The sequence below is a fragment of the Dermacentor silvarum genome, chromosome 6, assembly GCF_013339745.2.
Source record: "Dermacentor silvarum isolate Dsil-2018 chromosome 6, BIME_Dsil_1.4, whole genome shotgun sequence".
NCBI classification, from domain to species: Eukaryota; Metazoa; Arthropoda; class Arachnida; order Ixodida; family Ixodidae; genus Dermacentor; species Dermacentor silvarum.
The window spans coordinates 81,005,288-81,255,288 of record NC_051159.1 but is presented as its reverse complement, the minus strand read 5'-3'; the positions used below and the strand labels follow the sequence as shown (position 1 = coordinate 81,255,288).

The window sequence follows — 250,001 nt, the reverse complement described above, 5'->3', positions numbered from 1 at the left end:
TGTGATCCACAAATACGGCGTCCCGTAGACTGTCCTGCTGATTGCGAACCATTGGACTAGCCTAAGGAGGTTAGCTTCTTTCATGCTTGCATGTTTGTTTGCGATCCGTGTCAGTAATCTACAAGTTTGACTGGTTCTTGGTGCTAACCTCGAGCCTCTGAATGGTGTCCGAGTTCCTGCCATTGGCCTGAATGCGTGATCCCAGAACTCCAATGCTTTCCCACGTTGGTATAACAGTACCGTTGACCCCGAGAGTGATTCCCGGGTTATACGTTCCGTCCTGCCTTTTAGGCCGACGCTGGGGTGACCGCATTGACGCGCGAAAGAGCGCTTCTGATTTCTCGGCCGAGCACCTGAGCCCGATCTGTTCTAAGTATATTTCTATTACAGCGATTGCTCGTTGCAGCGTCTGTTCAATTTGGCCGTCACTGCCCTTGCACATCCACATAGTCAGGTCGTCTGCGTATGATTCAGCACCTCCCGATGTCATCCTGTTGCGCGGGCAGGCCAAGCATGGCGATATTAAACAGGGTCGGGGACAAAACCGATCCCTGCGGTGTGGCCTTGTTGCCCAGTCGAATAACCTCCACTGTCTGGCCCTCCCATACTGATAGATGCCGTAGTGGGGGACTCCGTAATAATTTTCACCACCAGGGGATCTTTAACGTGCCCCCAAGTCACGGGACATGGGCGTTTTTGCATTTCGCCCCCATCGAAATGTTGTGTCCACCAGGTGGACACTTACAGAATACCCCCCGGATCACCGAGCACCACAGACAAGCTCGTAAAACGTAACCCTCGCGACACAGTTACCTCACCAAAGAACAGGAGACGATCACGAAGCAGATACAGACTAACACTTGTCCACTCCCCACCTGGCTACACATCATATTCCGCACGCTCTACGCTTTCCCGTGCCCTCACTGTGGAGAGCCTGCCGCGCTCTACCACATGGTATTGGCCTGCCAACGTAACCCCGCCTAGAAGTATTTCCTAATTCCTCTTACAGCAGTACGAACGAGAGAGCTGACCCGAGCACCAGCTCTCGTCCCACCAGCTCTCGTCCCGAGCACCAGCTCCGACTGGTAGACCGGGCGACGACGACAGCAAAATCCACCGGGATCCTGAACTGGGGACACCGCCAACCCCGCGAAAGCACCTAGGTTTCAATAAAGGTGTATTCCTCCTCCTCATCTGTTACATGTTAAAGAACATCAGATAAAACTTAATTTGGAATCCAAATCGAGGTATTTCTCTGTTGCTGTAAGACGATAAACCACGCCAATAATCATATCAAAGAGATGTTGCTCCTTAAAGGCATACACGAGGTGAGTGTCAGAGCGAGATCTTAATATCGACGCTTACTATGTCAGAGCCGTCAGCCTTTCCACATATATTTGTCTAAATCGTGAACAAGAAAAAATTTGTGTTTCGACCGCTCAACCACTGCTTTTGTTCTTTTTGATTATGTTGGCAAAAAAAGAATGGCACCGATGGCTCTGGCAGGTTAAAGCCTCGCTTACGCCACCGAGTGAATTGGACGTCAGCGGCAAATGCGCTCAGAAGCGACCAGCTATTAAAAGGAAGACAGATCAAAATAATGAAAGCCAATAAAGAAAAAGTTTTGACGCACTTGTGAAGTAAAACATGGAATCATTTTTCGTTCAACGCCATCGCGAAGAACCTACACCACCTAGATTACGTGGGCCACAAACATCATCACGAAAGCGTCACTGGAGCCCTGGCGAGGAAAGTTCATTGTTGGGGCTGGGCCATGAACTGTGAGCTTAACTGCGGCTCTGGAAGCGCCCGCGGGCGCGAAAATTCATTTCTTTTTCATTTCTCGAATATTTCTAGCATAAAGCTAGAAATATTCGAGATATACTATCACCATCATCTAAGACTGACTGCCCTGATGCCATCGGATACCATCCTTGCCGAAAACCGCGATGTAAAGTATGCCCCTACATGTGCACATCGCAACAGGTGACCCAAGTACGGCTTCAAATTTTCGTTTAAAAATCAAAGGCGATTTCCACTGTGACACTAAAAACGTAATATATATATGCTTGAATGTACGGCGTGCAAAAAACGGTACATCGGACAAACAGAAGGGCCTTTTAGATTGCGCTTTAACAATCATAAATCCCACGCTAACACGTTGCCCAACCTGCCCATCTCAAGACACGTGCACCTCCCTGACCACTCATTCGATAAACTGAAAGTCACGTTGCTTGAATCTGGATTTCGTTCAAATTATGATAGAGAAGCCCGTGAATCCTTCCTTATCTATAAGTTTGATACCGTCGCGTGTGGTTTGAATGAAAGTGTAGGAAAATTGAGTTGCCTGTCATCGTAGCCCGTCACTTGTTTCTCCTTTCTACTAGTACGTCACTAATCCTTTTTTTGTCTGTTTGCTTGATAACATAGACCATATTGGGTGACGTCTTTTGTTGTCACCTGACGATTGGTTTTTGCACTTCATTTCAGTGCATTTTTATGCTTTGTATTTTTAGATGATGTGTTTGCAAACGCCATCTGTGTATACACGTATCAGCTGTCCTTTGAACGATTGACATGCATTTTGTTCGCCCATTGTTATCGTTTCTCGTGTAAACATATCTTCATTCGGTTGATATGCACATGTATATAAACTGTACTGACGCCATGTATTGTATTCTGATGAAGGCCGGACCCCGGCCGAAACGTCAATAAACCGCTTCATACGCGCGTCTACTTCACTGTATATATATATATATATATATATATATATATATATATATATATATATATATATATATATATATATATATATATTTGGAGTGAGTTGGACGGGGCTTTTACGTGCCAAGAGAGAGAGAGAGAAACATTTATTAGCACCCGTCAAAAGGGTGCCGGGGATATATATATATATATTAACTTCATTTGTTATCTGACAATGCTTTTTCCTTGCTTGCTGCTGTTAGCGACCCGCCCTCCTCCCTCCAATAACGCACAAAAAGAAGGCGAAAAAAAAAAACATTCACTGACGATTACCATACTCTCTAATGCGAATTTCGAGCGCAGGTGTTGCATAATAATGTTTGTTGTCATTTCAGAAGCTAAGCACGCATATCATTCACTTGTAAAGGGATACTACAAACTGTTTTGTAGACTGTTCAGTTCTCTTGTGAGGGATAAAGCAAAGTTTAGTTTATGACATAAGTTGGAGTGCACCTTTCTCTTTCGTTTACCCGCGTAGGTTGCTAAGCACGACTTTAGCAGAAAGCGTTCTTATCCACCCACAAACATCGTGCATGCAGCCTGATGCGGCTTTCCCGATCACGATTTCGCACTGTACACATTGCACAAATATGCCACCGACTGAAAGGGAGAGCAAAAAAAAAAAATCTTTTGTTATCGCTAAAGCATGACGCGCCGATGTCCGCTGGAGCGTGCGATTTGTTATTGACGCGTAAAGTGCGTGATGAAATTTGAGCTCGGTCTCGAGGCAACCAAAAGCTCAGTTAAAAGTGTAAGATCTGATGTCGCCGCTCCCCTGCCCCTTGTTTTTTATTGCGATAGCAATTATATGGACACTCCAAAGCAGATTTCTGCCGTCGCCGTCGCCGTCGCCGTGAGGTTCCGTATGACGTCAATGGAGATGAAATCGTCGCCGCGAGCCGCCGAACGCTGTATGTGCGAGTGAAAGGGCGCGAGGGACGCGCGCTTTCACGGGGAGTAAACGCACGGCGGAGAACAAACACGCGTTCTGCGCCGTGCTCCCTTAAGGGCTGCAGAAGTAGGCGTCTCTGTCTCTTTCCTCCTTTACAATCACCATATATGTAGAGCAAACGCGCCCTCTTCCGGCGCGCGAAAGGCCGGGGGGTTGGGGGGGGGGGGGGGGGGGAGGCGACGTTTAGCTGCGGCACCAAGTGCCTATTTATATCAGAGGCTCCGGCAACAGTCACCAACGCCGCACGCATTTTGTGCGAACGCGGGCAAAACGCCGACGGCGTCGACAACAGTTCTGCGTGTTGCCGGTGCTGCTGCATGTCCAAGTTTATACAGCTGATTAAGCTACTATCATTACTCCGTATAGCTCTCTACAAATTTGCTATCGCAATTGATGCTTCGCCTTTAAGGTGAAACTGCGACAACTTTTTCGTAACCCTAAATACCCAGGCGCCGTGTTAAAAGATCGATATATATATATATATATATATATATATATATATATATATATATATATGTATAATCAGCAGATACGCAGGACGTACGTATATACCAAATGCAACTCACCCTCACATTTGAAGAAAACGTGGTGGTAAAATCGGAGCACCATCACGTAAAAATGTTGGTGCGCCAGGTGCGAAAGAAGGTACTCTATGATGTGTACACATCTTTCTTCATTTCGATATGTGGTGAATGCGAATTACCAAGGATACAGCGACAATGCAAATCAATAATGCTCGCATAACATGGCAAATTACACACGGGCAAGGCCTCGGTCAAAAATGTGACGAATACATATTATTATTGCTCACAACAGTCTGTTTACTTCGGCCGAAGTATACCTGTAAGGTAAGTGCGCTGACGTTGCATTGTGAACTTCTCACAATTCGCACAATGTGCGGGAAATATGCCTTGCAGGAAACGGCCGAAGCGGAACAAGCTTTCAGAGAAAAAATTTTGTCGCAGTTTCACCCGAAAGACGAAGCACCAATTGCGATAGCAAATTAGTAGAGAGAATTAGTAGCGGAGTAAGGATAGTAGTTTTATCAGCTGTATTAACTTGGATATGCAGCAGCACCAGCAACGCGCAGAACTGTTGTCGACGCCGTCGGCGTTTTGCCCGCCTTCGCATCGAACGCGCGTGGCGTTTTTATATAAATACGTATTTGGTGCCGCAGCTAAACGTCGCCTCCCTCCCTCCCCTCCGTCCCCCCCCCCCCCCCTGCCTTTCGCGCGACGGAAGAAGTTGCGTTTGCTCTCTATATATGGAAAGGAGGAAAGAGACGCTTAATTCTGCAGCCCTTCAGGGAGCACGGCGCATCGCATCGACCACCGGCTAACCTGGCTACCGGCAGTCGGGGCCATGCAGACCCAGACCATCAGGGTCCGCAAGGCCGTGTCGCAGCTCCTTGCCCATGGAGAGGGCTGCTCGGTGAAGTGGGCCCTGCGGCTCTACGAGGCGGCGGCCACATCACGCCTGCGGTACGCCCTCCCGCTGGTGGCGCTGCCGCCACGCCGCCTCGAAAAGTTGGAGCTGCAGCACCGGGCGGCCATCCGACTCTGCCTGGGCGTCCCCCGGAGCTCCCAGATTGCCGCTACCCTTGCGGAGGCTGGAGCATGGCCCCTGTCGCTCCTCTTCCTGCAGCAGGGGCTGAGGCACGTCGACCGCCTCCACCATGCTCCTGATGGCAGAGGCCTGCTGCGTCGCCTCCAGTCCCGGCCTTCCTCAAGGATGGGTCAGCTGTGCCGCCTCTACGAGGAGGTGGTTGGCAACCCACCGCCGAATGCGGTACAGCTGCCCCCACCGCAGAGGCCTCCTGTCCCCATCGCCACGGAGCTGCCCGGGATTTCGAAGAGGCGCTCACCCGCTTGCGCCCTGCAGCAGACGGCCGCCTGCCTCCTGGACGAGACCCTCGGAGACCACCTCCTGGTGTACGTCGACGGTTCGGTGGTACCGGACACCGGCTCTGCCACGGCGGCCTGCACGGCACCAGCCCTGCAGAAGAGCAGGCAGTGTCGACTGCCCAGACACGCCAGCTCGACTGCAGCGGAGGTGGCAGGCCTCCACCTGGCCGTCGACCTACTCTCCGAGGAGCTTCCTGGGGTACCAGCGGCCATCCTCTGCGACTCCAGGGCAGCCCTCCTCGGCCTGCAGAGGCCAGAAAGCGCCAGCCTTGGAGTCGCACTGCTGTCTACCCGGCTGACAGCGCTGCAGGACGCAGGCCACCCGGTGTCCCTGCACTGGATCCCCGCCCACGTAGGGATCCCGGGCAACGAGGCAGCCGACACCCTGGCGAAGGACGCCCACCACTCCACTGTGCCCCTCAGTCGGGCCGTGACGGAGGGCGACTTCACAGGACTGAGGCTGCGGCGACACCTGGCGACCCACCACCCAGACAAACGGGTGGCACTGGGATGCCCCCCACGACCGCTCCCCCAGCGAGGCCTGGCTCGCAGGGAGACCTCGCTCCTTCTCCGGCTCCGCATCGGCTGCAGCTGGACGGCAGCACGCAGCTACCGACTGGGACGAGCGACGTCCCCGGCCTGCAGCTCCTGCGGGGAGCCGGAGACGATCGAACATCTCCTGCTGGCCTGCCCGGCGTACCTCCAGCAGCGGGGCCCACTCCTGCAGGAGTTCCGCCGCCTGGGCCTCCCCTGTGGCAAGGAGGAAGATCTCCTCTTCCCCGGCCGACACCACCTTTCTGCACTTCGAGGCGTCGTGGAGTTCCTTGACTCGTCAGGGCTCTCCGCACGCCTCTAAGGACATTTCTACAAGCGGGAAGGCCTCACGGCCTCCCACTCCACCCCGGGCCTGACCGGCCTGGCACAACACCCCTGCAGACTCTGCAGCACACCAAGGCCTTCCATCTCGGCCTGATACGTGCCGCCTATGCCTGCCGGTTTTGCTTCGCCCAGCCATGGCGTCTCCACTCTATCCCTTCTTTCGCTCCCACTTACCCCTCCCCGTTGGCGCTGAGCCGTGCTCCCTCAAGGGCTGCAGAAGATAGCGCCAACCTTTCCCTTTCCCTCAAGAACCACTTACCACCACGGCGCAGAACGCGCGTTTGCTCTCCGACGTGCGTTCGCTCCCCGTGAAAGCGCGCGTCCCTCGTGCCCTTTCACTCGCACATAAAGCGTCCGAAGCGCGGCGACGATTTCATCGCCGTTGACGCCATACGGAACCTCACGGCGACGGCGACAACGACGCTGACGGCAGAAATCTGCTTTGGAGTGTCCATATAATTGATATCGCAATAAAATGTGACCATATATGGGCAGAGCATCCGCGCAGCTGAGCAGCTGCCGGCCGAGCGCACGTCGATTAAAATCTACCGGGCACCAAACGACTCGGCAAATCTCAATTCTCCGTGATCTCTACGCAAGAGGTCACGCAGAAAAGGGACTGGCTTCACGGACCGTTCGCTTCCCAAGGCTGGCTGCGTGACGTAATGCTTTCTCATAACTTTTACAGTGAATCTGTGGCTACCCCGGCAAATTTTCTGCGTTCGTGCGTGTACACCATCGCGTCGACAAAAATGTTCGTCTCCAGAGCTAGTGCAATTTTGAGTTTCCGCGTAACAGAATTATGTTTTCTCGTATGTTCAAATTACAATCCGATGCTATCATGTCTGCAGGTTGTGTGCAAGTCGTACTTTACAAATTTTGTGACACAATTTAATTCTGAGAAATTGAATCAGTTAAATAACGCACTTGCGCCAGGCGGAGGGTCTACTAGAATGAGGATATATGCTGCACTCCGGCACACCTGCATGCGCACGTGAAGAACGTGTGCCCACGATGTATCTGTACTTGATGAGTGGGCGCTCTGTCCGTTGCATCGGTCGCGCAGCGTGTGTTACGACCGTAATCGACATCAGGGCAAGACTGTTAAAAGATTATAGCGACGTTCCCTTCGTGAACGCGGGTTTCGCACAAGCTTATGGACGCTGCGAACGTGCACCGCGGCGTCAAAGCACCAACGGAAAGGGCGTGAACGAGGTCATGGACTCTACATTGACCTCGACGGTGCGACGCCTTGTGGTGGTGCATGGCGCTTGTGTAGCGTCGGCAATAGGGAGCCTACATAAAAGGGCGTTGCATGTAGGCTCCCTAGTCGGCAATAAAGCCCTTTGATAATTCTGAAGTACCGCCACTCTGTACTATGCCGCCAGCGCGCGACCTCCTCGCCTCCTCCTCGCCCCTCGCGAGTCCCTTCCGCAGCAGACGGTCTTGCGCCCATTTTCCTGCACGATGATTGGTCTCCCTGCCGTTGCTCTTGGAAACGAGCGGAGGTTGCGTTTTGCTTTGGTTTTGCTTTTTCGTTCGCGCCATTTTGCGCCTGAGCTCGGTTGGCTCGGATAGAGAACGTCGCACGCTAACAGTGCATGCTGTTTTGTGCACTGTCTGCTAGCGCTATGCCGTGCTGCTGCACATATAACTGCAGCAAGAAGCGTGATGATGGTTATGCAGTTTTTACAATACCGCAAGGAAAGCGTGATGGCTTGCGCAAGAAGCAGTGGCTGCACAACATTGGCCAAAATAACCTTGTTCCGACAAGTAACAGCATTGTTTGCGAGGTAAGGCGCCTTTCTTATCGCTCATATCAAAGCATCCCCTAATGCTGCATTTTTTCAATTCTTCCGGCCTGCTCATTAGCGTTTTTGTTGCGGCAATTTGTACGTTGCTTAAAAAAGCTCCGTCGCATGCCCCCGCGCGAGGGACACGTGTAAATGCAGAGCATAGTGAGGTTCCGTGGTATTGGTGTTGTTGGTGTGGTGGTGGTGGTGATGGTGTGATGGTGGTGGTCTGGGTTGAGAGAGAAGAGAGAATCCTAAGTAGGTAACGTAAAGTTGTTATTATTTTATTGGCATCACTGCGATTCTTATTATTATATTATATTATTATTGCTTCTCTGTTGTTCTCTTCTTTCTTCGACTTGACGACGAAGCCGCTGAATCCGTCGTTATCGTTGACGCCGTCGCTGACGTTAACGCCGGTGTTGTCGGGCTTGTTGTTGGCAGCGTCGACGACGAACGCGCTCCAAAGAACCCGCAAGGCGTTCGTGCGATGCGCCGCGTTAAGCCCGTTTCACGTGGTGCGATTTTGCAGTGCGTTTTTCGCAGCTATGATTTCCGCAGATGCGAAATTCGCAATCCCGTTTCATGGATATACGGCAGCTGCGTTTTTCGCATACTCGTTAAGCATTCTGACTGGCGATGACGTATGAGCGAGCCCAGCCTCCTATTGGTCGTCTGTTTCCACCGCTACAGTGGCTACCACCGCATCTGCGTTTTTCGCAGAGTTCAGCACGCCGAACATCGAAAAAACGCACGCACGAAGGGTCCGGCGGCCTATTTTCCGCAGCTGCGAATTCGCAAGTGCGAATTCGCAGACAATATCGCACCATGTGAAACGGGCTTTACGCATGTTCCCGACCGTGGTTAAGTTGTTGTCGAACCACAGCCGGTCGCACACGTCGCAGCTGTGCCCGAAGCTCCGGTCCAGGAACTCGCGTTTGAAGCGCGCGTCGGCACCCCCAAAGTCCCGTTGACGTTGACCGACGGCTTCCGCGCCGCGCCCTCCGGGGCGACGGGCTCGGCTCCGCGGCGGCGGCGGCCTCCAGACGACGACGATTGCTCGCCGCCGCCTCTCGTTCCCGTACGCCGGGGTCCGCGGCCCGACGCTGACGTGTCGCAGTCGCGTGTCGTTCTCGACTCGAAGGGTCCGCGGCCCGACGCTGACGCCTGCCCGCGGCTTCTCGTGCACGCTGCTCTGGATCCGCTTGTCGACGTTGACGCCTGGCCGCGGTTTCTCGTTCACGAAGTTCGGCGTCGGCAGCACGCTTACGACGCTTGCGTTCGGCAGCGCGCCGCCTTGTCTTCTGCCGCCGTCGACGAAGACGATGGTACGATTTCTTGAACTGGTGCTTCGGCGCTGATGTTGGATTGCGTCGAGGTACTAGTTGAAGGTCTTGCTTCCATCGCTTATCAACTGCGACCGCCGACGAACGCAGGAGAGCGCAGGAGTTGACGAGTGGAGCCCGCGCAAACCCGCTTTATATTCCTAGCGCGCGCGTTAGAGGGAGAGGGGTGGAGAGAGGGCGCGCTATCACGCCCATGATCACGCCAGCACCTGCTGTTGCTACGGTGCTTGCAGGCGACCGCGTTATTTGAAGGGACACTTAAGAGAAACCGGAAGTTGAGCTGTATACTGGTGGATTGCAGTCCTGTTACGATTACAGTCGTGTCATTCTTACTGCGAACAGAGCTTTAATAAGCGAGTAAAGAGCAAAAAACTGAAGGATCCTACAATACCGAATCAGGGACGACAGAACTTGAGGAAGAGATAATTGGACTTCGTTTACGAATTTCTCCACTAATAAGACATCGTTTTGCACCGAACAAAAACTGTGCGGATTCCGTAAGACCCCTCTTTTATTCCAGCTGAAATTCCAGTTTCTGTTCAGTGGCGCTTTAATGCTGTCGTCTGGAAATACCCTCGTAAAACGCGTTGCAACCGCTCATCAGCGTGGCGTGTTTTGTTTACGAACTGTAAATACAGAAATTAGGTTGCGCGGCAATCACTGACTTTGTTTCAGAGTGGGAAATAATGCTTTTAACACAAGCGTTCGTAGAGGAATGCAAAAATTGCTACGTTGCCAGCATTGCTGTTCTTCGGGCAGTTACGCGGTGAACCTGTGTTGCTATGTTGTTGTGTTGCGGCCGGACAGCAATTTCACAAGTGCACTCCGCTGGCATCTACCCCACATAACAACAGGCTATGCCCTTCCATATCACCCCGTCCAACCACCGTGGGTGATGGTTCAACCTTCGGTATGCGTGCACGTCCCCGGCATACTAAAGAAATCATTAGTTCCCGTTAGCGGACTACAACAACTTGCTCTGGCATACATCTGGTCAGAATACCAGACCTATGTTCATGTTTACACAAACGGGTCCGCGTCACCAAATGCATCGACAGCACCTGTGGTGATACCAGCCCAGCAGATGACTCGAGGTTTCATTCTAGATCACAATTGAACATCAACCGCTGCAGAGCTTGTGGCTATTCGGGAAGCGATTCGCCACATCTGCGGGGAAAGACCTCAAGAATGGTGCATTTTCACGGACTCAAAACCCGCGCTGCAAATTTTGGGATGCTACCTGCGCCACACCGCATATCAAGTTCTGGCACTACAGATTACCGAGCTACTTTCATGCGCTCAAGAAAAACACCACCGCATAGTGTTCCAATGGATCCCGGGACACTGTGGGCTCAATGATAATGAGATGGCTGATGCTGAAGCAAAGCGCGCCCTCAGCAATGGCCTACGAACTGTAGTGCCGTTCTCTAGACCGGACATCACATGCCTCCTGTCAAAATTAATGAGTGCGACGACACAGCCAGACGCTCGTCACGTCCGCCTTAAAAGGCTGGATCCCGATATGCAATTTCCTGTTCTGCGTGGAATTCTACGCCCACATACATGCCTAATACACAGACTGCGATTAGGCGTCGCTTTCACGCGCAAATACTTGCACATCATTGGACGGACAGACTCCCCGGACTGTTCAGTGTGTGGTGTTATAGAGACTATAGACCATGTGCTCCTGGTGTGCCCTGAGTATGCGCGCGCAAGACTGACACTGGCAGCTACGCGCGCTATCACGCCCATGATCACGCCAGCACCTGCTGTTGCTACGGTGCTTGCAGCGCCGGAGCGCGACTCAACTACGACGCTTCGCGCGCTGCACACGTGCTGCAAGCGTGATGCCGGAGAGGAGGAGTGGGGGAGAGGGAGCACCTGTGCTCGAGCTGTTGCGGACGGACGGCGCACGCTACATGTGAGTTAAAGAAATGCTCTGCATTTAAAATGGGGTTCTCCTGAGAATGCTGAATATTCTGCTGGGACTCCATCACCTCGCGCGTCGTCAACTGCTATTCAATCGGAAATGCAGCATTATAGATTCTGCTTACCACTGAACAAATATACCCGAAGATACATGCAGCCTCTCGATCGCATCGCACTTTTCGTGATTGTTAGGATCCATTGCCTGTTTTACTGAAAATCGGAATAGCAGCTTGTAGAGGAGCTATTTACAGCTTCGATGTGTGTGTCAGTCACTTAAATACAATGAATGCAGAGCCTGAAAAAATTAGTGGGAAGTATACCCGTTGTATTGCAGGTGATGAGCTCCAGCTAATTCACATTTTAAGGCGAGACCCTTAGTTGGATATGTTTCAAGGTGAGTGTTTGAGGTACAGAGAGTAACGTGACCTAATGAAGGCCAGAAGCGAGCCAAATCATGTCCAACCATGTATAATAGATTATTAAAAATTAGCAAAGTAATAATAATATGTGGTTTTTATTGGCGCAAGGACCAGATATGACCAAAGAGCGCCATGACAAATGGTGATAGTTTTTCTGTGTACTATAAATAGTACACAGAAATCTATGAGTCTATGAGTTAAATGGTTGATGTAACGTGGCTGTAAAAGGGCCTAAAAGAAAGACGCTGTAAATTGCGTAAAATATATTGGTATTAAAATAATGACAATGACTAATGATTAGAGTTATGACTTTAACAATTCCGTTAGGAATTAATAATGTACTAAAACGTATACAATAGCACTAGTGCCTCAAGAGGTTCCTTGAAAATAAGGGCTGAGAGGCACGTGCTGTAAAAACTTTTTCTACTGCAGCGGCAACCTGCAAGACGAGGCAGCCTACAGATACCCTGGCCACATGATTTGTAAAGTGTTTACGTCTGCTAAAAACTTTAAGACAGTATTAAACTAAAAAAGCGGCTCATGGTTAAGAAAGAATGCTGGGTGAAGAGGGATGTGCTGATGATATGCGGGATAAAAGTACTTTTTACGCTGGGCTTCTATTTCAGGGCCCTCTACAAGAACATGGAGAACTGTAAAAATGTCGCCACACCTATCACATTTTGGAGGATCACTTCCAGAAAGGAGGTAAGAGTGTATGCCATAGGTATGACCTATTCTTAACCTGCAGAGAAGCACTTCCTTGTGTCTTGCCGTTTTCTCGGACATCCATTTCCCTATTCTTGGTTTGATCATATGTGGCTTCTTTGACTCTTCTTTTGCCAAAATCTTTTGCCAAAATCTCCGCAACTGATGGCGCAAGAAAGGCTTTAGGTCTGTGGGAGGGATAGCTATGCTTGTATCTGTATGTTTAAAAACTACTGACGTGGCACTTTCGTCTGCAGCTACATTGCCTTTTATGCCTCTATGGCCAGGTACCCAGCACACTATGACCACTTGGTTGCCCATGTAAGCTGAGCATAACCAGCTGTAGAGTTCGTTAAAAACCGAATTCGTGTGTTTTCGTAGACTCATTATAGCTCTAACGACGCTCAATGAGTCTGTGAACACAATTGCTTTGGTAACATTCATTAGCTTTATGTGTTTAATTGCCGAGAGGTTTGCGTATATATGCTTCCGCTGTAAAGATACTTGTATGCGGATTTAGTGCGCCAGATGTGTAAAAAAAATCACAGCATATCCACGGGGTGAATGATGATGAGTGGGCGAAGCTCCGGAGGGAATCATCGGATCTCCCGCTTAAGGGGACGCTAGCACAAACGCGTTAGAAACGTGCAGTACTCTCTAGTAAGGGGGAGCGGCCACAGCGTCTTACGCAGCCATTTACACATGCCGGAACGTGCACCGCGTTTGCCGACGCCATCTCATGACTGCTGAGAGAGTATACCCCCCGTATTCATAAACGCTCCTCGACTTGAACTTGACTTGCCACCGCCTTGGGCAGCGCGTTCGAAACGCGTTGAAGGTAAGGCGGAGAGGCCACAGCGTCTTACACCAGCTTCTTACACGGGCCGTAACGCGCTAGAAACGCGGCCTTTCGTTAATGTTGGGTATTTATTGCCATAGTGGTGCGTGTGTCCATGTTTGCATCGTGGCGTAGTGGGCTAACGCCGCGCGCTCGGAAGCGAGGGGTCCCTGGTTCGATTCCGCGCTACGAACACAACTTTCGGAATTTTTTTTTTCATAAAACGCCGGAAGCATTCTCCGAAGCCGGAAGCTGGCTTCGAACCGGAAGTCGGCTTCCGGTTATACTATACGTATACATATATATGTATATATGGGTATACATACATATACGGACACACAACGCCATCTATTGAGCAATTCATAAAACTAGACGTGGCTACCTACTACGACGGGGACGAACGGGTGCTTCGCCCCTAAAAGACGGTCCCAGAGCTGCGTAAGCAACACCAGCAGGAGATTTCGAAGCGTCTGTGTAAAATTCTGCACACGAGTACTTCGCCTGAAGCCCGAGGAAGTGTGAACGTATATGAGTCTCAGGTGCGTGCTTGGAAATCTCTATGAGACATCGCACTCAGATTAGCAAAGTAAATTCATGACTGATTAATAATTGTATTAAGGAGGGCTAGGGTCGATTAAGGATGATTAAGTAGGATTAGGGTGGTTTAGGGTGGATCAAAATGTAATGAGGAGGATTAGGGTGGATTAACGTCAATTAACGTGCATGAAGGAGGATTAAGATGGATTAAGGTCGATTAAAGTGTATTAAAGAAGATTAGGGTGGATTAAGGTAGATTAAGGTGTATTAAGGAGGATTAGAGTGGATTAAGGTCGAATAAGGTGCGTGAAGGTGGATTAGTGTGAATTGAGGTGAATAACAGTAGATTTTACAAGACTCACATTCGCGTCTCTTAGGTGATAGCTAAGGACACCTGGTAATCTTTTTCAGTTCTTGAATTTTCTTTGAACTGGGCTGCCATGCACGCGTGAGTGGGTGAAGATTATTATTTGGTTTTCTCACGGATACAGGCAATGTGCAGGAGGCGATCGCGCACCCTTGCTGTTGACTTCTAGGCGGAGGCCGGGAATCTTCGCTTTACTATAGTGAATGCGTTACAATCACCTTTCTTCGGTTTTGTTTGTGGGTAAACCTTTTCCATCCATGTAACACGAGCCGATGTCATTGTATCAATGCGCTTTGATTACGAAGGTTCAGCATTAAATAATGATTATGGTTATGATGTAGCAATGCAGGGAATATTAGGTAGGCAATAATGTTTAGCACTGCAGCGTATTAGACGCTTGTACTTGTATAATGGACGTTTTATTCATCCTGCCTGAGTGATTAACTCTTCGATAAATGTTCTAGCTACATTTCACTAAGATCCAATTTGAGCCGCGCATATTACAAGAACTTGTTAAAAAAAAAGCTGAAGCCCAAGGCAGTTCTAACAATTTTCTCCCACCGACCTGTCATGAAGCACAGGAAGCCCCCTCGACAGCGGCATGAACCTCGAACTGACAGTAGTAAGTGATTGCTGCTGCTTGTTCCTTGTCCCGCCTCTAATAATTTCAGCAATAATGATCTCGGTCGCTTAACGATGCAGCCAACGACACTATGATCCTTTTGCAGAGCTTGTCGCCACCGCATGCTTGCCCGCAATCTATACAATGCGTCGGCAATAGGGCCCCCCGCTAATCAAAATCACAATTTTAACTATCCTACTACATAATTTAACAGTATGTCGGTGTGAACTATCAAATACCTAATCCAGAGGCGTTTTTTGCCGAAAAATATAGAATGCCTTCTCCCATGGGTATACCGAGTATTTGTTAGGCTTCATTGACACCGACGCCTAAAGAATAATCTGTAAATACCTTTCCTCAGCTTCTGTTATTGTGGGCGATGAGTGGTTGCCGGCACCGCTTCATCGCACTGAAATTGCGCAACCGTCCTATTCAATGCAGAAACCACAGCGCAAAAGCTACTTTGACATTGAGACACCCACATGGACGGACGATGCACTCGCCAGTAATTCATTATAAGAAGGCACGCTGAATATAATACCTGCGGTGCACATGCGCGCACATGCAATAAAAAACTGCCAAACACAGAGAGATTTGCCACAAGCAATACTAGTTCAGATGCAAAGTAAAGCAGCGTATCATGAGGCAGAAAAAATAACTGGAGTATAAAACTCGTATCAAAGCTCCTAATTACATCAGTATGTGCCATTCGCACGGCTTTAAGACGAAACCAACCTGCTCATAAACGTTGCCTTCGGCATTCTCCCCATGCTGTTATCACCATTTTTCAAAATTTTCTACGCCACTGGGGCGCGCAACTGGCCCAAAATCATGCGCCTGTATAGAATTCTGCGGCCCGTCCGCGGGAGCCCAGGCGCAATAGCGTGCCGTGCGCAGCGCGCGCAGCCGGCGGGCGAGGAGAATCGAGGAGGAAAGCGCGGCGAGAAGGAGAGTGTCGCTACCTTCAAATTATCAAGGGGCTTTAGTCGGCAACAGCATCGCTGTGCATCCACTTTGACAGAGTCGAATGGAGGCGGAAATTTATTTCCTTCTTCCATGGCCGCCGGCATTACGCTTTCCTCCTCACCCGTTCACTGTACTCTCCTCCGCTTTCCGCCTCCAGGGGGGGGGGGGGGGGGTATTCTGTAAGAGTCCACCTAGTGGACTGTCCATTTCGGCTGTCGCGATTGGCTCCAGCTGCACGAGCGAGAAGGAGCCAGCCAGTCTGGCTCCTTCTCGCTCGTGCAGCTGGACACAGCCACGCCCCTTTTCACTACAACACACGCGCATTAGTTCGCAAAAGGTCCGTCAAAAAAACACAACGTCGCCAGAGCGGGAAAATTTAAGCTGATTCTAAAGATCCCCTGGATTCTACCCTGGACTAACCACTGGGTAGCACTAAGTGCATAAGAAACTACTCCAAAATGTTGAAATCGGTGATTTAACGCATCGATAACCAGTGATCGATCTGAATAGGCGTGGTAATGAAAGTTAAAAAGACGCTCTTGCAAGCAGCAGACCTGCAAGTATGTTTCAACTGGTTTCAACGTATACATAAAGTAGTGCTGTCAGACAGAGGAGCTGTGTTCACCCAACCTATGCAAATCCGTAGTCTTGTCCCTAGACAGAATCACCGATTCTTGATATACGCAACCATATATATTTCATGTTGGGCTTACTCTTCTGTGCACAGTAATCTAACAAATGAAGAGACACAAAGCCATGCATTTCATAATTTCGCTTTTTTTTAATTATATCATCACGTCTCACAATCAAAGTGGCGATAAATAACCTCTCTCATTCGTCTCGCAGCACCCAAACAATGACAAGCAAACCAACACACATACAAAAAGTGGTGAAAGAAGAGAGCAAAATAAGATGGCGGACACTGTTGTTCCGCCAGAACAGTGCCGCCGTCGCACGCGCTGTACAAGTGTCGCGTCTTTCGTTTTTCTTTTCATAAGACAAAGTCGGCAGTTGCTCCATTCGGCATCCCTGTTGCATACAAAAACCTTCGCAGCACCCTGAATCACTTCACAATGGGTCATGCTACGCACAGCCATGAGACAAATAGGCGCAATCTTTTGATCTTTGCATGCTGAGCAGAAAACATTTCAATGAGCATATCTCAATACCTCATACTCGAGCCAATCATAACTTGCAGCACTTGACGCGAGTGTTTGAAGCATCAGGGCGTGCTCAATGTAAACAAAAGTTCCCGCGTGATGCTATGTACGCATTCGGCTTTCTCCAAACTTTGCTTTGCGAATCCAGCAACAAATAGCCGTTGCTCCATTCCACGAACATGCAAAAACAAATGCTTTTTGTACAACATTCACGAAATGCATCAAATTTCCTTTTCGACACTCAATCTACAATGCAATCAGTACCTGTGACACAGGCTGGTGTCAGGAAACTGCTTGTACAGAAGAAATCGCACACCCACGTCTGTGCGAGCATGAACCACTGTGTGTACAGCAAAACACACGTATACAAACGCGCCACCAGAAAGGCATTTCTCGATCATCCCCTGCCCTTGCATATGCAAGGCATACAAAGCCCACCCTTTGTTCTTAAGTCCTCATGCTGTACAAAAATCACTGTTCTGTGCCATTCACCACCACGCGATACCCGTCATACTTCCCGGTGCACTGCTTTGTCTCCAAATGCCTGACACTTGTGTCCTTAACACCAGCAAATGAAGACCAGAGGTGTAGAGGAAGGGGTGGGAAAACTACAGGGGTTTGCGATTAGTGTCGTAAAACTGGCATATCAAAGTGAAATAAAACATTCGTAAGGTTACACCAATTGTCTCACAAAGGTCAGCAAGAGCCCCCAATTAAGCTCTCTCACTGGCACGAAAATGTACCATTCAAGTTGTGTATGAGCCACTCCGCCGATGCAATTTCTTTGATACGTTCATCGCCACTGCATCAGATACACATTTTTACTTCTGTCATATTCAAGCAAATTACATGCACACGTGACTTCCAATTTAAAGAAATTTTGCTTAGAGCAAAGGAGCTATTTCTTTGATACATGCCACTGCAACTACATACGTCAGGTATACATATACATCATTTTAAAAGCTTCTGTATTAGAAGAAACCATGTGTGCGTGACTTCCAAAATCAAGAAATTTGTTAATTAAATTATCGGGTTTTAAGTGCCAAAACCATGATATCATTACGAGGCACGCCGTAGTGGGGGACTCTGGTTTAATTTTGACCTCAAGGGGTTACTAAATTTGTATCTGTCAATAATATAGTTGTTTTTAGCAGGGGTACACAGCAATTTTCCCACCTCTACCTCCACAGAGGATAAGTGTTTTTTTGCCTCGGAAGCTTAGAAGATGGTTTTCTATTCCGCACTTTCATTTACAGTGTTCCGACCGATAGCCACTGTTATGTAACTTTGTTACTTCTACTGTACATCTAAAATATGTGCATAACTTTGAAGGTGCATGTATGCGGTGAAACTACGTGTATCTGCTCAAGGAGAGCTGTAAAAGCTAGACGGCTTATGTTCCTTGTCCGTCCCCCTGCATCCAGTAGCCGCCTGCAATTCTTGTCTTCGCAGCAAGCAAGCAAACAGACAATGGCAAGTCCACTATGACAAAGAGGCAGTATAAAAAATCAAAGCAATAATTCCTACACGCAGCAACTCTACAGCTGTGAAACAGGCAAATGGATCCACTGTGCAACCTAATATGCCCAGAGTGTTCAAAGTTTACAGAGCCTTTTGACACAGTACTGAGAGAAATCAGACTCGAATCAGACGCGAGACGAAATATTCAGCAGGTGATAAGCTTGCTGCAACTGTGTGGATGCAATGAGAAGGGTGCAGCCGCAGTTGCCATTTCCCTTTTGTAGCGCCTGTGGTCTAAAGACTAAATTTGGGATTAAGTACCAGAGCGTCCAATCTTTACGACTACAAACACAACAGTCCTTAGTTTTTAGATTAATTAAAGTGTAAGAGGCTGAATCGGAGGCAGTCAAGGCTTCTATTGCAGCCCAGTTAAAAGTTTTGCAGCATGACCATGTGGTTAACATTTAGCCATAGAAAACTTTTGAAAGAGTCGGTTACCTGCCAACGTTCCAGATATGAAAAAAAAAAAAAGAAAGAAATGCGACCAGCGCACACAATGAGGTTTCCACTTAAATGAATGCATGATAATCAGCAAGAAAGCTCATGAATAAAATGTATAGCACAGAAAAAAAACATAGATTCACAAAAGTTAAACACTTTCCAAATCTCGCACAGAAAAAGGTCACTGGCCTATGCAGCCCTCTGCACACATCATTTTGTAGGTCCATGATGAGCCTATTTGCAAATTTAATATGTCAGGAAGTCGCTGCCAGCGAGTCAAGCTTGTGTTTTACATAGCCTGATTCCCATTCACTCAACTATGCAGTACTTCGTCCATACAAAATACAGCTAATACAAGATCACTTCTTCAAATTCAAAGTTCCTCTGGGTCACAGAATGCCCAAATGCTACAGCCGAGCAACTTTAACCTTCTGAAAACGGGCATTATAAGTATGAAGCAAGGAGTTACAAACTCCATTGAGTGCCATTTTTTACTTAAAAAAAACCTAAAAGCAAAGCAAAGTTGGAGAGGAGGTGTCGAGGGGGGTTGGGTAAGGGGTGACAAAAGCAACACAGCTGCATGGTTACAGGCATAGCCAGCAATAGCACAATTCAAGTAAGGATATTCACATGGGGCAATTTTTGGAGCACTCTCAGATGTACCATGCAGTCATTTTGGATGTGAGCAAGCGAAAATAATTAACAACCAATGTGCAGCATGCTAAATTTATTAAAGGGACACTAAGTAAAAGCACTAAACTGGCTTATGCTACCAAAATATTCTTTGACTACATTTTCACTCCTGCGAATGAAAAAAAAAATGCAGATTATTAGCTGAGAAAATCCAAGGACAAGCCTCCTTTTCTGAACTTCGTACCCATGCCATGGTGCCAGTGACGTCAATGCAATGTCACAGATTCCAGAATACTTTTGCACATTTGATCTTTTTTCCTTTTTCATGCAGGGAAATTCTCTCCAAGTTAGAAATTTGCTTTTACTTTGCAAGCAAAAGGACAAGAAAAAGTGGGAAGAGCAAGCACAAACAAAAGACACAGAGCTGCGACCTGCACCCCCCCTGCTTGCACTTCATTTAAGTATTTGCAGACTTCTGAATGCGAATGTCAACTGATAAACAATGCATGACATTGCAGCGAGCTAGTATGGGAATTTCAAGGAGATGTAGCCAGCCATCTTCTGTTCGTTTGCGTCTCTTCTGGCGTACTACCAAGCTTTCACTTCCCCACCAATACGGCCAAAGTTAGTGCTTTTTATAGTGTCCCCTTTTTAGATGTGACAAAAAAGAAATGTTCAGTAAAGCAATAAAAAAAAATAACAACGACAGACTGTATGCCTTTTGACCATGCTACAGCAAAACAGAAGAGTTTCAACATGATGATTGTACACAAAACAACTTGTCACAGGGGGTCAATCCATACTTGAATGGGCGATGTCCAGATATGTCTGCCATTATCACAGATTTACACCCCACATAAATTTCTGGCAGGGGACTGTACAGGCACCGAGCATGCAATGCCTTGCCCTCCACTGCCGGTCAACATTCCCCCAGTTCACACATCATAATTTCTCGAAAAATTGCCACTCAACATCAAAAGAAATCTAACATGGCAGCACTAAGAGGCAAGTACACGTAGGCAAATAAAAAGTATAACTCAATAATGTGCTACGGTTACTTTAACGTTGATTTCTATAACCTCAGCGTTTCTTTAAACCAACACATGGCCCTAAGTCACATACCTGCTCACAACTTGCACAAGAACATAGAACAATGTTTTTTTGTTCAACAAGAAAAAAAAATGTTGGCCATGACGTGCACAAAAAATCAATGCTTTGTTCTGCAATGTAATAAGGACAAGGAGGCCAAAACGAGACACAAGATTTCCTGCAACCGTACTACAGCAACAGTTTCATGCCAGACAAACACAGGGAAAAGAAAATAGCTCCAAGTAAGAAAAAAATAAAATGTGTGCCACATCAATCTCTACATGTCTGGGACTGCTAGCCAAACTGCATAGTCAGATTAGAAATACCAGCCAAACATGCAGCAACATCAGTGACAGTCATGTTGGTATGGTCATCATACCAATTTAAACCTAAACATGAGCAGCACAATGTTCATGCTTGCTCGCTTGTTCGTAAAGCTTTGTCATCATACTTTTAGATTGGCAACAGCAGGAAGCCTGCTCTTTTGCCAAAAAGGTCAAGATAACTGCTGTTATTTGCACTGCGAGTTAACATTATATGTGCAAACGGCATTTACACTTCCGAGTTGCACGTTTACACTCACAGGCAGTGCATTTACACTCGCCTTTCAATGCACTGCCTTCTGAACACCCTGTAGTAGGGCAAAAACTACTACAGTCCTGTGGCTTCCGCAAAATACATAAAATTGAAATACCTCTTTTTTTTTTTAAGTAGCTGCAAGACTTCAAAATGCGAGAAAAACTTATTGTATAATTTTCAACGCTGCTTATGGTGAAAAATGTGTGGAAACTTTCTTTCCTTTGCACATCCCAAACTATGAATAATGAAATCACTTAATTGTTGGCTCCCCCCAACTTCTGTTAAATTCCAACCAACAAGCAATCCCGACATGTAAATTTTCCATCCTGTTCCATGTGTTCTTGGCAAACAAGTAAGCCAGCATGAAACATAACCTATCGAAATGCATAGCAGAGTTAGTTAAAGTGACAGCCGTCAATGCGAACACATAGGGAAAAAAAATTTTGACGCAGATTATTGACTCTGCACCATCTTTTTCTTTCCCCTCATAAAGCCTTGTTAAGCCTGCCTCACTTAATAAGCGGATAAAGTTAACCCTTTAACACCCACATTAATTTTGGTAAAACATACCTAATTTCCCAAAATTTTCTACCTAATTATAATTCTTTCTTTGTCATTTTGATTCTTAAATTGTATTACTTGATTGGTTTCTGGTTAGAATTAACACAAAAATTAACTCGTCTTTGGAAGTGAGAGCAGCAGAACATCAGGCTAAACAAGCATGGCTTGTCATTGGCAACATCGGTACAACCGCAGGGTTACAGCTCAGGATTGGGGGTTAAAGGGTTAAACAGTCAAGCTTTGTCAAGGCCTAAGCTATACAACTGTAACATTGAATCCTTACTGTAATCGCAAATCCATACATCCTACCCGAAACTATAGACAAGATGCATATCAAAATAAATCCCCGAGCATCACTTTAAGTTTACAAAGTGTGAATGGGTTGTTTTCAGTTGAGCAGGGTTAACTGTGAATTGTCAAAGTAGACCACAAAACAAAAGTTGTAGAAAGCTACTGTTACGAAGCTTAAGTGTGCATAGCGTTGCTTTCTTTTTCTTTCCCTGAGCCTCGAAGTGAAGATAAAAAGTTCACTTGCCCTGAAGTGTGCGTCTAATTAGGCATCTGGAAGACTTCAGCCTTCCATATATACTTCAGCCTTCCTCACACTCGCATGAAGCAGATTGCTAGGACTGCTTGAGACGGGCCGAGTATTTCACTGAAGGAAAAAAAAAGACAATTTTACATATCCCAATGCTTTTAGTCGAATTTGTTTTAAGCCAACGTAACTTGAGTGTAAGACAAACATGAAAAAAAAAAAATTGATGCCTAACAAGGATAAAAAGAATTGCGCTCTAAACTGTTATCTTGTATTGAGTAAATTGCTTGACAATTTGTTCGTTTCTTGATGACATCCCTAAATAAAGTAAGGGCAATGGCAAGCGGCTTCACAACTCTGTGCAGATAAGCGTGCGAAAAGAAATAAAAAGTCTTGTTCGACGGACCCGTACAAGAAGGCAAAGAGCTGACTGCAGACTCGGCAGTACTTTTGATCAGCAAACAGTAATATTGGTGAATCAACACAATAGCGCCTCCTTTTCTCTTTGCGCAAACAATTTTTCTGATGCCCTAGAACTTTTTTAAATTGCAGCAAAATGCACAATGCAGCCTGCCCAATGTTCACAAAGTCCAGATGACATCTCGCGTGTTCACTACACAAAGGCCAAACTTAAAACAGACAGCCCACACTATACTAATGAATGGTGTGACTTGAAATGCAGAAAACACAAGAAAAGTAAGAGCTGTGCACTGTTTGATAGCTGGTATAAGCCAGGAAATGAGCCCATATAGCCTGCTGCTCTACATATAAAGACCAATCTTTACTGACGCAACCCAGCGCAACTGTCAGCCCCGAGCAAAGCTCTACAAACAATTTTGTTATGAACAATCAGTGACACCCATTTTCACAGGGCGGTGCACAGTTCATGGCAACACGGAATGCATTCATACTCATATTGCCTTCAAGTGCAGCTTCCTGCCAATACAACGCGCACTGCTGTGTAGCCACACTCGAAGGCAAAATTTGCCAGCAAATCACCCTTCACATGCCATATTTTTGGTGCCGGTCATATACACGAGAACAGGTTCTTGTTCTAATTGAAACAACTCTTTCAATTGACTTTCAGCCCAAATGTCGGAACAAGAAAAGCTCCATAAACGAAATGCCACCTACAAGAAAAATAATTATCGGTGAAAATAAAGTGGGAATGTGCCTTACCAGGCTGCTACTGTTAGCTAGGATGCAACAAAACACCTCTACCTTTGCTGCTGTCTCATACTGCTCAAGATGATGGGACAGAAACGCCGCCACTGCTGCTGCTGTGCTGTCGGTTTTGTGCGACACGAATGGGGGGAGGAGGAGGAGGTCGGAAGAAACAACAATGAAGTAGAAAAACTTGGATCTAATGTGTGTTTCTAGCTGTGCTTTATGTACAGAATGTGCGGGCATGTTGTGTGCTGCTTGTGTGCGCGGTCACGAGAGAGAAAAAAAAAGGTCAAAAGTGTTAGCAGGCACTGCAGCCGAGATCCTTAGCTCCAGTTGCATGCGAGAAGGCCCTGTACTGCTGCTCACAGGCCATGTTTTCTTTTTTTTTTTCTCTCTCTTAAAACTCTGTTATACATTTGACGAGTGACTTCGGCTCTGCATATGTACAGTTTGGTGCATATTGTCAGTCTCTCCGCAATTTTTTCGCTCTCCGTCTCTCTCTTTACAACAAAAGCGGATTCAGCAGCCTTAAGTGACAACAGTGTCAGATTTGGGCAGAAAGAATGATAAGACCACAGTGATGGTATGGAGGCCATTAAGTTTAAGGACACACCTTTCTGATCACCATTAAAATGCTCTGAACACTTCTTAAAACAATTTTTTTTCAGCCCCTATATTATATACACAAGAAAAGTGGACCCAAAAGTCGCTACTTACTTTATTCTACATGCACAAGCCTTAGCTTGTGTTAGCCTAGAAGGCCCCTAAAAATGACAAGCTAATGCTCCTAAACACTTTGTTCTTCCAACTTAGTGTGCCAAGACAAAACCTGCAGCTAGTTTCAGATGAATAATTGAAAAAAAGAAAACACAGGCGCTCTAAAATTTAAAAAGTAGGGAGAAGGACTGCTGCTGCTACTGAGATAATGCACTGCCCTCGCACATACTTGACCACTGTCCCAGCCAGAAAAAGACAAGTCACTGTATTAAAATTATGCAAAGAAAAACAAAACAAAAACGCTTCCAACACAAATCACAGAAAGGGTGACGCAGCAGTCTTAAGACACCAATGGTCGTCGGAGGTGGGGGGAGGGTGAGGGTTGAGGGAGTTCAAGAGTGGCAGCACTTCCCACCAGAACTCGCCGAATGGCGACACCACATCCGCGACTCGCGTTGTTGGCAGTGTCCGCGCTCAACAACAAGAAGACTTGGAGCACAGGAAGGCGCTACTCGGCACAGCTGTGTCAAAATCCGTCATTTGTGCGTGTCTAAGTCTTACAACCGAGTGACCTAGAGGAAACGCCATGCCGCGAACGAGCGGGGGCCAGTTCGGTCAGGGTTCAAAAGGTCTCTTCCAAAAATCACTGACACGCATCGCTCTAGGTCCGAGACTCACCGCACGTTGAGTTCTTCATCTCCAGTCAAGCTACAACTCCATGCACGCACGCACACACACGCATTCACACGCACACGTGATGACGAGGGTAAAAAAAAAAATGTCATGACGTCCAAGGAGGGGAAGTAACGTCGCCCACAGAAGGGACGCAAGAACTACACTGCCACATCCTTGCACGGAAACAGAGAAGGGGAGGATCTCTGCGTGTCACGAGAGATGGCCGGAGGCAGAGGGCAGTCATCGCAAAGTATGTGCCCAGGATCTGCGGCAGACGACACTTATTGCTTGGCAGTTGGGCCTCCCCTTCTCCTCCTCTGCTGGGGTCTAGGCCTGTGTCAGTCTTGCATCTTCTCCTTCTGACTCAGCGCAATGTCAGCCAGAGTCGCCAAGCTGCTAGGGAAGTCCTCCTCCATAGACACACCTGTGGGTAAGGTATTAAGCCTTTGTTAACCAATGCAAAGTTGACAAAGGTCTCTATATGCTAGGCAAACATTTTCTTTTTTTTTCGATGGCAACACGTTTAACACTTTTGTGCTGTGCAAAAAAAAAAAAAAAAAACTGTTTCACCTTAGTCTCCTGTTTTTTCCTATGCACATGCTAACTACACCTTACATAATGCACAAGATGGGGTATTTAAGGTAAAAAGTGAAGTTCCAAGTCAATCCACAGTACAATGGCAGCAACAACTGTGCTAGGTTATTGGATCTTCATGCGTTTTGCTGCAAGCCTGTAATGGTACTGTGGTGGCCTTGCAATTATACCGTACAAACAGACACCAGTGCATCTGCACATCAAAATGAGCGGAGCATGTGCGCAGCGCTCACATAGGGCCGAACTGCCCTCTTCCAAGCAATTGAAATATAGACAATTACCACCTGTCTTTTCTAAAAGCAGAGGAATAGCTCATACCAGATTTCGCTCTAAAAAAACATCCGACTTTTTCTCCTTTTGCACATTTGGTGGAAACAAAAGGGGGGAAAAAAAAGTCTTTTAACCAACAACCTCGTATGAAGCAAAGGGTAATCCTAATGTTACTAAACTTTGTTCAAGGTTTTTTTCCTTGTTACCGCCAAGCACTGCAAATCTCGTGCCACCATGTAGTATTGCATTTGTAGGTATGCACCACCACTTCCAACTGATCTGCAAGGACAGTTCAGGCTTCACCAGGATCACTCATATTTTTCACAGCCACGCTCCTTTACCTTAGGAGCTCCTATGTGACGGTGAAATTGTTTGGCTCAGTATCAATGTACCAAATCCGACAGGTTCTTTCTTTCTTTTAAAAGGTAGAAGTTAAGATCTTGCTGCTGATCCTGTCAGTTTCCTGCCTCTGCCTCAAAATTAGTTGTGTGCTCTCGTCTCCTTTTTATTGAAGGCATCTCACCTTCTAATCTTTGCTGAAGGTAATGGGGAAGCACAGTACCGCCTACACCCCTCATTATACACACGTCCCCCAACAATGCATTAAGCTATCACTAACTAGCCACGAGACAGAATCAGTTGGGCAATAGTAGCAGCTGTCCACTGTCTATGATGCAAATTTGGTGAAAGTAGGCATAAATCTTCCAAAAATTTATCACTTTCGTCTTCCCTTGAAAAGAGTTCAGCTGGAGGCTTCGACTCAACTCACACACCAGTTGCTTTAACAGGCATTTAGAGAAGAAAAAAAGAAAAACATTTACTGCGGACTCATTTCATTACTTCTACAGCTACCTGACTACCATCAACATCTTAAAGGAGCCAACACAGCGGTGGACAAGTAGACTCCAGAAGAGCAGTCTGCTGCAACAATATAGTAGTTGGTGACAACCTCACCAACCTAAGAGAACCTCGTTGATGCAGTCTCATTTCATGCGATTTCTCAGCACCAAAGTTTGCAATCGAGAACACACAAAAAAAAAATGTGGCCCAATACAATTACGCTTCTTTTTTACTGGTTAATATATTCCCAGAAAACATGATCTTTCAGCACAAACATTCAGTACATTGCCAAACTGCGATCATATGATATGTTTTCCGGCCACTACATGCCATGTGAACAAGAAAAGGCACGAGACACACACAGGATCGAGAGCAGTAGGCATCCGCCACGGCAGCTTCCCCGCAGTACTTGCCCGCCCGTGTCACATGAAAATGCCAGCAGGAACTCGGTGTCCTCTTCCGTTACCAGCAAATCTCCTCGCGGGTTGTCGTAAGCCGCATTCACAGCTATCGCAGCCAACACTATTTCGAGAAGCGTCTTCCCCTATCGTTTCACAGCACGTGTGGCATAATGCTGTTGGAAGCTTACTGCATGCTTTTAATAGGCGTATTGCAAACGTGCCACCATTCCCTGCTGCAGGCAGCGCGATGCAAGCTGCCTCTTTCACTCTGGCAGCATCGTATTCCAGTGTCGCCCACCAGTTTAATTTGACTTTGGTTTCTGGTCGCGTGGCTTAAAACACTATGCAACAGGAAAACAACAAAGCACGTATTGGGCCGCTTGGGGCCTAAAAGCTCAACACAAGCTTCTCATGGCACGGTCAGGCCAAATTCAAGGAACATAAAACATAAGCTTGCCGAAACAGCAAAAACAACAATGTGCATCTTAGGCTGCTCGTTGGCATCTTGTGCAGGAACAATTCGCACAATGCTCTGCATTATGTAGATGTCAACTACAGTAGAGCCTGCCAAATCTTTTTTTCTGCCTTTGGGTACTCCGTTTTCCCAGTTAGTACGCTTTTTCTGACGTCTTTTTTTTCCCCTGAAAACATATGAATGAGATTCTCCTGTACATTGTTGTCCAACTCGGAAAGGAATCGTATAGATGCGCGAGCCAATAACATTTGACATCATGGCAGACGCTAACTTCTTTCAAATACAGTCGACTTCCATTAATTCGACCCTGATGGGACCGATCGCATTATCCGGCGGGTCGAACTAGACAAGACGTAGAAAAAAAACACTAAAACGTGCCGATTCATTCGGTAGTATCTGCTCGATTCTAACATGCCTCCAAATCAAACGTGCACCCACTTTCTATGTGTCCAATGAAGTAAACTAACGTAGAAATGACATTAAAGCTCCTAAAAAATATAGAAATCTAACGCATACTCAATTTTTTAGCAAAAAAAAAAAAATGCTGTACAACGGTGGCCAGCTTTCTAAAGTAAGCTTTGCCACATGGTATTAAGGTCAGCTTCGCTAATATACATCTGTGCTATGCAGCGAAGCATACAAACGTTGCAAAAGCAGTTTTGGTTTTATGTCAGATTGCATCGTGCAGGCAATTTTCAGCCAAATTTTCTCCTAAAAAAAAAAGAGGGAGTTAGAATTGGGTAAATACCGTAATCAAACATTGTGAGCTACAATTATTGCTTGAAAATCTTCCTAGGGCAGGTCAAAAACAGCCATTTTAGACGACAGATGGCTTTCGACGACAGATGGCTTTCGACGACAGATGACAGCGAAACATTCACTGTTCCCTAGCTCTGCTGAGACAGTCACTGCCACTAAAGCGGTCACTATCGAGGTCACCATAGGGGTACGGCATGTGCGTACCGACTAGTAAAGTTCAAATTATCCAGCAAAAGCCTCTACGGTCGAAATAACTAAAGTTTTGGCCCATAGAAATGCACGGGCGCCAGCCGGGACCTTGGGCTGGAATTGAATTAACCAAATAATTGAATTAACCGGAGTCGAATTAACAGAAGTCTACTGTATCTGTGTCTCTTGGGAACTATGTATCAGAGTATGAAGGGCAGGTGCAATGTGGCTTTGTAGGTGGAGCTTGTACTGCATCCTTAATTTGTCCCCAATTATAGTGCTAAATATTAATTGTGGAATAGGAGACACAGCCAAGTTTCAATCAAACAATGCCATGTATTTGGAGCCTGAAAACTTCATACAAATATTTCATTCAAGGTTCAGGTGTGCCAGCAGCGCAATCGTCTTGATGGCAGGTAGAGTGTTATGAAATAGATGTTGAACAAAGTTTCGCAGTCCCCCCCGTCCTTTTTGACAACCATAGCAAAAAAAAAAAAAAGGATTTCTTTAAATGAGATCTTGAAAACGTGGCAGCATTCAGGAAGCCATGGAAACAGTAGAAAATGCAATTTACAATTCCTGGCTCTGACATTTCTAGCCCATTCTTTTGACTTAGAAATATCACGAACACCAACATGTAATGGTGAGCTGTGGGTACCTAGTGGCAGCGTGGGGATTTCCTTGAGTTGTAACAAGTCAGCAACAGACTGCGTCCTACAATTTCTGTCGGAGCGCGAGGCAGTTGTTCTATGTGTTGTTTTATACTGGTTGTGGAGTATGGTCCATGGCTATATGCTATTGTCTCTTGTCTTGCCCAGACGGAATGACTGTTGCAGATACTCATTCACTCTCAAATCTGTCATACATTTAATGTGTATTTACACACCAAATTAAGGCTGTTTCACATGCATCAAGTGGAGCGAAAAACAGTGTTGCTGCCCCATAAATACAATAATCGAAATGGCTGCATCGTTGGGTGAAAATAGTGCCTTGAGAAACAGCCTTTGGAAACAGCATTCAAGAAAGAACGAATACATTGCATTATTGCCTATATTGAACCGTTGTAACATATCCCCTTGGAAATCCCATGTAAACGAATAGCGCTGTAATATGCCTATACCGAACTTCCTTTCACTGCCACATTGGATATATCGAATGCTGTGTCCCTGCAAGTGCGCTTCTCTTCGTGTCACTTTTCACGTCATCAGAAATATTCATGCCAGCAAAAATGGCACTGTTTTGGCAGATGCTGTCAAACGAGACATTGAATCTGAGGGGCAGCAGCAAGAAAGAGCAAACTGCGTCTCTCAAAATATGGATGGCTCGTACAGCAAGGATCTTATTTGCACTCCATAATGACGAATTTGCTTTAGTAAGCTTCGTCGCAATGCAATCGTGTAATGCAGTGAAGCATATTAATAGCGGAACGACTTCCAGGCAGTGAAGTATACTATCTGCAGCTGTCCGTTATTGGAAAGAGGATCGCTATACTGCTTCAAGAATACAAAAGGCCTACCAGTGTAATACGAGCGTTCCACAGGAAAGCGGAAATGGCATTCACATTTTCCTCACCAAGTGGCTCCGGGCATAGGAAGCCAAACTGTAGATGTCTGCACTGCTGGGTTTGATTTGTAGAGTTTTCACGAACGGCATCTTAGGGCACCGACAGCGGACGAAACGAATCTGACCCCAACCCTCATTTAGATTTTTATAAGTCAGTTTGTAAACTTGACCCTTTGAGGGTCAAGTTTTTTTTAGCAAAATGCGATCCCCCAAGGGTCGAATTTATTTATTGCAGTTTTATTATCTTCAGACTGACCAATTAAAAAAAATTACTGCAATTTTTTTAGTGACCATAAAGTGAAAATAAAAATAATTTTCGTAGCTAAACATGTGTTTTTTATTCATGAATACAGATGGGCTTCCATAAATATTTATAATAAGAATAAAAGAGTAGATACGCCAAAATAGACATGTTCTGATTCGGCACATGGGTCAGTCTGCATTGGAGGAATTGCCACTTGACTCACTTGCAGCAGAGCGACCAGCGCGCGTCCCTATAGCGTAATCAAACCGTGTATGTGAGCGCACACAAGAAAACTCGACGATTGTGCACCCGTCAGAAAAACCAAATGAGTCAGAAACTTGCATTAATCTATTTCTTTAGAAATAAATTTGCAGAAACTTTTTTCAGTCAGAAACTTGCAGCAATCGGTTTTCGCTAGTCGAGGCTCGAGAAAAGAAACGCAGACATGGCAGCATCATTTGTATACGGCAGCATTGTTTTTATATACCAGCGCCCACCTGTGAAAAGATGTGTAATCGCACCCCCGTAAGCAATAAACGAGCGAGCATCTAGCAGTGACCTTTTGAGAGGTTATAAACCAGATACACATCCGTTTTTAGGAGCGCAACGAACGGAAAGCGCTCGCAAGACAAAACCAAAACTAACCACCACGCACCCTCCTTGCTGAAACACCAGCATAAAGCGATGGAATGAAAAGCAAGAGACTTCGGAGTAAGAAGCCGCAGCGCGGTGGAATGGATGCAAAAGCTTTGTTTACACCAATCGGCCATTGAGCATGGGACCGGCATTTCTATTTTCGGCTATCCATGTGCCATACGACTGCTGTGAAGAGGACTTCGTAGACAAAGCATCAAACCGTAAAAGTGATAGCTGGCTCTCAAGTTCAAGAAGATTAATTTCTTTTGGCATTGAAATGAGTTTTTTGTTTGGCTTGTCTGATAATTAAGAGATTTTTTATGGCCCCTTCTGCATAAAAAAAGAATCGGTGACAACTGTACATAAAAGTCAAATTTCAATGTGGTGAGATTCCGATATAACGAAGTATGGATTTTAATAGCTTCATTAAATTGAAGTTTACCTGTACATGCAGAGGCCATTATGCTCAGTCACCTCAGTGCTTCATTCATCCCTGACATAATATACAGACATATGTAACCATGCATCCTTCCCTGTGCACACACTCAACTGTGCCATCCAAGTAAACCAGCTAATAGTGGCTCTTACCATACATTCTTTATAAGAAAAGGCCTTGGCACAATGGAATGAGCAAGTTATTGCAAAAAAAGAAAAGAAACTGGTGTGCATGGGAGAGGAAGATCTTTTCAACGTGTGTAACACAAAAAAAAATGTACTTGCGAAAGTTGTAGGTAAGTGGTGCATTTTCAGCAGCAGGCAAACCATCTCACTCAAGGTAGGTGGTACTACCTGGGGCGCATATCTACAAAATTTCTCAAATGTGGGAGTGTTCCCTGATTGGCTAGCGGAAGCGGCCACCACTCATGAATGTGGTCAGTGTGTTGACGAAAAAAGTTCTGTAAATATTAGCCCTGAGCTATTCAGAAGCAACAGAGACATGACAATCCAACATTTCCTGCTGGTCTTCTTTCTAGGCACTGACCAAACCCAATGACACTTAGCTCTGATGACCTGATCAGAACTAATATATTGAACTTCATGTCACAGCCAATGGCGATGAGCAACATTCCAGTCACAGAAAATTTTGTTTGAAAACTTATTACTATAAATTCCGCTCTGCTGACACATTAGCTTGCACTCAGCACTTTTATCAGAGAAGCTAGCTCTAGCCAGAGCCACCTTACCCCGCTCCACTACCTATATACACTTGGAAGCAGTGGCGCAACGACGGGGAAGGGGGGGGGGGGGGGATTCGGGGGTTCTAAACCCCCCCTGAGGCCGACTTAAGCCCCCCTTTTGTTTAACCCCTTTTCTTTCCTTGCGCATTTGAGTACTGCAACTAAGATGTAAGACGCGCAATTATCGTTTGCCCACTCGCAAAAAGCGCATTTTTTTACAATTCCCCTCGAAGAAACTGAAATTAGTGCTGTTTAGATGTTATTGGCAAACTGTCAACCCCCCCCAGCAGAGATCCTGGGTGCGCTACTGCTTGGAAGAGTGTGGGTGAAGGCCTGTTGGTGATTCATGTTTTGGGAAGTTACTGCAAAAAACACACAGGACGACTCTTTCTTCATCCCGTGTGTTTTCTGCGGTAACAGAAATGTACACGTAAGCCATTCATGCAGACCTTGTGTAAGCGGACTGCTTTTTTTACCCTGTGCTTTCTTTTTCACCTGCTCCTCCCTGTAGGGCTTCAGTCCCCAAAAGTCAATAAAGTGAATGAAAATTTCAGTAATGGGGGCACCTTTGCGTCTCTTCCGCTTGTCCTTCTTGGGGCTGGTCCGCCCGGCCTCCTCCGATTCTTCCTCCTCACCACTATGCCATTCTCTCACTCCATTCTCCTCAGTAGACTCTGAGGCACCCGCATGGTCGGACTCTGTCCCCGAGTCATCGGCCTTGGAGTCTGCAATGGTTTCCCACAGGCAGAATAGGTCAGCTTACTTGCAAACCAACCACAAGCTTTGCACTAAATAGGTCAAGTGGCCAATATTCACTATTCAGGGTCAAATGAAAAGCAAGTTATGAAATCACTACGAGGCTGTTCTGTGCCAAAACAAGACCAATAAACTTCTGTCTATGTTGAAGGCTGAAATCGAGACAAGCGAACACAAGCAGTGGTGCACAGGGTCAAAGTGCAATTACGATCCCCAGGGCCAGAGTACATTGTCTCGGCTTCGTAGGCATCTTATTCCGGCCCACCAGCGACATTTCGTTACCAGTCTTAAAATACTATACAATAGAAAAAAAAGGCAACATACGTCTCGGGTCGCTAGGGCCCCACCAGTTCGATACATGTCGGTGTCTAGCACAAATGCTTAACACCAGAACGTCCCGCTCGAAGAAGCTGCAGACCCAGGCCGAATTTGAGGAGTGCAAATGCCAGCTCACTGAAGCTGCAATAATGACAACGTGCTTCTCTGGCTGCTTGGGTACACCAGCTCGGCGCGCGTCGCCATCTCGTGTTCCAACGATTTGTGGCACACTTCACATTACATAGATGTCTCGAGTTTGTCAAGTTTTCTATCGACTTTGGATCATACATTTTACCAGTTAGTCCGTTTTTTTTTTCTCGCTTTTTTTTTTTTTTTCAAAAATGCATGAAACTGGTTCTACTGTATAGAGAGGAAGCAAAAGATCAGGAGCTGGCTCCGAACTTTCACAGTATAGCAAACTTAAAGGACACACACATATCCTCAAAGGGAGCAACACATAGCGTGCAAGAATGCCAAAGTTAAGCGACAGCTTTAATAAGTTCAAAACCAACTCATTTAGCAGGTTGCCACCTGTCAAGATGGTGTCAAACTGAGTCAAGCAAAGTTTTGCTAACCATTTGTTTCTATATATCTAGTTCTTCCTTTTCTCAACCCCAAGCCTCATGCATCCAATGATTTCGTCCTCTTGGCTTTTCCTTTGTGCCCGTGCACTTGTGTTAGGTATTCTTTTTTAGATTAGAGCAGTTTCCCGCAACAATACTGCTAAAGTCTGTAAGACTGCTGCTTACGTGGTCATCACAGAAACGCGTGACCATGCTTCTTTTTATCGCTGAAGTTATCTTGAGGTGTCCATGTGATCATAAGGCATGCAGCTTCCGAATCCAGCTATGTACTTTGATTTCGAAACTAATGAGCCCTACATATACTTTGTAATTCAATGGTGACAACCAGGACCGAATAGTTTACAAAGCCCAGCTTTAATGAGTCTGGTCAACTTGGCCAAGCTGTTCCTGGGCACACAGTAAAAATACTACATAAAATGTTGACGCCCTGTTCATACTTACAATAGCTGTATACATTTCAATGTTCTTAAAAAGGCAATGCTTCACTCACCTTGCCTGCCACCAGAAGAGCCAGAATCCCGCCGTAGCTCCTTTTTTCGTCGGCTTAAAACCTCAATGTCACACTTTGGAAGGGCAGCAAGGTGTTCATCCAGGTCAAAGTCCCTGCAAGAGGACAAAACAATAGCCGAACTTGAAACATCACACAGGCTCTTCCAGCAGTAATAGCACTCGGAAGATGATATGTACAAGCAATACACATAGACAACACAAGAAAGAGCCAAGAGCTCAGAGGCAAGCTCTAAAGAACCGTTTTACATGACTGCCAACAACAGTTACATGGTTCCTCAAATTAATGTCAGCATAGGTATCAAACAACAACAATAAGCAACTTCCATCAAACGTACTATCGACCAAAATAATTTACAGACCACAGGATCTCAGAAAATGCTAAATATCCGGGCAGCCTTTTAAAGTAGCCAGTAAAACCGTACATCACAATGTTGTTTGCATGTACCAGTAGAGGCTTGAAACGGAAATACCAGGCTGCATTTTGAAGCTGCGGAGATATTCAGCTTTTTGTCAGATCCCTTGGTGCGTAAAATCTTTTGGTCGATAGTACCTAAAGGGACACTAGAGCTTGACAACCAGAAGAGAAAATTAAGGCCAAACGAACTTATATTTCTTGGATTTCTCACCAAAGCCCCTCATCACCACTAAGTCAATGTGATGTCATGGATTTCAAAGTATTTTCTTTATTTTTTATTTTTGGGCCCATTTTGGCACAGTATAAATTCTCAAAGCTCGCTAAGTTCAGCCTTTGATCTCTTCACATTACAATGCAGTCATCTCCACTGATAAAAAGATTAAGTGCGCCCGAGAAGGAACCATTGTTAGCCGATCGTCGCAGTATGTCTCAACTAAATTTTTATTGCAAGTTTTTTTCTTTCACGACCGCCTAACAACGAATTCATTGTACCTGTCCATCGTGTGTCCCACACCACCAACTCGAATGCCGTCATCCCTCCACGTGCCCATACCACAACGTTCCAACATTACTTTTTTATACGTACTGCGTGTGACTGGAATTGCCTTCTCAGCCATATTGCTACAATCACCGACCCTGCGGGTTTAAAATCTGCGGCTTCAAAGCTGTGTCATCTATTTCATGGCTTCAAACAGATGACACAGCCTGCACCTTAGCTTTAGCTTGGAAGCCACATGCTGTGTGCTGAACCAGCATCACTCCAACTACTCTGGCACAAGATGCTGTAGCACCACATGGGTGATCCAAATGGGGATGCCTAACATATCACTAAAGATGGATGCTACCACCAGCTAGTCTTCTTGTACAGCCCGATGCACAACTGTCAAGAACACAAGGAACGGCATGCTATGGACTGCACTTACACCTTCTACACAAGACTTCTGGGGCAAGATGAGCAAGCAGTTTATCACCGTCACTCACGAGATATTCTCGCTCTCTGCGGCAACGCGCTTTCGGTTCCGCCGCGTGATCGCAACGGAGGCGCGCGAAACCTGAGTTTTCTCTCTGTCGGCACTGTCTTGCAGTGGCGCTGAAGTTGATTTCTATCTTGATTGGCGCTGTCTTAGCTTGTTTATCGGCGCCGATCACGAGGTATTCTCGCTCTCTGTGGCAACGCGCTTACGTGGTTTTGGTTCCGCCGAATGATCGCAACGGAGGCGCGCGAAACGTGAGTTTTCTCTTTGTCGGCACTCTCTTGCAGATGCAACGGAAGCTGATTTCTACCTTGATTGGCGCTGCTCTTAGCTTGTTTATCACCGCCGCTCACGAGGTATTCTCGCTCTCCTTGTTTACTGAGTTTCCGTGGAGTTCTTCAGATGCACGGCAAAGCGGCGATATGGCCGAACGCACTGCCCGTGCGTTCAGACCTCTGCCCAAGGCAGCCGCACGCCAACACAACTCGTCGCCCCAAGAGGAGAACAGACACGCGTTTTTGGTGTGCAGACTGCGATAAGGCGCTGTGCGTAGAACCGTGTTTCAAGGAATACCACACTCTGAAATATTATTGAACATTTGGAGTTCTGAATGATGCCGACATCAAAATACTGTTTCAAATTTTTTTTTTTCACTATTTATTCCCAACTTTATACATTTTGTACATTCAATATCCGCAATAAAGTAATTTGACCATCTGGGAAAGTTTTTTTCAAAATAATTCGACCTTCAAAGGGTTAAATATCAATGAATCAGTTCTTCGAGCTTGCGTGCGTTTTACAATTCACTCTGGGTATAACAGACCCATTTGGTGTTTACTTCAATGTCTGTTGTACCAGTATTTGGATTCAGCATACTCCTTTCACAAAAGACCCAACTCTTCTCCACTATAAAGATTTGTAGTAATGAGTATATCCCGTATACAGTAGAGACTTGTTCAAATGTTTTCAACGAAGAAACTCGAAATAGGAAATGTACGAACCAGGAAATGATACGATCCAGTCAGTGAAAAATTTGGCAAGCTCAACTGGAGTTGACATCTATGCAATGTGAAGTAATGCATCAATCGTTTCAGCAGAAGACGCCGACGCACGTTGAGCTGGTGCGAACCGAGCAGACTGAGATGCGCATTGCCGGTTTCCTATTGCCGAATGTTTTAAGATGGTGACGGAAAATCGATCTAGAAAGCGACGCCGGAATACGATGCTGCCAGACTGAAGCATGACGCTCACTTCCTGCCACATGCAGCAGGAAAGAGCGGTGTGTTTGGGTTATCGCCTTTTAAAAGTGTGCAGTATGCTTACAAATCCCCCAACAACACTATGCCACACATGCGCACACTATGAAACAGATAGGTGAAGATGCTTATCGCAATAGGGTTGGCGGCGATAACTGCGGGTGGGAACGTGCGACGATCTGAGAGTTTTACCGGTACACGTAGAGGAATACGTGCGTGCCAGCATTTTCGTGTGACACCAGTAAGAGAGTAGTGCGGGGAAGCTGCCGTGGCAGGTGCCTACTGCTTTCGATCACATGTGCCTCATGCCTTTTCTTGTTTAGATGGGATCAAGAGGCCAGAAAATGTATTATATGATCGTAAATTGGGGATGTACTGAATGTTGGTGCCGAAATATTGTTTTCTGGGAACATATAAACCAGTCAAAAGTAAGCGTAACTGTATGGAGTCATTTTTTGTGTTCTCGATCGTTGGTGACGGGAAATCGTATGAAACGGGATCGTATCAACGAGGTTCTACTGTACATCAATCAAAAAAGAGATAGCAGGGAGCATGGTTCTATGTACACACGATCCAACACTACAAGCAAGCAGTTGTGCAAGTTCCATTAGGCTTCACTTACGCAGCCATTGTCTGTCCTGTCTGCTCACTGCCACAGGAAAAAAAATTATGCAGATTCAGATGCACATTTTGCAATCTATGAGAAGCGGTTAAAATGCTATAAACGGGTGTGCCTGCATGTGCTCTCACACATCCGTGCTAAGTAATGCGACAACTCTGATGTTGGCTTGTATTTCTTCATTTATTTTTATTTATTTTAAATGCACCGGTCGCTTCTTAGCTTATTTCCCATTGTTGGTACGTGACATAGTATGAAAATCATCATCATAATCAACACGCAGATACGCTTCTAAGCCAATCCCCTGCTGTGGGATGTGCCATAGTATTGAAATCATAATAATCATCAACACGTGGCAATCATCTCAAAGAGCTAGTTGGAGTTGCTGCGAGAGAAGCAGTACAAGTGCCATTGAAAAAAGAAGTAATAAAAAATATGGGGCATAATGGTTAGAGCACCAGGCTGCTGTGCTGGGTAACGGAGGTTCGATCAGACCATCGGGCATGTAACTAAATTTTTTTTAAATACGAGCTATTCGGCAAGACAGCAGCAGCATCCAGCATTTACGGTCAGGAAAGTCTAGGAGAGTTCACAAAAAAAAAAAAATAATAATAACTTTAAGAAAAGAGAGAGAAATAAATGAGTAGGTAAACTAGCAAGTACCCTGTCTTGAACTTCCTGGGCGTAACAGATGAATGGTCACTAGGTGAGGATACAGGCGGGGGGCTTGAGGGATCGTCCACTGCCTCGTCTGTGCCAGATGCTCCCGATTCACTGCGTTGCCGCACACCCCTGGCTAAGCTGGTCCGGAAGTCAGGGTCCTTGCACCCTGGTTCTGCAGTGTCAGCAGAGGCGCAATCGTCCCTGCCATCGTCCTCTGGCCGGCTGGACTTCTTCTTGTTCTTTCGCCGTGTGAACGATTCCATGCTGCACTTGGGCAGTGCTGCTATCTGGGCGTCCAGGTTGAAACTGCCACTGCACAGGCAAGGATCATGATGTTGAGACAATGTGCACACCTGGGTTCCTGTTACAGTAGACTTCCGTTAATTCAACTCCAGTTAATTGGATTTTTCAGTTAATCTTGGCTGAAGGCATTCTAGAAACTTGCACATATCGCTGTCAACACTTCCAAGAACCAACCTTGACTGTGCTTTTTCTAAAGCAATTGCATGCCACACAAGCATTACACCTGCAAGGTTCAAGGCAACCAACATCTCCGAGACACCTCCCTGGACATTTCTGAGACCACTAGTGAGGCTTCAAATACATGGAATTACGAAGAAATCCCATGTTTCTACCATTGGCTTGAAGCAGCTCACCCGGTCACATATATTTACATCGTATAGCGGAACTGTATAAGTATATACCGATGGTTCGGTCACATCATCTGCCACAACGACAGCATTTGTTATCCCCCAACTTGGAACTAGTCGGCGGTTTCAAGTGAACCACAAATCGACATCTACGGCTGCAGAACTTGCGGCAATACGGGAGGCTGTCCGTGTTATGAGAACGTAGACACCTCATAAATGGACGGTGTTCTGCGATGCCAAATCAGCGCTCCAGGCGCTAAAATGCTTTTTAAAGAAAGGACCCTATTACCTGCTTGTGCTAGAAATCGCTGAACTTCATCACAGTGCCAAGCTAGGTGGCCATGTGATCACTTTTCAATGGGTGCCATGTCATTGTGGTGTGATTGGCAATGAACTCGCTGACAGTGAGGCAAGATCGGCATTCTCTTCCTCTGATGAAGTACAGATTACATACTCATGACCTGACACCAACTCAGTGATCAAGGCACTCATGCCGGACCTTACGAAGGCATACAGAGTCCATGCTGACACCACAGACACCTATATATGATCGACCCAGACGATAAATTTTGTTTGCCCCCGAAGGTTACACGGAGCAAAGCGTCATTGCTACACAGGATTCGGCTGTGCGTTGCTTTCACCCGTCGCTACGCAAACCTCATCGTCCAGTCAAACAGCCCTGATTGTGAACACTGCCAGACATCTGAAACGCTGGAACACATATTGTGTGATTGCCCAGCATATATGATGGAGTGAAGGACGTTGGAAAGTTCCCTAGACAGCATTGGCAGGCAACCACTGTCGGAGGACACTATCCTCGGCCCATGGCCTGACACTACAGCTTCAATGCGTGCAACTAAAGCGCTGTTCAAGTTTCTGCAGGACACAAAGCTAGACAAGCGGCTCTAGTAGGACCCCCGTCTAATGTACATAAGCACTCACAACTCCTCTTATCATCATCATCCATCCCAGTACTTTCACTCCCCTTCCATCTACCCTAGTACACAGTAGCAGACTAGAGCACACTAGCTCAGGTCGACCTGTCTTTCCTATCACTAAAATCTATCTATCTGCACATATCGCAGTATGAATTGGTGAAGTGGTTAGTCTCGGCGTGGGCCACCATCCCCGTTTGCAATTGTAGCAAAGTGGTTTGAGAAATGTGGAATATAAAATGTGATGAACCACAAGGATAGCGATGATGTGGTCTACAGACAGCCATAAAAATTTCTTGACAATGATGGACATTAAGCGTAAAGAAAGTTTCATTCAATCAAGGTAAATAAACTCGGCAGGTTTCGTCTTATTTCCAGATTGCCAGACTACATTTTTTGTTCGTAAAATAATGTGCACATTAGAATCAAGTAATACACATGAACCTTGATATAATGAGCATGAACATAACAAATCATTGGATATCATGAAGCAAACTTAAAATCTCCCGCACCAATATCAGCACGTTAGAAATATATGCTTATAACAAATATAGAATGTATTTAAGTTATTTTTGTGTCTTATGAGCCCTTGCTAAAATGAAGTTCGAATATACTGCCAAACGAAACAGCAGTGTGCGTGGGCGTTCCTTCTGTTGGTTCTTTTAATTCAGCCTGCCAGATAATCCAGAAAATTCTGATGGTCCCGTCAAAATTGAATTAATAGAAGTCGACTGTATGTGTTCCTCAATTATTTAAATTTGTGCCGAGGCCAGTTGTGCAGCTTCAGGCGAACGATGACAATTAGAACAAGATATCTGTATACAGTAGAACCTCGGTGATACAAATCTCGCGGGGTCACGTGAAATATTCGTATCACCCAAAATTCGTATCATCAAAACATACACAAAATCAAGAAAAAATTAATTTATTTTTAGCAGAAAAAATTCCTAATAGTGGAACCCTGTTGATACGTTCCTCGCTGCTGCGTTTTCCCGGCTGCTATGTCGCGTTTTCGCAGTCCCGACCTAAATCCTACATTACTTCCATGTATGTTCCCCTTGATACGTTGCCAATCTGTAATTTTCCTATATCTTATGTTGCATTTGAATGTGGCAGTCACATAAATTAGCGGTGCAGCCAGTTTGTACGTTGCAACAAGCGACCAGTGCATTGCAACAAGCGACCGGCGCGTTGCCAATATGGCACGGCCGCGCCGTATCACATAGACGGATTTTGAAAGCGATCTGCAACGTGTGCAAAGTGGGCGCCCATGCAGGCCTCATCTTCAAAGGATCTGCGATGCTGACAAAGTGCAACTAGTGTCGGATACCTTAGTATGCGCTGTTCTTTTGACGTTTAGTTCATGTTGAAGCGAGAGACAGCTGCTACTGCCGCACTTCCTTACTCGGCGAACTCCCGCGGTCATTGAGCGAGATGGGTTTGTGTTTACCTTTGCCCGCGTAACACCATGCTTCCGAATTTAGTTAGTAAGCAAATGTTTACAAGCTTATACAGCCGATAAAACTACTATCCTTACTTCGTACAGCTGTCTACTAATTTGCTATCGCAATCGTTACCTCGCCATTCGTGTGAAACTGCGACTTTCTTTTTTTTTTTCACGGTCCTTTGAATAGCGTATCAACGGGGTTCTACCATCCGTGTGCGTTTTCTTGCCCAAATCGTCAACGATCGCCTTCTGGAATTCGTAAAGGTGTGCGCGCGTGATCTCACGAATGTTTTCACATGCCACTGAATGCCTCAGCACATCGAGTGCAGGGAGCGTTTTGGCCGTCGTGGCTGCTGCCGCGGTCGTCGTGGCTCCAGCGACCCTCATCGTTTTTCTCGCTAATCAAAGCATCAGCTAGGCTAGGATGTGTTTCGGTCTGCTCGACGTGATGACCAATGAGAGATTGCACAGCCGCATGATGTAGCAGGTTGCTTAGCGACTATGGATCCTGCCTAGATCTCGCTGGGCTGGCTTGTCTATACCTCTGTACCTGTTGCTCCGCTGGCTCGGCTGCCGCCGCCACCGCTGTTGCTCACACGTTCGTATGATTCGCAGCGCCGCAGCAACGCGTTTGTAACAGACAATATTTATTGTATGAAGAGCAATGTATTTTCGGCCAGGAAATGTTACGAATTCATATCACACTGAAATTCGTACCAGCCATGATCGTATCACCGACGTTTTACTGTACCAGAGGTTAAAAAGAAAATCCTTAAAAATTAAATTCGGGGGTTTTGCATGTCAAAACCACGATTTGATTATGAGCATGCCATAGTGGGGAACTCTGGAAATTTTTACTACTTGGGATTCTTTAATGTGCACCCAATGCATGCTACACGGGCGATATTGCATTTTGCCGGCATTGAAATGCAGCCACCATGGATGAGGTTTGATCCCTCACGCCCGGGTTTACCAGCACAACGCCAAAGCCACTACGCCGTCATGGCGGGTTACCAGAGGTTAAGAAAATTAACAAAAAAACTTAAGAGCATGTATCACCTGTTCTTGCGCGGCACCTTGGCACCATCATCCCTGCGTCCTCCTCCACCCAGCCTGCTGGGCTCATCGTCTCCTTCTTCATCTGACTTGCGGACGAGCCCTTTTCGCTCTTTGGAGCCCGGCAGCACACCCTCCGACACCAGAGCCTGGTAACGCTGACCCTTGCATGACCGTTGACTCTTCCGTCCCCTCTCCGGGCTGCTTCCACCATCCTCGTCCACGGTTGAAGACGCATTGATTCGTGCACGCTTGCTCGGCGAACTGCCAGCAAGCCCCTTACGCCGCACACCACTCTTGTGGCTGCCGGCAGCAACCTTCTTCTGCACATTGTCCCCATCCTCATCCGCACTGCCACGGTAGAATCCTGCGTTTGGTGTGGGCACTGTACCCGGGACGGCAGCGGCCACAACAGCAGGCACTGCGGGGCTGTCATCGGGATGGCGTGAGGAGCCATGCGCCGAGAAGACAGTCCCGTCTAATGGCTCCACATTACTAGGACCGCAGAGGAACTTGTCGATGATGTGGTTGATGATGTCCTGCTGGCAGGTCTTGATCGTCGTCATAGGGCGCTCCTTGCACAGGTTCAGCGGCTGCTCCTCATCGCCCCGGTTGAGAGACTGCGCGAGGCTCAGTGCCGACGACACATTGAAAAACCGCTCGCGCTCACGCGCCTTGGCCGCAGCTGAGCTGCTCCCCCCTCCACTTCCAAGGTTTGTCATGCTGCTCGAGCTGGTCGGAGGTGTACTTGAGGACAAAGTCGACAGCGCCGTGAATGGCGGCGGCGGTGTCACAGATGTGCTGCTGGCAGTGGTGGGCTGGCTGAATGCCTGGTCAATGATGCGGTTGGCAGCGCTGACGTCGAACATGGGGATTGGGCCGAAGCCAGCCGGTGGAACCGAGCCGCCACCACATAGACCACTACTTCCATTGCTGCTAGTGGTCGTCAGCGTTGTTGTCGTTGTGCTTGTCGCAGTAGAGGACAAGCCGCTGCTGCCGTTATCTTGTGACTTGGTGTTCAGGTCCCCAGTTTTCTGGCGAGCTCCTGCAGTTGATGGCTTCTTCCCAGCCTGGCATCCCTGAAAGGAGGTGTGCGTCGACAAAACAATGAACAAGACAAGTAGCTTACATCAACAAGCAACTATCAATGTGTAATCACCATCGTGGACCATATGCTAAATATAGTCCATGTGTTCATATGTGGTCCATATAGAGTGGAATCTCGTTGATACGATTCTGCATAATACGTTTTTTTGGATAATACATTCCTTTTTCTTTTCCCAATAATACAATTTCGTTGGATAACACATTGGATGATACGATTTTCGGATGATATGCTTTATTTCCCGGTTCCCTTGAAGATCGTATGAACGAGATTTCACTGTACAATGTTGCTAACGAGTTGAAAACAAGGCAACGATAACAGTTCAAAAGTCGCTCAAGCACAGTATATTTCTGTTTCATTTTAAGTCTCCTGTGATCTATGCTGCTCTGATCTATGGCGACCCTGATCTACGCTCAGGGTCGCCACGGCAGGCTTGAAATAAAACCACATTCCCCAATAATAAAGCAACAAAAATTGCAGGAGACTAATGCTGTCTAAACAATTGCTGGAATTAGAATGCAATGATTGAAGCAGTTCAAGTTGCAACATATACAATGGAATCTCGTTGATACGACCTTCACGGGAACCGCAAAATAAAATGTATCATCCGAAAATCATATTATCTGAACATAATCGTATATAAGAAAAAGAAATGGTATATAAGAAAAAAAAACGTATTATCCCGAAAAACGTATTATGCAGAATCGTATCAATGAGATTTCACTGTACTAGCACGCACAGAGCAGACAAATAAACTATTGTTTACATGCTCGAGTCTCACTGTGGAGTCTGAATACACAAGATGCGCAACTCGCCATGCAATACATAAATTGCATTGGTCAACTACTGACACCTAAAAAAAAAAAAAAAAAGCCTGCCAGTGGTAGAGATACCTGAGCAGACAAAACCATTTGTGTTGTATATGTTTACAATGCTTGGCAAGCGAGGTCTACATAAAAGGTGAAAGAAAGAGCCAAATTCTAGCATGCGTAACCCGCTTTTGCTTGTAACCTGCACCAACAAGTACAACACCAGGAAAAGGGAAAAAATATATTGATGCGTATAGTTTACACAAACAACCACACACAACAATATAAGTTTAGTCAAGGCAATTGAGCGCAATTATAGGGGCAATTAGAATTTCTAGATTAGTGTCTTTGCAAGTACAGCCATCAACACTGCTTCACAGCAAAGCACAGTGAATCAAGACGTGAATTCTACCTTCTGGAAACACTCCGCAGTAATAGGAATATTGCTTTCCACTAAGTTGCTTATGTCATTTTGCTGCAGCACACTGCCATAAAGCTGCACTGAAAGGAAATAATTGTACATACCCTGCACTCCTACTTTCTAATTAACTTTCGTCAATTTCTGCAAGCTCTCTACATGCAAAAATATGATACGTCCACAAGACATGGGCCAGATATTTGCATTCTCACCCACAAGAGTTCAATGTATTGGAAAGTACACAAAAGTAAGAATGTCTGTTCAGACCCCCTCTCTTTGCGTGGAACACAAACGTACAGATTAAACAAAAGTTCACAGGACACCAGTCTTGTGAAAAAGATGAATAATTGCAGAGCCTGGGCACATAGCCTTGAATTATTAGTGCATAGAAGTTCTTGCGGCCTACCCAGTGATCCACTAAATTAAAAGCAACATGCCTTAACCCCTTAAGGGATCTTGACGACCTCGACTGGTCATGAGTGACCACCACTTTTTGGCTTATGACAAGCCCTCCTCATATTGTAGATGGCAATGGGCATTTAGTTATGATCCCTTTTATTGAATTAGACTTCCCACAATATTTCACATATTTATGCGTTCTAACCACGTTATTATGACAAAACATTTGCCACTGGTAGTTTCAATGGAAAAAAATGAGCCGTTGAGGGGTTAACAGAGCAGTTACCCATGAAACCAGTGTACCATAAATTTTTGGCCGACTGTGCATATTCAAGAAACATAGGATGCTCCTTCGTGCTTGAGCCAGCGTCACCCACCTCAGCAAGTTCAAGCAGGGCTGAACATGCATTGTTAGTCTGCTGATCCGTGGAGGCCGCCCTCTGCACTGGCACACAGGGCACCGGCGAGGGGGTCGGCGACGGCGATGACGACGACTCCGACTTGAGCCGGCTTGCATTGCCCCCGCCATATGTGCCGTTCTCGAGGTTCTCCAAGTAGCGCTTCTTGGGAGGCTTGCAGCTGACCGGCGGGTTGTTCGGGGGTGCCGGGTTGGGAGCACCAGACTGCTCGGCCGCATTGCCACCAGACTCAGTCATTGGCTTTGTTGCCGGTGGCTCGTCCAGAGAGTTTGAGCCCTGCTGCTGCAGCACTGGGCTATTATTGTTCTGCCTCGAGATGCTCAGTGGGTCCTCTGTAACGATGCAACATTCAGCATAAAAAATTTAGGCAAAACATTTTTTTTTTATGCTTCAATGTCTCCCCTACACCTACACAGACAAGGAATTAGCTTTGTACCAAGCAGGAAACGGTGCCTGTTAGCAAAGGAATACACACAGTACTTCATAATATGTTATACCCAAAAATAGAAACCATATCCACGGTATTTCTGCGTGCAAACTTCTGTGTGGGTCTCCTGACTGCACTAGGTAAAATAGGTTACCTGTGTGAGTATATGCTTTAATTACTGCTATGCAATGCACTGAAGCAATCTGCCTGACTTGCTTTGTACCAACTGTAAAAAAAATCGTTATCGTCATAATTTAATTTCATTTATTTACACAGTAAGTCCAAGTTTCGTGTTCGTGAGTGTAGAGACAAATGACCACCAAAATCAATCCACCAATAATATAACGTCGCCCAAACTGCATTCATTAGCGATGCCTGCGTGGTTTCACGAAATGAATGATTATTCGTATTAATCTTCCTCAGCATATTAAACCCATAGGCAATAACCAGCCAGATGAGCTGGCGCATCACTACATTGAAGTGTGGCAGTGCCATACACGAACATTAAGTTGAGCTCCAGTATTGGCATGTTTTGGGTGACAATCACTAGGCCTTATTCTCAATCCGTTGTTTTGGGGGACATATCTTGCAGTGTACATCCATTAGCTAAAGCCAGCAGAAAGTGAATGTGGCAATGCAATCGCATGCACCCTCATAATCATGTCGCAAAGTTCTCAACTGCATTGACATTATGCAATGCATACCACTCCAAAGCTGTTTGATGCACAGTACATCACAGAGGTGAATGCATCTCTGAAAAGCGATTAAGTGTGAATATGGTTCACCAACTATTCTTGCAGCATCCATAGTCTTCAACTACACTAGTGATCTTATTTCTGGAGTAGTTTTAAATGCTATTGCCAATGTCACTATGATGCACTGAAAATGCTGTATTGAAATTGTGTTGCCAGCTAATCACAAAGTCATTAAATTTGACAGCATCCACTTATGGCTAGTTTACAATGTTTCAACACAAAATTAGATTGTAATCTAATGAAAGCAAAGAATCAACCTGACAACTATGGGAGCTTGGAATGCACAAGAATGGCCTAATAGATGTATAAAAATGCCATGAAATCCATGACACCACGGTGAAGTCAACAGTATTGTGCTTTGGACTCAATATTCAGGGAGGGAAGTTAGGAATTCAATTTCCTCTGTGAATGGTAAAAGCTTTTTCAGCAAAATTATTTTGAAGAGAGCCTCAAAAGGATGCTTTATCAGTCTAAATTGATTTCACGCTTCCTCTTAGCGTCCCTAAATCATGAAATGGGACAGATCCAGAGAGAACAGGTTTCCTTGTATGGCCAGTCAGGCTGTAAGCATTCGCATTTATATTACATTCTGTGGATAAGCATCAGCACTTTCTCTGAAGATATCATCAAGCCGGCTTATGTAACTTATCCAGTACATATTATGTGTAATATGCAGCTTCTTGTACTTTGTTTGTTTCTTTCTTTTTATTTAAAATTTCAACTTGCCACATTCCCTGCATCCACAATCAAAAGGGAGTAGCCATAGCTAGTCTAGGATGATTAGGTTCCCTTTCTTATTTCCAATTAAATAAAAAGAATAATAATGAGGAAAAGGAGAAGTGGCACGCACTTGTGAGGGTGGGCACCCGTGGCATGTCCGACCGGGGGCAGTTTGTCTGCTCGGGGCTCCAGCGCAGCGTGTCTCCCTTAGTGGTGGCCCCCTTAGTGCGCGTCACTGGAGACCGCGTGGGCAAGGTGGGCATCTTGCACCATTTGAAGTCCGGATTGGCCTTCATAAAAGCCTCCTTGTACTGCAGGCAGAGCAACACAAAGTATTGAATTAACACAAGCTGGACTTTGGCTAAGCAAGAACACATGGTTTGGGAAACTGTGCCCATATGAAAGAGTGAAAGAGTCAGACTAGGTGGAGGAAAGGCAGGGAGAAAGTGGCAATAGTAACAGCGGCTGTCTAACAATGGTTACGCTGAACATCATTTAGAGAACTGTAAACTGGACTTGGGAAAGAGGAAACTGGACAAGATGGAAGCCGATGGGGTGATCCGTCGTGTTGACACTCCGACTGAGTGGCGTGCTGGACTGGTAGCTGTCTCAAAAAGGTCCAGGTGATTACAGGATCTGCGTTGATCTCTGCTTAACAAAGCCGTTCTTCGCGAACGTCACATGTTGTCAACTGTGGAACAATGCCTAGGCTTGCTTGGAGATGCCAAGTTTTCTTCAAAGCTCGATGCTACATTCAGCTTTCATCAAGCCATGCTGTCTTCGGATTCTCAATTGTACACAACATTAATAACCCCGTTTGGTCGCTACTGCTTCCTGCGCTTGCCATTCGGCAATGCATCGGCACCCGAGTACTTCCAGAAACAAATGTCCCGAATACTCAAAAGCCAAGCCGGTGTGTTGAACATGATTGACGACATCTTAGTCTTCGGCAAGATTGACGAAGAGCATGACCAGTGCTTCCAACAGGTCCTTGATCGACTCTTCAAGGCAGGCATCACGCTCAACTGTGACAAATGTTCCTTCAGCCAGTTTCTAGGACTCATCGCTGAGTGCTCAGGGCATTTCACCAGACCAAGACAAAGTAGCAGCCATCAAGCGTATGCCACCTCTAAAAGACGTCTCTAGTGTTCGTCATCTACTTGGACTGGTGAATCAGGTGTGCTGTTTCTTGCCAAATGTCTCCGACATCACTGCTCTCAGTTGAGCCCTGCTGATGAAAAACTCCGAATGGACTTAGGGCCCCATCCAGCAGTCTGCTTTTGCAAAACTGAAAGAACTACTCTGCTATGAGCGGTGTGTTGCAAGGTACAACAACCTGTACTAGATGACTGTTTCTGCAGATGCAGGCTCCTTTGGTGTGGGAGCTGTGCTTCTACAAGGGCAACCATCGGGAGAACGTCGAGCAGATGCCTTCACTTCCAAGATCGCTCACGCCGGCAGAAACAAGGTATAGCCAAACCAAAAATAAAGCGTTGGCGGCCAGCTGGGCTGTGCAAAGGTTCGACCAGTATGCACGCAGTCTGGAGTTCACCCTGGCGACCGACCATCAGCCTCTCGTTGCTCTCTTGAGTAAAGGCCAAGATATAGTCCAGTGTTTTCAGCGCAGCAGGCCGCGGCAGGCGAAGTCAGATACACTACGCCAACCTGTGGAAGAAATGTGCCTCCTCTACAGTTCGGCGCGCACACCGCGCGAGGCTAGCGCCATCTCTGTGCGTGGGAGTGCAACTTCACGGCCCCGCAAACAGCTATTTCCATGGCACATGCGCATTCTCGCTTTCTGACAGCATGTGCCCGCGCCGTCCATGTTGTGCGCGCTATTTTTTTTTAGCAAGAGAAGACACTTTATTTCAGACAACCAACATACATAGTTGCCTAGGGGCCAGTCATGCATAAAATATAAACATAAGTTCGAAAGGAAAGCACATCGTGATATTTTACATGCGCAAACACACACAAAAAAAATACCTTATACACAGCTATCGCTCCGTGTGCTGTTTGACTGCCTTCACGGCATAGCGTTAACTTGTCCCGACAGCCAGAAGATCGCACTCCTAGTGCTAGTGCGTCGGCTATGTCAAAAGCGGAAGTGGACCATGTTGGAGCACTTGCGCTGTCATCGTCCAGGGACGTTGAGAAAGCCACAGCCGCGCTTTCACTACGAGCGCCGCAAGCCGCCATTTTGCCTTCTGCCCGCTGCCCCTACAGCGCGCAGTGCATTCTGGTCTAGCGGCAGCCGCGTGAAATAAAACATGTTCTATCTCCGCAGCGGCGGCGCGGCACTGAGCGCGCCCGACGCAGCTGGGCACGCCGGCTACACCGTGATGCCAGACTGTAGATAGTGCACTTTTCACCAGCGTTGCTTAACCACGCCACGCGTGGCCGCGCGCACGCGTTATGCCGGACTATATCTTGCCCTTAACACGGGGATCCACCTTTTGCCACCACGAATCCAGCACTTCCATCTGAAGTGTATGAGCTACCAGTTCAAGGTACTCTACAAAGCAATCTCTTGGCTATAGCACACACACTCTCTCGGGCACCTGTAGATGCTCCTATATCACTACAGGCTGACCTGGTGGAACTCCTATATGCAAGAGCTCCTCCACTCCCTGCCAGGCCTCATCGCCACGCAGCTCGACAGTATGCGCCTGGCTCAAACAACCGATGGCGAGTGTGACCTTCTCATGGAATACAGCACCAAGGGCTGGCCTAGACAGTCGTGGATGCCAATTCACCTGAAAGAGTATTAGCAACATAGGGGAGACCTTGGCGTTTGTGACGATTTGCTCCTGAAGGACACCCGCATCAATGTTCCCACCTCTCTCCAGCTCTACATGTTGAAACTGCTCCATGGGGGTCATCAAGGGATCAACATTGCAAAACATGGGCACAAGAGTCAGTGTTGTGGCCCGCCATCAACACCCAAATCCAGAACATTGTCTCCAGCTACACCAAGTGTGCCTAGACACGTGTCCAACACTCGGAACACATGATGGCCTCAGTCACTCTAACTCTTCCTTGGGAAGAGGTTGGGACCGACCTCTTCTACTTGAACGGCAAGGGCTACATTCTTCTGATCGACTACATGTTCAGAATCCCTGAAGTTATCAGCCTTGGTTCAACATCAGCAGTAACAGTTATCACTGCCATCAAGAGCGTTACTGCGCGCCATGGCATACCCAAGCTACTGTGCGCAGACAATGGACCTCAGTTTGTAGACGAGGAATTCGGGGACTTCGCACAGTCCTATGGTTTCTGTCATGTCACTAGTAGTCCTCGATTCCCCCATTCAAATGACGAGGTGGAACGAATTGTCCAAACTGACAAAGACCTTCTCGTCAAGCCAGAAGATACGTAAAGGTCCCTGCTGGCCTATTGAGACACGCCGAACATCAGTGGAGCAAGCCCTACTCAGCTGCTGATGGGCAGATGCCTACAAGCACGCCTCCCCAAGACAAGTAACCTGTTGAAGCCAAGATGCCCATCTTCGGATCAAGTCAACCACAGAGACCTTGCTAACAAGCAAAGACAGACGAAAGACTTCAACATAAGGCATGCTGCTGCCTATAAGCTCCGTCCACTTCTGCCTGGTGAACAGGTTTGGGTCAGTGCCATCAAGAGCCCGGCAGTCATCTTGAGCTCTGCACAACGTCTGTGTTCATGTCATAGAGGCCCCCAAGGATGTGGTGCAGCGGAACCGCATTCATCTCGTCCCGACATCCTCCAGGTCAGATGCTAGCAGCTCCAGCCCAGTAGAGGCCACTGGAAGCCAGTAAGCCCTTCGGCATCCCAATCAGAGGCAGGCCTCTCAACGCGAGTTGTGCCATCCTCCAGTGCTACCCCACCAACTGTGCAGGAGCCCTCAAGGCAAATTTCTTGTTACAGCCGAACTATTTGTGTGCAAAAACTGACTAACTGAACCCATCGCGGCACGATCCGATTTCGCACCGGGGAGCCGATGAGTAAAGCTCGAGCCCTGACCTGTGCAAAGGAGGCTGGACTTGTAAGGGGAATCGGAAGGGGGGGGGGGATGTAGTGTGCCGCGCTTAACATAGATGGTGCCAGGGTGCCTATCATGGTTGGTTGTAATAAACATTAAGCCAGTTCCAGTTCCACACTTGTGAAATCTGATGGAGCAGCAGAGCTCTGCAAGCGTGGGTGTATAGCGTAGTGGGTATGATGTTCGCCTTCGGACCGTGAGTACCCGGGTTCAAGTCCCACCCGCCTCGCCAAGAAAGTTTATATTGTTTTTGTTTTCCTCTCTCTCTTTCTTTCCTTCTCTCTCCTTCTTTCTATCTGTCTCTCTCTTTCTCTTTCCTGTCTGTAACTTTCTCTTTTTCTCGCCCATAGCAAGTTGTGTTACAATCGTTGGTACAATGCAACCATATGGTTCCCATAAATGCATGTTCTACGAGCGTGGGTGTATAGCACAGTGCTTATGACGCTCACCTTCGGACTGTGGGTACCTGGGCTCGAATCCCACCTCAGCAAGAAAGTTCGTTTTGTTTTATTTATTTCTCTCGCTCTGTCTGTCTCTCTCTCTGCACCTCTTCTTTCGCTACTCTCTGACCACCTGTGGCTGGCGCTGATCAACGCACGGCACGGCTCAATCTCGACCTTAAAAGCAGGTTAAAAGCTGTTAAAAGCAAGTTCCCGGGCAGGCGCAGGCAGTCTCCCGCTGGATGCGACTGGTGTCTGTTCATTGCCCAGGACAGTGCTGTCGGCATGCCAACTCTTCAGCCTACCAGCTCAGCCACCCTCAACATACCACTGCTGCAAAAGCAAGAGAGATTTACTGTGTACACACTGGAGTAGCTTCAGTTAGGATTTTTGAGTAACTGGGAATTTATGCAGTTAGCAAATACAGTTACTGGAATAACCACAGTTAGGTTTCTCAAGTGTGTGGACTCAACTTAAAACCGAGAGTGGTCAACTAAGAACCAACCTTAACTGTGGCTAGCGCGCCAATGTAATAATGAGTATTAAATGCCATTACAGTGTAGTGCGACATGCAAGACATACACATTGTTCAGTAAGGCTTTTTGTAAGTCTGCAAACGTGCCCTGTTTTTTCTCTATGGTTTCTTGCCACTTTGGAGTCAGTCTGAAAAATAATGTGCGTGAAAGGCATCCCCAGTGAACACAACAGCCTTTGAGCTGACCTGCTTGGCAAGCTCCGTGTAGGTGTGCTTCTCGTGGGGCTCAAGGCTGGCCCACCACTCGCCCAGGATTTTGGTGATGGCGCGGTTCTCGAGGTGCGGGTAGCGCTCACGCACCACGCTGCGGTGCCGCTTGCAGAACAGGAAGAAGGCATTCATGGGCCTGCGCACCCCGGCTCCGCCCGCTCCGCCACACCAGTCCTCCTCCCCCCGGCAGCAACCCTCCTCCTCGCCATCATCCCGCACCACCAGGGCTTCGGCAGAAGAAGGGCCCGCCTGCAAATGGATAAAGAACAAACAATATTGCCACATGCCATCTATGCACATTTTGCACTGGGCGCTACATGCTTAGTGCAGAAACTGATGATAAGAACGCTTTTGTTTGGTGTTGGGTAAGATGATATTGAGCTGTTTCAGTGTTCTTCACCGCTGCCAATATTCAACAGGCAAGCAGTGGTGGAAAAGTCATGTGAAAGCGACGAAAGAAGAGCCATATTCTTCTAGATGACAGTCAAGATCATGCAATAGCGTTTTGTCAGGTCCCATGTGTGAGATTGCTGAAATTTTTCTGTAAAATGTTGCAAATTTCTGCAAGGAACATAAAAGCCCAAAGAAGTTACCTGAGAATTTAAAAAAAAAATCTCATCCTGGTTTTGCTAAATGCATCCCAAGTGGCGTGCTCAACCTTAACATGTTTCCTATATCTAAAGCAAGAACCAACAACACCTGCAACTTTGATCACTTGATCAAAGCCCTTCTTTTTTTTTTTTCAGGACCTAAGCATTCAGAGGCCATTATTCTGCAACAATCACTGCTAGTGGCAGCAATTTATGTGCATACTGATCAGTCAACATTTGCTTCCACCAACTGGATTAGCCAAAGAAATTTGCAGGTGTGAACGCATTCATGTCACACCACTCAAGAGTGACGATAAACCAGGTTGAAATAATCATGTCACACTAAAAAATGCTCATCCCTCTTGTGATGTTTCATGCTGGGTGTTGCAGCATTTATAGCGATGAAGAACATGGCTGTACAATGCATGCATTTGATGTGCAGGGAAAAGGTCAACCGAACACAAATTTGAAATGGCTAGGAGAGTTACCTTTAAAAATGCAATGACACTAGATTTCTTTTGGATGTGCCCAGTGAGGCATTATATTTTCATTTCGAAATTGCGAGGAACTGCAATTAACCGTTTCAGGCACTGATTATTTCTTTTGACTGAAAACATTTTTTCACCGCAATTTTCGCTTCTTCAGAATCATAAAAAGTTTAGAGTTGCAGAACAGATTAAGAAGTTTCCATTCTTTAGTGAGTTTTATCAAGTAGACAGAATGTGGACTGCATGCGAAAACTCGCTACAGGAACATCGAATATGAGAACATCAACTATTTCATGTCTAGGCGGCTTTAAAAGCACCTATCCAGCCACTTAAGAATAATGCCTGGCGCAAAACATTGTGAAAAGCAGTGAAAGGAGTTAACCAGCTACATACAATGACATACTTACACCGAGAAAACACACCTAACCATCTACCTTCCAAATTGTTTCGCTAAAACATTTTGGACATGTTATTCAAGCTTGCAGCACTATTCCAATCAGAAGTATTTCAAGAAGTATGCAACACAATTTAATTATGATTACTTTCATCAATACTCTTGCTGTTGATGCACTATCTTGGTGTACACAATTATGTACACAGTGCCTGAGAGGGTTAAGCCCTGTTTCTGTTCAGTGCTGCCCGTAGTAAATAAAGGCATAGCACTTGAATTTCTTAGCTGACATAAGTGAATGGCATGCTTAGGAATCTCATTTCACTCAAGCTTATCATACAAATTTGCATCGTGGTAGCTCAGGCGAAGAATACAAAGTACAAAGTCAGCTAGTCAGTGAAAAACTTAAGCATAGTCCTCTCTGTAAATTGTGATAAACTCACATAAGGGAGGGCATGCACGGGTTGTCCCCTTGTAAGGACTTCCTTAATATAACGAAGCCAAGCTTGGAGAGCCTACCAATTTAAACTACACAGTTCCCTTGAAGAGTACAGTCGGTGCTCCTTTGAGATAATGAGCTATTTTAAATAGTCAAGAGCCCAGATGGACATTGTGAAATTGGGGTTTAACAGTGCAGCTGTGCTTCCTTGAACTGCACTTCTAGATGGTTAAAAGCACGAAATCTTGTATATGTGTTCAAGCAATGAAGTGTCCATCAATAAGCACTTACAGATGCGGGCTTCACATGCCGTGCAACCACGCTTTAACAAAACATGTATTGGGTTTTTACCAATGCTTTGTGCACATAACAAACTGGGACACGTCCAGCAATTTCCGGAAGTCCCCTGTACACCTGCTGTTAGGTTGCCGACCGTAAGAGACACGGATATGCAGGATGCGATAGGGCGTGGATCACGTGCGGCCTGGAGGCAAGCTGCATTTGCCGTAGTTACGTGTCTGTTGCGTTAATCCCTCGGTCACAGAAACGATGGTAAGCCGCCGCCGCCGCCCAATCAGCAACTCGGCTCGCAATACCCACAGCACCTCAGCCACTTTCAGTCCGCAGCTCAAGAAACATGTCGACGGCGGCGGAACGCCAGGCCTGCCAGCCCGCCCGCCCGGCAGCGGTGCACGGGCTCCATGCCACTATTTCTGTGCACCACAGCGATACGCTGCGCCGTCATCGTCGAGCCAGTCGCGAAAGCGGCGCGCAAACCCCCGGGGTCCGACTGTGCGCACGGTTTCGACACCGTGCACACAGCAGGCGTTTCATCGCCTGCATCCCAGAGTTCATGTACTTAATTTGGCACGCCAGCAGAGGAGGCTAGGCACATTGTGAAAGCGCGCAATGCCGCCGGAGTAACAGCAGCGGCAGCTGGTGCCTCCGCGTCTTGGGTCGCACAGAGGTGCACGGAACTGGAAGTGGGCAAAAGGAAAGGAGAACAGTGCGGGAGGGGGAGAGGCTGCTGCTCGGAGCGAGACGCTGGCTGCCCAGCCGAGCGGAATATCCGGGCGCAGCGGAGACACGGCGCGCGGGGCGCTGCAGCAGCGCCGGAGGTCAACGGCCCGCGCCGCCGCCGTCGGCCAGCCGACCGGTGGGGCCGCTCCATCACGGCGGCGGCCCGCATTCCGCGCTCCCCTCCGCCGAGTCCGGCCACGCGCTGCCGCGATAAGCACCGCGCTCGCCCCCCCCCCCCCCCCCTCCCGCCCACCTCTATGAAAGCCCGGGGCACGCCGCGGCGCGTGCCCAGGGCCTGACCGCTAGGGCATTTGAGCGACCTCCACGGCTTCTTCCAACTCGTGCTGTGAACCCTCTTGACAGAAATCCGCGCGCAGCGTGGCACGCAATATGGCGGCCCCACACTGATTGAAACGGAGGCCTCGTCTTAATCGGACTGCGCACCTGCAAGTGCGCAGGTGCGCTATACTAGGCACTGGGAGTTGCTTTAGAAGTTGACCCAAATTTGGCGAAAGCTATCCGTCCTGCGCACGCTAGTTTTGACGACGCCAAGCACTCTAGCGTACGCCAGCACTTCGCGACCGCTAGTTCTGAAACTGCTCTACCGATGTGCGTCTTTAGAGTGCGTGGACAAAACCCTACAACGCATCTCTGGAACATAATACTGGTACAACCTCGGCATTAACCTGTAGTGAGCAGCAGCATCGTGCGCAGAAGGAATACCGTATATACTCGATTAAGGGCCGCCCTCATGTAGCCGCACCCCCAACTTGGCAGCCCGAAACTCGAAAAAAAAAATTAAATAAAGCCTTTGAAGACTTAAGAACGCGTCGCGACAGCTTGTGCGCATGGGGCTCTCGGATTCTGAGCGCGTGGCATGCGCGGTCGTCGGACATCGTTGTGAAAAGCTGTGACGTCACAGTCATATCTAACGCCATGAAGGGCACCGACGACGACTGCATCCATGAGTGCACTACCGAACCGAATCTGAGCAGCGGTGATAGCGACAGTAGCGAGGACTGTAAACGGGCACAAGCTGTGTGGCGTGCTTGCATCTGGTCACGCAAGCACAACAGCGTTCGCTCTTTTAGCACAAACAGATCACGAATATTACACATCGCCAGAAAACATTAGACCGCTAAGGTCGCCCCTCCTAAAGATTGCGAAAAAAAGAAAGCACGGCTCTTACGCAAATACATACCGTATGTCCCAGCTGCATTGCCCTGTGGAATGTTTCTGGGAACGGCAATCCAATTCACTTAGCCTGTCTACACTAAGTGTCAGCTTGCGGTATGTATGGCTCAATGGCGTGCGTGCGTGTGTGTGTGTGTGTGATTTGGACGACATAGTGTTGGCTTCTTCTATGTGTTGGGTCAGCCGGCTCTTATGTGTAGACTACACTGCTAAACGTTGCAGTTAAAAAAAGAATTACAATCCGGTCTTTCAACCACCTCGCAACTCCTTTTCTTTCTTTTTTCAGCAAGTGTTCTTTCACGGCATTTTCATGGTAATTTTTTTAATCCCCAATAGCAGCTCGGACAAGCCTGATCAGACCGCCTGCCCTCACATCTTCGCTCAGACAGCCCAGACCTCGCCGAGCCGCTCGGGCTCCTGCGCGCCCCCTCGTCCACGGGCGCACGGAATCGGAACGGTCCTAACGACAACTGCTCGGGGCACGCATAAGCACAAGCTTCCGGTTTCCGCGCGACGTACGCCACACGATTCGCCCGGAACAACACAGAAAGCACAAAGCGGAAAGGAACAGACCAACGGCCCTTCTGCCGGCGTGTACTTACATGCCTGGAGAAACCAAAACAATTGCAGGAACGACTCCAGCTAACAACGACGCAGCTGCGCGGACAGAAAAAGAAAGCAGCAGTGCGAGAAACGTGCGCGTGGCGGGCGCTCTTCTCCCAACCGTTTCTGCCGAGTCGACGCGGAGGCACCGTGCCCGCCAGTAGAAGCATGCGCTGGAAACTGCGAACATAAGTCCTCAACGGAAAGTCGCCGACTTACGGACGCAGTTCACCGGTGTACGACATCAGGGGCCATAATCATTAGCTAGCTTTTGAGGAACGCGGAGGTGCGACAAAAGCGGACCTAGCTCACCGTGTGGCACAACGTCACGCATCTGCACGGGGTACGGTCACCGCTACTTCGATAGAGAAATACGGTTGCGGAGACTAAATGGCTACCACGGTGTAAGATATATACTCTTTAGGTGAGGACACTCGCCAGACTCGATCGACCAGATAAAAAGTAGCAAAGGCGCGCGCCGATCGGCCCGGTGACGGCAGCGGATACCTATCGGCAGTACGACGCAACTTCAACGCAGAAAGCTTTTTATTGGTTTAATCTCCCGTTGTTATAGCAACCGGCGGTTCGCGGGAAATCCGAAACGATTGAGTGACGCACCAAAGTAGGTCACCCGGGAGAGGGCATGCACGCATTCCTTGTCGGCGCCCGCTCTTGCCTGCGTTCTAACCGAAGTTGCGTCGTTCCGCCGATAGGTATCCGCTGCCGTCACCGCCCCGATAGACGCGCGCCCTTGCTACTTTATCTGGTCGATCGCATCTAGCAAGCAAGCCGAGAAGTGTCCCCACCTAAAGAGTATACAGGGTGTTTCATTTTAGCTGCACCAAATCTTTAAAAATAGCCTGTGGCAGATAGCACAATTATAATCCTTGATCTAAACTACGCGATGAGGCGGCCATTACTTCCACGAGAAATCAAAACGCCTAATTGAGTAATTAGCATAAATACGCTAATTAACTTTTTAATTTATGATTTTACGGCACATATTTCAATCTACGAATTATAGCCGCTGAGTTCGCAAGGCGTATCTACTTGGAACGAATTCTCAGGACCTAACCAGTTTCGAGATAATAATTTTCAAAGTGTCCGACGAAATGCATGGGCGTTCCAGTTAACTTTGTGCATCAATGCATAAAACAGCGTTTTCCTCAAAAAGTTAACTGGAACGCCCATACATTTCGTCGGACACGTTAAAAATTAATATCTCGAAACTGGTTCAGTCCTGAGAATTCGTTCCAAGCGGATACGCCTTGTGAACTCAGCGGCTATAATTCGTAGATTGAAAGATGTGCCGTAAAATCATTAATTAAAAAGTTAACTAGCGTAATTGTGCTAATTACTCAATTAGGCGTTTTGATTTCTCGTGGAAGTAATGGCCGCCTCATCGAGTAGTTTAGATCAAGGATTATAATTGTGCTATCTGCCACAGGCAATTTAAAAAAATTTGGTGCAGCTAAAATGAAACACCCTGTATATCTTACACCGTGATGGATATACTTAGAAAAGACAAAAAAGTACGCGACTCAGGCGAAAGGAGGTCGATAATTAGTGGCCAGAAAATAAAGGCAGATTTTTCATTTCTGAACTTCCCGTCACGCCTTCCCGTCACGCCTTCCCGTCACGCCTTTCTGAACTTCCAGCCACGCCTTTCGTGACGTGATTCGTGACGTCAGTGCCGACGTGCACTGTATGGCAACTATCGCGCACTTGGGCAGCCTTTTGTCCAAGAAATGTTTCCAGGTTGAGTATTCGCTTGGTTACGAAGCAATGGCAGTCGTTGCCTGTAGATTAACGATTAACTAGCCCCGAGCGGACGCTGTGAAAATCCAAAACACGGACAGACGCTACGGGGATGTCACCGTGGCGTCGCCAGTGGTCTTTCATTTTCGCATCTTTTCGCGCTTATGAAGCTTCCGCTGGCGGTAAGGACCTATACTGAACTAGAATATGTTTGGCGTTCCAGAAGTGTAACCTACCAATCTACCTTAAGTGGCACGAAGCAACCCCACCTGTATCACTGCTTCTCAACCACACAGGCTCTCAAGGACTCACTCCTTGAGCTGTTCATATTTGCAGAGGACCCCGACGAGGAAACATGCATAAAGCACAAAGTACGGCAATAAATCTCAGAACATGCTAGGTCTGCAAATGCAGCGTTGGCATTTTCGGCGTTCTAGAAGAAGAGTGATGATACGAGACAAAAGCGAGGACCTTCAAAGTCATGCTCAAATTATGTCAGCCGAGGTGAGAAGCCCTGTGCGATGTCAAAACCCGTGTCATTTCGCAGATTTGATCTGGATTATGGTAGAGAACACCGTGTTACATAGTTGGAGCCATCGCAAACAAACTCCACCTGAGCTCAAGATACGAAGACGGTCGCGGGAGTGCACCTCGCAGTCTCAAAGTCGGGTCCGCAAGCCAGTCACCATGGTGAACACTACAACATAGTTTTCGCTTGGAAAAATATTGGCAAGTTCGAGGAGCCAATTCGCCTGAACCGACGTGACGACCTCAAGGAAGGGACGACAAATAATCTGTCTCGAAAGCACTTACGCGTCCCCCGACTTCACCATTCAGAGAACAAAGGCAGGCGGTCGCAAATCGTTCGCGTCGCCCGAAAGCGAAAGTTTCTGGAAGCAGTATTCACAAAGCAGCGCTTAAGCGTAAAATCATACGCGGGTCAATCGTCACAGCTAAAATGTTACCGAAAGCTGTCAGCACAATAAGAAACTGTCCGAGCGAAGAAGGAGCTTCGCGAATTCGGCGCCCACTCTTTTCCGAAAGCCAAACTGCGTCCACGACCGAGCTGTCCAAGCGACGAAGCGCGCAAGCTAAAACCCACGCTGTTGCTTATCACAAATACCAGGAGGCCACATTTGCAATCGATCACTTTCGAGGATATATCATTTATAGTGCGCGCTGGGTGACTAACCACCGTATTTTGGAACGTATACCTCTATTCGAAACTCCACTCAAGAAAGTGGATTACAGCGCCGCCCTTAGAATTAAGTGGTAACTCCACTTTAAAGGGACACTAAAAGTCAACTAATTGAGTTTGAACTGATTGAGTATACATTAAAGACTGTGCATTAATTTTATTAAAAAAAAGAGTGAAGGCCTGTTTTTAAAAGGACAAAATGAAGGCCAAATTACAGAGGATCGGTATTGAAAAGGAGTGGTTTATTCAGCTGACGGAAATCGCTAAAGATGGAACATAAGACGGCAATGGAAAACTATAGAAGAGAAGATTATAAGAGATCAAGGAGGATGAGTTCTACGATAATTCGAAAGCAATAGCATTGTGTTTCTTGTTCTTTTTTTTTTTTTTTTTTGAGGCTAAGGCAGGCTAGGAACCCGAAATTTTAAAAAGCAGATTTACCCAAGTTGACCTGCGCGTAGCATGCAGGAATACTACAGAGACATGTTTACGCATATCTTACTAGAATGTCAGAGTATACATCAAGAAATACGTAAAAAAAATGTGGTCAGTCCCCACGAAGCCCTGCACAGGGTTTAAAAGACAGTAGTGTGTGGGTAAACACTGGCGCAACGAACATTAGCCAGAGTCCTTTGGAATATTACCCGCCGCGGTAGCTTAGCGGCTTTAGTTGCGGTGCTAAGCACGAAGTCGCGGGATCAAATCCCGACCGCGACGGCCGCATTTCGATGGGGGCGAAATGAAAAAACGACGCCCGTGTCCCTTGCATTGGGGGCACGTTAAAGATCTACTGGGACATTATTCCGGAGTCCCTCACTACGGCGTGCCTCATAATCAAATCGTGGTTCTGGCACGTAAAACTCCAGAATTCTTTGGAATATTGGTGGCGCTAAACTTTCTAAACAAATAAAAAGGAAAGAAGAACCACATGGTACACGGCCGCAGGATGTTGTAACTGTGATCTTATGCAGACAGCAAGGAGTGATCATTGAAGCAGATATAAAAACATTAAATTTGCATATAAACGTATTTCACATGCTGCAGTGTGGTAGCACATGCCACCGTCCCGTTTCAAATAAAAATTCCCTTATCTACGTCATGAAGTCAAGGAAGAGCTTCGAATAGAGAGGTCCGTTTGTGAACACGGGGGCCTACGTGCTGGCCGCTCCAGTGGAAGTATTTCCGAAAATGATGATGGACCGAGAATGCAGTCTCAGTCTGTCGAGAGCAAATGAAGAGACACAAAGAAGGTTAATAAGTGAAAACAAACCGTCACGGAATACGGGACTCAAGCTGGTGGCCTATACTGTGGCATGAAAAACGAAGCTTTCACGGCGTCGCACAATACTATCATTAGGCAGGCCGGCATCTGCCGAAAGTGTTCACGTGAAACGATTAGATAAAGTACTAACGATAAAAAAGCTTGCTAGACAACGCTAGACAAGCAGCTCCCTTCTCTCTTTAGTGTGCTGGTGCCATTGTTTCGACGTCTTTCTGTATATGTGCAACTGCTACACTAGTCTTCACTCGCTGTATTTCTCTATTATCGACTGTCTTCGGACGGAATTTCATTAAGCATGTGTGATAGCACCGACATGCGGTTTCCCAGTTCCTCTGTGAGGTAAAACCAGTCCACGCTGATTTTGCCTCACAAAGAAACGAGACCACTTTCAATTATTTTTTGTTTCGACTAAACTTTCTTAACTAGTTCAGAAGGTGCTGCGTTTCGCTACCCGCTTGCCGCCATTCGTTTCGCACATGGGTAGGCTTCGTGCAGAACGACTTCCCTACAGCATTTACGAGCGATGCAGTGCAGAAGAAGAAAACATGGCTCGTTCTTCGCGAACACGGAACTAACGCTGAACTGGCGTGAACTACTGTTCCCGAAACGCAGGGCGAATTGAATGGATCTTAACATAATAAAATCCGGGGATCCCACAAATATGTGGGAATCTGTTATAAGCGAAGGTTTTTTCGATGTTAACTTAAATGTTTTCACTTCCATGAAGCTCAACACCCCTCGCTAAATGCATGTTCCGGTCCCATTTTGAATTAATTGCCTTCTTCGCTCTCGATCGACTGCTTCTGTGGCGATTTCTTCCATTTTTCTCTGGGCAACTTCAATTTTCGGTTACCTACTTCTTCACCTCTTGCTTCTTGTTCTGCTTGTATATCCAACGACACATACCATTTCTTGGGGAATGGCCAAGAACACATGCTCAGTGCCACATGGCCAGAGGGCCGTGTCGTTGTATAATCGGCAAACAGCGGCAGTCGCAAAGTGGGGAGAAGCAGCGAAGAAAGCTTCGCTGCCGAATGCCTCCAAAACGAGTAAGGAAGGAGAAAACAGTCGCTACCGCGACGCGAGCAGTAAGCGAGCCTTCGCAGCACTACGTCAACAGACGCCATGCATGCTGCTAAGCACCCGCGCAACAACTCGACGTGATCACCGTTACAAGGTTTCCCTAAAAATTCACTAGGAGGCGATGCAGCGCTAGCGTCGACAGGAGTTGCAAGCATGATTGGCGGTTCGGCCAGGATGAAACTTACAAGGATTCGCCTACACTTCGTCTTCTCTACTTGAAACGTACACCTTTGTGTCCTTGCAAATCGATCGTATTCGGGCAAAAATATCGCGTTATACGTTCAACTATTCGCAATAATCATGCACGTGCACAGGCGTATTGCCTTCGCGCATTTGGAAAACTTATTGCTAGTAAATTTAGACCAATAAAACAAGATAAACGAGCGTTTAGAACTATATGCTTATAGGGACCGGCTGCAAAGTGATTACACGTTATACTTTAAGGCATTTTCACGAAACAGGCGTTGTGTTCGCATTTCAATTTACACTGATGGTACTGGCTGTCATTCCCATGGTAGCTGAACGGTCACGATGTCAAGGTTCCCTCGAAAAAATGCTTGGAGTAAATCCTATGGTAACCGCGACGCATTGCAGTGCGCTCTCCGCGACCTCGACGAGAGCGCCCGACCCGACCTTTGACGGTGCACCACGCTGGCTCGGTCGCGGGACGATAAAGGCTTTGGGGAGGTCGACCTTCGCACGCCGTGACGTGCTGGGATGTCTCGTCCGGCGGCATCTCACTTGCTAAGCGCTCGACTCGAGAAGACTGCGCGGCAGGCAGGGTACAACACGCTGTCTTATCGAGCCGTCCGTATACGTTACAGAGTGGGGAAGAAAGAAAAAAAAAAAAAAAAAAGAACAGCCCAGTATCTCGTCCTCCAAGCAAATCCCGCTTCAAGACTTTGTCGCCGTCCTGCTGTGTTCGATAAGTATTCGGGATGAAAAGCAAAAACAAAATGTACGCCGATAAGCTATCGTCAGTGCGTGTTTATCGCCAAGAGAGCAAGATAAGCCGTGAGCAGGCATGCGGAGAGGAGAGACTCCAGGCGCGCCTAATTCCGACTGCAGCGAGCGATTGGCAGCGGCAGCCGGCCACGTCAGCTTCGAAAAGGGAACGAGCTGGCTATTATCGGTGCAGTCCACACATAGGCACTGGGCGCTCAAGCTGCTGCGCCGACGGCAGTGCGCCAGATCACATATACCCTATAGCGAGCGGAGGAATACCTTGTTCCTAGGAGACGCATTCACGATGTCCGCTGGCCATCGCATCTCTCGAGGCAAGCGTTTCCACGCTCTGCGTGCATGTTGTATGTATTGTTTCTCGGTAAAGAGACTCATATACGCTGCACCCCGAAAGAAACCACAGACGCAGCCTAACAAGTTTCGAGAACTTTTCCTGCACCCAAACGGCCCAAACAACAGTAGACACTCTGAACACCATGCCGTACCGGCGCAGATGTTCCGGTGAGAACTTCAGAAAAGTGGAACGATGGCCAAAATTTTATCTCTAGACATCAACCTTTCCCTCCCAAAATGAATATCAGGAGTCTGGAAGGAATAGAGTAAATAACATATTGGAACAATGGGGAAGTGGGTAAGGAAAAGGTAGGTGCGGCTAAGTTCACTTTACCAGTATACAGCGATCTTGCGCGCACTGGCCTTTAACATCGCAAAGGAAACAGCAGCTTGACGGCAGGTAACCATGGACACGGATAGGGAGCCTCCACGCTAAGGCGCACCTAAAGTGCGCGCATATCAAGAGCAGGGCATGAATTCGTTAACTTGGACAATGCCGCCCGATAGCACCGCTTCGGCAGCGCGCATTTGCGTCGCAACATGTACTGCGCTTCCAGCAACACTTGAGGGAGGTCACAGCCCTCGCAGACGTGTCATTCCGTCGCTCCCGACGATTCCTCGCGGTAAGCGAGACACTGACAGTCGGTCCAGCAAGGCCTGTGGTCAGACGCGCAGCAGGACGTGCTTGTTTGCAGAGCTGTACAATGCCGTAAATGTGTTACATCCCTGAGGTAACGTGGTCGCATAGGCGCCGCTATAAAAGCGGCAGGTAACGGACCCGTTTTGCACCAGTGGCACGTACAGGTTCCCAACCGACTTACAGGCTGGTAAATTAAAAAAAGACCACGCTATAATACTTTTCCTCCCTCTTTCTTCTTCTCGCTCAATTTCTGAATGGTTTTGCCCTTGTTTGCTCTATGTGTATTCTTTGCGGCGATGCTATTTTTGACAATCGTGCGCCAACTAGCCGCTCTAGCATGACCTTCTGAGACATGCAGTTGAAATCGATAAACATGACTACACCATTGGCATTCGTATTTGCTAGCCAGCCTATATACAACTCGCTGCTGCACTAGAGTCGTTACAGCATCTGATAACGAGGAGGCATGGAGAGGATGTCTACAATGGTTCAGCAGCGAAGGCGTGGGCTGCGTCCGGAAGCTTGTCAGGAACGAAAGCGCGGTGCGGTCGTGGTCTTGCGGCCCAGAAATATATGCTCTCGGTGTATACGACGGAAGGCGCAGTGGAGTGACTTCCTGGATTTATTTCCACCGCATGGATTATGTGTTTACCGCGCATTAAAATATCAGGACCAGAGGGTCAGAACGGCGCTTCGGCGACGTCGATCGGCAGTCCATGCGCGAGGTTAGCAGAGTTGTATCCATTTTCTTCCTTTGTTTCTTGCTGAAAATGTTGTGTATTCGTGAGAATCACTGCCATGCAATGGACCCTGGCCGTTCGTCAAGCTACTGCGACAGCTTTCTTTTCAGGTGTCCCTTACTTTGTTCTGGAAAACAATATTCGCATGGAATTGAACAGTTCTTTCCGCAGCGTTGCGAAAGTGCTGCACTACAGGGGTAAGTGTTCGAAAGCCTCCACGGCAATACAATTAGTAGAAATAGCGCTGTCCTCTCCATCTTCAATGTTGTGTTCATTCGCCTAGCGCACCTGGTATAGTCGCACGTGCTACAGCTATAACGCTGCCGGAACGATCAAAAGTGTAGGCGTGGCATCGATGGCGGCGGAACAAGCTCCGCGATAAGCAATACGCTTTACATCGATAACGCGAACTGAACGCACCTGGTTCGATATAAGGCGTAACCCACTCTGTACGCGACTTCGTTATTACGGGGTTTCCCTGTTACAAGTTCGCGGAGAAGTGTCCATCGAAGCGGTGTCCAGCGGGCGCCAGAATCGGCGACGCGGAGATTCGATGAAAGCGAGTCATCGCGCCGGGTCAAAAAGAGACAGCTGCTAGCAGTTTTACGAGAGCGCGCGCACGGAATGCCGTACGCAGGTGCGGAACACGTGTTCCGATAGACCCGGGGCGCACCACAGCGAACCCGAAAGGAGAGGAGCAAAAGCGATGGGACTCTCAACGAGAGAAACGTAAGGGAAACGCACATATACGGACGCTATAGAGAGAAAAGACGGGATATACTGAGGGAAGGAGACGGAGCGAGTATGTAAGAGGCGAAGCAACGACTGGGCTTCTGGCACGGCGGCGGCTGCTGCTGTCCGGTAGAACGACCATGAGGGCGCCCATCGATTTTTCGCCGAGCTCGTTTCAGTGAGGAGGATGGGACCGGGCCGGGCAGGCGAGCGGTCGCCCGGTATTTCCCCCGGGGGGCTCTGCGATGGGAGTTCGCTGGCCTCGGCGTCGAAACCCGCTCGCGAGAAATGCGCGACGCCTCTATCTAGTCGCCCCCTCCTCCCCATTTCCGATCTATTCCCTGCCGTTTTCTTTTTATTCCTACGAGGAGTCCGCGTAGAGCAGAGGGCTGGGAGAGGGAGCAGAGCACACGCGTAACTTTTACGGCATTGGAACGAAGCCTGCCTGCCGTCAGTCGTTTCCAGGGCGACGGCGGATGTCGAAGACAAGCGGTGACAAAGGTTTCTCCCTCACTGCCGCGCGATATCCGAAAGGGGCAAACTTCTACCTTGCATCACACACGCACGTACGCGCTGCTCCGCCGACGAAACACAAACGCACATTCCGAACGCGACGCGTTATCGTATACAGTTGCCTTAGCCTGAGTCAGACGAGGCCCCGGCGTGAATCACGGCGGGAATCAGCCAAGGTCCTCCAAAACCGCATTGCTCGAGAAGAGGAACGAGAAGCGGCTAATTTGAACGGTGACCACACGTGGCTTTCCCTCTGATCAATACGTGTGTGCGTGCATTGACATAGCAATCACGCACCATGGCGAAGCCTGCTGATTCACTTTTATAGGAAAGACTGCAGCTACACGAAAAATTTTTGAGGCAGTCGATATCTCACAATCTCATGAAGCGCATTGTAATCGAAAATGAGAGGTAGCAGAGGCACATACTAACAGTTCTCAAAAAATTGTAGCAGGTCATACGCATACAACATCGTGGGATCGAATATGCGCTACATTCGCGCTAAATGCACGCTGCGGCCCGTGCTCGACCCGCGTTTCAGTTCAATACAAGCCCCAACCAAATTAAGACTGCGTTAATTTGAAAATGCATCGCCGTGCTGCTGCTGTACAGCGCATTAAATGAACGGTCGACGCTCAACCCAGAACATGTGACGCCGCAACTGATAGAGAAAAAGGACGACACGTGGCTAAATTTTCGTCACTTTAGCGTACGCCAAAGAGGGTGAAGGCGAGGGTGTGTCTCTTGACCGCATGTCTCTCGACCACCTGCGCGGTCAAGAGACATTCATTAAATTACTTGACATTATCATTCGAATGCCTGGTTACTTCTTATTGTTTCTTCCGACCAAAGGTCGCGGGTTCGAGTGCTTTAGCTGTAGCTACCTTAATTAACTGTGCCTTAATTAACCTCGCCCCAATTAACACCAAAGGTCACGTGTTTGACTTCCACCAAAGGTCATGGGTTCAAGTGATTTAAGTAACTCAATTAATTGTGCCTTAATTACTTCGCTTTAACGCCAAAGGTGGTGGGTTCGACTCCCCCCGAAGGTCGTGGGTTCGAGTGCCTGAATTAACTCTACCTTAAATTAAATTATGGGGTTTTACGTGCCAAAACCAGTTCTGATTATGAGGCACGCCGTAGTGGGGGACTCCGGAAATTTGGACCACCTGGGGTTCTTTAACGTGCACCTAAATCTAAGTACACGGGTGTACCTACCTAAACTCTACCTTAACACGGTGACGACGGTGACCCGCACACGCTCAGAATAGTTGCGTGAGCGTTTGCATATAGGTAAGACACGATGCCGGGGCGGTGTAGTAAGTGAATTACTACACCGAGTCGTCATCGTGTACGATTTCACTTCGACGAAACGGTTTTCGCTCAAGGTCAGCTGAACGATGGAGACATATAAGGCTTTCGCCTTAATGAAGTCCCGACGGCGCTCGTGTCATGCTCAAACATCGGTTACGTGACCGGCGAAAGCCGTCTGCATCGAAAATGTCATTTCTACGGCGGCCAACGTCACTACAAGGCGCCAGCCACATGGAACGTTCTGCCCCGCGCTAAGCCACGCAGCCATGTTGTCTGTTGTCACTATAGTTAGCTCGTCGCCTATATATACCATCCTGGTTGAAACAGCGAATGTGAGAGGAACCGCCGTCGAAGAGAACCTACTCAACAGCTTTCCCGTACATGTCGACAGACGCAAGACACCACACGTATACAGGCGGGGACAAGAGTTTACGGGATCTGCGAGCGCGTGCCAAAGTGCATTATTGCGTCCTCTGACGAAGCAAGCGCCTGAAATCGAGACATGGACTAGCGCGTGCGCTTCCTTTCGTTCTCGTGTACCGGCCACCACGCAATACCAGGCGCTTACTTCATCAGAGGGCACGCCGTTCGCAGATCCCGCAAAAAATTGCCCCCGCCCGTAAAAATGAAAAAAAAAAAAAAGAAAGAACAGTCACAGTTAAACATTCCCAATCTACTCCGGGGGCCCGAGCTCTTTGTTCCGTTCCCCCAATAATGGACGCACGCATCCGCGCAAGTCAACGACGTAGGGCGAGAAGAATTGTGTCAAAACGCAGCTACATGTAGCATTGCGATGATTGGCTGACGACCCCACATGCGCCCTATACAACACATACCACAATGGAAGGCTCCCGATTGATTCTTGTACCCCCGAATTGTGCAGAGTGTATACTCAAACAAGTACGCATGCTACACATTCCGTCATTAACCGTGTACCGCCGCTGGCGCGGACTCGAACCTACGACAGGACACCACAACAGTACAGCCACTGCATCAACAAATCCAAACGACATATAAGCAAGCAAGCAAAGAAATAATAACACTGTCCTTCGTTCAAATCGATCGGGTGCGTCGCGCGTCCACGCGCTACATCGATGACGTAACTGATCCGCTCGCAGATCTCTTTATAACGCGGGGCTCCCCTCCTCGACTATCGCGCGCAATCACCGCGCGAGGGAGGCCTTTTTTTCTTGCGCAGCGCGACCTCGACGCCCGCGCTGACGCAGCGGCCGAGCGCGCGTTGCCGTCCCTCCCTCGCCGCGCAGTGCTGCAGCAGTGTTCGGCGAGCTGGTGGTGCCGGCGCGCGCCCCAACTCTGCCGTGCCGATCCTCCGGGGCGAGTCGACCAAGGCAGATCGATACGCCGGCCTTGACCGAGAAATGGCTCTGCCGACCTTTTCTCCGCGGCTACAAAGCTATACGGCGGCACTCCAGCCCACCCCCACGGCCTCGCCGCTTTGCGTCCCTCCACGAGGACGACGCTGGGTTCGACGTACTTACTACACGAGCGGCGCACGCTGGCGCTCCCGTTGCGACACGGCGCGCGCTCAACGACGACGACGCCGCCGTCGGCGCGATGATTGGAAAAGCGCCGGGCGGGCTTTTGCGGCGCGCAGCCCCCGTCGCGTGCGATCGGATCCCTCGTGGCGCCCGCGCTCGTTTCCGATGCAAATCGGCCACATTGCGGAGCGGTACGTCTCCATTTGCTCAGACTGCCCAATGCCGACTTGTATTCTAACAGATGTCGGTTGTTCGCTCCCATTTTTGATACGCCATGTGTACAGCGATCAAACCCTGCGTGGGCTGGTTCGGTACAGCGGGCAGTTTCAAGAAAAGTTGCGTTTAGGTTGCGCCGAACATGTCCGAAAATGGGGCCGAATTCAAGAAGACTTTCGTGAGTGAGTGCTGCTTGCTATTGGCCAGCCACCCTGGCTAATAATATCTCCAACAGCACGATTTCCATTTTTCGGGCGCGGGGGAGGGGGGGGGGTGGAGGGGGATGAGGAATGGTGATAAAAGTAGTTAGAATTTAGTAGTAGTAGTATAGTAGTAGGTAAGCGGCGTTGATATCGCTAACGGGATAACTACTTCAAAAGATTCTATATGCCCCCGCCCTCCGCTAGCAAAGTACAGTCAACAAAATTAACCAAAGTAAAACGCAGTAGATGCACTAATTCTTCCGTTGTCTTCGTTCTTTCAACCACAGAGGGCATGCGCGTCGACAGACAAGTGCGCGCCCGGCTTCAATTTCATAGCCACGCCTTCCTCGCCCCTCATGGATGACACTCCAATACTCATACCCATAACCGCGCAGCTTGCCAACGACTTGGGCTGAGAAACTTGATTCATCACCGGTGCGGGAATCCCCCCCCCCCCCCCCCCACCGCCCCCTCGTATTTGGACAATAAAAGCCACACACCCCGTATAGCAACGCCACACTGTGTCGAGCAATTTCATTTCTCATATACACATTCTGCTAGTCATTCCAGGGTACCCTGAGGATGCTAAGAAATACAAGTAAGACAACTTCGAATCCGTATTACGAGATTAGAGAGTCTCAGAGTACTACGGCTTCACCATCGCCATTAGATCACGCACTCAGTTAAAGCTTGGTTGCAATCTATCACGATTTTTTTAGCGTTATCGGAGCGCTTTGAAACGACCAGTCGAATGTGCCATACGACGGGGCGGGCACTCCCAATCAAGGACGACGATGAGAGAGCTTCGTCTCAGATGCAGAAGCGCACGCAATCCGTTCGTTCAGACGCAGCAAAGCAACGCCGCTAGGGAGACCCTGCTCAGCGCCGGAGCAACGCGGCGCTCCCAAGACACTCGGGTGGGGAGGAGGCCAGCATAATTCCACCGCACACGTCAACGCTCGGTCGCCGATAACAGAGCGGGGCGGATCGGCCGCTGTCAGGAGGAACAGCGAAGATGAGGAGACCCGTGCAATTACAGCGCGGCCAAGTGGCCTGCGGCTCGCGCAAGCAGCCGCGCAAGTCTGGTAGCTATATAGCCAGCCAGTCAACCGGGCGCGGCCGCTGCCAATTTTCATTAGCGGAACGCGGCACGGCGCGCGCTGGCCGTCGACGGCAACCACCGCCTTCTAACCCAGCCGCAGTCCATTTGGACCCGGCGAAGGCGTGGCCGGTGCCGGCGTATCGATTTGCGTCACGCTCCACCAAAACGACCATCTGTTGTGCCGCAGACGCCCACCAGCCCCCGGACTCTCCGCGCTCACTTGGCGATAACGGCAACGAAAACCGCATAGAGCGCATTCAGTGCGATGCGAGGAGAAACGGTTGAACCGAAGGATATTTCGGACGCGGCGCCGCAGTCCACGGAGTCGCACACTGCCAACTTGCGGGAGCGGCTTGAAAGCAAGCCGCGAAGAGTGCGATTGCACCTTTCTCGTACATGACCCACGTTTTCTTTCGAGCTGTTTCCGATATGGACACACACAAGCTCGACCAGATTTTCGATATCATATATCTCACGCGAGAGCGCCGAAACGAGACAATCGCGTAGGTGTGACCTTCGAAACTTCGTTAAGAGGCGCGTTACGAACAACGGCACCCAAGATGAAAATGCAGGAAAGACTGGAATGTCGACCATTGTGAAAATAGTCGACACCAATTTTGTGTCAACTTTATTCTTGCTCGTTTTGATGCAACCCCAGCAATCGTTCCCTAAACTGTCATGATGACGGTGCCGTCTATTTTTCCTATTTGTCTTACTCTGGAGACCAACCATGCCAAACATTCTCAACATTTGTGACTCAAACATCGACAACTGCGACATCACTCTGGTCGTGTGTTGAGACTGACAAAGCTAAACTACGAGCAGGACGTCAGCGAACAAGGCCATGTTTATGCCTTAGTCAAATTTCTGCATGTCCGGGCCTTGTCGCGTCGCCATTGAACTGTCCTGTATTTTTAGTACACCCTGCTAACTCGGAAGCATTAAAAGCATGGCAGGGGAATGGCACATAACAACGTGACGAAAAGAAAAAAGAAAACACTGAAAGCGGTAAACACTAAACAATATCCAGACGAAAACGACAAAAACAAATATCCTTCACACCCCAATGATGAAAACAGGTAATGGAAAACTGCAGCTTCAGAAATGGTAAATCCTGCATGCTCTTTGCTATTAAGATGTAGATATGTAGATAAACGTAATATAGATGTAAGATATATAGATAGATGCTACCAAGATACACTGTATTACCGCACCGTATGATGGGTCACAGCCAGCTCCTGCAAGATAGCAATGACTCGAACCACGACGACGACAGCATTCCTAAAGCCTGGAGTCTGAACTTCGCAACAATTTTACTGTCAGATATGCCGCCCATACAGCACGCACAGATAATCACTGCAGCACTTTCCACAACGGACTCGGGAGACAGCTACATAGACGACTGAACGTTCGTCTTCGACGTCACAGATCCCTGGAAGCCCCAAAGAGCACCTCAACTTCGCGCCACGACGTCGGTGTCATCGACAGATGCGTGTGCTATAATACAAAGTGAAGCACGCAACTAGTCGATTACTGCGCCATGCAAAATCAAGGCAGCCCAAACTATACACCTGAATAAAAAAAAAAAATGGTCGCAGTTGCACCCGAAAGGCGAATCATCAATTGCGATAGCAAATTAGTAGAGGGCTATATATAAGGAGCAAGGATAGTAGTTTTATCAGCTGTATAAACTTGGACATGCAGCAGCACCAGCAACGCACAAAACTGTTGTCGACGCCGTCGGCGTTTTGCCCGCGTTCGCACAGAACGCGCGCGGCGTTGGTGACTGTTGCTGGTGCCTCTGAGGGCGGCTCGGAGGTTTTCGACGAGATCAGAATGGGACACTCGTCGAGCAGCGTCGGAAATCTTACCCACCTTCTCGCCTCGCAACGTTTTTTATATAAATACACATTTGGTGCCGCAGCTAAACGTCGCCTCCCCTCCGACCCTCCCGTCCCCCCACGGCTTTTCGCGCGACTGAAGAAGTCGCGTTTACTCTCTATATATATGGTGATTGTAAAGGAGGAACGAGACGTTCAATTCTGCAGCTTCAGGGAGCACGGCGCAGAACGCGCGTTTGCTCCCCGACGTGCGTTCGCTCCCCGTGAAAGTGCGCGTCCCTCGCGCCCTTTCACTCGCACATACAGTGTCCGGAGCGCGGCGACGATTGGCGCTGAGCCGTGCTCCCTCAAGGGCTGCAGAAGATAGCGCCAACCTTTCCCTTTCCCTCAAGAACCACTTATCATCATCATCATCGCCGTTGACGTCATGCGGGACATCACGGCGACGGCAGAAATCTGCTTTGGAGTGTCCATATAATTGACGCAACAATCGTGCAACAAAATCGTGCTCAGCATTCCACGAAAAAGAATACGCCAACACACGAGTAACGTACAACGCGGTCGCGCATTTTGGACTGCTGCGCTCCGCCTCGCTAAAAACAAATGACGTGGCACCCCCGCAAAGAGCGCAACGCAAAATTAACGAGGCGCATTACACGCACGCCTCGTTGCAGGACAGCTAATCGAACACCAATAACTAATCGACGCCGACGACCGCACGGCACGCTTAGCGCGGAGGCGCCAGGCCGCCACGAAAAAAAAAGAAAAACGAAACTGCGCCGATCGAAGCTCATTTGCATGTATACTGTTAGGGCGGCCATAATGGCCTGTGCTCGTGCGTGCAGAGAAGGGGTTAAGCGCGAGGCGGACACGCGGATAAAGTACGACCCCATGCAACGCTCGATTCATTTGGAAGACAACGAAATATCGGCGGCGTGGCGAGCGACGAACCGCGCCGCCGTCCTCAGCGGTGCACGCGCTCTCTCCCGAGAACCGGGGCGGCGCACAGGGCAATGACCCCTTTCTTCTTTCCGAAAGCAGGAAGCGCTCGCAACGAGACTACTCACGGCGCGCGAACGAGAGCGAAAAAAAAAAAAAAAAGTTCTTACAGAGGGGGGCAGAGCTTTAAAACGCCAAAGCGACAAAGGCGGCTCTTCGCGAAGTGCGCCTTCGTGGAATCGTCGGCCATGCGCTTCCAACCCACGAGGCGGGCGTTTTGTCTGTTCAGAGGGTAACTGAACTACCCAGTGCAGGATTAAACATAATGCATGTACGGTCGAAGTACGCGGGATCTCTCAGCTACGAGCTCCGCAATTTCTTATCGCCTCAAGCTATACGGAAGATGAGGCGAACACCAAAAGTTTGCGGTGTTGCGCGTAGCAGGCCGGTCGGTGCTTCAATTCGCGCGAACTGAGAGATGGGCGCTGAAATGGAATTCGAAAAAAGAGGACATACTTTTCTCATCTGGTTTCTCGGAGAAAAGTGATTTGTATGAGATACACCAGGATCAACATCTTAACCAAACACAGCCACCCTTACACCTGCCACAAGTCTAAGCCGGAAGGCAAACAACGCTAGATTACAAATACGAGGCTCCCTCGAAGTGCGAGTCGTACTGTGTTGACCAAAATTAACCGATCAGTGCGGAACACACGCAGCGGGTTTATCCCACCAAAGAACACACATGGTAGATACTTTGCGAAGTGCACAGAAAAACGGCCTGTCCCGCTGAGTATAATGCAAACAGAGCCAAACAAATGGTTGACATATAGCAAAATTATACGTGACTCGCTTTCCCTTACAATATTTGTCAGTGCATCGTGTTAAATCATTAACCGACGGGATTTTTAAGCCCCAAAGCTGATCGGTTGACTATACGAAGGATGCCGAGGTGGATGGCTGCCGAATCACGCGCGTGACCGTTATTTCGACTGCCGTGGTCGGTGATCGAACTGGCAACCTCAGTGCTGAGCAGCAGAACACAATCAACAGAACCACCGGGTCGAGTACATTCCAGCTTGAGCTGGATTAATTCGGTGACATAAGCCTAAGTACGCGAATTATACAGCAGGAGATGTCGACATAGTACTCTGTTAATCGACTACTTCCAATTTTTGTCAGGGGTAAGATCCAGCATCACGCATCGCTACAGAGACAACCTTCTCTGTCAACACGCAGGAGGACTACATGCGACGTGGTAACAGCGCTTTTGGCCGAGATATGGCCAGCTTATTTCGTCCCATGAAAGTCCGCTGACTTATAGCCAACTGACCCAGCGCCTAATCATGCTAAAGGAGCCAAAGACTGAAGTTACGAAGTTTAAAAAACATTTTTACTGGGCCACAACAATCCAAATACAAGAAATCAGCGACGTCACACTTGCGTACCGAGGTTAGGGGACGGCGCCAAATTAACAAAATGAAGCTTTGACCTCCATTGTAACATTTTCGTAAGCAACGTCTTACTGGTGTAATTAACGAAAACCGGGTATTGAAAGTGTACCTGATCAGTTTAAAACGGTTTAGTGTCCCTTTTAAGTGGCGGCTGCCAAGCCGCGCCGAGCACACGGACTCCTCCCGTGCGAGGCCACCCGGCAGTCTGCCGGAGGCGCCGGCGCGTGGCTAGCTGCCAAGAGATTTCGGCGAATGCGCCGCGCTGAGCGATCTCCGGCCTAGCGCGGTTCGATGAACCCTGGCTATAGGCGCCGCGGGCTGTGCGCGCACGTTGGAGGGTTCAGGGTCTGCATGCGAAACCGCGCGCATGCGGCGGAAGCTGCGGCGGGGCTCGAAGAGCAGCAGAAAAAAAAAAAAAAAGAGCAACGTCACCCTCATCGCTTTTCCGGCTAGCATAAATTAAGGCTAGACGTCAGCGTGTGGTAAAGCGAAGCAGCGGAAAACGAAGCGGGTTAAGTTTATGGACACGCCTTTTTTACAGTGTCGAATGAATATGCGCTAAACGAATACGAGAACCAGTACCAACAACACGTTGCATCGCAGTAGTCAATAGTATTGCTGCCAGCTTCAGTTTATTGCGATGTGATGTTCGAAGATCGAAGCTTGATTGTTTGTGTGTGTCAGTACGCCCGTGCTTTCCGTCACGTAGTCGTTACGCCGCAGCACGTTGTCGTCCCGTACGACGCAGACTTGGAGACAACGTGGCATCTGTGCACGCATCTGGCAACAGTATGCAAAACGTTTGCACAGCAAAGACCACATGAGTATGAATGAGCATACGCGTGGCCTGCAAAAAATATTGGTGAGTGTGTATGAGTGAGTAACCGCTCATTCTGCCGATATATGAAGGTGACGAAGTGCTATCTACCACAAAAGACGGTGCAGTAATAATTCGTCGATGCCTTTGTCATTCCTTAGTTATTTGTCTGCTGTTCAGCTGGCTTTAGCTATGAACCCAAGCAGCTCACCTGAATACCATGACGGCACTGCTGCAGCAATGTGAACCTCGCGACCCTAAAAGCTGGTACGAGCTCGAAGCCGGTGCGACCTCACTAACAGCCGCCATCGACTCTTCCGCACATGAGCACTGCGTTCCTTCCGCTCGTACCAGGAACAAAGCGTCTACAGAAGTCCAACGGAGCAGCCGTCACAGCATACAGCCTCAGGTGGAGCGTACTGCGGCGAGTTCAGAGAACGGGGCAACGAGCTAAGGTTCAGGCGATAAGGTAGAGGCCTTACGGGACGCGTAAGGTGCGGGTGAAGGCATAACAGACAAAACCAGACCGTATGCACACCAGCTGGAGAGTCGCAACCTTTGGCCTACTACACAGACTGCAAAGCGGAGAATATATAACGAAGCTCATCGATACGCTGAAAAACCAAACGCATAAAGGGGCTTCATGGCCTAAGCGGCGGCCCACCGGTCACCGCGCCGAACGGACGAGAACCTGCGGCCAGAGGGCGCGCGCGCAGTTATAGGTCCTCGTCGGGCACGACTGCCGGCGAAGCTGCGGCACAGCGTGTGGCCGCCGCTGCAGAACGCGATGGGGGCGCGACACAGCAGGCGTGCACGCGGGCAGGGGGGCCCGGCACCAGGAAGTGCCGCAAGACGATCGCCGCTGCACGCTGCGCGACATCCCCTTGGGCGCCCAATCATTGTTCCTTCCATGGCCCAGACAGCGCACGACAGGCCTCGGCTGTTCGCCCGCGGCTATAAGCAGAAGTCTGACTGCACTGCACGTCACGCGAGCTACGTGGCGCCGGATTAATTTCTACTGCCTGCGGTTGTTTAACGCACACTTAAAGCACGGTAAACGAGCGTTACTGTATTCCGCCACCACAGGAACGTGCCCGCAGCGGCCGGGACCATACGGCAGCCTTGAAAGTCAGTCAACAAGAGAAAGGGGGAAGGAAAGAAAAAGGCCATTTCATCTAAAGTTCGAAATTCGATCGAGCCACTTCACCGCTGCCACCCCGTCACAGTCACTGCATACTGCGTCTACGCGCCTCAAGGCCAGCATCGAACGCAGAAGGCGCGAGACGGGAGGGACGACGCGAGTCAAATATACCCGGCCAGCAAAAGCGAATAATTAAACGAGTCACGAGTTGAAACGGCGTACGACGCTCGGTGTCGCGCAGCTGGCTTCGGGTCGAATACCGAACCACCAGCTCTTCCGAGACCGCCGCCAGACGAAGCTCACGGGGCCCGCGCCCGTCCGGCCCCCAATATCACCCGAGGTTCCTCTGTTTTTCATGCACGGGAGCCGCCCCTCCGCCGCACCCTTCCCCCCCTCCCACCGGTCTTGCTTTCCCCGAGATCGCAGTGCATAGGTGCATAGCCGCGACAACCCGTCCGTTCCCCTCCCCTCCTCGTATCTTGTGCCGATGAGAAGCTCCGTTTGTCTCTTTTTCTATCTCAGCTCCGGGTACCGCCAAGTTGAAGGTCTCCCGCGAAAAAAAAAAAAATGAAAGCAACGCAACGACACCACCGCCTGCGAGCGTGGCGGCGCGGTTTTGCACGGCTCAGTGCGCCCGCGACCAACCGCGCAGCTACCTTGCACCGGAGGCAGCAGCAAGCAGCCAGGCAGCTGGCCCGACACATGCACGCGCCGCCCGCCGCAGGCAAGGCACGGGACACGCTCGCAACGAGGGCCAGGTGTAAGCGCCGGGCGGAGGAGGCGGCGACGCTGGCCCAGCGGAGAAGCAGCTAACCAACCCACCGGGCTGCTGGCTGGAGACGACGACTTCGCTGGAAAACCAGCGTTGCATACAGCCACGGCAATTACGCAATTACAACGCTTGCCTCTTCCTTCACTTTCGCTTCCCCCCAGTCGCCCCAACACAATACCCCCGGTTGCGACTCAAAGCGCTTCTGTGTGTGTCTCCTGATGAAGCCGAGGTAACACAGTGGGAGGAAATGAGTTTTGCAGCGGGGCGCACGCAGAGAAGGAAGACGCGGTTCACAACTGTAATGAGAACGGAGGCGCAGAGAGCACGTTGGAGGACACGCGACGCAGTGCCACGGGTGGCGTCCGCGGGCGGAAAGCTCGTACCACACTGAAACAGCATTGCCTCAGAGATTCAGCGCGCGCCGCTCGATCTCGGAGGCCACGTGAGCCGTCGCAGAATATTTGCGCGGGGGTGCTGCAACCGGGTAAGCTGTTGACATTGTGGGTAGCGCAAACACGCAAAAAAATGCTACTCGGTACAACAAAAGAAACGAACAAGCCGACTTTTTTTTTTTTCCTACTGCAGATACCATGTCTGCATGCTTGATCCACGCTTCAAACGCACACGATAGAAATCGCGCCTAGAATAAGTTAAACCTGTCAGTGCGAACACATGGGGCAGAAACTTGGAGGTTGACAAAGAAGCTCAAGAACAAGTTAAGGAGCGCGCAAAGAGCGATGGAACGAAACAAGTTAAGCGTAACGTTAAGAGACAGGAAGAGGGCGGTGTGGATCAGAGAGTAAACGGGGATAGCCGATATTCTAGTTGACATTAAGAGAAAACAATGGATCTGGGCAGGCCAAGTAATGCGCAGGGTAGATAACCGGTGGACTATTAGAGTTACAGAATGGGTGCCAAGGGAAGGGACGCGCCGTCGAGTACAGCAGGAAATTATAGGTGGGGTGATGAAATTAGGAAATTTGCAGGCGCAAGACAGGGGTCGCTGAGAGAGGCCTTCGTCCTGCAGTGGACATAAAGAGATGATGATGATGATAAATCTAAATCCGCAGTTGAAACTGGAAACACGTAACCTCATCTCGTGACTAAATAACAGTGCGAAGACAGAATAACAGGATAAGGAGACAGAGGGTTCAGCGCTGTTTATACGCCACAAATCATGATCTATGCGAAGTTAACTTCAATAACGTCAGAAGACCATTTTCTTCAAGCGCCACAAATGCAAATAAAAATAAAAACGTGAGGCTGCTCTCTCATAAATATCATGATGTTCCAGACGTCACAAGCTCACTCTGGATTCCTCAGGGAAGGGATTCTTGAGCTGTTCGTAGTGCAAGCACACGTCACTGTTCATGCTTGTCTCGCTACACGTGCGCTCAGACGATAAAACAGGTGAACAAAATATAGCCGCTATCTGCAATGCGCAGCGATTACGCACAGAATCCCACGCAGAAGTCTAATCAGGCGAGGACATTATGAAAGAGAGGAATCCGCAAGGCGTTTGCAAAACAGTTTCGTAAACGAAAAAGACCGGCGGGACGAATAAGAAGCAGAAAAGAGTGAATCGTTCTGACGCACTCTGGCGCTCAGAGGCGTGTGACTAACGCGCGCTCATTATCATTCGAATCTCGCGCTGCTGATGAACTGGCGCGACGGTCACGCGAGTTTCTGTGGACGCGAAAATGGCAGCACATCAGACCGAACGAAAAACGAGAAAGAGCGAGCGCCTTGACGAACTGGGAAAGAGCGAAGGCGCGCGACTTCGCGAAACGCAAAGCAAAGAAGCGCGCGGCGCTGCCACCGCGATCCATGGCGAAGGCGAGCGGGAAGACGGCACCGCCGCAATCCCGTGGAGGCCACGACGATCGACATTCACGCCGTGACGCACGGCACTTGACACGGCGTCGTCAGGCGCGGCCGAAGATTTAGCGCGACAGTTGATAAACGAAGAAGTCATCAACACACACACACACACACCCGTCTCTATCGGTCGGCGCTGCTCTTGCGCTGAAAAGGGGAATGCGAACAGAAAGAAACAAAGAAGGGCTGGGGCGAGTTTGGTAAAAGAAGCGAGCGCTGCGTAATGAAAATACGAGACTTCCCACCGCAGCTTCGAAGGGCCGACATGCCGCCGCCGTGGCAGCAGCCCGTAGCCGCGCACACTGCAAACGAGAATCGGCGGCGGCACAAATTTACGAGCAGGCGACGCCCACACGGCGGGTGGGACAGACCGTAAACCACCGCCCAGCGCCGGCGACGCCAGAATGACGCCCATGGGCGCTGCAAAAGCATGAACCGCGCTCGACGCCAGTGGCGCGGCCTAGAAGTCCCGCATCGCCACGACGCACACGGGCGCGCGTCGCAAGATTCGTTCGCCCACGCAGAGGAGGAGATCAGCCGTGGGATTTCGTTTTGTTCCCGTGCTCTGCCTACCGAAGACGATGTGGGCTAGTGGAGAGTGACGCGACGAGCGTGTCTCTCCCGCAGACAAAAACCAGCGACTCGATTGCCCGTTCGGACGCGCAACCCCCACGGGCGAGAACGAGGCGAAACACGGAACATAGGCTTTTCCACTCTGTTAGGTTGTCCTACACAAGACGGCCGTCATCCCCGCTAACGGCACCACTGAGCCGCGGATAAGCTACCATACGGCGAGGATGTAGTGACGAAGAGATATCGGCAGCACCAGTTCTAGCGCTCCTGCTTTATTTGGACTTCTGGGGCGACGTCCGCCATTGTGTGTAGGTGAAACGAGATGCGTGGGGAGGCGCGCACTTGCAGAATTTCGCGTACCGTTGCTCGGACAGCGAGCCACACACGAGGACGCGAATGGGTGGCGAGTGGCACAGAATACAAGCTTGCGCACAATACGACTCGGCGGAACATAACGGGAGAGCGGAGAGACTCAGCCGCCGTGTTTAGGAACTCGAGCTTCGGGAAGTGCCGCCCACCAAATAATGATCCTTAAAATGTATATTAAAGCAACGCGAAGGTAGGAAAAAAAAAAACATACACACCGGACTTGCCACGAACCAAATTTCACTGCAACAAGCACCAGTCATTAGTCGACTATAAACAGCTGCTGCTTTTTCCAAATGGCAGTCAGCGCTAGTCCTGGTGCGGGTGTTCTTTGTCTTCAATATGCCTTCAAGATTCGCCCAATTTAACTTGTCCACTACAGCTGTTCCCTCCGCCGTGCCTTTGCGGTGAGCCGTAACGCCACACCAATCCGTATTAACTATCTAGTGCCTATGAATGGGCACTGTATAGTACAACGCGGCGGGCAGCCGCCGCCAGAGGGCGATCCCATTCGCCGGACGAAACGCGTGCGCCGAGGAGAGAGACCGGAGCCGGCGGCGGCGGCCCGGCCGAAAATACCCGCCACGTGTTCCACATATCGGGCGAACCACGGCGGCCCCGCCCACGCCGAGTCATCGATGCCCGCGCACCGGCCAGTCAAGCCGCGCGCTCGGCTCAGCTCGCACACAACCCTTCCATTCGACCGGCGCTCCCGAAGCAGCAGGAGGTCGGACCTCTCTCCCGTATTCGTTCTTTCTTTCTCCTCAGGGCCGCCGCCTTAGGTGCGAATCGGTTTTCTTCTCGGCCTGTTACATCACAGCCGAAAGGTTAGATAACGCAAAGCGACGCGGACGGCGCCGGCAAGGGCGCTTGCGCAAGCAGCGGGGAGAAACAAAAAGAACGGAGAAGGGATCGGCGGACGGCAGGCGTGTCCCCAAGGACGCAGAGGAGAAAAAAAGAAATGAGACAAGCAGGGGGGAAAAAGTGAAAGCTTCGCGCTCTTTGCGAAGGCCAGCGAGAGAGCCTTCCAAAGCAGCGAGAACGGCGGGGACGGAGCGATGCAGAGGCGACAGAAAGAAGCAGTCAGCGGCCTTGCCCCAGCGCGATGCGCGCGAGAAGATCGACGCGGGGCACAACGCTAAAGGCCTCGCTCGTTTCTAAAGCCAGGGGACAGTTCAGGTGTCCACGCAAACGCGAAGCAGTTACTACGCCTCCAGCAGGAAGATTGTAACAGAAACCAGTCCAGCAGAAGATCTGCAACAGTTCCGATCTCGATCTGTCATCTCCTTGTGCTTGACCGTCGTGCAAAGGCCGAAGCGCCCGATGTTCGCGCGAAGCGCGGCTTCGCTACGGGAGATTTGCGATGGATCCCCACTATCCTGTATGGCGCTGTTGATGTACACACTCCTCAGGCTCGAGATACGAGTCACAAGCCTCCTTCCTCCCCATTTCTACAATTGCTACGCAACAAGGATAGCTCTACTATTATACCGGCGGTTTCGTTTACCAGAGGCGGATCTTTAACTACGTCGATACGGAGTTACTATCCCTAGGTTCTACTGAGTTCGTTGCTTTTGGGCCAAAGGGACACCATCATTTTATGCACAAGCAGCACAACACAACGGTTGTGCTGGCAAGTACGGGGGACGTTGATGCACATTCTGGTTAAAAAAAAAGGGGGGGGGGGGAATATGCAATTAGCAAGGAAGTAGATAAGATCTAAGCTATTGAAGACCCCCGTTTCAAGTTTGTCTACTGATGCCAAACATCAGGAAGAAAGGAGCAAAAGGAACGTGTTAAAGATCATGAGTGACCACGGCTATACCAACTTCGCTTAACGAACAAAGAACGGAACCTACCAACCTTGACAGGAAATCTGTCTCTCAAAACACCAGACTTGTCACTCGCCCCAAGTTTTCCACAGTTGCGCAGAAAAAGAAAGGCTCGAAGAAAAGAGCGCAGCCTCCTGGAACGACACGATGGAACTGAACGGCGGCCAAGCTGCCGCGTTTCGCCAGAACAGTTCCAGCCCTCACTCAAGCGACACGCGCCAATGGCCGAAACGGGAATCACCCTCCCTGTATAATCGTATCAGACAACGCCTTCCCTATAGTCCCTAATCGGCACATTCACTCCAAAAGCCTAGAGACAAAGAAAACGGGAACATCGCGAGATGCGCATGAGTTTACAGCAGCGGGTCGAGGACGAGCAGCAGATGGCATTTATCTACACTAGAGTGATTTGCAGATGATAGCGCCAATCTTTCATTTCTTCATAAAGAATCACTTCTCTCTAGAGTGATTAAGCGAGAGAGTCTTGGAAGCCCATGTTCTTGGCGGAGTCGAGCGGCAATCCAGCACTAGTTTTCCGGTATCGCGGAACAATCTTTCCAGAAATCTATGAACGGCTAGATTGTTACAGCACTGATAGCATGCAGTTAAAGGAACGTGAGCACAAACATTACAGATAAACGAAAGTCCTCACCAGTACATTCTTCGCATGCGAATTAGCGGGCACAATCAACGGTAATGCGCATCACTATACTTGCACGAGCTTATGCATTTTATGCCAGCTTATGAATGTCGAGTACATACACTGCCGCCCCAATGGCACACATAAAAATACTGTCCATGACGACGTTCGTGACATTATATATGTGAAAGAAGTATTTCTTCGGATTCAGTGGTTGATAAGTTAAAAGAAGTGCAGGCACACGTAGAAAAGCAAAAACATTTTAATTTCGACGTTTCGGCCGGGGTCCGGCCATCATCATCTTGCTTTCCGCCAGAGTGCACCTATCTATGTCTACAAAATGTCACCCGAGTACCTTTATTCGTATCTGTGGCGATCGTTGAGAAATCGCAAATACGCTCCTGTGTTATACGGTGCTGCTCACTATAGTAATCATGGCAGCTTCGGTAAATCGATTGCGCTCGTTTTAATTACGCCAGTTCGTTTCTGCAACATCCCTTGTACATACGGAACGTTATACACATCGGCGATAAGTAAGCCATGACCATTCCGTCGCGATTTAGGCATAGATAGCCACTAGCGCATTTCACACACAAAAAAAAAAAGTCTTCAGGGCACTTCACGGTACAAGCAGAAAAAAGAAACAAAAAAAAAAGGGGGGGGGGGGGGGGTCATCAGTGCACTACGCCGAACTGCTTCAGTCTTTCGCCATGCTTTTCGCACTCAGACTCGGAAAAAAAAACCGCAACGTGTGAGAGAAAGTTGCAGAAGTGCAAGTATGCATGCTAATCCAGTTGGACATGAACGCAAGTTTACTGGTCCGTTCTTTTTACATGGGCAGCTCTAAAAATGTTCAATCAAGAGTTACGCGCATTCACGCTATCAACGCACTCCAGCAACCGTGAGGACTCGTGTTTCTCAGCTGATCCAGACGACATATCGTACTTATTGTCGTTCCCTCGATTACAAGCTACGCGGTCGTCTCACCGCTTATCGCCGGCGTCCTTGTCAGAAACGACAGAAAAGGAAAAGATAGCGCGCGGAGTCGCAGAATATACACAAAAAGAAAAAGATACGAGATCGGGAGAGAGAGAGACAGAGAGGCGGATCGACAAGCGCGTCACGCACTGCTCGCGCATCCCACGACCGCATTGTCACCGGCGCACCCGCCGTGACAATGCCAATAAACCCCGTACGGCGTCGTCGCTGCCGCCTGCACTACTGCGCCCACTGCTGCCACCGCATCGCACGCTTTAGCAAAGCACACGGCGACACATGCGATGGCGTCAAAGTGCCCCGGCTCCGCCGCCAAAGTGAACTCGTCGCTGAGCGAGTTCCGTCAGAGGCAAAATATGAAACAAATAAAAGGAGATAAAGGAAGAAAGCAAAGCAACAGCTGGGATTGTGAAAGGCGCAATAAAGGGAGCACTCACATCGCGCCCTCCTCTCCCTCGCCGTGCCCTTTCCCAAGCGCTGACGTTAGCGGCCTCGCATGGGAGGGGGAGCGCTAAACAACGCGCCGGCCCGGTTGGCGAACGAACGAACGAAGCATGTGTCGACGCGGAGCTTCGACCGACGCGCCCCGCTCACGTCCGCCGCTGACTCAACACGGCGCGCAAGACCGAGCACGCAGTGTGCAGCGCTTACGACAGCCAAACATCCACGAATTAACTCCACGAAGCGTTAACTCGCTGAACCTAATACTTTCTGTTGGTCCCCACGGTAGTTGTCTCGCTTTCTTCATCGAAGTACGTCATTTTTTTAACATCCTCGTTCCTAACTCAGGGTGCAGCGAATGTTTCAATGCTCCGACGCTTGTTCTAACAATTCAACGCCAAGGCTGTGTGATGAAAGACTCGAAGAAAGAAGGATTATCCTAAGAAGGCAGCAGCGACAGCAGTGGCCTGTAGAAGATCAAAATGCGTTTAGCAGAACTCCACAAGGCGCTCGAAAACCCCTGAAGCAGTGTCGATGTACAAGCGTTGACCAGAACAAACATCCTTAACTCCTACCAAATGATATCATTCTTATTTAACGGTGCATTCTTAGCCAGACTTCTTTTTTATAACAATTAGTGTCATCCAGACACCTTATGGGCAAATTCGATAGCAATTTCAAAGTGGCACGTGACACGCTCGGAGTGGGCAAGCTCTCAGCCAAATGAACGTAAATTTGTTGCGTGCAGGATAAAGTCACATTCTGTCTACTCACGGGCGAGGGCAGAAAAAATCAGATTTAAGGCCATCGAGTATTCGACGGTTCAACGTCGAATAGTCCGCAACGACGCCAAATGCCATTTCCGAAAACCGCAAATGGATGTTCTCAAAGCGGGCAAAACGCGTTAAATTAGCAGGTTACCTGAATTCATCGCACTACACAAGCTATACGTAAGCTTAATAAAATTTCAATACACAAAATGCCCCCATTTTTGAGAATTGAGGGCCAATTAAATGACGTAGTTTACACTGTCTAACATGTACTCGCCTTGCGGAACTGCGTAATTGCAAGCTTGGCGCTTTAAATCGTGAAGTTTCATGATTTTTTAGATAAATTAGCCGAATAGTCAGGGGCCTAAGCCAAAACTTTCCATTAAGGTTCCTGCTCATGGTTCCAAGCATTTCAGGATTACGATTATTCCCGCTTGAGAGGCCGCGGTCTTCGTATCGTTCAACCTTTGAGTCGCGTAAGCTATCAGAATGCCTTACTTAAAACCAAGCTTTCTGCCGTCTTACTTTTCCTTTTTGTATGCTCCTGCTAACACGAAACTGACCGCTTGGCGATTGGCAACAGCGGTGAAGGAACCACTGGCACATACTTAGAGCGAGGTCGCACCAGTGGTTGCTATGCAGACACCTTTCTCGAGCAAACTTTTGCCGGAAAACTACTTTGCCGGGAAAACCGTATCCCGTGAGCACTCACAAAAAAACGCAACTGACAAACAACTCGTCTCCAGAGCCTCGCCAAACACGCTTCCACAAAACCCTCACCTTTCCTTTTCCCACATTACTTTTACAGGGAGACCATATGCCTCCCAGTAGATTATATCCGCTCCCCGACTTCAGTGTCGCGTTCAAGTGAAAACGACAGGCCAGTACACGTCACGTGCCTAGTCGCATATATAAACTTTTTTTTTTTTTTCGTTTCCCCTATCGAGCGCGCGGCTTGCGATGGCGACGGCTGTGGGCAATAGTGCTTCGACTGGGGTCGCTGCGATAGGAAGCAAGCGGGTCATAAAACACAGCGACGGATTGTGGACGTCCATCTGGTTCGGATGTCATTCACTGCGGCTGTATACACGAACGGTACGTTTCGGCAATCGACGACATCGCATCAGCGTCACGGGACCGGTCATCGCGTGCGTCTGTTTTGAGCACTCGAAAGTGTCACGTCAACGAACCGTACGAACGTTAATGAACCGATATTACTACGACGCAGACCGACCAAGTCGCGGTTCCCACAAATAACACCGATGCGTTCGAGTAACGACAAGTTGTCTACGCAGGGGAAATTATGTGAACACTCGCGGTATATACTTCACGTGCCTGCACACACTTTGAGCGTTTTTCAACAGAGACTTCGACGCTATCGGTGGCGAGAACAACAGTGAACTTGTCCCGTCCGTTGCCCCCGAGATCGGTGTGATCCCTGAGGTTACAAGCCTAGCCACAGACGGGACGCTAGACAGACTGCATTGTGGAACTAATAACGGGACATTCGGTTCACCAGGGGTCGCATTCTCTGTGAATCACTTTCGAAGGTACCACTAGTTAAACGCGCTCACTGGCTCAAGACAGCCGGGAATAGGAATGACATCGTCACCACTTTCACGTCGCCTCAAAGTTTTCGTGTGCACTGAAAGTATGTCCGAAATTCCAAGCGAGTCGTTGCGCTGGAGGTTGAAGGAACACCAGAAAAGCAACATTCAATTTAGTCTAGTGAAGAAGTTCTTAATGACTCGACTTGCATTTATTTAAAATAAGAAGGTCGACTATTATTAATAGCGGACATAATGAAGAGAGAAGTACCCCCTTTTGAATTTCTTGCCCGTACCGCAGTGAATCGAAAGGCTGGGAGCCGAAGTGAAGCAATAAAGGCAACATGAAGATACCGTACAAGTTCGAATAAGTTTAGAAAGTTATAACCAGAAGCGATGTTGAATTGAACCAAATCGACCCAGACCTAACATTAACATGCAAGTGGCTGAATTAAGGATGATCATCAATGAACCTGTTGAATGGTAGTTCGGAAAGATTACAAAGTTTAAGTCCTTCCGTGTCTCCGTATCAGCCGTACGGTAATAGTGGAAACACTTGGCTTTCACCTGGCTCAGTTATGCAGCAACGGGACGAATTGCCCAAGTACGGTAATAACGCTTTACCTTCTACAAGCCAGAGAAACGCCTCGCGAGTTTCACACGGACGCAGGTTAAAGTTCCTGCTGTTCCCGAGAGAAGGACGCTCGAAAAGTTGACACCCTTTTGGCTGCGCTCCAAGCAGACGGAAGCCAAATGAGCCTACGAAGAAATTAAGTGTGCAACAAGGAGGACAGGCGAATTAAGAAACTCTCTTCGCGCACGAAGCTTCGTCTTCTTTCCTACCCTTCCGGAGGAGCAGGGCTCTTCAAGGGCACACGTGCAGGCAAGCCGCGAACGCGGCAAGCGCACAGCAAGCAAGTCCAGGCACCGGCGCGCGTTTGTGGATGGCGGGCTCAACCGCCATGTGGTCCCACAAAGCGGCAGCCAAATCCAAGTTGGCCGCGGTGCGCCCAGCCGAGTCAGTCGCCCACAGCGGTTGCGCCCAACGCCCGCAATGCACGCCATCACCCCCCCCCCCCCCCCAAACCGTTTGTGTGTGTGTGTGTGTGGGGGGGGGGGGGGGGGGGCATACAAACGCACGCACTTCCAGGCACCTAAACTACCCCTTCCGCCGTCTGCCCCCTCAGTGCATGGTTTGCACTTCTCTTCCCCCGACCTCCTGGAGAGACGCATTGGAAAGAGAACGCGGCGTCGGTTAGAAAGAGCAGCACTCCCCGCCATTTCCACGAAGCGATTCCAGCGGCATCACGACGCCGCCGCCGCACTATCCGTGGACGGCAGCTGCTCACTCGCCCTGCCAGTGGGGATTTGATTTGGCCTTGATCACGGGAGGCTGACCGGCGCGGGGCAAAAGTTACAAAAAAAAAAAAAAAAATACGAAAGGAAAGGAAAACGAAGAGAGGAAAGAAAGAGCGCGTGGTCAAAATACACGACGGCTGGGCATGCGGGCACCTTGGAGAACTTGGACGCCTTCAAATAAAAGAGAGGAAAAAGTACAATGATGACTGCCCTGGAAGGTCCCGACTCTCGCACCTATATCTAATTCGATCTTTCCTAAACCTGCACCACGTGACGCACGGACCAAACTGTCGGAGACCCTTATTTTTAGAAATAATTTGAAAGCAGAGTGAAAACGTTCGCCTACATATCCTACTGCATGTTGCAATGTTAATACACTTAAAAGCTGCCATGATCCGCCTCATGCAAATGAAACATCTGATGCACTCTGGTGCTTGCCGCAGGGTTAGGGTCGACCCACAAGTCGGTGGGACGATTTCTCGCAAGGACCCGCTCAGCCGAGTGATACATCATTAACGGTAGGGTGGCCTACCGATAACACAGCCAGATTCCAGAGATGAAGGGACATCTTACGGTACATACCGACGACGTTCCAACCGAAAGACTGGATTACGCGATAGTGATGGTCCTCCTTCGTACCACGAGAGCCAGGGCAGGTCGTCCGCATTATAACGCGCTCTGACACTATGCGAGCAAAGCGCATAAAAACGATACGTGACCGCGCGCTAGAGCTGCCTCGAGCGGCTTTTAGAGAAGGTAGAGCACGCATGTCGTCCTGCGTACATCGCATACGTGCCGCCCTGCCGGACCGTTAAGTACAAACAGAGGAAACCGCACGCCACCCGAACGTCCGGATAAGACGAGACCTCGTTTAGCACTACACACACCCTGTAAGTTTATTGGCAAGACTTCCTTTGCCTGCAGAGCTAAATGCACGGCGAACGATCGTTTCTTTATTTCTTTTTTTTTTTTTTCAATCCTCTTTCCCACTACCTGTCCTCGCGCCTACAAGAACTCGAAAGAGGAAAAGTGGCTTCTCGAAGCGCGTGGCATAAATACCACCAGGTACTTCCTGCGTCGTACTTAGCGGTGCCCCTCGGGTCTACGCAGTTGCAAGACCGCGCACGCCTTTGCAACGCCGATAGCAACGCACGGTACCTATACGTGGAAACTGTGCTGGCAAGACCCCTTCGCGAGCCACTTTTACGATCGAAATGGGACGAATGTGCAGAGTTAGCGCACCCGTTGAAGGCATGCAGACTTATCCAGCGCTTGGCGGGCACAGAAGCGGTCACGGTTTTGTCTCGGAAATCTTTCGGCGCAGCAGTCGAGCACACGGCAAGCCCAGCAATGAACGACTAAGCTGCGCAGTGTCCAAAGAGTGCAAAACTTCTTTAGACTGTGTAATACGGGCAGCGTACTAACGCGATCAGCGCCACGTCTATTATGGAGTCGGCATCGTTCCCGCGATCACCGAGGCAACCAGGCTGCAGCAGTGCAGGTCGCGCGCGCAGCCTCGCCCTTGCCTTGCAGGCTGCCGAGCGAGCGAAGTCAGCGCTAGTTAGGAGCCGGCTACCGGATGCGCCGGCAGCAGAAAAAGCCGAATCAGCCGGCGCTGAAGGTGGCGGCGATGGAGGGGGGTTTAACCTTGGAATCGGGGAGGAGCAGCAGTGCGCGCCGCGTTGCCCAACTCACAGTGGCAGCAGAGCGGAGAGAAAATGCCCGCCGCGCACAAGAACGAGCGTGGCAAGTAGGCAGGGAAGAAGCGTCTTCTTCAGCGCGTCCTCGGTGACCGCTCCGCGGACGGTTTGCGCCGCGCTGGGAAGATTCCGCGCGCACCGCTGCTCTTTGTCTCGTATCCATTCATTTTCTTTCCTTCTCTCTGAGCGCATGCCCTCTCTCGCTCGTCCGGGGCACAGCTTTCAAGGAAGCCGTGCGATTTCGGGAACCTCTTCCGAGAAGGAAGCACTGCAACGACCCGTGCCGCCCGTTTGCCGCGGTCCTTTCAGTGTCCGGTTGAAACGGAAGGGCTCAATGGAAGGAGGCAAGAAGAGAAAGACGCGCAAGAGGAAAAAGGCACTTCAGGGAGAAGAAACGCCGGCTTCCGCTGGGAGAGCGCCGCGATGGACAAGAAGAAACGTAGCCGAGCCACGGTGAGAACAGCGAAAACTTCGCGATTACGCGCGCACTTGCGGGATTCGCCGAGGTCGCCCCTGCCGGAGGAGAAGACAGAAATAACTCGGCGAGTTCTGGCGCTGGGACGATTGACTCCCTCGTAGCGGCCTCGGTTTCCTCCTCGGATATGCTTGTAACGTCTGTCTCTACCCACGCGCCCCTCTGCTTCGAAGCGGTGAGACGTCCTACAACGCCGCGACATTTGGTTCAACACGCCAGAAACATCAACTTGCGGTAGGTCAGAATTATATGATGATAGTTGCTTATGCCGGAAAAATTCAGATCCTTTTTCTATATTTTTTTGACCGACTTCCGACCCTCGCGAACGCTTGTTGCATTGCTTATTTGAGTGAGCTGTGACTTCAGTACGGTCTCTAGACCCAATGTGGCCGCATGAGTCTGGTCAAAGCAAGTCATTACTTCATACGTCGACGTTGACACTGATCCATTTTCCAATGCATAATCTCACAAGCCACACCACTCTTCAGGTCAGGCCGCAAAGCAGCCACGTACACTCGCAACACCTCTTAGCTAACACCTAGACTCGCACGTGACGTGACGTCACATGTAGGAAGGTTTACAGCCCATGCACTTGAAGCGAGAAACCCGCCTTCCAACCTTTACGCGACGTCATCTAACTCGTCGCGCACGCCTAACAGTTATCCATACTCGGTTTCACAATCTGGCACCCAAGCGGAAGCTACGAGCCGTGCTCTGCCGTTTGAGACTGAGGTAGTGCTCGTGCGCGCAAGGACACGTTCGTTAGCATAATCAAGTCCTCGACTGGCTGACGCCAGCTGCAGCGTTTAACATGCAGTGCCACATTATCGTGAAATGAAATTCATGAGGTACCCACACTTGCGGCCCCAACCGGTTAAGCAAAAGTCACGGGCTTCGATCCTCCACAGCCAGCAAGCCTCGGGTGACGGGTTGCTCCGGCAGCAAAAAGGTTCGCTCGTAAGCAGGCACAGCTGACAGGAGTGGGAGCCGCGCGCCGCTATTTCGCAAGTAATCAGCGCGCTCGCCACAGAATGAAGGGAGAAACACGCTTAACCACAATCTACGCAAGAGCAGCAAGAGCAAGCGAACGAGCATACCGAGAACGACTCATTCATGCTTACGCACCGCAATTACGAAAGGCGAGATACAAACTGTAAGCGATGACGGACGGAAGCGCGAGGACACCAGCTGCTTCCTGGGCTTCGTTTCACCAGCGCGGCGCGAAGGAAAGTTTCCACCGAGCCTCTCAAGAAGATGCAGGAAAACAGAAACCTCTAAGCTATGTCCAAGACCACTCATTTTGCCGATTTCTAAGCCCTGCTATTGCGATTCAGCGCCCACAACGATAAGAGCAATAAAGTACAAAACGGCGACGCTATGAAAGAGGCTTAACCTAAGTTCTGTGGTTCGTTCATCGTGCATGCGAGAAATTAAACCAGGCACGACGTCTGGACAAGAACGAGTTCCTTTCGGTGCAGGAATATTTAAGCGAGATAGGGGCAGCTACGATCACCACACCTGCCATTGCACTAGAAATATGTACGCGCTCTCGTAAACTCACATATCCGAAAGAAACGGACATCAGCCTGTTTTCAGAGAGCCTGCCCTTAGGGTCCATTCACACTTGCGACTAGGCGAGGTCGCGCGACCAATTGCGACTGGCGACCAGAAAACTACTCAAGACGAACGATGTTCACACTTACAAATGCGACCGACGAGTCGCTAAACCGAAATGTATCACGATATGCCGTTCACATCTGCTTGAAATGTCATCGCCGCGTAAAATAAGCGTCTGCGTATACGGACGTCCTGTTCCTTCGCATCTGATTGGTTCAGCTGTTCTGCGACTGTGGTCGCGCGACTGAAAAATCGAGCAGTGAGCGACTGGCCCGAAACGGTCGCATTTCGAGAAAAGCGACCATTTGCGACTACTTGCAACTGGTCGCGCGACCTCGCCTAGTCGCAAGTGTGAATGGGCCCTTACACTTCGTCTCAACAAGCCCGTGCACTGCAGCGACAGCAGGTTGCGTAAGCCAATCAGGAACGAGAACTGTCTCTCACAGTCTGCCGCTGATCCTACGATGCTCGCGTCACACATTGGATTGATGGACCACGAGAGGATTAGCTATTAGTGACGCACAATGGGCGTGTCCTTTTTTTCCCCTGAGGCACGCAACCGGCGCTATACTCGGTCTCAGTAGTTCCGAGCAGCACGGTAGAACTACGGGCGCCTAGAACAACCAGGACAGCAAACACATCTAAAGGTATCTTAGAAGCGTGAATTGCTGGGCTAGTTGGTTAATGTTCTAAAGGTGCCCGTGCCGCACGGAACCACTGAGACAAAAGTATAGTTCGTGTGCGCTGACGCGATCCGTAGCCCTAGCTGTGCTGCGAGCAATTGCCGAGGCGGAGTACAGAACAGTGCACCCACAAGCGTTTCAGTCCGTGCTATCCTGGGGTAGGCAGTGCACATCAGCCCCTTCCAACGCGCTCAACCATTCGAGACGGGCCAAGCGCCCAGCAACAAGACAGAGAAAGAACAAGCGGAAGCCCTCCACTATCAGCACGAGATGCACAGATGGCAGCTGAAAGAGCACGACAGCGTGTTTCCGCGACCAGACGTAGCGGTACCAGCCTTTACCGCTCCTGCACCCAGGAGGGGGAACGAATGGAAGTGGAGGGGAGGGGGTTCTCTTCAGCGCATCGTCTTCTACGACTTACCGCCCCACCCCTTCTTGATCTCACTCCATTCATACTGCTCTTGTTCTACGAATGTCGGGCGCAGCAGGGTTCTGCAACAATCAGCGACGTCACTGAAGTGGAGAGGGCGCACTCCGTAGGCCGCGCTGTAACGGGGTGACACGATCACCGGCTTGGTTACAACGCAAACCACCTGGTGTCGTTATAACGCTGGACACGAACGCTGGCCAGGTGAAAGAGAGTGCAGAAGAAGGGAGAGAAAAGTGGTGCAGGAGGGAGGACACCCCGAGAGCTGCGTATGCTGCGACAGCCGTAAGCAAAACGGCATTCAGCCGCGGTTAAACGCTATGCACTACTGGCAATGACAGACATACTCCTACCGTTATGCATGACACAGGTAATTATTTCAATTCCGTTATGACAGATAAAAGGTATAATATGAAAGCCGCGCTATAACGTAATCATCACTCACGATGGCTTACAAAGAATGTTTATTATTCCTGCTAACGTTAATATACTTGTATACAATGTGTAGGCGTACGGTAAAGGACACGGAGAGACGATAGCCGAGAGCATGAGGAACAGAACTCTTTACATACATACAGCACAGCGACTAGGTAAATGTTATCCACAGTTCGCTTGCGGGGTGACTTCCGAGAGAGAGAGGAAGTCACCCGGCCCCGCACACCGGCACTGCTACAAGACTAGCCCCCGCCTGTCGAACCGTCACGTGATACCGGCGACAACGTGCTACCGTCGCCTCCAGCGCTGGAGTTTCACGAAAACCTAGAATGTTACCACATATGTCAGTCTTCAAAATAATGTGCTTCAGGCGCAGCAATTGCCAGAACAGGCACATCTTGTCACTTTTCGCAGGAGGCGTTAATCGTAAGCATCGAAGAAATAAAACAAAAACATCAAGCCACAAGAAAAATAACAGGTATGGCGGGAAAAAATGCGCTGAAGTTAAGACGCGGACACAAGGAAGAAACTGAACAAGTGTTGTCAAGATAAAGCAAAGAACACGGAAAAGGGTTCAGAGTGAAATGCGCACAGAGCCCTTTTCGGTGTACTTTGCTATGCTGCTCTCAAGTCCAATTCATCCGCGTTATTTGCTCTTACTTTAACGGCGCTTGTGTCGTTCAGTCTCTTCTTGTGTCCATGTCTTAATCTCAGCGCTGTTTTTTTTTTTTTTTCAACATGAACGCATACCAACTCGCCCAGCTGTCAATCTCAGTGGAATGATGGGAAAGCAGTGTAATACGAGAAATCTCGTTTAGCCATCGAGTCCGTCGTGCCTACTCAACTACCACTACCCCCTGACAACGGCTAATCTGTTCACAGCCAACAGGGAGGGAACAGTCTCACATAACACGCAGCATTCAAACTATAGAACCATTTTCGCCTCTAATGTACTCCGCGCCTCTCCCTAGTCGCCTTAGGCCGTAACAATTTTAATCGACCCTGCCGAACGAAAAAAGAAAGAAAGAAAAAGCCCCCCACCGAGCAGCTCACACGCCGCGCAGGTTAAGTAGCCCACGCCGGGCGCAGGACTGCCGCCGACGACAACGCCGGACACAGCGGGAGGGGGCACTTGCGGGAGCCAATGAGAGCAGGGAGACAGCAACACCCGAAATAAAAAACGAAAATCGTCAAATGAGTAAACGAAAGAACAAAAAGAAAAACTTGCTGCAACCGCTTCGACAGGTAATCACGTGGGCCTAATAGGCCGCGAAAACACGAGCTGTTTGTGAACGTAACTGGACAACAGAACAAAAAGAACAGTTCGGAAAAAAAAAAGGAAAAAAAGAAGGCGAAGCTAGCCAGGAGAGGAGGGGGGTCTGCAAGTGTTGACCGCTGCCTCCGCTTGTCCAGCGAGCGGCCATTTGCATTTCTCCTCGCCTGCACAGAGCAGTGAAGAGAGAGAGAGAGCCCGGACCGCGCGTCGTTCTGCTGGTGCGGCTGTAGCAGCAACAGCAGCAGCGGCGGCGGCAGTCCACGGCAGTCGGGTCCATCCTACGCCCCGCTTCGCCTCGACGCGACCGACGCTCGTCCGCGCAAGAGGCAGCAAAGAAAGAAAGAAAAGTTAGCGCCAGAGGAATGCTCGGCGGCAGAGGAGAACCGGTTCTCCGAACAGCTCACGTGGACGGGAAAACAAAAAGAAAGCGAAAAGAACGAGAAGCGAAAGCACGAAGCCCCTACGACGGTGGAGAAGAGGCGGCCTGGCGTGCGAGGACGTTTGCCCGGCCGGTCCAGGCGACGGCAATGCTGCGGTGCGGGGAGGCTTCTTCGCCCGCAGCTACGGCGCCTCGCTCAGAAAGCCAGGACTCGCACGCACACGGCTACTACTGTGTAAAAGTCCCGTTTCCAGCGAGCCTGAAGAGTTCAGACCGCTGCACGACGCCGGCGCAGCGTTCAGACTAACTCAGTTTGGTGAAAGGCGAGCAGAGAAGACCTACGTTTGGAACACTCTCAAGAGGGCCTACCGAAGAATCTCGCACACGCAAGTTCTCCAGCATCGCGGTGCCGGCAATACGCCCAAGCGCAAGGCTATAAGAAACTGTCTGTTGAAAGGTGAAGGTTTGGCCCAGATGATGGGTCATCCTGAAACTGCTTAGAGCGCAAGGGAAGACATGTCCGTGTTACTTCTTGTCCCTGTATATTTCTTGCGCTGTAAGTACATTCAGGATGTCTGTTGAAAGGGTCAAAGGACCGACGACCCTGCCAACCTATCTGAAATGCAGCCATAAATAAAATACAAAAGAGCCAAATCTATGTGCACAGAACGGCGTGCTCATTCGAGCAGCCGCCAGTGCGCAAGCACGGCTCGTAAGGAACTGGGCCCATATTCGCACAAAAAATTCTTACGATAAATTGTTCGTACGAACAGATGTCAACCAATCGTGAGGTCCGACACATTATTTGCGAATATAGCCGGCCGATAGCAAATGACACTTACGAAGGAGAAGCTTGGTGAATTCGGCCCCTGTTCTGGCCAATCGAGATAGCCAATGGAATGTAGAGACAGGCATCGGTCATTAGCAAACAGTTCTTACGAAAGATAAAATGCTCCACAAGTCCGCGGCTCCCAAGCAATGAGCTAGTGGCGACAGTTTTTGAGAAGACGAAGCGTCTAACTCCAAGCTTTGTAGAAAAGTAGGAAAAAGGGTCACAGACCTGGTATTCGAAATAAAACAGGAATGCGCTCGACAGCTATCAGCTCAGGGAGAGGAGTTCGCGGAGAAGAGCCTGAGCGAACCGCGCCAGATACAAGGCGTCAAACAAACGAAACACGCAAGGCTTTGTGAGGCGCACGATTTGGCACGAGTCGCAGACGAGCATACAGCCAGAACTCCGACTTCTAAAGTGGGACGGTGTAACGGGTAAACTTCTGTACCAGTCATCAGCATCAGGCCGGCCGACAACAACACGAGCGAGTGACGGCACATGAAGAACGACATAAAATGGACGGCCAAACATCCGCCACAGCCGCGCACGGCTGGTGGAAAACGAGAAAGCCTCGCCGTATAGTAGCACACAGCGTACAGTACGGACCACTCTCAAAGGTTCCCTTCTCTCCCGCCTAATTAGCATTAAAATGAACTTGACTTCAACGCATTATCAACTCTCTCTCTCTCTCTCTCTCTATATATATATATATATATATATATATATATATATATATCTTCATGAGGCGTGTTAGGCAGACCTATATTGGTAAAAAGAAATTATTGTCGAGGCCTTTGTGTCAAAACTGAGTTGTAATCAGCCGCGAAATACCCAATTTTCTGTCCCACTTAACAATACCGTAAATATACCACCGAAAGGTCCGCTCAAGCATGGCGAGTGAGAAACCGACGGGGAAACGGGCACTTTTTTTTTTTTTTTTTTGAATCTCATTGTCACCGCCAGGGGAACGCAGATACAATCACCGACACTACGCGCGGACGTGATGGTGCGCAGGTTTTCGCTTCAGGGACTCGATGCGCAGCAGCAGCAGCACTAGTAGAAGTAGTAGTAATAGAAGTAGTAGAAGTAGTAGTAGTAGTAGTAGTAGTAGTAGTAGTAGTAGTAGTAGTAGTAGTAGTAGTAATTTGCTGTTTATTTTTACACAACACGGGGGAGAAAAGGAAATTTAGTAAGGAAACTACAACTGACCGCATTGTAACATGTCCAGCTACATCTACTGACACCAAAACGGCGCTCAGCAGCGGGAGCAGGGTTAAAGGAGGGGGGTTAAGGGAATGGAGAGAGGAGAGTAGGAGGAAGGGAACTATTTGCATACTGTACCATTGACGTTAATAAATAAGTAAATAAATAAAAGCGACTGTATAAACACGAAACAGCCATAGTTCGCTTGTGTTGTCACTTGGGTCAAGTGTTTGTAACGCAGGCTCCGCACACCGGCCCTTTCTAGGTCGTGCAGGGCAGCCAAGGCCCGCCCGACTCGCCTAAAACGGGAGTGTTTTCTGGGCTGGCTCCTCGCGCGCGAGATTGACGGCACAAAAAGGCAGACTCCCAGCAGCGGCTGGGGCGGGCGACAACAGCGACCACGCCGGAGCCCTTCGGATCTCATCAAGGCTGTGGCCGGCGAACCAGTCGAAGAGCGCGCGAGGGAAAGTGGCCTGACCTCCGACCATCGATCGGCCATCCCGGCACGAACGAAGGCCGCTCGGACCTAGCTAGACGCGCGGTGCCCAGCTGCTCGGTGCCCAAACACGCGGGCGCGTGCTTCTGACGACGTGGACTTCGAAAACGACGACGGCAATTTAGCGCGCTCGACTCGCACACGAAAGCAGTCGATGATTGGCCCAGGAAGGCACGCGGGCGGTAGCCGACGCGAACGCACGCGATGTGAAGCGCTCGGAAAGATGCACGAAACAGGCCACAAGTAAACAGCGCGAACTGCTACACGCTTAATCGTTAGTAGGCGCACCCCAGAGCAGGCTGCGGAAATGTTGGAAATTAGCTATATCCACGTTAGTAGGCGCACCCCAGAGCAGGCTGCGGAAATGTTGGAAATTAGCTATATCCACATCGCGTCGGCCTTCGCGTGCAATTAGAAAGACAAGAGGGAATAAGCGGATGGAAAGGAATCAGTCGACACCTTTGCTAGCGCGAGGGGGGGTGGGGGGATACAAAAGTTACGGCAACCGTAGACATATATATGGAGAAATCCAAACCACCTGGTGCAATTCCTGGAAGCGCTAACGGGAGAAGTGGGGGGAACCACTCCACCCCCTCTGTCTTGCTTCTGTTTTCCTTCCCGGACCTCACCGCAAAACGCCATCCCTACAGCCCTGCCCCCCCCCCCCCCCCCCCCCCCGGCCCAATTCCCTCCTGCCTTCCACGGATACGCCAATAGAAACAACAATCTGCAAGAGTTAGGGGTACCAAGGCCGGTCCGGCGTGCTTTACTACCCCGTTTTACAATTCTACACCATGTGTGAATAGCCCGTGTGTGTGACGCACGCAGAGAAATTTGTTTTTCGCCTTGCGAAAGACATGTCGCACGCGCCGCCAATGCGCAGGTGGCGCAGATCGGACGCGGACGCATGACAGAGGAGGGGGGTCCACATGCGTCAGACAGAACCCCCTTCATCCGCTCTCGAGACCTTCCTGGTAAACGTGGATGCCGCAACGTTTCATATAAAACGCAGGGCGAATTAGAGGAAGGAGACGCAGTAAGGCTAGGGAGGGGGTAGTGCAGGAAGACGACGCTGCCGGCGGTGCAGGGCTGACGGGCGCTGACTTCCGGCCGCCCGCAGCAGCACGTCTCGTCTACCCTTCGCCTTCCTCCCTTCCCTCCTCCGGCGCTGTGAGTCACACACAGCGAGACGACCAGCGGTGGCAGATGCTGTAGCGCGAGCTCACACGCCGCGCCCGATTCTTGCACGTCTCCGCGACGTGCAAAAGCTACCTTTTTTCCGAAAGTCTATGGAGAACTTGGATACAACGAATATCGGATATTACGAAGCAAACTTACAATGTTTCTCGCCGATATCAGCGTGTAACGAACACACGTGTATAAGGAATATCGGATATCGCAAAGGTATTTTCGTGTCGGATGCGACTTCGTTATTACTTTCGCAACAAGCCAAAGGCTAACGATTTTTATTGTCTCGGCGCTCAGCCCGATTCACTGCTACCGTTGACCAACGCGTACACCCCATGTGGCCAATGGTATTCAAAAGGCAATACCATATTCCATAAGAATCACTTTCTGGAATACTTGCACCTCACGTAACGTAATGCGCGACGCCGCGGAGGTGGCGGGGTCACACATCATTCGCAGCCGGTTCAATCGCAAACTGCGCCGTCGCAATGTCACAGCACCGGATGTGTCGAGATGGCAACCTGCGCCGCTTGCGGACGTGCAACCCACCGCGGCCGGAAGGCGAACGGCGACGCTTGCGGCATGCTCGCATGGCCGGCGCAGCTCCGGCAGCGCATGTACGAAGTTCGACCCTGAGAGTAGCAGGCACGAGGGGGGGATAGGGGTACTGAACTTGCCGAACCGAGGGCTCAAGTAAGCAGGTTATGAAAGTCTCGTAGACTCCTAGGTCGGCTCAAACAAGCACGTTATGTGGGAAAAAAAAAAAAAAAAAAAAAAAAACATACAGTGCCACACACAATAACAGCGATAGCTGTCCGACAACGACGAGGATAACGATAACGCTGATAACGACGGCATGATAACGAAGACAGGGGAGACGACGGCGCACTCATTGCGGACTCAGGATCGAACCCGGGGCGCATGACAGAAGCCTGCATCTCTCCTCCCCCCCCCCCTCCCTCCCTCCGGAGGGAGGGGGGGAGAGATGCAGGCTTCTGTGACTTCTCTTGCTTAGTAAATTTGGTGTATAAAACATGGTACCGGTGATAGAGGCCATGACCTCCCCTTAGGTACCCTTAAGAGAGTTCTGTAAAGACTTCGTAACTTCATTGACTCCCGAGCGAAATCGAAGACAAGAAGGAAGCCGACGGAGTTCGAACAGGTTCGAAGATGGAAAAAAAAAAAAAAATACTTGACAGCCGCGCTCCTTTCGGCTCACGTAAGCTTGTCTGAGGCAGTTACTGCCGCGCACTGCGCTCTCTTGTTCACCACTTCACCACGACAAAGAACGTGCGTACAGAAGCACCCAGGCGCGGTTCGCATAGCAAATTCGAACACGCAGCAATAATTACAACCCCGCGGAAGCACCGAACGATTGCCACCAGCAAACAAATCCCTTGAGTCCAATTTAAGTAACTGTGCGGCAGCAGGACCACCTAAGTAACTTTTCAACAAGCCTGAAAATAAACGCGATAGAGGAGGCGGGAAAGGGGAGGGGGGAGGACAGGTTTCGCGATTACCGGTGGCAACAGCCCGAGACGTCGGCACATACGGGACCAGTTGAAGCAATTCGGGAAGTCTGACAGGCCTCTAGTTACAAAAACGAAAGCAACAAGGAGGAGGTACTTTATTTTCCGGGGCAACAACCCCTAGAAACCGAGAGGAAAAGTGCGAACACTAACTAAAAGCAATTCGCGAAAACACTGCGGATGGATGATAATGCAGCCCTTGTAACAATGGCTTGAAAACAATGCTAAACGATGCAATCGGCCTCTCTCCTGTCAACGCTTGCAATTTTCTCATTCCTGTAAACGCCGTGTGTAGATAATCGTAAATAAAAAACAAAACAACAATGTTGCGAAAAGACAGTTGGAAAACGGGCCAATGCAAGCACACACAAAACGCGCCGCTGCACTCTACAGAAACTGCAGTATTCTACAACGTAATTTACTGAGCGAACTTCCAACGGGATAAGAGGGGATCGTGGACAAAGCGCAAATCGGCATCCGGCTCCCTCCGGTGTCCCTCAAAGCCAACAAATAGGTCTGTACCGTTAAACACCATCGAAAACACGCCTGTAGCACTGACCATGTCACAGAGACTGCTCATAGCGATGATTTTAAATGAAATTGCATGATTTAACTAGTCGACTAAGATAGCAGCGACAGTTGTTCCGCAAAAGCACATTTCTCGTCAAATGTTACGGTCTCATTTAACATCGCGCGAGGAGAAAAATTGTTCACAAAGAAATAAAAAATTCACGTTCCAAACAAGAGTACGCCGATAGATGCGGCAGCGCTGACAGCAGCCGGTATGGCTGGCTAAGTTCGAGAGTGGCACAGGTGGTATGCGAGCGTGGCGCCATCTCTCGCGGGGCACGGTCCCTCCTCCGCCGCCGCTCCAACAGCTGATTGCCGCCTGACGGACAGTAAACCTGGCGCCCCAATGAACACCAGCGCGCGGCGCGAGAAAAAAAAAAAAAAAAAGTACCGCCGGTGACAAACGAGAAGCGCGCAAAAAGAAATCAACACAGCGTCCCCACAGAACAACAACGCGCGCAAAATAAAGCGAGCCGAGTGGAAAAACAAATGCAAGGGCCGGCTTCTACCATCGTCGAGTCCGCGACGCAACCACTGGTAGACAAAGGGGGTGCGCGCTTGAGAGAGACGGGGGAGAGCAAACAAGCTCGCCGCAGTGGAGTCTCGAACCAGAACGCACGCAGGGCCTTGCAGCGCGCTGACCAAGTCGTGCCTGGCGGCCTTTCGCTGCCGCGAGTCATTCGACGCAGAAGTTGCGCAAAAGAACGCTCCACGAGAGACCTCCGCTGTCGACGACGGGCCGCCCACAACCACCGCTCTCACGCGCAACAGAAATCAACAAAAAGAAACAATGGCGCGAACTAACGCTGCGAACCACCGTGTCGTTTGACAACGCGCGCTTTCTCGCGAGCTTCGACTGACGCCAACAGATCGAACACAAAACGAGGTGCTGTACATAGCGGTCCTTGATAAGGAGTGGGAGCTCCGGACCTCAGTTTCTGGTCCTTGCTCCTTCTCCCTGCGGCGTCGGTCCTGATCTTACGCAACTACCCATTTGTCTAAAAAGACAGCATCAACGATCGTTGCGAGCGAGACGTGGATGCGTTTTCAAACTCGCCACTCCAAGAGTACCCATCAAAGATTCCAAGGGTGCTTTAGTGTTTGCGGACAGCTTCGCCCAAGCTCACCGGAAGGAAGCGAGGTAGGCCTATGCGCGGACAGCGCCGAGTAGCCGCGTCGCGCAGTTCTGGGTAGATAAACAAGCGCTAGCTTCCAGCGGCAGGTTAGTGGCCCCTAACCCGACGCACATGAACAAAAACCACCGACGCCGAAGGCTGGGAACAAAAGAACGCACGAATAACAAGGCCGGAGTGGGGGTATCGACCCGTCGCCTCGGGCTGGGAACGCTGCGCTGGATACGGTCAATCGCAGTCCCACGAAAAAAAAAAAAAAAAGATACCGAAAGTCAGAAAATGAAAGAAATGATGAAATAATGTGGAAAGCAAGAAAAATGGGGTGCGAGGGGGATCGCCGTGACTAAAAACTGCCTCGTCCCTAAAGCAGTGACGAAAAGAAAAACGAGCTGCCTGGTGCCAGGTGGCGAAAAGAAAAAAAAATTAAAAAAGAGAAACGAGCAGAATCGCCGCGATCGCGACGTTAACTGGGACTGGCTCGAGAAGACGCCGAGACGGCGCACCAGGAACTGCCAAAAATAACCGGCCCACACACTCCTCGGCCGCCCAAAATGCTGCTCGCTTGCTTATGCTCCGGCGCTCCCACTGCGGGGTCCTTCCTCTGTGCGCCAGCGCACGTCAAAACTCGGAGTTCGCGCTGAAAGCGCGATGACCCGGGCGCCGAAGGCCCCGAGCGGACAACACACACGCGCGACCCATCGTCTGCCACAGGAACCGCGCTCAGCTAGGTCCGCCGTCGCGCTCGTCGCCAGCGAAAGCGGCCCAGCCGCCAAACGGGGGCAACACAACGCACACAGAGACGCAATGGCCCACGGTGCTGGGTTGTGCCCACGAAACGCCCGTGTGGTGCGAGAAATCCAGCGTCGGCACAGGGACCAGGTCCCAAGCAGCAGCAGCGTTTGACGCGCGGCCGCTAGCTCCGAGGGGCAGCTAGGACAGGGGACACAAGCACTCACCTAGCGTGGCATCCAGAGGGGTCGTAATCCATGGGGGGAGTAGTAGCGTCAGAGAGCACTTTCTTCGCGAGAGGCGGTGTATCCGAGGTGTGCAGCGTGGATGAGCCCGGGTTCGGGCCCCAAGCACTAGGCTACTACAGGTGCGCTGCAGGCAACCCCATTCCAACGGGGCACACACACACACAGCGGCGGCGGCGGCACAGCCAGCGACGGGCGAGCGCGCAGGCGGCGGCAGCAGCGGAGAGAAGCCCGATCGAGTTTAGAGATCGTTCAACTCTTCCCGACAGCCACCGCGCGCCGAGGAAGCCGAGGAGAAGAGAGAACAGGGCGTTGGGGGCGAGAGAGAAGCACACGACGCCGCGCCGCTGCAGTCAAGCAGGCTAGCCGGCGGGACAAGCAAAAAAAAAGCAAAAGGAGGGAGCGAGAGAGGACGCCAAGGAGGAAAGTAGAGCGCAAAGGCGCGCGCGCGCGCTCTCTCCACTCGGGGCACGGAGAACAGCGGGGAGAGAGAGCGGACGCGAAACCCGACAGCCAGAAAGAGAAAATAAAGAGAGCTCGCACGAAAAGAAGAGATAGAAAGACGGGAGAGAGAAACAGCCACGTGAGAGGGAGAGAAAGAAAAAGAATAAAGCAAGGCACCGCGCGCGAGGGAGCAAGCAGTACGGAGCAGGCAGGCAAGCAGCAGCAGCGCCGAAAATGCGAAACGGAGAAGAACGGCTCGGTCGAGAGAGGAACACGCCTCAGGAGGAAGTATGTGTGCGTGCGTGTGCGCGGCCCGGCCCGCTCGCTGCACACGCGAGCGAGCCATGCGCGGCAGCGGAGCGGGCAATAACGCCGAAATGAGCGGAGAAGTAAGATGGAAAATGCGGAGGGGGTCGAAAAAAATATAATACCAGAAAAAGGAAGCGGGAGAAAAGAATGAAAGCCTCGCAAGAGCACGAGCGAATGCCTGAGAAGAACGCAGTCGAGCCTGCGCGAGCGCCGTAATATGCCCCTTTCGGGGATCCCGGCGAAACAAGAGGCGACGATGTCCTTGATGCAGGAGTAGTAGTGGACGACGAGCAGCGCTGCTTCCCCTCGTGAAAGAGAAGGAACATGACGGCGCCCGTGCATATGAGATGCTGAACACGAGGTCCGCCAGACGCGAGGTCAGGCGGGGGCGCACCGCTCCGAAGAGCATACAAAGCAGCCAATCCGTTGAAAGCGAGAGTGCGAGCGCGCCGGCGGACTTCTAAATTGGGCGTCAACGTTAGCGCCAGTGAGCGATTTTCGCTCTGCTTTTCAGCTTTTTCTGTACTCTAGCTTCTCACTTTCATTCGATTCGAGTAAGGACTAGCTGATTACACACTATACGCCATAAAGATAATTTTAAAAAATAGCAGGGGTCGGGGGGTCTAAAGAGGTGTCGCCAACAGCAGCCACGACCACAGTAAAGCAGCTCACGAAATTCGCGAGAGTTTGGTAAACGCTTGATGGCAAAACCGGTAAACTGCGCACGACACACGCGCAGGGTAAATCAGTGTTTACGAATTCACCCACAACCATGTTCACACCTCCTTGTCACGTTCAAGGCCACATTCTCAGTATTTCTCGATCGTGTCTGCGCATGGCCTCGGTGATTGCGCGTGCTATCTCGGAGGCTATGTATGGTCTGCGCCTTATCGAGTACGCCACACATGACAGGCGGCGCTGGAGTCTACAGCGTACTAGGCAGCCTTCTACACAGACACGCTCGAGCGATATGAGCGCGAAACACAGAGACGGAGCTGAACACCACAGCGCGCAGGACCGTATGGAAGCTCCCTGCAGCGTTCACTTGCTCTCTAGTGACCCTCAGCACGGTCGTAATTACTTGGTGGCCACGCGTAAGAAAAACTTGGCGCAATCATCCGAATTGGAACGACTAATTCCAACGCCTTTTCTAACCATTTCAATTCCGCCAATTTCTCTGGCGGTTGCCAAAAAGACCAAAAGGCGAAAAGCCCCCTGACAAAGCATTCGGAAAAACGAATAATAATAATAATAATAATAATAATAATAATAATAATAATAATAATAATAATAATAATAATAATGCGCATAATTAACAAACCGACAAAATCCACGAGACGCAACAAACGCCGCTGGAGGCTCACACAATTTTCAGCCGCCACATCCAGGAAGCTCGAGCACCCGAGAGGGGTCGGAGCATGCGCAATCACGCTGCGTTATTTTGTATAGGCCTTACTTTCCGCCAGAGCGTCGGCGAAATATTCTCACTCAGTGGTAAACCACGGTGAGCGCGCGAGGCGCAAGCTTCAATACGACACTTGTTTCGGGCATGAGCCATCGCGGCAGGAATTGCCCTCGCGCAAAGAGCAATAGATCCCCAAACCCTCTTGGCAGCGTTACGTACACATTAAGGAAAATATTAAATGAAGTTAGACCGCATGCCAGAACAAGGTTTGCCTAATAGCAAGTAGGAAGAATGGCCATCGCTTTTGACACGAGCGGAAACCAGAATGCCGAAAAACGCCGTAGAGAATAAAGACGGTTGTCGGCGCCACATTCAATTATACCTGCACCAGGAATGTTATTCTCGACCTTGTCTTAGTACGCCATGTTATGATGATGTCGAATTCGCCACCTTGTCAGCGCTGATTGCCTCACATGGGGGCTAGGCCTGCCCTGATTGGCTCAAAACGCCAACATGGCGGAATTAGCGAGTGTTCAGAATAGCACCGCAGATATTCCCCTTAAGTCACAGATATTGGCAGCGTATGGAAGTATATATAGCTAAATAATATTACCCAAAACTGGAGAAAACAAAAGGCGAAAGAAAAGGTGTGTGTGTTTGTTGTTAGGCGGGGGAGGATTGGGGATAAACATCAAGGACGTAAATAAACAGAATTCTTCGACGACGTCATGGGTGCGAGATATACTTTTTTCTCCCACGAGCAAATTCTTTCATACAAAAAAAAAAAAACGAAAACTGAAGAGAAAATTAATTTACCATCCAATGTAAGCTGATTGGGTGTTTTTCTCTTTGGGCGGTGGAAAGCTTCGTTCTTTATTTGTACAGCACAAACATGGCGCCCGCATGGAAACCCTAGATGCACTGGTGATAGATATGGGCTAAAAAAGCCGCTAGATAAGATAAACCATCCTATCATCAAGGGGCTATCAGAGCAAAAATAAAGATTGATAAATGATCTTTCCAGATAGTGTTATCTTACCGTATCAGCGCTGATGTTGCACGGGTGATATCAGGGGGGCTTAAGTCGCTGGATAAGCTAAACCATCCTGTCAAATGACTATCACAGCAACGAGCACGCTGCGTCGGCATGGTGCAGGCAGAGGCCGAAAAAGTTCAGATGACGTCGCAAACGGCGCCAAAAAGAATAATAATGTCGCGCTTTGGCTGACCTGCATACGGAGGGATTGCCGCAGCCCTCACCACCATAAAAGAAAAGCATATGACTATTCCTTCCGCAGCTGTGCAAACGGGTCGGCGAAATGGAACGCCCGGTACATGGCTTACGATAAGGCAAAGAAAAATAAAAAAAAAAATACGTGGTTTGCGTACATATCAGCCAACAAATGCAAGCCTACGTAATACGTGCGCACCCGTATAGATACGGACGGATGTATATAGGCGCACATAAGAGCGTGTATAGAACGAGCGCCGAACACGAATACTGATGCCCTTTCACGCTGCCCTTTCCAAAGACGTGTGCATATACATAACGGAATCCACGATGCGAAGCAGCGGCCAGGGCATTACGTAACGCCAGCGCCAAACAAAGGCACGCGTGCTTGTGCGCGTACACAGAATACGTATACGGGGGTGCTGGCCATATTTAGGTTTCCCGGATTTTTTTTTTAATCGCCTGTTGTAGATAACGTAACTCTAGTAATTGAGGTGGGTTATTCTGAGAGACGGACATTACTTGCCGCGATGGCTAGCCGCGGTGGCTCAGTCAGCTGAAGGCGTTGCGCTGCTGAGCAGCGAGGTCGCGGGATGGAATCCCGGCCGCGGCGGCCGCATTTCGATGAAGGCGAAATGCAAAGACGCCCGTGTGCTTGCGTTGTAGTGCCCGTTAAAGAACCCCAAGTGGTCAAAATTAAACCGGAGCCCTTCACTACGGCGTGCCTCATAATCAGAACTGGTTTGGGCACGTAAAACCCCAGAAAGAAGAAGACATTACTTGCATGAGAAATCGAAAAACAGAATGAACTAATTAAAATTCACTAATTAACTTCATAATTACCTTAAGGCACATACTGCTGTTTACGAATTGTAGCGGGTGACTTTGCAAGACGTATCCACTTGGAACAAATTTCCAGGATAACACCAGTTCATATATGCACCATCAAACTCGCCGTAAAAATGCACTGTTGTTCCACTCAATTTTTTTTTTTTTTTTTACAAATTGGGAAACACTTCCGCTTGGCCTTTAAGAGTAGAACATATATAATATCATTAAAGGGTCCCTGACTGCTTCTCACGCTTCCCGGCAAATGCAGCTTATGCAACCGTAATCTTCACCGAGAGACGCTCCACCGCACGGCCGGCGCCGCCGCGGATGTGCGGAGGCGAGCGCCATCTGATGGTGCTGCAAGGAACCGACCGGCACGTGCCACGCGGCGTGCGCCGCTCTGTGATTGGTAGACAATTTTCGTTCACGGGAAACGCACGGTCAACGCCGTGCTTTCTGCGTAACGGGGCCCTTAAATCTCTCGCTTTAAATGCTCCGGAAAGCTTCAAAATTCGGATTCGGAGCTTCAAAAAAAAAAAAAAAACGGAAAAAATATTTGGCTCGCATAACATTGTGGCATCTCACTGCGTGAATATGGTTTCCATTTTTTTTTTTCGTCTCACTTTCGCCGATACGACGCATTTTGGTGCCCTTCGACCCCGCATGGAGCTTCGCCATTGATTACAGGAGGGCAGCAGACAGAACTTAAATCAGTCTAGAGAGGTGCGTTGACCTCTGATAACAATCGTTGCATTCCTACGACGGCTTTTCTGTTTGGATATGATTTCATAAAATTAATTCATGCACCCACTTTGCGGAAGTAATCAACAGAGATCGAACAAATAACGTATCAGGCAGGAGTCAAAATTTCTACAAGTGGACTTGTGAGCATCAGGGCCCCGACGAACGTTCATTGATCTTAATGTCCCAAAGAAACACTGAAGCTATGAGACATGCCGTATTGGAAGGCACTCCGAATCAATTTTTGATCCCCTGGGGTGCATCTAAATGTAAGTACACGAACATTTTTTTTTCTCTTTTTTTTTTTTTTCATTTCGCTACCATCGTCACCACCCTGCGTCACCGCGGCGCCATTACCCTGGCAAGGGCAAGTCCCCTTGTATCGTTGGCTACAACTTCAGACATACCTTGCTCGACCTTTGTTGATAACTTCAATCTCCCTGTGAACTTCTGTCTTTCGGGACAGAATACCACGCGCGAAAACTGGTCGCAAAGAAAGAAAAGAAAAATCGGGAAATGCTGAGGATATTTTCTGTTAAAAGAGGTACAAACATATTCGAAAATGGCTTCCAAAGCGCATAAGCTCACTCACGGCGGTGGGAGACGTGCGCCAACAACCCCCGACGGCGCGTTCAGGGCTCTGAGAGTGCGCCCACAGATCGAACAGTCACGGCGACAAAATTCTCGGACGACTCCGACGACACTTGCGAAGTAAACGACTCTTCGTTGCCACTGCTGCTACAACGGCCGCCGCGTCACGCTAGATTAGAAACCAGCCCCTCCTAAAGTCAATGCGCCACCTACCCCCAGTCAGTTATTGGGGGAGTGACCAGCCCTCATGAAGCCATTTTCCCCTTTCGTTCCCCTTCGTTTGAAAGCTGAAAACCAGGCGACCGCGCGCCGACCTTTGTACAACCGCCGACGGCGCCTGCCTACCGCCTCGCGATTGGTCACACCGCGCGCTTCACCGTGCTAGGGATTTGACCTCACGGCCGGCGGGTTACCAAAGGGGCTCCTCTACGCCGCCGAGATAGCGCACGCAGGTAGGTCAAAACTGCGTGCGTGCGATCTCCGAGGCCATGCTCATCCCACAGAGTTTCCCACTAAAGTTATCATAGGGAAGCTACTACGGGAATGATGGGTAGCACGTGGACTTGTATGTCTAATATTCGAACTCGCGGCTTCAGATGCTATTGTGGCTTTGTGGTTATTTAACCGCCTTTATCGGTCTAAATTTACAAACAATACTTTTTTTTTCCTAAACGCGCGAAAAGCGGTAAGACTGCGCACATACATAATCATTGCGAATTGCTGTAATTATAACGTAATACCTTGTTGAATCAGGGCAACACTCGACTGCAATCGACCAAGGCTGGCTTCATGAAGGGATGTTCTTCAATGGATCACGTCCATGTAATCAATCCGGTAACTGATAAATCTGCGGAATATAATTAACCTCTCCATTATATAGCTTTCATAGATTATGACAGCGGCATTTGATTCAGTAGAGATGCCAGCAGTCATAGAGGCATTGCGTAATCAAGGAGTACAGGAGGCATAGGTGAATATCTTGGGGAGTATCTACAAAGATTGCACAGCAACCTTGGTTATCCACAATAAAAGCATCTATCTATCGAGAAAAGGGTCAGGAAAGGAGACACAATCTCTCCAATGCTATTCACTGCATGCCTAGAAGAAGTATTCCAGCTATTAGATTGGGAACACTTAGGAGTTAGGTTCTACGGCGAATATCTCAACAACCTTCGGTTTTCAGATGACATTGTCCTGTTCAGCAACACTGGAGATGAATTGCAACAAATTATTGAGGACCTTAACCGAGAAAGTGCAAGAGTGAGGTGGAAATATGCAGAAGACAAAGGTAATGCTCAATAGACTGGCAAGGAAACAAGAATTCATTATCGCCAGTCAGCCTCTAGAGTCTGTACAAGAGTACGTTTATCTAGGTCAATTACTCACAGGGGAGGGACCCTGACCATGAGAAAGACATTTACAGAAGAATAAAAATGAGTTGGAGTCCATAAAGCAGGCATTACCAAATCCTGACTGGGAACTTACCCCTGTCATTGTATAATCATTGCATTCTACCGGTGCTAACATATGGGGCAGAGACCTTGAGGTTAACAAAGAAGCTCGAGAACAAGTTAAGGACCGCGCAAAGAGCGATGGAACGAAAAATGTTAGGCGTAAAGTTAAGAGAGCGGAAGAGAGCGGGGTGGATCAGAGAGCAAATGGGGATAGTTGACATTATCATATGCCGATATTGTAGTTGACACTTTAAGAGAAAAAAAAAAAATGGAGCTGGGCAGGTCATGTAATGCGTAGGGTAGATAAGCGGTGGACCATTGGAGTTACATAATTTAGACTTACAGAATGGATGCCAAGGGAAGGGAAGCGCGGTCGAGCACGGCAGAGAATTAGGTGGGGCGATAAAATTAGGAAATCTGCAGGCGCAAGCTGGAATCAGCTATCGCAAGAAAGGGGTCATTGGAGATCGCTGGAAGATGCCTTCGTCATGCAGTGGGCATAAAAATGATGATCTTGTTCAATATGATCAATTTGAAGAGAGACGCAGTCGTTTAAAACCAGGAGGACGAAGCCTAGAAAAATTCATCTACTACGCCCATAATTTTCATAGTGATGATTGAACGGCAATGTATTTACAGCTCCCGTCGAGCTCATGCATCCGATTTCCGTAACTTTTGTAAAAAAATTTATGGTTCGCACCGTCTGGTCGTGGCAGCACCTTACATGTACGCTGTAGAAAGCACGAAACAAGAGTAATGATCCGACTCGTCGCACGAGCATGGTCATAGGGAACAACTACGTCCGACAAGTTTTCAGCAGAGATTGGGCCCTTTCACTCCGCGTCGTGATATTTTCGAAGTTGTGTTCAGGAGCAGGGCTGCTGAACGCAGGATCCTGCAGCAGCTGGAACGGAGTTAACTGCATTCCATAGCCATTTCTGTTAAAAGTGATAGAAGGCTGCCGCAATCATCATGATTCAGAGCACTTGAAATGCCGCTATTGCGAAATTCCCCACAGCATAGGCCCCATGCTTCAGAATGCAGACAGTGAATGGAAAATTTTGCGGGGGCCTGCGTCACCTACAGCCAACAAAGCTAACTGTAAAGTGTCAAAAACTTTTCCAGCACAGCAACCATGAAAAACGATATGGGCGATTTCAACCTCCCTTCATTTTCTCTTCTCTCTGTCTCTTGGGTTTATGTCAGTGCAAACTTCTTAGCAGGCGATATGCGATGACCCGTGGAAGCGAAGTTTCATACCGTCGCCACATGGTAAGGCGTCAGTCAATTAACCTACGCAAATTGCGCAGATCTACACCATGAGGATGGCAGAGTTTAAGCGTGACAGGAAAAACTCGGATCCTGGCCGACAGCGCAAGCGACCGCTAGGCGACATATGGTGCAGCCCAGGAGCCAGTGGAATGGAAAATTTAGACCGTGTCAAGAGGCAACCCAGATGACAAAAGCACGCAACTCCCTCCATGCACACAAACCAAGAAGAACAAGAGTGCACAACTTTGCCCCGTATTTTTACGCGCCCGGAGGTGCGGCCACGAATCACACGGAGCTGTGCGGCCGTGAAATTGACGCAACCGCTACCGCGCGTGGCCTTGAGCTTTAATTTCGGCAACGCCAGGAGCCCCCCCCCTCTCCGATAGCAAATGAAGAATAAGCTGTAGGATGGGGGGGGGGGGCGAAATGGGGGAGGGCAGGGAGTAGAGGGGGTGTGCGAAACATCTTGCGCGAGACACGCGAGTAGCATCAGCGACGGGGCGCGAGCCTTCAGGCCAAGCGTGCCGGGGTGCAGAAGCCGCGGCGCGCGTCCTTCATGCCACCGCCGCTGCCAGGCGCTCCATCTCGCAGCGGCATATCGCCCATTACACGAACAACCGCAGAACGTCAGACGCAGGGGGGCGACAAGCGCGTGCGACGCCCGTGCGAATGACAACGAAAGCACGAGGGAGAAAATAATGGGAGAAAAATATCAAAAAGTTGAATGCCAAACAACCATCCAGAGCTCGCGCGAAAAAAAAAAAAAAAAAGGGGGGGGGGGGGGGTTATCCCCTTCTCCGCCCAGCCACCCTACGAAGACAAGAGTGTCCTTCGCCCGGCATAAGAAGATGTCATGCACTGTCCCGCAGGAGCGGTAGGGCGAAGAGCCTTTCACGCGCGCTACGCGGCTGAGCTGAAAGAGCCGTTCCTCGACGTCGCAGCCGGCGGCACCGCGGAGGAGCTCTCGCACGGCGCCGCCGAAGAGGCGGCAGGCAGCGCGGCGGCGTCGACGAAAATAGCGTTAGCCGCACCCGCGTCCTGCAGACAGGCATAGAAGGCAGGCCCCTGCCTGCTGCGCTCGAAGGGGACATAATGGACGCCCGTGTCGCATGGAGGGAGGGAGGGGGGAGCCCACCCGACGCACACAGGCCGTGGCCAGGGCGCTCGACAACGCTCGCGCCTGTCAGGAGAGCGGGGAACCTCGCTGTACAGCAGTACAACGCCTGCTCGTACTACCACGCGCCGTTGCTGGCACCGCGCGGGGACGACGTCGACGCGACCACACGCCCAGCGTTCGCTCCAGTCCGAGCGGTCCTCCGCTGAACGCCACGGCGTGCGTATAAACAGCCCGCGGAGGCACCAGCTAGACCGGCACCGCTATCGGAAGAGCTCAACTGGTGGCTCATATGCTGCTCCTCGTCTAGATTCATGCGCGATTATAGCGAAGATAGCGAGAAGACACGGCACAAGGCGAAACAAACAGTCCGCTGTGCGTGTGCTCTTCTTGTCATTCGTAAACGGTTGTCTTACTGCCCTCGTTAACAGCGTACTACCAGCAGGTTACAATGAAGATTACATTCGTCGACAGAACTTGACAAGAAAAAGAAGAGAGAAGGTAAACATTGGCCTGTCTAGCTCCTAACTGAAAGTAGATATAAAGCACGAAACTGTGCAATGTGCGGAAAGAATGGGAGGACACGAGGATCGCTATTTGGTCGGGTAAGTTCATTATCCAAGATTCCAACAATTACGTGAGAGGAGGAAAGAATTGGGCAAATATATTACACCATGTTATAAACACACGATTCTGCATTGTAAACGTTTCATATTTTATGATAAAGAAAATTAAGACGGCAGTCATTTCGCTAACCTCCGCTCGCATGCTGTACAATGCTTTCACATTAAAAGTGTCGAGATTTGAATCTCAACTGAGCAACTGTACAAAGCAGATGCAACCGGTCTCGAATTTAGGCTCCGGATTCGCTAAGGCTTCGCTATATACCAGTACTCGAAACCACTATAACGAGAAGAAAATGACCTGCTAATCGCTAATGGTCATCTAAATATAAACATGCGCCTTGTTGCTGCCCATCCAAACCTCCGCGCTTTTCTTCCTTTTTTTTTTTTCTGTTTTTCTCGATTTTGACTCGACCAAAGAAAAAGCCTCGGTGAAAGCTACTCCAACATGACCCCGTCCGAACGGCCGTGGTCACAGAGATATACGTTGCGGAGCCCTGCCTTCCGACAACAACGTAGTAGCCAGACTGGCGCAAAACGTCCACTTTCACCGGTGATCTTCCTCCTCCGGGAACCGAGAACATCCCCTGAGTCGTGGCCCTCCTTTGGAGCATCTGGGCGCCCACTCTATAGGCCCCACTCCCACATTCACCCGGCCGAAGGAGATTCCGAGCACACGCAACGACAGTGCACAGCGGTGGGTCAGTTCGGCAGCGCGATCAGAGAAAGAAAATGAAAGGAAGGAAGGGATAAGACGGGGAGAGGGAGAGCCCAGAAAAGCAGGCACCAGCAGAGCAGTGCAGAGAGAGAGAGGGGGGGGGAACAAGGAGAAAGAGAGAAAAAAAAAAAAAAAACGGCAACTTGGAGTGGAGAAGTGCAAAGAGGGGAACTCCCCTCCTCGCAGAGCTTGTTTCGGCGCCAGCTCTGGAGAAGAAGCCGGGCGCGCGCGCTCGAGCACGCGGCGAGGAAGGAGAAATATAATTAAAGAGATGCGCCCGCCGGGTGAGTGACCGCCGCTGGCTTCGGCAGTCTCGGCGCTCCTGCAAGCAGGCAGCCCCGTAAACGGCGGCGGCGGCAGTCCACTCTGCGCCGAGCGCGCGCACGCGGCCATAGACACACACACACACAACACGCCAAAGATAAATGACACTCGGGCCCCGGCGGCCGAAGCTTATACTCGCCTTCTTCGTGGGCGCGCAACACAGCACAGCACCGCTGCGGCGGATGGCCCGAAAGGGGCACGGGGAGGCGAGGTAGTTGTGTAGCGGAGTGCTCTTAGCGCCGCTGTTAAACTCTGCTGCCTCGACTCCGGCCGCCCATATCCCGGTCGCGCACACGCTGCCGCCGATCCCCCCCCCGGTAGAGTGCACACCCGGCGAGGCCACAGCGACGACCTAGGCTGCATTACGAATTCCCGAGGAAGGCACCTGCCCATAACGCGGGAACGACGGCGAAGAACTCGGTGCCCAACTCTGTTAATATAGTCGCTTCTTACGCGCGCCGCTTTAGAGAACGAGAGTCTCCTTTCGTCGTGAGTTCGTTCTTCGAAGAAGTATATTCTTTGAGTCAGCGCGGAAAACGACGGCAACGCAAAAAGGAAGGACACAGGACGAGCGCTGTCTAACAACGGAAGTTTATTAAGGAGGAAAAACGCGAAAAATAAAGAAGACACCATCTGAGAGCGCGCGTAAATAGCGACGATGCGTTACCAGCTAGGCAGCCCAGGGGGCTTACTTTACTGTATACGTAGTCCAAGAGATTATCGGATTCCTCCAACGCTATCAGAGCCCTATGCTGGTCAGCGTGCGCTGTACTCGAACTTGCGTAGGCCTTTCTAGACAAAGAGCGCGCGCGCGCACACACACACACCACTTGGACGTACGAGAGATCAAAACCATTTTCCGAACTTTCTTGCTTTTGCTGGTCAGCACGATGGGCACGCTACTGAATCAACAACATGAATCATCGTCTAATTGCCAAAATACTGGCCGCCTCTTACAGGTATATGATTGCACGCATAAGATGATTTCCTTAGTTTCGTCAGCCAGTCTTCCCTCTCTTCTTTTTTTTTTTCTTTTTCTTTTTTTTTCCCCTCCCTCCTCAGTGAACGCAACACCCTTTGCAGTTCTCAGCGCTGCTACCGTCTCACGTCTCTAGCTTTTAACGTTCTCTAATGGTAAATTTACCGCCACACGTAACGCGGTCCGAGCGTGCACTATAGGTCAGGTTAATTTCGAAACGCCAAAGCGCGGCATACCCGCCGACAAGCGCCGCTGTACGCAAAGGGGCTCATCGCAATACGACTGCCGACTGAAGTTCCTTCCACGCTTCAGCCATTACGCCACACGTGACACGAAAGGCAAGCGACAACGTTCGAGAATGCCTACAAGGATTTGTTAAACTTCTCTCCTGGCCTAGTCTAACTCGACCTAGTCAAGCTCATCCTTGCCTTGCATTCGAGTATTATTGACCAAGCCTTGTCTATGGAAATGCCCACCATAGCATTTCGTGGCAGATGCACATGCCGTGAGACGACGGCAAGTGGTGTTCACGAGGAATTGTAGACAAAAAAGAAAGAAAGAAAGCCGCTAAGAGAGAGAGCGAGAGAAAAGAAAACTCCGTAGACAGAATTCTGCGCCCTTGGTGTGTTGTGGCAAAGTGCCAGAGGAGGGGAAGCCATGAAACACCGTCTTTTCCGAAATACTATAAGGTGCCACAAACACGGACGAGAGTGAGAGAGAGCAGACGAAGCAAGTGCTAGTGCCGTCTGCTCTGCCACCCTTTCTTCTGGCACTTACATATAGATAGACCTTTATCCGAAAAAAAAAAAAGATAAACACGAGTTGGAAGTAGTACAGCACAATGCGTTGGCGGGCTAGTTGGTGCGAATCCATAATTACTTGTTTAGCGCCTTGTCCTGTCGTCTTTCACGAGTCCGTTGTTTTTGCGCTAAACAAGTAATTATGGAAGTAGTACCTTGCTAAGATAGAGTTGGATGTCGTCCGCTGTTCTCGTCTCTTTGGTTGTCTTTAGTCTAGTCTTCACGCTGTGGGAATCTGGCGCTGTTCACGGTATGGAATTTCACAAACTAGCTCATGAGAACACCTTACAGAACGCTAACCGAAAGACGCTACTTAAACGCCCCCCAACAGAGGGCGTTAATGGAGCCAACTCCCAAAGACGCGGCAGGGAAAGCAAGCGAAAAACGCTTCGTACACCGGCTGGCTCAATACCGGCTGCAGCTGGATGGTAGTACATAAAGCGGGGCGTTTCCCCTGATTCTTTCTTTCTTTCTTTCTTTCTTTCTTTCTTTCTTTCTTTCTTTCTTTCTTTCTTCTTTCTTTCTTTCTTTCTTTCTCTTTCCTCCGTCGTACGAGACGAAACGAAGGAGAGAGCACGAGTCGCGCCGTCGCACAGAGTGGAACACATTCATAAGGTGCGTCACTCGCTCTGGACGCAGAAAGTCCTCGAAGAGTTCTCAGAGGTCTTTAATCTTCGCTATTGCGAAACTTTTGCTCACGCGGGGCTTTCGAAGGAAAACGAAAAACAAAATCCACACTTATAGGCGCACATCTGTGCCAAAGGGCAGCGTTGCCGCATTACCCGAAGGCGCGTTGTACCGCTGCCAATGTCCGCCGTGAAGCACGAATCTGTCTGTGTACCTGGTGAGTTAAGCGAGACAGCGGCAAAAACGAAACAGAAAAAAAATGAGAATAATAATAATAATGAACGGTGGGGTACCTGATGTCTAAAGATTTCCAACAAGCCATTTCACGACAGGAACACATATGGCGCCTGCACGGACAATGCTAGTCACGCCATACAATGAAGAACACCGAATTGGGCTCTCGTAACGTGAGCACGATTATCAAACGGTGAACGCCTACCAAAGCAACGTGCTGAGCCATGGTGCCAATTTAACATTAAGCATTAGAATAATGAGCGGTAATGTGCATATTTTTTATTTGTCCGATAGTGGCTGTTCCGCTCGTACTTGCGCCGAGAAATAAAAAGTATCTATCTCAGCCGAACGTCGGGTCATTCGTATAGGTAGGTCTCACAGGGGCTGCTCATGATCAGGCTCGATTGGTGCCGGTGAAAATGACCATAACTCTTATTCTGGCGCTATTTGTGTAAATCGCGCCTCGACAACGGTGTTTGCCGTGTAGCAGCGCGTGCGTAGGAGTCTGCCGAAAGGTTGCAGCAGGCAATAGAAAGGGTCATGTTTCCACGGAGCTCCAAATCCGGGTCAGCGCTGGCAAATCGACAACGACGTCAAGCGAGATAACTAACGTACCTTTAGATGCGAAGCAGCTCATGCTCGGGGCTATGTCACTCCCTCCCTCCCTCCGCCGCGCGGCGTCCACACCCCTACTGCGCATGTACGCCAAGCTCCGGCTTCCGGAAGCCAGCTTCCGGCTTCCGGAGAACACTTCCGGCGTTTTGCTCGAATGATCCCCCGGTGCTTCGCCCACTCATCATCATTCACTTCGTGGATTTGCGGTGTTAAGAAGAGGGTTCGAGCCGCTGCCACTAAACGGCAACGGCGACAGGCCGATCCCGAACTTCGGGCTCGCGAAGCCGAAAGGAAACGTCAACGCCGCCGAGAAGCTGCTACTGATGCAACGAGGGCTCGCGTAATGGGAACTTGAGTCGACCCCATGGCTGCTTCGCATATACTACTCAGAGTTCCCCTACGTGAAGATGGTGTAATTTTATTTTTATGTATGCCACTGCCGACGACTAAGTGCTCCACTTGGCGTTTGCCAGCCGTTTAATAAACAGAGGATATCAGTGGTATACGTTTAGGTGCGGTTCGTCCCTTCCCGAGCCGCGCTTATCAGGAACACTGTGAAGGGGGCGACTGGCGTGCGAACGTGGGGCCAGGGTTCAAGGCGCACGAGCATCGAGAATTTCAGCAGAATCAGCAACAGGGGGGTAGGTGGTGTCCAAACAACAACGTATTTTCGTGGTGCAAAGCACGGACATAGAGAGAGAGAGAGAGAGGGTGCTGTGCAGCAGCGCCTGTTGCGGGCAAAGTCCATTGCGAGGCTAACGGTCATTTCTTTCTTTCAGAGGGTATATTCCTTGAAACAAAGACTGACGGATGAAACACGGAACGAAGGAAAGAAAGAAAACCAAGAGATTATGAAAGGGGAAATGGAAAAGAAAGGAAAAATAAATGGAGAAATAATTATAAACATTCCATGCGCTGCCCTCAGAATCATTCATTAGCAATTTGCGCCGAACTGATACGAAACTCCTATTGCTTCCTGACAAACAGCGAATAACACACATAATTAAGAGGCTTTATAAACGGAAACATATAAATAGAGAAAGGAAAGCGCTGCCCTGCAGCAAACAACTATAGCTCAAAAAAAAAAAAAAAAACTAACGGGCGAATTGGCAGCTGCCAAGCGAATATCTGAAGAACTATGGCACTTGCTACATAATTTGTGTGACGAGTCGCCGAACCGGCCACAGCCACAGCTTTAATCGTGCTGCACGTAACTTTCGAGACCGGGTCCAGTTAAGCCCAAGTTCCAAGCCGAGCCCTTTAATTTCGCCCGACGGCACGTCATCCCTTCATCCAGCCTCGGCGCGTCCCTTGCGTCAGTTACTGCAGCCCTCCAGCGCGACCCAGCAAAGTATGCTATACAGCTTTACGCGCTATACGTCGCCGCGACTTGCGCAACAGAACGAACAAAGCCTTTGTCTTTGCCCGCCCTTCCTTGCCTGCAAATCTTTTCACGCCGTATAGACACAACAACGCCGCCTCTGCTGTCGACCTGCAACTTAACACCCACGCTCGCGAAGGCGCCATGCGCGCACCCGGTTTAACGACGCTTTCGCCATATTGCCCGTTTTTCTCTGCCCTTGTTTGGTTGCGATGTTTCAGCTTCCTCTTGTCTCACATGTACCCCTTGGCAATCCAATCTCGCATTGTACCAAAAGCCTCGTAGAGCGTGCCTTTTTTCTTTCAATAAAAAACTGACTCGTCATCCCGGCCCTGCAAATGTGCTGTTGAAAACCACCCCTACAACTGCTGAGGGGGTATATCCAGTATACCTTATTGGTTTAGTATAACGGTAATGGTAATTTTGACAGCACGCCGCCACCGTGCACGCATAGCGGTGCTGCAACAACAATGAAATCAGTTGCTAAGGCTGGTTATATTATACAGGGTGTTTCAGCGAACACTTTCAAAAATTCTTAAAGGTTGCCTGTGGCAGATAGCACAATTCTAGTTGATGAGCTGGTCTACTCGAAGAGGCGGACATTACTTGCACAAGAAATTGAAATGCATAATCGAATGATTAACAAAATTCACGAATTAAGTTTTTTTCCTAATTACCTGATGGCCCATATTGCAATTTACAAATTGTAGCCGTGGAGTTAGCAAGGCGGATCCACTTAGAACGAATTCTCGGGATGACACCAGTTTCGAGATATTAATTCCCGAACTTTGCGGAGAAATGCATTGGCGTTCCAGTTAGTTTCTTAACAAAACGTCACTTTCTGCATTGAAGCATAAACTTAACTGGAACGTCAATGCAGTTTTCCGCAAAGTTCGGGAATTAAATATCTCGAAACTGGTGTCATCCCGAGAATTAGTTCTAAGTGGATCCGCCTTGCTAACTCCACAGCTACAATTTGTAAATTGCAATATGGGCCGTCAAGTAATTAGTTAAAACTTAATTAGTGAATTTTTGTTAATCATTCGATTATACATTTCAATTTCTTGCGCAAGTAATGTCCGCCTCTTCGAGTAGACCAGCTCATGAACTAGAATTGGGCTATCTGCAACAGGCTACCTTAAATAAATTTTGAAAGTGTTCGCTAAAACGCCCTGTATATACGAAAGGCTACAGGGACGTCACACCCCACGTCGCAAGCTGCCGTCGCCGCGGCATCTTGCGCAACAGTAATCTTTACCGGGTAACGTACGCGGGAAGCGTTGCGTGCTTCGCATTGCTATCACGAGCGCCGTATCATCAATATGTGGTTCGGATGCTAGTTTTGTGGTTGCTCTTTATTGAAACGTATGCTGTTCTGTACCTGGAGTGCGTGATTCCCAAGAATATTGTGCGCACTGTTCGCTTCACTTAGCCGAGTGCTTAAGCCTCTCTGCCTTATGGGGGTCCGAGCCACTGCTCCTGCCCTGCATTGCCGCCGGGATCGCCCCACATTTTTGCTCACGGACTCGGACACGATAAATGCCGACTACCGAGAGGCTAGCAGCTTCGCTGCAAAATCTTCTACACCAACGAGCTTCTCAAAGACGAGCTGCTGCTTCAGCCAGACAAATCAGACGGATCATCGCCAGGACGCGGGAATTCCTTCATGCCGCACGACCACATAAACGAGGAACCGCTGATCCTAAGAACCGCGCCTCCCTGCTCACCTTCCCTGTAAAGCCTTCGGGCGTTGAATGTACCAAAAAATTAATTAATTAAAATTTTCTTGATAAACTTCTCGACTAGCTCTTACAGCCAGGCGAGAGAATGACCGGACAGCTCAGCTGAGCCATAAGAAACAACGTCGAGGCCGACACCGCGATTTGCACGCTACATCATCGCTAAAAGGACAGATGGTTTTGGTAACTCGCGGTCATCGAATAACGCAGACCAGGTCGCACAGGGCCTATTAGTCACGCGACTGTCCTTCTTCCTTTGTGACAAAGCCAAGCGTGCATGCCCTTCGCACATACTCAAGTTGGTATAAATTAGGAGCAAGATCTCGAAGACCATGGCCTCGTACGTCGACGATGCAGAAAGCCACAAGAGCGCTGCGGCTGCTGCTAAAGCCAACCACGGCCTCAGCGGTCGCCTGCGCGTGGGTGGTATACACGCAAGCGTGCGTGCGAAGACAGTTGCTCGACGTCTCCTTTCCGCACCTTCCACTATAGCATGCAAACTAGGCGCGATCCGGGTTTACCAACCCGTTTTTGTTTCCCTGCGCCCATTCTGCGTCTCTATAACAAGCGGACAATAAATCATATGCAAATAAGGCGCACACCTACGTGGCACTACTATAGGTCGAGAACGCTACGACGCACCTCCGAGGTCACTGCGATTTTTGCCGCAAAAAAAGATGCATATAATGTGCTAGCGCGTCGATCCTGTACCAGCGTCGCTTATCTCAACCCCACGCAGGGCGTAAACCCGCATTTAATAACACCCTGAATAGACGGCTATAGTGACTTTCCTGCTTCCTAATAGAGCTGTCTTCACCCCCATCCAAATCGAAGTAGCACACAAACGCACGTTGTGTATACTGACAGCTGTACACAACCCGGTATGCGATAGCGGAAATTAGAGAACACGATTCCGACGCGAGACAATACAGAGTTTTATCAATGCTATACGTACGTTACTGTAAATAAAAGCGTCACGGCTAACTTATCCAGCTGGTAATACGGAACCTGTATATGACGGGAATACCGCATTTCCATCATCATCATCATCATCATCATCCCCCTCATCCTATATTTACGTCCACTGCAGGACGAAGGCCTCTCCTTGCTATCTCCAATTTTGATTCCAACTTGCGCAGGCAAATCCTAACTTCATCACCCCACCTAGTTTTCTGCCGTCCTCGACTGCACTTCCCTTCTCTTGGTATCTATTCTGTAGCTCTAATGGTCAACCGGTTATCCATCCTACGCATTACATGACATGCCCAGCTCCATTTTTTTTCTCTTAATGTCAATTAGAATATCGGCTATCCCCGATTGCTCTGTGATCCACACCGCTCTCTTCCTATCTCTTAACGTTAGTCCTAACATTTCGTTCCATCGCTCTTTGTGTGGTCCTTAACTTGTTCTCGAGCTTCTTTGTTGATCTGCAAGTTTCTGCCCCATACGTTAGCACCGGTAGAATGCAATGATCCTACACTTTTCTTTTCAACGACAGTGGCAAGCTCCAAGTCAGGATCGTATACCATCAATTACCATTTCCATCATATGTGGATAATACGAAACAGTGCACGGCCAGACTCTCTAAATGCTCGTACACACGTATACTGTCTACACCTGAAGCGTGCCGTCCGTCTCGAAGTAAATGCAACAAACCACAACCGTAGACCAGAGTGAACAGCGCCAGAAGACGAATACAGTATAGGTCCACGTGCACGGAGGACCTCGCAGACACGAGTGTAACCGCAATGCCTTCTGGCTACCAGAGGCTATACCTTTTCGTATATAACGGGCGGCACACGCGAGGACGACACCTGCCTATCCGCGCCCACGCACAAAGCAAAGCGCTTCGTCCATCAATATCCTCGGTGGAGCGCCTCGTTTATGACGTCACCCGCACGCAGCTCTGACACAAGAGCAACCCGCGCTCACGGTATAATCGAGCGCGGCAGCGATCGGAGACAAATCGTCCTGGAATGAACGGTCATTGGCGCGACAGCACGGACACGCACGCACAGACACACTCGCGCACTGTGCAGGCGAGCTGCGCCACGTGGTGCCGAGTACAGTTGTCGCGGGCGGCTACAGCCCCCGCCGGCCAGAGAAATGGATCCGCCGGCCGCCCCATTGTCGTTGTCGGCGGCGGCGAATGACGAAACTCGAGCAGACAGACAGCCGCGCAAAGCGGCAACTCGACATGACAAATGTGCCCGCCGCGCGGGTTCTCGGTGGGAGCCGCGACTCGGGCGCTAAATGGTCTGCGGCCGAACGGAGGCGCGCCCGCCGTTGTGCCGACGCTGCAGAGCGAGCGAACATCTCGCACTGCAGCGAGTAATGACAACCGACAGCAGAACGCGGGCACCGAAACGTCACAATGATGCAACTATACAGTTGCCTTCGTTGATTATAGAACGGTTTAATGTCACTCGCGTTGGCGTAGAGAACAATCATTGCTTGCTGTATGCGCATAGTATGCGAAAATGTTTCTGGCTGGGCATCGAAATCATAGTGTACGTCGCATGGCATCTTCTCAATATTACTATGCTCATGCAGCTTTCATTGGAACACACCAGCTGCGGACGAGAATCAAACGAAGGAATCATCGTGCTCAACAGTAAAACGCTGTTTATAATATACTGTCATCAGTCGCTAAGTGAACAGATAACTGGACTCGAAAAGTATGCTTGCCTATCTATCTATATTCGTGCATATTTCGGAGAACTTGCGCGCACCTGTAACTTTCGATCTGCACCCTATCCTTATAGCACTGTTCAACTGGAGCAACACTGAACGCATTGTCACCTATTTTCGGCGCATTTTTACGTATTTCTGATGTACCTCGGCTCCCGACTCTCTCTCACCTCTTCTACCTTCACCGGTCAGCGATATACTATGTACCGAAGCAGCAACGGCGAACGTATACAACTCACTTTTCGCATCGCAAAATGCGAATTGCTCAAGGAGAGTAATCGAACGCGATCAATCGAGCGCCTAAACAGAAAACAGAGAGAGAGAGCTCTGCTAAAACACAGAACAGTGTAGGGGCACCACTGGGTCAATCGCCGTGACCAGGTAAGGAGGAGGGAGGGGGGGGGGGGGGAACCGCGAGCAAGATTACCCGCAGCCGAAGTGCTTAGTCTTAGTGACGGACATCGATACATCTCGGGAGAGAATTCCCGCTCGCTATATACTCTCTCCCGAGTTGCAAACGCGTCTACTCCGTTGAAAGCGTGCAGCGAGCGGCAACGGAAGTACGGACGCACTCGGTCCGGACGCCCCTCCACCTGGTGCCAGCAAGCGAAGGGAAGGGGGGGGGGGGGGGGCAAGCAGCGGCCAACGGCCCCTTTTGTCGCCTGGTTACCGTGTTGAAAATAGCTAGCGTGCGCTCGGGACGCGCGCCTGCGAGCGCCCTAGGCTATAACCAGCTACCGCTCGTAGCAGCCCCCCCCCCCCCCCCCACCCTTCCCCACTCAGGTAAGCCCCGGCGCGGGACGTGGGGGAGGGGCGTCGGGCGTTCCGGTGAACCCGGGGCTAATGCAAGCCAATCGATGGTGCCTCCGTACACACACACACGCACGCGCGCACACAACGCTAATGACCTACCGGCGGAGTCTGTGCACGCGGCAGAAACACAGGGGGAAGGGGTCCGTCTTGCGAAACCCACTGTGCACTGCACTCGGCGGTTGTGTGTGGCACAGAAAAAAAAAAAAAAAGAAAGAAAGAAAGAGAAAAGAAAAGCGAGGATCGAGGCTTGGATGAACACGAAAGTGAGCTTCGTTACACGAACCATGCATATTCCGTCACGCATTCATTTGTGCCGCGGACTGGCGCGTAGTATACTGCATCCGCACACGTCGCAGGTCAGAGTACTCGGTTAATTGCGCGAGCAACAGTGAGCGTGTATAGAGGAGATAGAGGCCATATGTGTCGTCGGCAAGCGGCGCGGCGCCGTCTAGGGTCCCGCGGGTGCCATGCAGAAAAGTTAGGTGCGGAGACGCGCAGCGGCCATCGCCAGACCGGTGCAACCCGCAGCTTCGAGGCTAGCGGACACTCGTTCCCAGGACGACCCTCTCTGTGAGGCAATCCGGTCAACGTCCTGCGGTGTCGGCCCATCCGTGTGGCGCTAGTTAGGCGGTGCGCTAACGCGCTCCATACGAGGCACTGGCGTATTAGACGAAGTTCGACGAAACGCGCGCGCCTCAGCTACAGGCCTGATGCTTGGAACCTTTAAGAGGCTCTTCCAAGTCAGTGAAGTTTAAACGCTCGTCTATAACAACTTCAAAAGGTTTCAAGCAGGCGGAATACCTGCGAACTCAGGTCATGACTGCAGCATCTGAGAATCCGCCAACTGCTGCATATTGGCATCCGATCGAATCATTACGCAATGACCGCATAAAGTAGCCAGCTAACAATGAAAACAAGGTACAAGGTATAAACGTCGAGCCGACGTTAGGTTATAATAGGGACGACCTGAAAGGTTACACCGAAAACTGCAGAGACTGCGCGTTATGGACAAAACAAGCTACCGCAAGTAGTAAATCGCTGCGGTCCTTTCTGGTTAGGAGAAAGAGAACAGACGCACGGCGCAGCTCGTCTCGTTAGCGAGGGGGAGCTGAAGGCCGACTCCAAAAACGCGAGTCGCCATTACTCACGAGAACAAGATCCCCAGAACCACGGCTGCACACGCGAGGGACGAAATAATTGCGCACTCCCATAACTACGCTGGTTATTTATGCCGCCGCGTGCTTAACTCCCCCTCCTCCATCCAGGTGGTGTCTTTCTCCTTCCCTTCCCCACGATGGCGTTGCAACTTCCGCTACTTAAGCGAGGACAGGTTTCAACAATTATCCCTCATCTTCTTTCACTCGCTTTTGCTGTCTGGCCGAAGCAGATTTGTGCCCGCTTTTGTTGACACTGAGGCGCCCCCTTTTGGGGATACACGCAGGATCCCACGAGGTTACCGAATGCTGGTACCGAAGTTTCTATAGCCTTAATTCAAATTACGGCTTATTAATTACGTAACGTAAACTTTGACAACCCTGTTAAGCGCCCGTCAACAGCCGCATTTTCACGAATGCGACACTGACGCATCGCACTGCAACCAAGTAAACGGCGGTAATACGTCAAAACGGCCAATCGAATTAATGCGCCAAGGGAGGGTAGCTCGAGATGGGTTACTCGCCTGTGAAAGGAAAACTACGGCTTATCGCAGTAGAGTGCTTAACTGGTCTGGTTGGTGCACATTTCGAAAGGAACCGAACAGCGCCAATTCAATTCAATTATGGGGTTTCACGTGCCAAAACCACGATTTGATTATGAGGCACACTGTAGTGGACTCCGGAATAATTTGGATCACCTGGCGTTCTTTAACGTGCGCCAAAGACGGGACGTAGCGAAGACGACAGTCACCACTATATATACGTCCACGCTGTAGGTGGTTGGCCAGCGAAGCTGTGGTATCATCTGGTCCGATAGGACAATGTGACGTAGCCTTGAACTGCAGGTCCTGCTGAGCCTGAGCACGACGCTGTTGTGCACACTGACATTGCTGTTCCTTTCGTCGTTCATCGTATTCGCGCTGCTCTTTAGGCATCCTAATTGTGCGTGGCTTGCTTTGGGAAGGAACCGCTGCGTCCCGCCTAGCCTGAGCACGACGCTGTTGTGTACACTGACGTTGCTGTTCCTTTTGTCGTTCATCGTATTCGCGCTGCTCTTCGGGCGTCCAAACTTCGCGTGGCTTGCTTTGGGCAGGAACCGCTGCGTCCTGCCTAGCCTGAGCACGACGCTGTTGTACATACTGACGTTGCTGGTACCGTCGCCGCTCATCGTGTTCTCGCTGCTATTCGGGAGCGCTAACTATACGTGGCACTTCCATAGCGCTATCACAACACAAATGAAATCAGTTGCTAGGCGGGTTGATAGTGAAGTCACTCCCGGCTTCGTATGCTACAGTTGCCGCTTCCCGGCTACTGCAGCTTACGCAACCGTAATGTTTACCGGAAAACGCTTGCGGCGAACGCTATGCACAAAGGCGGGCTTTCTGGTTTGTTTGTTTTTTTCCCCGCACGACCAGCGCCGCCGCTGCCGCGGATGCGTACAGGAGCTTTACGGATGTGCGGAAGCGAGCGCCATCTGGTGGTGCTGCAAGGAACCCAGCGGCACACGTGGCGCGTGCTTTCCGCTGTGATTGGTTGAGTTTTCTGTCGACGTAGGCGAAGAAATCCCGGGATCCTAGTCATATACAGCTTCGCTGTAAAAGTGTTTCGGCTTGTTTGGGTCCGCAAGGGGGATGCGCCGCATGAATTGACTGTTAGGTATTGTGCTAGCGTCGTCTGCTACACCGGGCGGCGCATGGACGCGGACGAGAAAAGAGTTCTTCAAATACGTGCTACATAAACACGTTTATACAGCACGTATTGAGCAACAGAAAGCTGTAGCGGGAGTTTTTCATATCGCTCTACAATTTTCTAATTGACACTTTTCATCTAATTATAATATTTGAGAAGTTCGTTAATTAATAAGACTAATTATGTAACTAGGCGGAATACAAAAAATAATCTGAGTATCTCCAAGCGACGGCGAACAACATTACCTTGGTTCTGTCCAGCTACGTGGCATTTGCATATTTTTAAATCGTGGTGCATGATAGTTGGGACACCCTGTTTGTGTTTGTGTATTATACATATGAGGTGAGTGAAGCCCCTACAAGGCATATGCTAATTAATCGAGCGATAGGCGCTTCACGTGAAGATCGTGACATCGCTCTGCCCTCACCTGAATGAGACTGACTGTAAGTGCTGCTGCTGCTAGTGATGATCATGATAATGCAACTTTTTTAAAGCCACCGGATCATCCTTATCGTGAGAAATAAACGACATCGTTCACCGACACTGCAGCCAGCCTCGTTCACACACGTTTATATATATACCTCCTTTTCGACGCCGACGTGTACGGTGCATTTTCAGCGCCTGTAAATCAATGTTTGAAGCATTCTGAGTTTTCAGGTTTCACTGCGTCGCTTAATTCGACGGCGCGTTGCTAAAAGAAGCTGCTTATTCTGTATAACTGCAAAACCACACGGTCAACCAGCCAAACCTGAGTGTTTCTCACTTGAAGAGAAACATTAGGCATGCACAATGCTCGCAAGTGAACATTCTACGCGCCAGAACAATTAACACAAGGAAGCAAAGGTATTTTGTCAGACTAGGCAACAGGCTTTGTGCAGTAACGAGTTCCTTTATACGACGGTGTGTTGCGAAACGCGCAGCACCGGAAATGGTCGCAATCAATAAATGTTCCCTCGCCTGCCAAAACCTCTCCGCAGCGTAGAGTATAGCAAACAGGATCTTCCCTTCATGGTTAACCTCGCTGTATTTCTCCTTTCTTCTGTCCATCTCTCTGTCTCTCTCCTACCAGCCGACGTGGGCATACATACAGCCGATCCAACGCAGCTAAAAACTCCGATCGGGGATAACTCTGAATAGCGAGAAACGGTAAACAGCGCAGGGCATTGCCCGTCGCGCCTGTGAAAACACACACGCACACCGGTATGCCTTCTGAGCGCCTCTGACGTCCGCCTACACGCACGAACATGCTCTCGGTGTTTTCCGCTTTCTGCGAAGCGCGAGCATCAAACGCATCGACGCGTGCACGCGACGCGACGAAATTGGAGTGATCGAACGCCGCTGCACAGCGCTTGGTGTGTGTACACTGCGGACAGCCCGCCAACGGCGACGCGCTATACGCGGCACAAACAATGACCCCGCGTTCGCCGTGCCGTCAAAGAGCGCGCACGTTCCATTCGAGACCGTCTCAAGAATTCATAGTCGCCGCCCTGGGCGCTCAGGAAGAGGAGACACGCGGCAAAAGAGAAAGCTTGTTGACGGGGCAGATTGCCCAAGGCTGCGCGCACACGATTTCCTATCCATATTTATACACACTGATGCGTCCTTTGAACCGTCTCTATGGATGCTTTTACACGTACACGGCAGAAAGAGGAGGTCCCTACACGGAATACAGCGGGAGTCATTGACCTCCGGTAACACGCACTGCCACTGTTAAATTGAAAAGAGAAAGCTTTACAGTGCACTATTAGAGGACGCCGAGGTCGTGACCCGTCAGCCACAACCAACAACAACAACAAACCACAACTACACTACCTAACAGGAGATTAAAAAAAGAAAACTGATTTGAACGTTTGGTATGCGCCACATAGCGTAGTACATAAAAGCGAAGACAGGTAAAGACAATGCAAGCTGCAGAGCGATAAAGAAAATTTTTCAAAGGTGGACCGGTCTCTACCTTGAGGTGTGAACGGCGTCTGATAAGGTCAACGAATGCAAATACATATAACTCCTAAAGAAGTCGATCACTGAACATAGGAGTGAATGAAGCGAATAAATGCGAAAGCGTCGGCGCCAATTAGAGTTTCAAAAGAGCTGCAGTTGGAGCATGCGATGTGAGAGAGAGAGAACAAGGAGAGGAACGGTAGGGAGGTAAACCATACGTAGGGTTTGCTATACCCTACAGATACTTTTAATGAATATATAAACAGACGGTCAGTACGACCTCACTAGACGTCAACAGAAGGCCAAGGTTCTTGTCCGCTTTTTGTATTGCTACCTAATCACCTCATTAGCTCATATGGTAAAGTGATTGCACTGAAAAGGCAGTGGCGTCCCCGGAACCAGCTGACAAACCCTTACGTCCCCCCCCCCCCCCTCTTTTTTTTTTAGCCTCATGCTACTTCTGGGTGGCTCCCTCTCACTTTCTGAATCATTTGGCTTTGTTTCTTGGGCAGGCAAGGCTACCGAGGATGAGAACGACAATAGTCAGCGTCTCAAGGGTTGGAGCCCTGGATATTATAAGATAGAACCGACCATCGTGCAGCCCTGAGCCGCGGCTCTGTTCAGGGCCCAAAGTTTTGAAAACAGCTGTCGCGATCGATCACCGAGGCAATGAATATTAATATAAGAGTAATGTGGTGCGATGTAAAATAACATACGGAAGGAAAAGGAGACGACAGAAACGCCACAATACCTTTATTGGTGATGCCCCAATCGCCCAACATAGTACCCCTACTGAAGATTCAAGTCATCCTACGAAAAATGGCTGACCTCACGTTCGCCGCACTTTTGAAGGTGACAATCGTGTGCAAAGAACAAACGTGACATGAATGGCACCACAAATTCCCTCGGATCATGGTTTGTTTTGAATGCTAGCGCGAAGTTCACCACCTTCCGTGGGCCAAAATGTTGCACTGAAATCCAGTAGCTCTCCGCATACTGAAATCTTACGGAGTAGTAACGAGAATTTCTTTAAGGAAAGGCCCGACGACGGGAATGCGCTTGTGCTAAGCTCTGTCACGAGTTCGACGTATCATGAATTGCAAAGGAGGACGGCTGTAGCACACACGCACCGTCAACGCTGTCGGTGCGCGTATTCAAGGAAGCACCGAGTGAATATACACGGGCACGCTCATCGCGTCAACGACGCGTTCCTTGGAAGCCACGTTTCGCAATAAGCATTGCGCGCGTCTATCGATAAATAAATAAATACTAAAGCCATTTTCACCCGTGACTCGACCACATTAGCTATAGAGCTTAACAGTGCTGGAGATCAGGGCCGGTTGGTAGTCTATGATGTAACTTCGTTGCGCGGAACCAAAGGACAAGACAGAAGGGAAACGATATATGCACAAGTGCTAACTTTCAACTTAATGTTTATTTCTGCCCTTTATGCGATTGTAATATGGCTTATGCGCATGGCTTCTCGTGCATAAATAGTATTGTGTCAGAAATAAACCTTTAGTCGGAAGTTGGCGCTTGTGTTATGTCGTTTCCCTTCTGTCTCGTCCTTTGTTTCCGCGCTACGAAGTTACATCATAGCTATATAGAGACATGCACGTGTGGGTGAACTCGAACGTCGTCTAACATAATCTGCGTAAATCCCGTTATTGGTTATGACTGGCCAACACCGGATAATGGCGTTGATAATAATTGCCACGAGTTAAATTACCGTAGCGCTCAGCGACCAGAGAACGCCACCCCTTCTGTAGGTCACTCTATCTCGGTCATTTCCCAACAAAACTGGCGTCCAGTCGACGCGGCTCCCTAGTAAGATGGTTCGTTTGCATGAAATCGGCGCAAGGCGGCTTGAGTCGTAGGTCGAAATGATCCAGGCCGACCCGACCACGTTTACATGCATATTGCCCATCGGGTTGGGACGAGCCAACCTAGTCAACCCGCACCCGTTGCAGGCGGGCTAACGGGAACTCGCCGCGTCTCTCCCTAGCCCCGACACGATAGCGTTTACGTGAACCCAACGACAGATTATTTCTGGCCCGACTCGATTCAACTTTATCGCATTCATACGTAGCTGCTGCCACGCGTCAGAGCAGCGCGCTTGCAGCCAGCAGATGGCCTTCAGCACTTTCCGGCCGACCCCCCCCCCCCCCCCCCCCACTCGCTTGCCTCTCGCTAGCCGACCCCCTCCCCCCCACGGCTTACCTACCCCCCCCCCCTAAAAAACAAAAACAAAACAAAACAAAAACAGCCTCCTAGATCCTCCCTGCAAGCCATCGGCCTTCGAAGCGTGCAGCCAGCTTTTACTCTGCAGGTTCGCCAGTGCATCGTGGCAAAGCCAAATTCCGGGCACCCAGCGTACTCTTCCTATAGGTGCACCTCAGGAGGGAGTGGGGGGGATCGTTCGGCGCGAGGTCGCAGTCGCAGGCCCGTTGGCTCGCGTCCCTGGACGACATAGGAGAGAAGCCGCCCGTCGCGCGCCTTGTGGGGGCACACGCGCTCAGTAGTCGGCAGCTGCGTGACAACAGCGAGGCGGCGGCCACCACAATCGAGTCGCACCGCGAGGGGGTGCCGCACACGGCGAGTAGGCCGGTGAGCGGATCGCGTGCCGCGGCCCTGGGCAGCCACCCCGCGCGGGCCGCTTCCGACCAGGCGGAACCATTGTGCGCGCCGCTGACGGCTGGGCCGCGCTGCGGGGGACAAGCGGGCGCGCCACGCGCTGCTGATGCCGCCGCCGCTATACCGCTCGCTGCGGCCGCGGCGGCTTTGCGAACGCCTGTGGCAGCAATGAGTCTGCGCTCCAAGAAACTTCTGGTCACGTGTCCTATCGCTGCACTGTGTTAGAAACAGTGGCGATTTAGCGGTAAATGCGAGAGAAATGCGTCAGCATTACGTCGAACCTCTTGGGAGCCCCCAGATCCATGACCACATTCACCACATTGCAAAGCGTTGTTCAGGAGATCGCTCCACACACGTCTTGCCTCCTCGAAGAGCGAATGGCAACTTACGCTGGTCTGGAGCAGACCAACCACCGTCAGTTGCATTAATATATGCACACGCACATACACACACACACGCTCTTCTTTATAAGCTCTCTCATGCCGTCTCTACCCCTACCAGGTGAAAGCCTTCCCACACATTGAAAATGGTTTGATTTCAAGTACGAGGGGCAACTTCCCGCGTTTTAAGATAAGATAAATGCGTATCGCGCCTCAAGCACAGAAGTCTAAAACTTCCCTCGTAAAATACGACGAAATTTATTTGTACGTTTGCGATTAGCCGCAGAGAAAAACTGTCGAAGATCTGTGGGCTTCTGATTTGCCGCACTACTGCGGCTAGCCGTTGTCTGTCTCGGCTGTAGAATACGGTAAGCTTTCTACGGTCTCTGTAAACACCAAAATGGTGTGTATAGCTACCGGTTAACGACGCAGTGGGGCCCGGGGCGGCTCGCCTATGCTAACACGCGCCGAGGAAACAGGGGCGGGTCTTTAGAACCCTGAGTACTCGTGCAACAAAGAGAGAGAAAGTAAAAAAAAAAGAGCAGGTAAAAAATAAATAAAGAACGCTCACAAACGAGCGCGGCGCGCTGACGGCGCGACCAAATAATGACCACGAGGACACACACGGTTACGGAAAGCTGTATACAACGGCAAGAAAAGAACAGCAGCACATCCGAGCTGAGAGGAGAATTGAAAAAAAAAAAAAAAATGAAAGAGGGACAAACGATGGAGAGAATAGAAACGGGGGCGGCGCGGACCGTTTCGAACGACCTTCGAGAGGACTTCGTTGCGCGTCCTGTAGCCGCCTGCAACAGCGCAGCCTTTCCTTTGCATTACGGGGCGCGTGCCATAAAAGGCCTTTTTCTTTCTTTTTCTTTTTCCTCCGGGTGGAGGAGGATGGGTGAAAGGATGCAAGGACACCCAACCGACCGACACAGGGCTAAAAGAAGCGGACCGCCTGTGTGTACAGCACACGCGTACAACAACGAGTCGCACATGGTTTTGGCAAGCTGCATGCATGCAACTGCCGCACGCCGCAACTGCCGTTGCACGAGACACTACGATCCCGTGCAGAGAGAGAGAGAGAGACGTGGGTGTAGAACAGCCTCCCGCGGGGCACCGTGAAGAGAACCGGGGGTCGGGGGAGGTGGCAGTTGAGCGAACGGCAGCCGCCGCCAATGCATCAGGGCAACCGCCGGGGGCCCGATCAATCAGCAGCGACAAGCCTGATCGGCCCATGGACGCGCCACTGACCGCGGCTCGGGCATCTGGACACGCGATCCGTTCACGCTTGCACTCTTAATATCTTAATATCGTTGCACAAAAGTGCTACTTTCGCGGGGGGAGGGGGGTGTAAAAAAAAAGGTTTTTTTTTATTTTTTAAATATATTCCGCTTACCAGGTGTAATCTATGTGAAACTCTATGATGATGTTCCACATAGTGAAGCTAACGTGGAACGATATTAAGAGTAATATACAGTACTTGTCTAACAGTGACAAGAACCTCGACTGAAGGAAGAGCCGACGCTCAGGAACTGTCTTTCCACTTAGTAAACGGAATAGTGTTGCACATATATGTTCATTTTAGTGAAAGCTATGTGCAACGCGGTTTAGTGTGCGCGAACGGTAACGAAGTCTGCCGCCTGATCGACGAGTTAGCGAAAAGATAGGGGAATGTGGCAGAGGGTTATTATCAATTAGCCCAGTGACAACGCGGTTCATTCATAGTTCTACATCGTAGATTGTTTCCGGGACCTTACCAATCTTTCAGAGTAACACTTCGTCCACGAAATCATCCAGAGAAAATTGGTGGTTTATTATTCGGTAAAAGAGGAGGAGGAAAATTAACAAAACAAAAAAATCCCGTTCGTCGCAGTGTAAAGCGTTTAGCTCAAGCGGTTGACACCTGAATGATGGCCAGCAAGAAGAGGAAAGGGTATGAGTAAAATTAAGGAAAGGCTAGTAAAGGACGTTAAAAAAGAAAGCTTTATACATATAATATACAAATTTAAACGTTAAATAAGCCTTTTTTATTTGATTGATTGAACTGAGTTTATTCTGCAACAAGGTTGCGAGGATGACCAGGCGAAAAGCTGAAAGCAGCAGCTTGAGGCGAACCTGGCCACCTCATGCAAAGGGCAGCTTCATAACGGTTAAACAAAAGCAGATGTTATACAAAAATGCACATACGTCATACTAAAAGAAAGAACAACCACGGTCAGAATTAATAAACAAAATTTTCGTGGGAACATTTCGCACAGCTTTAAGAAAAAAAAAGGTATAATGATAAAACAAAGAAGTTCCTTTTTCTTATTATTTTTTCGGCCATGTAGTTAAGGAAAGAAGTTAAGGGAAACTGTGCTGACTGCTGACAGTCATTACCCGGACAAAGTGGGTCGCTCTACAGCACGCATGAAAAGTCGTCTTCAGCGTTTTAACGAGCTCGCATTACAAGTTCGCAGGTGCACTAATTAAGCGGGATTACAGAGACATGTTCTAAGCAAGATTACAGGGAGACAGGTGGGCGGCGAGACACTGCAGGGCATAAATACAAAACAACGTGGAATGGGGCGCGGCTCTTGTATGCGTCAGCCTCGCCAACCTGACCTTTGGAGCTGGCAGCTAAACGGAAATTCGGTCGCCACGATTATGAATGAATGAATGAATGAATGAATGAATAGCAGCAAGTGCTGAACGGAGCAAGAATAGCGACGTATGCGACGTTCGCGTTCCTTTTCCTTTCTTGAGACTGCGAGTCATGCACCAGAACACTCGGCGTGCCATCAATTTATCGATCCGCTAAGCGTTCAGAGAAAACGAGGTTTCCTGCGAACTATTAGCGGGATCGATATATTCCCCTCTTACGCTCGGCACCTTTCGCCCTAAAGTGACAAAGAACAGCGATTACGTTTTCTCCGAACACCGCCGACGATTGAAAATGTGTGCTTATTAAAACTAGGTTAATAGGAAACAAGTAGACACCACGCGGCGGCGAACTCTGCGAATTTCTGAGAAACGAGTTTTGAAAATATAAGGACGCTCCAGATCGTTATATCGGAGTATGGTCTCCGAATGTAGGCGTGCGTTCGAATCTCACTTCGGACGCCACGTATGTATACCCACAGGCGGCAACGGTACCGTAGAAACGCCTGTGCTTTAAAAAACAAATAATATAAAAATAAAAAGGTCCCGCACTCTCATCCGCGTTAGTCTAAGCTGAGCAGGAGAAGCATAATAAGACAAATACACCATAGAGTGTCAAATTTGACTTATTTCCTGTTATTATTTTTATTTTTATTCACGCACTTTTTTTTTCTTTCTTTCCAACAGCACGTGGCAGCGCTGTCAAACGCTGTCGGAATGTGCACAAGTTCCGCACCAGCACCTTTCCCTTCATTGCCACAGAAAAATGTCCGCGATTATAAACTAATATTTACACGAGATATATAGTGCAGCACTTGGCTCCTGTCCTTGTATACGGTTTGGACGGCAACTGCCCGTGTATACACAAACAGAAAAATGTATATACCAGGTTATTCGTCCAAGTTACTCATCACGCATATTAGTAAAGGTAAATGATGGGTGATCTCAAAGCTGAACCGCGAGAAATCGTTTACGTCGTGACGGGGAGTTGTGAGGGGCCCAATAGCGGACTAGAAATCGCTATCGAGAACGGAGACAGACGCTGTTAACAGTTCCGCAGTTCGTACCTCATAAAAGCTTCGCGCCATCAATGTCGTGCCCAAGTAACCGCACTCGGTCTCATGCCTGCTATCGACGTTTGCCGACGTTTGCCGCTTGTGTGACGTTTTGCGCAGCCCCCCTTATACAACTGTTCCCATTTCTAAACTTCGTCACCCCCATCCGCCCTTCTGCTGTGCGGCCACGGTAAGTGGCCGGGAGTCCAACCGGCTACCTTGTACTCAACAGCGGAACAAGGCGGCTAAGGTCCCACCCAGGGACGCGCGCGGCCTACCTCTCGGACTGGGGCATCCCATGCATCACCGTGGCCGCGTCCCATGCCGCGCACAGCGCGTGGCTACCTACCCGCGGCGCGCTCGGCGGGACGCGCTCAGCGCCCAGCGCTTTGACGCTCCGCCGACGCGCGCCCCCTCTAGCGTCAGCGCGCTAACAAGCCGCGCGCAGTGCGCATGAGCTGCGCGCCGGGCCACACGCGGCGCCGCGCGGGAAGCGACAGCGCTGGGAAGCCCAACTCGCGTATAAATTAAGTTCGCCCAAGTGGGCCACGCGGGGCGAGCGCCCCCTGTCGAGATGCGACGCGGTGTTCGGGGCACAGCGAATAGAGCCGTACAACCGAAAGGCGCAAGCTACCAGAACCAAGGTTCCGGGAACGACGAGCGTAACCTTCCACGAGGCTGGAGACCGACCGGAAACGGCGGCGAGATAGATGCAACCAACACCTCGGCGCAAATAGGCGGCGCGTTATAGCACAGACTTCTCGTTACTTCACAAAATGACAAGGCACTTGGAAAAAGGAGAGAAGGAAAAAAAATGGCAGTTTCAGCAAGAAGTGGGCGAAGCGCTGAGTGCGATAGCAGGTTTAGCGCTGCGCTTGAACTCCTCGGACGTTGTTCTAATTACGCGCGGGTCCGACCAATGTGGAGGCGATGTACGTGCTTGCGCCGAAATTTCTGGCACCCTTAAAAAGCTCTACCACGCTGTGTAGGGCCTGTAATGACATTGCGCAAACTCCGCTACACGCTGCCCGTAAAGAGCCGTGCCAGTATAATTACGTAACTTTCATGTTCGAGTTCTGATATTGTTTTGCACTTTTAATACACGTTCTGAGAAGATTTAAGATAAAGGCATGCGCTGTGAGTGTTATGCTTCATGACACTTGTATGTGAGCTGCCATTCTTAAAATACTGAGGATAACGTAGTCAATAATGTAAGACATGGCGTGATCAACTTTAGTGATATAATAGTGCAGCAATATAACCCGCATATACAGCATAGCATACAGCATACATATACCTAAATATTTGCGGAGCCTCACGGCGACGGCGATAATTCGCTTGGAGTGTTCATCATATAATTGCCATCGCAATAAAATTCGCCACTCGGCACATTACAGACTTCGATGACCCGCCGTGCATGGTGGCGGGTGTTGCGATGCTGAGCCAGAGGGCGCGGGATCAAATCCCGGTCGCGGCGGCCGCATTTCGATGGGGACGAAATGGAAAACACGCATGCACGGTGCAGTGGGTGCACACTAAAGAACCCCCAGGCGGACAAAATTATTCCGGAGTCCCCCCGCTACGAGGTGCCTCATATGATTATCGTGCTTTTGGCACGTAAAACCTGATAACTGTTTTAATGCCTTCACTGTATACTGTTTCCTTCAGCGCACCCATCATTGCCTCCTCCATGCTTATCAATTACGTTCGCCCTACGCCAAAAAACTGTACAAGTGCGAATTTGACAACACACCCTCCTTTCTAGACAATACATTTCCTTACTGCAGTAGTGTCTTTTCTCAGACTACCAGTTATCCGCTTTACGCGTTTGCATGTCATTGTGAAGTCCTTTCCTTCCCCTGAAATTTCACGAAAATATCTATAGCACAGCGCCTTATTATCTAGGATACCAACAACGAAAGCAGAAACCACATGGAGCGGAGTTCCAAAGCATCTTAATGACCTGCACCGAAGAACTAACCGAAACGTGCTTCATTAATGGAGTCATGGGGTGAATGCCGTTTCGAAGCAACACTGGGGGAATGAGACAGTGGAAGGCTCCGCATTAATTTTGACCACCTATAGGGTTCTTCAACGTGCACCTAAATAAACGTGTTTCGTAACGGTTGCTTATCGCGCATTATCGATCAATGTGAAACGGGGAGACATGTACATAGACTGCAGCATCTTCCACAGCTCAATTTTCGAAATCGCGTCGGTGAGCTATATGTACTCCATCGAAGTCGTCCTGGACGCGCACTTCACCCTCTGAATCAACCCTCCTCTCCCACCCCCTCTCCCCTCGCTATTGGGAAGGCAAAAGGAGGGGCAAATAAATGCACAGCTATAGCGGCCGGCGCGGAGGCTGCACAGGTCGTACATACTGTCCACCACGACGGCGCTGCTGGCCCGTGGGTGTGGTGCCCATATTGCGCAGGCACAGAACAGAGCCGGTGGCGTACTTACACTGCAAGCCGCACCAGCTCGCTCGCGAATCCATCATCGACGAGATGACGTCCACGAGTAGCTGCGGCACCCCTTTTTGCATTTTCCCGGGAAGCAAAAGCCGCCCGCGAGCACGTGCGCCGCGGTCCGGCCACCACAACACAGGCAACGAACATCGCTCGCGCCGGGCAACAAAACGGCGAGGCGTGTAATACACCGGCGGCGCAGGTGCCGGCAGCGCCGCGGTCGCATTTATCTTCCCAACGTGATTTCTCAACGCCATCACGCCCGTATATACACGCTCGCTCGGCCGCCCCAACAACAGGGTTAATTTTTTTATACGCCGCACCTAAAAACACTCCTGGCTACGCGCGGGATATCGCGGTGTATTAATTGCCCTAAAATTGAAAAAAAGAAATGAGAGAGAAAGATGGGAACTACATACAAAGTCAATGACGCTTGTCCAAGGCGCACGAACGCTGTGCTCCACCATGCAGAGCGCTACAGCGACGTTCAAATACATAGAGGCAGTGCATGGGGCCGAAAATAATCGTGTTGCTGGCATTGTGAAACACGTTCGCAACACTGTAAGGAAGACGAGACAAGTGTGCAAGGAGAGGCGCTTTGCTGACCCCGTCTTTAACATGCTTCAGAATGTCAGCAACCAACTCGCACAACAGTTTGCGAAATAGTAATAGTTGCTGGTACTTGGATACTTGGTGCGCAAAAAAAAAAAATACAAGTCATCCCGCGATGTTAAACTTGGTCTGACTGGAAATAGTAGTTATCGGCACTTGGCTCTCCCATGTGGATTAGCTCCCGATAACGTCATCGAGCTCAATGCTTCTTGTCATCAGCTATCCGATGAGAAACGGCCTATGTGGAAAGACGTGGTCGGTGGCCAGAAGAGCCTGCTACTATTTCGTCCTTCAGTAAAATTAAAACAATATGAAAACGCTCAAAAGCCTGCACCACCCAAAAACTGAGCGCACACACATGTACACGCACAAAGAGAGAGAGAGAGATAAATAGACTGCAAAGGCTACACGGGGAATCAGAGAGAGAGAGAGAGAGGGCAACCAAAGAGAAGCAATCAAGGTGTGCCCGTCCTCACTTGCTCGATATAGCATGCTCGAAGCAGCGCATCAGAGCTGTACGCCTCATGCGGCGGCAGTGTTTCACGCTGTTTATGCATCGTAGGCGAGCGTGTATATACACGCGTCCACCGTATACAATGCAGCGAAAGCTCATCGCGCCCCGCGCGCTTTGGTAAAAGGCTCGCCGCGCAACACGCATTTGTTCTGCTCCAGCGAGGACCGAGCTGCAGGATCCCCCGGCTCCGCCTTTCGCAGCAGACTCCGGAATCTCGAAGCGCTGGGACAACCTCTCGGAAGCGCGCACGAATGTAACAAGGCCTACTTGGACACGCTTCCTGAGCCCATAAAGAAGAAACAGCCGCAGGTTGCTGCCTCTTATGCGTGAGCCGAATAGAAAATACGTTAAACATGTACCCCCCGTTCCTATTTTACGCTCACACCCAGCCCTTACGAACCTTGTCCAGCAGTAGAAGCATTGCAGAATTACCGAGCATGCATGTATATAAGGGGGGTGGAGGAAAGCACAGGGGCAGGTTACATGCTCAATTTTACATAATTCGATGCAGTGTCGCGGAAGCCTGAATCCGAGTTTCGCCCGGTCGCAATTGTGTCAGGCAATCAGTATATCACAACAGCCAGGCAGCCTATGTATCACACGGCTGCTTTTCGCGACCTTCACGACAATACCCCAGTCACGCTGCCTCAAGAAAGAACCGTGTGTAATTTCGTGTAGAGGCAGACTTCAGAGTACGCGCTTCTCAACGTGAATTGCAAAAATAAAATAAGTAAATAGCGAATGCACAGTAGACCATCATCGGGACCCTCCCGTGGAAGGCATATATTACGAGGCGCGTCTTTTTGGGCATTCATTGGCCCCGCTACGTGCTATACACGGCGAGCCGATGTGTAAAACCGCAATGTATGAGTGATTGTTAAATAGGAGGAGAAGAGAAAAGTACAGCGCCGTAACTGCCTCTCGTGAGAGGGCAGCGGCAGACACCGATATACGCGTATTGTTTATCTTTATAAAGCGACATTTTCCGAGTTCCAAGGCTCGTCAGAGGATGCGTCATTCCGCGCTTGCCTCTGAACAAAGCAACGTGGCAGCATGAAACGTCCCTTTCAGTAACGATTACGCCGGCCCGAGCCACGAGCCAGGAGTATATAAAAGCTACACCTTATTCAGCTTTCCACGATGTTCACAGGGCGCTGCACCTTCGGAGAACCGGCATACTGTACCTTTAAACACACACACACACACAGCAGCCCCCCCCCCCCCCCCCCCCCCCGCGCTAGCGCAAGAAAGATCTGTCGCAGGGCTGTTGTTCTTGGGCGCCTCGGCAGCAGCCAGAGCAAACAAGGGGAGGCTGCGTGCACCGCGCCGACTGCACAGCGTGCTCGTATGCATCCGCGGGTAACGCACGGAGGGGGCGCTTGTTCCGGATCCAGGGCGTCACGGGTGAGCTCCGCCGGAACGCCCCGGCCCGCTCCAAAGGCACCACGAGGCGCGGTCGGAACTGTGACGCCCGGCACCTCGCGCAGACAGCCGCCGCCTCCATCCAGCTTCTTCCACTCCTATATATGCGACGCGTGGTCGGTGGCCGCATGGCACAGATGCTCTCCCTATACGCACGGTTAGTCGTATGTATACCAGCAACTGCATTCAACATTTCCAGAAACCACCTTCACAAAAACGGACCAAACGAGCGGAAATGGTTAGTGTCACGTGACCGCTCCTCAGAAGAGCTCGAGCGCGCGTCCTAATTAAGTAAGAGCGCGTCGGAGCGCTCCCTGTTGGGACACGACGCCCGGTAACGACCTGCTAAACGTAATGAGGACCCTCGATATCAACCAAGCGCGAATGGGCGTCGCGCTTTCGGTGCTGTCTGGAGCGCTCCAAAAGCGACCAGTTGAAGATCGATGCCACTGGAGAACGCTTGATACACGCCTGAAGTAGAGGCAGGCCTCTGAAATCACACTCAGTTTTGGCTTCATTCAAGAAGATGGAATTTTAGTACCGGTAATACTCCAGCGGAACTCATCAGACCCGAAGGCGGTTTAACAACACTCTCATGTAAAGAGTGCGCTACGCGGTCCGTCCAATGCTTGCTTTCTTACTCCGACACGACGTGATTGCCGAATGCCTTAGCGTTAGGCGCTCGCAACAAGGGGCCTTCTAACGCGAACACGGAGCCATGCCTGGAGCGCGAGCAGCGAGGGAGAGAAGTGGGGGGGGGGACAACAACCAAAACCCATCGTGAGCGCGGTCGCCGAGAGCAATTCAAATTCCAGCGCCTCGCCAAGTCCAATCGACGTCGTCCTTGGCCGGCCCCCGGCACGTTGATAGAGACGTCTCCGCGCCCGACGCAGAGCGTCTCCTTCTTCCCCAGAACTCTCGAGCGAGCGCATCGTGCGCCCGTCGTACACTCTACGAGAAGGCGCCGACGCCCCGCAGCCGTCGACCGACTGCACCAGGACGCGGGCGCGCGGTACAGCTCCAGCGCGGAGACCAAGGCAGGCAGGCGGGCGGGCGCTCACGCCGAGCGCGCCAAAGCCGCCCATTTTCAACATGTTTGCTCGCGCCAATCGCTTGTTTGCTCGGTCGTCACAGCGCGTCGGCATATGTGTACGCGCGCGCACCCCTCCTCATTCTGACGGGGCAGGACGGCCTATCCGGCTGAGAGACACGCTAGGGCGATAGTAAATTCACCAAAGAGGACAAGAACAAGAAATAACGAGACGAGGCCGAACGAGCGAAGAGAAACAGTCGGGAGCTGAAGAAACAACAAGAGAAGGGTTTTTTGGAGGGTGGGGAGGACTGCACAATGCGAAGCGGGCCACCAGGCTGCTGCTGCTGCTGGCAGCAAGCCGCGCGGCGCTCTCGAAGGGAAGAGCCCAGCAGCAAGCTGAGCGAAAGCGCGCGACGCCCACGCAGTGTGTCGAACGCGGACGCGCCCTCGTGCGATTCGCGGGCGACGCCGCCAAGAAGCTCGACGGCGCCAGCGACCTGCCCGCTCGCCTCTCTCTGCGCGTGCCTGTTTATATGAGCGGAAATTGAGAGCACCGAACGTTATCATACATATAGTTGTCGAATTCAATCAAAGTGCCGGAGTTTGGTATGCGACGAATCATTCGTCAACAACTGGCGAAAGGAGAGCGGGTGGCGGTGGCTTCCGCTATGTGTGCAACTCGAGAAGTAACAAGCTGGTACTAATTCCACCACGGTGACAGTGGTCCCCCCGAGAGGGCATATTAGTAACACGTATGCAGCTATGAGAGGCTATGGCACTGCGAATAATACACACACATTCTCACAGCCGTAACACATCCCTCACAGCTACATGATTTAAAGCCCTTACGACATGTTTTATAAGCATTCCCGATGTCAATCGGGAACGAACTTAGCTGCCGGGTTGCCGAGAGGTTCCACGCGCTTTTCGCACCTAAACCAAGCTTAGGGGAGGTTATCTTCGAAGAACCGTCCACAAATAATCGATCCGGATAGTACTGGTTGCCTATTCAGACGCGAAGTGCCACCCACGCGTCTGGCCTGCTCGTTCGCCGCCGCGACAGGCACCGCTTCGTATTGCCGTGCCGACTTCTTCCGAGAGGCCGGCCAGACAGGGCCGGGTTAAGCGCTTGCGACACGTCCTCGACTTGATGGACCAGCCGCGAAACACTTGCCAGCCTCGCGCGCCCCGCCCCATCGACAGCGCTCTGCCATCGAGTGTGCTGCTGTCAGGGACATCACGTTTCTGAAGACCTCGTAAGAGCGTCATGCTGACAGGGGGTGTCGAAATACATATAAGGAAAAAAGAAGTGGTAACCCGACTGCGCTTCTTGCGGACCCGTGTCCCACCTGGGCTTAGCTTAGATAAGTTCTGCGGTAATCAAAACGCACGTAAACGCGTTACGATTTGCGATTTTTAGGCTCGAGACTGCCGTGAACTTGCAGCGCACGTAGTTTTGAGTGCTAGAATGGCAATCAATGTAATCGAACGGTAAAGATTAAGAAAACGCAGAAATCTGTTGAAAGGATCATGCACTGAAGAATGGAATGACCGAGGATGGTGACCGAGGATGGTGACCGAGGATGGTGCCCCTATCTACAGCTTGTCTCCAAAATTATTTCGTAAGAAGACACATCTCGCACACCGAACCCTCTATGCTGACTCGTTTTCCATACAACGGCTTCGTGCCTTTGCAAATCGATACTTTTCAACGAAATATTGCATAACAAACGCAACAATCCACACTGAAGGCGCATGTGCACATAACATTATTACCTTGCTCGTGTTAGAAAACTACATTATTGATTGAAAAATTAGGTATATAAAATGTAATACGTAAAGCCACAAGAATGTCTGAAGTACGAAGATTAGACGAATCCATGTATACTACATATATCATTCTCGTGGTAGCCGAAGGGTAGTAGCGCTAAGGTAATATTGTGGGGATCTACGGTGAAAACAGTGCACCGAAGGGGTTGCACTCCCACAAACGCTGGACGCTCCATCCAGCGTTCAGCAGAGTTGCCAAAACTCCCCGTTGAAAAGCCAGACTGGAGCGGGGGACGTCGACAGCCAAGGGTTGCATCTATACATAGCCTGACGGGAGTGGTAGCAGGGCCACGGGAGGAGACAGCGAGAAATTACGCGGTCTTTAGCACCACAGATCAGAGGTGCGCACGCCGCAAAACGGATGCACGCACCAGCTTATCTGAAGGCGCATCACGTGCCTCGTGACGTACGTACGCCGAGGCGCGTCACGAGCTGTGGGCGGCCTGTGCAGGTCTACCAGGTTTGGCGGCTTGACGTCGAATTCGCTAACATCCAAGGACACCGTAGCTGCAAAAATTTCGACCACTCTCCTGAATGGCTCATTTCTACATCAGTACAAGTACAGGTCAATTTTACGAAATTCACAGCTACGTTAAATTACGCCCACATGGCTGAGGTGTCTAGCACAAAGCGCGTCTTGTCTCCGTTGCTATCGGATAAAATCAGTTACCTCCGCGCGTCATGGGCGCAGGGCGTAATCGTTTCACAAATCACCACGGACTGGTGCTCAGTTTGTGCGGCTTTTTTTTTTTTTTTTTTCCTTTTAATGGCTGCTGGTGATGTGCATTTATGCAGGGCCCCTTCCTTACGTATAGTTAACTGCATGAAATTTTTCTCCTTATACACGAATTGCGCTGATAAGTGAACGTCACCATGACTATACAATACATACCGACACTTCGTCATTTATGTTTGACGTTATAATGCAGTACATACGCACACAGACGCAGACAGAAGATACTTTTTCGAGTAATATACTGACTTTGTCGAGGACTTTACGTTTACAGGACTTCACGCCGAGGACTTTATGTTCCATATTTTGGTACCAGTCAACGGAATTATTCGGCAACTCTCTGGAAATCGAGTCGCCACATGCCGCCACGGTGGCGTGCGAAGACCCCCGCGGCAACGCAGACAGGTAGTAAACGGTATACGAAACTGAGGCGGACCCACGTAAAAATAAGGCACTCTCCTCCGGTGGCGCACATCCGCCACGAAGACTTGGTGTGGCGACCTTGTGTGCCAGAGGTTCAGTGCTCGCGCGCACCTCTTCTACCACAGCGCCGCTCGTCGGCGGGGGAGAGCGACGCCGCCGACGCATGTCGTTATCGGGCCGGCGCGCGGTGCGACGACCAAGCTAGAAGGCGCGCATGCTAATGCGGGGCTTGCTCGCAGACACTGTGAGGACTCGGGAGAAGAAATTATACTGCCCTTATGTTTATGCAGGGCCGCCGCCGGCCTAATGCGAACAAGCGATGCCCCCGCGCGAACAACCGAGGGTGCCTTCGGAATGCACGCGCCGCATGCCGCCATGGCGCGATACGCCTCGCGTGGCTCTACTGGTCGCGGGTCTATACTGCGCCCGGCACTGTCATGCCTTGTTCAACGAGCGCGAGGTGCAAGAAGGCCACGCCGCGTCTCTATCCCCCTCAGGTACACAAGAAAACGAGGGACGGGAAATTTGAAACGAAGATGTTTTTCGCTTATTTTGGTCTTCCAAACAAGAAAAACTAATGGATAAGATAACTGTTGTTATGCAGAAGAAGTTATAGGTTGGGACACATACGTCCCTATGTACCTTAAGGGAGCCAACTCGCTCAAGCAGTGGTCGCTACTTCCTTGCGGTATGAAAATCCAGAAAGCAATTTCTTGCGGCGGCAAGGCACAAGGGCACTGCACAAACTGTGCAGCAATCGGACGTGCGGTTTTCAATGTTTGACTTTGCGCAATTTACGCAGCGCTTGCGAGAGTCACCTTTGACTGTTTGGTGTGATGGAGCTACGGGATGCGTCAAAGCTGCGGTGCGTCTCTGTGTCTGCACGAGACCGTCAAGCCTCGTTGCCGATTAGAAAAGCTGCCGATCAGAGAGCGCGCCACAGCCTGCCGAAACTCAAGCGAGGTCAGAACAGGAATATTAGAGTTTTCTGCTTGCAGCATCATGTAGCAAATGTAGGCATTGTTGACAGCGATGTCCAGGAGATCAAGAAATACCCTAAGGTAGTACTTGATCTTCCGGGAGCATGCCTGTCTACTTCGTAGGTAACTTTCTTTTGGTCCATAAGGTCAACCCCGTTCATGAATTTGGTGTACTTTTCAACAACTAAGGGACAACGGACGTCCATATTTTTCTTTCTTCCCAGCACATTGCCACTGTACAAGAACGTTTTCGACCGGCGATATGAAGTTGGATAACAAAATAACTGCCCAGTTATCCATCCATTTGACGCAGGCAATGCCATCAGCACTAAATGATGTAATATGACCTCTTTTCATTTCTTTGTCGCTCGGAAAATTGCTAGACAAACCCTTCCGCTTCGCGCGCACAGTTCCACAGGCCTTGATGCAGCGCTTGGAAGGCTCCACTTGCAAGGCTGGGGAATTGAAAAAAAATTGTCGAAGAAAACCTCACAGCCCAGGGCCTTTCAGTCCATCTGTGAGTTGGAGCACAACTGACTCCCCAAGCCCCATGGAAGTGCCTTCGCTCTTCTTCCCAGTGTGCATGTCGCACTGAAACAAATATCCTGTCTCTGAGTCGCACGGCACCACATCCTGAAGCCACAGCGAATCGGTTTGTTTTTTATGTATTGTTTCATCATACATGTTGTGGCCTTTGAATTTGATCATGTGCTCGTCAACAGACTGCTGCTTTGTCGGAAAAAGCGCAGCTTGAAAGGCCTCGTTTCAATGGTCGACAAGAGGCCGTACTTTATAGGCCCTGTCAAGGTTGGGCTCCTCTCTACTCGACTGAGACTCGTCTGCAAAATGCAGAGCGCTGCGAAGCTGCTCAAAGCGGTGAAGAGGCATCACACTGGCAATGAACGGCACACCAAGGTCAGGCAGCATTGACCAATAGTTTATGAGAGCTGGCAACACGTGGTAACTCATTACTAATTTGACTCCCAGAAATGCTTTCATTTCTTCGTTTGTTGTTGTGAAAACAATTCTATTTTGTTGTGAGCTCTCTTTCACGAGTACGTCGGAGACCAGTGCATCAAAGCTCATCACTGCTGAAAAAACCTGAAGTGATGTCACAACGCTTTCTTCATCTTTGTCCGGTACACATCGTACTATCCCGTACTCCATTCCAGCGTCATTTGTGAATTTCTTGGCTCTGCAGGACTTTTTCCACGTGATTTCCTTTGCGGCTTTAGCCGCACGCACCTCAGTAGAGCTGATTGGCGCTGTAGTTGTCGGGAGAGACGCTCTCCGCCTGACGCGCTTACTTGGGGGATTCCTTGTCCCTATCTTCCATTTCTATGTTTCTGTCTCCTCCATTCTGAAGAGTAGGCAGACGTTGTGCCCCTTCGGGCGGCAGTTGCCAGCCTTGTTTCTCGCTTTTCCTTTCCTGTATATATGTTTTCAATTCAAAGGCCCCGGTTTGTCTGGGTGCTCAAACTCAATCTCTACCCCAACGTTATCCACATCTTCGTCCGAAAATTTCAAAACTTCACTGTCAAGTTGCAATGCGGTTTCATCATCACTGTCATCAGTGAACAAGATTCGGTAGATCTCTTCCTCCGACACTAGAAATTTGCGCCGTTTAGCAGGCATCCTTTTGCGAGCCAAAAGCTGCGGTTAGGAAAAATAAGAGGGCTAACTCACAAAAACGCACAGAAAAAGACAAAAATACCATAAATTCTTTTCGGAGCATTTGCTAAGGCAATATGGTGCGCTGCGTTCGCGCCAGCGCATTCAAAGCAGAACCGAAGTTCCGTCACGGTACACAGGGACACATAATATGTCCCAAGCAAGTTTTTATCCAATGGAAGAACGATGCACGCTTATTTAGCCATTGCTTTTGTTATCTTGGTAATTATAAAGTCTAACAAAACTATTTTTTTTTCATATGTTGACTGATAACTCACGGCAAATTACAGAAATTGCGCTTACTTTTTCGGGTAAAAAAGGCTGCACTCCCGCTTTAGAATCACCTCTTCTGGCGGGATTTCTGTGCCAGTGTTGCGGACGGAAATATATTTTTCCGCTATATATCCAGCCCAAAAGAGCCGCATGCGGAAGTTATACGGTTATCCACGCCGCAATCCCTTAGATACACGGGTTTTAGTTATGGGGACATATGTATCCCGTGTACCTCAAAGGGCTATATGAACATATGCAGGGTGCCCGCATGACGTAAAACCGGCACCGTATATGCGATAAACAGAAGATGTAATTAACACTAGCCGGAATGCTAGGGTATCAACAAGCAACTTGATCGGGCTAGTTGGCACAAATCCATGATGGTATATGCAGGGCAATTACTTACAGGGACAACAAAGAAGAACCAAACGCCACAAGCACTATATAGTAGGCAGCGCAGAGACTTACTATGGCGCTTGTGGTGCTGGGTTCTTTGTGTAGTGTGCCTGGAAGTCAGAGCGCTGTCTACCATCATGTTATAGTGTATACCGCGCGGTCCCAGCATATATGCTGGGACCGCGCTACAATTAATAACCGGTAATAACCTCATAACAGAAAAACTACGCGCGTACGTAACTGCTTTTTCGCATGAAATTAAGAGCGCGCGCTGCTTAACTGCATCGTGATGCATGGCTGAACTAACGGGTCAATTACCGGCTCAACTCGTGCACTAATAAAGGGGCTTTCGCTCTCGGATTCGGTTGGCTTCCCGACTGACCAAGATTATAAGCTAGTCGCTCACGGCATGATGTAGCTTTTATGCGACTCGCCAAGAAACTAACAGGAGACACGCATTAAGTTGCAGAAGCAAGCGCAACGCAGAAGCGGAGGGGGCAACGGATGACTCCGTAACGATGCGCTCATTTTGCGAACCGTCGCATTCACAGCGCCGAAGCGCATATCAAAGACGTAACAAAAGACACGAGCGAAGTCACTAAGATGTTTACTCCTACTACTACATTCTCTCTGCCGAGCTTTCATTACAGCGCAATGTTGGACCCTAGATGCCGCAGGAAAGAAAGGCACGCAGACGGACTGCCGCCGCCAGAGCGTCAAACAGGCGCCCGGCATTTCGTCATCTGCCGCACCGGGGCGACACGTGCGCGGGGGCGCGAAGACGAGAGCTTTTTTACGAGCACAGCGGCCGCGCATGTGGGCCACGCAGGCGACGACGAACTCCGCGCGCGCAGGCGCCAGCTTTGGCTCTGCCGAAGCGTGGGCCTGGGACGCCATGCAAATTGCCGCGCGCGCCGCGATAGACGACTTCGCGCATGTCTGCATGGTCGCACAGACAAAGCCTCGTTTGCAAATTAACGCTACCCGCGCGCGCGCGCATGTGTGGGCACTTATAACGAGCGTGCCATTGCAATACGTCCATCGGTTTGTTGGCACAAGCCGCTGCACGCGCGCCCCTCGAGAGCTTCGCTCTCCCGTAGGCGAGCCTTAACAAAGACGGGGCATTCACGTGATCCCCTGGCGCAGAAAATAAGGGCAAAGGACGCGTAACCGGTAGTCTTTTACCACGCGGCACAGCACGGGGGCAAACGCGTGCGCGGCGAGAAAGAAAAAAAAAATTACAAGAAGCACGGCAGCGTCAAAGGTTTCGCGCAAATTCGGCTTCTTTGGAAAGCCGCCACGCAAATCAACATTATGCGAGGCACACTGTAAACAAACATAGGTGAGTAGAGTAAACAGCGTGGACGCCGCTTAGAATGCATAATCCTGCAGAGCTATAGCGAGGAGGGCGCTGTACGCAGCGAGGAGCGGTAATAGCACGCGCAGACTATTACGTAATACAGCGCGATCCAGTTTGCACGTGCACGTAAGGCCGAGCTTTCGCTTCAACATAACGAGTATTACCCCCTCCACGGTTCTCCCGGCATCCCGACACTATACACACACATATATACACACACAAGCTCGCATACAAAAGATTTTGCTGGAAGTCAATAGGGTCCGTACTTCTACCAAAGTCATAGGTTAGGGAGGCAAGGAGCTTGCGTCCCGCCGCACGCAACCCGCTTGCGTTCCCTAACCAAAAACTCTCTAGTGATACACAGTATATGAACTCAACATCTTTCGGTGCGGGAATGCTCACTACATGCGAGGACGGCCGAGCAAAAGATTCCGCGGCGCTTATCCATCGTCAGCGCACAGCGGCAATCGGTTTGCCCAACAAGCCGACCGACGAACCTTGTTCGCTGCGCGAAGCTCTTTCCTCGTATACAAAGGCGCGCACCAATCTAGCGCCCAGTAAACAATCCCCCTATGTAGTCAAAAGCTGCGTCCTCACCACGCCACACCGATGAGCACAGCGCCGCAAAACAAGGCGTGAGAAAGCGCAGTGCCGGCGAGAAAACACTCGATCGTCGTCCGCTGTGTTCCCCCGCGTCGAGGCAAAGCAAGTCCCGAGGCGCACGCCGTGTGTGTACAGCGGAAATACGCGGGTGGGGGGACGCAAACAGCGAAGACAATTAACGTGCGCAAGCACTCATCAGCAAGTTGCGGCTAATTAAGCTCCGGCGGTTCGACTTACCCCGCCATCGGAAATCGAAGGTTGGGGTAGATGGTCGGATTACGTCGCTGGTTAAAGGGGGAAGGGGGGGGGGGGGGAGTGGAACGAGAGAGAGGCGCAAGCGAACGCTTAAAGACTCGCACGTTCAGTGGGAGGAACCACGAGCAATCGATGGCCTATAAATGCTGTGCGCGGACAATTACGACAAACGACGTCAAAATGGGCGCGCGCGTCTAATGCGAAGGGCATATATATACTGCCGTGAGCAAAAGTTATTCTGGAATAACAAACTACCATTGTTATGCAACCGTCAGTTAGGCTTATAAAGCCATATCAGCTTAGACTACGGATGTATCGTTTCGGAACACTATTGGCATTCATTTGGCCAGAAAGGTTGATTATCGCAGGAGAGCATGAAATTCCAACTTCCCTTCCTCAAGTTTCGCGCCGCAACACCAGTGCGAGAATATAGGTCAGTGTGACGTCACGGATTCCAAAGCATTTCCTCGTATTAATGGCTGTTTCACTTTAGAAACAGTTCTCCTCATTTACTATACAGTCTGCCTCTTGTTCCTTTAGAATGCATTGTTGCCCTCCTTTACACATGAACAATTAACTGTTTATGAACTTAATTAACGGACGATGTTAAGATCACAGCGAGCTCGAGCGGGAAATGAAACTTCCCGCACCGAGTCCCCATGACGTCAAGAATTTTGACAGTGTCTCCTCGAGGCTAGTGAAGTGTTCATCAATCACGAACGACTAAATTGAATTTGAACATAAGCAGAACTGAACTTGTGAAATTGCAGGAACGTTTCCGCACAAAAACGCCCCAAATATGCGAAAACACCGTCAAAACGCCGCGATTATCTTAGTGAACATGCTGGCATCTGTGCATTAAAGTATAAACGTCGGGCTTTCAGTTCTTTTTTTTTTTGTAATTTCATTTCATATATATCCAGACATTCTAACAATTTACCGTTAATAAATAAAGTGACGTTTTCTATTCATTTTCGTCGGTCCTGACCTATTTCCCGATAAAGGAACGCAAATAACGTTTTACGAAGACCAGCGTATCAGAATAAACTATATGCTAACCTTCAGCGTCAAGTAAAAAAAAAAAAAAAGCCACAAGCCGCGTGGTGCGGTAGTCCTTGCTCGGAGTGGGAAATGACGCATTTCATTTCCTCCACCGATCTCTCACATCGCTCAGAATCACTCAGAGCGTTTGACGCTACACTAGTCAGGTTAGTAACGAACACTGGTTCAATCTCTCAACCGTAATCACTTGCACAAGGTGTACATGACACCCTGACAGGAACCAACACAGGTTGTTTACCTAACGCATCTGCTGGGGAAGAACTGTCAAGTCGAAACGGCCATGTTAGCGTGTTGTCACTGGTGTCGCTGTTACATCGCGCAAGTAAATATAGCGAGCAATGCCGAGCCCTCGGTGTTAAACGAACCCACAGTTTATAGGATGCCATTAATCGCGCGTCAACTCGTGAACGAAATGAATGATTGCAAAACACCCAGAAGTTACTGCTTCAGGACTACTGCTTGGCATATACCGCGGAAAGGAAGACACCTGTTTACATAGCTGCCACCTACAATAACGCTGCTTCAACGTCTACGGTACGGTACAAAGTCAACAAAGACAAGCCTGCTGTCTCCACTAGCCTGCACTGCACGCCCTTGCACACGACGCCGACCAAAATTGTGCGCTTAATAATTATTACACGTCTGGGCCACCATACGGAGGAATCCTATTGAAAAATGCCGTATGTCCTGTAACTGTCATATCCAATAATCCGATATGAAACATACAGGATCCTATATATGAAAACCCGTTTTTTTTTTTTCATATATAATATGATGTTATTGGATATATAGAAGTAAGAGTACGGGGTATTTTCAGTAGGGATGGAACGGCTGGAACAGCAAGTTGTCAATCGATGTTTGTGCAAAGGCTAACAGAACTTTCAATAAAACAGCAACATGTGTAACACCACCCTCATGCAAGTACCCCTAACACAGGGGGTCACTACACACGACCAGACTGGATGCATTCAAACAATCGATTTGCACGCTTTCTGAACGAATAACCAAATAAGAAATAGAGCTTCCTTGAAGGACGTGGAATATGCTACGACGACTGGCTAGCTGGCCCCTCGTACAACCCCCCCCCCCCCCCCCCCCCCGAGTGCTTCTTATATAAGACACTAATTGCCAGCGCAAAACAGACCGCGCACTCTGCGACCGCAGTCCAAACAGACAAAGCGAAGTCAAAGTTCGTGAAAGCAACATTTCTTTTTCTTTTTTCTTTCTCCTGATCAGGGTGCATAGATGCGTCTGTACGCGACAGGGAGAGAGGCCAGCACGCCGGATTTCCGTCTTCAGTCGCCTCCACTTTTACTTCGCGCTGACCGCGCGACTGTCGACGACAGCCTCCGGTATCCCGGCCGTTCCTTCTGGGAGCAGCACGCGCCTTCTCTCAGGATTGTTTCCCGATACGTAACCCAAGCGACATTAATAAATAACGCCGAGCGACGGGTCTCCGCTGCACGAACGCAAGGAACGTGTATATAAATAGCAAGTATAGGCTGGTGAAAGTTCGGCGTGTACGAGTGGTCGGGCAACCTGTTTTGCAAACTTGGCGCGGGTATAAAAAGAAGACGACGACGAGAAACGACGAGGGAGAAAAAAAACGCGAACTGTGGCTCGGAGATCGAGAAAACGCCATCCCGACGACACCGCAGTGCCAGCAGCAGAGAGCGCGCCGCCGTCAACAGCCGGCGCAGTTCCAAAGTGGAGAAACTGCTTCGAGGAACACGACGGGATTAGCGCGTCGCACGAAGGCCTCCCCACGCGCGGCCAATCGCACGCAACGCTATTTCGACACGGTGAGCATGTAATGTAGCCATATGCAATTGAGAGAGAACGTCATACTAAAAATAAACAGAACAATACACGGCTCCGCAGTCATTCAATTAACGGTGGGAATATCGCTACAGAATATCGCCATAGAGAACTCTGGCGCCAAAAGTGTAAAGTGAGGCGGTCCAGCCAGCGTGCGAACGATTATGCTGAGCTCGCGCCCCCACTATGACGTCATCGATACGAGCGAAGGCCAACATCTATGCGATTCCTGCAAAATGGCGCGACACCGGGCTATATAGTTGGTATACTGCACCTATGCCGTTATGGAAACAGCGCGAGAAATGAGGACACAGACACACACAACACGATCGCTGACTCTCAACCGGTGGTTTATTTGGTGTCTGATGAACCCTCAGCGTCAGTTCTTTCTGTAACGTTGGCTATACTTTCTTTGATTCCCGCATTTGTCTTGCATATGTTTATGATAAAGTACCACTTGTATGATATGCCAGCGCTCGCGTTGTGTGCCCCCGTCTTCGTTACTCGCGCTGTTACCACTACAATACACAGCGGTGTAATTTCCATCGCATTATTAGCTATATAGTCATCGAACATAGTATCCTTATTTCATGTGAAACTTCACGGTTATTACGACGCGTTTCACTCACCGCTACCGCTGCTCCGCCACCGAACGTGCGTTTTACGGGACTTGTCGATCAGGACTTGTGCGCCGCTATCCGCTCAAGCGTGAGTCACCGGCGCTGCAGCAAGGTTTGTTCCCCTGTCGTAAATCGGAGGGTGTTCTCATGTGGCATAAACGTAGCTCGATCCACTCAACAAGGATGCATTAGTTAAACTCTGCTTGGACGCATGGCACCGTGCTGCACGGTGTCATTTACGCAGCGAAGGAGAGGATATACTAACTATGCCTTCACTGCCACTAACTATACATCACTATACACCCACAGGCTACCATTTTTATTATTATTATTTTGCATTCTAGCCTTTCTACGCCGTATATGCCCCCCTCAAGCACTTAGGTTGAACTAACGCGAACAGCGAAAGCAGCATGTACAAGAAAAAGGCGAGGCCAAAATATCACAAGAAAGTTTAACAAATTTGACAGATAATAACTAAACACGCAACTATTGCCATTTTCAGTTTTTAGCGACGCATTTGGTTAATACGTTTTTCCGGATTATACGAAAATCAGATTGTAGAATGCCACCCATGTCATACTTTCAATGTCTAAGAGTGTTAGCATTTAAAATTTTATTATTATTATTATTATTATTATTATTATTATTATTATTATTATTATTGTCGTTGTTCTTGTTGTTTAAAGATCAACAGCGAGTTCCGACGTGCAGTTTGCATATACATGTCGAGGTTCGATTAAATGTTCCGAAGCCTAACGGTGAGTGTCACAAAAGAGCGCTTAATCCAAGCGCGCGCCGCGTGTCACGCAAGCCAGCGAAAGAAGACGCCGGCCCCGCGGTAACTTCAACAGAGGGGGAGAGCGCATACGCCTCAAACAGCAACGCGAACAACGGCGCCTAGACGTCTAGAAGAGCATAGACGAAGCGACGTTAACCATAGAGAGCACACGCGCGTGCCGAGACACCTTCTCACCCGGCGAGTCGAAAGACAAACTACAGCGTGAGCTTGCGCCAACGCACCGTGCGCCAACGGGATGACTCATCACCCCCCCCCCCCCCTCGACAACGCTTCGGCGGCGGCGGTCGAAGGTACGAGAAAAGAATAGAAGCTTCCCAGGCTTTGGCCATGCTACCGGATCACGACTCCTATAGGAATGTTCGAGAACACCTGTGGAAGCTATATAACCGCCGTGCGAGAATCAGAAGGGGAGTTCAGTACAGTCCGCACCGGTGAAGTGATGTAACGTGAAAACCGAGCGTCTGTGGAAGCTAGTCGACGAGTTCATCGAGCGTCTGCATTTCCGGAAGAAGTTCCTTCTTCGAGATTTGCCCCGAGCTATATACGCCGAGATCGTCTGACAATTAAGACCAACACGGGTGAATACGATTGGACACTCAGTGTTCCTATTCATTTTGTAATTTACGTGTGGGACTCTTAGTGCTTGTCGTGAATTATTTTCTTGTGTTTGTTAATACCCATCTGAACTGTATTGTGTTGTGTCTAGCCGAAGTGTGCAAGTGTGTGTGTAACTGCCTTGTGTGAAGAATATATTTTGTTGTGTTTTGACAACTCTGGGCTCTGACTCGGTCTTTGGACAGCAACCGGCGTTCGCTGGCGCACCAGAGGGCCCACCCACTCTTAATTGTCCTTGCTTTCGTGGGATTATTTTCGGACGCTGATAAGTCGGCCTTGGAATTTGGTCCGGCGTCTGCGCCTCGTTCACGGGGTCTGTGACAGTGAGCCTCTTCGTCCCCAAAACTGACAACGTAAAAGAAAATTTAGAATGTGCCACGGCCTGCTGGCTTCTTGAGCGAGCGAAAAGCCAAGGAACAGGCCGACGCACCGCACTAAATGCGACTCGAACATTTCTGCTAGTTGGCTGAAAGAGCTACAGAGTAAGAAAATGCTACACAGTTACAAGCGTGATTTTGCACGCAGCCGAGAAACAAGTCGCAATGTGCTTCCAAACACACACACACACACACACACACACACACACACACACACACACACACACACACACACACACACACACACACATATATATATATATATATATATATATATATATATATATATCCGTCACGAGCCGCGACACAGACAAACGGCGCCGGAGCGCGCGAAGACACAAATTTATGCCGACGCAAGAGATTAGCGGCCGGAAACACGAACGGCGTCGTTGTTTCATCGCCCGATACGATACGCATCGGCGAGGCTATAAAAACACAAGACAAAAAGAAAACACGGGCGTTAACCGGTCGGGCGGACAAAGGGGAAAGCGGCGGAGACGATACGACTTCGCGGGCGACACACACACACGTGTACCAAGGACGCGAGGGCAGCGTAATTGAAAGCAGAAAAGAGAGACAAACCACTATACGCCGAGAGCAGCAGCAGCAGCAGCAGCGAGCTGCTCATCCAGCGGCAGCGCCAACGACCCCGTCTCTCCGGTCACCGCATCGCCGAGCTCGGGCGCGCCGGAATGCGTCACCTCGTTTCCGACCGGGCGCGAAAACGCGGCGACGCGCGCCCCCGGCGGAAACAATCGTGGCCACCCGCCGGAGTCTCTTCATCTTGGTGGGGGCCAATCTTCCCCCCAACTGGCTTCCCGGCACGTGCGCCCGTTCTGGCGCAGGCTGCGGCAACTATAGCGCACGTCGACCTGTGTACTACACGTGCGCCCGAAGCGAGCACTTGGCGCTTCGTTGTTTATGTTCCGCATTCTTTGTCTGTCCGCATTATTATTATACATACATTTTTTTTTCTTCTGTTTTCGGGAGGCGGCGCAGCCTGCACACGTTGCTAGCGTCCTAGGCGGTATAGAGTTTCCTGCGAGAACTATACAAGGGCTGCAAGCACGACATCTTCAGTCACATATTTCACCGATACATATAGGTGCATGGTGCCCAAAAAACGTGGCGACCGTGACGTGTTTCCGGCTCCCGAAATGGCTTCCGGGGCTCGCAGTACGCAAACGTAGGGCCATCGAGATTCGCTTTCGTTGCTCCGAGGTAGCCGTCGCTGGGGCTTGGACACCCCCTATAGTGCGTTATGAATTGCAACAAGGCGAGTGCGTCTTCGTGCGTTTAGAAAAGCCTGACCATCAACATTTAGCCCAATAGAGGCAGATAAAGAGGAGCACACAAAACTAAGTCTGAATCTACAAGAATCAGATTACCCATTATGCCACCGCAGCTAATGAACAATCGCAGCGCCGGTGTTCCCTCTAACAGTATCTAGTAGCGAAGTCTGTGCTCGGCGGTACGCGCATATGCGGCATCATCATTTTCAAGTTTCCAGAATTCTTAAATAAAATTACCTGTGACAGCACAATTCCCGTCTTTGAGCTTGATTATTCGAAGAAGCGGACGAAGAAGCACGAGAAATCGAAACACATGCTCAGCTAACTAACAAAAGCTCACTAATTAACTTAATTACCTTACGGCACACATTGCAGTTTACGAATAGTAGCCGGCGAGTTCGCAAGACGATACCACTTGAAATGATCGCTAGGATGACACCAGTTTTGAGATATTTCCCAAACTGTGTGACGAAATACGTGGGCGTTCCAATTACTTTTGTGCTTCAATGTATAAAAGAGCGTTTTGTTAAAAAATTAAGTAGAGCAACAGTGCATATTTACGGCGTGTTTGATGGCGCATATCTCCAAACTGGTGTCATTCTGGAAACTCATTCTATGTGGATACGCCTTGCAAACTCACCGACTACAATTCGTAAATTTCCATATGTGCCGTAAAATAATTACAATAGAAGTTAATTATTATTTTAATAAATTAATGTGTGTTTCGATTTCTCGTGCAAGTAATGTCTACCTCACAGGACAATCTAGCTTAAAGACTAGAGTTACGTTATCTGCAACAGGCGATTTTTTTTTTAAATCCCGGGAAACTTAAAAATGTCCACCCCATACTGCACCAATGCTGTGGCGAGATTGAGCCTACGAGTGAAGGTGGCCCCCACTGCTACCGAAAAGACATCGAAAACTGTCCCCCGCCCAAAGCGACTCAGCCATGGGCTTCATAAAACTACACAAAAGTGAATCAGCAAAAGGTCGTGAACTTCGGGAAGATCGCGAAGCTTGCGAGAAAACACATAAAGGAAGAAAACGTTAGACAGAACGAAGCAGCTAGCAACGAGACCGAGGCTCCTTTCGCATCCACCTCTATACTCTGCCTACTGCTTGCGCGCGCTTCACAAAATGAGGCGCAGAAACAACCGCTGTCGTCGGCGCATCCGACGACCTTTCCATTCGGAGATGACATTTCCCCAATAAAGAGGGCCTTTCGCAAACGGGCACATACGTCCTTTGCGAGGGAATATATGAGGCACGCAGCAACGCCGGACGAACTGCAGCGTCAGGCCTGATGCACCAGGGGACTAATGAAGGCGCAGACTAACGGAAAAATACCTACAAGAAAAAAAAAAAAAAAGAAGGAGACCAGCCCTTGCCAAAATCCTGCAGCTCGTTTGGCGGCAGATCCTGCCCACGTGGGGGATACACGCTGCACAAAAGGCACGAGCCTCCCCTAAAAGCTACCAGCAGCACCGAGACAAGCGCACCAAACCAGGGTTCGTCGACCTGATTAACCTGAAGCGGCCGCAGGAAAGAAGACCGAGCGGGCGGATTACCTCCGTTAATAATATAACAACCACCAACTTCGAGTCAACGCCAGCAGAAAGCAAATGTAGCCTCTCCCGCGTCCTGCCGAAAAAGAAACGAGTAACAAAAACGGTACTGCGTTTCGAGATTGCTGCAGATACGGGATACGAGTTGTAAGTGGCTTTGGTAACAAGCGGGGACTGGAGAACGAACTGCAGAGAGATTGCGCAACGCAAGCTCCGTGCTCCTGCTAGCTAGGGCAGACCCTGCGCTAACAGGAGCACGGGGCTTGCGTTGCCTTTGGGCTTCTCTTGTCGACAACGCTTCACGCGGATCTGCTTTTTAAACTAACAGCCCAGCCCACAGTTACAACACGCTTGAGTGACATTAAAGAGCAACACTAAGTCGGTTTAGAATCGTTAAGTATCCTGTCAAGACTTTTCCTTTATTTGGCGGGAAATGCTTGCTTATCCATAGAAAGAATAGATTAGAAGTCTTGCTTTTCTTCAATTTAGCACGGACACTGCCGGATCGGTACGTCAGTGTATTGCGTCACGACAGAGAGAAAGAGGTACATTATAAGAGAAAAGGTGAGAGGTCGGCCAGCAGCACTATATACTGTGTTCTAGCCTGCTACTCAGCGTTGGGAGGCAAGTGGGAAGGAGAACGACGAGAGAGGGATATTGAAGGAGAAGAACAAGTTGTAGTAGTGTATGATGACGGTGATGGCAGGAAAGTAGATGTGCATCAATATGCCGGAGTATTTTGGCATGCGCCAAGGAAGTTCTTGAATGTTCTCCCTAGGCTGAGTCTACAGTTCGTTTAGAAAGCAATTGCAGTAAATTTATACAGACAAAATGTTGATTAGTCCCGAGCAGACAGTGTGTAAACTCACGACGTTCCAAGTGACAGAGCGGAAACTTCAGAGATAGCGCCGCCACCAATCTTTTTTTTTTTTCGCCATTGCCGGCTTAGCGCGCGCGGTGCGACTCACGTTTTCAGTGTCCCAAATACGTAACTTAAGAATCTTGCTTGACCTTCTATTTTACAGCGTAAGCGTTTCTGGGCTCTTTCCAATAGCCGTTTCGAGGTCGCAATGATGCCGCCGCCGGCGTCCGCCTGCGTAACCGCTATCGCAGGAAACGTGAAAAAAGTACCCGATTCCCGCCGGGATCGAGCCCGCGCCCGCTGCGTGGGAGCCGGATACTCTACCACTGAGTCACGCAAGCGCTTGCTATGGGGCCGCGGAAAATACCCATATATAAGGCAAGCACGCAGGGGGAGACGACTCGAGCCTCCGCCAGTATGGTGGCGCCATCTAGGTAAGATGCCTGCAAACGCAGCGTCCGCAGGCGCAGGTGACGATATGCGATTCAGACGAGGCGCGCAATCAATGCGCTCCCGAGCTGCCGAGCCTCCGCCAGTATGGTGGATCCATCTAGTTAAGGTGCCTGGAAAGGGCCCGACATGCAAGTTGCAGTTCTACGGCTTGATCGGGCTCAGCAGACTGCGGTGCAGAGAGCATTACAAGCCGCAGCTCGCCGTCGACGCCGGGCGGACAGTTCAGATCGTTCTCGTCAAAACGAGGCGAACAGACTGCCGCGAATACCCTGTGGTGCATGGTGCCCAAATTGGAGCTACTCTTGAGCCGCTCCACCAGCTTACGCTGGGACTGTGCTGCATGTGCCGCGCAGGCCTGTGACTTTCTCTTTAGTGTGCATGTAAGCAATAACAAAAATCTGCCAGACACAACCACAGGAACGTAGCAGTCGTGAGGCACCCAATTAACCGTCACTACACTATGACACCTGGTGAAGGTGCTTCCGCGTTCATGTACGTAACTGTGGCGCCCGTCCTGACGCAACGGCTCACTAGAGAAATAAAATGATACGAATGGCCCCATATATAAGGCGAAATTTACGAACTACAGTGGTGCGTACAGCAATATTTGTGCACTCGTACGAGTGCGCATGGTTTACGCGGAGGTGGATGCGTGTGTATGTGTGTTGTCCAAAGAACAAGACCATGTGCGAACTCGTTGTACCATTACGTGCGGACAAAAGCGCGCACGTGGTTTAACTATATATATACCCTCACAAGGGAGACCCCGCGCGAAGTTTCCCGGACTACGAGTGCACGAATATGCCGCGGAAAGCGAGGCGTCCGTATGGGATGCCTCATTATTTAAGAACCGCCACCACGCGGAGAGAAAAAAGGAAGAAAAACGCCATGTCCTCGACTTGCACGATCGAAGCCCAGGGGGTGACAAGAAAAGGGCTACCGGACGCCTCAAGCTTTATGTGTTGCGAAAGAACGCAGCGCCGCGTTCAGACGGCCGCGCAAGTGCACAGTGGAGGAAAGGGTGAAAAAAAAAAGCGCCAGAAGGAGAACAAAGGATGGGAAAAAACACGGGAGAAAGAAGAACCGCAAGGAAGCAGGTCTGAAACAGAGGCCTCTCACGGTCAAGCGGGCAGGCTCCTACATGCGCTCGCTTAATTAGTGCCCGCTTAATTCTCAGCACCTTCCCTGCCGTCTATTCATCCTCTTCTTCCTTTCACAACTCGGAACAACCGCTGCCCTCATCTGCTTTTGTAGCCTGCGTTTTGCTCGCCGTTTTCCCTGCGTGCTGCCTCGAGTCCTCTAAGCGACCCTACATGTAGAGTGCGCTAGCGGACCTGCCTCAACAGATTCCAGGCAAAGAAAGAAAGAAAGAAAGAAAGAAAGAAAGAAAGAAAGAAAGAAAGAAAGAAAGAAAGAAAGAAAGAAAGAAAGAAAGAAAGAAAGAAAGAAAGAAAGAAAGAAAGAAAGAAAGAAAGAAAGAAAGAAAGAACGGCAGATAATAGTGAGTGACATAACTTTATTTGAAATCCGGCGATTGGGAGGCCCGGGCCTGGGGCCGCCTAGATGGCCACTGGGAGCTGTTGCTCCCGCACGGCATCCATGGCTCGCTGGACGGCCCAAAGTTGGTCTAGGAGTTCTGAGCTGAGTAGCGTGGCCGACCACCGCGCCCGTAGATTTTCCGGGGAGACTGCCATTTTTTCTTGATATACTTTACATCCCCACAACATGGCAGATAATACAGTCGGTAACTTATTTTACCACAAGCGCACCGCAGTTTGTTACAAGACACCCAATCGATGAGTCTTGTTTCGAATCGAACAACGCGCGAAACGGATCAGGGGAGGTATTCTGCAAGAGTCTACATAGTGGACATCTCCATTTCGTCTCCTGCTGATGTGCTGCTGATTGGCTGTGGCGCGTGGCTCCTGCTGAAGCGCACCTCAGCCCAGCCAATCAGAAATTCAACAGCAGACGAAATGGACATGTCCACTAGGTGGATTCTTACAGAATACCTCCCCAGGTGGACCGTTAGCAGTTAGGGCGGCGTTTATAAGGGCGAAAGATTGCGTTTCCTTTACTGATTTTTTTTTTTTTTTTCGTGCATGGTCTCCGCATCGTTTGTTCCAGTCCGCAGTGTCCCAACACCGAACCCTCGCTCTCGCCGACTCCAAACAACATGAACACAAACACACACAGTTTCTCCTCTCAGCACTGTTTAAAGACGCATGGCGCAATAACGCCTGCTCGCGGTTGCGCACAACGTGTGTGCGCTACATGTCCCGCTTACTGGCGCTTAGCGACGCCCTCACTGCATCACCGTGCAAAAAGATTTTACGACCACGGATGTGCGCAAAGCTGCGAGAATTACTACACAGCCGCGTCGGTCGCCCAACACGTGCGTATACATCACAGCGCTCGGACTGCGCCTGTAGTGGCGATGGTGACACTCACATCCGCCAGCGGCACGCGCCCCAGTCCGGGCCATTCGCCGGCATCCCCCCCAAACCGTCGCCCGTCCTTTTCGATCATCCGCGGCGCCGCAACTTCTCGCGATACTCGAAGATGCTCGCGGCCCGGAGACGTCGTCGAGGAGAGCACGGCGCGGGGTCGGCAGGGAAAGACGCACAAAGGAGGAGGAAAGGCCATCTTTAATTGCCGCGCTTGCGACACCGACGCGTCGCAGGCACTGCCGGTGTTCCGCAATATATGAGGGGGGAGGGACGCTCGCGACGAACCGACCGAGAAGACAGGCGGGCCGAGTAAGCTGACCCATCAGCGCACGCGGCCTGCAAGCCACATGCACGCGTCGGGCGGCAGCTGCGCCCACATGGAGCGTATTTCCGCCGTGTTTACGGCGTGGCGCTGCGTGGCGTCGGCTCTTCCAGGTCACAGCATGCCGCGCAGTGAGGGCGATGTTATTACCCTCGATCGTCAGCTACCCGCAAGAGGGAACCATCGGCACTCGAGGTTCCTGCAGGTGCTCTCCCTACCCAGGACTGAGCTGCTTAAGTATACGGTTATCTGACGAGATGTGGCGCATCCGGTATGGCACGGCCAGTGGTCACAGCGGCTGCAATATGAAATACATGTTGGTAGAAATTAAAAGCGAATAGCCGACGACGTGCGCTGAAAGAACGGTCCATGGGGTTGTCACGTCTCCAGGCTCAATGCATACCACTTATCCAGACTGAATGCATACATTCGAAGACACTTAGGTATGTGGTATGAAGTTATAGAATTTTATCTAACATTTTACTACAATTTCTTGCCGAAATTAATCCGCAGCCACGCCCAACTACGGTGCCCCTAACTGTCAACTGAGCTGCTTTCGGATGCAATGTCGCGTCGGGTAATGATGTTACAGAAGAGCCAACTACGATGACTCGCCTAACTAGACTTGTGACCCCAATAGCACGAAGTTCCTAGTGCTATAATCACGACGCCGTGATTTTCTACTTTCTGCTATTTCTGCTTGCGATGGTTGAAACAATGACGCTTTGAGATAAGCCGGATGTGTATGACACGCGCAATCAGGTATAGCTTCGGAATTCCAGAGCAGAAGAGGAAAGATCGACCCACAACAAACAGCCAGCGGGCAACGCAACATTATGTCGCAAAGCGCGGGAAAATGGGCCCTAATGGCCCAGTTACCGCAACTCCACTAACGCTATAGACGCAACACAGAACTCAACATGCCAACGTCATTGCCCTTTCGCCGATGTAGTACAAAAGCTTACTTTGAAGTAACGCCGCGTAAACGTAGACAAAACAAGAAGTGGAGCTTCGAAAAGCAATCAACTTCTCTTCTCAAACAGTGCGAAGAGTCATCAACGCTTCCATGTCGTCGCAGGCTCAGTGAACGGGACACACGACTTCGATCGCGCGGGGCCGAGAATTAAGACCTCAATCACAGAAGCGGGGCGGCGGCGTACAAACACGCGCTGAGCAACATGCGTTTGCAGCGCCCAGTTTTCCCTCGGGATATTGGCAGCAATATTGCGTCACTGTTTACGCAGCTATGCTCTTCGCTCCGTTTGTTTTTCCACACACTCCATCCATCCGGACGCACGGCATATAATGGCGCGCTCTTTCTCTTCCCCGGCTTGGTGAAGGAAACGGAGTGAGAGTTTCAGTGAAAGCGGACAATCGCTTCCCGGCTCCGCCCGAAACAAACGCCGCACACACCCCAAGTAAACCGGGTCGCTATCCATGGCACAGAGGCGCGATCACGTTTCCAAACAAGCCTCGATCGTCTCGTACAACACACAGCTCGCCGACAACCGAGCATACGCCAACAGCGTCGCCCAGTCGGAAATGCGCGCGATCGACGCAAATCCCACACCGCATCCTTTCCCAGTCATCGTCTCCCCCTCCCCTCTCCATTTCCTTACGCAATAAATCACGCCATCGCCGTCCACCCGCTTTGTTTTATATTAAGGCCGCCTCTCCTCACCCGCGGTGCTGCGAAAAGGCGTACGCAAGCGTTTCCTTCTCACAAGGCACAGTCGCAAGCTAAATGTGTGCAGCAAGTTGTAGCTGGCGTCCGCCAGCAAATCATTCGAAAACCAAGCGCTGCCAATATGGAACGCGTTCTTCCGCATAGATCACCTCCCGTTTAGCGGAACAGTCGATGTGTGAACCACACGGAGCGTATTTTCGACGCGCTTAAGGAGTGACACCAGCGGCGCGTTCATTGTAAGAAAGGCTAAAATGTGTTCGATGCGGTATACCGATTAAAGGGAATCGCCAGCTGCACGCATATCAGCGCCAAGGCGTACACGCGGCGACGCCGGGAGACGCCACGCCAAACACACGTAGGAAATGCGCCATATACGTGGTTGACGACTAATGGCGCTTTCCGGTACAGGAACACTCAGGAGTGCTCGCTAGGGTTCGGCACAACCATCGAGACCCAGAGCTAAACTTCGCACGGTGACTGTTCGAACATCTCCATGACTTCACCTTCGCCCTACATATGGCAAAGCAACATACGGTGATCCGTCCATGCTTCAAACGGTTAGAAGCGTAGGACTTGACTATACCATCGAAACTTGCCGATTATCTCTCGTCCTGCGCTTGCGGTGAAATACGAGGACACGGACACAAACGTGAGGAAACTGGGAAGAACAATCTGAAGTGCAGGCTATTGTATTTTGCTATATAGTAAAAAATCGTGCAGGCCGATGTTTTAGTAAAAACAAAATGCAGCCGATATATAGCCGTTTCTGTGCGCGCTATCAATCACTTCGGTGTGGTTTTACACTAGTAGCTTTAACTATGGTGCACAGTTATATGTATACGTGAGACGGGCGTAGCGCGAGCATACAGGCCCACAGGGAAGAGGAGGGAACAGAAAAATAAAGTAATCGCTGTTGTCGGCAGGGCGTACATACTACAAGCTGGCCGGAAGCAACGTCTCCCGGCGGTACTGGAAAACACGCCAGTGACGCCGGGAAAGAAAGAAAAAAAAAAAAAAAAGAGTTTGGAAACGTGTTTGCGCCCATCCATCACGCGTAGCAGTGAAGATCGGCGCGGGAAAGTGCGCGCTCCACCGAAGACGCGAAGAGACGAGACGGAAACACAGCGCGCCGATGTCATAACCGCAGTGTGGCGGTGGGATGTCTGCATGAGAACCGTAAGAAGGAAGTACATCAAATTTTTCGTTTTCTTCTTTTTAAGTTCAGCGCAATGACAAGAAGACAAGCGACGCGAGAACTGCCGTAAGCAGGGCTCTCTAAAAAAGCAGCATAACGAAAAGTACGACAAACATGACAAGAGGCCGCCTATGCAGATGGCGTCTAAAACATGGCGGCCATTACGTCAACCTTCCTTTCGACCGCCCGCAGTACTGCAAAATCATGTCTCTGGAGATTTATACTCCTTACAGACTTCTCGGTTTCAATTAATAACTGAGGCGCTCAGGTGCGGGAGAACACAAGTGCGTTTTGACCGCATACCAGCGCAGCTATAGCAAACAGGGAGAGACAGAGACAACAGAGCGCTTCACTTTGTCCCTCCCAGTTTGCTACGCTACGGTCAAAATTCAATAGCAACTCGCTCAAACCGCCACCTCGTTGAAAGCTATAGTGTTCCTGTACACAAAGGAACACGAAAGCGCACGCACCGAGTTCCGGTGGCGGAACCGTGAGCGAGCGCTGTTCCGCAGCGTCGCCCGCCTCCGCCGCCGATGACACGAGAGACTCGGTGCGGCTAGGGCGACGCTTCCTCTGGGTCACCGGGACAGCGACGGCAAACAACACTGCGCCCGCCCATCCGCGTGACGACAATCAAAAAGGGAGCCGCACCTTCCCACCTCCACCCGCCGATCGGAAGCGGCACGCTGCCGCGAGGCTCTCGTGTCTGTTTGCGCATCGAGACAGCATACTTAAGCTAGCGCCGCTTTAAAAGCCGGGAAAAAAAGGAGAGGGGGAGCGTCAGCCAGAAAGAGGAAAAGGAGGTCGTCTTCATCACGCAACCCGCTTCTTTCCTACACCCAGAAACGGTTGCGGTTCGTAACGGCCGCCTAACTTCGCGACGACGATATACGTACGACGCCCTTCGGCGTATTTCTCGCTTTCTGTATACGGAATACGCGCGCGTGAAATACCGCCACGTTCCTTTTCCCGAAGCTGCCGCTATAGTGTAAACAGCCAGAGGACGACAACGGTGATAACGACGTACGAATGAACGGCTGGCCATCCGTGAGACGGAGCCGTACCCTTTTCTCTTTCTCTCTGTCTAGCAGTGGACTTGAGACGTTCGAGGAAATGCCGCGAGTATTTCAAGCTTCGCCGCTGCCGGGAACACTCCTCGCGTTCACCGTCCGCACACTATAACTGCTTCACTGGGGGCAGCCGTTATGGCGGACCATTAAACGCGACCCCGGCTTCCACATTGTTGCTGCATACCGGACACGTTATAGCAGTCAAAAAAGGAAGAAAGAAAGAAAAAAAGAAAAAAAAACGGACTTGAGTTAATTTTTTAGTTCGGCGCACTCCCCACAAACCCGGGCTCGCATCGGTAGCCGTGATGCACTTACTATCCGCAGTTTAGGGGCAAAAGTAAGCGCAGCGCTGACCGCCCGCCGCCGGCATTATTCTCCGCTTCCCGAATAGACGCCAAACAAGGCGGAAACGAAAAGGCGCGCACAGCCGTCGAGTACGAGTGGGCGCTTTGAGGGGGCGCCGGCGAAGCCGAGCAGAAGCTATAGCGCGTGCTCGGTCACCGAGGCGCGAGGACATTCCAATCGTGGAGAACGGGAGACCCCCATGCGCTCACTATAGGTGCCCGCCGTCCAGGCCGACTATCGGAGGGAAGCGATAAGGCGGTGCGCAGCGGTTTATATCGAGAGAACGGACTTCACCTGAAAGTGTCGAGCCAATGCGGAGCCGTTCGAGCGGCGGTTCCTGATCGCGAGGCAGCAACGAACAGCGACGATCAGCCAGAGTTCGAACTTAGTTATGAATCACGTGTTCGAAGTCTAAGGGAGTTTTAGGTTAGGGGACGCAAACTCCATTGCGGGCCCTTCGCGCTCTTTTGTGCTCGCCTTAGGTTCTTTCGTACGCACGGCGGTTTGCGTCCCCCAACGCCTGGGAGCGGCTTGAGTCACCTAACCGAAAACTATTTATCTCCCGCTAAACGCGTGATAACAGGCCTTTGTTGGCTGTACGGGCAAGAAGGAAATTATTTAGTCACTGCCGGCCGGCTTGGGTTGACAAACTGCGAGGAATCTTTGGCGCACAATTCAATGTTCTCACCATTTAAAAACGCGGTACGTGCTATACTGGGAGCCAAAATTTGCAAAGCTTTGCAATAACGCTCTCCGACTAAGGAGAGCGTGGTTCTCAACACATGATAAGTGGAGTGCCTTCCTCCAAAGACGGAAGGACTACGAGGACGCCACACTGCGTCCGCCACACAACCGTATATAGCGCTCTGAGGCGAATAGGCGAGCGGCTCGCTCGGAGTGCAAAAAAGCGACGACCCGCCCGCTTCCTTTATGGCCTCTCCCTCAGTCGGCCGTCGTACATATACAAAAGCCCATTCGCTCGGCCAGCCCATCCGTCACGGCGCGCCCGGCACCTACAGCTTCTTACTCATCGAAAAAAAAAAAAAAAGAGGAGCAATGACTTTCGGGTGGTGGTAGGTATGATCAAACGGACCCATACGCACCAACCAACTCTTCGGCGCCGCACAAGTCGACGGCAAGAAACGCATACGTCAAGGGAGCAGCAGATTGCCTAACGCAACGTTGGTAAAGAAGAGGAATCGGCTGACAGAACAGTAGGCCACGAATACAAAGCGACGAGGAGCGAAAAAATAATAATAATGGAATGAGGGAACCGGGTGGAGAGAGAATAAATAGCGAAAGAACTCTTGTCTGTCTCTGTCTGTTTGTCTGTCTGTCTGTCTCTCTGTGTGTCTCTCTCTCTCTCTCTGTGCGTGTGCGTGTGTGTGCGTGTGCGTGTGCGTGTGCGTGCGTGTGTGTGTGTGTGTGTGTGTGTGTGTGTGTGTGTGTGTGTGTGTGTGTGTGTGTGTGTGTGTGTGTGTGTGTGTGTGTGTGCATACTGACTCGTTTAAGAACGTTGAAGCTGTAAGGGTGTAAGGTATCCTGACACAGTATCCAACCTACGAGTTTAACTATGGCGGTCGATGGTATTTCGTAGCACCCTAAATCCATTCCGTATGATGACCGGTATATGGTCGCTTAAATCGAATCGTGACGCGAGCGGCCAGCGAGCCTCTGGAAGTTGCGCCTTGCTGCATGCTTTAAGGAAACTACGAGCGCTTGGAAATTTAAAAAGATAAAGCGTAATAATGTCGCAAGAACCATCCATGTACAAATCAATGTACTAACCACTGAACGATCGCAGCGCCAGGGCTCCCTCTGGTTATTTCTGCAAGAACTTCTATGCGTTACAAAGCCTCGCGCGCATGCTCTGACACATACAGCTGCTGCGGAGAACGCGAAACAAAAGAACGCGGGGAAACGCATGGTCTACACGCGAACACACACACACATACAACAATAGCCGCCGCGAGGCAATAACCTCTATCGGGCCTCCCGAAGCCGCAGAGTTTCAATTTCCGTCGAGTCAGAGCGCGCTCTCGTGACAGCAAGCTATAAAACATGCCGATTCGAGAAAGAAACAAACAAAGAAAAAAAATTGGGACAGCTCGCCAGAAATACTGACTCCAATCTCTCTCGCTGCCTTCATCTATTCAACGGATCGCATACAGCTGGCGAGCATGGCCGAGCGATCATTTGATGTGTATACTGTATTGCAATACGCACACCCCGGTCGCTTCCCGCTTCTCTATAAGATTGCCGAGTCTACACGCGGAGATAAAAGGACCTCGGCCTATCCGCTATACAGGAACAACAGCGATCGCGTGCTCACAAAGGCGAGCGAATGTGGCCGCGACGGGGATTTATCTCGCGTCGCATTATACTCTGGAAGCGCCGCATTTGCATCTCGAAAACGCGTGCGTCCACCGCTGAAAAAAATACAGTCCTCTCTCTCTCGCCCTCTCTCAACACAGAGCTGCTCTGGCGGGACTATATAGCACGTCTCACATTACGTGCGCGCCTGTTAGTTGAAACTGAGAGACAAAGCATTGCTATTAGAACGTGCGGCTGTGCCAAAAAGGATCACGCAAATGTTAGCTCTTTCTTGGAATACAGTTTATTAAGAATATTTAGCAGTACCATCACGTAGGACGGCGAAAAGTGACGTGCATAAATGGACACAAGCAATGACGAGCAATGCTTTAAGAAAAATTCCCGGTTTAAGGGTTCATTTCCTCCCAGTTAACAGAGCATTACAGCACGTTCCCCACGGGGAACGAACGCAACAGCCTGATGGCTGCCCCAATTCTGACGACTCCAAGCGAAATCGTGTATCCTTCGAAACATACGGTTCTAACACGTGGTTTGGTCACGATGTTGTCACGGAACGCATTCCCCATCAATAGCACATCCCTAATGATCATGACACACACAAAAAAATAAAAAGGTCGCAGTGCAAAAGCACTGATTGCGATAGCAAATTATTAGACATCGTCACGCAGTAAGGTTAGTAGTTTTATGAGCTGCTTGAACTCCTGTAAACATTTACTTACTAACTAAATTAACAAGCACGGTGTCACGCAGGCACAAACCTGAACACATCTTACTCGATGACCCCGAACAGTCGCTGTCAGAACGCTGGCTTGATGAAGAGCGGCGAGCGAATTCCTCTTCGTGCTGCCTCTACACACGAGCTAGGCGCGCGAGAACACAGCGCACACGAAGCCATCAGCTGTCTAGGGTCGGGTATGGCCTTCGAAGTTCGAGCCCACCGAAGATTATACCTCCAAGGTAAGACGCGCGCGACCCCGCCACCCTTCCTAGCACGCGAGAGCATGACGCGGGTTTGTCGTCTTACCCTTGCATGATTTCCCTCGCACCTACAGCATACGGCGTGCGGCCGCGCTCTTATCGCACTCGGTGTTTATACGGAACCTCACGGCGACGCCGACGGCGGAAATTAGCCCAGAGTGTCCATAATTTCTATCGCAATAATACCTACTTATCTACGCTGGTCGTAAGATTCTGCACAACTGGGAGAACTTACACGCTGTACTGAACCGAAACTATAAAAGTACGCCAGTATCGGACCAGCCCGCAGCGTCGCCAAAGCGGATAGACCAACGAAGCTCGTGGGACAGTCTGGAAAAACACTTGGCAGTAAGCTCCGCCAGTACAACATCGTATGCACCTGTCTGAAGAAGCCACTCGTGCGCGCAGACAGCGTTAGAGACGCGGTCAACGGATATTTAAGCCCATAAATGCGCGGCCTTCCTCCGGCGCCACTTTAGCGCCCAGTTTCAGTCGGACCCGCGCTTCTGCGCGGCCGCGTGTGTTGGCGTTACGTGATACCGAAACAATGTGCGAAGGTCAGTTCTGCAGCGTGCATAATTCCTTCGCGTATAGTATATACGCGAAGAATACACCTGCCGAGGTTTAGCAGCGTCGAGCGCGCTTCCTGCACCCTCACCGCCGAAAGCACACCGTCCCGCGTATTAACCACTTCTCTCTCTCTCTCCCCGCCGCGTCAACGTCAAGGAAACAATGGCGAGAGTGAATCAATCCCCGTGGCAGATAATTGCCCGAGGTCCGCATTCAACATCAGCCCGCGCGAGCGCAGAGCCCATTGTGTTATGACAAGCTCAAAAGGCGCAGCACACTAGCCGCAGCCGCCGCACCAAATACATTTTGCATGCGGGCGGACTCTTCCCTGCGCGTCAGGGTGAGAAACTCCTGTACGCGGAGTACACGTACCGTAAAAACCCGCGCATAACACGAACTTTTCTTATCCTTTTTCTTAATTTTCAAGCCTATACCGCGTTAAGCTTGCTTCTGCACCCGGGAACACTTTTCGGGTGGTCCTTCGCGGATTTTCTAGCGAGTCCTCGTAATTACAGAGAATGAAAGCTACAGAGGCGAAGTGCGCGCCTGAAGGACAGCACTCATGAAGATAGTCACACACAAGGCTCTCATTCGCATTAGTTTAAGCCGGGGAACAGAGAAACAAACACCTTAATAACTGCAGCACACGTATGAACATAAGACATGAAACACACCACTCACCGTCAAATTCGAATCCTATCTTAACTTTTCGCTTTGCCTGTTCCGCGTTTAGGCAAATACCAACCATTGCAAGTAGCAAGCTACACTAATTCATTAGCTGCTCCGAGATACCGAAGGTGCTGTCGAACTGCCAGACCACTTGGCGCAGTAATACATGTGCAGCTTTCGATTGCCCCATAGGTACAGAAAGCCGTCAGTGAGTGCAGCATTACATGAGCGTGCCAAAAAAAAAAAAAAAAATGTTTACCTTTCAGTGCACGTTAACAGCCACACTTTTCAGATAACATTGCATAACAGAAACTTAAACGAGCCCCAAAGCAGGTAAGTGCTATCACGGCCACCCAGATCGGGCAGCAGCGGATCTGGGATACCATTGTGCAACCTACCACAACTACTAGTGGGCGGCACAGCATGAATTGATGCTTTTGTGTAATGTTTCGCGCATTACGGGAATACATGTGCGAAGCAGGCGCCCGTGCTGAAATAAGCGCTCGCATTTTTCCCTTCTCTATAAGTACCTTCCGGCATCACTTCTCGGTGCATATCTATCAGGCATCCGCCCTGTAATTTGCCGTATCACGAAACTACAGTAGCATGCGCCCATCACCCCGCACCGTTCGACGCGAGTAATGGCACATCAATCTCCCAGGCGCGCAAACCTACCATATACAATCGCCGGCACTTGCCACTGGGTTGTTAGAGGAACAACGCGGCGAGAAAACTGCCGTGAGCGAACTCCGTGATTTGCCGTCTCGTCGCCTGGATGAAACTGTTTTGTATATTCGGTATGCCTGTGTGCACCGTGGTTGCAGGGTCGTTACAGACGTGTGAAGTAATTTCGTTTGTTCCAAATATGGGAGTATTCATTACGTGCGGGTTTATATAAGTATGCTAACCCCCAAAGTAGCGCGAGTAATCGAATCTCTGTTCTGCGTAATAAAAAATAAAATGCCTATATAAATCCTGACCGCATAATGTCGGCTCGTAGGCATTTCCAAAGCACACCGACCTCTTAATGAAATTGCACATTATATATTCGACGGCTTCCTAGACTTGCTTGCTTTTCTATGATTCAGCCATATCGGTACGTGCCACTATATATACTGTATAGCGTGTGCCCATTCTCTAGCTCGGTTAATTCTCTAAAGCCCCCAGGATGACGCTTCCGCCGCCTAATACGCGGGTCTTTACGGTACTCGCTCAAAGCAGGTCGAGAAGTGACAGGCATTCACTAAATATCCTGAAGGCTGGGCCGCGGCCGCAGCTCCTTTCGCCCATCCTTTGACGCGCGCTTCACCCGCGACCGAGGTCGGCTGCGGCGGCACCCTGGACGACTGAGAAATGCGTCCACGCGCGTTTCGCGACACACCAGGTTTCTCTTTCTTTCTTTTTGTCAATGGGATTCCACTGACAGTCGCCCGAATTTTGGACATTTGCTAGGGGAGCGATAAAGCATCGTTAAACTCCGGCATCAGTACAAGCCAAAGACAGCGCGGGTATACTTAACCACTGGCTGAATATCCCGCAGGCCATAATACACGGAGTACTCTAAATTACGCCGTCGACGATGGCTTGCGGGGCCAATGTTAGTCTTGATGTACCCGTTTCATTTCGTTTTCCCAATAAAGCCGCAGGTCATCATGCACGAATTAACATCTATAGTCATTGATTGGTACGACAGCATATAGACGTACATACTATCGTGCTTGGTCACCACTGCTCTTAACCCAAATACACCAACAATATGTGGTCCTAATACGCATTGTGCAGGACTCAACTGTTCAATTCTGTGGGTTTTTTTTTTTTCTTTCCTCTCTTTTTTGTATTGCAATTCGCTCGCAGCGCCAGTCCTCACCGACTAGCACGGTAAGTAGGAACAAACCAGTCGCGTGCTCCTCCGTAAATAAAACAAAAACAAAGTGCGTTTCTATAACTGCCGGATGTGCCTAATATATATATATATATATATATATATATATATATATATATATATATATATATATATATATATATTACAAGTTCCAACACACCGCGCGAAACATGCCGTTAGTCGAGACTGAGCTAGCACAGGCATGCGCAAGACGGGAAATGAAGAGAAAGCTAGAAGCGGGTGAGCCGCACACGTAAAAGTAAAAAGTCGGCCGATCGCGGGAGCTGTCACAAACGACCCGAGTTCTTGGTAATATTCGCCAGCCTGTGCCTTTTTTAACGGCGCGAGCGGTCCATTATACTGGGGGCCCTGCGGAGCGTGCGCCAACGAGCAAGGAAAAAAAAAAAAAAAAAAAGACAGCGCTAAGGAGGAGGCTCCCAGAAAGAGCCTGCTTCGAGAATCACAACATGCGGACGGGCGGCGTTCTGCAAGAAGCCATGGACAGACGAGGCACAGAAAGCGGCTACACGCAAGCTGTGCTGCTCAACGCACAACCGACATCGCCGCCCGGACAGGGCTGCGCCAGCAGCCCCAAACGTTTCGACGGCGCCGAGGAGTATACGGCGACACCGTCTGTCAAATCTGAACGGAGGCCTTTGACGAACCCCAATCGCCGCGCAACGAACCGGCTTTACTAAATGCGTCCCAAGCTAATCTCGCACACCTCGACCTCTAAAAAAAATTTTGATGGACAAGTTTGCCCTACGAAGATCTATATCTGTCTGCCCCGTGACTCGACCGACATCGCGCTACCTCCTTTTCTTATACGGTGGACGGCAAAGGAAACGGCACACAGCAACGACTCCTATGTGGCCCGAGGACGAGGTAATCTGCGGCAAACTAGAAGTCCGCGCAGTGCTTCCTTTCAACGACCCGCGGCCCGGCGCCCCGACGGGGTCAGATGCTTCTCCTCAGCAGGCACCGCACGTGCACCGCGACTGGCGGCGCAGCGGAGCATGAGCGCGTCACGTACGCAACCAGACCATACCACCACGGGCCGCCGCTTACCACAACTAATACATACGCGCGTCGCTTTCACCAGTTTCCGGTCCCACCGGGAGGGCGCCCCCGCGCATGCGCGCTCTCGGCGCGCCAAGCTTTGTGTCCCGCGTGTGCCCTTCCTTTCTGCGCGGACAGCAACAAAGGCGCGGTCGGAGGTCCCCTTTGTGCGCGCCTCTGGCCAAGACAAAAAGAGCGGAGGCCCGCCGGCCGCACAGCAGCGCGGACGAGGATGGCAAACAAAAGCGCCCCCGGCTGAATGATGGCGGCCGCCAGCGGCACACGCGAGCACGTAACGAAGAGGCGGCACATGCGCCGGACGAGACCTCGGGCAGGGCACGGTTTCGCGCGACTGTGAACCTTATCGCGTTAGGCTTAGCCGATCTCAATTGACCCCGCGATGACCAACGTGCATCGTTATTAACATATATACGCCGAGTTGCATACCTCTAAATTCTGATTTCGGCGCGGAAAGCTTAAAGGCGAAGATCATAGTACTCGGCGTTTTTGATGCACTGGAGGGAGTTGTCAGTTGGAAAAAAAAAAAACTATTTTAGTCTTCCAATAACATTTTCGTTGTTTTCCCTTTCGGTACGAATGTGCTGTACGTAGCCAGAAGTAAAGGTGAACAAGTTCATTCTGGTGTAAAGGCGCCAAAGCCAAGTAAGAATTACCATACCAACCAGCCGAACTTTCAATCGCTGTGAACAAGTTGTTTCAATTATCCTTTATTGCGAATGGTATTTGAACTTTGTGGTGGTGAAGAGATACTGAAGAGCAACACTAAATCATTATATATATATATATATATATATATATATATATATATATATATATATACTGGTAAAGTATTTCTTCAAAGGTTTTTCGTCAGGAGTCCGTAAGGAAGACCGAAGTTCCCTCTATCGGATTCCGGGGCCATGGCGTTCTGCTGCTGAGAGCACGAGGTCGCCTGTTCGATTCCCGACCACGCCTACCGCATTCTTGAGGGGCGGGAGTCGGGAAAACTCAAAATATATATCGCTCGCACCGGTAGGCCGGGCGTCCGAACGTATACAGGCAATGGAGCTCCAGCTGCACTGCGGGCACTGCACGCCCATAACGGCCAGCTGGAATTTTAGCGTATACATCCGCATGGACGACACGGCCAACTGCAACAGTTCAACGGGTGCGACCAACGTTCGAGCGTCGCGCGCTTCAATCGACGTTCGTCCACCTATTGGAGGAGCGGGAAATACAGTAGGCGTGTCGAAGCTCCCCGATGATCACGGGCCTACCAGGACGAATATACGCAACACAACCGCGCTCGCCGTGCAGCGATGACGTACTCAGTATATCTGGCTGCTCACTTATCACGTCGCATCATAGTCATTAGAAAAGTTTAGCAGGAGACGTGAGGCTCGTTAATGATGGTTCATCATTGTTTCGAGCAACGCCACTATATTAACGTGACAGTCTTCTTTCTATTTCACATGTCTATTGCGCGCTGCCTCAAAAAAGAAAGAAAAGTGATCAATTCATGGGGTTTAACGTCCCGAAACTTTTGGGCTACGGAGTTCTTCAACGCGCACCTAAATCTAAATACGCATCTCGTCCCCGATCGAAATTCGGCCGCCAAGAAATCTGTTACCATCGGCTGCGGCGATAGTGGCGGCGCACCACCTAGTTGACCTGCGATCGAAACCCAGACGAATCCGCCATACATGACGTCTCGCACTGTGTGGCTGGCTGCTCGTCGATGCACGAGAAACCGCGTTCCGCTTTGCACCGTGAGAACCGCACCGGCCGCAATCAAAACAACACTCGTCGACGCGGTTCACGGACAGAAGCCGCTAAGATCAACAAAAGCTGCCAGGACCGGCCGCGCGAAAGAATGGAAGGCCGCCGATCGCCAGCTTCCACCCCGCGTCCGCGGATGTTGCAAAGCGAGCGGAGATACTCGAGAGACACAATGGATACACACCACGGCCCGAGAACGAACTTGGACGCGATCCAGTTGGGAACGCGGGACAATCCCCGACGACACACATGGCGGCCGACGGTGGGCTGGCTGCAGCACGGAGGACGATGTCTCAACCGGCTTCTTACAAACCCCGCGCCGTCGTGGCCGATTACCCAACCACTCCACACATGCACGCGAGACGCGGCGGCGTCCATACGCTCCCGCGCGCTCCCTCAAAATGGAGGCGCGTCCCTCTCGTTGGAGGCGCGCGCGCGTACACTCCCGAACAAAGGCGGGGGGCCCCTCGAGAAACTCTTTTCGCATTCAAGGAGATGAATCGAGAAAAAGAGTGCGGGGCGTGGACGCCGAAAGAAAAGGAGCCACGACCCGAAGCAGCGCCTCGCCAGCAAAATGGAGATAAGGGAAATCTGTAAGGCGCGGCTCATTTTGGTGCCAAGTAAAAATGGAACTTCCCGGCCGCGAGGGCCTGTCACGCCTCCCTATGCTGGAAAAAAAAAAAGAAAAGGGTATATTTCCCAATGTTTTTCTCATCATCGTTCTATTCAACTCGTAAGTAACGGGCGTAGTCCACAGGCAATGAAACACGTTCGCTCTTGTTTTCAACAGGCTTCTCGGCGCTTGCTAGAATGAAGTTTTGACCCTTCAATGCGGGCACCGCCAGACCGTACCCCGTACAGATCGTAGAAAAATCAGTGCGCGGCTTATGAGTACGACTTCGACGAGCGAAAGACCAGTCTTTCTATAGCGGCTACAACCTATTGAACAGTCATCTAGAAAGCATCTACAATTGTCTTTGCTTGAATTCTCTTGTTAGCGCTTAATGTATTTAGCGCGCGAGATTCGGAGCACCGCAGCAGCAGGTATAGAACTTGGAAGCCTCCCGTACTCGGTATCGCTTTTCGCAGAGCGGGGAACGAAGCACTGTCCATGCGACTGCGCAAGGTTAAGGAGGGGCTGTTTCGGACTGACAGCCGTAACGACCACCTGTTTGAGCACACAACAGCGAATACTAGCACACGAACTTCTTCCTGTGCCTGTCAAAGAAAATTGGAAACGATCTCATCACTGGCACATTTAGCAAACACAAAGTGATGTCAAGCATTACCAGAATGCGTAATATTTCCTCGATTTATTGGCGAACAAACCCAGTTTGTATGCGCGGACACCTGCAAAACACGCACAGAATTATGTGTATTAAATTTGTTGTGCTACATATTAACCACGGACATATTAATATTACTCACGTAATCGGTCACTAATACCTCAAATGAAAAATCCGGCCGGCTTCACTTCCTACCACCCTATGTGTGTGTGTGTGTGGGGGGGGGGGGGATGTTACTTCTTTGGGGGGAGGCGGAGAAGGGGGAGGCGTAATGACCACCTTATCAGGCCCGCAATTCCTCGCACACCAGTAAATCACGATAAGTGAGCTCCAAATCCAATTTCCGACGAGGCAAAAAAAAAAAGAAACAAGAAAAAAACGAAAAACATGACCCCGACTGCGTTGCGATATCAAGCTCTATACGGACGACGGCATCCGCGCAGGGTCATTGACGCACTCGGTGGCAGTTGCACATAACCAGGCCGGCCGTGCGCGTCGTTCGCAGACCCTCCCATTCGCGTCCTCGTCCCTTTCCTCTTTGTTCGCACAGCTGCACTGCAGTGCAGCATCAGCGGCGATGACGCACTCGGGCCCCGGCGCCTGGGCGCGCGCAGCGGTCGACAACCCCACGCGCCGAGCTGCAGAGCGGACGGCGTGCAAGTTGGGGAAGGAACGGGAGCGCCCCCCCGCACTCCCCCTTTTCACCCGGCCGACCGACCAGCCGCACTGCAAAGCTCGGGACGAGATGGCAGGGAGGAGGGGTAGACGCGCGGCACTGCAGAAGCGGCGGCCCAGTGTCGTCACCGCGAGAAGCCCAGCGGGAGCCCGTGGTCAGGACGCCGCTGCAGCGCCGCCAGCGCTAATGGGCCGAGGAGAGGGGCCGCGCCGCCTTCCCCCTTTTCGACCCGATCGAAAAGCCAACCCGGGATTCCGGGAGCGTGCGGCGGCACCGACGTCGGAGGCACCCAGTTTGTTCGGCAGCGTTGGGGTGCGCGCCAACGTTGCCGTGACTATAGCGTCGCGTCCGGCGCATGCACTTGGTTCATGTTACGGTGTCCTAGTTCAGAAACGAGAGACCGACTAGCCTAACTTACTTCAACAGCGCAGAACAGTTCAATACCGAACGAGTCTGAGCTGTCTTTTATGCTGTTCGAAATCGCTGTGGGGGGGGGGTCAAAAAGCAACGCCTCCGGACTATAACCATCGGTACATTCAGTCATAAGTGTTGCAGCGGGGCTCACGGGGCGTGTCAAATGTGAGGTCTCGCGCTTCGATTCTTTTGCGAGTATTGAGGAAGATTAAGCTTGATTTGTACAGCTTACACCAAAATAAATGTACATCGACAGAGCGGTATAGTAAGTTCACTCGACTCGCTCTCGGAGTTCGTGAAGGCTGCGTAATTTCACGGCGGATACTAATCCTTTTCTCCGCTTAGGCCCGTTAGCAAGCCCTTATAAAAAAAAAAAAAAAAAAAAAACAGGTTGTCACTCTTTCGATCTGCTGGCCCCTTACTGCGCTGCGCTCAGTTCTTGCGAGCACTCCAAGCACGTGGATTCACAATATGAACATCGTATGACACATTAAAGGAAATCGGCAAGCGCTAGCTGAACAAGAAATAAATCTTGGGTTTTACGGGCCGGAACAACGATCTGATTATGAGGCACACCGTAGTGAGGGACTCCGAATTAATTTTGACCACCCGGGGCTCTTTAACGTGCATGCGGCCAATGCACAACACACGAGCGCTCTCGCATACCGCCGTCATCGGAATGTGGCTAGGATCGAATCCGCGATCTTGAGCTGCACAGCGCATGCATGCCATAGCCACTGCACTGGCGGGTCGCTAAGAGGAAAATCCCAGCTATACGACAGACTGTGTTCCGAAAGCCTTCCGACCCCACATCCCAACCTCCGTGGCGTGCCAAAACGAGCACGTGACTGGGCGCTCGACTCGGAGGCTCCATCGCGTTCGCTTCGACGCGACGCAAGATCACTTTCGGCCGAACTATGCGAAGCAGAAAAGAAAAAAAAAGCCGTCCAAATCTCCGAGGTGTGACAACCGCAATGAACAAGTCATGTGACCAGCGAGCCCAAATGAGTACGCTTCTGCAACCGCGTTTCGATCTATGTCATCACCACCCACTGTATATTCACGCGGATTCAAACCGCGACACGATCGCACGCACTATGTAAAAAGAAAACGAAAAATTGTGAATCCTACGCTTGTGCGGTTCAAATCCAGCGCTAATGCAGCTCCACTTGTTCGAAGTGATCTTAATAATCTTCTGCTAATTAATGAGCTTAATATTTGATTATTCCTGTCTTCTAAATGATTCTGAATCGTGTTGGTTTACTTTGAACCGGTTTTGGTCAATTGTGCACTTGTTTTGACCCTGTTTCGAGCACTTGCTTTTTGAGCGCGATCACGACAGCTCACACGCGACGGACGCCGACGACAGCCCGGGCCTCTAAGCACTTAAAAAATGTGGTTGATCCCTCTTATATAGGAATCGGTATAGAACACGAAAGTGAAACGTGTCTTCGCAGAAGTAGTGTAATGTTTATTGCACATTGATATATAATGTCTATTGGTGTTTTGTGGCTAAAGCGCCCTTAGGCGTTGATGCACCCACGCTGACGCCTGGTGGCACGTCTCCTCCATCACGACTACCAACGTCGATGACCATGAGCAACCGTCGTGCATATGGAAGCTGCACTACGCTGCACACGCTAGCACAACGCGAAAGACGAAGCACGTAACTGACACACTAATACAACGCGCAAGACAAAGCACGTAACTGAATCGTCACCGAGTCAAATCAGCGCGTACAGCGCGTCGTAATTACAGCCTCCGCGATCAACTTCAGAAACATTTTCAGAGCTAATTGCGGAGGCCACGCTCCGCTGTGCTGAGTACGGTGAACGCCACCTAGGTGGCGTTGGTAGTGCTTCTTGATGCCAGCGTCCCTTCGAATGCTGGCATCGAGGCGTCGTAGTGCGAGACCACCGAAGCCTGACCATTGACTACAATGATGCAGGCTTATTTAGTGGTCCAACTATTAGTGATAACCACAAACTTGGTACAATAACATTTAGTGGACCGGCAGATAGTCATGCTAATACTGAGACTTTAGGAAATACGTTCACTGTCGGTGCGCGTTAGTGTCATAATGCAGTACTTCTCTTTTCTGCTCGTAGGCGGCGGCACCGCCCCGAGCAAGAGCGCGGGTACACGGAGGAGTGTTAAGCCCAGACCACACGTACGCTTGCGCACGCGCGTAAGCTCGCGTCTACGCGCCTTGCGGTTGCCGCGCCTAGCGAGGAATGGCGGTTTGCATCCACAAATACGCGCGACAGCGCGCGCTCACTGGCCTCGCTTGTTTGCACCTTGGCAGACGCCACTTCGTATTTGGTTGTTGGCAGTGCTTCAAAATGCTTCGATATTTATAAACGTAATTGTTATCTTTTTGGAGCTGTTCGATCAGCACAAAAAGTGAAGAAGAAGCACTTTCTTGCATGGTATAATTCTGCTTAACTGAGAGTTGAATGTATCGCGCCGTCGCTGCGTAGCCTGGCGCGCCGACGCGAGGCAGCCCAGGCGCGCGATAACTGAGAGGAGCTGATCACCGAGATCGCGCCGCGTAAGCACTTCAAAAAGGCTGGAGACGTTCCACAGCCAGTCAACGCGGGGAATCGCCACACGTATAGTCAGCGCGCAAACGCGCCTGTCCGGGCGTCCATCCCCCGGACTGACCTTCGGCGACCTTCGTCCGGCGAAGCTACTATATCGCACCGCAACCACAGCCAGGGGCTCGGCCTTTGCGTGACGCACGCGAGACTCGAAGCGCGCGCGCGCAAGTGATACACACAGCCCCCAGCCAGAGCTCCTTCCCTCGCCGCTCGTTGGCCGCCGCAAGCACACAACAACGCGTGTGTGGGAAGGCCATTTATAATGGCTCTGGCGACAACGCGACGCGCGACACAGTCGGGCTGCGGCCTTGCGCAAAAAAAAAAAAAAAAAAAAAAAAAAAAGCAGGGGCGACCGACCTCTTCTGCTGACGACCGGCGAGCGACTGAAGTTTGCACATACGTGCTACTGTATACACTGGTCCGCTCGGCTGCTGCAGCGGCGACAAACACGAAAAGGAGTTGAACAGTGGCCGTAAGACTGCTCCAAAGAGTGCTCAAGGGCACCGCCAGTATGCATGTACGAATGGCCCATCTCGCTTCTTTTCTTGGGAAGTGTTCGATTCCGTAAATACAAGGCAGTTCGACTCAAGTTCCGCAATGCATACGCCGCGTTCGTTGCCTGTACACTGCAGATCGCGACGGGGCCTCGCTCGCTGGGAGAAGAAAGTGATGCTGCACTTACCGTCGGTGGCGCTGTCGCTGCGGGCAATCTGTTTTCGCAGCGGTTCTGTGCAGAAAAGCAAGAACAAAAGGTCAGATTAAAAACAGAAAGAATGAACACATTCCCGCACACGTAAACACACAATTTTCGTTTGTCTTTCTCCCCAGCCGAGGTGGTGAACACGCGAGGATCTAACGAATTTTTTTTTTCTTGACTGTCGCTTTCAGTTATTTCACGAGAACGGTCTTGAAAAGAAGGAAAGGATGTGCCTACTTGTAAAACAGAAAGAGGAAATTGCATACGGATGCGGGCATGGGTTATAGAAGAAAAAGAAGATTGTGCAGACAAACAAGCACTCGCCATTTATTCTCGAGATTTTAATGTCAACGCAACGAGGAAGCACGTAGATATGTACACAGCACTGAAGGAACCTTGTTACCTCTAAACCGCGGTAACTGCTCACTCAGAGTGGACACGAACATCACGAAAAAGACAATTTTATTTATTTTCAGTTTTTTTTTTTTTACTTTCAGATACGCATTTTGAACGAGTCATAGCAGCCAGAAAAATATATAGCACAAGACGACGGTACGATGGCAACGTTGTGAAAACAAAACTTTAAAATTTCACGGTCATTAAAAAAAAGAAAAAAAGGAAGTCGCCTCTATTCCACCCTGTGGAAGTGCATATACAGAGAACGGACGTTAGACAAGTACCACCACCCCATCTGACGTCAGACGACGTTACACAAGCACCGCCACCACAACGACCGACGCACGTCACGCGCACACACACCACACGGGCGCTGAAGTACAGGGTACATCCTCATTCTTCTAGGCCGTCCGTCCGCCAAGCGCACGTGCTTTATTGCACTAAATTAATGTTTAAAAGAAAATTGCATCAGAAAAATGCGTGCATCAAATTGCATCAAAAAAAGTACGACTCACACAGAAGCTGCAGACATGGTAGCTTCGGATTGTTATTCGAATATACAAGAAAACATAAATCTGTTACGCGGAAACTGAAAGACAACACCATTTTCCAGCTGCCGTTTTTTTTTTTTTTTTTTTTTTTTTGGGGGGGGGGGGGGGGGGACCGCGCGCCACGAGAAATCCCGACCAACTAGAGGCCACCAGCTTCGCTGTAATACGTCGTTTCACGTGGGCTCGTATATACTCGAGCTTCTACGTGCTTCCCAGCGCTCGTTAACACCCACCTCGCTTTGATGGTCAGAGCGTGGCTTGCAGCAAAGCAGATCGGGATCAATAACAGATCAATGCGCTAACAACCATGAAACAATGACTTCTCGAGAGTCGTCCCCGCAATAAACCAGACGTTTCGCGATCGACCAGCGATAAAACGCTCGAAACAAGCGGCGCGCTCCAATAGCTCCCCGGGGCCCGTCGACGAGACATCGAACCACGATCAAGCTGAGTTCGAGCAGCAAGACTTTCTCGAGGAGGCACTGGGTCAATCACCGCGAGGAGATCACAGCCTCGAGTTTCACAAAAAAAAAGAAAGAAAGAAAGAAACAAAAGCGAGAGAACGAGGCGCCGGCAGAGGTCCGAAACGCGGTGTACAGGCAAACCGTACACGACGCGTCGCGTCGGCTCGATACAACTTCCAGCGACCGAGGGCCATTTTCAGGAGCTTCGCGAATCCATTAATCGAGGACGAATGTGTCGAAAGGCGGCTGCCTCTGTCGCCGCGGCGTGCCCGGTCACCGAAACACAAATATATATATATATATATATATATATATATATATATATATATATATATACCGATTGCCATCGAACCGTCCACCAACCAGCGCCTCAACGAATTGTCTGTCGACGCAGCCGAGGGACACAACGCCACGTTTGCGAACGCGGCGAGCACGCACATCACGCAACCGAGTTGCGGCGAGGAACAGCACTCGGCATATATATATCGCCGCACCGGCGTGAAAGAAAGCTCCTATCATTAATCTTCATTTGAGCGCTGGGGGAAGGTTATATAAACGAGAAGAAAAAAAACACCCCGACATCACGGGCACGGACAATGGCGGAAACCCCGGCGTCGCTCGGTCCCGAGTGCGTGTTACGCAGCGCGAATAAAAGTGTCAGGTGTCGCCTCGACGCGACAGCCGGTAGCAAATTTAATTAAGCCTCACCTGGCATGCCGTCCTGGGGACAGAGCGAGTATACACCTGCCTTGGCAAGCGACGATTTCGTGAAGCAGCGCGACAGTGAATAGGGACCCCGCGTTAGAGAGGATGGTGGGGGGAGAGGAGGGAGAGACGAAGCCGGTGTCTGCGAGGGGCGAAGTTGTTGGCCGGAATGTTTAAAGCGCGCGCACTGCGGGTCTTTTCAATCGCGGAAGAAAATTACCTGCGTACGCGTGACGAATTAAATTCCTATAGAAAAATGTTAAATATGGGCCGGAAGCTCCGCATGCGATAATCCGCTTATCATCACACAGGATCCTAAATCAAAACCGGTATAGTCCCGCTTCATCGTGCGCTTTTATTGGATTTGCATATAGATTGTGGTGGCCATGTTTTTAACAACGAAGCTGTGCCAGCCGTAATTTGTGGTGCGTGCCAAGAAACTACCGCGCCGTAGCCATGGCAACCTGGAGGAGGAGGAGGAGGACGGTCTCCTCCGCGCCAGCCTCCTGTCTTCCCGACTCCCGCCTCTCTTCTCTCCGCGGCGCGCTGAGCCAGGAAAAAAAAATAAAAAGCGAAAGCTTGCACTAGGGCGCGCAAAGCAAAGCTCAAGACAGCGAAGCTGGCCGATTAATATCGAGTGGCTAGCCTCCAACGCGTTCGGCGTCGGCAAGCAGCAGCGTTCTTGGCACTGTGCCAACATTGGTTAGCCTGCCTGCGTTTGTGGCATGCCAGGAGTGCTGTCGCTCGTAGGCGCCGATGCGTCCAGCGCTAGTCACGCGAAATGTCGCGAAAGGGAAGGTACTTCCGAAAATGATCGCTCGAGAATACCTTCCTACATGCGTAGTTAAGATAAACCAAGTTAAGACCTAGCAGCAACCAAGTTAATACCTAGCAGTATAGCAGCCAGTAAGTTTCGCTGTGCCTAAGCTTTGCGCGACCGAGTGCAAACTTGCAAGTCTTTTTTTTTTATTGGTCTTTTCGTTTTTTTCATTGGAAGGCGCGGCGACAGAATAGTATGCAAAGAGGCAAGAATCCACAGCGCCACAAAAGAAAAAAAAATAGGGGGGGGGGGGGGGGGGGAGGCGAGTAACGTACTTACGCGCGACCCTGGCATACGTCTAACAATCAGCACTACATCGCTACAGGCCCCGGTAATAACACAAGATTACGTCCCAAGGCATTGTTAAGTCTCAGAATCGTGTAAACTTTATTTGCGATTTCATTTTCACAATACAAAAACAGTGACAACGCAGTTTTAGACTCATCAGCGATTAACTATCCCAGCCATTTCCTCCCAGATAAGCTTAAAGGGACACGAACGAGGAATGTTACTTGAGTTCAGACAAGTAATTTATTATTTAAGAACTATATTCATTCACTCGACGGAAGAAAGTTTGTAGCAGGAATTTAAGGGCCAGCTTCTCTTATTGCATATAATTCACTCCGGTTTGTCAGTGTGACGTCAAGGCGCAGGAAAAGTAACTTGCTCAATATACTCATACTATACTCATGACTCATACTATACTCATATATATACTCAATATACATGACATGTCATGTATATTGAGTGCATCTGCATGGTTGCAGCTTTATGGATCGGTAAAGGACTTCATTGCGTTCTAGAGGAACCAATGCCTCAAGCTAGCAAGTTACTTTTCCTGACATCCCGTCGAGTTCCGTATCTCAGGGCAAGATCGGCCGTTTCGCTATTGCAGAAGTGAAATTCGCGAACACGGCCAAACTTTGCAGGCTTCTTTTTAGCTTTACACAGAACACCGCTCCGAACGGTCTCCAGCGCCTATAGCTGGCCCAACGCTGGCGTCACCGATAAACGTCATATCGTTAGCAATACGGTCAAATATTGATCCATAAAGGAGTATTGTGCTCCTGGGTATACCGGTACTCAACGCAAAAAACAAGACGGCAACTATGCATGCCGAATTCATTCCGGGCTATAAAACGCACTAATGTTTCAATACTAAAGTACGTATAAAAAAGAGACAGGGAAACCCTCGAAAGCAAATGCACCATGACGATGCAATTCCAACGCTCCGACAGCTGACGCCACTAAAACCTACCATTAAACCGACACTCAGTGAAACCAGGCGTGAAACGCCTATATAGAGACCATGTTCGTGGGGCATTTCCCTTGATTCAAAGTTCAGAGGGAGCCATTTCTTCAAAAGAGGTTGGCACACAATAGCCTGAATACACCTAAGGTCCATGCTGCCTCTCAAGTCTCTTCCACCACGGCGCGAAAGGCCATTGCCCTTGGATATTGCCTCAACCTTTGCGCGGATAGCGGGGGGCGCACACCGAAAACGCGGCAATCATGTGGCGCATATGGCGCGTCGCGCACATGGCAATCACGAAGTGGCGCGAAACACTGACGAAGCGCCTCTGCGACAATGCGCTCGAGCGATACGGCCTTCGTACAGTGTATACATACGTCAGCGGGGTATATGGCCCGACGGGGCTCACCATTTCGCAACGTAATCATTGGATGCTCGCAAGGTGGCGAAACGGCGACGGGGGGGGGGGGGGGGGGGGGGGGGGGGGGGCGCCGGGGGTGGAGCTATTATATTCGCGGAAACATTGCGTTTCCGTCACGTATGCTTTTGTTTTTCAAGGTCTCCTTCCTCCGCGTGGGCTGCAGCGGTAAAATAAATCGACGTCCGAAAGACGACGACATTGCCCCACATGGCATTTAAAAAGAGAGGAGGCCCGGGCGCTGAGCTTGCCCGACCGACAAAGGATGGTCGTGCCGCAGGGGCAACGTGCCATCGATTTCGTCGCGTAGTACGTTCGAGGTCACAGCGAACGTTGTGCAAACATGATCACGTAGTGCACCGCATTCTCGTTGATAAAGCTGCGGCGGGAGGGGGGAAAAATGAAGCGGCTTGTGTCTTGCACCCAGGTTGGGAGACGAAAACGCTCTCAACTAGGCCGCGCATGCAGGTCTGCCCTTTCGGAAAGTGTCGTCACGCCAATTGTCTGGGCTACTTGTGGAGCCATTTGCGAAAGTGGAGTATAGAACCAAGATATGCCTTGGGCGCCCATTCGCGGGCGCGGTGCCTGTTTGTTCGCGGAGATACGGATATTAAAGGTCGCCATGCCAGTATAAGAATACGTCTCAGCCATGGAACTTATAGGTGCGCGAATATCACTTCTTTGTGCATTTTTATTTATACAATACTACAGACCTTGCACAGGTCGAATTAAGCAAGGTAGGGTGTGTACAACTTCTTCGAATACGAACTGTGTAGTAAGTATCGAACACCGAATAGTCAAACGCAAACGCGTATACTACAAGTAGGAACAAACATTTCGGTTTAATGAAAGACCACGCTTGTACTGGCTAGTGAAAAATAGACAGCTCAATATCAGAGACAATTAGGATCAGTTTGAAACATAAAATTACCATTTGTCATTAAAAAAAGCTGCACGAATAGCCTATCAACAAGTTTACAGCTGGATTGCAAGCAGGACTTCCAAGGATATATAGCTGCTGAATAAACGGTTACACAGAAAAGATCAGAAGTTGAGAAAAAAAAAAAGAAAAAAGCTGCCCAAGGACTTGAGTGCCGTTACCACAGGTATAAGGGCTCGTTGTAAAGAAAATATCACTCGTACGTTGTAGCTCAAAAGATCAAGCTACTACCACGACTAGACGGCAAAATACACTAAATGACAAACTACACGCAAGCATATCACAGGTTGTCATGTACGCGCGCTTCCGCCATGAAACAAAAAATAAAATAAGAATAAAATAAAATAAAAGAGCTTAATTACCCATTTTGTCACTGCATTGCTTCGAAAACTCTTGCTGTCGTTTCACTTCTAAAATGCTCGATGCTTTGTTTAGAAGACAGAGAACAGTAACCTAAGCTTTAACTCCTAACAGTCCATCGGTCCAACAGTCGGTATAGTTGCAAAATATACAGTTAGTTTCGATATTCGAAAATACCGAATAGTTCAATTTCAAATACGAATAGTTAGCGCGTAATATTCGATTCGTATTCGAAGCTTGGAATATTCGCCCGCCCTTAAAATAAAAAGAAAAATTATGGGCTTTACGTGCCAAAACCACGATCTGATTATGAGACACGCCGCAGTGGGGGACTTCCGAAAATTTGGACCACCTGGGGTTCTTTAACGTGCACCTAAATCTAAGTACACGGGTGTTTTCGCATTTCGCCACCATCGAAATGAGGCCGCCGTGGCCGGGATTCGAGCCCTTAAAATAAATAATGAGATGCGGAGCGACCGCACGTTGAAGATCGAAATAGAGAATGAACATCGAGATGGCGTTATGTTCGACACTTCAACTACAAACTAAATTGCGGGCTGGCCATCTCGAAGGTGCAGGCGAAAGTGTCGAGTATCCGGTAAGTATGCAAAGCTCCCGACAGCGTTTTCGGTGAACGATTACTAATATCGACTTCCCCACGCCTAACAAGCATTACTCTCGTTCCCTCTATTCGCGTGCGCTTACTTTTGAGAACTACAAGGCCAAAAAACAACGCGCCAGCCTGTAGGGAACGCCAAACGCCATACACTTAGCCGTCAAATTCCAAACAGGCAATAAACCATGCGGACACGTTGGGCGTTAAATTAACAGCGTGCTATCGCAGCGTCACCGCATCTGACGCTCGGAAAGTGTGAAAAAAAAAATAATAACACCCGGCGTATTCAACAAGGCACAGCTCACTCTCCCAGCAATCAACGAAACTGCACATTTAGAGGCTGTCAGCACTCCACGCTAACGAGGGACTGTTCTCCCATCGCCGCATCGCAGGACCAAGCTTGTACAGCAACGCGACGTTTCTGCGTCCGAACCTCGACGATTCACTCGCGCCGCGCACGCGTGCTACGTGCATGGGCGCGCGACAGAACCACGCCCACTACAGAGTTATAGTTTCAATGTATAATTACGCGAGGCCGCAATGCCAGCCAGAGAGCGCCGTCGTCCATCCCTACTCTATCTAAACTACTATACTCCAGCGGACGACCTTCACTGTAACAAGCCACGGTTTGCGTGCATCGCCCGTACACAGACTCACGAGCGGCTAGGGCGGACCACAGGTACACACCGCTTGCATGCATGCAGCAGGCGTATTGTAAATATGGCGTGCAACCCGTTCGTTACACACGCCTGCACGCGTTACACACAAAAAAGAAACAAGGAAAAAGAAAGAGAAGAAAAGAAAGCGCCCACTCTGGTGCCCACTCGCGCGGGCTCGCTTTTTAAAGCGACCGGACGTCCGCCCGCCCCGCATCGCTCTAATGGACTGGTTGCCGAGCGAGTGTGCCTGTGCGTTCACGTAACGGTCTTCAACGGTGCACTGTCACGGTGCTTTCCACCTGAACGGCCGCACAGCAGCTTTTCACGCGTGGACATTCGGGAATGGTTTTCAAAACGGGTGGAAGTACTACATACACGCCCATAGAACGTCATCGGCAACCGGCCGGTACGCAATACGCGCGGTCTCTGATATGCTCCTGCACTTCTTTTTCCGCACAGCAGGAACTGCGCAGCAACAAATTACGCTACATCGTGTTAGCGATAAAAAATAACAGTGCAGTCACAGTGACGGTTGCGAAACATACACTCATGCGTCTCTATCGGTACTTTGTGATTCACCCAAGTGAACATTGTGAGACGAGTTCACCTGCGGACACGAGTAGCTGATCTCTGTCGTTCAACGCATATATACTACACACAGCATTTCGAGTCGGAGAAAAGCAGAATTTGACATCGCCAGGCTATGACGCCATGCTGCTGGGAAGATGGCTGCCGGTCAGTTTCCGAAAGGCAGTGGCAGTTACTTTATTGCTATGCGACAGAGGCAGGAAGGAGAGGGAGAGGCGGGATGAGGAGGAGGAGGAGGCCGACGAACCATCGTGCTTGTGCTGCGATTTCGATGGGCGAACATCGGACGTTCAGTAGAAATTTGAAGCCTTCTATACATCCGGTGTTCCCCCACTCACGTACAGCTATTAAAGGCGTAAAAACCCCCTACCATCTCCTTGATCGCTGCGCCGAGACTTCTTCATTAGGATCTCCCGTAAATGCTTGTTCGTTCTTAAGAAGGCAACAGGGACGTTCGCCTGTTGACATGACGCACAGACAGTCATTCGCCTGCCTGAGCGCGGCCACCCTCTCTTCTTTCTATATCCTTCGCTCGTTCCCGCAAAATGAAGTGCGGGTCCTTCATCACACGGGGGGCCCGAGAGATGACCAGCGCAGCCGGCCGGGGCGCTCAGAACCCGAAGGGTTCAACAGCCGGATTTTCTCAGAACGAGTCCCCCCGACCGCCGCCGCCGCTAATCAGCGCCTTCGCCAGGCGCTCGGACCAATGAGCTTGCCCGTCGCGCTCGGACTCGACTATGTTCCACCACTGTGCACAGAAAGGACCAAGCGCAACGGCGTTCGCTCTCGTTTCCAGCCAGGTGCGCGCGACAGGAAGCCAAGATGGACGCATTGGATCACTGCGAAAACAAACTCTATGCCACACGCCACAAGAAACTGCGGCCGCGGTACTCGCATCGTCCTGGAACCGGCAGTGCGCGACTTCTTTCCGAACGGCAAGGCCAACAAGTGGCGCGCGCGTGATCTCAAAGCACCCCGCCCCTGTTGATATTTCTACGTGAATCAAGTGGACGAAGGCAGCAACAACAGTGCACCCAGCAGCAACACGAACCGCGCGACACCAAGAAGACGCAGGAAAGCGTGTGACAACGGTGCGCCCGTGTCGTCCACTTGTGGCGCTGCTGCGGAGTAGTTCAGGCGTCAGCCTGAACTATCCCGCAGAGGAGGTCCCCCTTCCTCCTACCATTACTAAGCGCTACATGGTGTCGAGCCTGGTAAGCTCCCACCATATGGGAGCTTACCACTGTCGTTGAAAAGAAAAGTGTACAATCATTGCATTGTACCGGTGCTAACATATGGGGCAGAAACTTGGAGGTTAACAAAGAAGCTCGAGAACAAGTTAAAGACCGCACGAAGAGCGATGGAACGAAAAATGTTAGGCCTTGTTAAGAGCTAGGAAAAGAGCGGTGTGGATCAGAGAGCAAACGGGGATATAGCCGATATTCTAATTGACATTAAGAGAAAAAAAAATGGAGCCGGGAAGCCATGTAATGCGTAGGATGGATAGCCGGTGGACCATTAGAGTTACCGAATGGATACCAAGAGAAGCGAAGCGCAGTCGAGGACGGCAGAGAACTATAGGTGGAGTGATGAAGTTAGGAAATTTGCAGGCGCAAGTTGGAATCAGCTAGCGCAAGACAGGGGTAATTGGAGATCGCAGGGAGAGGCCTTCGTACTGCAGTGGACATAAAAATAGGTTGCTGCTGCTGCTGCTGATAATGACGATATGGTGTCGCGCCTTTAGCACTGATGATGATGAACCAGCACGCCACGCGACTATCCGTTCCTGTGTTAGGACCCTGTCACTCATCAACAACGCGTCGCAGCACCGTTATTCTGGTACAGACACATTACAAAGCAATACCGACAAACAACTAATGGCAAGTTGCGACTTTTTAGTAAGTCAGAAGCACCGCAAGCGCCATATTTATAGCGCCGGCGAGGAGTTTTCCCTTAACCTTGCGATGTCGCATTGCAGATAGATGGCCTGTAGAAACACACCTTGATCCCACAAACGTGCGACTTTCCCAAACGCTCGTTTTCCCCACAGCCTTTATCCGTTGCAAGGCCGAACGCGGCGCGCAGGATTTAAAGACGTTTTGAAAGGCTTGAGATACGAAAAGGTGCAGCCGCTAACGGTACTTCGCAACGATGACGGTAAGCAATCGTAACTACAGCGATAGACATGTCTGATTTCGCTGAACGCCGAGCGGAAACGCGAGACACTCTTATGACGAAGGTCGGCAGCAGCCAAAGGCGTCAAGCTTCTGAAGCCCAGCAAAACAATATAAAACTACACATCTCTACTGAGCACGCTCACAAAACCTCTCGTTCGGTCATGGCGTAGCGCACCTTTCACAGAAGTCCTACGCCGGCCTGTGGCACATGAGTTACAAAAATTATCTACAGGCAAGCAGTGGAAATGTGCGAGCGTGCGCACGTAGAGAGGTGTGTCCGCTTTTGAACGCGCGGAGAAACCAAGGCGCGTCGAGCTAATGCGAGCGTGCGATGACCGTGGCCGATCAAAGCCGACACACAAGTTTGGTGGTCGCAAGACGACGGTTAGAACATAAGCTGTTTGTTCTCGCCTCCACCAGGCGCGCACGGAAATTACTGGCAACGCACCGCAAACGGATCGCTGCAGCACTTCGCCGCGAGAAAGGGAGAGAGAGAAAGAGAGGGTGAGAGATGAAAGTAATAAATATGGCATAACTGACACACAGCTTCAACCACCGTGCACGCCCACTGCAGCAATGGTACAATGCGCGATCATGCACAGGCATCCAGCTGCACTTAACCTGTAAAAGCTCTAATGATGACTGCCGGGTAACAAAAGCGTATCCGAGAGCTAGGTTAGCCCATTCTGCCTCCTGTGGTGTTGACTCTGCGAGTCAAAAGTCTCAGATGAACTCGACTGCTCTTTAGACACGTTTCACGAATCGGGTCGAGCGAGATCGGCTCCTTCTACCCAACATGAACCCTACCTTATAACAAGAACCAGTACAAATTCGTCCAGTTTACTATTATTACCTATAGAGGGAGAGCGTTTGCCATGAGTGAACTGAATCTGCAAACCGTGAAGCTTATTCTCATCCCAGCTCCTGGAAACAACACTAAAGGAACTCAGGAAAGCTCTTTAGAAGTCCAGAAAACACAGGTGCATCGAAGCGTATAGTCCGCGAACGTAATTTCGTGTTCACAAAGACTCCTCCAGGAAATGTCAGCACGCGTGATGGATACTGGGAAAACTCGAGTCACCATTTGTTTCAACACGTAAGCGTAACGAGTTTGTTGAGGCCCCTGTCGCAACCTTCAACAGCTGCTTCATGCACCTGTGAGCTCCCAATGATCGCCCATGATAAATAGCGCATTACGCGGACAAAGAACTCGAACAATTATGTCAGTACGTGTCCCCCTATACCGTGCGTCGTTGTCTCTCCATGCACCATGTTCAGGTTCCGCCATTAATTTACGAATACAAATAATACCGCGACTCTGCTCTGCCCTTTCAAAAACTTAAAACAGTATAACGTGGCTCATCATCTTTGCGTAAGCATATTTGCTGATTAACACAGTGCTACGAGTCGCGTGTCACCTTCCTATAGTAAAGTATTATTTTCGCGAAAAGTACATAAAACGTACTGAACGTTTTTTTTTTTCTTTCTTTTTTTTTTTTTTTTTTTTTTTTTTTTGCAAAGACGCGCATCTTACGCAAATGCGGTCTCGCGACGCGCTGGTCAGTTAGCCAAGACAAATTACACGATTCGTGCACGCACATCCAATCATTCCCCTGTCGGACGATACGCTTCCGCCGCGACCCGAACTGCAGAGGCTATAGCAGCGTTTCCCTCAACAGGCGACTTTTCAGAACCACGCGCGGTATGCGCTTTTTTTTTTTTTTTTTCTTTTTTTCGCTTAACCGCAGCAATGCTCACGAAACATCACACGTTGCGGGGCGCACGCGAGTGCACTGGTATACCGCTTCCGCCACGACAGCCACTGCGGCTGTCCCACATATCTCGTTAAATCGACTCGAGACAGAGCAGCAGCGGCGGCCAAACGAATCCTATAGCTCTGTGCCACACGACGCCCTTCTCCGTCGGGCGGCGAGCCATTAGCGCGAACACGGCGAAGGAGAATGAGACGGGGCGGACCGGTTATTTTCATTTTTCGCTCGACGGCGTCGGCGTGTTGCCCTGATGGATGGGGCAGCAGCAGCGTCGCCCAGGGCCTGATTAACGCGCACCTCGCTCGGCCAGCCCCTGTGCCGCCACACACGCAACGGGACGCCAGGGTTCGTCATCCTCGCCGTAGTGCTGGACATCGCCGAAGAGGAGGCGGCAGCAAAGATGAAAGAGAGGGGGAGAGAGATATTTGTAAAAAAAAAAAAAAAAAAAAAGAGGTCCAGTGCAGTTGACTTACCAGCAGAGTGGTAGCATTGGTGCACCGTGAAAAGCGAGAAAAGAGAGGGGGACACGAACTCGAGCGGTATATGGAGTGGCAGTCACAAGAGCAGCAGCGAAGCGGCTGTCACAGCTCAAAGACAAAGCACGCGGTGGGAGGAAGGCGGAGAAGAACGGGGCGGACTCTTTCTCGTCGCGCGCACGCGCGTACATATTTTACACGCGCGGCGCATGCAGTACGACGACGAAGCGACGGCAGCGGACACTGACCGCACACGCGGTGCGCACGGGCGACGCCATTAACGAAAAAGCAGGTCCCATACATTAACACGCGGCGCACGTCGGCGGCGCGCACCAGTTGCGCTGCAAAACCCCCGCCTCCCACTGTTCGTATTCTCTATCTCTCGCTTTAGCGAATTCCCTGTATACGGAAGGCGAAAAGCGGGAGAAGCAGCAGGAGCAGCGACGACGAAGGAGAGACAAACAAGAAGCTATCTCCTCGTCGCGTCCCCTTTCTTTCAACGTTTTTTTTTTTTTCCTCGCCCCGTTTTAAACGTAAACGCACACGTTACGATGCCATGCGACGAGCGAGGAACAAAAATTAAGAGGCGCCTAATGACGGTAATTCTTCTTATCCGCGGCACACAAGAAAAGCATGGACTCGTGTGCGCGCGCCGCTCCAAAGCCACAGGAGGTGAGAACTATAACCGCGTTCTGTGCCATTTAGCCCGCCCTTACAGCAGCTCATTCGCACAGAGAGCCCCCCGTGTTCTCGCTTCCGCGTTTATCTCGTGCCATTAATCCTAGTCTGAGACACGTTGACTTATTCGCGCCGCGCAGCGCTGGCGAGCCGAAGCACAGCGCCGAACACTTCCCCGCCTCGGGAAACCTCAAATCAGAACAACAGCGCGCGCTCACTTGCAAGCCAAGAGAAAGTATAACGGAGGGGCCAAGAACCGGAGCAACCAACAAACATCCCAATGACAGAGCGCCGCGCGAGGTTCTCGTCCCTTTCGCTTCGGCCCCATTATTTTCGGCGTCCAACAGGGCGTCTCTAAAGCGCACAAACATGGCGCTCCAGTTTTAGCGCGAGTCCCCCGTGTCGCGGCAACAGCACTGCAGACCAGCTCCGGCTATCGTCGATTCTATAGTTTTCCGGGTGGCGCGCGAGATTCGCAAGTGCAAGGGGCTACGTGCTAAGAAAAGGGGCATGCAGTCGAGACTCTCTGTCTTTTCTTTTTGATCGATGTACAATGGACAGTCCAGTATACAATCACGGAGCGGCGTTCGCATGGTGCCTCCGCACTGCGACACATGGTCGACACACTACACTAGGGCCTGCCCCACAAACTGCGCCCGTGTTGCGGCCGAGGGAGGCTTCGCAGTGCGGCCACAGTCTTATGCACACAGCGGGCGCCGCGAAGGGACAATCCGGCGCCACGGCAGTTGTTCCGAAAATGCCCCAATCCGGGCCGATTTATGCGCGGGTCGCTTTGGCGGCGGCGACGGCGTCATCCGCCGGCATCCTGCCTGGCGTCGACTCGATTCGACGGGAGCGCAAGTCATCAGCAGTCGACATGCCCTCGCGTTAGCGTCAGAGATATGCTCTGGTCTGCAATTCATAGACGTTAACGTCCCAAGGCAACGCAAGGTCCATGATAGAGGTCGCACGTACTTCTGGCCGGGGAGGAGGGGAGGGGTCGCGAGCGCCGAAATCAGATATACCAGCGATATTGCTGCCGTTGGTGTTCCGGCATTCTGCAAACGGTAACACGCACTATATAAAGTTAAGTGTTTTGACGCGTTGGTGTACGTAAATGAATGTATCAACAGTTCCATGGCAAGAGCTACCACAAACGAAGAAGAGAGTATGCTGCTTGAAGCCACGCCAATCCAAGCCAGTGACAGGGCAGGCCATCCGTGTGCTACCATACAGGCTAGGCATTCACGCCCCGATATCGAGAACCATCCGAGATAACGCAAGAAGTTTCCTACCGAAGTGAGATGAAAGGTGGTGAAAGCCTACAAAGCCAATCAGTTCCCGTGCAGGGGGCAGCCGGTCATAGATGGCTAGCCGTATACGGCCCGAAGCGGGCAGGCTGGGCGCCACCGTGTCGGATCATGAGGTAGTTCCGTTCCATTCCTGATACCGTAAGCCCGCGGGAGGCCTACAGCCATAAACCGCTTCTAGAGTAAAATTTTTATCCGTAAAGATGGACTACACGGCATTCTAAAGGGGCAATACCAATTCTGAAGGATGGACTACATAGCATTATAAATGAGCCATATCCAGAACTTAGCAAGAGCCCAAATACAAGAAAATACTTCGAAATCCGTGATGTGTCACACTGGCGTATACCAGCGCCTATGTTTCAGTGCTGAATAAAAAAAAAATGGACGTTTCGCTTACATTTCTTCATCTAGTATCAACCTATTACTACGTAATAAACTAACATATACAGTTTAGAACTAACACTCGATCAGTCCAAACGGAATTGGTGTTTCTCTTTAGTGTCCCTTCATGCCGCAAGGAGCACTCCGAAGAGTACGACAGAGAGAAGAAGGTATATCTCACGTGCCGCCCGCGTGGAGCTACACGGACGGCGTGCGCCGTCAACGAGCTCGCGCCTGCGATTCGTACCCTAAGAAGCGTGCTACGCACCCCCCCCCCCCCCTCCCTCCCTCCTCCCAGCGCTCCACCCACTTCTAGAGAGACAGTGACGACGAAGACGACGACCAGAGGCAAAAGAGGAGGAGTTGCGCATTCCACCACGACCGTAAAAACGATTTTCGCCTCTTCTCTCTTTTTCATCTTCGCACCAACCCGCTCGCTCTGCTTTGCTGTGAGCATGCTCGCGCGCCAACTAATGGAATACTCCCCCCTCCTCATCCCGCCTTTTCTTTCCTTTTCATGACCACCGCTACTTTGCTCCTCCACCCCGCTGATTTCTTTTGCACGCGACGCTGACCCATTCCTATGAGTGAGAACCGACCCACCTTCCTTCCGTTTTCCGGATCGTGGCGGGAGAGCGAGGAAAAAAAAAAAGAAAGCTGGGAAGAAAAGATAGGGCGGTCCAAAACCGGACCGCGTGCGAACCGAAAAGCAGAAAGGAAACGGATACGAGGCAAGAGAAATAATGATAATAAATAAAAGAACAAAAAGCAGCTCGACTCCGCTGATCGTTAGGCGGCCAGAAGGGAAATGGTAGCGGCTGCTGCCTTCGAAAAATATACCAGTACCGCGTAGTTATAAAAAGAAATAATAGGGGGAAAAAGGGGGGCGGGGTGGGGGGGGGGGGGAGCAGATTCAACATACGATTAGCCTGACGTTTATCTCAATTTAAGGCCGTCGTCACCTCGACGGCGCGCGTCGATTAACCCGCGTCGTAAACAAAATATAAGGGCTGACTGCGCCCCCACCCCGCTGACGTCACGACACCAAAACCATCGGACTAACGCTCGCACTGTACCCGATTTCTTTTAAAATGCAATTTCAGCAAGGCTTTGGCTGATTGTGCGTCCAAAATCAGCAATCGACCGTTAGCTGAAAGACGTTTTACTGGAGAGCCCGACCAGAGTGTAACTGGCACTGAAGACAGCTCGTGCCCTGTTCGCGTTCCTGCCGAGCACGAGGTCTACCTCGCGGCTGTGATGCGCCCATCTGACACACGCTTTGTCCACACCGTAGCCCCTTATAGACCCTCTTTCTCTGCCCTTTCCCTTTACCCAGGCAAAGAGTAGAAGGCCACCAGCCTGCCATTACTTTAGTTCCCTCTCTCTCGCGCGCGCACGCACGCGCGTGTGTGTGCGTGTGACCTGACACGAAAAAAAAAAAAAAAAAAAAAAACGCCTAGCAGCGTCTACGACGTGCGACGTCACCACCATGGCCCACGTGCGACTAAAACCAAGAGTGCAGGCAAATCCGCACGAATTTTTCCAGTGCTACAGTCACCGAGTTTCCTACAATGGTTTGTAGCGGAAAAAGTGACTCAAAGGGCGCTGTGACACTATCAAATCTATGTTACAAAAGCCTCGATTATAAAGCGTCGCCCAATGAGCCCAGACCTTCTCGTCGACTTGTTTCCCAAATAATGCGACCACCGGTAGTGCCCTTCCCATTCGATAATAAATATATGCACCACAGCGCGAGTGCTTCAGTTTTCACAAGTTCTCGTATAATAACGGAGCAAAACCGACACCTTAAACGCGCTGTCTTATATAGCATATAGACGAAACCATCGTGACTGACGGAAGCCTCTTCAACGTATTCCGGCTCCCCGAGAAAGATGTGCAATTCGAAGTCTCCACTTCCCGGCATTCCCATTCATACAGAGGAACAGCAGCGGCACTTTTCTCTTCATGCAGGCCGTTGCAAGAAATTCCACAGTCACGCCTGAGGTACACAACACGCAAACCGACTAACACAACTGCTTTCGCTCTCTCGTTCAAGAAAAACACAATACCTCCACACCTTCTCTGTGTCAGTGCTTCGACCAGAAACTGCTGACGAGCGGGGCGCATCACGCGCGAGCCAGGTACTACGAGTAGAACGATCAGCACGCCAAACGCTGCCGCGTTCGCAGAAAATGAGACGACGGAAGTCGTCAAGGAAAACGAGCCCACCGCTCTAATACCTCGAATAGTCGTCGAGACTTGACAGACGCTTCGACGGACAGTGCACGCGTACCCGGAAAGCTGCACCTGACGACGGAAGAAACTTGATATCCATCAAGCCGTATCCATGAGCAAAAGGTGCACGGGCGAAGACAAGAGCCGAACAGCTGAATTATCCCTCTTTATTTTCTTCGTTTTCAAAGACTAGTTCCAAAGTCGCCCGCGGAGCGGACACAAAACCCTCGCGCCCCGCGGCACCTATCATTTTCGCTCGCGAAGTCGTCGCGCTCTCTTCGCGCACCGCGCAGTGCACGGCGGCGCGCGCAACGCTCCCTTGACGACGACGCGACGCAGCTTCCAGAGCTGCTAGAAAACACCGGAGGTCGTTCACCCCGCTTAAGCGCGGCCGGCCCACCGCCTTCGGGCGACGAACAAACACCAGAGCTTTCATTTCTCTTTTTCGCTCTTTTTTTGTGTGCCTGTGACTTTGAAGAAACAAACGAGCAGCCAAACGAAATACGACGCTTTACGCGAGGTGCCTTTTGCTTGCCCAGAATAATCATTGCGACCATTTAAGACGAGTGCGCTATAAGACACCTGAATGCCCAGGCCTGCCGCGGAAAATTGCAAGCAACAATGATTTCATCACGATGGAATTCCTAGCCGGTTAACGAGGGTGCTAGCCTCGAAACTTTGAGCCTCTGGCATGACCAAAGCAACACACGAGGCGTTCCAACGTCCAAGTCTCCCCATGGGTAGCATGGGTGTATCAAATTGCTAAGAACCACAGTCAGTTCAAAATGAAGCTTCTTTTGCGGATCCCACTATCTATACCGATCGATCGATTGTCTCACATCTGAATACATCACAGTCGGGCGGCGTAAAGGCTAATTACAAGCTCGCGCAGCTTGAGGAAAGCACTGGCGCCTTCCTCAAATCTCAAACAGAAAGGTGAGAGAAGCATGAGGAGACACGACAAGAACCGTCAGAGATAATTGGTCAAGCCAGAGATAGCTTTTAGTAATACGTGACCACAAGCTGTCACACATACTGCACGCAACTGGCATGGGGCGGTCCTCCGTGAAGTGTTTGAATAAATATATATCATCTGTGGCCGCCGTCAAATGTCGTCATGAAGCACGTTGGAGGGAGGGCTCAAGGCTCCGTCATGTCGATGGCGGACTTCTTTCATTCGTTGCTGTCGGTGCTCCTTTATTGGCACTTGTTCGGCAGCGCAGCGGCGTTGATTTCTCCCTTCGGCCTCCTAAAGCAGACGTTTGTCTTAGTACATCACTTTGCCATCTTTGTTTAAACTCAATCCCCTTGAAGTTCCTTGGTTTAGGTGAGGTCTAAGTGTGCAGTAGCCCGAGCTCAGTTGTTTTGATCACCTTGGAGTTCTGAACCCGCGTGCGAACGCATAAAAAGTGTCTCCCCGTGCTTTAGTTCCGGCTCCTCTAGCGCCGGATAATTACGTGTTAGCGCCATATGAGGGCAGTGTCTAAGGCGGTCTTCGATCTAGGGGTTGCTAATTATAAGCTGCAGCTGCAACGAGAATGACCGTGTAGCTTAACTGCATCGCAATGTACCCAACGACGAGCACCCAAAATGATCCGCTTTCCTCTCGACCGTGGTTAACTAGTAACAATTACTATATCTAAATCGTGAAGAATAATTAACCACATTTGTGCGTACAACGGTGCATATATGATGATTAAACGTCTCAGTGGAGGCTTCCGGATAAAATTTGACCACCTGTGATTTGCGTGCGCCCGAAGCTGTGTACACGAGCTTCTTCTTTTTCTATCTCTTATTTTGTTACATTACGCCTCCATCGCAGCGTGGCCGCCGTACAAAGGGATCGAACCAGCGACCTCATGCTCAGCAGCCGTACACGGCGTGCCCGTTGAGTTACCGCAGCGGTTTATTCTTGCTAGCGAATGTCCCGAACGAGGACAGAGGGAACACATAAGGAAAGAATAAAGCCCCGCGAGAGAAGTAACGCAATTAATGCGCTCAAGGAATTCCACCACACGCAGTCCGCCGCCCGAAGTGCTCCTCATATACTGCTCAGCAGAACGTGCGTACATGGCATCCATTCTGGAATGTGGAAAGCGCGACGACATTTCGTAGCAAGTTTTCTATATGCTTTAGAGCGGATAGATCAGAAAAAAAAAAAAAAAAAGAACCGATGGTTTTGAGACACCGGATAAACACACGGAGACAGACGCACGAGAGCGGTAGGGCAGAGAAGGGGAAAGTCGCGACCTCTGGCTTTTCGGCGACGCGCTTTAACCGTACTTCTCGCTGGTCGCGACGCTATCCGGGCTACAGCCCCTGCGCGGACCCCCGGCCTGCCAACAGCAGTGCGTGGGCGCGCCGCTCTTTCACAACGGACGTCGCCGCCATCTCCGACGACGCCAGCACCCCTGTTTGTCGGCACGTGGTGACCGCTCTCTCCCGCTCGATACCGTAGACGCTCTTCCTTTTCCTTTCGGGTTCGGCCGCAGCCCGGGAAGCACGAAGACTGGCTATAGCCGCCGCCCCCACACCGGACGCAGGGAAGCTAGTCTCCGCGTGAAGAAACACAGCTCGACGTGCTCGAGCGCTCTCCCAGTAAACAGGCGCCGCGAGACGACGCGGCGTCCAGCGGAGACAATTGCCGTCCGGCGCGAAATTTACAGCGGGCGCCAGCCAGACTCGCTTGGGAAACAACCACACACAGCACGCCAAGTAAGGAGCTGATGAGCGCCTCCTACGACATTCCGCGGAGACGCGCGCATACGCGTCGTGCGTGTGCAAGGGTTGGCAACTGACAGCGGTTACGGTGAAGAAAGCGCGTCAAAGTCGGCCTGATTCATGCGGCCAACCAAGCTTAACCTAACGTGCTTCCAGGAACGCGCCGGTGTTTAACCCTCTGCGGGGGCCGCCGAAGTGCTATAAACACGAACGTGACGAAAGGCAACGTTCAAGCGCTCCCCGTGCGCGACCAGAGTTCGCAGAAATTTGGACTGCGGGGCAAAACGCGATAATTTCGCCAATGCGGTTTATGTAGCCGAGAAAAGCTGTGTTACACAAAAAGTTCATTCTCAATTCCTTCATCGCAGCGGCAGCGAATGTTATGGACCATTTTTTATTATTGTATACAGCTATCTTTTCCTCGAGACAGTTTGCCAAACTAATGGCGGTGTGGTCATTTTGGAAATCGTGGGTACGAGCAACGTATCTTGTCATATGACGCGGTAAATGTAGACCTAGCTTTCGTGGTGCAACCATGCGCGAGAAAGAAGTCCGAGCATGTGACTTGGCCTTCATTTGAACCGTGAACGGCGCCGCCGTTAGTTGGGCAAATGCGCAACGCAGAGAAGCGCACTTGCGAATTGGGAAAAGGTATGCGCCGCCGAAGGAACGAAGAAAGCGGCCGCTACATTGCGAAGGTTGGCAGGGGAATTGACCGCGGAGAGAGCATGCCAAGTTAGCAGCATGACTCGATTCTAACAATATGGAGCAACGGCTCCCATGCCTCAGTATGCGCGCAACAGAGGGCTGCTTCCCACGCAAGAAGCCCGCTGGAGCCGAGCAGCGATGGTGTTCATCGACGCCCGGTATCTTCCAGCTGTAGATAAAAGCCTCCGAACGGGACCACGCAAACACCGCATTTATAACCCGCACTACTCGAGGGCCACTCGAGAGAGGCACTTATAATGACGCGAGTGGCGACAAAACTCGAGCAGCGCGAACTCCAGCCGAAGACGAAGCCCGACCGCACAACAGCGCCGCACAAGCCGGTTAGCGAGGACGGCGACGACCGGCGACAAAAGACGAACAACCTGCTCTAAAAAAAAGGGAGAAGGCGTGGCCGCGCAGACCCCGTCACAAAGGGACTGATGACTCATTCTTCGCCTCCCGCCCGTCTCCCCCGCATAGCACGACCTGCTGAACGAGAGACAGTCTTTTTGCTCCCCACTTGTCCCGTTATCCCGAAGATCGAGAGACGCACCTAACACCCCCCAACGCGCGCACCGCTTCTTCCTTGTTCCGCTTTTCCGTTATTTGCACTTCCGTCGGCGCGCCTGGGGTGGGGCCGCAGAGAGACGGAACAGGGCGCGGAACTGGGGCAACAGGGAGTGGCGGAAAGGGAAACCAAAAACTAAACATCGCGGCATAGAACAGTCAAAGCAGACCCCACGCGGAAGAGATCGCAGCACGAGCCCGAGGGGGACCTCCCCCTGTTCCCGAGAAAGGCAAAGGCAGAACAGACAAAAGTCCCCCCCGAGAGGGAGGACGCAATGCGACCGCTTCGAGCCCCTTCTTCTTGGACCCCCGAAACCTAGCGTCCCGAAGAGGGTTGAAGTAGCACCCCTCCGCGCCCCCATTCCTGGAGCCTCGGGAGGCGCTGGGAATGCCTGCGCGGCGGCTGGCTCCAAAAAAAGCAAGCTCTTCCGGGTTCACGGGGACACGACCCCTGGGCTCCCGACGAAGCCATTCGTTCTGGTAACCTGAGCTCCTCTTGAGAACGCGCCCCTAAACTCCTGGAACGGGAGCGCTCCGAGCAGCGGGAACGACCAGACGCCGGCGCATAGAAAGTTCGAAGAGAAGAAAGGAGAGAATGCAGTGGGAAGGCGCGAGAACGAGGAGGAAGGGGGGGGGGGGGTGCAGAGCTTTCGAAAGGGCGGGCGGGGAAAGCAGGTCTCTCCTCGGCGGCATCTTTGGTTAGCAGAGCGACGATCTACATGGAAACGAGGGAGAAGGGATAGGAAAGAGCGCTGCCAGAAAGAGCGCAACCAAAGATGCAACTTTACCAACACGCCCTATTCAGCCACCCTTGCGAACTCCTCGGCGGATCACGCGTGCGAAAGTCCGGAGAAAGTGGACGAACAGAGTATTCCACCCCCCTCCTATGCGTTACGACTTTCCACAAAGCGCCCAGAAATCAGTACCGACAACCGCGACTGCTATGATGGACGACGACAGCGTCAGTTGCGATAGAGGCCGCGAGGTGCTCGGCCGTTCCCTTCTTTCCATCTTCGCTTTCCACTCTTCTCCTTCGGTATACTGCGCATGGTAGTATAGAGTAAGAGAGGTAGTAACAATAGGAAAATAGGCGCCACGTCTAGTGACAGTGCCCCTTAACTGCGCCTAACTAGTTCTCTCTCTATTCGTTCCCTCAACCGTCTTTTTTTTTTTTTTCCCGGACAGTCGTTAACCCGTACAGTTGTCAGGTGTTCAAAGCTTCTCGGCACAGAAGAAGGGTCAGCTGCATCTTAGGAACGTCTTCGCGGTAGACGTGAGCATTATGCAGCTTCGCTACAGCGCAAGGAAAATGAGCAGGCGCTGATTAATAAAATGACACTAGGCGTTCAAAAAGTCGGCACGTCGTATCCCCGGGTGCAAACGAATCGTTTACACTCGTACGCGGTTCGGCTACTGCGGCTTCCTTGAACTGTCTACCAGCAGCTGAAGTGCGTACACGAAGTAAATGTTACAGCGTTAAGCGTCCCGCGCTTGTGCGCATGCATGTGGGGGCTTATTGCACTGCTTGCGTGTGCCGCGAGGTACACGAGGCATCTATGCAACAAGATAGGCTTTCAGTCGGGTCTGGAATGCACACGCTGCAAATCAGGCATCCGCTAAGCAGCTGCGAAACGAATAAAAACAAAGACACCGATTCGAAACTATAGGAGACGAGGACTTCGTGCGTATACTGCAGCGGTACGTCTTTATACTCCTTCTGCGCGTTAGCAGCTTACTTCCGAGCGGTATGCGGGGTTCGCACGCAAAGAAGCAGTTTAGCCGCGAAGGTGCTGCCAGCGGAGACGTCCAGCGGGGAGAAATCAAGGGTTTATGAATTCCTAAATCATCCGCGGCGATTAGGCGGCGGCTCGCCGCTGGTTGGCCCGAAAGCGAGGAGAGCGATCGCGTGAGAACGGAAATGGGCCGGGCAGGCGCCGAATTACAGGGATAAGGACGAAAGGAACACAGTCGCCGCACCCGCAACGCCGTCAGTGTTATTATATATATATATATATATATATATATATATATATATATATATATATATATATATATATATACCAACCACAAACAGAGAACGCAGTGCCTCTTTCTCCAGTGACCGCTATACCGAAGCACGTGAATCATCGTCTATACACAACGCGGACTAAAAAATAAGGCGATCGCCGTGCAGAGGACGATGTGTGGTTCAGGTGCGGGTGTCAAAAAAAAAAAATAATAAAAAAAGTGTAAGCGGCCGTGCACTGAGGCACGTGCGCCGGCCGTTGCCCCGCGCCGCCCACAGTTCGCTTATAATCCCCGTTCCGCCGGTATATAATGCAGCCAGAAGGCACAGCGCGAACCTCACGCGTTGTTAAACACACATGATGGCCCGAAGGAGCTCGCTAAAGAAGCACAAAACAAACACACTCCGCCTTGTTGTATATAGCCTACTGCAAAGACGACGTCCGATCCATTGTCCGGTTACCGAGAAATCTCAATAACTAGGTCAGTTCGATCTCGGGGATCCGATAAGTGAAAACTCGACTTGGGCGGGGGAAGGGGCGGAGCGGGAGGGTAAACCCTCCGTTCTTTACCTTGGCGGCGGAGGACCAAGCTCGATATATGTGCGCGTATACACACACGGGCACGCACTCTTTCGTTCTTATTCACCGGACAATTGCAGTCGACGCTCAAACACGGACACGCCAAACTCGAGGCAAGAAGGCATCGCTTGGGAGGATTCGACAACCCGGAAGAAGACGGGAACACGGCAGCGCCGCAGTCGGCTTCACCAAGTGCAAAGTGGGTGAGCGAAGGATCAGGATGGGAGAGGGGCGGCTGCGAATCCCAATATCGTGACGGGGGCCCCCTGCCTCCGCACAACGGCAGGGCAGCGAGCAAGGAATGGCGCGTGTACGTACATGTATAAAAAGAAAAGTGTACGGTTCAACACAAGATAGAAGGCGGTGAGAGGGCGAGGCCCGAGATACAATCTTGGTCAGATATCGTCGAGCATCGCTAGTCGACAAACGGCAGTCGAGGCAGCCGAATTTACATGTCTGGAGTCGCTCGCGTACACGCACACGCGCATAGTGCGTGGAGCTGCCGCGTGCACACTGGAGCAGAGAATAGGAAGCGAAAGCGATATACATATGGTGGCCCCGCTCTAACCGCGCGCGGCCACACAAAATGACCCCGTTATTATAACGGACGACACGACCGATAACCGCGGCGAATTGCTCGCGCTGCCTATTTATAGGACAATCGCTCCGCGCTGCGCTTCGAGAGCGAGGCGGCGATCCCGATAAGGCGAGACCCGACGGAGCGGGTGTGTGCCAACCCGCCACTGCAGGCGCACGCACAATCGGGCTGTCCCTTCCCTTGGCAACCGCGCTGGATTCGCATGTACAGAGTCGTGGACAAATGAAATGCAAATAAGAAACTACGCCGGCAGAAGCACATTTTGCAAACAGTTAACACCCCTGTCACACGGCACATGTAATGTCATTTGCAGTAAAGGCCATTCATATCGAATGTCACTGCGGTCTTGCGTCCCCAGTATACACGGGTAACAAAATGGCATTCGCAATTGATGGCGATGTTTATTGGCAGCCTTCTATGATAACGAAACCTTACAAATCGTGCTTCTTGTTTACATATTTTCACTGTATTGTTAGCAATACAATGGTGAACATTAGAGGGTATTTGAAAATATAGTACATTTCGTTTTAACTTATCGATTTTGTAATTTTCTGCCAAGCCCCTGTCGTCGAGATTACACAAGTCGCACGTGCATGAGTTCGGGAAACTCATTCAATGGGCGAATGCCATTAGCTGTGAATGTCACTCACTATGCCCGTGTAGAAGCAACAAAAATGGCATTTACACGTAATCTCATTCGCTGCGAATGACATTAAATGTGCCATGTGATAGGGGTATAACTCGAGAGCCCAATCTCGAACCGCGCTACAGAGGCCGTCGACAAAGATGGTATATAGACTAAAAAATTTACACCTTTAATTGCGCTGGTCCAATCGTCGCGTGAATGACACCTTCACCGATGGTTATAAAAATTTTTGAACACGACGGCGAGCTCAAACTACGCATGCGGTGAGAAAAGCCGTAGTTGAAAATTGTATATTAATTCTGACCAGCTGGTGCGCTCATTAAAGTATATTCCATACTGTTGTTAAAAAAATGTAAAAAAAAAACGCTTTCTAGTTCACCCGAACTTGTTCGCGTGTCAATTGTCCGCCACTGTACAGACACGCTGATGTGTTTACACAGTGCATCGTGACGAAACAGCAAACGTGAGCAACGTTCTCTATAGTCCACATGTTGAGACGCGTGAGCAAGCAACAAAGAACTGGATACGTTCGAAACGAAAATTTCGAAGCAAATAAATTACACGTGTATACCACCACCTTGTGCACTCGCACGGATACACCTTATTGGTAATTTTGTAAGAATTAAATGTTAAATTGCATTGACTATTCTATAACCTACCGTCCCCTGAAACAGACACGGACTCTCACACGTCCATGCGAAACAATCAAAATTGTGCGATTATTCAGCGCAAGCAAAAGAACTGGAGTAAAAACAATCAAGCAAACTACTCCATGAGATCCAGAGAAACAATTTCGGTCTATCACCTTGCAAAGGTAAGCTGCGGGCGAGCATAGCGAGGAAGAGAACTGCACATGTGCACGAACCACAAACGCGAGCGGCACACGAACGCTAGCTGCAAACATCGCCTTCTATACAGTGTGTCCGCGTACTGTTGCCATATCTACGCAGTGTATACACGCAGCAAACATGCGCGCGCTACATCACAGCACGACAAACAATATAGAGAAAACCGCAACACGACGTCTCTGTGCGAAACACGACGAGAGCGCAAACAGAGCGAGAAAGACGGCGAAGTTCTCCCGACTCGAGCCGGCCACTTTAATGCCGAATAATTACGCAACAGCCACCAATAGGAATATTATATACGTGTACGTATAAAGCAGTCGATCGATGCGGACGGCTCGTGTTGCCGATGCACGTGGGAAACGGGGCGGCGCGAGATAGCTCGCGTGGGACTCGGCACAGCGAGATCGGGCCGCGGAGAAGCAAGTTTAACAAAAAAATATATATAAGCCGGCACACACGAACACGGGCCGTTTACGCGCTCTCCCCCGATGGGCGCTGCGAAATCAGTCGCTCGTTTCGCATCGAACGGCGTGCGCACGACTCACTTTTGCCTGCGTTCCTCTTTTCCTTTTGCTCGAGCGTTCTCCGCTATAGCGTTTAACTTGCCCTTTCCACTGACCGCCTCGTTTGCCTTCCACGTACAAACCAGCGCACATAAAGAAAGCCTGCGAAGGCAACGGTGACTGGCGGATCAGAAAAAAAAAAAATCAAGCAAGCGGTGGTCTGGGATTGCGTGCTTTCGCGCACGCAGTTATAGCTCCTATGTGTCACCGCAACCGCATTTGCATACGGCGAATATGCTTGCACCCTTGCTGTGAGCAGTACCTAATTAATAGAGAGAGAGACCAGGAAAGAAAAAGGCCGTTCAATTAGTGCGGGCCGACCATCGCAAGCAAGTGGCAGTGTCTTCCTGTTGGTCTCTATAATTAATCATTCGGTAGTTTCAGAAATTGCGGAACCAACGCTAACGGCCGGGCACTATAATCGGTCTTGCGTATGCAAGAGAGTTTGGCATTCGGCACGTTGGTTATCGACAGAGCGATACGCAGTCGACGTAATTGACGGAAATGGGTAATCGAATTATTTTTACTTTGCCAGTTTTAAAATGTCCATTTCAAATATTTTTGCTGTGCTGTGCTAAATTTGCGACGCATCATGCGGGATTCCTGCAGTAGAAGAAGTCATGGTGATCGTATAACACCCGAGTCGTCCGCAATTACCCGCGGGTGATACGCAATGTACGGGCATCGTATTAACGGGGAGCGTATCATCGGGGTCATTTCAGTAAGCGGCAGGACGGGGAAGGGCGCTAGGACTGCCTCCGCTGCTATGCCGAATCAGAAGTTCTGCGACATACGTGACCTCGACAGCGCCTGGCTAACACTGCGACTTTCGGCTACATACCGAAAACTGACCTTTCTTTAAGCGTCTTGTTCTATAAACAGTGCACCAAGACGCGTACAAAAACATACTGCTAAACTGAACCAACACCTGTAATGTTTCTCTACCGTTCGTATCTTTACTACCACTCTTCATAAACTGTCAGCAAGTAAAAAGTAAGCGCGCTTCCACAGAGGCATCGGGGTCACATAATAACCAGAGAAATGTGGCACAGTAAGGTACGCAGACGAGACGACATTGATGGGCGATCACACAGGGCGTGTCGTTTCTACCGCCGTCTACTTTGTTTGCTTCACATGTACATTTCTCGTCTATACCCACACGAACTAGCACAACAACGTGTTCCATTCGGTACATACATTTTATTCTTTACAATCACGACATCCTTTAATTGGACACAATAAACGCGGTCTGCCAAAGCAGAGCAGCTAAGTTAACGAAATAGAGTTGCAATCGGCACATTACAATGCCGATAGTGTATATATCCGGACGACCACGCCTTACAACGCTTGCTCTTGCGTCTATTTCTACATCACACACCCGCAAGGACGGCGCGACACACACACACACACACACACACACACACACACACACACACACACACACACACACACACACACACACACACACACACACACACACACACACACACACACACACACACACACACACACACACACACACACACACACACACACACACACAAAGGGCGATACAAACATATCCACATTCAGGGACAAAACTTACGCACGCGGCAAAGCAAGCGGCTAAGTGAAAGCCGCCTGCGTTTCCCGCCGCCGCGATCGGACGACGGCCAATCGCTCCGCTCATCTACGCATACGCGCACGCACAGACGAGGCGACGGATGCGACGGCGTCAGAGGTTACATCATTGGGCGCTTATATGGCGTATATACATATATATGTACAGCACCTGACGGCGCGGTTCCCTCTGTGTTCTCCCTCTCCCCTCGAACGCCGCGGACCCCGGCGCACGCTCGCGGCCGTTGCCAAACCGGGAGACCGGACGCGCAGGGGGAGGAGGGGGGGACGAAACAAAGGAAGAACCGGCAGCTGCATTAGCATCTTCCGTGCCGGCTTCATTAAGGAGGTGTCCGTGACGGCCTTCGGCGGCAGGCGCCGCGCCGCGTCTTTGGAGCGAAAAAACCCCAACAGACAGGCAGACCGAAGGGGAACGAAAAGCATAAGTGAGAGCGGGATGGGGTGTCGTTGGCGGCCAGACACCCGAAATACCGGCGGCGACGCCGCGAGCGTCTCCCTCGGTATGCACACGCTGTTCCTGCCTGTGCCCAGGTGAGACACACACTCGCGCACGCTGCCCCCGCGGCAAGGACGACGCGGTGGAACGAGGCGCGAGAAAACGAGCGATTCGTCGCCCATCACGGTGCCAGGCTCATTAAATGGCAGGACCTATTCGGTCGAAGAGACGCAGGGAGGCTCTGCGAAGGTGGCTCGTTACAGCCTATAGCGCACGAGCGCCATAAACTGGCACTGCTGCGCCAGTCGATCGCGGGGTATGTATTGTACGTGACGCTCGCGCGGCATCCTCCGTAGGTTGATGATGATGACGACGACGACGACATCTGACGATTCGGGCGGTCGGGTTTGACTTCGCGAAGCAACGCGGGGACTACGAGGGGCGCAGCCGCAGAGGAGGGCTTCGGATTAGTCTTGACCGCCCTGTGAATCCGAGGCTCGGCGTACGAGCGTTTGTGCATTAGCCATGGGAATGCGCGGCGGCCGAGTTAACGAATCGAACCCGACAACTCATGCTCGACAGCGGAGGGCTACAGCCATCGAGGCGAACAGTAATAATTCAATGAGAGGAAGTGCTAGAACTGTTTCGCCCCGTTATTCCTTCACCCGTCTTTTCTTTCTTTTCACGAATCTCCACGCCTCCATGTATAACACTCTCAGAGTCTCTCAATCATTACATTATACCTGCGGGGTCTATTCAGGTGCTTGCAACGCTGCGAGACCGCTGCTGTGCCGCGTACCTGCCTTCTTTTCTCGCTCTTTCTTTTGGCACAATCAATCAATCGATCAATCAATGGTGATAATGACAGCATGATTGAATTCCTCTGAATCGGGCAATCATAGCTTGGTGGATACGATCATACAAAATAATGCAGAAGACAAGGTTAAAAAAAAAAGCTCCTTACAAAAACAAGGTTCCTTAATGACACGGTTCTGCAGGATAATGCATTGGCATTTCTTAGACCAGCTGATCAGACTAGTTTGTGCGAGAGCCCCCCCCCCCCCCCCTCCCCCTGCTTGACATACTTAAAATATTATTCAGCGATCGGCTGATAAAAACCGGTTATATACAGATGTCATTTAACTAATTTCCATGTATAAGTGCCTGCCAATCTACCCATATACCTGCACAAATGGAAGTTCGGTACCGCTGTACCGTCGCCTTAACCACCACAGCCGCAGCTAATCAAAGCCGTTCGACCGTTATTCCACATGCCTATAGCTCGCATCCTTAAGTGTCTTTACTGGAGCGGCTGTAGGAAGAACGCCCTGCACTTTTGCTCTATATATATCGTCCATCTCCTCCAACAAATGAATGCAAATTTCAACCAGCTAGTTTTGCAAGGGTCCGGTTGTTAGGCATAGGGAACGACCCGTTTACACGATATCGGGGCTGGCATAGTACACCATATATATAGACTGTGACACGGTCCGCAGCACGAAAGAGACAGAACGGAAGAACGCGGAAAATAAGATGAAAGAGAAGAAAATGAACGGGATCAATTTCTTCAACAAGGTCGACAGAACAACGAAAGTATAGAGGCATGCGTACGTCGTATTAACCTACGTTTAGACATCGGTCCTTGTAGCAGAGCTGGTATACAGTGCCTATAGCTGGTATAGAGCCTTTCCGCAATGACACTGGCCTTGACCCTAACTACATGTTACTGCTTGTGTATGATGTGTGCATCCGTAATGCATGAATGTGTCATTTAATGTAACACCCGTCATCTGGAGCAACACGCTATAAGGCGTATGGCCACTGAAAACTTTGAAACATATCCAGCATCACTTAAGGTGGTGGTATACCGCGGCAGACATCTTACGAGTATAGTTGTGATTCCAGCGCCAGGCGACGCCGCTCACTCATGACTGAAAAAGAAATGCTCTTCGCCGATCGAACTATATATGGCAGAGCGCTTATAATCGAGTCCTGCTTAGACTAAACAATGTACTTTATACTCATTGCAAATTGTAAGCCAACTTATGTATCGGTCGCTCTGAACCGCAGTCGCTTAACCCTGTATTGAATTCTGGTGTTTTACGCGGCAAAATCACGGGTTGATTATGAGGCACGCCGTATAGTGGGGGACTCCGGATTAATTCTGACCACCAGGGTATCTTTAACGTGCCCCTAATGCACGGAACACGGGCGTTAGAGCTCGTTCACCTTTATTTCTGGCTATGGACAGCGCATTTCTTTAAAACACAAGAACATTAAAATGGTATTTGACTAAGAATTATTTAGCACGTCGTTAATTTGTAAATGTAACACAGTGTATGCAAAACGCAATGCTTTGCGTTAGGTTTCCCGCGCCAAAACCAGTATTTCGAGGTATCGAACCGTAGCAAAGATGGTATACGTTATAGGGTTTATACGGTGTTAGTAAATTCGCGTCACGCTTATATATAGTTCGACCCGCAAACGCTGCGTGCAGCGCCTGGGAGCCCCGCGCGCGCCGGCAGCCCTGCCGACCGAGTGCCGACCGGGACCGGATGGTAGCGGGTGGAGCTGATCGACGCCCCCCGATAAGAGCCGCCCGACCGAGACAAGACCCGGCTGCGCGCCTTCCAGGTGAACGCCGCGCCGAACCCGCGCTACACACACAAGCCACCGCTTCCGTTTCACGCGTGAACGAAGAGGCACACCATCACCAACCACCTGGCTGGTGGTATAGCTGAGGTGGAGCTGCACCCTTTTCTCTCTCTCTCTCTCGTCACTGTCTGATCGGCAGAACGCGAATCGGTCGCACTGCTCCCTGCATATTCCGAGTCTCAGCGCCGCCGTTTAGCGTCACACAAACTGACCGTGCAGCAACGGGGCACGGTGCAAGACGTTCCAGCGATAGATAGCGCGCAGTTCGCATACCGCGTGTATACGCTTCGGTATTTCAATGCGGACGACCCCGCCTTCTAAAGCACGCAAGTATTTATCGTTCGGGCACTCGCAGAGCGGCGTGCCGATCGAACTCATCCAGGGGACTGAGGCCCAGGAAAGTGGAGGGGGAATTCGAGCGTGTTTGCTCTGGGCCACACGTACCTTTTACATGCGAAACCAACCGTGTCAATCGGCTGTGTAACACCGACGGGCGCGACGACTTTAAAAGCTCAAACGAACATCAGCGACATCATCCTGTCTTAAGTTCGGGCCCTCGGTGCTTCTCGGAAAGCTGCGCTTTGTCAATAAAACGAATGAGCGAAGAAATGAAAGAACGAACGAACGAACGAAAGAAAGAAAGAAGGAAAGAAAGAAACATTGTACTGTAGCGTTTGTGCGCATTGCTGGTGTCTTCCTCCCCAATCTAGTAGTATAAGTGCTGAGCAAACGGAAACTAAGCGGGTTAGCGAGTGGGGAAAGGGGGGGGGGGGGGGGGACCACCCAGCCAGGCACACTACATATGCATAATCGAGACGGTTGAAGCAGTTAAACGCTTCAAGCCACTGCGCCTTCGGCGCCGTCAAAGCGCCGTATACGTGTACTCCGTGGCCGAATTAAGCCGCGCTGGCGGCGGCGGCGGCGCCAGACGAGAAGTCGACAAGGAGACAGCTTAACGCGCACAGCCGCGCGCAGCGTCGGCGGCAAGGCAGGCCGCAAGCGGCGAGAGGAATCAGGCCGGTCGCTGAACCGACCTCGCCGGACGTCTGCGCACACAAAACGCGCGCTCGGCGACGACGACGGACGAGAGATCCCGTCAGGCGCAACGCGTCACTCGCGTCTCCTCCGATCGTCCGCCGGTCGAGGACAAGCCGGGCACACAGCGGCAGCGCTGCGGGTCCCGTTGTGTCTATTCCGGACCAGCGACGGCGCTCAAACAACGCCGCAGCGCGAACGCGACGACCTCGAGTCGCCGTCTACAGTCGCCGCCGCGCGTAGCTCGGATAACGAGCGTCTCCGGGGCCCTGGCCACTTGCGAGACGACACGACGTCATAAAGCAGCCATTGACACTACTATATAGCGTGGCGTACTGTGCGTGTGTGCATTGGTGCCGCGTGTACACGTATCGCTCGCATGGGAGCCCGCGCGAGCCTTGTTACCGCCGTTAAGCCGGATGTCACGCTAGCGCAGCGGTCACTGTGCTACATTCGGTGGCACCAGCAACGCGACTCCCGAACGACGTCTACAAAAAAAAAGGTTAAGCCGTCCGGCTCTGAAGTCGCCTCGGTAAAAAAAGAAAGCAGAGAGACAATACATAAGAAAGGAAGCAGACGACCTGCTGATGGCGACGTAAGTTACAGCACGGCGGCACGCATGATTCACCGTGACCGTGTCACGCAGCACCCTTTTGCCTCCGTCTCCTACTAAACTACCGCCGCGATTAAACCCCCTGAAACTACTCGTATCCCCGTACACTGGCACGAACTCCCCCCACTCCTATGTGCCCTCTTTAACTAGAAGTGCGCCTGATGTTATGTAAATTACCTTCTGCCGGGCTAGTTGGTCCTACGTTTAGGAAAGACGCTGACACAATAAATCCGCTCTAGAACGGCATGCATCACGATCCAGCGTTCGGCCCGTTTCGCGCTAAAAGCGTGTCTCCCTCTTGAACGCCTTCGTAAAGGGTTCTTTCTTTTCCGCGCTCCAACCTCCAAGTGCGTAGCACTGCGGAGCGCCTCGACGAAAAAGGTGCGCCACACAAGTCCGTCCACGTGGGTTAACCACTACACCCCGTACACAAACTATATATACATATACAGAGGCGGGAAAATAGCGCTCGTTATGTACGTGCGTACGACTCGATTACAAGGCGTCGCAAATTACGACGTGCCAGAACCTTGTTGCTGCTCTTTCAAGCGAAAGAGCGAGAGCGAAATAGGGCAAAGGAGAGACGGGGAAAGGCGCCGACGAAGCTACCAATTGCGGACACCGCCCACTCGCGCCCGCCGTACACACGCCCACAACGACACACGGACCCCGGGCGCTGCCGCGGTTGTCGAAAAAGAAAGGCCACACACCGGACGAGGAAGTCGAAGAGAAGCGGCGGTGGCGGGCTCTTTTATCCTGCTTCTCGAGAGGCGCTCGCGCGCGCAATATTGACGGAGCGTCGTCCTCCCAGCTTCGGCTTCCCGCAAACGCCGCGTGCGCGCGCACACATACGCGAGGACGTTCAGTGTTTGCCAAGGAACAGCTCTTCTTCCGCCGCGGCGCGTCAGAGTAACGGGCAAGCTCGGCGACGGGCCCGACGCTCGCGTAGGCGCGCACGCCGTCGCTCGACGAAATCTTCACGCAGTGTTGCGAGGGAGGACAGCGAGACCAGACCAGCCGCGTACCGCAAACGGCAACCACCCTCATTTGCCAAAGGAGAAACACACACGAGCCTCTCTATCTCTCTATCTCTCCGTCACCACACCCCGCCGGCACAAATGTGGCGGTGACATTTGTCCCGAACCGGGACAAGCGCTATACGGCAGCGAGACGGGCGCCACTATAGCAGCTGCTAAACTAAAAGCGTCAACGAGCTAGCCGACTTGTGAAGGGAGCTGTTCAGAGCGAAAGCTCAGCCGGAGCGGGCGTCGCTTTCCTCTCACCATGGGAAGCGAGTTTCACCCGCAAGCACACACCCCAGCTCCTCCACCGGCGTGCACACATGGAAGAGGAAACCCTAAGCTTTCACTTCCAAATAGATCGCTGTGTCGCATTTGGTCCTTTCTGCCGTAGACATATGGCTCTTCTATAATACAACGGCTACACGCTCTGGAACACATCAAATGCCGCAACGCTGGCGTTTCAAGCCAATTAAAGGGGTTGTAGCAGCCCTGTCAGCCAATCAGAAATGACAAGATGTCGCGTTCGACCATATGGCGGTATTTGACAATGCACCTGCAGAAAGCACCCCTGGTGGAAGAGAACTGCAAGTCTTACCCTCTCTTCACACCGCTGTATTAATGAGGCCATCCCCTCCCCTGCCCCCCCCCCCCTTCTTTTTCTCTCTCTCACTCTTTCTCGGCTTCATTCGAAGCAGTTAAGGAAAACAAGTTAGAGACCATTCACGTTAAACAATGTTTTCAAACCGCTCAGTACGTCACCAATGACACTGTCACAACGTCGAGGGTTCTGCATCATTATTCTAGACAGTGCATCGAGGGGTCAAAAAGTGCGCTTCGCCACCGCAGTCAGCGCATAACCCCAGCGATGCAAGAGAAAGAAAATAAGGGAATGCCTACAAACAGCACGCAACTACGATTGGCACGCGCAGGTTAGCTCAAATGACGCCGAAAGGAACATTATCTGGTGCAATAACCGCGCAGCCGTTTCGTCACGGCGCCTCTTGGCGCAAAACGAGGTGCGATACGTATCTCGTTTGCGAACGAGTCGGTTGCGATCATCGATTCAGAAGGCATGCATTAATGCGCGATGCCGTGTGCGTATCGTGTGTGCTGCTTAAGAAGAAAAGAATCCGTATACGGGGCGAGCCCACGTTGCGCAACAGAAGAACGACATCTGCATGCAAATAGAATCGACAAAGCGGTATTTGCGGTTGCGCGAGCACGCATGACTGGGATCAAAGGAATGCCCCCAACTTTAGAAGACGGGCAAGGACAAATAAGGTTCTGCATAACGGCGCGCGTGGGCTGCGCAGCGCTGTGAACTCGACGCGACCAAAACATAACTAAGCTACGGCAGGCAGTGGGGTAGTTTGTTCACACTAGCTTGCCCGCAGTAGTTAGCCCACGCCAACGGCAACAGGACCCAATGAATACCGAAAGCAAGCAACTAAAAAATGAGCTAACAAACACTGAGACTGTAATATTGCACTACACAGTGTGAAATTAGGCCTAAGCAATATTTTAAATCCTTTAAATGAAAAAAAAAAAAACCTCTGCAATGTCTCAGAGAGAGAGAGAGAGAGAGAGAGAAACGAGAAGGAAAAGGTAGGGAGGTTAACCAACGACGTGCCCGGTTGGCTACCCTACACTTGGGGAGGGGGAAAGTGGAGGAATAGATGAGAGAGAGAGAGAGAGATAAAGCAAGAAGAAAGGTAGAAAAGTCAACACACAAAAGTCCGGTTTGCTACCCTACACTTGGGATAAGGGAAAGGGGAAATGTACCAGTATTTTTGTTTAGACCCGTCGGCTAACGTACAGTAACAGCCTGTTGAGAAAACAGACAGAAATGGCGAAGAAAACAGGGAAACCTGCTGGCACCTGTTCACTATTTCGGTCTATTGTGTATCCCGTTGTCGATGTAATGTTCCAACTCCAATGTTCTCGTCAAGGCATTCCCATTTCACCAATTTCAACAGGGATCGTCCTACCAGACAAAACAAGACTCGTAATGACCACAAAAAAGGAAAGAAGAGAGAGCGGGAGGGAAACGCGAAAGTTATCGCGTCCGCACAGTCCAAGTATCCGGCCTCGAATCTCAATGCCATAACGTCGGCTATACGGTCGCATTTTTGCAGGACGAAGTGTGCAGAAGATCATTAGCGACTTCTTTCATTTTTCCATTTACCATCACTTGTAAATATGTTTCGCTTGTGGATTTCGTTTTATCGCCCAGTCTCGTATGTTCTTGTAGCGTTTGCATATAATATAGATCACCTCAAGCCTTTCGAGCACCCATGCGAACGCAGCTACTGTGAAAACGGGGAGACGCCCGCTCCAGGCAAATCGAACCGCGTATCCTCCTCCACCCAGACAAGAGATAGAAAGCGGGAGGAGAGAACTCCGGCCCTCCAGCATGTGTCACGGCGGCGGGCGGGTGCCGAACAGCGCTTGGACTCCGGCCAGCGAACGGAGTGGGCGCTTCCCCATAAGCGCGCGCCCGGCGACACCGGAGACGGCTGAGACGCTCGGGCCAACAGGCCGACACAGCGGGCAATCTCGCGTCCGCGTCACATTCGCGGCACTTGCATGCGAGCAGTCCGTGACGAAACTTCGCTCGTAGGAGGAGTTTAGCAGACACGCGAGACGACAGAGCGAACGCAAGGCGGCGGCGACGGAACGGACGCAAATGACGTGGCTACGGAAAGACGAGATCGACGCCTGGGAGAGGCGCCCTAAATAGAGCACACTCGAGGAAAAGGGGCGGTGAGCGGTACCAGAACTGCGATACGTCATTCTGTATTTCATTAAGGTGACGCTAAAGGAAATCACTAGAACAGTTTAGACTGACATTCCACCATAATCGTTAATTTCGTAGTAAAAGGTACATTACCGCATCTCAAAGTTTTCAAAGTATTTTGCCGTATTTGGGCCGGCTGTGACAAGAATACAGTGCAGTCCATTTTTATTCTTTCACCGATAAAATGAGCGCAGCTTGCACTAGTGGTGCAAGGCTGGAGCAAACAGTGGAGCCTGTTATCGACCAAGCTACAGCCAAGGACGCTATCCCGACGACGCTGGATACTCAAACGCAGACTCTCGCGTTCTCGTTCTCGAAACTCGGGATCTTCGACTCGACTACGCCTCTTCTCGGCTGCAGCTTCGGCACGGTATTCCGGATCGACTCGCCGCCGACGAGCAGATTCTTGCTTGGCCGCACGGACGCGCTTCAAGACGCGGCCTGGCGAAGCGTTGAGTTGACATGTCTAGACGAAGAGAGGCACACTGTGGTTGCTAGGCGACGCGAAGTGACGTTATGGCTAGACGGAGCAGGTGCGCGGTCGTAGCAGCTCGGCGCGGCGGCGATGCGAGGCGCAGCTGTGCCAAGTGGTTGCTAGGCAACGCGCAGTGACATCATCTCCAGGCGCAGTTTCTGGTCTACGCTAAACGGGACAACCTCCGGCTTAAACAGCTCCGCTGTTAAAATTAACTACGCCCGATAAGACGTCGTCAAAATGCATGACGTCATGACAAGCTGGTGCGCGAACTTCAAGGCAACGTCCTCCACCTGTTCCTTTCTTCTCGTGTATTCTGGCTTATGAAATGTCCTCTCATAATGATTTTCTTTTTTTTAATAGCTGCGTATCTGCTAATACAGCTTAACTTAATTTTCTCGTTAGTGTCCTTTTAATGCAGTCAGGACTAGACCGAGTCCGCCGTCCACGATCCGCAGCCGCGTAGGCCTGCGCGTAGGCCTGCGGCTAACGCGATTGCTGTTAATTGTGCTGATCTGCCATGATTTCATTGGCAAGCGTAGGTCACCATTCGAAGGCCAGTATGCGTTCGACCTCCCGATAAAAACAAAAAAAAAATCAGTGCACTTTTGTGAAAAACCAAATCAAATTTTTTGCTGCAAAAGTGATTAGTCACAGACAGCTTCTCCATCACGCATGAAACAAGCAAACAAACAAATATATCTACGACAACGGCCTTCAACGCGAGGAGCGAGGAGCTTTTGCACACGATTTGTGCAGCTGCCTAAGCTTCACAGTCTCATCGGCAGAAGAGTCCGCACTGCGGCCCACGAACGCCTATGCAGTGTGTATAATGCACCGGACGTCACGCCGCAAACACACAGGCAAACGCGTCGCATGTGGTTGACGCAGCGTATGCAGCGGGGATGTTATTCTAAAAAGATGTTCCGTCTTCTCTCGTAACAGTTTCCCAAGCAGTCTGGTGACACACGCCCAGCCGGCCCCAGCCACGGCCCGCCGTGACTGCGGCCAGCGCAATGCAGGCACACGAGGCTATGCGAGGCACGAAGTCGTGCCCGAGCGCCGGGTCTCGCGTAGGAGGAGGATCAAGGCTCGTGCGAGAGTGTCGCACGCGCCGACGGCAAAACGGCCTTCGGAGTGCGGAATCGCGGAACGAACCAACTTCCCCGCGAGGCTCGCGGGCACTATTTGCGGGTCAGGCTTACAACGGCGGCGTATGAGTGCACTTGGCTGTGTACCCCTGTGCAAAGTGAGAATTAAAATAAATAATGGGGTTTCACGTGCCAAAACCCCGATCTGATTATAAGGCGCGCCATAGTGGGGGTTTCCGGATTAATTTTGACCACCCGGGGTTCGTTAACATGCATCCAATGCATGATACATGGGCGTTTATGCATTTCGCCCCCATCAAAATGCGGCCGCCATGGCCGGGATTTGGTGCCCCGCCCTCGCGCTTAGCAGCGCAACGAGAAGTCAACACGCCACACCGGTGGGTTAAAGTGGGAATACGTTCATTTTGTTAAGTACACACAGTTCAAAGACGACAGGCACCGAGCCCAAGTAAAATGGCAGAAATTAAGTTCCGAGCCCAAGTAAAATGGCAGAAATTAAGTTCGTTTCCTTTTAGAGTAAGGTTCAATAATGCTCGTCTGGGATTTAAATGTGAGTTAACGTTTACATCGTTATTAAAGAAAAAGGAACTCCAGGACAATGAAACTTGCCACCTAAGGGTTGCCCTGTATGTGTTACACGTAGTTTGCATGACATTGGCACCCAAGAAGGCGGAATGTGGTTCGCTGCAAGCGAAGTTTGCGGGTTCGGCTCCCAATGGCGGCAAGCTGTCTCTCTCGCGACCTGCATTTCCACACTAGCAATGTCCTGAAAACGGAATCTCACACAAGTCAAAGCGCGAGTTCTTCTGGTTAGAGAATAGGACACCCAGAAAGTTCGCGAAAATTAAATCGTTTAAAGAGAACGCAGATTTAAGTGTCCGTTTTTGAACCTCAATAATAGGCGAATGGACAGAGAGAGAGAGAGAGAGAGATTATGGCTAGAGGTCTATTTCAGTATTCACGGCCTCCCATCCCACCCCGGGCCTAATCGGCCCGGAACCACACCCCCGCAGACTCCGCAGCACTTTACGGCCTACCACCTCGGCCGATACGTGCCGCCAATGCCTGCCGGTTTGCTACGCCTGGCCATGGTGACTCCACTCTATCCCTTCTTTCGCTCCCACTTACCCCTCCCCGTTGGCGCTGAGCCGTGCTCCCTCAAGGGCTGCAGAAGATAGCGTCAACCTTTCCCTTTCCTCAAGAACCACTTATCAAGTGTTAAGGCGAGAAGGGAGATCCGGCTAGAGCGTGGCTCGCTGTGGAAGCTTCCCATGCGAAGCTACAAAGTGTTTATTTTAACGTTAGCCCGTGGCCAGAAGACGTCACAGCCCTAGGCCCGACACTCGACTCGAAATACAAGAACAGACGAACGAAAGCGTTTAGCTGTTTCACAGTCGAAATGAGACGGACGCCACGCGTTTCAGAAGAGGAAGTGAGTCACGCAGCGTCACACGATCGTCAGCAGGCGCTGGCGACCGAGGCAGGGAAGACCTCCGCACACGTTCGGTGGCGGCATCTTAAAGAGCCTGTCGAACAGCTGAGCCGCCGTGTCAGCAATCTGTCAGCCGCATATCTGCAAACTGTTGCTGCCGAGCCCGGGCACACAGGGGCGAAGCCCGGAGCGTGCCAGGCACAACTGCCAGTCGCGTGCATGCAGAAGCGCGTCACACAAGTCCTCCACGCGGTCTGTATATCGATGACTCACGGCCGTTTAACCGGTCGTGCGCTTTCGTGTATGTTCGTGCGTGCGTGCCTCCCTCCACCGCTGGAAGTTCGTGTTTCCGCACACAGTTCGAGGTATTTTTAAACACGCAAAACAGAAACCGTTTACGCACCGTTTACGACTGCCCGCAAACGGAAGCGCGACCGCTATGCGGACATGTGCCTATAGCTCCCACGTCCATAGTGCCGATTCCGGTGCCGAATTTGCAAAGCTATTGTGTCGTATATGCTGCTTGCCATTGGTCGACCGACGGCGGTAATGAAGTGTCCAACAACACGATTAGCTCTTACGAACAGATTAATTAAGCGTAATAACTTCTCCGTGGATACGGGCCCCGATTCCGTATTCACAAAGTAGATCGAACGCTATATAGAGCGGTCCGCACGGGGCAGAAGTCACACAACAGTTGTACCAGCATATTAACGAAGGCGAGCGACAATTGACAAGCTGCTCTCAGAAACGAGAAACTTCGCGTCTTCTTTAAGGAGCTTTGTGCACTTAAACGACGTAAATAATAGTGCAAGAGCCACTTTTGTATTTCGTGTTACTGTATTACGCGTCATGTAATACAAGTGCTGACTGATTGACCTGAATAACGGAATATGCTCCCCAAAGTCATACTGGTATGTGTGTGTTGAAGAACGCCGTAGTTGGGGGCTTCGAATTAGTTTCGATTGGTTGCTGTCGTACGAATGCTGGTCCAATCAAAGCCCACGCGAATTCTGGCCTCCATCGGAAGGCAGCCGAATGCCCCAGAAAATAAACCAGTAGCCTCGTGATGACCAGCGAAACGCCACAGCCTCTCCGTGAGCCACCGCCGCTGCGCAGTTTGTCACTGTCAGCTGCGATTATTTCAACGCTACAGCGAACACACAACCAGAAGCATCTGCTCTAGGTGTTTCGGGAAGCGGTTGTCAGGAAGGCTCGCCGACTGTCATTGTTGTTGACGGAACAAACGAATAAGCGAGACCGTCCGAGTGCCAGTGGCCGCGTCCTCACGCCGTCGTCGTTAGGCCTACAAGCATATGCGACACAAACGGCAACCTCATGGAGCGTATTCCTGCCGTATTTTCGGCGTCGCCATTCCACGCAACGCAATGAAGACGCTGTACCCGCGGCAGGAATATGTTCTACGTAGTTATCGGTTTAAGCTGGCAGCTTCTTGGCTGTGGTACGTATTTCGGACACATTATATACAAGCGTGATTTACGACGCAGAGTGTAACGGAAGCACAGACGCTGGAGGACGCCGTGGCGGGAAAGCGTCGGAAAGACGCGTCATGTGGTTACAGCCGCTGATCAGCCGCTGATCCGCCGCTGGACTGTGGGACGAACGGCGTTGCGTGCACCTCTTCTTCCTTTCGAGCAGTCTGCCGAAGGCTCCCGCAATCATACCGCGATGAAAACGTTCATGTTCCCAAGGGTCAAGTACCTCCCCTGAACACGCGGTGCCGTCTGCTTCGTCTCCAGTCAGAGGAAACGGACAGGCAATTAAGTTGATGACCACCACGTAGAAATCCTCCCCGCACGACCGCACTACAGGGCGGAGAGTCCGACCCGAGCGCCGCGCATGGAAGACGCGCTTTCGCAAGCCGTCTCAAGTCCCGTGCACGCGCAGACAGCAAGAAGGGGGGGGGGGGTTCGAACGTCATCTATCTCCGCTGCAGGCGCACGTGCACGAGGCAAGCAGCGCCCGCCCGCCCGCAGTGGGCGGCGTTGCATTTGTCTCCACCGTTGCAACTCAAAGCGCGTTAATCACCCTCTCGAGAGCGATCGGACCGCCGCAGTGCTCGACTGCGGACACGGTTAGCTCGCCCTCAACGACGGTGATGCCTCAACGAGCCAGGGCAAGCAGCGCGTGCACGAGCAGCGAAAACTCCGCGGCGCTGTCTCTCGCGCCAGCAGCGCGAGAACGGCGCGGAGTGCAAAGACCCCAGAGCAGGGGGGGAGAACGAAGAGGAGGAAGCCGCGTCACGTGGCTGCAGTGTTGCGCAACCGGAGGAGAGGCGCTCGGCCCAACCAAGACGACGACGCCGTGCTGGGAACAGACCGAGCAAGCAGCCGCCGCCGGCAGATTCAACGGGCAGATCCGCAGCAGCAGTGCCCGGCGCTCTCTTGCACTACAGCACGCCCTCCTTCCCCTTCGTATCGCTATCTCTTCCCCTCTCAGAAAGCCTGCTTCATCGCGAGTCCTGCGGCGAAGCACCCACTCGGCGAACAGGGGGGAAAGCAGTGGTGAAACAACTCCGCTACGTGCATGCGGCTAGAACGGCCAATGCCTTGACTCATGCCGCCACCTCGTGGCCAGCGCGCGTGTGCGCACATCATTGTAGTTGGAACACGCGGTCGGCCGCAGACAGCTTGGGCCAGATCTACCCTGCTAGAACTTTTGACGCTCACGAGGCAGGGCGGGCGTCTGACATACGGCACAGTAGCTGACACGGTAGTTAACACTTCCGGGAGCTAGTGGAAAATACCTGCGATCGCGACTGTAAACTGCTACAGCAATGCACCTAACGTGTATAAGCCACAACACCCACTCGACTGAACATTTCTGGTTACTAGACGGCGAAGTAACCGCAAGCCTAGTGGAAAGTACTCCATTTAATGTCATTCCCGTAAAGCGACAGGTGTACGGGTGGGTGAGGCAACGGGCACCCTCCTATTTCGAACTCGAAATGCGCAAAGTGTGACGCCCACTTCGAAAACACCCACTCCGTCTGGAAATGCCCAGCCGCGCAAACGACCTAAAAGGAGCAAAACAACGCCGGCAAAATACGGCAACCCCACCGATATCCTGGGAAACTCCGGGGAAGTGGGGACTGCCCCTCCGGCAAATTGACGCGGTTAAACCAAATATTGTCGCTAGTTTCACGGAGCTATGAAAGGTCTCAGGAGTTGTACTCAGAGTTCGATCAACGCTGTTTACTTCCTATAGTATACTACTGAGCGTCACCAAGCAAGGCAACGGCGAAATAAGTACCTTGCAAGCTTGCATTCCTTCCTGCTTAATGAACGTGAAACAATAACGATTCTACCGAAGGACCAATGAACCAGAAACCGATGGACTGTACAACTGCGCTTGCCATACCGTACAGCGAAAGCAGCGGCTAAACAACCTCCAGCGCGAACAGAATACAAAGTAGATTTAATTACAACGGCTGTGCGGCCAGGCGATAATCACGGTAATTTACATCCATGCGTCAAAAAAGAAAAGGAAAGCGAGAAATAGTAGCGGCGGCAACTCATTGCACCGTCACGACCGAGCGCATTATATATACAGTCCGCTCACCTGCCGCTTTGCTTAAACACGTAGGACCTTCAATTAAATGAGGTTAAAAACCCTCGAAACGGGCCGGCCTGTTTCAAGCCCAGCTTCTTCACTTTCTCCGTCGAAGAAGGGTGAGAACAATTTCTCGCGGACGCCAAAACAAAACAGAACACAAAGACGGGGAACGATTGGACGAGGAAGAGATGCGAGAACCCTTATCCGGGCCGATATGAGTGATCGGGCCCACTTCATCAAGACCGGTGCCAAGCCAGTTTTCGATAGCGCGTGATTATACAACGTCCAGCGTCAGACCCCCATCGATCACGCTATAAAAGATGGGCCCACTCATTTATATGGACGTCAGAGCGAGAGAGCGTGATTGCGATACGATGACCGCCATGCAGGCGGCGAACACGAAAACGGCCTCTCGCAAATTTTCGCCTTCGTTTTGGGAGCCTTAATTTTTCCTTGCAACGCAATAGGCAGAATCGAAGTAAAACACTTATTGCAACACGCTAAAATTCCTGCTACGGCATACTAACGCTGAAAGACAAGAAAAACACGATTTCGTACCAGCTTAGTTGCTGCAACGTATAGTATATTCGTCGACCGATGCGATTCTAGTTAGTTCAATGGCGATTTATTAACCTATTTATTTGAACATACTGTTACAATTATAACATTTATGTTACACTCAATCTAGCTGGCGAGGATTAGCGCCGTAGAGACCCTTCTATCCGCGCTTTGGCAGCCGTGTGTTCATGCCCACAGAAAACTTTCGGTCATGCATTTTTGACAGCTATGTTATCCAAGGAAAAAGTATTTTGGCCCACAGTAAACTATAGGCACATGTTCTTGACGTGTTAAGATATAATGAAAGTGCCCATGCGTCGAGCTCATATATGCAGCTTTCCTGTGCTAGTCAAACATTCTATATGAAGGCTAGTAATGTCCGCCTCTTAAAATAACTCGGCTCAAGGACAAGAATTATGCTATCTGCCACAAGCGATTTCCAAAAATTCAGGAAAAATTATCACCCCATATATAGAGCTCTCCAGCTGACACTAGTTTCGCTGTATAAGGGGGATATGCTGCAAGTGTCCACCTAGTGGATATGTCCATTTCGTCTGCTCCTGATGGTCTGATTGGCTGGGAGCGCCTGTCTCTTCGCGCGTATCCCACCCCAGACAATCAGAACTTCTGGTTAAGCACAGCGCCACAAGGTACCGCTACCAGCGCTGCTGCTGTTACGTATTTCGGCGAGTGTGAATAGAATGGCCACCCATTCTACCCACCCTCACCCGGCGCACGACTAAGGCGTGTTCACACTGTTTGACAGAGCGCGATAATGGCCTGGTGCATGAAGGTCGCTCCAACTATGCCTACTCCTAATAACCCGAGAGCAAGACGTTACGGGCATTACCGGCGTCATGACATGACAAGAACTTAAAGTCCTGAGGAACTGAGATCTAGGGGAGCCGAAGGCTCCGCCCACGATGGGACCGGGAGACGAAGTCCCGTCGCGATGTCGTGGGCCCTCTGGACAGCCTGGAGTTGAATGTGAAGATTGCTGCTCTTGAGGGATTCCTCCCATTGTACTTTCGTGATGGGTGACAACCAGAGCATGTGATCAAAATAACATGAGTCATGACCACATGTGGGGCACGACTGTGAGTGGTCAGGGTCTATCCTGTTAAGGGACCGAGGAGTGGGATACGAACGGGTTTGCAGAAGTCTGAGTGTGCTAGCCTGAGGTTTGTTCAATTGGGGGGGGGGGGGGGGGGGGGCAATGTCCTCCTGCCGAGACGATAATGGGAAACAATTTCGTGGAAAGTACATAATGGACCTTTGTGGATGCTGACCTCGTTCCGAGCCTGGCTAGCCGCGACAGCCCGGTGCGTGAAATCGCGCGCTATCCGGTGGGCCTGCTCGTTAGGATTACATCCGAGCGGGTTAACTGAGCCATCTAGATGGGCTGGGAACCACAAGATGTGGTATCCTCCTCCTGCTCTCCCGAGTTCTTTGAAATGTTTTGTTCACAATATTGTTCGCCTGGTTCAGACACGAGGGCGGCCGAGAAGAATCTAACTGCTGTGCGTGAGTCCGAGAAGACGATAGGGGGAACTTCGCGCTGTGAAAAGCCAGAGCGATCGCCGCTTCCTCCGCCACATGGGCAAACTTAGTGTAGACAGAAGCTGCATTAACCAGGTTGCCCTCGGCGTCTACAACTGAGACAGCGAACTTATCCCCACTGTCATATCTGGCAGCATCGACAAAGAGGGCCCTAGTCAGTTATTACTTTTTTCGGTGTGTCGACAGCCACGTATGTGCTGGACGAACTTGGGAGGTAATCCCAGAACCCTTTTACCAGAACGAGTAACGGCGGAGCCACCGAACTGCTTTGACTGCCCGTCATCGCCGGCATTCACCAACTCCTTCCTGCCTATCGTAGCCACCACCAGTACCCACGATTGTCTATACTGAATAAGGTGGTGTAAGGAGCTTACACTTTCAATGAAAGCCTGCGGCGCATTGCATTTTTTTTTTTTTGCACTATTGCTATTCGTGAAGCCAGAACGCGTTCACAAACACTAAAACGATGTAAACACCGACGTGCCAAAGGCAAGAGAAAAAAAAAGGTAAGCGCTTCAGGTTCAGTCAGGTGCACAAAGCTGGCTGACAACATCCCGGCTGAGTGCTCAGCCAATAAGAAGTAGAAGAGAGGTGCGAAAAGAAAAAAAAAAAAAAGTGAAGAGGAACGCCCTGAGGTGAAAGGTGAAGGTGACGAGGTTGGCTACAAACCACGGGCAGGGCTAACAAACGCGATTGCCACAGCAGCAGCAGCAGTGGCACGCAGCGCCACGGCTGGCTGGCCAGGCGCATGAGGAGTCCTCGCCGCCGGGCGTCTCGTTCGTCCAAAGCGAGAGGGCAAAACACACCACGAGGTGGTAGTGTTGGCTGGAGGAAGGAGGAGGAGAGCGAGCAGAGAGGGAGAGAGAGAGGCGAAGCGGATGAAAGGAGTTCGACGACCCGGCGGGCAAGAAAGCAAGGGAGAAAGATACGGGCAGGGAGGGGAAGGAGGCACACGATGACGAAAGCGTTGGAAAAGAAGGGAGAAAAAAAAAAAAGAAGACGGAGCGAGAGCAAAGAAGGGACGACGAACGAGGAGGACGTCAGAGAAAGCGAGAGAGAGAGAGAGAGAGAGGCCAGAAAGGAAAAGTTCCGCGATTGTGCCGCCATCTCGTGGAAAGCGACAGAAGCGAGCGTATTGGCGCGCCGCTTGAAAGGCAGCTTACGGCAGCACGCAGGCGCACATGCCCAATCAATAGGTTACAGTGGCCGAATGAAACAAACAGCACATTCTTTTCTTGCCCGGCTTGGTGAGCTTAAACGCCATATAGAGCAGTTCAGATGCCTTGAGGGCCGCACTGGGTGACAAGTGCGGGTAGTCAAAATGATTGTTTTTCGACAGCCGCACTCTACAGACATATGCCGTACATTGTAATTCTCGTCCTTCTCGGGACCACACAGTCATTCGCCTCGGGTTTGCTACGTTTTAGGCTGCACGGCCGAGCTAGCCTATTCAAGAAGGAATACAGCGTATGCGAGATAAAAGTCGTTTCAGCACACGGACGCGGCCTTGAACAGTGGCGGTATATCGCCTCACAGAACCCAGGGAGTCGCCACAGAGAAATACTTGAGCTCCGCGACTACGATTATCGCCGAAGAAAAGCGAAACTACGAACAGTCAAGCCGAATCCGCCACGCAGCCACCCATAACCTCAAGTGATGCGTGTAGAAAGACCCCCGGCATAGAGCAGCATTTAATACCGTCGCTATTATTGCCCCCTCTCGCAGACATCGTTCTCGATCGGACGTTTAACCACCCTGCAGATAGCGCACGTTCCCAAAGTCGTGTATGCGTTCCTGAAACCGAGAGGGGCAACAGTTCATTATTCATGCTCTTCAATCTGGAGTAGCCGCTCGAGCACCGGGGGCATGGCAGGCCGTTCTCTTCCCAGCTCCTCCTCCGACTCGCCGCTGAGCAGCACCGGCCATGTTGCACCAAACAGGCTGCCGCTGCTTGCTGCCGGAGGAGGGCCGGCCAAACCAACGCTCGAGGCAGCTATTAAAACGAATGCCCCCGCTTACACTATCTTCTCACAAGAGGGAGCGTCGAGAGGGGCTTCCCGTCCTTTGTTTCGAGAGTCTCGTGCGCGCGCATCATTATTGCCGGCAGCAGAAGGGGGGTGCTCGTTTAGCTGCTCTCTCCACTCACTCTCCCCCCCCCCCCCCCACCCCTTCTTTCGGCCATCGGAGAAAGCAAGCGTGCTCAAAGGACTACAGGCGTAGTAACCGGAACGAATCCGAGAGAAGCACGCGACCTCTCGAAAGCCCGCGGCCGGGCCTGTCTGCTGCCACACCACGGCCACCGCGCTGAATCGTTCCGCGAAGTCATACTGGCCGTGGACACCGCGTTCCCCTCTTATCCACTGCCCCAAAGCCTTTGAGAGTGCGGGAGGACCCAACGATGAGACTCGCATAACCCTTACTTACGCGTACCAGAGAGAGAGAAATTCACCCCACCCTCACCACATCCCCCCGCCTCTTCCTCGTTGTTCGTGCAGAGCCCCGCGGACATGTAATATAAATCGCGTACGCGAGCTGACTCATAATCGTCTTCCGTTCCGGAATTCCAGAATTAGGAACTCGCCAGGCGAAGCGCGAACCAGGGGGCTGCGTGTTCTTTCAATCGCTTCGGGAGATATGCCATGCAGTGAGCACCGATTGACTAAGCCAGCCGAAGTGGATGTAATAAAAACGAACGGCACATCTTCAATGATGTCGCTACCGTGAGACAATGCTCCAGCCATCCCGTCACGCAGGACTCATAGTCTAGTCTAGTACTACTTGCTGCAGGGCTATTGGTGTATGCAGAACAGTAATGATTTCAGCTACGCCCGAAACACGATCACAGAAAAGGAAAGACAGAGACAGCACGAGAGCAAGTCCTTTTATTTATGTCCTTCCCTTTCTGCCATTGTGATTTAGGCGCTAAAATCCTTACTGTTCGACTGATAGTATCCTCGATGGTGACGAATCGAAAATGGGGCGGCCCCAAAGCACAGTGCAGAAGCGCATGTAGTCATGCTCAGCGTATGGCTGCAACCACATTCGGGCCGCATATGTCCTTACAACGTAGCGCTAAATTCGGAACCAAGAGTTCCAACGACGTTCGGCGGCATTCCATGAAACGCCGTCACGAACCAACTGCATAAAAGGCTGCCAATATCCATGCCAAACAAGTTTTGTCGTAGAAGGGCTCACACACACGAAATGAGCAACGAAGGACAGCTGGAACGCAACATTAGGCATTCATTTCAATGAAACTAACTGCGCGCTTTCTGCATGGTTAACAGGTAGCTTTTCACGAACAAGTTAACTAAAGTGCTAGCGCATCATCGCCACATCGGTACGCTAACGATAGCAGTCTCGCCATCCTAGCCATCGAAGGTACTTTGCAGTGAAGTATCCCGAAGAAGAAATCACATTTCATGCCATTTTAAGAGCTTTAGCTCGTGGACAACTCCGATTTCGCTACTGAAGTACACGTAAAACACAGGAATGCTTTTATGAGACAACCGCTGGACCAATTTGAAAGAACTTTGTTGCATTCGGGATAGAAAGCTTTAGTTACTCTAGGAAGCAGAATTTTAATTTAGGGCCGGCAATATTTTTACTAAAATTAAGAAAATAGGCAACTTTAAACTAAATCGCAAGGAAGTCTACAAATCCGTAACTCTGCACCGAAGACATATATCGCAGTTTTATGTAAATTGGATTCGTCAGAGCACATAAAGCGGGCAAATTTCATTAATGAATTTACAGCTTATGCGCTATGATTACATTATTTAAGAGGGTTTTGCAATATTCCTACTCACAATTTAGTGGTACTATATCAGTGCATAATACATCCATTTTGTCCGCTTTAGAAGTGTTATCAGGTACCGTTTACGAATTGTGATATCGTAGTTGCTGAATTACAGGACCGTAAACTTGATAGTTGAGTTTTTTTTTTTTTTCGCAATTTTAAGCAATTTTTTGTAACAGAACCGGCAACCCAAAATAAAAAAATCTGCTTTCAACAGTCATTTGATTAGAACGTCTTCTAAAATGCAACAGACCTCATCGAAATTGGTGCTATGGCTGATGAGAAAAACAATTTCTCCGTTTTCATGTATTTAGATAGGCGCTCCCAAGCTAAAGCTTCCTCTTAAGAACTTTAGGAAAACGACAATGAACCGCAAGACCTACACTTGAAGCTTGGGTACAATTCCCGTCACCGTCAATATTTCCTATGGTGCATGTAATTATCCATAACCACTACAGCTGAAAACATGTCCTAGCTGCATGCCCCGCTAGAAGCTAATTGCGTGCTTCAACCAAGTACATAGGAGACAAATCAATACAAAGGCTCCGCAGCCCCCAAATAAGTCGATCTAGACAGCGCAACAGTGGGCGAACTAGGACTATACAGTTGACGGTGGTCGTAATCTCAGTTACTACGAGTACGACAGGATAACATCGCAACACCGTTTCAGAAGGCAGCGAGAACGCCCGCAATATGCTCCTGTCATAAAGGAAAACTGCCGCACAGTGCGGTGATTTTGAAACGCATTGTTTCGAGCCGACTACGGCATGATTAAACTAGAAAACGGCGCCGAAAAAAAAGAGAAAAAAAAAAAAAAGCCGTCACGACCAGAATACAACGCCCAAACAAAGATTCACTATTTCTCGAGTTCCGTGACCCGCGCACATTCAAAGGACAAATGACAGGTACGCACTGATCAGTGACGAACAAGGAGTGTATCCCTGGCTGAAGGCAGCAGCAGTGTAGCCGACTGGTGCCCGCAGTGGCCGAGAACCACCGGCGCTTTGGGTGCCAGGAGTTGGTCTGCGCTTGGCTTGGCTCACGCAGTGTCCCACCGGGCGCACAACTAACGGCTACGCTGCCACACCAAAAAAACCCAAGCCAGCGCGCACAACTTCACACCGCTGATGCCAGATGGGCGCTAGCACGGAACACAGGGTCCGCCTCCGCTTGACCGTAAACCGGCCTCGGTAGGCGAAGCTTCGGTGACACGAGCGGCCAGCTCGAACGCACCTTCTCAATCCCGAGTGCCCACTCCAAGCCATACGGTTCGCTCGTTTCATCCTCGGCTCCGTTTCTTAACGGCGATCTGTTATAAAATAAAGCGCCGTTTTATAAAGTACTGCGCCACACCGCGCATAACACGTCTTCCTGAACTACTCGTGGGTGGCATGTAGCCGTGGCCGCACTCGAGGTGTTACCTACGCATTAAGCGCTAACGGATGTAGTTGACGTAACTCCTCCGCTAAATGCCCGTCCGTCGCATTTCCCACGTGCAGAGCGTCCGGCTGGAGTTTTCTGCCGATATAAGGGCGATTTGCGAGTCGCCAAAAAACCGACGTCACCATTCAAGTTGCGCGGAGTGCTTATAGGAACTGTCGGAGCAGCCTAGTCACCTAAAGCCGCTGCGGGAACGAGGGAATGGCCTTTAGAAGCTAAGAGGGAGGCCCCGTAGTAAATAAGATTTCTCTCCCGCATATCCGCCCGACCCGACAGACAAAAGCGCGTCGCGTGGGAAAGCCATCCGAAGTGAAAGCTCCAGCAAAAGCACATATCAAACGGCCGCGCGGGGAAGGGGGGGAGAAGCCAATTGTCTCGTCCCACCTCCCCCACCACTTTTCCAGCGCTCTCTTCATCCGGGTGACAGACGCCGCAGCACGCGTTCGTCTCGCGCGCCACTCTCAACCAGCGGTCGTCGTCGCGGGCTAGCTGAGCGAGCCCACGCCTCAAAAACTCCCTCCGCGGACCCCCTCTTTGTGCAGGGTCCCCCGTGTTCGGCGTGGAATGCAAGTATACCGGGGACACACGCACACACGCACACTGCGGGGCCATGATTCACGCGACACAGATCCGTCCTCGGATCGTAAACATGCCCGCCCTTTTATTCCCCTCTCGTTCTCCCAGCGCCCGCTGCTTCTTTTGGGGAGACGCCGGCGTTAATTTATGCCGCGGCGAACGCCGCCGCCGACCAACAGTCGGTCACCCACCCGCGGACCGACGTCGTATACGCCACAAACGAGCCGACGACTTCGCAAGCGTTCGCGCACAGCTGGCCATCAAGCGCCCAGACAGGTAGGCAGACGCCGACCAGTCAACCACCTCGCGCCGAAAGAGAACGGGGAGGGGTGCTTTGCAGTGCGCTGCTGCTGCGGCAGCAGCAGCAATGCATACACGCACGCACGCGCGCACGAGCAGCGCGCGTAGCGCGGCAGAAATCATCTGGCTCCCACCGGAGCCGTGCGTGGAACGCGGGCCCCATCGTATAAAACGCTGCGCGGACAGGTCGCGGACGGACGCGATGATATATGTCGCGCGTGCCGCCGCCGCAGCAGCAGCAGCGTATACGCGGCTGACACTGCCACTCCCTGCTTCGTGTGCCCGAAATATATAATAAGGAAGAAATAAAGAAGCAGGCGCTCCCCAGAACAGCTAGGAGTGGATAAAGCTTTGGAAGGAGGGGTGGTCCTCCTTGTCGCCGGTGCTATGCGACGGCGGCTTATATGCGCGCCCGTCACGCGGCCAAGATCAAATGGCGCGTCGCCAAATTTACGTTCCGCAAATAGACTCGCACCCTCGGTTCGGCGGCACTGCAGCGAGAGGAGTGCTGCACTGCACGTTGCGGCAGCAGCAGCGCGCCCCTGCGTCGGGCTTTCAGATGAGAAACAGAAGGCACGGGTGACACGAGCTGCCACCATGCCGCAGGCTGGGGACGTGACGGACTGACGAATCGCGGGGCTAATTGGGTGCTCGGGCTCTTGTCCAAAGAGCGGGTTGAGCGGACGCGCGCGTCAAGCGTGTAGCACAACCTTGCTACTATACTAACAGACTGCACGGTGTCCGATTACTCCTTCTTTAAGCCGAGAAAACGAGAGCTTTACCTTTAAGCTCGTCAAGGACTGTCGGGCCAGCAGATGTTAAGCCGCCGCTGCTGTATAAAGGCGTTGTGGCCTTTCGTTAAACCAAAAGAACCCCGATAACCTAAGACGATATTTTTAGCATACCAGTTGCCCTTCAATTTCCGAAGCGCCGGGGGCGGAAAGAGAATAACAATGGAGAGGTTAGCCGTGGTCCTCTCGACCGGGTATTTTCGCGTTACTTCTTTTATCTTCAATCTAATGAAAAAGAAAGAAATACGTAAAGTCGAACTGGCCCGTTACCCGCTTAACAATTGGCGTTTATAGAGACGGCAACACAATCTACAGCACAGCAGACGCATTCTGGCACTTTAGAAAGATGCAGGACACATCCTCTAACCGTGCACAATCCTCTCACATCCTGTCATTTGCATCCTCGCTATTCTTCCGACCATAGACGGAGAGAGAGAACGCTTCGTCAAATAAAGACGAAACTCTCAGTTAAGGATTACTCGCTTCGTCACTGGACTGCAGGTGTGCGATTGAATAACTTTGCCCGATTATCGAAGAGGGACTGCGAACCACGAGGCTTTCAAAGCTTTTAAACCGAGCGGGCTCGCAATGCAGACTCGGCGCGTGCGCAAGAAAGCCAAAGGCCGCCGCCAAGTAATCCGACGTGCGCGCCGTGACATTCGAAGGACGGGCAGGGCACCCTCCGCTCGACCGAATCAAGTCAATCAGTCCCAATTAATATTACGCAGACCCAGCGAAGCGAGCTCACGCGCGGCCACTTACACGGTGGTGCCACGGGTTGCGTGGTCGACCACGCGCGCGCAGAGACATATAAGCATCGGCCGCAAAACCCCGCAACAAATAAATCGAGCGGTGGCCGCGCTCTCCTCCGCAAAGTACCGGCTGCTCCCTTCACGCTCATCATGGCGTGGCCAAGCGAAGAGTGCCGTTGCGAAAGACCAGTCGCCGCCGCGTTGCAGCTACCGGCCGCTTGTCCCACTGAACGCGACAACGACGCCTCTATATACATCTAAACGCAATTGCGAGCCCTCGGCTACTTCCACGTTTTCCGTGTGCACCGATTCGGTGTGCAACTTAGCGAGCCACGTACAGTCTTTGTCGGAAGTTTCGAAGCCAATCCGCGAGGTATGACGTTTGCCTCGTGGAGCCTTGATCACGTAGCAGCTAGCCTGAAGCGCGCTACATGACGAGGAAGACGCTAATTTTTCACTACATAAGCCTTGTAACAAATCCAGTGATTAATAATAATGGTAATTAATCTCGGGATCCCAGAGCGGATAACTCAGCACTTCTACCTTCCCGTCCCATCACTGTGGCAAATTCCCCTTCGAAGACTTGGCCTGGAATAGACAGGTCGTTTGTCCTTCATCTTCTTCAGTGTTTTTTTTTTTTTTTTTCTCACAAACATACGAGATCTAGATATGGCACTTTTAACGGTAAAACCAATATTTCGTCAAATTTTATTGAGCATCCAGGGCTATATCGGACGTTGTGAAGACGGCGGGCAACGGGCGTACGCATGCAGCGTGTAAAGAAAAGCGAAACAGGCACCGAAAGCAGCTGCGAGCTGCCGCACTACTTGGCGGAGTAACACAATTGTGCAGAAGCTCCGCCCCCTCTAGCCTTCGCTTCACTGCCAAGATAAGTTGTCCCCGAGTATAGCTTCGTTGGTACGGTGAAGACAGGCCAGACTGCATTGTGGTGCTGCGGTCAGCAATTCTTCGATCCGCGAGATCTGCGACGTAGCTTGAAGCGGGCGGCTTCTGAGCGAAACCAGTCTCGCGTTCACCCGAAAGAATTTACCGCCATCACGCATTTTGAAATACGGGGCCACTGTACATCGCTTGTGGCAGCATGAAACAAGACGATATAATTGGGGCTAGCCCCTATTATTGCCTTGTTTGCGTGCCCCAATTATTGCCTTATCGCAATAATTGGGGCACGCAGGTTAGCTGTTAGCCCCTTACGGATTGCTCAGGCACTGTACTTTTTTAGGACGACGTTTTACATATGCGACCCACAGGGCCGCGCTTCCTACGGCATGCCTTTTTATGTCAAGTACTGTCCTGGAAAGTGCAGCGCACAAAGGTAGTTTTGCAGACACACGCGCGTGGTTTCTGGAGCGCTCCACGCATTGTCGGCGAGTCGAGAAAGACATAGGCGAATTAACATACGCAGAGGCGTAACGCCCGAATTAAGATGTCGCTAACCATGCAGCGCTGCTCTTAGGTATACGCCTTAAGGTATACAACTCACACGCATGCTAAAACTCTCTAAATGAGCGATTTAACCTAATTTATATATACGGCGATTTTTCTGGGCCGCTGTGTTCCAGCAGAGTGAGTTACGAATGCTTGAGAGCTCCTGAACGAAAGAAATATGAGCAAAAACTACTTCCACGAATATCATGTCTCCTGCTGGCAGGTTCACGACAGTAGTCGCTCAATGCAATAAGGGGCTGCTTAAACTAGTTGAACACACTACCTCAAGGTGGCGCCACGAGCATACTATTCCCGACAAGAACCGCAGCGAACGTCCACCTTCCACAAGCGCCGGGATTCAAAGCGGATGGAAGCATTAACTAACTGGTCAGCGGTCGAGATAAGCAAGAAACGTTCAGAGTACTCGTGGGAAAAGGCAAGGAAGAGGTTAAAACAAACTTCTGGGTTTTACGTGCCACAACCACTATATGATTATGTGGCACGCCGTGTGGGTCTTACAGACTAATTTTCATCACCCGGTGTTTTTCAAATGCACGGCAGACAAACGTTTCTGCATTCTTGCCCCCATCTAAATGCGGCCGCTGCGACCTGAAATCGATCCCGCAACCTTAGCTCGACGTAGCCGCTAAGAAAGCCCTCGTGCTTTCAATCGCACTCCCATGGCAATCTATATAGCATCCGCGCACTTCTCGGAATAGCGCGTCACAAGAACGGTGGGAAACAAAACACGCGGAGACAAGCGGCGAACGTCGGCCCCCGAATCCCTCCGGTGGGAAAAGGGTCTGCCCACAAACCATGACTACGCAAGTCCGCCGCCAGCGTTCGGCGCACCAAAACCGGCGCCTTCCTCCGAGGTGCGCAACGCACACGAAGAGCGCGCCAGTCATGTCCGCGAGCATGCATGGTGGCGAAGCGGGCGTTACGAACCAGACGTGGGCGGCTCGGCCGTCGAGATAGCCGCAGGCTCCACGACGCCGCCACGGGCGACGCGGCATTTTAATATGTTGCCGGCCGCGCGTGGAAAGCTGCCAATTTGGCAGAGGCTGTGTTTACCCTCGACGGTGGCGCAACGCAATCCAGTGCGCAACCCGCCTCCTCCCCATCCCTCCACCATAGCCGCAAGAGAAAGCTCCGCAGAATGACCGAACGATGGGCAACTTGGTTCGGATTCATAGCTATGCCTGGGCAGCGCTACGAGTACAGCGCCTGTCCCGTCTATTTGTCTCTTCTTTGGCCGTGTTACCGTCGCGCTGCCCAGGCTATATGAGAAAGCTCGAGCCCACGGCCACCACCGACCGCGGAGGCGCATGTATTCGCGGCTGCACCTCGAGGCGACGAGAGCAGTCGCGATCGCACCACGGACGCAAATGGACGATCCCCGCATCCTTGCCCGCTCGGCGGATCTGCATCGCAAGCGCGCGAGGGCTGCTGACACAACGCGCAAAAGCCTTGGCACCGCACGCGGCGCGCAAGCAACGAGTCAACGACCAGCGGCAAATGCGACGTCTCGCGAGAAGACTGCCAAGAATCCTTTACCGGCGACACGCGGTCAAAACGTGCCAGGGTTAGAGATGCAAATGCACACGTCGAGATTGTATAACCTTTGCAACGCAGAACTGTACATCCATGATTGAGTATCACGAGGACAACATACCAAACGGCGGCCAAGTTTTTGCTTTTCTTTTTGGCCCGGCAGGCACCCAAATATTGCGCATAAAGCCGCTTGTTCCTGCAGGGGTACGTAGGCGTGAAGGTAACTGAAAGCATGCGAAGTCACGACGCGCAGTTCTGAACGTCGCGAATCCCATGTATATTTATATCCACTCTTATACCATTAGTTACAATTTATGCGCAATCACAGTCGCCTGAACCTTCGAGGTATACCGACGCACGCCAGAACAACACATACCGCTCGTGGAGAGAGAGAGAGAGAGAGAGAGAGCGACTCACAACTACGATTAATGAAGACTCACAACTACGATTAACAATGAAGACAAATCGAACCCACGTGCGTACATATACACAAACGGTGTCCGAAGGAGGTCTCGTAGGCGGGCGAAGAAAGTGAGAGCGCCGAAGAGGAGGACAGATAGCATAAATTAGTACGCAATGTTCTACCGTAATCAAATAATAAAAAAATATTTACAAGGAATGCATAGGCAAGCAAATCCTCTAGTGTACTGAGAGTGCACGCAATGCTCCCGCATTCATATGCCTTTTCAGGAATTGATAATACTTGCAACTGTGTCGATGGTAATAAATAGAATGCACAAAGAAAAGTAACTAACGGCAACAAAACAAGATAAAAACATAACGCCCACTGCGTCTGGGAGGCCCGGCTTTATATTTAGAGCGTAGTCATTAGAAAATTTGCAGCAGTGAGCGCATATAACTATGCGTGGACACGCGGCCCCGAAACACGCATATCTGCATGTGTTGCAGATAGGAAAAGGCCGGCGCACTTGGACGGCTGACGTCACGAAAACAGGCCCAAAGACTACTCATTTCAATGGGCCAAGCAGACAACGCCTATCGTGCCCCCCCCCCCCCCCCTTTTTGTGTGTGTGTGTGTGTGCGTGTGCGTGTGTGTGTGTGTGTGTGTGTGTGCGTGTGTGTGTGTGTGCGTGTGTGTGTGTGTGCGTGTGCGTGTGCGTGTGTGTGTGTGTGTGTGTGTGTGAACTGGCAGTGTCGGGCCGCGCACGTGATGTCATGGTTTAAAGCGCGAACTATTATCTGCACAGCCAGCCTACTGCGTCGGCTGTTAACACATGTAACACGGTGTAAACACGGTAACGCGGTGTTACACCGTGGTTAAGACACCACCACCACTGGAGAAAAAAAGAATTGCTGCACGACTCTACGTGCAACTAGACTAGACCGTATAAGTCTGAGCCGATCAGGGTTAGGAATTCATCTGACGAACTTCATTCGACGTGCAGCATAATTCAGGGCACATAAGGTTCGCTAAAAGGACCCTAGCCCCGCACTTCACACTTTACAATTACACGACAAACCGTAACGGCGGCTAGTTTAAACGAAACGCCACGGGGCGTGACCTGAACAGCTGCAAATCACGATATTTCCTAACCCTTAGTGCCGTTCGTGTCCGTGGTGGTGCTGTGGCAAACTGACTTGAATCCAGTAGCGGCAGTGTCACCTACCGTAATTATCCTGCACGTAAAGTTTTTTTTTTAATTAATGTGGCCCGTAGATACGTACGCCGGGCCATCAGCGATCTTTCTGCTGAAATAAAGTTCGTTCTTTATTTTTTGGAGCATGTACCATGACAACACAAGAGCAAGTTGGATTGTTTGATAGCGTGAAGCTCGAATGCCTAAAGACACACCAAATAGTGAAATTCTTTAAGCTGTATTAGTAAATTACCCAACTACAATAAAAAACAATCTCACCTTGAGAAGTGGTTTGATAAGCTAGAAAAGGCGCAATAACGAGAGACACATGGGGACGCCGCTTTGAAGTTCACGGGCTAGCTCGCCGTGACGTCATGTATTGTGATGGCGCCTCCTCGTGCTTGGTTAATTAGTTGTCAATAAAGAAGGGCTACATTGTGTTCTAAAAGGGCCAAAGACTGAATCTATACAATTTCATTGGCTATGACACTGAAGAGAAACATTAAATCAGTTTGTATTGATTAGGTATCATTTCAAAACCGTATTTTCGTCATTATCGCGGTAATACGTTGATATATGAAATCACGTGGCCGAACACCTGGGGAAATTACTGCCGACCCGCTTTATCCGGTCGATAATGAGGTTCGAACAATACAGTCACACAAAATGAAAGTGATATCGTGCCCGAACCGGCGACGACGGATGTCAACGAAGGCAAATAGCCGAACTCGCTCAGAAGCCAATGATGCCCTTGACGGCGTATTTGTAGTGAGAATATTCAGGTGGCGCTTGTTTCATTGGGTAATTCCGCAGAGAACAGGGCCGTCAACCAGGAAATGTGCAGCGGTATATTTAGTATAGGTAGACAGAAAGTGCGCCTTAAAAGCTATAATATAGTTATCGTTCGGCGACGAAGGCGCCTCGCCACTCGGCACGCGCCCTTGCATCGACGCCTTTGTATCGCCGGTGAAAGTCCAACCAACGACCACGAAAACGGGCGAAAGATCCAAAGAAAGCTATTCGTCTAAACAAGAAGAAAAAGGAAATGAAGAAAAAAAAAAAAAAAAACCGCGGAAGTCCGGAACCGTATGCTTTCACTGTCCGATAAAGCCCACAGGAGACGTTGATGGGTAGAGATCGTTGCTCCACAGATTTCATCTTCTTTCTTTCCGACCACTTTACCAAGCACCGCGGCACTCGACAAACGCGTTATTTCAGCTTCGGGTGTGGCCCGACCGCAATCAGTTTACACGCACACGACGCGGCTTGCACAAGACAAACACAGAGACCAGCGCCGTATCCATTTTTACTCCTCTAAAGGCATTCAGCGGCACAAGCGTTACACAATGGCGGCGGGCCAAATCACACCTGTGGCGAAGGAAACGCGCGGCGACGCGCAATTACGCAAATGGGGCAGCCGCTTTCCGCCGCACGTTGCCCAACGCGGCAAACAAACAGCGCGCGCGGCAGAAAGGCGAGCGGCGATTACGTGGCTTCGTTTACATAACTCGCCGGCCGAATCATGATGCACGCGAACCTCGCGTCGCCAACCAGCCGTCGATCGAATCGTGGACGCTGTGCGCGACGAACGGCGGCGGCCTCGACCACATGCAGCGCTTCCGAGACGACGTGTTGGAAATTTCTCGAACGCGGCACTTCGCAAGGTTTTGCATCGAGCGATTCGATATTATTTATGTACAGATTGCTCGCGGGCTCTCATTTGGAGTACTGCGTGAGGTGGGACGGTAGATTGATACTGTAAAAACATAGAGAGCGTACAGAAATCATGAAAGCGAACAAAACGGTCGCTATATATACATATATAGCGACCGTTTTGTTCGCTTTCACAAGAACAAGAACGAGTTTCAGTTGTGTATCCTCCGAGACCCCTCATACATCACGTTGTACATTTCTTTCAATCCCTTTCGAAATTAACTCGGAAGTGATTATGCATTAAGATGCCTGCAGAACTGTATGGAAGTGATTCAGACATATTTTTGTGCACAGGCAGGAGCCAGTGAACCCCGTAAAACAATAGTAGCGCTACATGTTTTGATCTTCTTCATCGAGGCCCTTAGCAGTACGCTCTATTCCACTGCCAAGATGGGTAGAGCAGAGACCACTCTCTATCAAGAAACATGTCATTGATCTTTTAGAACCACCAACAGTAGGTTGTGCCTCGGCCACATAGCAAATTCAATGTCATTGTGGACAAAATGAATTTTTATCCTCGTGATTAAACCAACGAATGTCACCGCTTGGTACCAAACTGTTGAAATGCCCACAACCAGCCCTTGGATCAAGCAGGCTCATCTCTAACATGTGCAGTGCCAATTTTCTCTATGGTATGCCTTTCATTTCTTGGTGCACTTGCGTGTGCACCAAGTGCTGCTTCTATAACAGTGTAGACCAGGAGCTGATATTGGTTTTTTTCAAGGCAGGGGGGGGTATGACGAAGACTGCACAGACACTTACGGTGAACGCGGCTTAAATCATGGATCCAGGACCTCAAAGGGATGCGCCGTAATGCTAACGTATTTCTCACGCATTTACCACAATATCGCCACTCGATTTTTGTTTTGTATTTCTTAATTATTTTATATATACCGGCCACTTCTTGGTCGATGCCCGTTGTGTGTATAGGCCAAAGTATGGAAATTACCGTCATCAACACAGGGCAATTATCTCGAAAAGCTAGTTGCCGTTAGCACAATATGTACCACCCGCTACTTGGCCGACCCCCCCTCCCCCGCCACCTCTCTGTGGTTATGTACCATTGTATGGGTATAATCATTACCATAATAATAACCAAACGCAAACACGCTTTTTTGGTTGATCCCCCATTGTGGGTATGGGCCACACTATGAAAATCATAATCAAAACAAAGAGCAATCATCTTAAAGAGCTAGTCGGCGCTGGAATGATATGCACACGCTCACTTCTTGGCCAACCCCTGCTGTAGGTATACGCCATTGTATGGAAACCAAAATCATCATCAGTAGATGGCCCTGTGTGTGTTTCACACAACCTGCGTGTGTCTTCGAGTGCGTGTGGTGTGATACATGAACAATGCCCATGCAGTGTGATAAGATCGAGTAGAGATTCTGAATACATTCTCTCTGGTTACAGGGGGATATGGAAATGGACAAAAGCAGCCATACACTCAAGAAGGAAATAAGAATATATGCAACTATGAGGATTGTTGTCTCTCTATTGGTAGAGTTAACATGTAACAAATGAAAGCTAAATCTTTCTACTTTACAGAAAGTGTACCCTTTCTGCCTCTTCCCTCTTTTTTTCTTTTTTTACTTTGCACCACAGTACGTCGGATTAGCTATGCACCAACTCTCCCAACATAGTACTACACCATGCACTGCCCCTTCATAACGAAGACCACTCCAAGCAGCATATCTCAAGTTTGCGTTGCACCACAGAAGGCGCCTAGACATCTTAAAAAACCCAGCAGGCAGGCCCGACACACATTCCTCCTCTCCTCTCACACCATAAATATAGTTCAGCCTCTAAAATAATAGAACATTACGAGACAGAACAAAGAACTAAATGCCAAGAGTGTTTGCACTACACCTTCATACAGTAATACTAAATGGGATCAATAAGAGGGGACACATAGCTAACAAAATGGGCCAACTCAAATTGAATTAGACACCAGCAGGATAATAAATAATCATGCCCCCTTTCTCTCTTGGAACAACACAACCTTCAAATGCATCTCTTGTTAGATGGTCCTATTACTTTTGATACTGCTGAACTGACCCCTTTTGGCCTGGTGTCACAATATCGTAACACACCAGCATGGAGATTGAAAATTGAGATGCTTGGGAAAAAAAAAAAATCTGGACCTTGAATTCGAGCAAAGTTACTCAAAGCAACTTCTCGGCATGTTACCAACTCTCATTTCAAAACGAACATTTCTGACTAGGCTGAAGACACCAAAAAAACTAACATGGCTAGCTGCATTCATTCAAGTGCACGAACTGGAAGGTTCACACTGGCAATACTACATGTTTTACAAGTTTCCGTAAGATGCAAGGCGGTGCACATTCCAAACCAAATGGCATACAGTGATCAAAAATTATACAACACCACAATCGTGCACTGTACATTCATTTATGCTTTTCGTAACAAGCCCACAAATTTCCCCTTTGGGCAGCATACAGCGTGACTATTTTTAGCTGTTTTCAGCACAAAGAAATGCTTTGAAGTGCAATTCAAGTATTACTGTTCTCATAAAAATTAATAAATTTAGCTAAGGGCTTCACAGGTTAACGAGACACTAAAAATAAAGTATCATTTAAGCTGCATTAGTCCATAAGAGAAGAACAATGGTGTACTTATGGTGGCAATCATTAAGGATTCCATTTACATTGCCTGATACCTGACTAGCTGCTAGACTATGCTATCGGTGATTTTTGTAAAAACCATGTTCCCATGTTTTTCATATTTTGTGAAAGTTCCAGCATACTTTCAGTATTCAATGTCAACAGAAATGAGGACAAATGCTATTAATTGTTGTACAATGATGAAACAAACATTACTTATGCCAATTGCTAAACGATGAGTGCGTAACCTAGCACAAATTCCACAAGACAGGCAAAAAGAAATCTTCGAAAGGAGCACAGAGTTCACCCACATGATCTCTTCTCCAACACTCTTGTCATTGAACCAGCTGATAATTTCACCAGGTTCGACACGTGATAAAAGTCTACATTGTTATGCCAACTTAATTGCTTCAGAAACATTGCTATCCCTGAAGGACTGTGTAGATCGTAAGGATAAATTCCTTATGATCTCCACAATGCAGACGATCATCAAAAGCATGCTGCAAATGAAGTACAACACAGAAATATCAAAGAATGTAATTATTGTATTGCGAAAAAACGACGAAGCATTCTAAAATTTGTACAAATTATGGGCGATAGCTGGCTGTTTAAAGCCAGCCCTTCATGTCTAGCTTACCATTGATAATATTGGTGGCACTTTTATCTTCACTGGCAACTGAAGCTCTTTTCAATCTTAGCTTACGGTTGAAAGACAAGGTTGAAAAGGTAGGGTGCCGACAACTGTGCCTTGTATCGCCACATAAAAAATAATGCTAATTGTTGTAAATTACAAAATCATTTAAGCATAATTGGAAGGTGGTGCTCATTCTGGCAAACGTGCGTAAATATAAACAAGCTTATGAGATTTGGCACTCGCAGTGAAATTACGATGCACAAATACACACTAAACAGTTAATGTTTAGAAACTGGAATTTAAAAAATATTTAGCCATCCATTCTTCTTCTACTTCGTCCTGGAATTATCATGTGGATTGTATTGTGTCTGCGACGTGTAAAACCCTTGCCTTCATTCATTGTATGCTTCATAAGGCTAACAGTGATACAAAGCTTCTTGCACATACTGCCATAGTTCGCTCAAAACTTGAGTATGCTTCATTTATCTGAAGCCCACACCAGGCGCACCTTATTAACAAATTGGAATCATTGCAAAACAAGGCAGTGCAATTTATCATAGGTAACTACTCCCAACTTTCAAGCATCACCAAAATAAAGAAACGACAATAGACTCATTTTAACGCAGACTAGAAGGATGATACCTCGGTTAACTTTCTTCCATCAGCTTTATCACCGCTCTAACTCCTCCTCACACGTACACATCTTACCCACCCAAAAGAAATTCCCACAAATTGTCCATGCCTGTCAGGTCAAACTTCCGTTTGCACATATTAACCTATTGAAGTTTTCATTCCTTCACTTAGCCATTTTGGAATGGAACCATCTTTATAGAAATATAGTCGAAATAACTGACTGACAATGATACATTCAATAATGCACTTCATGAAACGTTCAGAAATTAAGAAATTGTATACATACATATTAGTGTATTTTGATTTTCATTAAAGCATCGGAAAATTATTGCAACCTTGCTGTGATCTTTTGTTGTAAGTTGATGTAACCGTGCTGTTCCTCATGTAAATGAATGCAACTAATTCAGTTCACTTCTGGTGATTATTTTGTTCATTTTTCTAATATAGATTGTAAATAGGACGCTTTTTGATAGGCTGGCTTGAAGATATGTTTGTTTGCACTGGATTGTATCAACTGTTACCCCCCCACGTAATGTCCAAATAAGCTTTTTGCATTGCAAAAAGAAGAAAAAAATCTGTCTTCAGGCATAGTGGAATACAAATTTCTTGAGTTTTCTGTGAATACTTTGACTTCTGGCTTTGCTTTGCTCTCTGATATTCCATGATACTGCAACTGCAACGTACAATTTCTTGTATCACTTCCATAAATATTTTTTGTATCCAATGTACCAACAGTGCTATATTGTTACAAAATTGAGGGGGGAAAGAAAACAATATTTACAACCTATTTACAATGCATATAGAAGCCTATGAATATGACACTGCATGAAAATGCCACAAGTCGAGGCCTCCAATGCCAATATACATCTGTAAGTGTAATGCAGTATTGATAGCTGGCTGCTTTACTCAGTTAAACTTGAGACAAGTATTCTTTGGAAAAGAATATGCACAGCAGATCCACTCACCCACACAAGCGCCAAAGAGATTGAAGGCTATAATTAATAAAACCGCACTCAAGTCTCACTCTTTACTAAGCAATGAAATAAAGATAAGTCAACTTCAATGGTTGCTGACAGCACAAAAGACTGACTCAACAGCCCTTTTCCCATAAAAGCAGTAAGTACTCCAAAGCATTTGGCAAGAGCATTACGAAGATATATGGCCACTTCTCACTGTCGAGTCGTTTTCAATGATATATCTGTATGGATGACGCATACATGTACTCAGCTCTGTGACATAAAGTAACAATGCCAAGAACAGAAACCTAGTTGTCAGAACTTGACAGACTTAGGTGGAAGGCATTCACAAATAAACAAACACTTCTTTTATAAATAAATGACTGACATTCACTGCACAAATCTTTTTCAACAAAAAGAACTATTAATAAAAGCAGCTCTACTCATCTACAGATGCAACTTTAATCACACTGTCTGGTCAAGCATTGAAACCACTTAAAAGCTTCTAAACGCGGATTCTAATGCATGCGTTGAAATACCTGTGTGGAAAGGCAACACGCACAAACTAAAATTAGCAGTGAAAGCATCAAGTCTCATTCTCCAATCAACTTTCTAAAATGTTTCATTAATTCATAACTCCGTCACATCAGCTTTCTGATGTCATTATGACATAAGCAGTACAATGAAATGAAATCTATTGCTATATATAATAATAACCTTTTTATTGCAACACTTTATTCTTTACATTAAATGTGCAGTTATCCAGCAAGCGTCATTCAGGACCAGCCTTCTCTCCCCCCCCCCCTCCCCCTGTTCTCTACATCGGCAAATTACTCACAAAGGAAAATCGGCTTCGACCAAACTCGATAGACTGAATTCATTACATGAATTAGTCCGCATCACCTAGATTAGGCGGGCAAAGTAAATGTCTACTGAAACATGCGCAAAGTGAACACAGAACGCATTATTCTGAATAACAAGCATCGTACAGGGCTTCGGTGCTACGGGCACACTTCAATCCATTATACTTCTCTAAGCCAGCACTCCTCTGATTTCGTATTTTACTGCTATTTGTTCGAACGATCAGTGAGTCAAGCGCTATCCGCAACGCCAGGCCTGACGTCCGAAAAACACGATCGGCAGTAAGCCAGTCTGGCCTTTCAGCCGGATACTTTCACAAATGTGGTATGTATGCACGTCGTTTTATAACATCACCCTAAATGCTCAGGGTGCTACTGCTAAAGTGACATTTTGAAACACCGCACCCCAGCAGACAAGTCGCGTCTTCATCTCTCTGACACGAGCGTCACAAGCGTACTTTTTTTATATATATAGAACAGCGCACGCCATGCTTATTTTCTTTCAGAAACGCTTCGGATTGTACTATCAGGCATCCCGAAGTAAGCCGAAAATGCACACAACTAAAACAGGTACTGGTAAGGAATGGTCCGGCACCATTCTCAAAGCGTTTTCGAAAGCTCCGATATTCGTAAGGAGACGCGCGGAGAACGCCGCTACATGGCAACGTTATATAAAACAGGACGAATCTACGAGACAAAACGAGCGAACAAGCGCGACAGAACAGCTCGAACAGCCGAAGCTACAGCGTAGCGAAACTTCCACTCGACGCGACGAACCCGCTCCTCAAGGCGGGACGCATCGCGCGGAGAAAAAAAGCAACGCACAAAGATGAGCGGTGCGCGGAGAGATACAAGTAAAAACAACCACAAAAGAAAACACGCTTTCAAGGCTAAGGCCGGCGAGGCCTTGAAATTCAGCGCCGAGATAAAGCCCTCTTTTCATGAGAGTGTTTATAAACAGCTAGGGCCCACGGTGTGCGCCAAAGCGCTCCAAACGCAGGATTAGAGCTTTCGAGCGCCAAATTTTCGCCAGGCAACGAAATGGCGGCTGAGGCAGGCGAATATTTTCCTCGTGAGCAGCGGCGGACACCATTGAAAACAGGACCAACTCTCTTCCCCCTTTACCCCCTCCCTCCGCGGTACGTGTACATCCCTCGAATCGGCCACTTTGAAATTGAAACATTTCAATGGAAATGTTTCGTCCCGGTTGGGTTTTGTTATTAGAACGAAAGGGAATCACTCATAGAAGACTTTGATGCAGTAATCCCATTTCAAAATCACGTTATGACAACGCTGAGCACTAAAATAGATTGGTCGGTATAAAAATGGACTTACCTCGCCTCCATGAGACATGGCGATTGCGGCGCCCTCTTTCTTTTTGACCTTGAACAGCGGAAGCTTCTCCGGCGCCAGCTTCCTTCAGGTTTACCTCTTAACACTAGTTTCGTATGAGCGTCAAAAAAAAATCTAGCGTTATTATGCAAGCAAAGTAAATATTTCCTTTAAGTACAGTTTAAATCTGCAACGTGCACATTTTGTAGGATTTCTTGGAAAGCTTATTTGAGAGTTTTCATCATTTTCGTAACAAAGCAGAACCTTGGCTTCTCCTGGCTCCACAATTGATTTCGAGCTGTAGCCACTGCCGTTGCTCTGTCAGCTGTTCAGCTGTGCATGGCAGCTGCGCAGAGTCACTTGCCACATTCGCAGATCGTATGCAAGAAGCCCTCCAGTTGCTGCATGCCAGTGGACTTAAGGCCTCACTTGACAAATGTTCGTTCGGTCTCGCTTCCATCAAATTTCTTGGGTTCATCATATCAAGCGAAGGCCATCGCCTGGATCCAGAAAGAGCAGCTGCCATGTGCCGTATCGCAACTCGCTCGAAACCAAAAGGAAGTCCTTTCCTGGATACAGACAGCCAGCTTTTACCGTCGATTCATCAAGGGTTTCGCTAAAGTGGTAGCCCCTCTTCAAGCCCTTGTCAAGTCGTCCACATTTCTGTGGTCCCCAGAATGTGAAAGTGCCTTCCAGACTATTCGCTCAGCCCTCGCAGAGCCACCACTACTTGTTCATTTCAATCAATCTGCAGCAACAACAGTAACCACTGATGCTTCTGGTGAAGCCATAGGAGCAGTGTTGTCACAATTTCAGGATGGCAAAGAACGTGTTATTGCCTATGCTAGCCGATCCCTGACACTAGATGAACGCAAGCTTCACAGTAACGTGTGGGAAGGCATCGCAGTACATTGGGCGATAACAGTGAAATTTCGTCAGTATCTAATCGGAATGAAGTTCGTCCTAGTTACAGATAACTGGACTGTTGCTTGCTTGACCAAGTGTGTGAAACCATCTCGTAGATTTACGTCCATGCTCATGGACTTGGTTGAATTTGACTTCTCTGTCAGAGACAGACAAACGTCAAATGGACAGCTACAACATTCTGCAGCTACAACATTCTGCCTGCACGGCAGAATGTTGTAGCTGACCATTTGTCTCGTGTGCAGTCACACACTCCGCCCAAACACTGGCTACCGCTCAAGAAAAAGACCCTGAATGCAGCGCAATTCTTCAAAGCCTTGCTGATGGCGATGCCCCAGCCGAGTTCAATCTAGTCGACAACATTCTATATCATCGGACACCGGCAGAAACCTACGCTGTCGTAGCGCCATTGTCATTGCGCCATTGTCATTGCGCCCCGCCATTCTCCAGGCACTACATGATGGTGCAGGTCACTTCGACGTTAAGCGGACTTTACACAAAGTGCAAGACCGCTACTGATGGCCAGATATGGAAAAAGCAGTCAAAAGCTACGTGTCATCCTGCCAGTGCTGCCAGCAATATAACCGTCCAACCTCAAGAAGTGTTGGTTTTCTTGGCAAAATGCCCACTTCAGATGTTCCATTCTCAAGCATTGCTACCGACCACATAACTATGCCTCCCAGCAACTCATCACGGTACATACTGAACGTGATTGATCTTGCGACTCGCTTTATTGCTCCAGCAGCCGTTTCGTCAACCTCGGCACGCGAAGTTATTCATACTTTGCATAAAGTATTTTACTGCTATGGTGCACCTGACCACTGCCTCTCTGACCATGGGTCAGCCTTTGAGTCGACAGAGTTCAAGCGGTTCATGCGTCTACATAACGTTGAGCTGCACTTTTCAACAGCCTACCGACCGGAAGGGAACGGCCTCGTTGAACGTAGCAATGGGACATTACTTACAGTGTTACGAAAAATATGTGCTTTGGAACCTTTATCATGGCCTGCAAAGCTCCATGAAGCAGCCTTTGCCGTCACCACTTCGGTGAACTCTAGCACAAGCTTTTCGTTCTTCCAGTTGCTCTTCAGCTACGTGCCAGCAACAACGGTCGCTCCAACAAACTGGCCTTGTTGAGCGCGTCCTCGACGTAACAGCGCAACGTTCAGAGGCATCTGCCAATTCAGAAGCAGCTCAAGCCTACCGCAAACGCCATTATGATAGTGCCCATCGCTCTCATAGCTTCACAGTAGGTGACCTAGTATGGGTCAAACGTCAAGCGCCAGTGCCCCATGGGAAAATGGCCCCGCACTTCAGAGGGATATACCGTCTCACTGAGCAGTTGACTGCATCCACATTCAAGGCTTTGCGTGTGTCAG

At 50.2% G+C, this 250,001-nt stretch overlaps 1 protein-coding gene across 4 annotated transcripts; it reads right to left on the bottom strand.

Moving 5' to 3' along the window:
• Positions 1–20,465: 20,465 nt before the first annotated feature.
• Positions 20,466–247,734, bottom strand: LOC119455667 (mediator of RNA polymerase II transcription subunit 1-like). Of its 4 annotated transcripts, XM_037717086.2 has the most exons (10): positions 247,702–247,734; positions 181,742–181,786; positions 52,665–52,937; positions 47,613–47,793; positions 45,539–45,912; positions 42,434–43,509; positions 38,343–38,654; positions 34,396–34,508; positions 32,814–32,972; positions 20,466–25,522 (listed from the first exon to the last, which is right to left on the bottom strand). In XM_037717086.2, the coding sequence occupies exons 1-10, from the start codon at positions 247,717–247,719 to the stop codon at positions 25,437–25,439; spliced, it is 2,637 nt and encodes an 878-aa protein (XP_037573014.1). In that variant the 5' UTR covers positions 247,720–247,734; the 3' UTR covers positions 20,466–25,436. The 4 variants fall into 4 exon arrangements, with proteins under 4 accessions (XP_037573014.1, XP_049524893.1, XP_037573015.1 ...); XM_049668936.1 differs by lacking the exons at positions 181,742–181,786; positions 247,702–247,734 and adding an exon at positions 103,236–103,512 and having other exon boundaries at positions 52,665–52,915; XM_037717087.2 differs by lacking the exons at positions 181,742–181,786; positions 247,702–247,734 and adding an exon at positions 103,255–103,512.
• Positions 247,735–250,001: the final 2,267 nt, after the last annotated feature.

What these genes read in the sequence shown, in the direction of transcription:
- LOC119455667 (XM_037717086.2), bottom strand. An exon ending in ACACGGAGCTTGCCAAGCAG is followed by an intron (nt 47,794 to 52,664) that starts GTCAGCTCAAAG and finishes CTCTGCCTGCAG; the next exon opens with TACAAGGAGGCTTTTATGAA. An exon ending in ACGGGTGCCCACCCTCACAA is followed by an intron (nt 45,913 to 47,612) that starts GTGCGTGCCACT and finishes GCATCGTTACAG; the next exon opens with AGGACCCACTGAGCATCTCG.